A 282,958-nucleotide genomic window follows, 5' to 3' on the forward strand; every position below is an offset into this window, starting at 1 on the left:
CCTGACAGATGTGTGGGAGGAAGATGGAAGACATACGTAGATAGAGTAGGAGCCAGTCTCATCTCAATAAATCCACAGGAAGCCTTGGAGAGAGTGTGTTCCAAGGAGATATTTGACAGTGAAGATTCAGTGCCGGGTGTGCCTTTTAAGAAGGGTCCTGTAGTTCTGGACACCTGCTGCTCTCATCAGGTGTGTGGATGAGGGAGACAGGGGTATGGTGAAAGTTATATTCTAAATGAGTAGCCTCCTCCAGGAGGGGTGTTTTCACAGTGTTTGGGAGAGTCTGACTTCCTGAACACACTCAAATGTTGGCAGCTGCGAGGCACACAGTGATCCTGTTTTGGGTGACACTGAGAACAAAGCTTTAAATGATGGTCTCACCCACAATGTGCAATGCAAAACCCAACACCTGTGACTGTTCAGTCTTCTGTTATTGTGGAAATAATTACACTATTCATGGAACACAAAAATCTGCAATATTTCTCAGAGGAAAAATAACACATTCTGCCTCTCTTGGTTCAATTTCCAGAGCAAAATTCAACAGCTTTACTGTTCTACAGGAAAAACAAAACCAAAGGCAAAACACACTGACAACTCAGATGAACAGAAAATGGCTATGGATCTCACTGAATATATTTATTTTTAATTTTCCCTCTCATTTGTCTTTTGTATAGATACAGTGTATTTTAAAAGCTAGTATTCAACCTACTATAATTATTCATTGTTCCATGTGGTCGATGATCATTCATTTCCCATGTACTGACAGTGCTTTTGTACGGATATGCTATAATCGATGGAACAAAATTGGAGTTTTCATTTGCCCTGAGATTTGGTAGTTAGGCTCCACTGGAATATCGGGTGTGCCAGAGTTTACTTGTATGTAATCTAAATGTGACTGTGGGAAATATCAAGCAAAGGAATATAGGAGCCAATTTTTTTTGTTACTTATTATATATTAAGAGGGCTAACCACTTTCTGTGTATTGTCTCACTAATCCTTAAAAACAACCCTAAGTAGAAACTACTGTTATGATTTTATAGATGAGGACAATAGGTTTCATAGAAGTTTAAATGGTTTGCTTGAAGACACACAACTAATAATTGGCAGAGCCAGAATTTGAACTCAAGTCTGTTTACTTCAAAGTTTAAGTACTTGGTTACTACACTGTGGTGCTTTCCCACTACAAAAAAAGAGAAAAAAATAAAAGAGTGACATGAAGAAATTTAAAGAAAGATGAATCACCTTCCTTTCTAGAGGGCTTGGAGAAACACCCAAGGTAAGGATAGAGGAAGGCTGACGTGACAAAGAGTTAAGACATCTTTGATTTCTACTTGAATGTTTGGATGGCTTGAAAGCTAGGCCTCAATGAAAGTGGTAAAGAGAATATGGGAAGAAATATAGCTATTTAAAAGGAAACGATTCCTAGGATATTTCCCAGGACAAAGAGAACTTGCCACGGTCTTCATGTACAGGGTTATTAGACGCCACCATTCTGGCAGAATGATCAGTAACACTGGTAGAAAAACAAAGGCAATGATGCTTCAGCAATTTAACTCATAACATGGGCTAGAAACCAGAGTCCATGGATTTACAGTTGGGAAGTAGTGGTTTGGGAGTCTGACCTTCTAATGGTGTTAGTATCCTGAGTGAAATATATTTTCATCCTGGTGTCATTGAGGATCTGATTGTGATCACTGGCTTTTAATTATTTCAATTTGGTTTGACTGAAGTAGAAGAAAACTCCTAAAGTTTTGTCATTCATTAACAATGGAAAAGTACTTTGGGGACATGTTTTTCTTTGACTTTCAAGATCAAAATTCTTCTTGCCCTTTTATTGCCTTTTATGCCCAAAGAATAACAAAGTTAACAGGATGTCTTTGGCTTGTTAATTATAATTTTCTAATAACTCATTAAAAAAGAAATATAAGTAATTGGCAAAGTCTGAAAATAGCTAATTTGTGTCTGTCTGCCTATATAAGTAAAAAATTGCATTGTCCTTGTGGGTTGTGAATAGAGAAGTAGTTAAGTACATTTTCAGTATTAAAGCTTAAGGAATTACATAAGAGCCTGATGCCAGGATGTAAAATATTTAGGTCAAATAGGCCTATATTTAAGTGTCATAATGATTAGGAATCATTCATTCAGAACCAGGAGACAAGCAGGGGTTAATATTAGCTTCATTGTCATTTTTGTGAAAGTGAAAATTGTTTCTTAAATTAAAGAGATTATTTACTTAGATATATTGAAACCACACACATAAGAAACAAAGGCTTTAATGCTTTAAAAAATTGTATTAATTTCCTAGAGCTGATAAAAATTGCCACAAACCTGGTAACCTAAAACAATAGAAATATATTCTCTCTCAGTTCTGGAGGCTAGAAGTCTGAAATCGAGATGTCAGCAAGGCCATGCTCTCTCTGAAGGCTCTAACAAAGAATTCTTCCTGCCTATCTCTTAGCTTATGGTGGTTACCAGCAATCTTTGGCATTCCTTGGCTTGCAGATGCCTCCTTCCAGTCTCTGTCTTGGTTACCACACAGCCATTTCTGCGTGTGTCTCTGTTGCTGTGTCCCAATTTCCCTCTTATTGTAACGACCTGTCACTAGATAATAGCCCACCCTAATCCACTATGACCGTAATCTTAACTTGATGTCATCTGCAAAGATCCTATTTTCAAACGATATCACATTTGCAGGTCCTGGGGATTGGGACTTAGAAATGATTCTGTGGTCAGGATCTCAAAGCATGATTCTGTTCCTTTTTTTGTGTATTTCCCTTCTCATCAGCTTTCTCTCAGGGATCTTGAAGGCCAGAAACCCGTCTTCCCTCAGTTTTTACAAAGCAAAAACAAGGAATCAGAGAAGTCATGGGCCAAAAGCAATCTATTAAGATTCAGAGCCCAGAATCTAGTCCGGAAAACAGATATCACACCAATTATTTTAATAGAGAGAATTTAATAAAAGGAATTGGAGGACAAGAGAAAGGCAAAAAAGCATCAGTGAGGTGACACAGATGTAGTAGTTGCAGGAAGATCAAAGGGAAATGGTTGGAACTGGTGCTTGGGAAAGAGGACTTCACAGCGCTGAGACCTGAACTGCTGAGGAGGTGGTGTTGGGCCATCTACTGGTATCTTAAGGGCATCATGAGGCCAGTTATATGAATGTGGACAAAATGGAAAGCAAAACCCCCTGCCACTGCCCAGGTGAGGAGCTGTTGCTGAGATGACACTGATAAGAACAGCAGGCACTCAAGAAGGAGCACGTCCCTTCTCCCGCTGCCTGTGGTCAGCCTCCCCTTGGTATATCCGATTATGCCAGAACCAAACTGGGAGCCATTAAGCAAAGGTGAGACATGGTTTAGTGTCCTGGTTGCAGCATCACCAAGCAGAGTGTGGAAAGGTGGGTTTGGAGCTGAGAGATGCAGGTGCAGGTTTGCAGAACCAGTTTTTCAGATATGAAAGATTAGTTAACACTGGAAGCTGGTAGAAAGGGGATAAAGAGGAGGAGTTCCTGAAACTACAGAGAAAAGTGCAGAGGAAGTGTGATAGAAAGATCTCTTTTGGGACCAGGAAGTGGAGTAGAATGAATGAAGTTGGAGGATCACTTACTAACACTGGATATTTTTAGCACCTTGAACTGAGGGTTTTAATCTTAAACACTTTGGATAGAGATAAGGGCATGTGGGGAAAAACCTCACCTTATGATCAAGGAGGAACTAAAACAGATCCAGGTGGGAATTTCCTCACAAGCTGGGGCAGCTGCTGACACTGTATCACTGTTTAAATTCCACAAATAGGGAATAACCATTATTTATTATATGCTCCTGTTGTATACACTGAAGGGAATAGAAAATAAATATGAACACGTGTATAATTAATTGATGTAGCAATTAGTGGATTAGGACTTTAGAGAACAAATAGTTTACACTCTATATTGCAGTGTTTCTCAACATATTTATTTATGTTTCATTATTGCCCCTTTCAGGCACTTTTTCCTAATTTTTTCTCTTCCCATAAAATTTTAATACCATAGGTAGAATGTACATTTCTTTACATACTGTGACTGTTTGGAGAGACACAAACCATTGTGATATCTAAGATTTCCCCTTCCCACACCCTCCAAAACTAATTTCTTCCTCTTGGGGGAAGACTGCCCCATGGAGAATTTACACCATGGTGGAAGTTGTTGGTACCCCACCCAGAACTCCTTCACTGGTAGTAAACCTATCCCCCAGTTGCTGTGAACATTGCCTTAGAAGAATTCTCAAGAAGATTGTCCTAGACCAGAAAAAACCATCCCAGTGGAGGTGCCCATCATAAAAACCCCACCCAAAAAAAATCTGTACCTACTTACAGTGAGGTATAGAAGACTGACCTTCTGTTACCTGAAAGCACTCCTATAGGCCTCTAGTCGTGTGCCATACCAGAAGCTGGCCCCTCAGGCCAAAGCTCCAGGACAAACAAGTAAACCTCTTTCACAGAAAGACTGGGAGTTTCAGTCCGCTGTCTGTGCAGTGCCCTGGGGGTGGTAGTCTGCCAAGAACTCTCAGGTGGTTACAGTTCCACGGGACCCAGGATCACAAGCTCCCCTGGCCTCCAGAACCAGGCAATCATATAGTGACCCCTGGGGTATAGCCGCAAAAACCAGGGCACCAGGAGTGTCTAAAAGCTCCCTTCAGGAAATACTGGTTTTCTGGAGTGTGGCAGAGGGAGGGCATGAAGATGGCACCCACCAGCTAAAATGAGGCAGAGGGAGAGTATACAGATGTTTCCTGGAGGAAAAAAGAGTGGGGGAAAGCCCAGTGGTAAGAAAAATAAAATAAAATCAAATAAAGATGGTGCCTGCTAGCTAGAGGGAGGCCGGGGAGAACTTGAAGATAATGCCCTCTGGCCAGCAGGCGCCTAGATGCACGCTAAATTAGATGCCTGCTCCTCAGGCCATCACTTAAGGTTAACAAATGAGCCTCTTTCACATAAAGTCTGGGTGCCTCTGGATCTGCTATTTCTGGGGCGAGTGAGTCCGAGCGGGTAAACCCTATCAGAGCTGTTTGTCAGATAGCTATAGTCTTGTAGGTCTTGTGGATGCAGGCCCCATTGGTTTTCAAAGCTGGATGTTTTCAGGGCTTGCCTCTCAGGTGCATGTCTTAAAAGTTGGGGGTGCTTGATGTGGGGTTCAAACAGTTTGCTCCTCAGGGAGAGAAACTCCAGGTTTTGAGTTCCTTCCTGACTGTGGGTGGCCACCTGGGGGTGGGCCCTAAGGTAAGACTGTGTCCCAGCCTCTCCTACCCACTTTGATGTGGGCCTTCTGTCCTTTGCCTGATTAGGTAGGATCACACAGTTTTTAGGGTTTTTTTTCCAGAGGAAGTTGTTCCATATTTTGCTGCAGACTCCATGTGTCTGGGGGTGGGGTGAGCTTAGGATGCTCCTATGTCTTGAATGGGAACCCCCAGAAGCTCCAGATGGAAGAATACAAACTAGGTGAGTAAGGATGAGTGAATGAAGGAGGTGTGTTTGATATCAAAATGAGCAAAGATGTGGAGGTTTTTGGAGATGTTGAAGAGGCTGGGTATTCAAGTTAAAGAGTAAATAAAAATGGGTGAATAGAGTAGCTCTTTCACAGAATGGCTATTCTATGGCAGAGAGGTTAGGTAATTGGGAAGTGTTACGAAGAAAACAAAGCAATTCAGTTTGTTAACATCAGGGAATGATTTACTGAGAGGCTGCTTGCTTACTTAAGCACTTGGAGTGAGGGAGAGGAGACAACAGAGCCAGGCACTTTCAGATCCTGATTAGGCAGGAAGGTCAGACGGACACACATGGGTAGTCTAAGAGTGATAGAGGGTAGTGTAATGAAATGTAAGGTTGCATGGTTCATCTGTGTTGGCCATAGGATTGCAGAGAATAGTGTGACTGATGTAGTTGACTGAGTATGCAGATCCTGAGTGATAAAGCAGGGCAAAATAGAGATAAAACATAGAATTTGGATTTAAAACCATTCATAATTATAAATTACATTACCTCCTTTAGGCTGCTGTGCTGTAGTGGAATGAGGAATGGGTGAAAGCAGGTATCTATTTGGACAACCTTTTTGATAGTTCTCTGTCTTCAGAGATCTGACATTTCCAGAAAAAGCAAGCCCAGAGTTTGTCAGATGTTGTGCTTTTGGACAAATGAGCTTCTTGTTGAGTTTCATTCCCCTCCTTTTTGGCAGAAAAATCAAACTGTAGCTTGTAGATTGAGAGAGCCAGTGAGAAAACTTCACTGCAGATCTTATGGTTAATGGCCCTGAGCATTTGAGGAAATGCATCCATTAAAAAGTAGTAAAGGACAAAACAGCCTGGTGGGAATAAGAATAACCAACAGATAATGGATCACAGAAAAGGAACTCCAGGCATCTAGAAGGGACTGGGTGAAGGGAGGATAAGATTAAAGAGAGAAAATGACAGTTGGTGCAGATTCACCTTGATGCAGATTCTGCAGTTCTTGCTGATTCTGTCTTTTTACTATTTCTTAGATTTGTCCTCATCTCCCCATACTCATGGGGGAACAGCCCCATGTTTGGATCACAGTTATCATTCCATGGACTATTGCAACACTCTCCCAGCTTGGTTTTCTGTTTCATTCCTTGCCACTCCCAACCCTACCCCAACTCATCTTCCACTCTGCTGCCAATGAGCTTTCTGAAATAGTCATCCATTCATTCTATAAATATTTGTGCAACACCTCCTATGAGCTAGGCACTGGGTGCTGGTCAGACATTGATCAGCTAAGCATATATGGCCCCTGCCTTCAGGGAGCTAGAGTCCTTAATGGACAGCTGCAAACAATGAGTAGGGTTTTGAAGAAAAAGGGTGAGAAGGGTGACAGCACCACCAGGGTCATGGTGTAGTTGGGAGGAGGGAAAGGGCAGGGTCTAAAAGATCCTTGAGAGAGTGATGGCTGCAGGTCATGTTAGAGCTTTTTGTTATTAGCTAAAAGTGATGGAAAGGCCGGCCAGAGAAAGGTTGTTGATAAGAGGAGATCTGAGTTTTGCGAAGACCATTCTGGCAGCAGAATTGAGAAAAGTTTAGAGGGTGCTATCTAATTGCATCTCTTCCTTCTCTCATCTCACACAATCCCCAGGTTTTCAGGGGAAACTTGATTAAGCATCTTCCTTCGGCTTGGGTCATGATCCCAGGGACCTGGGATTGAGTCCTGGGATTGAGCCCCATGTCACGCTCCTTGCTCAGTGGAAGCTTGCTTCTCTCCCTTTCCCTCTGCTTGCCACTCCCTCTGCTTGTGCCCTCTCTGTCAAATAAATAAATAAAATCTTCAAAAAAATAAATAAGTAAAATCTTAAAAAAAAAAAAGACTTTTGGATTGGCTCTGCCTCCCTGACCAGTTTCATCAATTGCTGGATCGTTTTTCATGGTTTACACCTCTGGTTCCCAGTAAGAAGTACCTGGGACATGTTAAAAATTCAGATTCTCAGACCCCATCCTCAGGTATTTTGTTTTATTAGTTCTAAGGTTTGACTTGAAAATTAACATTTCAAAACAGTATCACAAGCTGACAGTCTAGATCAGTGCTGTCTAATTATAACTTCCCATGAAAATGGAATTTTTCCCTATTTGTACTGGTCAATATGGTAGCCATTAATCACATGGAACTTTTCTTTTAAATATTTTATTTATTTATTTGGCAGAGAGAGAGACAGCGAGAGAGGGAACACAAGCAGAGGGAGTGGGAGAGGGAGAAGCAGGCTTCCCGTTGAGCAGGGAGCCCGATGTGGGACTCGATCCCAGGACCCTGGGACCATGACCTGAGCCGAAGGAAGACGCCAATGACTGAGCCACCCAAGTGCCCATTCACATGGAACTTTTGAGTACTTGAAATATGGCTAGTGCAACTGAGAAACTAAATTTTAATTGTAATTAATTTAAATGAGTTAATTTAAATAGCTACCTGTAGCAAGTAGGTACCAAATCAGTTCAGGTCTAGACTGTAGGCTGAGACCCTTCTTGTATGATGGCTATACTCAATATGTAGTTCCCTGCCTAAGGGTCTAGGCACAATTTCCCACTCTGGGAGGCTGCTCTTCCCTAATCATGACCTCTTCCCTACATGGTTTATACGTCTCTCCTCCAAGACCATCCCCTTGACCCTTTCAGGTCTGGATTAGATACCCCCCTCCAGTATCACAAACTTATGCCTCTTTGTATCCCCAACACCTTGAAGGCTGTCTAGATATAGAACTGTCTGTATATGCTTGTTGTATAAATAAATAAATGAAAAAATAAAGAACACAAGGGTGTAGAATCATTTAACTGAGTCAGCCGTATAGATAGATACTGGTAATTAATTAGAAGTACTGCAGCTTTGCTATATGGAACTCCACAAAGCTGAACTCCAGAGAACTAAACTGTTCATGATCTTTACTTGCTAATGAGGTCAATGTCATGTCTTCAATCTCTCTGTGGATCAGTTAGCTTTGCAATATGTAAGTGGAGGCATGGTTTGGGGCGGCAGACCGCCTGTATGGAGACACTGACTCTGTCACTTATTAGCTATGTGAGCCCAGGGTAGATTTCTTTTACTCAGTTTGGTCATCTACAAAATGGGTTAACCATGGTACCTTCCTCTTGGTGTTGTTAATACTTTAATGTTTATAAAGGTCTCAGAATAATATTTGACACACATTAAGGAATTAAGTATTTGCTAAGTAAATGAAAAGCAAACTTGGCTACTGGCTCCTCCTTCCTAATTAGTGATCTTGTATCTTGATCAAAAGGGGAATTAGAAATGTAGGCAATATTTATACATTATTTTTTATTTATTAGTGGTTTTGTAGATGTTTTATTATGCCATTTCTCTATTAACATTTTTTTAGTTAAAGTTTTTATTTAAATTCCACTTAGTTAACATATAGTGTAATATTAGTTTCAGGAGTAGAATTTAGTGATTTATCACTTACATACAACACCTGGTGCTCATCACAAGTGCCCTCCTTAATACCCATCACCCTTTTCGCCCATCCCCCACCCACCTCCCTCCATCAACCCTCAGTTTGTTCTCTATAGATAAGAGTCTGTTTTATGGTTGGCCTCTCTCTCTCCCCCCGCCCCATTTTCATCTGTTTTGTTTCTTAAATTCCACATATGAGTGAAATCATATGGTATTTGTCTTTTTCTGACTGACTTACTTTGCTTAGCATTATACATTGTTAATAATTGGCAACTACCCCATGCCTTCCAGGACTCAATCAGGATGGGGGGAGGGGATAGCCTTATGAACACTGAGACAGGCTTAGGTAAAGAGCACTGCTCTAAGAGTCACTACATAGATTGCAAAGTGTGCGAAATGGGTGAGAAAGAGTTCTGGAAAGGTAAAAATGAAACAGCCAAGTTTTAAATGAAATCTGGTGTGACTTTGATGTAAAGGTAAGCTTTCTGAAAAACACCACCTTTCAGATCTCTTATCACTTTTTCAATCTAAGCCTGAAGTGGATTTTGGAAATAGAATGTGAGCTTCCACCCCTCCTTTCTCAAAGAGTTGCTATCGGGCATTTGATGCTTTCTCATCTTCTCCTAGCACTCTTCTTTCTCTTCTGGGGAGTTTCTTCCTTGCCATTGCTTACACTCTTGGTGGGGAGGAAATCAAGGTGCCCTGTCCACTTCTAGGGGGTGGACAGGCTAATCAGACACTATTCTCTAGGACTTTGATTTTTGAGGGAATGATGCACGGACTAGATTTACTAATCCAGCCATTCATTACCTTGATACCTGGACCCCATGGTTAAGAAGTTCCTATAGCTTAAGGCTTTAGGTTTGCCCTTATTCCTGCATTGATTCTGGAATTTTGGCTTATTCAGAATTTAGCTACTAAATATACCTCCAACAAATTCAGTGTTCTATTTACATTAGCCAAAGTTAGTTTTTGGTGTAAAGGATCTAAACTGATATGACTCCATATTTATTTAAGTCACGATCTAATGAAATAAATGTTGAACTTTGTGATTTTTCCTCAAAGCACAGTGTTTTAGGATTTTTTTTGACTCTGAAGTAAAAAAGGAAGCTTCCAGCTTGTAGTGTTGGGACTTTTTGAGGTGAAAAGGAATGCTAAATATTTAGGGATATCAAATAAGAAATAGACTAATAAGGGAAATTAAACCCAAGATCCATCTCTACAACAGAGGTCTGCAAACATTTTCTAAAAAAGCCAGATAAATGATTTAGACTTTGAGGGCTGTACAGTCTTGGTCAAAACTCTTGAACTCTGCTGTTGTAGCACAAAAGCAGCTATAGACAATGTGTAAACAAATGAACATGGCTCTGTTCCAATAAAACTTTATTTACAAATATAGACAGCAGGCAGGATTTGGCTCATGGGCCATAGTTTGCTGACAGTTGCCTTGGAATTATGCCTGATATATATCAGGCATTTAATGAATATTCATTGGCTGAATGAATGAAAAAGGGGTCAGTTTCTAGGCTGGCACAGTTCCCATCTGATAGCTTCTATTTTCTCTGAGTATTAGCAGCAAGAGGTCAGTTATTGACAGTGGAATAGAGTTATGGCTTTGAGATCCTTAGCGAAGTTCTGCAATGTCTGACTCTAAAATCCAATTCCTATACTTGGCTAGGAATAGTTTACTGGAAGGGAAAGGAAAGGAATTAACATTTATTTAAGAGTCTAATGTAGTGTTCCTCACAATACACTCTTTGGAACACTTGAAACAGAATTACCTGAGGTGTTTGTTAATTGGTGTAGATTCTCAAGCTTCTCCCCAGAGCTTTTGAATCGGAACCTCTGAACACACTGCTATTTTTATCAAGTTCCTAAGGTGATTCTTATGCAAATTAAGTTTGAGGACCGCTGGCTTAGTTGGTATCAGCAACTTAAAATATATTATGTAATCCTCACAACAACTTTATGCAATAGATATTACTAACCCCATTTTATAAATGGAAACACTGGAACTTAGAGTTGCAGAAGAATTGTGCAGTCATGTAGACAGTAAATGAGAGTATGAGGTTTCACATCTACACTTGTCTGCGTTAAAGCCCACATAACCCCACTATGCTTTTCTGCCTCTAGCAACAACAAAACAAAAATATGGATGAAATTCCTCTAGGACATTATCTAATTGGCTCCATCTGTGAAAAAATCTAAACTACTACCAAGGTTCAATTTGAAAATAAAATATCTGAAGATGAAATATTTTGGACTGAGACTACTGTATAAATTAAAGAGGCAGTCCTATAAACATGCTGTAGTTATTGGGATGGGCGGTAGATTTGGAATAAGGAGGAGCTTCTCTGCAATGTGTCATATTTTTGTTTTCAGTGTTCTTCCACAACAGAGAATGCTGGAGATATTTTTCTGAGGCTGTTGCTGGAATCAACTTGATGCGAACTTTTTTTGATGTGTAAAGTGATAAACTAAAATTCGCTCATATTGTGAATGAGATCCAGATTGGCTCCTTCTACAGTCATGTTGCATCTTATTGGAACATAACATATTTAGTCCCACTATGTAGGTCATGCCATCATTTCACAGAATTGTGAGGATTATACAGACCGTGTTTCAGTTCAAGTTAAGCTCACTTAACTGCCAATTGTTCCCAGCTGTGTACTATCACCACATTGAACTGGGACTTCTGTGCTAACTCCTTCATGAAGACCATCCCTTGACCAGCAAGCCAGCTGGAAGCACATAAGCATAGCTGTGATTTTTCCTCCATCCAGTGAGGAGCTCTGAGACAGGGCTTGGTGAGATCCTTCAGCTGTGTCCAGAAGGTATAAGAAAATATCATGTGTGTCTCCTGGAAATGAGGCATATTTGGGTCCTCCTGCTCCTCCACTGATTGCTAACTTATGTGTATCTCTAGTTGTACAAGTTTGTTGCCTGGCTAATTTTAATCTAAGATTTAAAAGGCTTCTATTTTTGTTCAATACGTGGAAATACAAGGCAACTATGAGAATTTGAGTATGGAGAATCCTCCGAAATACCAGAGGAGTAGCATTCTATATTAACTCTACAAGAAAATGTGCCAGTTCTGAACTTATTAAAAGTCAATTCAAATCAAAAGCATGGAATTTATTGTCAAAATTTAGTAAAATTTAAAAATAATTCTGATTATATGAAAATTTCAGTTTATGGGATACCCTTTTGAAAGTCACCTTCCTGTATGATGTGACTCCACTCTTCTGAAATATTTGATATATGTGCTGAATTGCACTTTAATTAAATTTCCCTTATGTGTTGTTGGGTTAAAAGCACAATCAGTACTTCATAAACTGTATGTAAATTTTTCACCACAAATTTGAAAAATCATAGGCTGGCTTTTATTCAATGCCCTCCCCTCTCTCCATAAAACTGCTGTCAGCAGCTGTGTGTCCATTTAATACCACTCTAGGCAAAGCATAGATGGAAAAAATCACATCTATTACAAAAAAAATCCATTATAATATGCTCCCCAATTATTATCCAAGTAGTGTATTATGCATTATCTATGCCAAGGCTCAGCTTCTTTTAGCATGGAAAATTGAGAAAGGACTAGACAGCCAAAATTATAGTGTTTACAAAGGACAACTTATGAGCTAGAAAGAAACTGCCCTAAATTCCTGCCAATGGCAGGAAAGAATGCCTTCCTCCTAAGCCCAGCCATAAGGTTCCATCTGCCAGGTGATATTGCAGTACCATAGGAACAGATGATTCCATAGTCTGCCCTGATTTTCTTACCCTGCAGAGAGTCTAATGTATAGGATATAACAGGAGGAAAGGCTGAGAGCTCCAGTAGTGAATGAAACCTGCCTGACCAAAGATACTGCAGGTCAGTACCCTGCTGATAAATGTCCTCTGAAAGAAGAAATTTCACAGTACCTTTCTTAAAGGGACATCCAAAAGAGTTGCCAGAATTATAGCAAGAAGAAAACTCTTGGCTGAAAACAAGTCTTGAGACCCCTCTTGAACTCTTATCCTTAAGAATATAGGTTCTCTGTTTTATGAACATCCCCTTTAGGACTATACCATATATAAGAACAAGTGGCTTCTGGGGGCACCTGGGTGGCTCAGTCGTTAAGCGTCTGCGTTCGGCTCAGGTCATGATCGCAGGGTCCCGAGATCGAGCCCCGCATCGGGCTCCCTGCTCGGCGGGGAGCCTGCTTCTCCCTCCCTCACTCCCCCTGCTTGTGTTCCTTCTCTAGCTGTCTCTCTCTGTCAAATAAATAAATAAAATCTTTAAAGAAGAAGAAAAAAAAAGAACAAGTGGCTTCTGCTGGGTAGGGGCAGTGGAAAGGATAGTTGGTCTTTGCACTCAATTAGAAACAAAATTAGCCAGATCATAACAAACACCTGGAAACAACATACCTCCCAATCAAGTAGAAGAAGGAATGTAAACAGTTTTTAGCAGTGAGAAGTCAAGGACCACAGCAATGATGTTTTGTAAGAAGCAATAAGAGTTCACATGATGGGTATCATGCCATACAGACTGGAATCTGGGCCAAGACTCCAGATTCCAGGAGAATTCTGAGGAGAAAGATAAAAATCTCAGTACCAAAGGAGTGAAGGTAGGGAACAGACACAGGAAATAACACGATAATGTTTTCAAGGGCAGGAAGACTGTCTTAGTCATTTGGGAGCCCCATTTTCTAGCTCAGTGCCTTGTGCATCGGGAGTGCATTTGAATCTACTGATCACTCTACTCCCTCTTCCTTGAACATCAACTCTCTGATTTCTGTGGCATTACCCTTTTTTGTTTTTCTTTTAACTCCCTTGGCCATGCCTTTTTAAAACCTCCTTTGAAGGGTTTCTTCTCACCACTTACAAGACATCTCTATGTGGATGTCTCATTGGTACCTCAAGTTCAGTGCATCCAAAATACATTGATTCTTGTCTCCAAACCTGAGATTTCTCCTGTGTTCCCTGCCTCAGTGAATGGCACCATCATCTGCCCAAAAACTTAAATCAATGGCTGGGTGGCGGTCTTTCTTCTTTCATCTCCCTCACCCTTTACATCCAGTCACCAAATCCAGTTGATGTGTCCTTCTGAATAGCTTTCAAAACTACTACCTACTTTTTTCTTACCCTGACTGCACTACCCTATTCAGGCTACCATGATCTTTCACTTATATTAATCCACAATCGTCCACTCTCCTTGCTTTCATCTTTGCCACCATCCAAAGCATTCCCCCTATTAAAGCCAGGCAGAGCTTCTAAAATCAAAAATCTAATCATGTCCTTTCTCTGCTTAAATCCATAAGTTCTCCATTATTCTTGGGTTCCCACATTAAGAATAAAGTCCTGATTTCTTAAAATGACTACAAGGCTCTTTATGATTTGGCTTTTGATTACTTCTCCTGTGTCCTCTCTCAACCCTTTTTTCCTTTATATACCCTTTGGCCCTTTCCCACTTTATTTTATTTTATTTATTTTTTTAAGATTTTATTTACTTATGTGAGAGAGAGAGCACAAGAGGGGGTAGGGTCAGAGGGAGAAGCAGACTCCCTGTTGAGCAGGGAGCCCAATGCGGGACTCCATCCTGGGACTCCGGGATCATGACCTGAGCTGAAGGCAGTCGCTTAACCAACTGAGCCACCCAGGCTTTATTTTAGAAGCACATTGACACTGAGCTGTCTATAAAAACTTCAGCCCTTTGCACACTGCTTCCTCTGCCTCAAATACTCTTCCCTTCTTTGTCTGGCTAGCTGCTATCCATTGTAGGTCACCCTTTATGTGTCACCTCTTCTGGAACATGTTCCATGCTCCAAAGACCCCATCATAGGACTTATTAGAGGGTATAGTGATTGCTTTTTACTTTATTATATTCTCTGTCAGACTGTAATCTGCATAAGGACAGAAATGATCCATCTGCCTTGCTTATCATTATATTCCTAGAACCTAGCACTGTTTCTGGCACATTATTCTCTCCTAATGAATAGTGAATAAATGAGGGTTTGTTGAATTCATCTGAAGAAATTTATAGAAATGGGGTTTGAAAGTAGAGCTTGAACATAAAAACAAGGCAAGACCCCACGGTTGTGGCCATTTCAAGTGTGTAGCCCTCTTAGGAGTCCTAGAGGGACACCATGGTGGATTAAAAATGGCTAAAAATTCTTTGACCCTTCTCCCGTGGAAAGGTGAAAGTTGATTTCCCCTCCGTTTGAATTTGGGTTGGCCTGTGCCAATTAGAATATGATAGAGGTGATGCTATGCCTGTTGGGACCTGGCATTTTAGAAGACAGGCAGCTTTTACGTTATTCTCATGGAATTCTAAGTTGCCATGTAAGACGTCCAACTACTCCAGTGAAGGGACCACAGGGAGAGGCTCTGAGACTGCTCAGAGATAGAGAGGGACCCAGCCAAACCCAGCCTTGCAGTTATTCTTGCTGAGGTCTTAGGTATGTGAGTGAAGCCCTTGGAGTCTTCTAGGTCTTAAGGAAACAGACTACCAAGCAAAAGTGATCCCAGTAGATTCCAAGTGTGCAGAAGAATTGCTCCTCAGAGATTTGCCCAAATTCTTGACGCCCAAGATCATGAGATATAGGAAAATGATTTAGGGGTGGTTTGTTATGCAACACTAGATAACCAGAACATCCAATGCTTCCTTTTCACCAGCTGTTAGAAATGCAAGGTAGGGAAGGGATTATCTCAATCTTGCCATGTTCTCCCTGCAGTAGCTATGCCTTTAGGGTTGAATGTGCTGTGGGGAGATGCATGCTTGGAGTCATGAGTCTCAGCTCAGAGCCCATTTCCCATAGCAATAATTTCCTTGGTTTTTGAGTTTCAGATCAGCCCTTAAACACCTGCAAAGTTCACGTACATTTTGAAGAATTACTCTTTCAGTTCATACAACAAATACTTGGAACCTGACCAACTGGAGATTGACTGGATAGAAAGACCCTCATATCTATTAAGAAGTGGCAAAAGATAACATTCAGGGAATGTGACTTAAAATCAAGTCTTCAAAGAGAGGTTGACCTGTCCTTGCAACTTATTCCATTCCATCCCAGATTCTGGGGGCAATGAAACCTCTAGGTGGAGTGCATATAATGGCTAAAGAAATCTGTATTATTTGGTCTTTTGTTTGGGCCTAGTAGGATTCTGGTGTACAGCTCCTAATTATTCATGGCTAATTTTCCTGTACCAACTCACTGCCTTGTAGCCAAGTCCTTTAAACAGGTATTTTTCTGACAAAAATCTCAGTATCCCAAAAACCAAATCTATGATACCTGCTGCCACACATCTCTTATTTGTCTCAGACCTCTGCAGTTCTTCTGATATGTAGAGCTCTGTAGATTGCTTGACCTACCTCTACTTAAAATAACATTCTTAGCTTTGGGATGCATTTGGACTTTCCTTCTCTCATCCTGTGCTCTATTTCCTTCTCCAGTTATTATCACCACCTCCACGTCCCCTGAAAAGGTTAAATCTCCAGTTGGTCCCAGTTGACAATGCACCTAAGCCTTTGCTCAACTTTGTTCCCAGATCCTCACCCTTATTATATTAGTCAGGGTTATTTCAGTTGTAAGAGACACACATCCAACTAAGTCTCATTTAATCTGAAAGAGAGAACTTATTGTTTTTTGTATCCAACAGAAGGAATGAGATCATCCTCTAGGGCAACTGGATCATGGGAGTGATCCATAGGATTATCTCCTGATCTCCAGCATCTGCTTCTCTCATTCCCTTTTGCTATAAATGTGTCAGGAAACAAAGCTACAGAGTTCAGGTCTTATATCCTTTTAGGAAACAGAAAAGGAAGAGTTTTTATTTTTAGCTGATGCTCTCATCATTTTTAGCTGATCATTTCACATGCCTAAACTGGAGCAGTCATCATAGGATAAAGTTACTTGGGTCTGAGCACTGTGCCCAGACCTGTGACCAGGAAGGGGTCTGTTACTGTGGAGGTGCTGGGCATAAGCAAGGCCCCAGAGACAATGGGTGTGAGCGAAGGAGACTCCCCAGCTTGTATCTGCAACTCTTACCAGGTTCTCTGTGTCAGCTAGGGTTGTCTAAGAGTGATCTGAGGAGGCATGGGTAAGAGGGACTGTGGAGTGGGGAGGAATGAACATGGGAGAGCAAGAATAGAGAAAGACAGGAGTGTGTCCCTCTGAGTATGTGCCTGGTTCAGAGCAAAGGGGACAAAGGGGAAGAGCAATGTGGACTTTTCCCAGAGAGGCCACATCTTGACCATATATCCATTTATAGGGATTTGTTAAGAATGAAACGTAAGTATTGGAGGACTGAACAAACTTGGGATTACCTATTTATTGCTAGCATTAGAACGGTTATTTCCTGTAGGTAATTCTATTTTATTTGAATTGTGTTTATTTACTTATCCTGTACCCCATGGGTAATAGCTGGACTTCATTTGAGCTGTTTAGCTGACTCAAGAAGGAGGACCCTGACCTGAAATAGAGTATGAATAAAGATGAATATGCTTTCCTTTTTCTAGCAAAAGCAGCTAGAGAGATGAGAAGTTATTTTCAGATAACTGGTGAAATGATGAAGGGAAGGCATACAGATTTTCAAAAAATTCTTTTTATAAGAAGGAAATTAAATATTTTGAATAGAAAGCCTAATTACCTTATAATATCTTGCTAGCTAAGAAAATAAAATGGGCATATTTAAATAAATCAGTTGAGAAGTTGTAAAAATGGCTTTAAAAAACAAAAACAAAGATACTGCATTTTACACTGAGAAAACTTCTATCTACTTTGTTGGCTAATTTGCATATTACATTACTAAATTGATTGTCTAGAATATCCTTGCCACTTTGTTGATTAAAACTTAAGCATCTTTGGGGCGCCTGGGTGGCTCAGTTGGTTGAGCGACCAGTTCAGGTTATGATTTCAGGGTTGTGAGATCGAGCCCTGCCTTGCTTTGGGCTCTGCAGTCAGTGGGGAGTCTGCCTGAGATTTTCTCTCTCCCTCTCCCTCTGCCCCGCCCCCTGCTCACGCACACATGCGAACTCTCTCTCTCAAATAAGTAAATCTCTTTTTTTAAAAAGATTTTATTTATTTATTTGACAGAGACAGCGAGAGCAAGAACACAAGCAGCGGGAATGGGAGAGGGAGAACAGGCTTCCCGCGGAGCAGGGAGCCTGATGTGGGACTTGATCCCAGGACCCCAGGATCATGGCCTGAGCCGAAGGCAGACGCTTAATGACTGAGCCATTCAGGCACCCTCAAATAAATAAATCTTTAAAAAAAAAACCTTAAGCATCTTTATAAGCTTTCACTGGTAAGAAAATTGATTTTAGAATCACCTATATTAAAGCTTGAAATTGTGCTATGTTTGCACATATTAAGACAAACACAAAGTATGTATATACTAAGACAAATCTTACTTTCCTAACAAATTATTCTAGAACTGAAGTGCTTTTTGTATTTCCTGTCTTAGTTTTAATCCTTAATCTGGTGAGCAAGTTTGAGATTTGAGATGAGGGAATATTCTTTTTGTGGAAATATTTTTGCGTTCACATTAAGCAAGGGTGCTATAGTAGGCTGTTTTTCACAAAACCTGGTTAGTGTTTCATGAGTGCTCCTCTGACAAATTGACTCTCCAGAGAAATTTGGATTTCTCATATGTAGTTCCAGTGAGTGCACTCATCCAGGTTAGACTATATGTCTTGGCTTAGTGTTCAGAAAACACGGACATTATACTCAGGCAGCAAGAGTAGTGTAGATTTTACCAATTTTCCAGTTTTCACCTGGAAAGCTTAGTTCAAATTGTCTGAAATGGGAAAACTGTCAAAAAGGGAAAAGTGGCTTAAAGAATACTGGAGCATGTTTAAAATAGACACAACAGATAGTAGCTGAGCCACATCTAGAATCCAGTTTATTAAAATGCAGATTGGACTAGAGAAAAACCGTTGTAAAGAACAATTCTCAATACATGAGAAACTCACACATCAGTCATCCTGCAGAAGGCACAGGTTGAAAAGTAATTTAAAATATCCATGAGTGTGCTGGGTTGAATGGACATCTCAAAAATGGACTCATGGAACAGCTGATGAAAGGCAATAAGAAGGCAAAGTGTTTGAGCTGCATATAGGGAGGCAGACTCTTTGCAGACTGTCAGAGGACAACAGCAGGGCAATGTATAAATGCCTTGATGCAGAGCCATCTCATGAGATAGGTGGATAGAAAAACGTGGAGTAGTGTCTTGGGACAGTTCAGGGGAGCATTTGTCCTCCTTCAGCCTTCCTTCCCCCCTTGGTTTGATGATGTTAAAGAGTGTAGAGGGTTGACTAGGGTCCTCTGCAAATTCACATCTAACCAGAATCTCAAAATGTGACCTTACCTAGAAATGTGGTCTGTGCAGATGTAATTAGTTAAGGATTTCAAGATGAAATCATCCTGGATTTAAGGTGAACCCTACATCCAATGGCTGGTGTCCTCATCAGAAGAGGAGAGGACACACAGACACAAGGAAGATGGTCCTGTGGAAACAAGGACAGAGATTGGAGTTATGATGCCACATACCAAGGAATGCCAGGGTCCCCCAGTAGCTGGAAGGGGCAAGGAAGGGTCTTCTCCTAGAGACTTCAGAGCAAGTGTGGCCCTGCTCACACTTCTGATTTCAGATTTCTGGCCTCCAGAACTGGGAAAAAATAGATTTCTGTGTTTTTTTAACCACCAAGTTTGTAGTAATCCGTTACAGCAGCTCTTGGAAACTAATATGAAAGAGGGAGCAACTCTATAGAGCTGTCAGAGACAGTGGTGAATCCCCACGAAGCCACTGCATAGGTGGACTTTCTCAGTCATTGAAAACACCTCATTTGTTAGTAGAGAGGAACCAAGAGCTGATAACCACTGCATGGGTGGGGTGAACCTAACCAAATGAAAATCTCATTATGTACAATCACGTTAAGAAAGAAATTACGTCTGGGGCTCCTGGGTGGTTCAGTCAGTTAAGCGTCTGCCTTCAGCTCAGGTCAGGATCCCAGGGTCCTGGATTCAGTCCCCCATCGAGCTCCTTGCTCAGCGGGGAGCCTGCTTCGCCCTCTGCCTGCCTCTCCCCCTGCTTGTGCTCTCTCTCTGACAAATAAATAAATAAAATCTTTTTAAAAAATTACATCTGTGTGGGGAGCCTTATGTGGGAAAACAATATGTAAATTATGTATCAATTCTCCAGCTGAGCTCTGGCACATAGATAAATATTTGTAGAATTTAAAATAGGATATATGTCCCACGGCCCAAGGGTTGAGTGGAGGATAAATCTGGGACTGGGAGTCTCACTATACAAACCTGGTGCGACAGAATATCTAATAGCAGCTAGAGGCGGGTTGAAAGTAAGGTGAAGGAACCCAATATGAGTATTGAGGAACATATGTAAAATGTCTAATAAAGTGCCTGAAATATGATAAATATGGCTGGTGTTTAATAATGTAAATTCCCATCCTGGTCCCTTTCCCATATTGCTGAGCATTACTCAACCCTTCAGAATTAGGGATTTTATGTATGAAATAGTTTTGGAGCTGTGCCCCATCTGATTCAATGTCAGGGTCGGGTCATATCTTCACAAGCCAAACCCCAACAGAAAGTCTAATCTTTACCTTGTCTTTTTCTCTCAATGAGAAAGATAGAAATACGTATTTCATGGCAACTATTTTAAACTCTTCCATCTGCTTCTATTCCCCTTTATCCCCAAACTGGAGGTTTCTTCTTGTTCTAGTCCAAAGAACTTTGTCATCCATACCATCCAGTCCTGTCATCTTTGTTCTAAGACCAAATCTTGTCTATGCCATCTGTTGCCCTGTGACATGTTCCTGATCCTTGGATGCGGTCAGGCCTCAGGGAGTATAGTGCTTCCTTCTGTGTGATTTTCCCAAGAAACTGCATCTGGGAGAAATCCTTTTTCTTAATCCTTTTTCTCCTTGAGGAAGAGAGAAAGAAGAAATAAATAATCAGGTAAAATGTATCAGGGAAAGACTGCAAACCTCTCCACCTCAAATGATTTTATTCAATTATATGCAATCTAATAAAACTATCTATATTTGACTTTCCTGAGTAGCACATTTTTCTTCCCATCTTATGTTATTTAAGTGAATATGGAACCTTCATTTTAAATCTATTAGCAAAATTACCTGGTGCTGTGTGGTAGGTGCCATGTGCTATGGATGGGGAATCAAAACTAAAATGAAAAACTTGCCTAGAAAAGTATTGCCAAGAGAAAAATGTTATGTTGCTACATTTCTCTCTGCCCTAAAATGCCATTGATTTTGTTATACTAAACCAACTTCTACTGATTCTTTAAGCCCCTCCATATTATACTTTTGCTGTGAACTCTCTTCTGTCTCTCCCAGGGATAATCTATCATTGTGACCCCACATAAGTTATTACACAGTTATTTCTATGTGGATGTTTTGTAAACTGTTGGTGTATCTGCCCACGGGAAGACTGTTGGTCCCTTAGGAGTAAGGACCTTTATCCTTAGAGTCAAGCACATATGCAGTAAGCATTCTCTAATTATTGAATAGAGTTAGTTATTTTTATACTCAGTTGCTCTACACTTTTCCGTGCACTTTCAACCATTATATTAATGGAGGCAATTGGGCCTACCTGATTCATATAAGGGAACAATCTTAACTCACTGATTATAGGTTTTGTCTTCAGTGGATTTTAATATGTAACCTTTGATCAAATAGTATGATGGAGCAAAGACCCTTATGTGGCTGTTTAATTCCATGGTTCAAATGAATGACCGTTCATTATTTTAGAAGGGATACTCTATATCTGCTAGAGTCATAATAAGTATCATAAATGAATGGCTTCCGAGGAGACAAGAGGAGCTCAGAGATGAGGAGACTTTGAGGCTTTGAATTCAGTAAAAGCTCATGAGAACTACCTTGAAATATGGCTGTTGGGAAGAGGTCAGTAGCCTCTGGTTCCTTTACACTTGGGCCTCCATCTTTTTCTTCTCAAGGACTACCCTCATCTAGACTTGGACCAGTCATTTTGGACCAAGAGCTATCTTGCTTGGTCCTCCAAAGCTTTTTTTTTTTTTTTTTTTTTTTAACCCCAGAGGCTGACTCTGTAAAGTACCTGACTAAAATGGGTGAAGATTTTCGCCCTAGAAGACCATGAGGCACAGGAGGGCTGTACTGAAGAGAAGTGACAGGAATCGAGAAACTTCTCTTTCTGAACCTGACGGAATGGAAAGAAGTAAACTTTGGGACTAGAAAGCCATCCTCAGGATGCACAGGAAACGAAAAATGTGAGAACTGTGTAGAAGAGAGTCTTGCTTACTGCTGCCCAAAGTGTCAGTTTGCTGTTAATATATGCAATGTGGATATGACTTAATCTCTTATTGGCAAAGTTGTAAATTTGCTTCAAGCTGTATTTTCTTCTTTAGTAGTTTCTTTCTAAGTCGTCTGCCACTGAATGACTAATGTGGTTGAGGACTACCCATCGGCATGTAGGATTGAGTGGTCCAAAGTACTGGCCTCAGAGGTATACACCTTGACTGTTGCCAGAGTAGTTAGTCTACAGATGTGTTCTCTTTCCTAAAATGATAATAATGGGTTGTTTGATGTTTTCCAGGTAGAAGAATAAAATTGAAGCTGCTATATTACCATCATAATAATAATGGCAATTATTGTTTCTGTTAATGGCAAGAATCTCAGAAAGCTAAAAGAACTTGAAAAGTGAAACTTAGTGGAAGCTGAAATTGCCAGAAGAAAAATTAAGCACATTATCATTTATCTCCCCTTTAATCCTCCTCTGGAGGGAGCGGAGGGACAGAAATTTCAGGTCAAACCTTTTTATCAACAGTAGTTACACAGAAAGTGCATAAGACAACTTCTGTTCCTTTCCCTTGAGCTAAAAATCAGAGTGAAACTGTTTTGGACATTTTATCCCTTCAAAGAACAAGAACCTCTATTGCCTACTAAGAACATTCAGAATCCACAGCTTTGCAAAAGAGATTAGCTTAAAAGAAAACATTATTATCTGGTTTTACAGAGACTTTCAGCCTTGCTTCAAGTCATGTGGTTTCCCCCCCTAAAAAAAAAATAAATAAACACAAAAAATAGAAAAGCAGATATTTAGAAGGTCAAATGCATCGCTAAAGGCAGACTATGTGAGCTTTCAGTCTAACTTTACTATTTCCCCAAGGATCCTCTATTAGCTTGTGGAATAGCCGGTGGGACAGGCATTGAAAGGAAGTTCTAGAGCTGATGAGAATCACATATGGGGGGTACAATGGGGCATATTGTGGAGCAAGCTATTCCTGTCTGAGAGGTTAGAAAAAGCTTCCCCCATGAAATAATAAGAAGAAACCTGAATGATGTGTAGGAATTAATATTCCAAGTGAGGGAACACGATGTGTGATGTTCCTAGGCAGAGAAACTGAAGAGAAAACGAATTTGGGTAGAATGCGTGGAATGAGGGCAAAAAAGAGGAGAGGACAGTTTAGGAGGTAAGCAGACTTGGAAGGGGCTCAGAAGGCATTCAAAGGGTTTTGGACTTTATTCTGTAGTAATGGAAAATGACTGAAGAAAAATTATGATCAGATTTACATTTTGAAAAGATCCACCCAACTTCATACTTGATGCAGCCAGTGATCATAGATGGATGCTCAAACATTGGGTGGAAGGTCAATGGAGACAGGATAGTAGCATGGTGCTGGGGATCACATGACAAATAATTTTCTAATAGGAAAGGGAAACATGTATGGTTACAATGAAGAGAGCCTAGAGCTGTCAGTCAACACTTTAACCAAGTGCTACAATTCAGCATCTTAAAGTGAGGAAATAAGGCAACACATTCAGAATGTGGGACATTCTATAGTGCAACTATCTTGAACTTAAAAATTCAATGTCATAAAAAATGGTTAGGGACAATTCTAAACTAAGATGTAAAAGAGACATAACAATGTAATGCAATAAAGTAATGCAGGCAGAATCCTGACTGAGGGTGGAGGGAGCAGCCACAAAAGATGTTTGTGGGACAATTGGGGAATTGGAAATATGGACTGGCTATTACAGAATATCATGGAATTATTGTTAATTTTCTTAGACATGGTTTTGCAATTATACAAGACATTCTCCATATTCTTAAGATGTGTACACTGAAGTCATAGGGATAAAATGTTATGCCATTTACAACTTCCCTTTTTTTTTGAAAGATTTTATTTATTTATTTGAGAGAGAGAGAGAGAGAGAGAGAGAGAGAAGCGAAAGCATGAGCAGGGTGAGGGGCAAAGGGAGAAGCAGGCTCCCCACTGAGCAGGGACCTGATGTGGGACTTGATCCTGGGACTCTGGGATCATGACCTGAGCTGAAGACAGATGCTTAACCAACTTAACCACCAGGTGCCCACAACTTACTTTCAAATAGTATAAATAAAATGTGAATATTTTATATTCATAAAAGTATTAAGTAAAAAGAGTGAAATAAAGCAAATACAGTACAATGTTAACAATTGTGTAATATAAGTGGAGAGACTATGCTATTCGTTCATTGTAAAACTTCTTTGAAGGTTTTTATAATTAAAAGTTGGTAATAGAGAGGATTAAATATTATGGAATAAAAAGGAATAAAGAAAGCAAGAGTGAATATGGCAGTCAGTGAGATTATTGCAGTAGTTCAGGTAAGACCTGGAGCATAAACTATGGGAGTGGTGGAAGAAATATTTTGGCAAGTTAGATCACTAGGTAACAGAATGGATTAGACAGAATGGATTAGAGGTGATTGTTTGGGATAGTGCCTGGCATCTAGTAGGCACTTAATTACCTCAATGCATAAAAGGGTGAATCTTTAACATGGGATTCAAGAAGAGGGAGACGTGTACGCTTTAGAGATTTTTTACTTAGCCAACTGGGTGCATAATAAGACCATTAATTAAAATAAAAAAATAAGAGAAGGAACATGTTTTGGGAGGAAAATGATATGAGCATGAGGTTTCTCACAGATCATCAAAGTGGGGGCTTCAGGTTGGCATTTATATATAAAGCTCAGGAGCAAATGATTTCAGAATTATTGGCCAATAAAATAATTGAAACAGAAAAATGGCCCAGGAAGAGTTTATAGAATGAAAACTAAAGGAAAAATGGTCCAGGATAAAGCCTGAGGCACTTTAACCTTTAATGTATGGGCAGAGGTGGGTGGCTAGCCAAAAATGTTGAAATTGAGTGTCCCGAGAAGCTGGAGAAAAACCAAGAGTGGCAACAAGGAAGTCAATGGAAAAGTCTTTTAAGAGGGAAGTATTTGAACAGTATCATATATTATTGAAAGATCGAGCAAGATGCAAGTGAAAAGTGAATATAAAGACCTAGAAGACTTCAGTTGTTGGCCTGAGAGAGCAATTTTGGAAGGGTAGTAAGGGGAGACATTAGCCCACTTTGGATTGCGAAGTTGAGTGAGGGGAGATGATAAGAGAAGACTGAATTAACTCTTTTGAGAAATTGGACTGTGAGTGGAGATGTAGACGAGGAGCAGGAGGAAAGTTTTTTTAAAGGTGGGAGACATTGAACACATATCAATGCTAATTGGAAAGTAAAGTTGTGAAGCAAAATTGTAGTTCCCAAAGAGGGAGGGAATACCTGATAGCACAAAGTCTCTGAGAAGATTGGAGGTGGTGGCATCCAAAGCAGAGATAGGTAAGGTAGGTCCCATTACCTAACCATGCTGGGCTTCCAGTTTTTATTGGTGAAAGGAAGGGCATCGACTGAAAGATTTCCAATGTTCTTTTAGTTCTATCAATTTATGCTTTTGGGTGTCTGGAGGAAGGGGAGAGACTTGGAGTGTGGATCTGATTAGGGTATCAGGAGTGTACAGAGGCAACAGGACACCTTCAGGGTCAGGAATGATAGTCCTGGGGGTGACTGTGCTCTTGGGGTTTTCACCTGTGGGGAGATGAAATGAATGAATGGACACCTGTGAAAATCTCTCTAAACCATGAAGTGCTGGTTGTTGGTGTTACTCCCGTATAAGCCAGAACAAGAGGAAACAGAAATCACATTTATTTTGCAGTTTTACCCATGGCTAGTCACAACTACCAAAACTTAAAGTCATTTTGAAGATTTTTTTTTCAACTGGCAGCTGAATTTAAAATAGTTTTCTTGGAATACCTGGGTGGCTCAGTCAGTTAAGCATCGGGCTCTTGATTTTGGCTCAGGTCATGACATTAGGGTCATGAGATTGAGCCCCATGTTGGGCTCCACGTTCAGTGGGGAGTTGTGCTTGAGATTCTCTCTCTCTCTCTCTCCTGCTGCTCCTCCCCACACTCATGCACATACTCTCTCTCTCTAAAGTAAGTAAATGAATCTTTAAAAAATAAAATAGTTTTCTTTAGGGTTGTTTTTATATGCAACTCTACTAAAAGAACTTGACCCTCCCAAATGTTTTTGTTTTGTTTTTTGGATTCTGTAGTGACTGTGCCTGATATAAGGATATTGGAGAAAAGGCAGATTTGTAGTAGGAAAATAGTGAAAAGAGGGACTTGGGACCAAGATGTGAAGATGGGTCAGTGCAATGGAAAGGTGACAGGCAGTGAGACAGGGAATGATAAGCACTGATACTGGTTGTGACTCCTATAGGGGCTCAAGAGTCTATTTTTATTAATGTTAACATGAATCACAACAATAACAATGACCATTTGTTGAGCACTTATTATGTCACAGGCACCATGCAGACTCTTCATTATCTCATGTAATTCTCAAAACAATCCTGTGGGGTACTGTTATTATTCCTATGGGTTTTTTGTTGTTGTAGGAAAATACATATCATATAGAACTTACCATTTTAAGCATTTTTAAGTGGCATTAAATACATTGACATTGTTGTGCAACCATCCATCTCCAGAACTTTTTCGTGATCCCAAACTAAAACTGTACCCATTAAACAGTAATTCCCCCTCCTCCCTTTTCCCTTATTATTCCCGTTTTGAAGATGAGGCAGCTAAGACTTAAATCAAGAAACAAATATTTCCCAAGGGCATGGAACTGATATTGTCCTTAATTTTAGAGTCTAGAATTTATGTGTCTTGAAGAGTTTAATTTCAAGTGAATATGGATTTCCAGGCAGAATTGCCAAGGTCTGCCTTAAGTTCCTGGATCCACTGAAGTAAGAAGGATTGTGCTAAGAATACAAGTCTGAGTTCTGGAATACCAAAGACCCTTTTAGAACAGTTAACATACTACTCTTAGAATCCTGAAGAGTTTCCTATTCCACAGTCTCTCTTACTCATGGTCAATGCTTTGGGCCTCTATGAGTCTCTCCTCCTTACCAAGGAATAAGGCCTTTTGAGGACAACCAGGAAGCTTTCTTGAGTTACCTTTCAGGCTAGAATGGCCAGCTACAGAAGTAAAGTATATCATTTAGTCCCAAACTGTGAACTCCCCCAGAAATTAGTAATGTCTTATATAATACCCTGACCATCCCTTTTGGGGGGAGATTTAGCTGAGAAATTTTTTTAAAAACTGAAAAACAGTACTGCTTTCTCTTGTGATTTTATTTGCTGCTTCTGCTATTTATGCTTTCTTTTTCCTGCCACTTCACTTCTTTCTGGAAAGTCAAGCTTACCTACAAACTATACATATATCAGTTGGCAGCACATTTTAATATGTTGCTTGGATACAGATGTTTGGAACTATAGGAACACAATTTATACCTGATTCTGTTACTGAGGAAACCAGTGCAACTTTGGAATTTTCCTTTGGGAATCATGACCACAAACTGGAAAAAAATCTATTAAGAGTTTTGGAAGATGAAAAATATGTAAGACATGGTTTAATTGTATTTCTAAAGTGGCAAGTTAACATTTATAAGCTTCTGTAGCCTTTTTCTGCCTGTGGTATAAATATTGCTACATGAATCTTTTTCAGTAAATTTGATCAGATTATATGTGGGGGTGGCCAGGGTATTTAAATATAAACACAAATCACACTTGTAAAACATTTCCTAAAACAGACTATAAATAAAAACATTGGTGCTCTAAGGGACAACACTTAAAGGATTTTAATTCTATAAACCTTTCTTTCACAGTCAGAGCAAGGAATTTGCAGGACAAATGCTTTGCTTATGTCAACCCTACTGGAAAATCATCTCCGGGAAAAACAAACAAGAAGTTAATTTGCAGACTCTATTTTGTTCCTCCACCTACAAGGAAACATAATGCCTGTCTGAGATTTCCTTCCATCCAAACCCTGACAGGCTTCTTTAATATCATTGAGGCTAATAGTGTGAGAGGAAAGTTTAGTACAGCCAGAAAAACTCTGCCTGCCCAGGCTAGCTGACAGAGCCTTTTAACATGTATATGTAATTGTGTGCCCAAACAGAACTCTTCATGAAAGTGAGAATGTTCTCTTCCAGACGGTGTCTTCGACAAAGCTCAGTGTTCTTGTTATAGCTCTAGTCATCTTCTAAAAACTGCTGCAGCCAAACTGTAGGAAGTACCTTGTCTCTGAACACAGAGCCCAAACAGTGCTAAAAAGGGAAATGGAACATATGGTAATAAACTCTCTAAAGCTTGGATGCCGGGTTGTAATCAGCAACCAGGGTGAGAGAGGCATTGGCAAACACGAACTCTGCCCCTAGGGCCTCATTAACAAGGCCAACTGTGCACTGTGGAGGAAAACGGTATCACATACTTGAGGGAGATCACAGCCTGTCAGGGCAGATCCTAGATTTCCCCTTGGCTGAAGGGACCATTAACTGGAAGGAAAGGAAGCTTCCACAGGAAACTGGAAGAAAACCACTGCCCAAGTGGCCTCTTTGCCGTTTATTTGGAAATAATAATGATGAGCTTTTGAAAGTTTATTTCTGTCAAATGATGTATGTAGAGCGCTGAATGTAAAAGGATGAGATTCGCTCTTTTACTGCTTCTGGCTCTGACATAGTGCCTCAGCTTTCCCAAGGGTGGAATGAGGAGGGCTTGTGTCTGGCCCTAGTATTCTCTAGGATCCTCCTGTATCTCCCTAAGAAACATTTTTCCTGCAGGGATGAGAAGACCAATGGGTGATTTTATGGGCACTGCCGAGACCTGTGTCTGTATTTCCTTTTCAAATTCAAAGGATTCTTTATGGACAAGTAGTTCTGAGACACACATATATCTCTATGTACTATGTACCTTGTACCACCTTCTATCTTCTTCTGACTTTTTCCTCATCTTCTTGTCCTCATCTTCTTCTAATTTATTCTTGCTAATGATACATTTTCAAAAGTCTTGTGTGCTAAAGATACACATCAAAGTAAGGAAAGGCTCCAGGCTGGGTAATATCCCTGGTTCTACCAACTGATTTAGTCACAGTGGCCTCTGGTTACCCATTCACCATCATATCTACTTATCTATTTGTATAGAGGGGTTTAAAAAAAAATGTATTTACCTTGCAATTCATGACTGCATCTTACCTCTTTGTCAACTCAAATGAACTTTATTTAACAACTTTCCTTTGAAAATAATAATTATCCAGCAGTTATCCCTTATTCTGTGCTTGTTAGACTCTTTCACTATAGCATTACAATTAATCATTAAAATCAGTCTTTGGTATGAGTACCATTATCTTCATTTCCTAGATGAGGAGACAGAGGCTGCTAGAAGCTCTAAGTCACAGAGGTAGTGAGTGACGGTCTGGATTCATAGGCAGCTGCCTGACTTCAAGATATGTGGTCATTTCATTATATCAGGCTACCCTTCAGAGTGTTTAGATATATTTTTAAGCTCTTATGAGGGCTTGATTGTAATTTGCCTGAAGTGAGAGGACAACTGAAGCTCTTTCCAGAGCTATAAGTTGATGCTGTAAGTGTGCCAAATAGTGTAGATATTGGCAGCCATAATGTTTACAGTGATGTACCAAGCTGAGTATGAGAAAGTGGTTGAGAAGTCAAGAGAGACTTGTATTCTACCCTCATTTCCACAGGTAACAAAGTGTAAGACTTTGAGCAAGTCACTAACCAATTTGCCCTGCTATTCCTCTGTAAAATGATTAGTGAACTTTTTTATAGACTGATTCTATGACCGCTTTAAAGGAGAAGTAAAAACCTTCCATTAATCTGTGGTGTGGAGAAGTTAACTAAGATCTGTATAACATTTTATATTGCTTAAAGTCGCTTAAAGCTTCATTGCATCTTTTAATGACCCAGATGTGTTCTAGAAGATGTGTGTATCCACACTGAATGGACTTGCTGTGTTTCTCATGTGGTGGAGAGAAAAGGAACAGAGGCCATGGTTGAAAATACCTCTAAACCCCAACTTTGGACCTCAAGGTCATGATGCCTTTCTGTCCGAGTGTCTTAGATCATCAACCTGGAGGAAAACAGTGAAAGGATGGGGGAAAATCTGGGGTAAGTGCTTGAATTTCAGCTCCATCTCACATACTCACACACATATACTTCTCGCTGTTTCCTATCCCATTTCCTGGTAGAATGAGGCATATGATCACCAGTGCTATTGATGCCTTAGAGAACAGTTGCTCTTTTTGGAGAGCATGTGTTGGTAGATGCATCTTCTCTTATTGAGAGAGCTGCTCCAGGCAAAGCTGGAGAGAACACTCTACATTTTCCCAAACTGAGACAGGTCCCACATGGTACTTGTTGTGGGTGCTTTGTGGATACTTCCCTCCCAGAGTCGATGGTAGTCCTTTTCCTTAGAAGGGATAAAGATGAACCTCCTGACACCACCAATTGGAGAACCATACATCCTTCCTTCTCCATGAATATTTGGACTAGTCTGCTTCTATCTTTGGTCTAGATTTTCTCTCTTATCTATGGGGTCTTATTCTAATACCAAAGCAAAACCTTTTATGTTAGGTCTGTAATTTGGTCTCTCACCCTTTGGAAATTCTGCAATAAATAGTTCTAAAAATTGCCAAACTTTATAATAAATACCTATATATTGAATAAACGAATAAACTCTTGCATTATGAGAAAACACTAATTCCTCCAGTTTTCCTCTGGATAGCTTCCCAAACAAACCACTTAGCCTTCTGTTCAGGTTTCTGCTCACACTACACTAGGTCAGTTTTGCAGTAGCATCTGCCCAGGTGAGATGTGGAGCAGGGGAGGTTTATTCTCACTTATATAGATTCATATGGTCACCTACCCACTGGAAATCTCCATACAGTTCAGATGTATCTAAAACAAGCATCTGAAACTTCGTATGTTCATTGAGCTCTTGATTTCCCTTCAGCACCGGCTATTTTCATGTTCCACATATCTAAGTTACTGGCAACTGCCTTCTTTTAGTTATTATAGCCAAACATCTTGTGTCATCCTTGACTCCTCTCTTTCTTTCACACCCCATGACCAATCTGTCAGCAAATTTTGTTAGCTCTACCTTCAAAAAATATCCAGAAACTAACTACTTCTAACCATCTCCACTGTCAAACCATCATCATCTCCCACCAGGATTATTTCAATAGCTAGATCCCTGCTTCTAACCTCCTCCCCTATAGTCTATTTCTGACAGTGGCCAGAAGGTCCCATTAAGATATAAGTCAGATCATGTTATCTTCTGATCAGAATCTTCCAGGGAATTCCCATATCATTTGGGATAAAAGCCAAAGTCTGTACATCATCTCTCTCCTTTATTACTTCTCAGAACTCATCTCCTACCACATCACCTTTTGTTCATTCTGCTCCCGCCATGCTGGCCTCCTTGCTGTTCTTTGAACATGTCTGGTATATTCCCCGGAGCCTTTGCATATGTGCTTATGCATCCACAGTCTGGCTCCCTCAACTTCAGATCTTTATGCAAATATTTCTTTCACTGAGACTTGTTTTGGCTATTCTATTTAATACTGCATCTGACCCCTATTCTCCACCTACACATATGTCATATTGAGTTTTCCTGCTTCATTTTTCTCATAGCACCTGTTTTGGGTTGAATTGTGTTCCCAAACATATCTATTGAATGTCCTAACCCTTCGTACCTATGAATATGACCTTATTTGGAAATAGTGTGTTTATCCATTTAATTAAGTTAAGATGAGGTCATTAGGGTAGGCTGTAACCCAATATGACTTGTATCTTTCTGAGAAGAGGAAATCATAGGAAGACAGAGACACACAGAGGGAATGCTAAGGGATGACAGAGGCAGAGCTAGGAGCAATGCAACTGCAAGCCAAGGAAAGACACGTATTGACGTTCACCACCAAAAGCTAGAAAGAGGCAGGGAAGGATTCTACTCAGAGTTCTAGAGGGAGCATGGACCTGCCAACACCTTGACTTCAGACTTTGAGCCTCCAGATGATGAGAGAATGAATTTCTGTTGTTTTAAGCCAGCTAGCTGTAGTACATTATTATGGCAGCCGTGGCAAACTAATACAGTATGTGTCATACCATCTGATACACTACATATTTTGCATGTTTGTTGTGTTTATCATCTGTCTCCCCAACACAGTAATGTAAACTCCAGGGAGGACACACCAGTTCTGGCTTTGTCTTCCAAACTGCTCTGATCTCTGCTGGGTTCCACCCAATTTGACTTCTGCCTAGGATTAATTGGTCCTAATGCTTCTGAATGAACCTACAGAGGAATTTCATGAAGATAAGAACTGAACTCAAAGCAAGAAGTGGAAATTCTATCTTCTGAGGATAGTGGAAGAATAATCTGGAATTAGATAAAATTTGGAGACTACAGACTATGGTGTTACAATACAGGAAGTCATCCATTTGAACTCCCAGATAATACTGACCATGTGCCCAGACCCTATAGTGGAAAGGGTTAGGTAAGTGCCTGCATAATAGATGAAGAAAGTACTGATGGATTGGTTGGACACAGAAGGACACACGCCACAGAGAATTTCTGACAATTGTGAAGATATCGTGTCAAGAATTTACTTGTTTTTAGTTTTTCCTCAGTGTTGGTTTTAATAACTTTTAATTTTTTTCACAGCAATGAAAGTGTCTCAGTAACACTTTGCCCCAAAAGAAAATGTATTATCTTTGTAACACAATATTATATATATATTATTGAATTCTGAAGCTAAACATGTTAGAAGAGCAATGCATGATGTACAAAGCATTCTCTAGAATGCTTTAGAGCATTTTGAATAACACCAAAGAGAAATGTTGTTCATCACCCAGAAGATGCCCTATGCCTTATTCCTGGTTTGTAAATACAAATAGAAAATTATAAAAGGGAGAAAAAAGTAAAAACCCGAAAAAGAAAGTGAGGACTCTTAGGGCAATATACTGCAAAGTTTGGGGGAACAGACTATGGAGTTAGAGCTGGGTTTGAGTTCTGGTCCCAAGACTCAATAGCTGTGGAATGTCACTAATACCTGCTTAAAGAATTGTTGTAAATTAAAGTGGGTTATAAATTAAATACACATGGAAAATATTTAGCTCAGTCCTCAGAAAGTGGTACCCATTATTGTTATGTCTCCCAATGTAATTGCTATCTGTAGGTGAGATTTATTTTAACCTCTTGTAAAAGAACATTGAGAGAGAGAGAGACTTGGCTCACTGCTGTAGAGCTGCTCAAGATCTTCTTTCAGGCAATGATCTAAGTGTGCTTGTTGACAGTTAACTATTATTGGGAGAAAGGAATCATGTACAGCCTTCCTGATTAATTACTGTATCTCTTCCCATCATTATCCTTTTCATCTTACTTGATATAAATATGTAATCTAATGATCCTTTCACTTAAATGGCTCTTTGATGATGGGATTTTCAAAGTGCTTTTCAGCCATTCTTTAAATAGGCAAGTCCACCCATTTTTCTGGAGCTTGCTGAGACACTTGAAGAACTTTGGGGAATAGGAACTTCCCCCTGATTTTCTAGAGGAGACGGGGAGACAGCCTCACAAATTTCAAAGTATATCATGTAGAGGAGGAGAAAGGTTATTCTAGGACTTAACTTTATAACTCTTTCCTTATTAATGTTTATTTGCAAGTTCTCTTGAAAAGCTTTTCCCATGTGCATGAACTGACCAGAGTCTGTCACATGACAATTAGAACTTCCTGGAAACTCTGCCTCCCTATTTTAATTATCTTCCTCTTTAAGGTCTGGTATCATGGATTCTGATTTCCCAGCATTACCTTCACCTCTCTGATTTCATCCCATGGCAAATAATTATCCAGCTGAGGGTTCAATTTTCCCCTTAGCGGGGGGCGGGGCGGGCTATTAGGTAACTGTGAATTTAAAACTACTTGGCTAAAGGAAAACACCAGTTTGCAGATAATCCAGGAACTTCACTGGACCTGAGCTTTGACGGGCAATCTGAGCAGGGAGCTTGGCTGTCAACGAATGAAGCATGCTTTAATTAAGAAGTTTTGTTACGTCATTACAGGGAGTAAAGACAGTGTGGTTCCAGAGATTGAAGGCTTGTTGCTTAAGGAGGCTCTCCTGCCATGAGACCCTCGTCAGAATCTGACCTTTGCCATTCTGGAACATGATCAGAAAGAAAATGTGCTATGTTCCTTGTTTTGCACAGTGGTTAAGAAAATAACCAGGTTTTTTTGAAATTGCAGTAAAAGTGCCCTTCTTCAGAATTATTTTGGAAAAGGAGTGTGAAATTATTGCTGTGCCCTCTCCAGGGAATCCACACCCTAAGATTGTGTAGCAAGCTCCTCACTTTGCTTAGGTCTCTCTACTCAAATGCTTCCTCCTTTATCTTTCTTTGTGGAACACATCACAACCTTCTCATTGCATTTATATTTGTATGGTTATATTGTCTTGTTGCCTCTCCTGGAACATGGATTCTATGGCAGCACAGACTTGAGATGGTCACCACTCCATTGCCAGTCAATAACTGTTGAACAGAAATTGAAAGACTTGAAGGAGGTTGTGGAGAGATGGAGTTAGATGCACCGTATATGATGATGAAGTGGACAAAACGGGCTGTCTGGGGGCTATTAGGCCTAGTTTGAAAAAGTGTTTATGAAAACCTGACTTTTCTTGTAAGGGCCTAGTTTCTGTCACTGTGGGAATGAGAAGCAGGAAGAATTATAATCTACAAATAATCCTAAAACGCTCTTCAATTTTAGCCAATAGTTTCACCTCTCTGCCAGACTGACCTACCCCCTATTTTCTGCATTCTTTTCCTTATCCCAGGCAGGGGAGAGGAGTTGAGCTCTGAAAACCATCAGAGGGTAAGGGAAGGGTGGGTACTGGATGTGCTGGGGTTGGTAGGGATTTGGTGAGAATGGTAGGTATTGAGGCTTTCTCTCTCAGGTGGTTGGTGACAAGAACCTGATACATCAGCAACTAGATTACTCTCCCATTTTTCCATGGCTCCCACCTTCCTCCCTCAATGCTAAGCTTTATTTGAACCTTCCTTCTTTGCTTTCCTTCCTTATTTGTGCTTTTCTTTCCATCCTGCCTTCGTGACTGGGCAGCAGAGACTCAAGCTCCCTCTGGGAGAAGCCAAGGTATAAGATTTGTAACTAAAGGACAGGGATACCAAAATAGTATCTGTTCTTTTAGGTGTTGGCTGAGCTGCCCAGACTCTGTGAAAAGGGTTGGGTATAAATCATTATTTTTTCTAGTTTGAGTTTTGTCCAGGGCATGTTAAGGATGGAATAAATCTTAAATGCATTTTAACAAGTCTGTTTATGCTCTTCTCTCTGTGTCTGCTTTGAATAAATTTATTGTCTACTGTTAGCTTTAGTGGAAGGATCAGATGATGATGGTGATGGTGAGAGCTACCATTTTTGAACATGAATGTTCCAGGCCTTGTACTAAGTGCTATATTTGCATTATTTAATATTCTCAATGATGGTATTACTATTAACTCCATTTTAGTGATAAGGAAATTAAAATTTAGGTTGAGGAACTTGCTCAAAGCCAATAGCTAATAAAAAGCAAAGTCTGTGGTTCAACCTAGGCAATACACCATATTAATAGAATGAAGTATAAAAAACACATTATTTCAGTTGGTGCAGAAAAAGCATATGAAAAATTCAACACTCTTTCATGATAGAAACACTCAGCAAACTAGGAATAGAAGGAAACAACTTGAAACTGTTGGCAAGGATGTGGAGAAACTGGAACCCTTGTAAATCATTGGTGGGGATATAAAAGGGAGTAGCTACTATAGAAAACAGTATGTCAGTTCCCCAGAAAATTATAAATATAATTAACCTATGATCCAGTAATCCCAATTCTTGGGAATGTATCCAAAATAATTGAAAACAGTGTCCCGAAGAGATGTGTGCATACCCATGTTTACAGTGGCACTATTCACAATAGACAAAAGGTAAGAAGCAACCCAAATGTCCATTGATGGGTGAACAGATAAACAAAATCTGGTATATATGTACAGTGTAATATTATTCAGACTTAAAAAGGGAAGGAAGATCCTACACATGGTATAACATGGATGAACCTTAAGGACATTATGCTTAGGTAAAATAAGCTAGTCACAAAAGGACAAATACTGTAGGATTCTACTCATATGAGGTACCCATATTAGTCAAATGCAAAAAGACAAAGTAAGGTTGTGGTTGACACGGGCTGGGCGAAAGGAGAATGGGGAGTTAATATTTAATGGGTACATAGTTTCAGTTTGGGAAGATGAAAGTGTTCTGGAGATGGATTGGTCATGATTGTTGCACAACAGTGTGAATGCACTTAATGCCACAGAGCTGTGTACTTAAAAATGGTTAAAACATTAAGTTTTAAGTTATTTAAATTTTACCACAATTAAAAAAAAAGTAAAGTTAGGACTTATACCTAAACTTGTTTAAAAAAATGCTTTGAGAACCCAACATGTCCAGAGCACCTGGGAGAATTACGAAGAAGCAACTCTGCTGTCGAGCCCATGGATTCTGAGTGGCAGCCTTCTGTGTTTTGGTCCAAGATTCTTGACCAATGTGATACAGAGCCAATGTGGTTAAGACTTCCATTTCACAGTCAGAATGCCTGATTTTAAGTCCTACAATTCCTGCATGAGTTTGCACCCTCTGTTAATCTGGTACCATCCTTCTCACGCCCTGACATGAGTGGTAATTACAGAAACTTGCTCAGAAAGGCCTACTTTTTCTGAGACAAGTATTAGTTGTACTGCTTATTTGGACATCATTCAGGTGTGGTCTGTACCACAACTTTATGAATGAGGTTTTGAGGCAACAGCTCTTCTCTAACACCTCATGCCCTTACACTTAGAAAATACCTTGTTGACCAATTTACTAGAAAATGGGGTGGATGTAGATTTGGTACAGTCTAGCCTTTCAAAGTCTAGACCTAGAAATATGTTATAATTCTCGGGGGGATATTGTGAAAGAGTTTTTTTTCAATCTGCTTAATAGAAACTAAATATCTAACACTGGGGTCAGCCTCTGCTTTAATGACTTCCAGCCACCAACATGGAAAAGGATATCCTGTAGAACATTAGGAAAATTAAAATTTATTCAGTGCATGGAGGGAGGCATACACACAACTTCTGAATAGGGCCTTCTCTACTGTTTGTTGGCTATGTGACATTAAGTAAGTTATGTAATCTTCCAGTCCTCAGTTTCTTCATCCTAAAGTGAGTTTTATAATAGTATCTACTGCACAGGGTCGTGGTGAGGATTAAATGAGATGATCCTAAATAGCCTTTCTATTTCTACCCTAGTGGTCTTAAAACTATTTCAACACAGCAGTTGTAGTTACAGGCACACTTTCAAGTCAGACCATGTCACATCTTGGCTCAATACTAGAATGGCTTGCAATTTTGCTGAGTGAAAGCCAAAGTCTGCAAGTGGCCTGCAGGGCCATATGTGATCCTTTGAAATTTGTGTGGCCCTTCTAATTTCTCTGCTATCCACTTTTACTATTTTCCCCTTCCTCCTTGTTAGCAGTAGTGGCCATTAGCATGCTAGGGATATTCCTGCCTGGAGGTCTTTTGGGGGTCTATCCTTCACTATGACTTACCCACATACACATAGAGCTCATTCTTTACCTGCTTTAAAACTTAATTTCATTTCACCTTTCAGTGAGGCCTAGATTAACCACTCTAGTCAAAATATAATACTGCCTCCCCAGCATTATCTGTCCCCCTTAGCTTATTATGATCTTTTGTTGACACTTACCATCTTCTAATATACTAAGCGATAAACTTATAGATTGTGTATTTGTCTGTAGCCACTACTAGAATTTAAGAGCAGGAGGACAGAGATGTTGATCTGTTTATTCACTACTGAATCTCCAGTGCCTAGAACAGTGCCTGGCAAATGGTAGGCATTTAATAGCTTTGATTGAATGAGTGATTCCATATAAAGCACTTAGCACAGATACTGGTTATATAGTAAGTGCTTAATATACAGTAGCTATTTTAAGGACTGTAGGCTGGTTCAAATTTAAGACCAGATGTGGTTCTTCATACTTCTACTGTAATGAACATGAAGAAAGCAAATTTATCAAACACAGATATAGGAAAATCCTGTGATGCCAAGGTCCTGAGCATAATTTGTCCTATTCCCTAATTGTAAAAAGGAGGACATTAGGGCATGTTTTTGAATGTTGTATAATTTAAAACAAGCAAGGATCTCAGTAAAGTATATTATTACCACACGGCAATCAAATTCTTGGAAAGAAACTTAGGTATTTTTACATTAATCTCTTAAAGAACAAATTTTGGTTAACTATATGACTTTGGGCAAGTCATCAATGTCACTGAACTTCTCAGTGTCTTGTCTGTTAGTGTCGGATGACTGGGAATTGAGGTCCTACCAGACTAGGATACAGTTCTGGGTGTGGTCCCTCTAGGACCTTAAGTTGTACCATCCAGTATTTTCATGGGGTAAGAAGGTTGAAGTTCTTCATTCATACCCACTCCCGACACAACTAAGGCTTAAGAAAATAAATGAATATTAAGCACCAGGTAAGGTATGCCTACCAAGCCATCCTTTGAGTTCAACTGAGCCTAAGGAATTGGCTGTCTGTAAACTTGTTGCTATGGTTTTGTGCTTTGCCTTTTGTTAGTTCTTTTTCTCCATTTTTTTCCTCCCTTGGGTCCTCCTTCCTCTCCCCATTCCTCCTTCTTAAGGTGTTACCTCTCCTCTGCGTGGCTGCTCTCCTCTTTGGGGACTTTGATGTCTACCTCCTAGATGAGGATGTCTGCATCTTCATCTAGCACTAAAGATTTTCCCTACCCACAATAAAATAATAAGAACATTATGAATAATTTTATGCAAAGAATATACATGGCAACTTACATGAAATAGAAAAATTCTTTAAAAGCACAACTTGTCAAAACTGACACAAAAGAGAATATTGAAATAAGGTTTATATCTGCCAAAGAAATTGAAACCATAACCAAAATCCTTCCCATGGGAAAACTCCAGACCCAAATGGCCTCGCTCCTCCAAAATTTCAGGAAATAATACTGTGTTTACACAGATTCTTTCAGAAAATAAAGAAAGAGAACTCTCACGATTCATTTTGTGATGTCAGTACAACCTTGAAACTGAAACATGATAAGGGCATTATAGGAAAAAAATGACATCCCTTTATCTATCATGAACATAGACTCAAAATTCCTAAACACAATATCAGCAAATAGAGTGCAACAATATAGAAATAACATAATACTCCATGACCAACTAAACTTTATTTTAGGAATACAATAATAGTTTAATATTTAAGAACCAATTAATTAATATAATTTCAAAAATAATTTTAAAACAGAGAAAATCATATTATTTCTCAATAGATACAAAAAAGGCATGTGACAAAATTTAACCCCATTCATGACTAACATAAAATGATGGTGAGAAAATTAAGAATAGAACTTTCTTAATGTGATAAAAGACATCTACAAAACTCTACAGCTGACATCATATTTAATGGCATAATATTGAACTCTTTTCCCTGAAATTTGGGAATGTCCAATGTTACCATGTCGATTCAACATCCTTTTGAAGGTTCCAGTCAGAAGAAAAAGAATAAAAATTATAAAAATATTAAAAGGAATAAAATTGCCTCTATTTACAAATGACACAATTATATAAGAAATTTTTAAAAAGTTATAAGCTATTAGAATTAAATTATTTAGCAAACCTGCTGGGTGGGAAAATCCATATAGAAAAAGTACTTTATTTCTATATATCAGTCAAAAATAAAACAATAAAATTAGAAAGTAATACTATTTAAAATAGCACCTAAAAACTGTATACCTGTGGATTAAACTTAACAAAAGATTTATAATATGTCTATAATTAAAACTACAAAGTGTCGCTAAAAGAAATTAAAGAATACTTACATGGAGAGATGTATCAAGTTTGTGGATTGGAAGACTCAATATTTGTAAGATGTTATTTTCCCCAAATTTATCTATAAATTGAATCTGACCCCAATCAAAATCCTACCAGGATTTTGTGTAGAAATTGACAAGCTGATTCTAAAATTTATATGGAAATGGAAGGACCTAAAAAAGCTTAGATAATATTGAAGAAGAATGAAGCTGGAGGACTTATACTACCAGACTTCCAGACTTAGTGTAAAGCTCTAGTAACTAAGACAGTGTGCTATTATGCAAGGAGAGACAAATAGACCAACTGGACAGAATTATGAGTCCAGAAGTACACTCACGCATATAGTCTCTTGATTTATTATAAAAGTGCCACTGCAGTTCAGTGGGAGAACGTTGGCTTTGCACTAAACTGTGCTGTAGCATTAAATATTCACATGAAAATAATGAACTTTGCCTCCCATATTACGGCATACAATAAAATTAATTTGAGATGGAATATAGATCTCTCTGTGCAAAATAGAAAAATAAAGCTTCGAGAAGAAAACAGAAGATACATTTATGACCTTATGGTAGGCATGAATTTCTTAAACAAGGTACATAAAGCATTACCAATAATAAAGCAAAACCCTGATAAACTGGCTTTCAATAAAATCATGACTATTGATTCATCAAAACATATTAAGCATTATAGTAATGAAAAGAGAAGCCATATACTGGGAGAGAATATTTGTAATTTATGTCTGGCAAAGGCCTGGTATCCTGAATATATGAAGAGTTCATGCAAATTAATATGTGCATTTTTAAAAAATTTCAGGCATTTCATAAATAGGATATCCAAATAACCAATAAGCATATAAAAATCTAATCAATATTATTATTCATCAAGCAAACAAAAAACAGAATCAGACCTATAAATACAGAGAACAAACTGATGGTTGGCGTGGGGGTGGGGTAGGGGGTAGGGGGTGGGGCAAAATGGATGAAGGGGAGTGGGAGATACAGGCTTCCAATTATGGAATGAATAGGTCATGGAAATAAAAAGTACAATATAGGGAATATAGTCAATGGTAATTGTAATAGTGTCGTATGGTAACAGATGACAGCTACACTGTGGTGAGCATAGCATAATGTATAGACTTGTCTAATCACTGTCATATACCTGAAACGAATGTAACAACATGTGTCAACTATACTCAAAAAAAAGCTAAGAAAATGTAAACTACAACCACAATAAAAGAACACTGTAAAGTGTTCTTTTCAGTTCTTTGCCACTGAAATGGCAAAAAGTTAAAGGATTCACGGTATAAAGGCATATTCTCATATATCGCTGCTGGGAGTGTAACTGGTACATTTACTTTAGAAAACTGACAATATCTACTAAAACTGCATCCTATAATTCAAGAACTTTACTCTTAGTTATATAGTAATAGAAATGTATACATATATTCACCAAAACTTCTAACAAGAATGTTAATAGAATTATTATTCATAATAGCTAAAAAGAAGAAACAACAAAATGTCTATCATCAGGGGAATGGATAAAAAGCCATGGTGCATTCATACAATGAAGTGCTATAGGAATGAAAAAAATCAACTACTGATCAACAACATTGATGAATATCAAAATAATTGTGCTCTAAAAAGCCAAACCATAAAAAGAGTGAATAGTTTTGATTTTGTTTATATGAGGTGCAAACAGGTAAAACCAGTGTATTTGTGACAGAAGTCAGAAGAGTGTTTATCTCAGGGGACTGTAATTATTGGAGGGAGGGATAAAAGGAATTCCTTGGGTGCTGGTAATGTTTTCTACCTTGATTCAGTGGTGGTTACCCAGGAATATACATATGTGAAGATACATCCAGCTTTCTGGTCAAGATTTGTGTACTGTATGCACTTTGTTGGATGTGCATTATACTTAAAAAGTAAGCAAAATTTAAAATTAGATTTTAGTAAAGGTAAAAAGCATTAGTTAAAAGAACATTATTAAACAAGAAAGAATATCCAATGGGGGGAAAAATAGTCTCTTCAACAAATGGTGTTGGGAATACTGGACAGCTACATGCAAAATAATTAAACTGGACCACTTTATTACACCATACACAAAAATAAGTTGAAAATGCATGAGAGACCATGGACTCTGAGAAACAAACTGAGGGTTTTAGAGGGGAGGAGGGTGGGGGGATGAGTAAACCCGGTGATGGATATTAAGGGGGGGCACGTATTGAATGGAGCACTGGGTGGTTATATGCAAACAATGAATCATGGAACACTACATCAAAAACTAATGATGTTTTTTGATTAACATAACATAATAAAATAAAATTTAAACAAAAAAAGAAAATGCAGTAACCTCTTTGACATTGGCCATAGCAACTTCTTTCTAGGTATGTCTCCTGAGGCAAGGGAAACAAATGCAAAAATAAATTTATTGGGACTTCATAAAATAAAAAGCTTCTGCACAGCAAAGGAAACAATTAACAAAACTAACAGACAACCTAAGGAATGAGAGAAGAGATTTGCAAATGATATATCTGATAAAGGGTTAGTATCTGAAATATGTAGAGAACTTATAAAACTCCCCAACACCCAAAAAAACAAATAATCCAGTTTAAAAATGGGCAGAAGAAAAAAATAATAAAAATTAAAAAATAAATAAATAAAAACGGGCAGAAGACATGAATAGACATTTCTCCAAGGAATACATCCAGATGACCAACAGAAACATGAAAAGATGCTCAACATCACTCATCATCAGGAAAATACAAATCAAAACCACAATGAGATATCACCTCACACCTGTCAGAATGGTTAAAATCAGTAACACAAGAAACAACAGGTATTGGTGAGGATGTGGAGAAAAGGGAACCCTCTTGCAGTGTTGGTGCAGCCACTCTGGAAAACAGTATGGAGGTTCCTCAAAAAATTAAAAATAGAACTACCCTATAATCCAGCAGTTGGGCTACTGGGTATTTACCCAAATACAAAAACACTAATTTGAAGGGATACATGCATCCCTGTGTTTATAGCAGCATTATCTACCATAGCCAAATCATGGAAGCAGTATCTTTCTACTGATGAACAGATAAAGAAGAATATATATATATATACACACACACACGCACACATACACAATGGAATATTAGTTATAGAAAAGAATAAAATTATGCCATTTGCAACAACATGGATGGAGCTAGGGAGTATAATACTAAATGAAGTCAGAGAAAGAAAAATACCATATGATTTCACTCATTTGTGGAAATTAAGAAAACAAAACAAATGAGCAAAGGGAAAAAAGAGAGAGAGAGAGGGACAAACCAAGAAACAGACTCTCGGCTATAGAGAACAAACTGATCATTACCAGAGCAGAAGTTGGTGGAGGGGTGGGTGAAATAGGTGAGGAGAATTAAGGAGTACACTTGTGATGAGCACTGGGTGATGTATGGAAGTGTTGAATCACTATATTGTACATCTGAAACTAATACTACTCTGTATGGTTAAGCAACTAGAATCTAAATTAAAAAAAAAACAAGATAAGATAATAAAAGATAAACCAACATGTGGAAGAGCACAAATCTCAAATTCTCACACCTCTGAGTGCAGACCACCAGGTTACAGGTGAACAGCAGGCAGGGTACACTGAAGTCTGGGCAGGATTTAGGTTCAATAGAGGTCACCTAACCCCTTGAGCAGCAGACTTGAGAGCTAACAGCCCTTCAGCTCCTGTGGATGACTCAGCTGATAGAAACAGGCATGAGTACCTCAAAGAGAGCAGAGAACTGAGCAGCCTCAGGCACCCAGCTAGACTCTGCAGCCTAGTAGCCTCTAGCAAGCAGAAGGGGACTTTTGGCAGTTAGACTTTCCTTATCTCACCACCAGGAGATCCTGGAGGGTGCCTGTGGCATAGACTGACACTTGACCTTTGCTTTTTGTTCATTTTCCACAAAAAAGCAGTTCCATTCTGTGCATACCTTTTTGAGGATAGGTTTTTAGGCATTGTCAATAAGACAACCACTAGGTAATTCATTTTAGGACATTGGAAAACTATTTTTAATCCATTCTGATGGACGAATTTGTTCAAGAACAAAAAGTATTCTAAATCTGGTTTTTGGATTTCATATCGCATCCTCAAACTTCGCTGTGGATGGAAGTTAACAGCGAAAAAGCTCTGTCTAAATCATTGCTTTCCTTTGCCCTAAGCTTACTCAGTGTTGTGTGCTGGCTTAGATGCCAAGCTGAACCAAGAACATCATAAGCTTCTATCTAGTCTTTGGTGTCATAAACTATAACGACTAAAACAATAGCTGTTTGATAATGGCCATCTCAGACTCTTATCCATCTCAAGCTATAAAGGGAGGCACATTAGTATTTGTGGTCACATATTGACCAGTTGAAACCCTCATAGATTGCTTTCACAATCAAGTGAACAAGTGATTTCTAGGGACAAGTCACTTGCCAAGAGCTATACAACATTGTAATTGGCAGCTCTTTGTCCAGTGTACATTCATCCTTGCTAATATTATCTTACATGTATACGAGACTTCACAATTTCAACATGCTTCTATATACATTGTCTCATTTGATCTTCATAAATTTCCATAAAATAGGTACCCTATCCATTGGAGGCCCATTCAAGGTCATCCAGGAAGTGACGTTGGGACTGGAACTCATATGACTTAGTCATCACACTCCATTTCTATGGTGGCGAGGCTGGACTTTCCAAGTGAAATCTTTTGCTTTTGAGCTTTCAAATTAGAGAGTTCAAACTAGCAAGCAGCCTTTCCCCGTTCTATATCATATTGGGACAAAACCTTTCAATTCTTGACATTTATACAGGAGGTGTTCATCATACCATTCCATGAGGTAGGTCATACCAGGATCATGAACCTCATGGAGATCTTGCTAAATTGCCCCAAATTAATAGACACCCATGATAAAAGTAGGAGGCTTGTAAAAAATCATAAACAAAGCTCCACATTTTGCTTTAGGTTTAGAGAGTATCAGACAAACTTTTACTGAATCATCAGAGAAAGAAAAAAAATGCATAGTTGCCATCTCAAACACCTAAGTGATATTGTTTTTTAAATAAAGTGTAAAATACAAGACTTAACTCTAAGGAGGAAATAAAGTTTAAAAATTAAGTTCTCTGTAAGTTCATTCATCATCTGAAGTGATTAATAATATGTATAATTCATGCACTATCATAATTTCCTCTACTGTGCATATATTATTTTTCTCTATTGTTTTATTGAAGTATAATTTACATTCAGCAAAATTCCTCCTTTTTAGTAGTTCAGTTCTAAAAATCTTGGCTAACACATACAGTTGTATAACCACCACCCAAATCAAGATAAAGAACAGTCCTGTCACCCCCCCAAATGTTATGTCATTATGTTTCATGACTTTTTACAATCACCTACAATGTATTTAAAGACCATGACATCCAGAAACATAGAAATTAAGATATGTATGTATAAGCCAAATATGTGTATATTTAGGCATTATTTGTCTTATATTTATAGATTGGGAAATTGGGGCCCAGGGAGGTCAATAATTTCTCTAAGTGGTGAAGCTAGTGCTGAAACCATGTCTGTCAGACTCCCCAACTCTTATCACTATTCCAGGGTTCACTCTGTTGAGATATGGAGATATGAAGTTAAGGAATACCCAACTGATGTAGACAGACTGAAGAAGACCCTCTGTCAGGAAAGTGGGACCTGCTGAGGTGGTCTCCAGCTCCCTGGTTATAAAGAAATAGGTTGTTCTTCTTTTTCTTTGATAACACAAACCCACCTTCTTCAATCATTTCTGACTTAGCCTAGTGTGAGACTTTTCTCCTTGTATGAATTCTGCTCTGATTTTATAATAGAAATCTGTAAGAGAACAGAATTTACAGACTGTGCTGTACTTAAACAAATGGTTAGTTCCACAATTTTATGATTCTAGCTACAACTTGACCATAAAGTATGCGATGCCTAATTTTATCAATGGGCAAGCTATCCTGGACTGAAACCCCACAGAGGAAGAAGAGATGATTAATCGGACAAGTAAAAATCTGCTGTTTATAGTATCATCCAACTGTGTATAGAGCAAGAATCATTATATTTTAACATGCAGGGAACACTCATCTTGACTGAGTGTTAGTCAGTAAAAATTCCCGTTTAAAGGATTGCTGCTGTGGGGTCTGCTCTTGTTTCCTGAAACCGCAGAGACACGCTGAGAATTCAGAGAAAAGCATACTGCACAATACCTGATAAAGTGCTATAAAGTACTAAAGAGGCACAGTCCCTTGTCGATTAAAAATGCAGTAAATTTTTCTGAAAATTAGATTTTATACTGTTTTTTGTTTTCCTTCTTGGAACCATAGATTACTTAAATATTTCCATTAGAGCCAAGACAGAGTGATATGATAAAAATAGAAATGATAGATTATAGTTGTCCACTGGATATCAGAAGAAAAATATTGGGAGAATTATGATAAAAATAAAACTCAGAGGAATTAAAACTCATTCCATTTGCAATTAAAGCACACATCTAAGTCATAAGGTTAGGCAGCCTTGGAAGAGGAACTGTGCTAATTTATAGGTATTTAATTAACTCCACAGGGTAGAGTCCCTGTTGTTAATTTGTGAGTATAATATTTATATTGATAATTATGAAACTAATTTAAAATACTAAAAAAGACCTAAGTGAATACAGTAAAGCTTATTCTCTCTCAAATTCCAGGTAGTCCATCTCAGATTATGAAAATTGACCCAATATTTAGCAATATCTTTATTCAAAACTTCAGTTCTTAGTGGGACAAAGATGAAGGGGGAGAAAAGGAAAATGTAGCAAGATTCCTTCTTTTTGTTCTTCGGATGGAGGAATATAAAGAGTGTCCTGTTTGGACCTAAATGTGAGATCTGAAACCAGAAATGTCCTAGAAGAGAGCATAGGCAGTAATTTTTCTGATATGGCCATAGCAACATTTTTCTGCATATGTCTTCTAAGGCAAGGGAAACAAAAGCAAAACTAAATCATTGGGACTACATCAAAATGAAAAGCTTCTGCACAGCAGAAGAAACAATCAACAAAACTAACAGCCTAAGAAATGGGAGAAGAGGTTTGCAAATGACATATTTGATAAAGGGTTAGTATCCAAAATATATAAAGAACTTACAAAACTAAACACCCCAAAAAAACCAAATAATCCAATTTAAAAATGGGCAGAAGACATGAAAAGACATTTCTCCAAGGAAGCCATCCAGACGGCCAACAGAAACATGAAAAGATGCTCAACATCGCTCATCATCAGAGAAATACAAACCAAAACCACAATGAGGTATCACCTCACACCTGTCAGAATGGCTAAAATTAACAAGATAGGAAAAAATAAATGTTGGCAACGATGCAGATAAAGGGGAACCCTCTTACCCTGTTGGTACAGCCACTCTGGGAAACAGTATGGAGGTTCCTCAAAAAATTAAAAATGGAATTACCATATGACCCATTTATTCTACTACTGGCTATTTACCCAAAGGATACAAAAACACTAATTTGACGGGATACATGCACCCTTATGTTTATTACATCATTATTTACAATAGCCAAATTATGGAAGCAACCCAAGTATCATCTATCGATAGATAAATGGATAAAGAAGAAATGATATATATACGCAATGGAATATTATTCAACCATAAAAAAGAATAAAACCTTGCTATTTGCAACAATATGGATGGAACCAGAGAGTATAATGCTAAGTGAAGTAAGTCAGTCAGAGAAAGAAAAATACCATATGATTTCACTCATATGTGGAATTTAAGAAACAAAACCAAACAAAACCAAACAAAAAGATGCTAACCAAAAAACAGACTCTTAACTTTAGAGAACAAGCTGATGGTTACCAGAGGGAAAGTTGGTGGGGGAATGGGTGAAATAGGTAAAGGGGATTAAGAATACACTTATCATGATGAGCTCCTAGTAATGTAAAGAGTTGTTGAATCACTATATTGTACACCTGAAATTAATATAATACTGTATGTTAACTATATTGGAATAAAAACAATAAATAAGTAAATAAATAAATAGATAAATAGTGTCCTGTTTGCTTTTTACCACCTTGGCTGAAAGTAACATAAGGCCAACAGGAAATGCGATTTCCTTTAAAAGACACCCTGACAAACCAGTCAACTCCTCAGTTAGTATTTATTCAATGTAATTTTTTTTTTACTTCTCTTGTATTTCCCCCACTCCCTCTAAGGCACTTTTTCCCCAAAGTCATCTAATGACTGTTTTCTCCTTTGTGTTTAGGAACTGACTCTATTTTAGAGTTTGCTGGAGGATCAGCCAACAGGGCTTTAGAACCCAAGGGACTGTGGACATGTCCATGCTTTCCCAACAGTGGGAGCAACATTGTTAAGTTGAGAAGCAGAACTCTCCTGAAAAAAAAATTCATTAAACTCAAAGTTCTTAGAGGAAGTAATGGCAATGTTAAAAGAGGTATTAACTGACAATACTTACTGAGCATGGAACGGACAGTATTTACACAATTATCTCTAAGCTTCATCCTGCCTGTCTTTGGAGAGGAGTGTAAAGTGTTATTTTCTAAATTGTCTTGAGTTAGGGGCACCTGGGCGTCTCAGTTGGTTAAGCGTCTGCCTTTGGCACAGGTCATGATCCCAGGGTCCTGGGATCGAGCCCGCGTTGGGGGTGGGGGGGGTCCCTGTTGAGCGGGGAGCCTGCTTCTCCCTCTCCCTCTGCCTCTCCCCTCCACGTGTGTTCTCTCTTGCTCACTCTGCTCTCTCTCTCAAATAAATAAATAAAATCTTTAAAAAATAAAAAAATAAATTATCTTGAGTTAAAACTCTGATTGATTCCAAAAACATTAAAGAAATTGTTACTAGAGTAAATATATTCTTAAAAGAATAAGACTTTATTCATTACTCAGAATGGTATCCTTAGAATCCAACACTAGATCTCTTGCAGTTAGCATCTTTAAATCTCCCTCTCTTCTGCTTCCATCTTCCCATCTCCTTCTTGGATTCTGACCCTTCTGCCTTGGGCCTCCCTCTCCTAAGGACACTTATAATTCTACTGGGCCTACCCTGATAATTAGGATAATCTCCCCATCTCAAGATCCCTGACATGTTTACATCTGCAAAGTTCCTTTTGCCATGTGAGACAATGTATACACAGGTTTCACGGATTAGGATGTGGATAACTTTGGGGGAGTCATTATTCTGTCTACCACATATGCCAGTTGCTAAGCTGTTTTTCCTTGGTGACAAATCCTGTTTTCTCTCTGATTGGAGATAATGGGACTCTGCAAACTGTATTTCTGCTTTGGTAGCTGGTTCTCTCTTGGGTTCTGCCCATAGGGGGCATTAAAGGATACTGGAAGGCAGGAAGAGGAAGGGAGTTAGTTCTGTTCAGCTCGATGCTCTTATTGGCATTGCCTCAGAAACGGTCCTCCCAGGCAGCAGCAGATGGTTGTAGATCCCAGCTTCTCCCCACATTCTCAGAATGGCCACACTTCCAGAGTCAGCCTCGTTACCCTGGGACAAAGCACACAAGCTGGACAATGGACCTCTTCAGAAGTTTGAGTCTCCACTCATCAGAGCCACTGCTCCAAGCATCTGGCTTCTAAAAACCTCAAATTATTTTCTTTCTTTCTCCGACCATAAAGATGACAGCAGCTTTTTGCAATAATTACTGTAGTGTGCATTTTTAGGTTTCTCAGTTCTCCAGCATCTATTTCCCTACATTAAAATGTCTTAGTTGAAGTACCTAGTATACTTTTGTTTTCCTGTTACATTTACATTATGATCAGTTTTTAAGCTCCCCCCAACAAATGGGTACAAAACTAAAGATTAATAGCCTTAGAAGAAAAGGCTAGAAAGAGCTGAGAGGGAAGAGAAATGATCTCAAACCTGTCTGATGCAGTTGTTTTGCAAGAAAGATTATGATGTAGAAATAAAAGTCTGTCTTCCCAACAAAATCATTTCACAGGATTATAAGGTCAAATTTTTTTTCTTAATGTGAAGTAACAAAAATCCCAAAGACATTTACTTTTTTTTAATAGAAAAATCATTTAAAAGAATATGACACAGGATTACTAGAAAATCTTAATCCAGTTTAAAGTTAAAACTATGCAAGAAACTGATTTATTTTGGCCAGGTTTAATTTAATACTTATGCAATTTTTTTTAAGTAGGCTCCATGCCCAGTGTGGAGCCCAACACGGGGCTTGAACTCACAACCCTGAGATCAAGACCAGGACTGAGATCAAGAGTCCTACACTTAACTAACTGAGCCACCCAGGTGCTCTAACAATGTAATTTTTGATACCAGTAGTTTAATAGTCTTCTCAGTGAAGATCTTAATAAAATTTCACACACATGTGGGTATGTGTGCCCGAGTGTGTGTTTGTGTGTGTGTGTGTGAAAGGGATTTATGTTGTATAGTCTTACAATCTTTAACTAAGCTGCCAAAAGAAAGTGTGCATTTGAATTTCTACATGTATGCTGTAGTGCGACTACACTCACAATTTATGACCTCGTTATGTGTTTGAACATCCTTTGGATTACACTCTTGCCAGAGATAAAAGAACTCAACATAAAATAATAATGTTTCAATCATGGAAATGTGATCTTAATCATGTTTAAATCTGCTTTTTATACTCTGACATTAATTAGCAACCCAGAAGACCTTCTAAACCTCCACACCCAGTCTTTGAAGAGGTTATTCATCAGATAGGAATGATGTTTGTCTACGAGTGCACTTCTCTTAATGGGCTTAATATCATTATTTCTAAAATGTCCAGATCCTCATTCCCCCCACCCCCCATCTCCCCCAGCTTCTACTCAAGTTCAATGACCTACATAGGTCTTTAAGGTCATTGAGACACTGAGAGGAGGTGATGTGATATAAATCTACCGGAAGTCAAAACAATCAAGTACTTGTGTGTTAAAAAGATGACACATTGGGGGCCTGGTGGGAGAAGTTGGGGACATAGAGCAAGTCACACTGAAGGTTACCAGGTATCTGAAGTTGAGTGACATGAACAATGGAGTTTAAAGGGAAAAAATAATTTACAAAAGGAAAAACTGAAGTGAGGTGTGCGTGTGTGTGTGTGTGCTCGCGCGCGCGTGCATGTGTCTAGACTAGAACATGGATAATATTCTTGTGTTCCAATCTGAGGTCTAGTGCTAGTAGTAAGGAACCCAGGGAATGTAACGGATGCTCAGGTGTGTAGATTCTTTCCCAGTGGTTACTATTTGCTTCCCTGAGTTATTGCCCATCCTTCTGCTGCACCCTCCTCCTTCAAGCACAGAGCTCAGGGTTATCACAGAGCTTTCCCCATATCCTAAGATAGGCTTGTTTATTGAGAACTTAATGAGCTCTTAAGATGAGATTAGTTATGTCATTATCTAATAAGCTGACCTATCATAGAAATAACTTTAACAGTCTGAATTATTGTGCAATATAAGAGATTCATGGTACATGCTAGTTAGAAAAGAGAGAAGAGGTTCTATGGGAAAATATTAATTTTGATTTGAAAATATAGATGTAAGGACAAAAGCAAAGAAAAGCAAAACCCACCTATAAATTAATTTAAAGTTTATAAAACCAGATTCGTGATTCAAATTCACGGGCAAAGGTTTAACTGGCAACCTTAGTGTTATACCCAGACTGCTATATACCCTCCTCCTTAAAATCACAGGATAGTGAGCATGGGAAAAGCAAAATTATTGGGAAAACATACAGTAAGGGGTATAAAAACAATATGGTGGTAGAGAGAAGGTTTGAGGATACTTAGCACATCAGCAAAGGGAACATGCAATATGGCTACTGTGAGCCAAATGACAAATCAATTCGAGTGCCTTATACATTTAATCATTAGGACCTTTGCATTTCTCTGATGACTCAACTGAAAATTTAAGCCTGGGGAGAGGACCTTGGGCACTAATGAGTTAATGCATCCTAATCCCCATGTGAGGTACTAACAGAATCATATACATGCTATGTTGGTTATCTTAGTGCCTCCAGTACATACCAAGGACTCAGTAATGATACCTAATATTATTAGTTGTGCCTGCCTTCTTCTCTGGCAGTGATGTTCAGATAATATATGGTAGAGAGTCTGGGATCACTGAGTGAAATATGGCCAATTATTTTTTCTTTTAATTATTATGTCAGATGAAGGTGTATTTTCTGACACTGTTTAAAAAATATTTTAAATTATCTTTGAAGTGTTATTTTCTATCCTGGTATATGTCCCTGGGGAATTACACAAAATTTACCACTTGGGTCTAATTTGTATTGAAATGATATATACTGCCAAAATATCTAAATGGAATGAGAAAAAAATTCAAGTCTTCCTGATATAGGCAAAACATCTGAATAATTGAATGAATCACCCCATTTTCATCTGGGTGTTTTGTTAGAGGGTAGCTTTAGGCATAACTACACAATAGAAAGTGAAATGAAGAAGAACAAGCTAATTAGTGTTGTCAAATAAACAAGTGTGTGGAAGTGCCAAACTTGGTATCTTGATCCAAATTAATCAGCCACATTTTCTATAGTAATTGTATTAACCGAATAATTTCCCAATTTCAATTTTTCTTTTTGTTGTAAAGAGTGGTCAAATAAGTTCATGTACTTCTCACCATCATTCTGTTTCACCTTTGACCATGCTTTACATCCAGCTTCTGTTTTTGTTCCTCTTCTTGGCTTCTTCTACTCCGATTCCATGTTGCTTTCTGCTTTTCTTTTCCTCTGCCCATTGCTTGCAGTATAGACTATACAGATGGTCTATAGTTCAATCTTAAAATAGTTAATACCGATCAGTGACAGACAGATACTCAAAATTATCCTTTGTTAGTCTGAAACCATTATTACTAATTAGCTGACCTGCCAATATTTGCTTTACATGAAATCCATTCGCACAATTTCTAAATTTTTTATATTTTAATTTTTCCTATAACTATTAAGTTCAACTAATGTCCTACCATTAAAGCATATCATTAAATACATTGCGTGTGGAAATGAGCTTACTTCACATAGCCTTATTATTGTTTCCAACAGCTATTTTGTATAGTTTATTTTAAAGTAATTTTTAACGAGGTGAAGGCCTCCTAATCCCCTTTAGAGCCATTGTAATGAACCAAAGTCATTTCAAACCCATTCTTTTCAAACGTTGGATTTTCCATATCCTGTGTCTTTTCGGTATAAGCCAAGAGCCACATCTCAGCTTTTTTAGGGCTTGTGAAAGAAAATAATAGTGGCATGAATAATCATAATAGATGTATTCTTTTTCAGTCTCACTAATCAAAGTTAATAATGAGCTATAATGAGTAATATCTTTGTGGAAAATTATACCAACAATTGTCACATATGAAAAATTCAAGTTTTATAATTACACAAAGTATATGATAATGCTGGGTTATAATTTTCTTACTATAAATTATTTTAAGTAGAAAATAACTTCCCTGTTATTAGCCAGTGCGTACTGGGACATTCTTCTGTTGCTTAACCGCCTGCAGGTGGCCACATTACTCAACCATAACTTTCAGTATTGCATTTTTGAATTTCCATGCAAAATCCAGATTAGTCTTGTGACTCCTTGGGTCGGCAAACCAGCATGATTCGCTTTGAGAAATGTGCCACTTTGCAGTGCCCTGACCACATGAGTTTTCTGCCAATTTCATTAAAATCTAGAGGTTGCATGCCTACCGATTTTCCTGTTTCTGGAAAGTAGCTCCATAACTGCCTTATCCCACCGTGATGTGGGAAGGGGGTAGGGAGGTCTCCTCTTGGATTATATTTTCTCAGCTCCTCTTCTCTTCCAGGTGCTTTACAAATTAGAATCCCTCAGCCAGGGAAGTAAGCATCTAGGCATTTGCAGTCTCCTTTTGGACCTTTTTGTCAGTTGCGATGTGATTTATTATGGACTTGGCATTCATCTCTTCTGGGTCCACAGCTGTCTTTGCTGGGCCAGGAAAGCTGCTCTTTAGCTACCTTGTATTAATGATAATTTGTTCTTATTTGATGTAGTATACATTTCATAACCATAACAATTTTCTGCAGTGTGTATAAAGTCAAGTTTGTTTACAAGCTCTTTATATAAGCTTTTAAAGATACTTTGATTCCCAGCACTTGGTACAAATATTTAGATCATTATTAGATAGAATGCATTCCTATCTCTTAGAAATGTGATTTCTCTATAACTGTGAAAGGGTCTTTATATGTATCTTTAGAGATATCTGCAAATGTATTCTTAATATATTTGTCAAATGTTATCTTCAAGCTATATGCGGTAATTAAGTAAAATTGTATTATTGCCTATATGAGAAGTAAAAAATATTATATCTTATATACATGTGACACATAATAAAATAACTTATAGTGATGTGGATGACTTGATGTGTAGTGAACAAAATGAGGCCTAAACCCTAGGTTTTTTTTTTTTTTATTAAAAACTCAATACCCAAAACACAAATAATCCAATTTAAAAATGTGCAGAAGACATGAATAGACATTTTTCGAAAAGAGGACATACAGGTGGCCAACAGACCCATGAAAAGATCCTCAACATCACTCATCATCAGGGAAATACACATCACAACTACAATGAGGTATCGCCTCACACTAGGCAGAATGGCTAAAATTAACAGCACAAGAACAACTGGTGTCGGCTAGGATGCAGAGAAAGGGAACCCTCTTACATTGTTGGTGGGAATGCAAACTGGTACAGCAACTCTGGAAAACAGTATGGAGGTTCCTCAAAAAATTAAAAATAGAACTACCCTACAGTCCAGCAATTGCACTACTAGTCATTTGCACAAAGAATATGAAAATATTAATTCAAAGGGATACATGATATTTATAGCATCATTGTCTACAATAGCCAAATTATGGAAACAGCCCAAGAGGGTGTGGGGTGTGTATGTGTGTGTGTGTGGAATGGAATGGAATATTACTTGGTAATGGAATATTACTCAGCCATAAAAAAGAATGAAATCTTGCCATTTGTAATGAGGTGGATGGAGCTAGAGTGTCTCATGCTAATTGAAATAAGTCAGTTAGAGAAAGACAAATACCATGTGATTTCACTCATGTGGAATTTAAGAAACAAAACAAAAGATCATAGGCAAAGAAAAAAGAGAAGCAAACCAAGAAATCGACTCTAAACTATAGAGAACAAACTGATGGTTACCAGAGAGGAGGTGGGTGGGAAAATGGGTTTAACAGGTGATGGGGATTAAGGAGTGCACTTGCTGTGATGAGTACCTGGTGTTGTATGGAAATATTGAATTACTACATTGTACACCTGAAATTAATATTACACTGTATGTTAACTAACTAGAATTTAAATAAAAAGTTTTTAAAAAGAAATGTATGCATTTTCTTTTGCTTTTTTAAAGAAAACAGACTTATAAAAACACACAAAATGGTACAAAAAATACACAAACTTCAATCATTTTAAAAGAGAAAGGTTTTAGATTATAAAGAATAAATGCAGTGATTATGAAACACATATTCAGGGAAATTAGTTATCTTTTTAATGGTACATGCCTATAGTAATTTTATAACCAGAGGATGTGATTACTTTGAATTTATGGCAGTCTATGTAAAGTTTTAATTTCATATTTTACAATTTTCCTACAAGTTGTATTTGGGGAATTCGACATCCCCAAGTTACATATGTATTATATGTATTTCTCTACATGCAACTTGAGTTAAACAAGAGGATTTAGAGCATCACACTTATATTCTATAGGTTAATAATAAATGCAGTCAGAAAAACTGTTCATTCAATCATTGGTGATTTAAAAAATATGAATTGACTGATTGCTCGACTAAATAATCAACTTAATATATCGAATGAAATTTTTTATGATAAAATGACATCAATCAGAAGCCAGTTGTGGCTGTAAACCACACACACACACACACACACACACACACACACACACACACACACACACACAGAGACAAGTTTGGTGTTTACCACCAGGACAGTATAGGGACAGGTTTATGACAGCTGGCCATGATAAACACATGCCCAGGGCAAATTACAAATTTGTGTTCAGAACTAGAATTGTGTACAACTACTCTGAGTGTCGTAGCTTATGGCTTAGATCAAAGAACCCCCCCCCCAAGTTTATGCATTTACTAAGGCAAATGCAGGATCTGGGCATTTTATTATATCTTTATTTATTTTTATGTTTTTACTTATTTTATGTTTTATTATATCTTTACTTATAAATAATTCACATAAACTTTTTTAATGGAATGAAGAAAAAATTAAATGCCTTCTGCTTTGCTTTCCTCCATCCTACCCTCACCCTTATAATCTCTTACAAGAGTGGTGTGGCCAAATATTACAATATTAATTTTAAAAAGTCAAGGTACTATAAATGATGTGGAATTCATCTTTCCAAATAAAGGCGGTGTGGTAACATTTCTTTTTTTTAATTTTAATTCAATTAGCCAACATATATTACATTATTAGTTTCAGATGTAGAGTTCAGTTATTTATCAGTTACATATAACAACACCCAGTGCTCATTACATCACGTAACATTTCTTTAATGCATGGTTACATTGGAGCCATTAAGCGTAACCATGAAAAAGAGGAGCTTCAATCTTTAAAATGTTTGTTATGTAATGAATGCAAAAGAAAAAATATCATGTAGGGACTAAGGGTTGCATAAAGTTGTAAAGAAAGGTTTAGTACTGAATGAAGATGATTGTCCAATCATTAAGGTAAATCTTTATTAGGTGAAGTTTTAACCTTAAATGATGCTAGATTGATAATTGGAAAAATGAATAAGCACAAATAGTCATTGTCTCTAATTCCTCTTTCTTTCCCAGTGTTGCACATTGCTCAGAGCTCCCCAGACAGCCAGATACCTGGCCTCGCTCTCACACTGTGCCTGGATTTCTGACATACTCTTTCCCAGCTGAGCTGTAGTTCTAGGACTAGGGCCAGACCGAGAGCTCATTATCTGACTTTTCTTCTCAGAATCCTTCTCTCAGGTGTTAGCAGTGTCCCACAGCATTACCTGTGCCTGTCAGACAGCCCTAGATATCCAAGATTGCCTTTGGGGATTGCAAATAGAGTGAGTTACCCTATAGGGGGGATAATCTTTGCTTCTGTGTACCCGAGGAACTATTTGAGGATGGCAAGAAGCTACAAAAGGTCTCACGAGGCATATTTGTGCAAGAACCGTCATGAGCTTGCACATGCAGACGTATAATTTGCTTTATTGCGTCAGGCTGTTCGTGCTGTAAGGTATAAATGAAAATCTTATTGCTGGGGAGTACATATCGAAGTTGCCAATAACATCTATTGTCGACAAAGGTCTACTAGACTAGGACTCTTAGAACTCCAGATAAATTAGATTGGGCCATGTCCTTCTGCTTAGGGGTGAGAAAGAGAAAAGGAGTCCCTGACATTCAGCTGTTGTTCTCCAGGTACTACCAGCTTGGCCTTGGTGTTCCCTGTTGAATACAAACACATTCACAGAACATCAGCATTAGACAAGGCCACTCTGTGACTTTGACGAATAACAAAAAAGAACATGCTCCCTCTGCAATCGTGTCTGAAAATAGACAAGACATTGGTATCGTCCATGCCACAGAAATGATCCAATACCCTGCACTCTTGTGAGTGACTCCCACCTCTTTACTTCCTACAGCTTTAGCCTTAGTCTAGTCTGTTCTCGTTCCAAATAAGACTTACCAAGATCCTCACTGAATTACCCCCCACACTACTTCCCAGCAGCATCCAAATCAGAGCAAACACCACTTCCTTAAATCCATCCCCCAAATCGCATAACAGAAGAGAAAATTTTATAAGGTCAAACGCCCTCGTGGGGCGATGTTCCAAGGTTCCCATGATGTGTGTTTTCTCTCACAGCAAAAAGGAATAAGCCCAATTTGTATAATTCCAGGTGTGTTCCTGGCAGTCATGGGCTAGAAGATAAACTCTTACCAGATGATTACGATGGGAACATTATAGTTGATCAAACAACTATGGTCCTTCTGATGAACAACAGTCATTGGTCATTAGGGTTTTTTTTTTTGTCATGTTAAAGTATACATGAAAAAATTTACCATCTGAACTATTTGTAAGTGTACAGTTCAGTGGCATTAAGTACATTTATGTTGTTGTGTGGCTATCATCAGTATCTACCCATCTCCAGAACTTTTTCATGATCCTAAACTGAGTCTCTGTACCCGTTAAACCGTAATCCTCATCCTCCCCTCCACAGACCCTGCCTGACACCACTGCTCTGCTTTCTGTCTGTATGTATTTTCCTATGTTAAGTAGCTGATATCAGTGGAATCACATAATAGTTGTCCTTTTGTGTCTGGCTTATTTCAGTGAGCATAATGTCTTCAAAGTTTATCCGTGATGTAGCAGCGGTCAGAATTTCTTTCCTTTTTAAAGCTGAATAATATTCCATCATACAATTATACCACATTTTGTTTATGCATTCATCCGTCAATGGGCATTCATCTGCCAGTTGCCTTTTGGCAATTGTGAATAATGTTGCTATGAGCACTGGTATAATTATAGTCATAATTTTTTTTAGCAAGAATGAGTAAAATAGTTTCTGGGATTTTTTTGTTTGTTTGTTTCTGCACATGAACCTATAAGGGTCTCTTCCTTCCTTCCCAGGCCACCCTCCACCTCTAGCCACTCCCATGCCATGAGAAATCAAACATTTTGCTAGTAATGGCCCCTCAAAATCTACTAAGTTCTAAATCTTCTGGCACTCAGTGAGATGCTAAAAGGTAGGCATGCTAAAGGAGGCTTATTGACGTTGAGGTGAGAGATAACAGCCTTGTCATTTCTTTCTTCAGCCCTAAGCTGTCATTTGCCACTTTCTGCCGGAAACAAGTTCAGGGACTGCGGCTCTACTGTCTCTAGGACAGCGCACATAAGAGACACTCAAGAAATATTTATGAAATGAGGAAATGAATGATGATTATGAGCCCTTATGCCTTCAGCACTGTGAGAGGCATTGCAGGGTATCAAAGAGCTCCATCCTTGTCCACATAAAGCTTTAAGACAAAATGCAGAATTAGAAACAAGATAGCTATATACAAACTGCAGTGGCCGTGCAGAAAAAGAGATTACTTCTACGATGGATAGGAAGGGGAGTCGCCAAGTGAGTTTGAACGGGAAGAATTTTGCCAGATAAAAGCACGAAAGTGCCTTCCACAGGGGTAGCAAGAAGCATAACTATAAACTACAGTTTACTGAGTTCCCATTCTGTTCAACAAACCTGAAATTCTCCACTTCATTTCAGCTTCACAGTGCCTTCCATTTCCCTCCCCGCCCCCCCCTGCCACGCCCACCCCCGGAGGAAATAATTTCTCTTCACACTTGAGCTCAGGAAACCAAGAAACGCATAATAACTAAGCGGGAAAACATGGATTTGAAGCCAGGCCTTCAGATGCCAGAGCCCATGATTCCAACCCCTAGATTATATTCAGTGGGTGCTAGTTAGCTTCTCCTGGGCCCCTGTCACAGAAGCTGCAGATGTGGGGGAAGAGAGGCTAGAGAAGACTGAATCCCGCAGGGTTAAGATGGCAGAGGGAAGTGGGCGTGATTGCTTTTTTTTCTGCTTTGAACTTAAGTACGGAACGCATTTTTATACTTGAAATACAATAAAGTTCTTTGAATGGAATATTGTAGAGAATAGTAAAACAGCATAGATTATTTTTTTAAAAGATTTTAATTTATTTATTTGAGAGAGAATGAGAGATAGCACGAGAGGGAAGAGGGTCAGAGGGAGAAGCAGACTCCCTGCTGAGCAGGAGCCCCATGTGGGACTCGATCCCGGGACTCCAGGATCATTACTTGAGCTGAAGGCAGTCGCTTAACCAACTGAGCCACCCAGGCGCCCAAAACAGTATATATTATTGATAGTTACTTTTACAAAGGTTCTTCATTCCCCTTTTTATACACCTTTTCTTCAAGTTTGACTATAAGTATATATTTCCAAACACTGTGTGTTTTAATGATCTGGCTGAGATCATTAAGCAGAGTTCCTCTTTTAAAATATTGCTCAGCTAAAATGTGTTGTAATGTTTTCTGACTTAGAAGAATCTTTGTTTTTTGGAATATAATTCGAGAACAATTTAATTGTAAAAAAAACCACATTTCTCCAACAATTAAGAAATACTGAGAACTACTGAAAGAAAATACATAGCAAAGAGCCATGTATATTTTTTCCTCTAATATAGTTTACTTTTTTAATTGAAGTATCATTAACATAGAATGTTATGGTAGTTTCAGGTGTACAACATCTTGATTCAACAATTCTATACATTGCTGAGTGCTCACCATTAGTGTAGTCACCATCTGTCATCAAACAGCATTGTTACAATATTATTTATTATATTCCCTACGCTGTACTTTTCATCCCCTTCTTTATTTATTTTATAACTGGAAGCTTGTATCTTTTTATTTCCTTCACCCATTTCAACCATTCCTCCTACCTAACTCCCTTCTGGCAACCATCAGTTTGTTCTTTGTATTTAAGAGTCTGCTTTTTTGTTTGTTTCTTCATTTGTTTTGTTTTGTTTTTTAGATTCCACATATAAGTAAAATCACATCGTATTTTTCTTTCTCAGACTTATTTCACTTAGCAGAATACTTTCTAGTTCCATTCATGTTGTCACAAATGGCAAAATCTCGTTCAATGAGATTTTCTATGGCTGAATAATATTCTATTATATATGGTATCATATATATGTGGTATGATATTACATTAAACCACAAATTATGCATTTATCTATCAGTGGACACTGGGTTTCTTCATTTTATTGGCTATTAAAAATAATGCTGCAGTAAACATAGGTGTGCATATATCTTTTTGAATTAGTGTTTTCATTTTCTTTGGATAAATACCCAGGAGTGGAATTACTGGATCATATGGTTTTTCTATGTTTAATTTTTTTTAATGAACCTCCATATTGTTTTCCATAGTGGCTGCACCAATATACGTTCCCAGCAACAGTTGCATGAGGGTTCCTTTTTCTCTACCTCCTTGTCGATACTTGTTATTTCTTGTCTTTTTGATGACAAGTGTAAGGTGATCTCTCATTGTGGTTTTGATTTGCATTTTCCTGATGATGAGTGATGTTGAGGATCTTTTCATGTGTCTGTTGGCCATTTCTATACCTTCTTTGGAAAAATGTCTATTCAGGTCTTCTGCCCAGTTTTTGATCAGATTTTTTTTATGGTGCTGAGTTGTATAAATTCTTTATGTATTTTGGATATTAACCCCTTATCAGATATATCATCAGCAAATATCTTCTCCCATTTAGTAGGTTACCTTTTGGTTTTGTTGATAGTTTCCTTTGCTGTGCAAAAGCCTTTTATTTTAGCGTGGTTCCAATCAGTTTATTTTTGCTTTTGTTTCCCTTGCTTGAGGAGACATATCTACAATAAAGTTGCTAAGGCCAATGTCAAAGAAATTACTGCCTATGTTTTCTTCTAGGATTTTTATGGTTTCAGGTCTTACATTTAGGTGTTTAACCCATTTTGAATTTATTTTTGCGTGTGGTGTAAGAAAGTGGTCCAGTTTCACTCTTTTGCATGTAGCTGTCCAGTTTTCCCAACACCATTTATTGAAGAGACTGTCTTTTTCCTAGTTATATTCTAGCCTCCTTTGTCAGAGATTAATTGACCATATAAGCATGGATTTATTTCTAGGAAGAGAGCCATGTATGTCTAAGAGTGGAAGAGGGTATGAAGTAAGGAAATGTTCCAAATAATCAGTAATGTGTATAAAGTGGGCATAGTCCGGTTTTAATGGAGAGCTAAAGATTACATGAATAAGTTTTATTAGTAGCATGAAACCATTGCAACAAGTTATTTTAATCTTTTCACTTAGGCTTAAAACCGTTTTTTAAGGTTAGCTATTATTGACACCACAATTAAAAACCACTAGTATTTTCTCATCTCTGTTGTAGAGATGAAAATGCTATTCCGCACCTTGAGTTGTCTGGGTAGAGTAAAAAAAAAAAAAAAGGAAATATTTTCATTCCTCCTCTTGCTATTTCCAGAAGCTATACACAGGCAAAAGAATCACAAAGGAAACAGAGCTGTAGAATAATAGAGTCACAGGGGGCCCTAGAGATCAGTAACAACTTCTAGTTTAGTTTACCAGTGGCTGTGATGGTTAATTTTATGTGTCAGCTTGGTTAGACTATGATGCCCAATGGTTTAGTCAAACACTGGTCTAGATGCTGCTGTGAAGGTCTTTGTGGATATGATTAGCATATATAGTTATTTGGCTTTGAGTAAAGCAGATTATTTTCTATAATGTTAGTGGGCCTCACCAATCAGTGAAAGGTCTTAAAAACTGGGACAGGTTTCTTAAGGAATTCCTATTCAAGACTGCAACATAGAAATCCTACCTGAGTTACCAGCCTGCTGGCCTGCCTTTCAGGTTTTCTAGCTCCACAATCACATGAGCCAATTCCTTAAATAAATCTGTCTCTTCCTCCTTCCTTCCCTCTCTTCCCCCTCTCTCCTTCCCTCACTCCCCACCACATATATTTATAAATATAAATATATATGTAATATATATTTACTAATATTTTATATTTATCTTATTCTTATTATATAAATTTTATGTAAATAATAAAAATAAAAACGTATTTATATTTATTATATAAAATTATATTTATAAAACATATTATATATTTATATATAATAATATATGTATTTTATATATATATATTTCTCTAGAGAACCATGACTAATACAGTGGGATGACTAAAACCCAGTGAAATTACATGATTTTCTTAATGTCATTTAGTAAGTGGTGGCAGAGCTGGTAAAAGAAAGATGGGGAAACTGGGTCATAAAATTGCCTAAAATATTGATTATAATGCTAGGAAAGAAATTCAGAACTATCAACTTTCAGCCCTGTCTTTTCTGGTGGATTGCATGCTGAGAAATGTGAAATTTTATGCAAAACCAATATATTAAAAATTCTGAATAAAGCAGATAAAACAGGAGAGGGGTTGTTTGCTTCACCAAAAGATACAGTATACAATTCTTTTTTTATTATTTAAATTCAGTTAGCCAACATATAGTACACGATCAGTCCAGATGTAGTGTTCAATGATTCATCAGTTGTGTATAACACCCAGTGCTCATCACATCACGTGCCCTCCTTAATGCCCATCATCCAATTATCCCATTCCCTGCAGCTTCCCCTCCAGCAACCCTGTTTGTTTCCTATAGTTAAAGTCTCTCATGGTTTTTCTCTCTCTCTGATGACTTCCCACTCAGTTTTCCCTCCCTTTCCCTATGATCCTCTGTGCTGTTTCTTATATTCCTCATATGAGTGAAACCGTGTAATTGTCTTTCTCTGATTGACTTATTTCACTCAGCACAATACCCTCCAGATCCACCCACGTCCATGCAAATGGTAAGTATTCATCCTTTCTGATGGCTGAGTAATATTCTATTGTATTATTGTATAATATAGCTATAGGTATCTATTGTGGTGTATATATACCACATCTTCTTTATCCATTCATCTGTTGATGGACATCTCGGCTCTTTCCACAGTTTGACTATTGTGGACATTGCTGCTATAAACATTGGGGTGCAGGTGCCCCTTTGGATCACTACATTTTTATCTTTGGGGTAAATACCTAGTAGTGCAATTACTGGGTCATAGGGTAGCTCTATTTTTAACTTTTTGAGGAACCTCCATACTGTTTTCCAGAGTAGCTGCACCAGCTTGCATTCTCACCAACAGTGTAAGAGGGTTACCCTTTCTCAGCATCCTCATACAATTCTTTATAAAGACAACTATCTTCAACATTTAAAATGGTTTCATTTTAAAAAAAAGTTTTGTAACCTTTTAGAGACACATAAGTTCAACATACTTGAACAGGGCATGTTTTTAAAGTATAATTTATTAAAAAATATTCCCAAGATCTAATAATTATTTCATTCTCCTAAAGATGAATGCTCTGTGAGGATAGAAAAGGCAATGAAGGAAATAAACATATGTTATCTTAATAAACATAAATCTCACATTTTGGGTGATGCTTTGCTGAAAACAAAGCTTTTTCATATACACTCTTTCCTGGAAGCTTCACCACAAATCTCTGAGTTATTAGCACCATTTTATAATGGAGATAACCAGGGCTGACAGACACTAGAAAACTTGCCCAAACTATTTAGACAGAGCAACTGATGCCCAGAGCTGAGCTCTCTCCTAATGGGAGCTGCCCATGGGCCTGCCATGATGCCGACAGAGAACCGACATTAGTCAGAAGGGTGGTATTTGTAGGTCTCTTAACCTGGAATCTTATAGTGAGCTAAATTTTCACACCAATCAAAAGGGTTTGTGGGCTCCTACCAGGAGAGCAAGAATATTAAGATTTATCTTGGGAAAAAAAAATCCTAGGACATTTTTTTTTCTTATTCTGAAAGATAACCCTACCTTGTTCTCTTGAAGCTATAAATTGATTCTAGGAAGCAATGGAAAATCTGATCTCTAAGGGTGAGGAACGATCTCTTCTCTCCATCTTTCTCACAGTGCATCCCGTTTGGAGTAAATATTCTGTGGGCTCTGCATCCTCCTACAATACGCAAGCTTTAGTTGTGGGTTTTGGTGTTGTATGGTTTACTGAAGTAAAATGATCATTCCCAGGTTTTATAGCTCTCTCTCCTACCTTGTTTTCATTTCTCCAAGCTAAAAGCACTTACTTTAGGAACAGGATTTACACATCACTGCATCTACATTCTTTGGGTTGCAAAGACCTACCATATTTTCAGTGCATTTCTTATACATTCCGCAGGCCACTCCTGGACTCATCACATTTGTAAAACTTGATTTCTCTTCTCTTTCTCATCTGAGAGCAGGTGGACCAAGACAGTTCTTTGGAGGCTCAATGAGTGATTTCTCCTGAGAGAGATACATCTCTCCAGTCTGCCAAGGAATGAAAAATCAGACAATCGCATAAATCATTTTGAATGTTGCCAAATAAATTCCACCAAATGCTACTGGCAATAATTATAGTATGTCACTGGGAAATGTGATTTTCTTCCAGCATCAGGCTTTACCTTGTCCTGAGTGCCATGAAAACGACACAGAGAGGACACAGGCAGCTCCCTCCATAGCAATAACCGATTTCTCACGATCCAGGAAACGAAGGGGTTGAAGTGCTTTTTACCTTGAAATGTCTGGAACAGGATACCAGGGATTAAGTAGGAACCACTAGAATTCACTGCTCTTTGTCCACAGCACACTTGCCAACTACTCCAAAAATTAGGCGAAGTGGTGATTAAAGACCACCATTTTGTTATAAGCAGGGCTGTGGGCTCTGGCTGAGGAGAGGCACAACCTGTTGTAGCTTACAAAAAGGAAAGCTCTTTGGTAAGAATGGAAAGTCCTGAAAGCCAGTATCAGAGTCTGCTCCCCGGGAGGCGATAGCATCCCAAGTCTGCTAGGATTTTAGGTTCAACCACAAGACTCTTTCCTACAAACAGGACCGGGAAGTCAAATCAAAGGGCCGAGCAAAACCACGGGCAAAGCAGCTGGGTGAACCAAGTTAAAAAGAAGACAAGGAAAGCTGCAGCATGGCGAGAAAAGGCAGAGACGCATAGGAGGGATAAGACGGGAGGAGGGAGTCGAGGAGGGAGGGGAGAGAGGAGAAAGCCGAGCGCGGACGTCAGGAACAAAAGCTCCAGCGGAGTCTGGCGGAGGCACTAGGGGAGCATGGGGTGTTTTGAATAATTATTAAAATTAGCGTGTGTCTGCGCCATCCTGTGGGTGTGGCGCAGAGCGGAGTGTAAACTCTAGCCCGGCCGGAGCAAACATTGGATTAGCGGCAGCAGCCAGCCAGCCAGCCTGCGGAGGAGTGCGGGGACCAGCGCGCGGCACGCCGACCGGCACGATGGCCTCGTCTCAGGGGAAGAACGAGCTGAAATTCGCCGACTGGATGGCAACTCTGCCAGAGAGCATCCACAGCATCCCCCTCACCAATTTAGCCATCCCAGGTAGGCGCGCGGACGCTGCCGACGGGGCGCTCGCCCTGCCCCGCCCTGCATTATCTGCCGCGAAGTGGTAACTTGCCACGCTGCCCGAGGGAGGGAAACTCGTCCCCAGGGGTGGGTCTCCGGCCAGGCGAGCGCGTGCCTGGGAGCCTCGGGCCTCTGGCGTTTTGCAAACCTCTGGGGACCGTGGCGCGGCGAGTCAAGGTGACTGCTGTTGCACTGGGCTTTGGAAGCAGGCAGGCTGTGCCAGAGGGCTGGGGCAGGGGGAAGCCTCGGCTCCAGGATCCGCCTTGCGCCCCCCTCCCACGGTTTTCCTCGCAGACTTGGGGGGGGGGCGGGGGCGACTTCTGGGTCTGTGGGGTGACAGAGCGCGGTGAGCGCAAGCGGGTGTCCTGAGGGCTCGGCTCCGGCTCGTGGACCTCCGACTCCATCCCTGTCACGGAATGGAGCGGATTTGGTAGATTTCTCGGTTAGAGCCTACCCGAGTCTTTAATATTCGTCCCCAGTCTCCTTTAAAGAGACAAAGCGCTTCCCTGAGAGCGAGGAAAGTTCAGGGACCCGCGGCGGCGTGATCACTGCCCTTGACCGGGAGCTGAAGGGAGCGAGGGGCGGAGGGCGCCGCTTCCTCGTCTGCGTGGACCCGGCGGGCTTGGTCGGGTGGTCACCGTCGGGATTCTGTTTCAAGTGCTGTTGGCAACGTGTAGCGCCGGGGTCAGGAAAGCAAACCCTTGAGGACCGTGCGTCTGTTGCTCGGGACAGAAGCCCAGCGGGGGAACCTGCGTGAGCAGCCGCGGAGAGTTGGGATTAACAGGCAAACCAAAGGGGAAAAGGGGAGTATGCGAGTGTCCAGACAGCCCAGAAGGAAGGAAGTCCCGGCAAAGCGAGGAAGAGACGCGAGGGATCCAGAGGCTTCAGCATGGCGCGCGCGGCACACATCAGAGGACTAGGCAGTTTTCTGGGGGCGGGAGCGTGCAATAGCCGCTAACTCAGGTGTGCAGGAGAGAAGGATATTTCAGGGCGGAGTAGTACGGTGACCGCTGGGGACACGGCCATACTTCGTTACCAATTTCACTTTTCACTTGTGCTGAGGGTGCAGATGCCTGATTCTCCCAGGAGCCGGCTAGAGGGCAATTTACCCACAGGTAGTCCACCCCCTGCCCCGAGCTCTGCCCGGTTATCAAGTTCAACCTTCTGGTCTGTCTCCTCTTGATCTACCCCATCCAGCGCCCCCTCTCAGCCACTGGAGGAAGACACAATAAAGAGGAAAGGGGCAGGGGGCGGGGGGAGGAAGAGAAGGGTTCCTTTGAAAAATCCCAAAAGGCTCTAACCAGCAGCTCTGGAATTGATCAGTAACTCAGATCAATGGTTGTTAGTCAAGTGGATGTTTGGCTGCTATGACAGGCACAGGCTGCGCTCTCAGCACCAACCCCTGAAGGAAGGATTTGTTGGTCTCCTTTTTCCCTTCTTCAAGAGGTAGCTTCCCAAGAGCCCAGGTATCTCCAAGGAAAAGAACAACCCAGCTTCTCCTCTGTGCACTTACCCTGCTACCTGGGTGAGGCTGGGGATTGCTCTTTTGAAGGAGACAGTAGAAAGTGCACAACTCTGTTGGAAAATTTCACTCTCACTTCCACAGTGCCACGTTCCTATAGTCTTTCCTTCCTCTTTATGTGGTTTTTAGACAGTTGCTTTCAGATGATCTCACCTGAACATTTCCATACATATAGAAAGTAATAAAGGCAAGGACTCTGATGCCAGCCTTCTGGCAGCTGACTCGCCGGATACACAGGGAGTAAAAAGCCTAAGTTCACATTGCTAGTTACGAGGGATAGTATGATACTATGTCAGAATCTCTATTACATTTCTGTAATTCTTCACTTTTCAAAACACTAGGATGTACATCAGATCACAGAACCCTTCCCCAAACCTCATCAAGGAGGCAGTGCTGCTACCACCCTTAACTCCATTTCATAGATGTAAAAATTACAGCTCAGTGAGGGCAAGTAATTTACCATCAGATCAGTGATCTGACCCCGAAAGTGGTCCTTAGGGAGAGTCTCCTAGGAATTTTCGAGGGAAATGCATTAGGGTTTGTATCTGGATGGCTCAGTAGCAAGAGCTACTAACCAGGGTGAGGGGACAAGGAACTAGGCATTAGCAGGATACAGGGCAATTTTCCTTTTCTCCCCATGGGACAAAGTGAAAACCTGAGGTCAGAGACTTTGATATTCTGTTTGTCTTCCAGTAGAGGCATTGGGGGTAAGATTGGGAGGCTTTGCATAGGATCCATTTTGAGTATAATACTAAGAGGGGTTGTGGCATTGGACGCAGTGGGAATTTTCACTGCTTTCCCAGCCCTTCTTAATATTATACTCAAAGTGAATCCCCTACAAAGCCTCATTCTTACCCCCAGTACTTCTGAGAAGAAAAAAAACAACAACCATGTTTCACCAAATCCACGCCCCTGAATTTCCCCATGATTTTGTAAAGGCGGTTTGGTAGATCCATATGTATAAAATCTAGGTGTAAAAATGGGTTTGGTACTTTTCTGCATTACTCAACTGTGAAAATTTTTGGAGGAAAAAAGACATTCAAACTTTGATAGAGAAGACTAATTGGAGACTATTAAACACTAATGGAATAATTGCCTTAAAATCATGCTAATAGCTTCCTGGCTGCTACATGTTTACTTGGCCAGTTGCTACAGCTTGAATTAAGTAATTATCTCCACCATTTAAAACCACTCCTGATGCACCATACAAGTGTTTCTGTGGAGGGGAATGACTGCTCGGTCATCCTCAAAGTTCAGGTTTTCTTAGGTGAAGCAACCAGAGAGTGAAGAGCTGCTTAATTAAGAGGCCACCCATTTGGGGCAGCTGACCCAGATTCCCCAGGGCTAGTGCAAAGAAGTGATGCTTCCTGTCACTACAGGCAAGTGAGAGAGAATAAACAGAAATGGAAGCAGGAAGACAAATGGTAAAATTCAGATGAAAGTGAGTGTGATGAATTTCTGGCATCTTTGCAGGAGAGTTCTAACCTTATAATCATGGTGCCTCCAGAACCACGGTAAAGAGACCAGACCCATCATGGGAGTAAGCAAGCTTTTTGCTTGATCTGGGTAAGGTGTTGGTGATCTGGTCTACGATAAGGAGTCATTCTGTCCAAAATCTGAAAGATCAGGAAGTGTTTTTTATTCCACAGGAGGGTTCTGCCATACGTTTTCTGATAGGTGATGAAAATCTTCGCATAATACAGCAAACTGACCATGTAATAATGAAAGATTGGCCAAAATATTGTGGTATTGGAACTCAGAGAGAGTGTATGTTTCCTTGGTGTTGGAGTTCATGGAGAGGCTGAGACCTCCAGCTGACCCTAAAGATGGACCCCAGCAATCAGAAGCTCCTCACCCCCGCCCCTATCCTTAGAAATTTGCATTCCACCCACTGTTTCCACAGCTGGAACCCTTTCAAGGACGCTGCCTTAGGAGAGTTAAGCCATTATTGAGACCATCTGGCCATGCACGTGAGTGAACCCAGGCAAGGCCTCTATATAAAGTCTTAAGATTCCTGTTGGTGGGTGTGACGATCTACTCTTCTTGCAGCCACCCAAAAACAAGTCTTGCATGTAGGTTCCCTTGCTTATGAAACCTGACACTTTCCAGCCTGGGGCGGCCTGCTTCTTTCTTTGGTCTCTTCATGTCCTCTGTGTACAGGGGTCAGTTTTTGAACCGACACTTAAACAGGAATTGTTGATTGTGCTTTAGATAAGGAACACAGAAATGCTTTGGAGATCAATAATTATACCTGATGATTTTGTTCATTTCTTCCAGAAAATGCCGATGGCAATGAAAAAGAGCAGTTTTACTTAGAGAAACTAGATGTTTATACAGCTCTGATTTCTGTGTTCTTATGTCTGCTTTTATTAGTTTTTCATTTCTTTCCTCACAACGATCTCTTCTTCTTGTTGCCAGTATTTCTGGAGCCAGCTGTCTTCTTCCTTTTCTTTGTAACTTACTATTTCTATTTTGATTGGGATGAGACCATCTACAGGACAAATCTACAATTGGGTCTAATTGTACGATTGGGTCTAATCTTTTAAAAAGCAGGATTGTTGGGTTTTTTTTTTTTCCATCATTTTAGTTAGGATGGTGATACAAAGTTAATCTTTGAGAGCAACCAAAAAGCAACAAAATTGTTTAGGATGAATACCTTTTTTGTATTGCTTTTCCAATTTCCAGTTTTGTTTTTGATTTTGCTAAAAAGGAAAAATTACAGATCTGGAACATCATTTATTCTAGGACTTTTTCTTGATGAGCTGAACTGAATCACCACCTATTAATATAAAGTGATACTGATGCCATTTTACAGCTTACAAAATGTTTTCTCATGTACACACACGTTGTCTACATGTTCTATCAATAAACCTCCAAGGCCTTGCTACTCAGAGTTGGTCCAGGGACCAGGGGAGGTAGAAATCTATCTCAGATTCCACCCCTCAGACCAATTTAATCATAATCAGCACTTAACAAGAACCCAAGGTGACTTATATACACATTTATAGTTGGAAAAACACTGCTTTAGGGTAGCTCTAAGGGGATCCTTTATGTAAGTGGCAGAGCCAAATTTAAATATACATCTTTGACTAAGCTCTTTCTTTTGGACCATGCAGTCTATTTATGAGTGTTCAAATTTATAATCAGGCTTAGAGCCAGAATGTGGGTATTTGACTCAAGGCTAATGGCCCAGGTTGGGAACATACTGATAACTCATATTATAGTTCATCATGCACCTTGAACATAAATGTGACTTAATTGCTACCTAAGTGTTCAAATTAGGTCGCTGTGATAAATGTAAAACCTTTCCCCTCATTTCCTTAAAGTACTGCTATCAGCCATCAACAGCACTTAAAATCAGCCCATTTGGTGATGCTAGAGGTCGCTAATGGCAATTTAGGAAACATCCGTGTGTTGTGTCTTTGTCCATTTGGTCTCATTCTTTGTTGTGTTAAAGGCCCAGCTACTATTGTTGTATTTATAGGTTACAGAGTCATTCAATTTATCTATAAGCTAAACTTTTCAATATTGCTCTTGAGTAAAAGTGGTATCGTGAAGGCAAAATCAGCATCAGAAAGCCAGTAAATTGATTTTTTTTATTAAAAAAGAAATGACCAATCTTGTTTGTATTTGCAAACCATGCCTCATTTATTTGAAGCATGGTTGACATGGAATAGAAACATGAATGTGGTTGTAACAAACACTGGAATTTTAGTTATTGAGCATAATCAGTGTTCCAAATGAGCTGACATTTTTAAAAAAACCCTCAATTTGCTAAAATGGATAACACAATGTTTATATGTTAAGGCTTACACACTTTACCCTTATGAAAATTTCTCATATCTTTACTTAGAGTTTCTCATACTTAATTCCAACTCCACCCAATCAAAATGGAAAGTGTGAATTACAAAGAAGAGGAATGAGACTGTTGAGTGCCATACATCAGCAGTAATATAGGGAATATTCGTGAGGGAAGTCTAAGAAATGAAGACACAAGGACACAGAAGGTAGGCTTCCCTAAACCCTGCCACCCCAAAGTAAAATCAGAATCCTGTTAGAGTATCCGTTTTCACTCTTCCCAAGCACCTGTTTAATGGACTTCCAAATAGTTCTAAAAATCTCTGGACAAATTCTTAAGTATGCATTATAAGCTGATTTTGGGGGCTACTACCTACATGGTATCTGCCATTTTTCTTCTTTCCTGTTTTGGGGAAGCTTTGAGGAGTTGTCACTTTTGCTGATGAGACATCTAGAGGAACTGTGCTTCCATAATTTTTATACCTAAAATACCAGTGCTGCTGGCAGTCCCACCAGGGCCCATGCTGTCTGCAGAGACCCAACATTAAGGATGTTAGTGTGTAACAAGGACCCTGGATTCCACTGTAGTCAAAGGCTCCCAGGGCTGGGTTTCCCATTGTGGAAGCTGCAGATAGCCACCTCTGCTGACCCTGTCTGCCATCACTGCTAAAGCTATGAGTGCCAACACAGAACCCTTCAATCTTTTTGCCTAGGATGGATGTCAACAAATAGCTTTTTGAATTTATATTGATTCTTTTGTTGTTGTTGTTGTGCCCTTACCCTAGGACTCACATATGAGTTTATGAGGGCTGGATGGAGAATAATATTTAGAATAGACTTTGTTCTATACTCTGCATTATTCTCAATTTTAGCCCACTCTCTGTGTGCACATGTGTGGATGTACACACATATAGTGTGTATCACTACTTTTCCAAGGGACTTGTTTTCCTCCCCTGCCCTATAAGTAGACCTCTGGTGGGTGCTACCTAATTAATCCTACCTCCAGACAGGTCCAGGGTAGGAAAGCAGTTGGGGTCCATATTGTTCCTGGGCAGAAGCCTGGGACAACATAAATAGAGCCAAATAAATGGACATACCTAAAGTAATTGCTAACACCTCCATTATTTGAAAGCGGAATAGTAGTGTAAGAGATGTGCTCTGAGCCTTAAAGAAAAGGTTAAATCTCATGCATACATGCATATATATGCACAGATTTTAACTATTGTTAATCAAAGGGGTCAGCTCTGCTAATCTAGAAATTTTTCCTGTTACTACCAATGACACCGCCTCTTACCAAAAAGCATTAGTTTGGGAAATGCGAGAACATGTCACCTTAATGGGTACTCAAGGAACTTCTAGACACAAGCATTTGATACCCTCAAGAAGCTTATATATTCTCTTATGTCTCCTTCTTTGGGTGGGTTAGGATCTCAGATTGGAGGCCAGAAAAGTATCTAAATCCTATATTCCAGAAGGCAGGGAAGAGTGAGGGAGAAATTTACCATGCTTCAGATGGAATTCTGCCAGAAACTTTCTCTAGAGCCATATGCTTTTATTATGCTCTATTAAGAGAGGAGGATGGGTCAGGAAGAGGGGCAGAAGGAGATGGCTAAACGTTCTTGAGAAGCAGCCAGGATTAGTCACCTCCGGAGACCAGGTCCTGAAGCAGATGGCACATTGATTGTTAGATATGCTCTTGTTAGGTCCCTATATTTCATCACAGACCCTGGAAATGGACAGCTCTGTCACCACTTTATCTTAAATGCCAGCTAGTACTATGTTTCACATAGAATTCTTCCTGTGAATTAATTTTTAGGAAGCAGCCATGTTTATCCTTAGACAATGTTATAAATGATGGTTGTGTTCCTTGATTCACTTGGAGAATTTATTTCATGAAGAAAAGTGGACTATGATGAATGGCAATTTTAGTTGCCTACCAGGCTTTCCTGGAAGTCCCCTCTGGTTTGTGGGGTGGTAAAGAGGAAGATGCACTCAAAGGCATCCTAATGGGCAAATGGGAACTCAGTGCATGTCTCAGGCCACACTCCCCTGTCGGGGAGGAGGAGAAAGAGGAGAAGGAAGACCAGGGCTGTCTTTAGCAGAGTTAGCTCTAAACACACTCCTGCCATGTCCAGCCCTGGGCTTTTCTCCAGGGGAGAGGGTGGGGGAAGGTGGTCAAGGGGATACAAAAATACTGACTTGAAGGTTGCTAGAAGGGAAGGCTGCAGAACTAAGTTTTGTTAGTCCTTATCACCCCTGCCCCGGCCATGTCCTTATTTCTCTTTATATCTGCTCAAATTCCTTGGGTCTGGCATTAGAGTCCCAGCCTTGAAAATGTCCTTAATTCTCTTATCTCACTTTTGTTCTGCTTACCTGGAAAAACTTCAACTCCGTCAGCTTCTATTTTTTTTTTTTTTTTAACCTATCCCAGTCCCAGAAAACTTCAGTAGCTAAACATTACTGGGGTGCGGCGGAAGAAATTACACAGCCTGGATGCCTCAACTCGCTAGAAATTTCTGACCATATATCTTATTTCATATCCCCATTAAATTCCTTTTCCTTTTCTCTGAGATACTTTCATATCTCTTCTTGCTCCTCAAATCAGCACTGCCTTTCCACCTCACCCTAAACTTATGACCTCACCTGATATTTTATATAAAAAAATACATACAGAGAAGAACTTCCTTGGTTTCCCACCATTAACCCAGCAACCTACCTGCATCTATTTCTGCATTTTCTTTATGTAAGAGAAATTCCTGGATCTGCTCCTCCCTAAGTCCACCTTCTCTACTTGTGGCCTGGATCCCATCCACTCAAATCTCCTCAGAGTTTACTCCCAAATTCATCCCCTCTCTCTCTCGTGTCACTGTTTTTCTCTACCTCTGCTGGATCACTCTAGTCAGTACACAAATATATTATTATTGCCTCTGTCTTAAAAAAAAAAAAAAAGGCCCTCTGGCTCCATACCAGCCTTTTTCTCCACTGTGCTAGTTCTCTGTGATATTTGTAAAAACATCCCCTCTGTCTTGAAATTATTCTTTTCTGTCTCTAGCCCATGCTAATCTCATTACTTCTCTACCACTGCACTAAAATTGTTTTTTATCAAGGTTGCTAGTGATCTGTATTTTCTAAAGCTAATGGTTAATCCTTTATCATCTTATTTGATCTTTCAGCATCATTTGATGTGTTTGACTACACTTCTGTTCTTAAACATGTTCTTCCTTTGGCTTCTTATGACACTTTTTAAAATACTGTGCTAAAAAACATGAGATTTACCCTGTTTTTAAGTGTACAGTATTATTAGCTATGAGTATAGGGGTGTATAGCATACCTCTAGAATGTTTTCATCTTGCATGACTGAAGCTTTATATCCATCAAATTACAGTTCTTCATTTCCTCCTCCCACCAGCCCCTGGCAACCACCATTCCACTTTTTGCTTTTATGAGTTTGACTACTTTAGATACTACTGAATGTAATATTTGTCCTTCTGTAACTGGCTTATTTCATTTACCATAATATCCTCAAGGTTCATTCATGTTGTGGCATGTGACTTCTTCATGGCTGGATAATATTCCATTGTATGTATAGTCCACATTATGTTTATCTGTTCATCCACTGATGGACATTTAGGTTGTTTCTATGTCTTGGCTGTTGTGAATAATGCTACAATGAACACAGGAGTGCTGATAGCTCTTTGATATCCTTATTTCAGTTTTTTTGGATAAATACCCAAATATGGAATTGTAAGGTCATATAGTAGTTCTGTTTTTTATTTTTTTGAGGAACTGTCACATTGTTTTCCTTAGCACCTGCATCATTTTACAATCCCACCAGTAGTAAACAGGGGTTCTGCTTTCTCTACATCTTCACCAACACTTGTTTTCTGTTATTGTCTTTGATAATGACCATCCTAACAGGTATGAGGTAATATCTCATTGCAGTTGTGATTTTTAATTTCCTTGATGATTACTGATGTTGAACATCTTTTCATATACCAGTTGGCTATTTGTATGTCTTTTTTGTTGGAGAAATGTCTATTCAAGGTTTCTGCCATTTTTTTTAATTGAGTTATTTGGCATTTTGCTCTTTGGTTGTAGGAGTTAATTATATGTTGGAAATTAATCCCTTACAGATATATGGTTTGAAAATATTTTCTCTCATTTCATGGGTTGCCTTTTTACTCTATTGATTGCTTGATTGCTTTTTTGCTGTGTGGAAGTTTTTTAGCTTGTGGTCCCACTTTTCTATTTTCCTTCTGTTGTCTGTGCTCTTGGTCTCTTATACCAGAAATTATTGCCAAGACCAATGTTTGGAAACCTTTCCCCCATGTTTTCTTCTAAGAGCTTTACTGTTTCAGGTCTTATATTTAAATCTTTAATTTACTTTGAATTCATTTTTGTATATGGTGTGAGATAAGGGTCCAATTTCATTCTTTTGAATGTAGATAACCAGTTTTCCCAACACAGTATTGAAGAGCCTATCCTTTCATCCTTGTCTACCTTGTCAAAGGTCAGTTGACTGTATATGTGTAAGTTTATTTCTGGGCTCTCCATTTTGTTCTGTTGATATGTATGTCTGTCCTTATGCTAGTACCATACTGTTTTGCTTACTATAGCTTTGTTAATATGTCTTAAAACAAGAAGTGTGAGTCCTCCAGCTTTGTTCTTTTTTCTCAAGATTATTTTTGCTCTTTGGGTTTTTTGTGTGTGTGTGTGGTTTCATATGAATTTTAGAGTTGTTTTTTCTATTTCTATTTTAAAAATCATTGGGATTTTGATGGAGATTGCAATGAATCTGTGGATCAATTTGGGTAGCCTGGGCATTATAATATTGTCTTCCATCCGTGAACAGGGGATGTCTTTCCATTTATGTGAATCTTTAGTCTGTTTTACAAATGTTTCAGTTTTCTGAGTACAAATCCTTTACCTTCTTGGTTAAATTTATTACTAAATATTTTATTCTTTTTAATGCTATTATATGGGATTGTTTTCTTAACTTCCTTTTTGGATAGTTTATTTTTAGTATATAGAAATGAGACTGATTTTTGTGTATTGATTTTTGTATCCTTCAGCTTTACTAACTGCATTTATTCAAACAGTTTGTGTGTGTGTGTGAGATCTTTAGGGTTTTCAATATATTAGATCATATCATCTGCAAGGTGGAATCATTTTAGTTATTTCTTTCCTATTTGAATGTCTTATTTTTCTTGCTTAATTGCTGTGTCTAGGTCCAGTACTATGTTAAATAGAAATGGTAAGAGTGGGCATACTTGCTTTGTTCCTAAGAGCTTTCAGCTTTGAGTATGATATTATCATGGACATTTCATATATGACCTTTTTAATGTTAAAGTCATTTCCTTCTATTCACAGTCTGCTGAGTGTTTTTAACATGAAGGGGTGTTTGAGTTTTTGTCAAGTGCTTTTTCTGCATCTTTTTAATATTAAACTATCCTTGCACTCTTGGATTAAATCTCACTTAGTCTTGGTGTATGATCCTTTTAATGTGCTGTTGAATTTGGTTTGCTACTATTTTGTGGAGGAGTTTTGCATCTTTAATTCATCAGGGATATTGGCCTGTAGTTTTATTATCTTGTAGTGTTTTTGTCTGGCTTTGGCATCAGAGTAATGCCAGCCTCACAAAATGAGTTTGGAAGTGTTACTTCCTCTAATTTTTTGGAAGAGTTTAAGAAAGATTGGTGTTAATTCTTTAAATGTTTTGTAGAATTCAGCACTGAAGCAATCTGATCTCTGGCTTTTCTTTGTTGAGAGGTTTTTGCCTACTGATTTAATCTCCTATTCGTTATAGATTTGTTCAGATTTTCTGTTTCTTCATGATTCAGTCTTGGTCAATTGTGTGTTTCTAGGAATTTATCCATTCTAGGTTATACAGTTTGGCATATAATTGTTCATATTAGTCTTTTTAAGTCCTTTTTATTTCTGTGGCCTCAATTGTAATGTCTCCTTTTTCATTTCTGATTTCATTTGTTTAAGTCTTCTCTTTTTTCTTATTTAGTCTTGCTAAAGGCTTGTCAATTTTGTATACAATTTTAAGAAATCAACTCTTAGTTTCATTTTCTATTTTTCTATTCTAAATTTCATTGATTACTCTCTAATCTTTATTATTTCCTTTCTCCTACTAACTTTAGGCTTAATTTGTTCTTTTCTTAGTTTTGTGAGGGTCTAGAATTAGGTTATTTGAGACTTCCTTCTTTTTTTTAACATTTTGTTTATTTATTTGAAAGAGAGAGTGAGAGAGCACATGAGCCTGATGTGGGGCTTGATCTCACAATCCTAAGATCATGACCTGAGCCGAAATCAGGAGTCAGATGCTTAACCAACTGAGCCACCCAGGCACCCTAAGACTTCCTTTATTAATGAGGGAACTTATTGCTATAAATTTCCCTCTTAATAATGCTTTTGATGTATCCCATGTGTTTTGGTGTGGTGTCTTCATTTTCCTTTGTCCCAAGATATTTTCTAATTTCCCTTTTAATTTCTTATTTGACCCAAATTAACCAGATTTCTTATGGGTTATTAAAGAGTATATTGTTTCCATGTATTTGAGAATTTTTTAGTTTCATTCTACTGATTTCTAGTTTTATTCCTTTGTGGACAGAGAAAACACTTGATGTGATTCTAATCTTTTAAATCCCTTGAGATCTGTTTTGTGGCCTAACATGTGATCTGTCCTGGAGAATGTTCCATGTGTGCTTAATAAGAATGTGTATTCTGCTGCAGTTGGATGGAACATTCTATATATGTCTGCTAGGTACATTTGGTCTATAGTGTTCAAGTTCTCTATTTCCTTATTGACCTTCAGTCTGGATGTTCTATCCATTCTCCAAAGTGGAGTATTGAAATTTCCTATTTATTTCTCCTTTCAGTTTTGTCAATGTTTGTTTCACATATTAGGTACATGTATATTTATATGTATATAAATATGTATATGTATGTGTGTTAGGTACATGTATATTTATAATTTGTATATTTTCCTTGTGAATTGACCCTTTGTGGTTATATAATGCCTTTTTTTGTCTCTTGTGATAGTTTTTGACTTAAAGTCTATTTTCACTGTTAAAAGTATGGCTACCTCTGCTCTCTTTTGGTTACCATTTATATGGAATATCTTTTTCGATCCTTTCATTTTCAGCCTATCTGTGTCCTTAAAATCTAAAGTGAGTCTCTTTTTTCAAACAGCACATTAAAAGGATCACGCACTATTATCAAATGGGTTTTATCCCTGGGATGCAAAGATGGTTTAACATATACAAATCAGTAAATACAATATACCACATTAATAGAATCAAGGATAAAAATCATCATCTGATTATCTCAACAGATGCAGATAAAGCTTTGACAAACTCAGTGCCATTTCATGATAAATTCTCTCACCAAAGTGGGTATGCAAGGACCATACTTCAGCATAAAATAAAGATCATATATGACAAAACCACAGCTAACTTCATACTCAATGGTGAAGCTGAAAGCTTTTCCTCTAAAATTAGAAACAAGGCTGACAACGCTAACCATTCCTATTGAACCAAGTATGGGAGTGCTACCCATAGCAATTAGGCAGTAAAGAGAAATAAAAGACATCCAAATCAGAAAGGAAGAAGGAAAATTGTGTGCAGATGACCTGCTCTTATATGTAGGAAACCCTAAAGGCTCAACTAAAAACCTGTTAGAACTAATAAACAAATTCAGTAAAATTGCAGCTTACAAAATCAACATAGAAAAATCAGTTGCATTTCTATACACTAACAACAAAATTTTTTAAAGAAATAAAGAAGACAACTCCATGTATAATAGCAGGGAAAAAAAATAAAATACTTAGGAACAAATCTAACCAAAGAGAGGAAAGATTTGTACATTGAAAACTGTAAGACACTGATAAAGGAAATTGAAAAAGACAGATTAATGGAAAGGATAGTCTTTTCAATAAATGATGTTGAGAAAACTGGTATTTGCATGCAAAAGAAAGGAACTAGGCCTCTATCTTAACCGTACACAAAAACTAGCTCAAAATGGATTAAAGACTGAAATGGTAACACTCCTAGAAGAAAACATATGGAAAAAGCTTCTTGACAGTAGTCTTGGCAATGACATTTTTGGATATAACACCAGAAGTGTAAGAAATAAAAGCAAAAATGAATAAAAGCAGGACTACATCGAACTAAAAACTTCTGTACAGCAGAAGAAATAATTAACAAAATGGGAGAAAATATTTGCAAACTGTATCTCTGATAAGGGGTTAATTTCCAAAATATAAAGAACTCCTCACAACTCAATAACAAAAAAACAACTGATTAAAAACTGGACAGAGGACCTGCATAGACATTTTCCAAAGAAAACATACAAATGGCCAACAGGTACATGAAAACATGTGCAAATTCACTAATCATCAGGGAAATGCAAATCAAACCACAACAAGATAGCACCTAATACCTATTAGAATGGCCATTATCAAAAATACAATTAACCTGGCTAGAGATTCTGGAGGCCTCTTAAACCTTTCCTGTGGTTCTATCTTCTCTGGGCTTGTCTTTGTAGCTTCTTCATTAGAGGGATTTGCTGATCCCTCCCTTCCACCCTACCAGCATCTCATAATCTCTCACTCCCTCTCATTTCTGTTATCATGCCACCCAGCCCTTTTTTTTGTTCTCAGCAGTTCTCAGGCATCTAGAATGTGCTAGGTCCCATCAAGAGGCAAGCAAGGCAGCAGTCAGTTCCTTGGGCAGTCCCTTGAAAAGCCAGAATGTTGGACATATGCTCTATTCTTCTCTACCCTCTGAGGAAGAGGCTCCCAAGCCATATTGGCCTCTGTCTGTGGTATTGCCAGTCCTCTGGAGCAGCAATAAGCCACCCAGCTTTCTTGTTCTCAGTGGCCCTCAGGCATTTCGAATGTGCTGGGTTTTCCATTAGGGCTTTGAGACAGATGAGGCAGAAGGCAGTCGCTGGGGCAGCCCCTCCCCGCCCCCGTCCCCAAAGTTGGAACATTAGAAATATTGTCCAATCTTATCTTTCCCTCTTCAAAGAGAGGCTGGGAGTTTACTCTCAATCATGTGGCACTGTGTTGGGGGAGGGACTAAGGCAAGAGTGTGCCACAAATTGTCCTACCAGTTTCAATGGCTGGTATTGCTCTTGTATGGGGTGCAGGAACCTCTGAACTGATGTCTCAATTTCTTACAAAGGGAATTAATTCATGTATTGCTGAATTAGTGTCTCCATGGGGGGATAAAGGGTTTGGGGTTTCCAATTTTGCCATCTTGCTGATGTCACTATTACTATCTTATTTTTTCAACTTTACTGGCTATTTCCTTTAGGTCATCTTTGCTAGCTATTCCTCCTTTTCTTTCCATCTAAGGAAATGTTGGAGTACCTAGGGCTCAGGCCTTGATCTCTCTCTCTTTTTTTTTTCTCCTATAACTACACTTTTCCCTAAGGTGGCAATATATAAACCAATAGCTTGAGATAATGTCTATGTGATGATGACTCCTAAGTTTATGTTATTAGCCAGACATCTCCGCTGATCTCCATCCTCAAATATCTCACTGCCTTCCCATGATTTGCATTTGAAACCTCAAATTTAACATGACCTAAAAAGAACTCTTGAGTTTACCATCCATTGCCAAGTTTGTTCCTAATCAAGTTTTCCTTATCTAAGTATTTTGCATCACTGTCCATCAGTTTCTCAAGCCTTGGAATGATTCTTCATTTCCCTCTCCTCAAACCCCAAAAACCACCCTAGCAGTAAATCCTGTTGAATCTTTCTCTAAATGTATTTCAAATCTTTTCATTTCTCACTGTTTCCACTATTACAGTCCTAATCTAGTTACTGTCCGCTCCCACATGAATTACTCCAAAGGCCACTAACCCATATCAGTGCCCCCAGGGATTTGTCCCTCTACACAGAGTAGCTTTCAAAAGTATAAATCTGGTATATTATTCACCTGTTAAAAATCCTCTCATGTACTTACTAAAATTACTAGTCCTTGTCTATCTCCCTGACCTCAATTCCTTCCAGCTTTCCCTTGTCCACTGATCCTAGCCACTTTTTTTTTTGGCCCTCATGTCCTTCAGGTTTCCTATTGTTTTAGAGATTTGAATTGTCCTCCAGATTGTCACCAGTCTGCCTTCTTCCTCTTCTAATGATGCCTTCTCCTCAGGAGACATCCCCTGACCCTGCTAGCCAATGCAGGTTACCTCTATCCTCATAAGTTTTACAAAAATTGCTTGATCTATCCTTTTCATAGAGCTTAAGTAGTAACAATTAACTCCTTTAGTTATATATTTATTATATGTCAACTGCGTGTAATACAAGCTTCTCAAGAACAGGACCTTGTCTATCTTTCCAGGTACCCAGAATATATCTGGGCTACAGTCACTGTGCAATAAATATTTGTTGACTAATAAATAACAATATAGAGGGAGTCTGATCTTGCACAAAGACCTCTGTTGAGTTGATTTGAGAACAAGGCAACCCAATAAAAGTATTCAAGGCAGATCCATTATTTGAATTCTTTATAAAGTCCTGATCAAAAACAGGTTAATTTCAGCAAAGGAATGATCTCCATGAACACTAGTTAAGATTGTACTGGGCCCAATCCAATGTTTTTGTGAATAAGACACATGACAATTGAACAAAGTGAAATAGGAATTTGTTTTATATAGCAGTTTTTAGCCATTGTGGCACTACATGTTCAACCAGAATTCTTCTATTTTTATATACTAAGTTGATTGGTTATAATAAAGACTTTGAAGAAATATCAGATTGGACTGTAACTTCAGGAAAAAAACAACTGTGCTATCTTTAATACTGCTCAGGTTTCTGAGTTTTGTATTCTAATCATCTATAAGTTGGTCACTTAAATATGATCTGTATAGTGACTTATTTAACCATAATATAGTAACAATACTAGATTCCACAATTACTTGGAATGCTTTATTCCTTATTAGCCTCCATAAGGAATTTCTATTAAAATACAACAAAAGTATTCAGGATAGCCACAGGCAAAAAAAGAGGATCCAAATAAGAACTAATATAACGGATGTTAAATGCCACATACAAGAGATGTCAGAGCTGGCATTTAATTGCAGAAATGTATCAGCATGACCGAAGTCCAGAAAGGGCAGAGATTGAAACAAACAAGACAATACCAAGATCTCTCCTCACCATGCCTGAAGCTAAATGTAGTACAAGAGAGCCTAGAGCATTGCTTGGGACAGATCATGTAAAATTAACAAATTATAACAAGAAATCACCGTTCCCTGATTCAGGCAGAAGATACATAGTTTAAAAATTCAGTTTCTGGTTTCAAATACCTGGGTTTGCAGCCTGGCTTTGCCATTTATTAGCTCCGTAAATTTGGGAAAATTCCTTAATCTCTCTTGTCCAGGTCAGTTTCCTCCACTAAAAAGTACCATAGATTGAGCACTTCATAGAAGTAGTATTTCTTGGGTTGTTGCAAGGATTAAATGAAGATACATGTAAAGTGCCTAACAGAGCCTGACATATATGATGCTACCTATTCATATTTTATTTGTGATTTTCAATCAGGATGAATAATCTTCAGAAGCAAAGTGAAAAGATAGTAAGAAGAAATGTTTTCAAGTGTGTTCAAACTTTTGTGTCAAGGCAGTATTTATCTCCAGCTACTAAGGGGAAAAAGTACCTGACAAAATATTAGAGAAGTAAACAGTCATTTCTAGAGATTGTAAAAATTGAAGTATAAAAACATGTAAATGTCACAATTTTCAAAAGAGGAAAAATGGATCCCAGCAACTTTACGTGGTAATGATGAATGGTTTGTGGGTAATTAAAAAGGAAGTGACAAGGGTTGCCTGGGTGGCTTAGATGGTTAAGTGTCTGCCTTTGGCTCAGTTCGTGATCCTGGGGTCCTGGGGTCAGGCACTGTGTTGGACTCCCTGCTGAGCAGGGAGTCTGCTTTTCCCTCTCCCTCTTCCTCTGCCCCTCCCCTCCACTGGTGCTCTCTCTCTCTCTCTCTCAAATGAATAAATAAAATCTTTGAAAAAAAAAAAAGGAAGTGATGGTAATCTACGTCCTGGGTGGATGTCAGGGATCACCTTCTATTGAGAAAAGTGAACTGCTCAGGAAGTACAAGACCCCGACTGCAGGCTCGATTTGCAACCAAGTCTTGGGTAAGTCACTTAACTCCACTGGGTCTCTGGTGTTACCTCTGTGAGGTAACAACTGTAACAGTTGATATTGTGGGCCACCTTGCCCCAAACTTGTCTCTGCTATTTACCAGCTCACTCACGGGAGCTACCAAAAACTCTCTGAGTTAGTTTCCTCAGCTCTAAAATGAAAATAATGGCAGTACCAACCTCACATTCTTTGTTGCAAGGATCAATATGGTTGTATGTGTAAAGTACATGTAATATACCTGTCACAGAGTAAGTGGTCAATAAATGTAGTGCTTTTTATCATTCCATCATATCTAAATAACCTCCTTTATTTTGCTCACAGGGTCCCTGGCAGGGCCTACCTGGTTCTCTGCCTCTCTAAGCTCCCCTTTACTTGCCTTCCATCAGTTAAATCTTCCTGACTTTTCTCTCTTCCCTGTTCAAGCTCAGCACTGCCTTGGGTTCCAGAACCAGTCCACCATAAACAAGGGAATGTTAAGAGGGCTATTTCAATGCTTACCTTACAGTGTCCAGCACTCAGGTTCTCTGATGCAGCGGAGTACAGAAAATGGGCTGTTGTGGGAGGGGCAGTGTGAGTAACACAGAGAGGAGACTGGATCTCCCATTGGTGGAGAGGTTGGCTGGGTAGACACAGTGACAGGTGATTGGGAAGATGTCCATATCCAGAGAGGACGGTGACCAGCAATAGTTCTGGTGCAGCAGAGGGAACAGGTTCCAATATATGGCCAAAGGTAATAGGAAATCTACAAGCAGATTTTCTAGAAACACAGGGAAGCTTCAGCCAGATTAGACTACCTCGTATGAAGTTTACTTGTCTGCGTTTGAACTTTGGACACCACCTAGGTAACTAGATTTTTCTAAGATTAAGCTCTTCAGCCCCAGACTATACCCATATCATAGGATAGAAAGAGTTCTGTATGATTCTTCGTATCCAGTTTAGACTGCCTCGTGCCTGACTGCTTGTTCTCTCATTGTGACTTATGAGAAAACTCCTAGCTGTTACAAGTTGATACACTAGGTAACAGAGCCTAACTTTTAAAATGACTTATAAACTTGAAGATTAATTGAAGTTATTCTGATGAGCTTTAACAAGAATCAAACTAAAAAAAAAAACAATTAAAATATAAAATATGTAACAGCTGGTCAACAGAAACCTGCGGTTTATGAGTGAAGGACCTAGGACAGATCACCATTGGAAGCTAACTATAAATTACTAGTGTGACACGGCAGCCGACATGTCTATACAAGCTTGGACTGCGTGGCTAGCTAGTTTACGCAAGGGATGTGATAGCCTGGCTGGCCCTGACTGAACTGAACCATCTGCAGCATGGTGCTCTGTTCTGGGCTTCAAACTTGCACAGAGATTTTGGAAAGCTGCAGTGTTTTAGGGGTAGCAAAAGAGTGGGGATTGTGGGGAGGGCTTTACCAAGCCATTGACTCTGACATTTCTGAAGTGAAACCCTATGGAAATATAGCCACCTCTCTTCAAACACATGAAGGAGCGGTCTCTGGAATTCTAAATTAAAGCAACCATAAAATAGAATTTAGACATATGAATGTTTTGGCAAGCTGAAAGGAAAGGGGGAAGCCTTTATCAGTGTGACTTTTAAGTAGTGAACTTGCCCTCTCCAGTAGAAGTGTGTAAAGAGAGCCTGGACGGTCATGTTCCAAACATCTGCATTGACACAGAGTTTGAGCCAGATGACTCCTAAGGCTTTGCCTGGTTCTAAGGTGCTGTGTGGTTTGGGGTGTATTACTTAGTCTTTTTGAACATCGGTTTCTTACATGAATATAGGGATAGGAGTAGAACCCATCTTCATGTGGCTGTTGGGCAAATTAAATGGAGTAAATGACGTGAAACAGTTAGCATAGTGACTGACCCCTAGTTAAGTTCTCAATGCAGGAGTTGTGAGTTACATAAAGTTACCTAATGAATTCTTCACAGACAGAATAAATCAAAATTTCTCATAAGCACTATTTCTACCTTACCTGTCCTCCATCTGTGGCATATTTTTGGTCTTTTACCTTCATTTTTTATAGTTTTATGTATTGTTTAATTGCCTAGAAGGACTTAGCAATCTCTTTTAGCAGGCAGGATATGAACTGAAAATTGAATACAGCAGGAACAAAGCCCATTTTAATTTAGGACCTGAATATTATTTCCAAGGCTATTAGATTAAGAACAATATTTTGGCATATCAGTAAATGGAACTTATTTTTCTCCTGTGTCAACATAATTATGGAGACTGACCTCCTGTGATAGAAGATGTGCAGACTCCAGGCCCCGATCATTCCATTACCCGTACACAGACTGGGATCCCCTGGGCCTTTCCTGAAGTCAGGATGCCAGAATGACTCTTAAGGCCTGACTTCGAGCAAAGTTCTTAAAGGAGAAAGCAACAACCCTGACTTCAAAGTTTTTAAAGAATGTTTTCCTCCCTAAAGCCAGCTTATTCTTCATTTCATTATGTTAGTGGACAGTTCATCTAAGGGCCATTTAAACACTTTAATGGGGGCACACTATAGTATTTGGCAACGGTATTTGCTTATTCATTGTTAATAAAATGAAAGATTGGCAATAGAAAAAACTGCTAGACTTGAGAGTTAGAAATGTATGAACAAATATTTTGCAAAAAGTTGCTTAAAAATAAAGGTGTGTGGGGGCTCCTGGGTGGCTCAGTGGGGTTAAGCACCTGACTCTTGATTTCAGCTCAGGTCATGATCTCAGGGTTGTGAGATCGAGCCCCATGTGGGGCTCCATGCAGGGCATGGAGCCTGCTTGGGATTCTCTCTCTTCCTCTCCTTCTGCACCTCCCCCCACAACTTGTGTGCGTGTGTGTGTGTGTGTGTGTGTGTGCGCGCACGCACGCGCGTGCGCACATGCACACGCCTCCTTCTCTCTCTCCCTCTCTCTAAATAAGTAAATAATAAAAGTGTGTGACTCATGGAGACAGTAACTTAGACATGGCTCACCTACTTTGGTCTCAATAATTTAATGAATGTGCATGTAAATATTAGAATACTATAGTGTGTGTGTATGTGTGTGTGTGTTTTAGGATCTTAAATCACACATTTTATAGGAATCAAAGATTACCAAGTCAACCTGATTAAGCATTGGAACTCAAACATGTAAAATTAACTTCCCATCCTCCCCCCCACCATCTCATGCACCTGATAAAATGGACATTACTGTTTTTGATGACTGCTGGCAGTTTGGACTCCTGGGGTGGAGCAAGTCCCTCAACACCTTTGTGTTTGTTTTCACACCTACTTAGATGGTAATATCAATAGCTGCTTCCTCAAAAGGACAGTGATTCTATTTTTTTTTAAAGATTTTATTTATTTATTTGACAGAGAGAGACACAGAGAGAGAGGGAACACAAGCAGGGGGAGTGGGAGAGGGAGAGGTAGGCTTCCCGCTGAGCAGAGCCCGATGTGGGGCTCGATCCCAGGACCCTGGGATCATGGCCTGAGCTGAAGGCAGACGTTTAACGACTGAGCCACCCAGGCACTCCGGACAGTGATTCTATTTTAATGCATTTGAAGCCTTTACAAATTGTGTATGATAATACCAAGATCAGTAAAATTAGACTAAATAATTATGTGTGCATTTGTGGTGCTGACAGTATTTTGGCTAGAGGAGGGCATAAAAATGGCAAATCAAAATCTAAACACCCATGACTATGAATTTATATAGGAAAATAATGTGATTTTTTTACTTCCAAAATATATAATCTGATTGACCACTTTTTAAGATGTAAATAGTGTTTTATACATATATAAATTCAAAGATTTATACTTTAAAAATTATGGTAAAATACACATAACACAAGATTCACCCTTTTAACTATCTGTAAGGTTGTGGGTCTGTGGCATTAAGTACATTCACACTATTGTGAAACCATCACTGCCATTCATCTATAGAACATTTTCATCATAAAACAAATTTATTAATAAGATTTAAAAAATTACTTTAAAAATAATTTTATCTTTCACCTGTAAAGTACTTTTGATATTGCAAAGACATAGTATATATTTTATCATATTTGTATCAACAATCTTTTAAGAAAGATGGGGACTCAAGGCTCAGAGACACTTGGTAGCTTGCTAGCTCTCACTCTTCTGACTAATTGAAAAGTCAGAACTGGAGCTCAGGACATCTGGCTTCCAGTGCTGTATTTTTCCTGCTTAATTCATTAATAATGCAAAATGAACTCTTTGCTGTTTTCACCTGTGCTCAAGTAACTGGGCTTATTTTTCTTTGATTGTGTTAACCCATTGTAAACTTTGTATTGCTCTCCAGGTTCTCTTTTAATCCCTAGTGTTTAAGGTTTGTATTTTTTTCCAATGAGATCATATTAGGTTCACTTTAATTGAGAGCCTTTTTGCTTTCAATGATATATGTAGAACCTGATGTTAAAGTGAACCTGCACAGTGGATAGATCTTGAGAACATTATGCTAAATGAAATAAGCCAGTCACAAAAAGACAAATACTGCATGATTACACTTGCCTGTGTTATATCTAAAATAGTCAAACTCATAGAATCAAAGAGTGGTTGCCAAGGGCCCATGTTGGAGAAAGGAACTGGGGAGACCTTGGGTATTAATAGAGTTCCAGTTATGCAAGAAAATAGTTCTCGAGATCCATTTCACAACAATGTGAATAGACTTAACACTATTGAACTATACACTTAGAAGTGGCTAACAGATGGTAAGTTTTATGTTGTGTGTGCATGTATTTGTTGTTGTTGTTACCATAATTGGGGACTGGGGGCAGAACTTGCCGTCAGATCACGTTTTATGGGTTTTTGACATAAGCACCTGGAGGTTTGCTCTGCAGTTTCCTGCAGTTTTATAATTCTTTGAAGCTCTAACACCAAGAAACAGCATCTTCTTTAGCTTTGCTCCTAGCTATGAGACTAATAATCTTGTTTTTCCCTCTTATTTCACTCACGATTTCACTGACTGAAGATGGCCAAGTCACATTACCTTCTTAGGTCTCTGTTTTAGTGTGATATCAGACTAAATAATGTACTTTGGTGTCTTTAGTATCCTGCTGATAAGGATTAGCAAAATAATATATGACAAGCTTTCAGATTCTTTCTATTGGAAACATCTTTCTGAGTTTATAAAACATATTAGGATTCACATTGCCCAGAGTTACATACCAAGGACAATTTCTCTTCTTGGATGGAGTGAGTGGCACCATATTAAAACTTGGACAAGATCAGGATTCACTCATTTAGAAATTATATACCAAAATGTATCCCAGGCTGTTTTTGGAGCTGGAAATGGAAGTCAACAAGCTAGATCAGGCAGTTTCATTCAGTAGTAGGAAGGAGACCATAAACTACTGCAGAGAAGAAGAGCCTTTGAAAGAATTGTCAAACAACTGTAAGTTGTAAAATAAAATATGTGTGTTTATTTGGGGTCTTACGGATTGCAATCCAGCAGACAGATTTGATGAAAATCAAAACTGAGCTGGGGGAAATAGTCTAAGATGGCAGAAGAGTACAGGACCTTAGTTTCATCTAGTCCCAGGAATTTAGCTAGATAGCTATCAAATCATTCTGAATACCTGCGAACTCAACTGGAGATTTCAGAAAAGAATAGCTGCAATTCTACAAATAGAAAAGCAACCACTTTCTGCAAGAATGACAGGATGGAAAAACTCACCTCATAAAAGGAACAAGAGGCAGTAATGACTGCCAGGGACCTAATCAGTATGGATATAAGTTAAGATGTCAGAACTAGAGTTCAGAATAATGATTATGAAGATACTAGCTGGGCTTGAAAAAAGCATAGAAGACACTAGAGAATCCCTTTCTGGAGAAATAAAAACTAAAATCTAATCAAGTTGAAATAAAAAAATTATTAGATGCAATAAAAAATGGAGGCTCTAACTGCTGGATAAATGAAGCAGAAGAGAGAATTAGCAATATAGAAGACAAAATATGGAGAATAAAGAAGCTGAGAAAAAGAGAAACAACTGCTGGATCATGAGGGGAGAATTCGGAAGATAAGTGATACCATAAAATAAAACAATATTAGGATAATTGGGATCCCAGAACAAGAGGAAAGAGAGAGAGGGGGGCAGAAGGTATATTGGAGTAAAATATAGTGGAGAACTTCCCTAATCTGTGGAAGGAAACAGACATTCAAGTCTAGGAGGCACAGTGAAGCCCCTTCAAAAGAAATAAAAATAGGTCAACACCTTGACATATAATAGTGAAACTTGCAAATCTCAGAGATAAGAAGAAAATCCTGAAAACAGCTAGCTCTGGAGAAGAGGTCCATAACCTACAATGGTAGAAACATTTGATTGGCAGCAGACCTATCCACAGAGACCTGGAAGGCCAGAAAGGACTGGCATGATATATTCAAGGTGCTAAATGAGAAAAATATGCAGCCAAGAATACTGTATCCAGCAAGGATGTCATTCAAAATAGGAGAGACAAAAAGCTTCCAGGACGAACAGAAACTAAAAGAGTTGTGATCACTAAACCAGGCTTGCAAGAAATATTAAAGGGGATCCTTTAAGCAAAGAGAGAGCCCAAAGGTAACATAGACCAGAAAGGAACAGAGACAATATACAGAAAAGTGACTTTACAGGTAATACAATGGTACTAAGTTCATATTTTTCAATAGTTACTCTGAATGTAAATGGGCTAAATGCCCCAATCAAAAGACACAGGATATCTGATTAGATAAAAAAACAAGACCCATCGATATGCTATCTGTAAGAGACTCATTTTAGACCCAAAGACATCTCCAGATTTAAAGTGAGGAGATGGAAAACCACTTATCATGCTAATGGACCTCAAAAGAAAGCTGGGGTGGCAATCCTTATATCAGAGAAATTAGATTTTAAGCCAAAGACTGTAATAAAAGATGAGGAAGGACACTGCATCATAATTAGAGGGTCTATCCAACAAGATCTAACAACTGTAAATATTTATGCCCCTAACATGGGAGCAGCCAATTATATATACCAATTAATAACAAAATTAAAGAAACGCATTGATGATAATACAATAATCATAGGGGACTTTAATAGTCCACTGACTGCAAATGGACAGATCATCTAAGCAGAAGATCAACAAGGAAACAAGGGCTTTGAATAACACATTGGACCAGATGGACTTCACAGATATATTCAGAGCATTCCATCCTAAAGCAGCAGAATACACAATCTTCTTGAGTGTACATGGAACATTCTCCAGAATAGATCACATCCTGGGTCACACATCAGATCTCAACCAGTACCAAAAGATTGGTATCATTCCTTGCATATTTTCAGAGTACAGTGAGTTGAAATTGGAACTCAATGACAAGAGGAAATTTGGAAAGAACTCAAATACAAGGAGGCTAAAGAGCATCCTACTAAAGAATGAATGGATCAACCAGGAAATTAAAGAAGAATTTAAAAAAATTCATGAAAACACAACTATTCAAAACCTTTGGGATGCAGCAAAGGCAGTCCTAAGAGAGAAGTATATAGCAATATAAACCTTTCTCAAGAAATAAGAAAGGTCTCAAATATACAACCTAAACTTACACCTAAAAGAGCTGGAGAAAGAACAGCAAATAAAGCCTAAACCCAGCAGGAGAAGAGAAATAATAAAGATTAGAGCAGAAATCAATGAAACAGAAACAAACAAACAAACAAACTACTAGAACAGATCAACAAAACTAGGAGCTGTTTTTTTGAGAGAATTGATAAGATTGATACATCCCTGACCAAACTTATCAAAAAGAAAAGAGAAAGGACCCAAATAAATAAAATCATGAATGAAAGAGAAAAGATCACAACCAACACCAAAGAAATACAAACGATATAAGAACATATTATGAGCAACTATATGCCAACAAATTAGGCAATCTGGAAGGAAATGGATGCATTCCTAGAGATGTATAAACTACCAAAACTGAACCAGGAAGAAATAGAAAACCTGAATGGACCCATAACCAGCAAGGAAATTGAAGCAGTAATCAACAATCTCCCAACAAATAAGAGTCCAGGGCTGGGTGGCTTCCCAGGGGAACTCTACCAAACATTTAAAGAATTAATACCTATTCTTCTGAAGCTGTTTCAAAAAATAGAAATGGAAGGAAAACTTCCAAACTCTTTCTATGAGGCCAGCATTACCTTGATCCCAAAACCAGACAAAGACCCCACCAAAAAGAATAATTACAGACTAATATCCCTGATGAACATGGATGCAAAAATTCTCACCAAGATACTAGCCAATAGGATCCAATAGCACATTAAAAGGATTATTCACCATGACCAAGTAGGATTTATTCCTGGGCTGCAAGGATGATTCAAAATCCATAAATCAATCAATGTGATACACCACATTAATAAAAGAAAGGACAAGAAACATATGATTCTCTCAATAGATGCAGAAAAAGCATTTGACAAAGTACAGCATCCTTTCTTGATTAAAACTCTTCACAGTGTAGGGATAGAGGGAGCATACCTCAGTATCATAAAAGCCATATACAAACAGGCCATGGCAAATATCATTCTCAGTGGGGAAAAACTGAAAGCTTTTCCCCTAAGGTCAGGAACACAGCAGGGATGTCCACTATCACCACTGCTATTCAACATAGTACTAGAAGTCCTAGCCTCAGCAATCAGACAACAAAAAGAAATAAAAGGCATCCGAATCGGCAAAGAAGTCAAACTCACTCTTTGCAGATGACATGATACTCTATGTGGAAAATCCAAAAGACTCCACCCTAAAATTGCTAGAACTCATACAGGAATTCAGCAAAGTGGGAGGATATAAAATCAATGCATAGAAATCAGCTGCATTTCTATACACTAACAATGAGACAGAAGAAAGAGAAATTAAGGAGTCAATCCCATTTATAATTGCACCCAAAACCATAAGATACTTAGGAATAAATCTAAGAGGCAAAGGGATCTGCACTCAGATAACTATGGAATACTCATGAAAGAAACTGAGGAAAAAGACACAAAGAAATGGAAAAATGTTCCATGCTCATGAATTGGAAGAACAAATATTGATAAAATGTCTATGCTACCTAGGGCAATCTACACATTCAATGCAATCTCTATCAAAATTTCATCAACTTTTTTCACAGAGCTAGAACAAATAATCCTAAAATTTGTATGGAACCAGAAAAGACCCCGAATAGCCAAAGGAATGTTGACAAAGAAAACCAAAGCTGGTGGTATCCCAATTCCGGACTTCAAGCTCTATTACAAAGCTGTCATCATCAAGACAGTATGGTCCTGGCACAAAAACAGACACATAGATCAATGGAACAGAATAGAGAGCCCAGAAATGGACCCTCAACTCTATGGTCAACTCATCTTTGGCAAAGCGGGAAAGAATGTCCAATGGAAAAAAGACAGTCTCTTCAACAAATGGTGTTGGGAAAATTGGACAGCCACGTGCAGAAGAATGAAACTGGACCATTTCCTTATAACATACACAAAAATAGACTCAAAATGGATGAAAGACCTAAATGTGAGACAAATCCATCAAAGTCCTAGAGGAGAACATAGGCAGCAACCTCTTTGACCTCAGCTGCAGCAACTTCTTGCTAGACATGTCTCCAGAGACAAGGAAAACAAAGGCAAAAATGAACTATTGGGACTTTATCACAATAAAAAGCTTTTGCATAGCAAAGGAAATAGTTGACAAAACCAAAAGACAACCGACAGAATGGGAGAAGATATTTGCAAATGACATATCAGATAAAGGGCTAGTATCTAAGATCTATAAAAAACTTACAAGCTCAACACCCAGAGAACAAATCATCCAATCAAGAAACAGCCAGAAGACATGACCAGACATCTCTCCAAAGAAGACATACAACTGGCCAACAGACACATGAAAAAATGCTCAACATCACTCAGCATTAGAGAAATACAAATTGAAACCGCAAGATACCACCTCACACCAGTCAGAATGGCTGAAATTACCTTTCAGGAAATGACAGATGTTGGCAAGGATGCAGAAAAAGGGGAACCCTCTTACAATGTTGGTGGGAATGTAAGCTGGTGCAGCTTGGAAAACAGCATGGAGGTTCCTCAAAAAGTTGAAAGTAGAGCTACCCTATGACCCAGCAATTGCACTTACTGGGTATTTACCCCAAAGATACAAATGAAGTGATCTGGAGGAGGGCACGGGATGTAATGAGCACTGGGTATTATGTCAAACTGATGAATCACTGACCTCTACCTCTGAAACTTAATAATACATTTTATGTTAATTAATTGAAATTAAATTAAAAAAAATAAAAAATTTGTGAAAGAAGAAAAAAAACTGAGCTGGGGAGAGACAAAGAAGGTTAGAGTTTTTAAAGAGGAAAGAGGGGATTTATGTAAGTTGTTTGGAAGAGAAGGTAATTTGTGCTGGTTTATCTACAGTTACATTAATCTAGGTGGGACTGGTTGCTGGGTTAGCGTTAGGAAGATTTCCATTTATGCCCATTATAACATAAGTGGATGCCTTGGCTTTTAGCTGAATTCAGAAAAAAAAAATCCGAGAATTTGAGGCAAAATATGTGACTAAGTTCCACTTCCTCAATGTCCTCTCAGCTACATTTTAAATAACTCTCTTAGCAATGGTTACTCCATTTTATTTTCTTCATTGTCAGAATTCACCTAAATCAGAGGATCATATTGATTTTTATCAAACTATCTGAGCTCTAGGTGAAAACAAGGCCTCTTGGAGGATTTCACTCATTTTCACGTTAAAATATAGAGCATGGGCACAATGGTTGGGGCCCCATCCTATGCTCCCATAAACATTCTTAGGTCATTAGCTGGGGCCCTGAATAGCCAATTAAAGACTGAAATTTTCACTATCTTAGATATTTTCAGATATCCAGATGAAGGCCTGAACTTTTCACCTTTCTCAGGGGTTTTTTTTGTGGACTCACTCTCTGATCTTCATGCTGGAAGGTGGGAAAAGGGAGGGAGGCCAAAGCTGAGGTGCTCATCCCAGACGGCTTCTGCCTGCCTTCAACCTCATTCCCCACAGGGCCTGTTTCTTTTAGTCTCCTTCCAGGTCTAGGGACAGCTGCTTGCAATCGTATTACACTCTCGTTACCTGCATCTTGTTTCAGGCTCTGACCATAGTAATATCAGAAGACAGCTTCTGTTCTTTCACCTGGCCCTTTTATTTTATTTATTTTAATTTTTTTTAATTTTTTATTGTTATGTTAATCACCATATATTACATAATTTGTTTTGGTGTACTGTTCCATGATTCATTGTTTGTTCATAACACCCAGTGCTCCATGCAGAATGTGCCCTCCTCAATACCCATCACCAGGCTAACCCATCCCCCCACCCTCCTCCCCTCCAGAAACCTCAGTTTGTTTTTCAGAGTCCATCATCTCTCCTGGTTCGTCTCCCCCTCTGACTTACTCCCCTTCATTCTTCCTCTCCTGCTATCTTCTTCTTTTTCTTTTTTCTTAAAATATGTTGCGTTATTTGTTTCAGAAGTACAGATCTGTGATTCAACAGTCTCACACAATTCACAGTGCTCACCGTAGCACATATCTTCCCCGATGTCCATCACCCAGCCACCCCATCCCTCCCACCCCCGACCACTCCAGCAACCCTCAGTTTGTTTCCGGAGATTAAGAATTCCTCATATCAGTGAGGTCATATGATACATGTCTTTCTCTGATTGACTTATTTCACTCAGCATAACACCCTCCAGTTCCATCCACGTCGTTGCAAATGGTAAGATCTCATTCCTTTTGATGGCTGCATAATATTCCATTGTGTATATATACCACATCTTCTTTATCCATTCATCTGTCGATGGACATCTTGGCTCTTTCCACAGTTTGGCTATTGTGGACATTGCGTCTGGTCTCAGGAATTCAGCTGAATAGGGATCAAACCATTCTGAACACCTACGAACTCAACAGGAGATCACCTGGCCCTTTTAGAAGCTGTCGATCTGGTTGGAGAACACTTGCTGAGTTCTGGGGTCACCCTGCTCAAAGAAGTTGTTTCAGAAGTGATGGGAAGGCAGTTGTTTGTTTTGTTCCTTATGTGAGAATCCAAAAGTGCAACGTGACTCATCTTCAGTAGGCTGGAAAGCTCTCACGCAGGCAGAAGTCAGTTCTGGGAGGTCTAGCTAGAAGTCCTATAGCAGTATGTTCATAGGAAGAGATTGGAGTAATAGCTGCCATTTATCAAAGGCCTGCCTTCTGGCAGTCACTTATATATATCAATTCTAATCTTTATAACAACCCTGTAGGGTTAGTATTATTCCCATTTTACAGAAGTGCAAACAGAGATTAAATAGTTGGGCTCACGGAGGTATTAGGTGATGAAGACAGTGCTGTCAAGTTTCCAAGTTCAGGTGTTTGGGTTTTTTCCTTTTTTTCCTTTTCTTTTTCTCTTTCTTTTCTTTTTCAGATTAGGCCTTCTATCCTGAATAAAACTCCTAGGTCTTGAGTAGCAGTCCTCATTATTTGTTCAGAATTATTTTCATTGACTATTATAAATTATATTTTTCTGTGTTGTTCTAAGTAAAGAGCTTATTTGAGCCCTTTTAAAAACAATCACTATTCACGAGTTTTAATGTTTTAACTTACTTTCTCATCGGGCTATGGCTCAGTCATTAAATGTCTGCCTTTGGCTCAGATCATGATCCAGGGGTCCTGGGATTGAGTCCCACATTGGGCTCCCTGCTCGGCGGGAAGCCTGCTTCTCCCTCTCCTGCTCCCCCTGCTTGTGTTCCCTCTCTTGATGTGTCTCTCTCAATCTTAAAAAAAAAAAAAAAGGACCTAGTTAGTTTCTTAAATCCTTAAACAAGTAAAGCACCAAATCTAACGGAATTAAATTCAGCAAGAGTAAGATTAAAAGTTTGCTTTATGCCCAAATTGTGTTTTTTCTTTACGCCCTATCTCTGGCTGCAAATGTCATCATACCATTTTCTATCAGATGAGAAACAGCAAATGTTATAAATGAGAAAAATGTTCAGTGCAGCTGCATCAGCCTCACAAGTGCCTAAGTGGAACTTTAAATCCCAGGGTTATATTCGAAAGGACATTGCTGCATAGTGCAGCTCGGAGAGCCTCTCAATGGGTGATGCATTGGTCCTTGACCCTGAGAGATGGCATTTTGATTTTGATTGCTTTTTTATGGAGAGTTTAGAACCTTTCTCAGAATATTGCTTTTAGGGGATTTTTCTTGGCTAATGTTTGGGCAAAAATCATTTTTATTCCAGCTGAAAGTCATCTTTTTTATCAGAATTCAGAATAGAATATGGCAAAGCTTTGGATCCCAGCTACTTAAAATTGTTTGATTTCATTGTAGCCTTTGCTGATGGTCATAACAAATGTATTTTCCCAAACTTTAAGACAATATTTTAATAGAAAATCAAATGAAAGAAATGCATTTTACTAAATTTTTTCCCTCCATTTAAAAAAAAGAAACCTATGGAAACAACATTTAATGATTACTTTCTATATTCTAAGCCATGTGTTAGATACTTAGCCAAATATTGGCTGACATTTCTATGTAATGAATTCATGGGGTTATTTTTTTTAATTAGAGAATTGCTCCCTTTAAAGGTGATATCATGATTAATTGCAACTATTGTGAACAAAATTTTTAAAAAGGATCAGACTTTCTTTTTTTTCTTCTATCTTCTTCTTTCTTCTATCTATCTTGTATCTTCTTCTTTCTTCTATCTATCTTCTATCCTGTATCTTTTGATACAGGATAATTATTAGCATCAATTACTGAACTATGTACCATACAGAGATATTTGGAAGAAGCTATTGGTATGTGCACTGCTGTTTGCACACATACTCACTGGACTAGACATCTGTTTTTTCTTGCATTTGAATATTACAGTTTTTTAAAATTGTGGTAAATATATAAAACATAAAATTTATCATTTTAACCATTTTCAAGTGTAGAGTTCTATAGCATTAAGTACATTCACATTGTTGTGCAACCATCACCCCCATTCATCTCCAGAACTTTCTCATCTTCCTAAAACCCATTAAACACTAATTCTCCATTCCTCCACCCTCCCCCCATTCTCTAGAAATCACTATTCATCTTACAGTCTCTATGAATTTGACTATTCCAGGAACCTCATAGATGTGGACTCATGCAATATTTGACCTCTTGTGAAGGGTTTATTTCACTTACTGTAATGTTTGTTTCATCCATGTTGTAACACAAGTTGAAATTTCTTTCCATTTTAAGCCTGAACAACACTGCATGGTCTGTATGTGCCACATTTTGCTTATCCATTTGTTTATTGATCAACACTTATGTTTTGTCTACCTTTTGGCTTTTGTGAATGATGCTGCTATGAACGTTGTTGCGCAAGTATCTGCGCAAGTCCCTGCTTTCACTGTGTTTGTGTACATTCCCAGAAGTGGAATTGCTAGGTCATATGGTAGTTCTATGTGTAATTTTTTGAGGAATGCAATTGCTGTAGTTTTGATCTCTCTTCTCTTGCTGCCATTTCTCTGTACTGTTAGTGTGCTTGTCATGAAAACCTTTTCTTACCTAATTATACCTCTTTATTTGCTGTTTATTTTCTCTTAGTTGAAGAGGGATTTAGCTAAATTGATTACAATTTTGCTTAGAATAGAAGTAAATAGGCTCTGAGGACATTTAATTAAGTAAAGTTCATCAGCTTTAGTACATAAATGTTATCACATCTACTTTAACACTGAAAGATCCTTTTATGTACTTTCAATGTATATAATTGAAAATGTTATTGATAGTGTTTTAGATAATTAAGACATGGGAGTTGTGACTTCTAGATCAGCAAGATATTGCAGTTATTTTAATTAAGATTTCTTAATCTAGATATTATGCATAATCTCATAATGAACCAAACATTGGATGTTATCCATAGCAGAAAATTTTTTTGGAAATTCATGAATTATTATTATAGATGCTTATTATGTATTTATGTCAGTCTTTAAGCACAGTTTCAGCTTAGCGTGTGGAAATAGTCTAGATCTTGAGTATAAGATGCAAATATAAGCCTTTGTGCACCTGCCAAGACAAAACAAAACAAGACATAATTTATTGGTGGTAAAAATGTCTTTAATAATAGCCAATAATTTCACAAATAGCAATAAATAATATGGCCACATGGAAATGGGGATTTGTTATGACTATCAAATATTAGATCTTTAACTATGATATATGCAAGTCATCCTAAGATCATTTCTCAATGGTGTATTTTTTTGAAGGATTACCATTACTACTGCAGTATTTTGGCCAATTGTCTTCCCTGACTTTTTTCCTTGTTTAGGCAAGCCAAGCTACCCAGCCGTCACTAGGCATCTCACACTCCAACCCTGACCTTTATGTTGGATCCTGTTTTTTGATCATCATTCCCACTTGTACTCTGGGTCCATGTTTCCATTCAAAGTCTATTTGAATTCTGACCCAGCTGGCTTGTTTCCCATTTCTACTTGTCTCTCACACTTGATGACAGGGGAAAAATAGAACTCTGGAGAATAAAATAGGAAGAATTGTCTATATTAGAAACTTCATCAGAACCAAAACCAAAATGGAAAAGACTTTTTTCTCCTGAAATGGAGAAGCTTCTTTATTGAAGATTAGTGGTAGGAAATCAGTATACCCTTCTTCTCTCTGTGCCTCCCTGTCTTTCCTTTGTCCAATGACCATTTACCTTATAGAACTTATCAGACACTGCTGGGTTCTATGCACTGAAGTTATTCATAGTTTTCTGGAGGAAGCACATACCTCAAAAAATAAAGATAATATAGTATGATCAGAACCAAAGTAGGAATATGCCTAGCTTCTCTGCAATGTATAAGCTGTAGGGGAAGTAGACAGAGAAGATTTACCAGAAGAGGTAATGTTGAGGTTGAGTCTCAGGGAGTTAGTTTTCTTGGCAGAAAAGGAAACCCAGGGCAATTCCAGGCAAAAGGGTCATTATGTGCAAAAAGCATCAAGGTGTCAAGTAATATGGCACATTCAGGAAATCATTAGTTGTTTGACACAAGGAGACATATTTGGAGAAAAGTTAGAATGGGTAAGGACTGGATAAGAAATAGAGGAGAATGGGGCATTTTCAGCTAAAGCTGAGAAAGAAACATCCTGGCATCTATGCTCGGGGAAGGATACTAAGATAGTATGTAAATATGACATGGTAGGAAGAGCTACCAAATAAGACTTCATATTAGAACAGCTATAAATCTGGGGAATCCCATATCACTTCATTTCTTGATCTTTGGAACTAGGACCACTCAGATTTCACTTTATAGGTTTCCTAGCTCTAGACAATTCATCCAAGACTGTCTTTGGGCAGTGGGGATATCTCCCCCAATGGATTAGTTACTTAACATTAATTTAGCTTCCTATCCCTGTGCATTAATTTCTCAATATAAAAGAGGCTTTGGATTGGCTTCTCAATCAGATTGGTGATCTCACTCTAACTTTTTGTACAAGGTACAAATGGGCTTCTTAATACAGAATCCTAGAGTTAGCTCTAATTGTCGTAACCTGAGAGGAGGGAAACATAACACATTCTCTGGTAGGACAGGATGTCTAGAAAGAGAAATGCTATATGTGATTGAGTCATTCCTGTGCCCTTATAAGGAAGAACAGAGAAAGTAGGCATAGACAGGGAAAAGGAATTTCTCCCCTCAAATATTCTCTGCTCAGGTTTCCATAGGACTTGAGTTTTGTCATTCCACAAAATCCTCCAGAGGACTTAACTTGTACCTTGAATCATGGTTCCTATATCAGTCCTGCCATCCAGCTGGACACCAGGAGACTGCTTTCAGCTTGGCTTTCTTTTCTTGCCTCCTATTTAAATTTCCCCTAATTGCCTTCTGGGTTTGTCTCAGCTTTATAACCTGTCAACAAAGTCTAACGGCCAAGTATTGTTTATAATGGGCGATTTTACTCAATCTTTTAAAGCCCTTATTCCTTTAGAGGGCAGAGCATAGTATGTGTGATTCATTGTGTGCAAAAAAAATGTTTCCTCTGGCTAGCTGTCATTTAACTTTTCTGGTACTCAGAGTTGTTTTTAAAATCTGAGGATTAGACTAGATGATCCTAGGATCCAGAAGGCTATCTTATCCTACAACTTCATAGTAAGTTGAAATTTTGACCCCTTTCTTCATCTCTCCATTCATCCACTTGATATAGCATTATGAGCAGAGAATACTTCCCTACAACTTGACTTTGGAATTGGCCATGTGATTTGCTGAGAATAGGACAGAAGGTACAGTTTGCTAGTTCTGAGCCTAAGCTGTAAAGATGCCTCTCTCTTGCACTTCTGCCATGATTATGAAAGTAGTTTCCCTGGGTAGCCTGCCAGTCCCAAGAGGAGGATGAGAGACATGTGGAGGAGAGCCACACAAGCGACCATTGCCTCATGTCAAGGCTTCTTGGCCAAATTTGTGAATAAGAAGTGAATATTTATTGTTATGTGCCACTGAGATTTTGAAGTTTTTTATTATATAGCCTTATTATGGGAATACCTAACTGATTCAGTCTATATGGTTGTAGTGTTTTGCATATAGTAGACTTGATAAATATTGATTGAATGATTCTATTATTGAGAATTGTCTTATTGTTTTTGCATGAAATGCAATGGTCAAAATAAAATATCCCCTTCATTATAGGTATTATCAATCTAAACTGCAATGATTAGGGATTCTTAAAAAACTTTTCTGTAAGAGGAAGTGGGGTAGGAGTTACAAAGTGCTATACCTTTCAGACATTTCTGAAAGTACTTTTACCCTTGCAACTGCACCCAACTGCACTCCTAGTCAGTACGTGTCTGTTATCAGCCCTTAGAGAAACCGCTCCTTGCACGCTCCCTTCAGAAGGTTCTTAAGTGACTATGTAATTGCTCCAGCTGGTTGTATTGGGCCACGCTGACCTACATCATTTGGGGGAGAAAAGAGCAGCTGCTGAAGAGATGAAGGTTTTTAATGAGACTCTTTTCATTGGAGTTTTTACAAATTAAGTCACTTATAATCTGATAAAAGCAGGAGATGGTCTAGTGGATAATTAGGAAATTGCACTGAGATACAGGACAGCCTCTTCAAAATGACTTCTAATGATGATAAAATCTAGAGTTTGGAAGTTACTATGGTGTAAGGGTGCTGAATCTTAGGTATCATGGGAGAGACTTCTTGATTCTAAGTACCATTTGAGACCAAGTATCTGAGAAAAGAGGTACCTGATCCTTTGAAGGACCCTTCAGAGAGAACCAGGTAATGTTACAGGCATTTTAGCAGAAAGTCAGAAGGTAGGAAATTGATCCAGATTCTTTCTACTACCCAGTGATACTCTGGTTATTTTGTATAATGCCATGCTAATAAAGTATATTTTTTAAAACTGATCATCCACAATAATCTCTGCATTGTACTAAGAGATGAAAAGATTATTGGATATTATAAAAACTACAACTATTACAAGTAGCAAATACCATTTCTTGAGTTCTTACTTTGAACTAGATCATTGTATCTGTATTATTTCATTTAATTTTCACAATTTTACTCTAAGGCTGATAGTATTATTACCATTTTTCAAATGAGGAAATGAAGCCCAGAGAAAAGAAGTGATTTTTTCTTCAAGTTCACAGGACCAGAAATATAAAACGTAGGCGCTTTGGCTTTTAGAAGATTGAAGGAGTTTTCTCGGGATAACAGGGCTAGAAAAATGATATGTGGGGGATGATAGCAGTACAAGTGGCACAAGATTGGTTAGGAGAGAAAGGCCTTGACATGAAGGGTCTAGAGGAGAGAGCTCCATTTTTTTCTATAAAGGGCTTTGAGGGCCATATGGTTTCTGTTGCAATTGCTCTGACAGTTATATGCAAGCAGACCTAGAAATATGTAAACCTAATGGGCATGGATGTGTTCTAATAAAACCAGATATGAACACTCAAATTTGGATTTCTTAATTTTAATGTCACTTTATATTATTCTTCTTTTGCCTTTTTTTAACCATTTAAAAGAGTAAAGCCTTTCTTAGCATGCAGGGTATACACACACAGGTGGCAAGCTAGACTTGTCCTGTGGTCTGTGGTTTGCTGACCCCTGGTCTGGTGTCCAGCAGTATGTATGCCTCCATATGTATATGTTTTCATTATTTATTGTAGCAAGAAATGAGAACAACACTGTCACTGAATATTGGTAAAACAGGGAAATCTGTGGAAACCTCATTCTGTAACTTTCTTAAAAGCAGTGGAAGATTGGAAGGTTCAGCACTGTTATGTCCCTTAGAATCATCTTTGACCTTTACTAAAAGCCTTGATGAGAACTTTGGGATTTCCTTAACCTTTCTGTACTTCAGTTTTCTCCTTTGTATAATGTGGATAATAAGAATACACTCTGTATGTCAGGGTCCCTGAAACCAACCCCAGGTTCAGGAATTCACTAGGAGGAATCCTAGAACTCAGCATTTGGTCATATTCACAGCTGTGCCTTACTATGGTTGAAAGGATACAGACCAAAATCAGGAAAGGGAAAAGGCACTTGGGGCATAGCTAGGAAAACCAGGTGCAAACTTCCAGTGGTTCTCTTTCAGTGGAGTCACGCAGGACATGCATAATTCTTTCACCAATGAGTTGAGACAACGCCTTTGAGGTGTTGCCAACCAGGTAAGAGCATTAGAGATTCAACAGGGTTTTTACTGGGAGCTGTCATGTAGGCATCCTCCATCTGGCATGTGTCGAATTCCAGATACCCAGAAGGAAATCAGGTGTTCAATGTAAACTGTATCATTTGCACGAATAGTTTAGGCATAGTGAACTACTCCTATCATTTCTGGGAATGGTGGAAACCTCCCTGAAACTCAAGTTCCTAGATGCCAGCCAAGTGAAAATTCTAGGTAGGCCTTTCAAAGGACAGCAGTTGGGCCTGTTATGTTAACTCTTTTCTGTACATTTTCCCAAAGTGGTGAGGATTAAATGAGTTAATATATTGTGCTTAAATAATGCTTGGCAGAGAATGAGCCCACAAAGCTGTACATTTCACTCTCAGAAGATTAACCAGGAGGCAAGAAGTCATCATGAGAAAGTCTCATAGGGTTGCACATAGGCCACATTCTTTCGTGGATATATTTTTGTGGTATGAATCATTATACACTCATATAAACACATGGGAGAGTGTCATTAATTTTACCTCTTAAACTGTAGCAATTAAGAATATACCTCCCCCCAGTAATCTCTTCAGTGTTATGCCTTATAGGCCAAACAGATACTTAGGTCCACACACAAGAGACAATGTCATCCTGCTGTTCAGAACTCCTTTGATAGTGGAGGACACTCATGCTCATGGACTCCTGAAGATTTGTCTGAAATTAACAAAGAAGAAGGGGCATTTTGTTGTAAGTTTCCACTGAAAGACTGGAGGGGGCATACAGATCATTGTACAATAGTAATTGACAAGGTTACCTCTATGGACTGTTCTACTATGTCCATAGAGGTAATATTCTCTCTACTTAGGAAGCCTGAATGCAGAATGGTTCTTCTACCAGTTCAGTCATTGCTCACAATTGGTACCAAGAAAGGATGATAAATGTGCTATCAGTTTGTATGAGGGAGCGAGTCATTACTTTGTTTTGTGCAGCAGAAATCCCAGTGATCATAAATTGATTCATTAAAGGCCTAAGATGTCAGAATTCTTCTTTTATTCTGTTGAGATACTGTTAATCCTCAATTACCGCCAATGCATTTTCCACTTTATGGCTAATTTAGATGCTAATTTTTAATACTGGGCAGAGTTTCTCCTGCCATCCAGAATATTTTCCTTTATGTGGAGATATGTTTTTAGACAATAAAAATACTTTAGAAAGTAAAACACTTGAATATCTTTTGCATAATATATCATATAAATTAAGGAGATAGACATATTCTTTACACATACTAAAACAATCATCTTTTTATAATGGAGATTTTACTTAAGAAACATATTAGTACCTACAATGAGCAGTTCTTCCTTTTTTTAAATCTCCTGAGTATTGGGCAATTGATAGCAAGTGAAAAATCATCAGTTCTTTAATAACCCAGTGCTTTACTGACAAAACCATAACCTTCAATCCATCATTACTTCTTAGAAAGCAGAGCCTTAAGCCCCTGCAGTGTTATCTCTGAAAGAGGACAATATGGCCTGCCCACTCAGGATGAGAATTCATATTATTTTATTATATAGAAATTATGGTCTAGATAGTTTTCTTTTTAAGAGCCTGCTTTAATTACTGAAGGACTTAAAAAAAAAACGCTTGGGTGAAAACTAAAAAATATAGCCATTTCTTTTTTCTTTTTAATTTTTTATTGTTATGTTAATCACCATATATCACATAATTTGTTTTGGTGTAGTGTTCCATGATTCATTGTTTGTTCATAACACCCAGTGCTCCATGCAGAATGTGCCCTCCTCAATACCCATCACCAGGCTGACCCATCCCCCCACCCTCCTCCCCTCCAGAAACCTCAGTTTGTTTTTCAGCCATTTCTAATTCTATCATGTACAATTTAGTATAATTTATAGGTTTATTCATCACCTTAAATACCTTATTGAGTTTTGTAGGCCAGGGACTCTTAAGTCATGAGAAGAATTGTAGTAATGAAGATATGAATAATTTACCCAATTTTTAGGCCATACTCTATTTACCAAGTGGTTCAGAAACCAGGCAGGGCAGATTTGATGCAGCTACTGATGCTTACATATTAACTTGCCTGTTCCTGAAATGTATGGAATGGCAGAAGCATTACAGTTGGAGGAATGAAAAGAGAAACTGCCTCAACAATATATCATTTATAACCAGATAGGGTAACCTTTATGTCATAGGCCTGTTTGAAACTTTATGTGGTGGACTCATTACATTTAGCAACTTTATTTTAAGTAGGAAATAGATCCAGATTTTAATTCTGTGGCATTGTTCTGAGATTGGGCCAGCAGTTTAGACTCTTGGTTGTTAAAGGAAGAGCAAAGGGGATGAGATCATCCTTAAAACCCAGCTACACAGAGAGGGAACAGGAAGTAAAGCAATATGAAGAGGGAAACGTATAAGCAAACAAACTACATTTTGGTTTTGCTAATAAACATTTCTATGTGTAGTCATAGGAAAGACCATCTTTTGTTCTGATAAACAATCTTATTGGTATTTAACCTTGGTTATGAATGTTTAAATCCAGCGAGCAATTCAAAGCTCAATCTCAGTACCAGAACATTGGTTAGTGAAGTAGGGAGGGGTTTTCATTTACCTTCAGAGATGGGCTTGAGGAAATGTTCTGTCTTCATTGATTCAACTAGACTCATCAAAATGCTCATTTTATTAAAATTCATATAGGTTTGTTGCAGATGTTCACTTAAGTTATCCAATCAAAATCTGACATTAGGTTAATTTTAACTTTCAGTATGAACATACTTTGAAACTTGCTTTTACCTAGGAAGTCCACTTCTAGGAATGTACCCTACTGATATATGTGTACCTTTGTTATGTACTAAGATGTTTCAGCATTGTTTGTGGTAGTAAAACATTGAAAACAATCAAAATATCTATCAGCAGAGGTCTGTTTAAATAACTTACAAACAATAAAATACTCTGCCAGTATTAAAAAAAAAAACTAAGAAAGCTCTATATGTCAATGTGGAATGATCTTCATGGTATTTTAAATGAAAATTATCATGCAGAAATCCATATTATGTGCAACCATTTGCATGTAAGTATATTTTTAATGCTTATTTATGAATATATATTTCTATTCATGCTCAAAATGCATAGAACATCTTTGGAAGGATACAAAGTAATTGGTAACAATAGTTGCCTCTTAGAAGATGTAAAGGTGTTGGGACCAGGGATGAGAGGAAGACTTAAATTTCACAATATATACTATTTTATACCTTTTGACTTTTGCAATGTGTGTGTATTATCCATGCAAAATGTTGTTTTAAAAAATTTACCTGCTTGGGAAGAGCAAATGGATTTGTCCCCTGTTCTCCAGAATACTTTGTTCATACTACTATTATCACATTTATCAAATTGTCTCTTGTTAAGAATTTTCTGTTGAATTCCCTTGCTAATTTGTGATCTCCTGAAGCTTAAAACTGTTATATGCATTTTAACATCAGATCTAGCATATCTGGCATATGGCAGGGGTTTGATACTGCTTTAATGAATAAGTGTACTTTTATATGACATGATTTAGTCACCTTAGTTTTTACTTTGTTATTTTATGATAAATTATAAACAAAGTAATAGTTAAATTGTATAGTACAAAAAGGTTTATATTTTGAAAAGCACAAATCCCCTATCCCTATCCAGTTTTTTTTCCCATAGAGAAAACTACTGTTAACTTCCTTTTTACTGCATTTTCTAATATTTACCTCTATACATCTAAATAATAAGCTTATATTGATGCTTGCTGATTTGTCCATGTTAGGCACTATCTATTGACTTTTTGGTATAGTCCTTGAGGATTTAACTCTCTTACTGACTCCTACTGCCTCCCACCTCCACCCTTATCATCTTCTCATTATAATTATATTATTATTTTTGGTTAAATCATATAGTTAGTGTCTACATTCCTATGACTAGATATCTGTTGTTCATTCCTATGACTAGGTATCTATTATTCACTACTAAGCCAAATAATGTACTATGATTATATTTCATACAGTTTTTTTTCTAAAGCTAAAAATTGCATTTAAAGAATTGTTTTCTTTGTGCTTATGGTAGTTATGTTCCAAATGCTCACAAAGATTTGTCATTTTCCTATATTAACTTTTCCAAATGCTCGCAGTTCCAAATAGTGCATAGGTTTATTTTTCCCTGGATACCCCACTCCTGAGCCCTCCAAGCTCCTATTAAGTATGAATTGCTCTCTAGGTAGATATGCAGCTGTCCTCTGGATTTACTTTTCTGACACTGTGTAGAATTTCTTATATCTTGGATTCTAAAATTCGTATCTTCTGTGATTTGGTAAAGTTAATAGTGATACTAATTAATATTTGTTATGTGCCAGGTACTGTTTACATGCATGGACCTGCTAATATGCTTATATTAGATAGGTGCTACCTCCGAATACTACCTACCTCATGGTAGATACTAATACCTCCATTTTACTGTTGAGGAAATTGAGGTGCACAGAGATTAAATAGTTTCATCAATGGCCCACAGCTAGAAAGTGAAAGGATTCAAACTGAGGATTCTGATTTTAGGATCTGTGCCTAAATCAATTTAGTATACTATTTCTTGTTCTCAAAATGTGTTTTCATTATATGTGAAAGGGCATTTAGGAGGTAAACTTTTGAGTTCTTGCATGTCAGAAAATATAATTTATGCTCATGATTGATTGACACATTGGCTAAGTATAGAAGTCTAAGTTGAAAATTGTTTCAACTCAGAATTTTGAAGGCATTGTCTTTTAGCATCAGTGTTACTTTAGAGAAATAAAATGCCATTTGACTCCCTATATTTTGATCTGTTTGTAAGTAACTTCTATAAACTCAGAAACTCCTGTTTATCTCTAGTATTTTCACCTCTCGTGATCGCTGATGATACCCTTCATTCATTCATTCATTTTGCTAGGTAATTGATAGCTTTTTCAATCTATTAATTTGTGTTTTTAGCACTCAGTAATCTTCCTTTATTGTTTCTTTGTTAATTTCCTCCCTGTTCTTTTTGTTTGTTTCTTAATAAAATCCTATTAGTTTGTGTCCTTAGAGTTCCCTTTTCTCATTTGTTTCTGCTCTCCTTCATGTTGGTGATCCTTGGATGTCCACTTATGTGTAGGAATGAGACCAGATGAAAGTTTATGGGAAGTTTGATAATGATGGTGATGATGATTTGTATGTGTGTTGGAGGGAGCTAAGGGATGCAGTTTATCAACTCTTAGGATTAATTCTAAGGTGATCAAATGGTAAGCATGTCTGTTCACTGAGGTAGACAACCACCCCAGGTTGTTTTGTGGAAGTATTTTAAGAACATTCTAGGTTTGTGGGTTTTGTTTTGTTTTGTTTTGTTTTTGCCTGATTAGGCTTCTAGCATTAGGGAAAGTAGACCAGAAAGGGATCTGAGATTTCCCTTGTTGAGTGGCATTTACCCACCTTCAATGTCCACCATACACATGCCCCTCCTAGATCAGTTTCTCCTGAGCAAAATCTTTGTTCTTCCAGGTTGTAGGAGAAATCCTTGTGCAGTTGTATGCAATGGAGGAAGAGACCTATGGGTCTAACTGCTCTGATTCATAGACTTTTGACTAAATGCTTCCCTCATTTCCACCTTGTCTCATTGCATCTTCCATGATATGTGGTGCTTCTAGATCCTACGCATTTTCAGGCTTCTTTGGAAATGTCTTTCTCTCCATCAGTATCCTCTCCTCAGGCCCTTGGGTTTCAGCTTCCTCTGCTCTTCTAAGTCATTCATAAGTCATTCGTTCATTCACTTTTTATCTTCCAGATATTTGTTGATGTCTCTTTGTTTCTTTTTACATTCTCATTATTCTTGTAATTTTTAAATCTCTCTCTTTTTTTTAATTTGGGGAGAAGGTAAAGATAAACACATATTTAGTTTGCCGTATTTCCTAAGTTTATTCCACAAGTTGTCCATTTTTTAAAAATTGAAGTATAGTTGACATACAATGTTACATTCGTTTCAGGTGTAGAACATAGTGATTCAACAAGTCTATACATTATGCTATGCTCACCATACATCATATATTTTTAATTGATACCTTGGCTAGTGAAATCACTGGACAGAGCTGCTGGTCTGGATCACACCAAAGAGGCTTTGTTGAGTTCTTTCTAAACTAGCTCCTTTTAGCCCATAATCACCTTGATCCCACCATCCTTATTTTCTATCTCCCTGAAGGGAAGCAAGGTATTTAAGAAGATAGAGACTATAAATAAGGCCGTTGGTGCCTAAGACCTTTCATTGGGTTGAAAAAATATGGTAGATGAATTTGTGACTCACACCGCTAAGAAAAGTAATGAAAACAGCATATGTTCTGATACAGAAAGAACATTTTCCTACCAAGATAATATATAAGTATAAAGATGAAAATATACCCTAATTTTTTTCTCACTCATTATTTCAGTGATGGTAAGTTTTTAAAAACATAATTACTGCTGTTTTATAAAAATTTAACTGTAGTTTATAGTACCTATGCTGCTTCTTCCCACATTGCTAGATTCAATTATTAACTCTGCATCCATTTTTAGATCTGCTTTTTCTGTCCAGTGCTCAATTTTCTTACACATTTGAAAGTACTTTTCTTTTCTTTTTAAATTTTTTAAAGTAATCTCTATACCCAATGTGAGGCTCAGACTCAAAATCCTGAGCTCAATAGTTACGTGCTCTACTGACTGAGCCAGCCAGGCACCCCTGAAAGTACTTTTCAATGAAATCTTTAAAAAAACTATTTTCTGACCCTCAAAATCTGTTTTTATTAAACACTAATATAGTATTTTAATGTCAAATTATTATTATGATTTTAATTCTATTTGGAGACTACAACTCTTTAGGAGATTAGAAAAAGAGGGCATGAAAGAGAGCAATACTTTTTAAAGTGTTGGTTTATGAGATCCAGGGCAAAAGATGAAAGAAGTGGGTTTCCTTTTGTGTTTGCAGGAGGATAGGGGAGAAAAGGAAGAACAGACTTATTTCTTATTAAGTCTTTTTTCTTATTCGAGATCTTGTTTTCATGGGTTAGGAAAATTTGGGGCTTAATAAACTCTTAGCTAATTTCATAACAGAGGCATATTTTCAAATGGAATTGAGGGGAAAGGTCTTTTGAGCTTAGTATGAAGAATCAATAGGGAACTGAGACAGCAGCTTTTACCCTAGGCTATTTCAAAAGTCAAGAGCAAAGCTAAGAATAGATGTTTGTAATGGCCTGTCCAGTTTTCAGACCACAGACACATGTTCCCTGGTTCCCCTGCCTGCTTAGATTATCATTTTAGAATGTGAAGTGGTTGGATATCTTAGAAGAGAGTGAGTTACTTGCCTACTCAAGCTCAATTTTTCTTTTACTCCCCTGGTTGATTATTGGGCTGAAAGCAAAGCTGAGGCAAGGACCAAGAACAAGACATCTGGATCAAGAGAGTAAATTGAGAATTGAGCACATGCTGACTCCTCTCTCATCTGCTTCAAGCTCATAAAAAATATTGGGTACATACTTATAAAAATTAAGAAAAGGAATAAATTTCAAATGCTAGGAAAGGGAAATTTCTGGAGGCTCTAAGCAGAAATCCTTTAAAAAAAAAAAAAAGACAAGCATCTATGGGGATAAGTGGAAATTGAAGCTTAGGAACATAAAATACTGTTCTTAAGCTGAGTTTCCCTAACAGGGCCTGAGTGCTGGGCACTACTCCATCAATGCTGGGGACTTCATGAAGCTATAATGGGTTTACACAGAAGATAGTCTCCCCGAGTATCTGAGAAGGTTAATACAATGAAAAGTATACAGTGCATTTAGCAAGTTTAAGAATCTATATTTCCCCAAATGGGGAGCATTAAACAATCTGCAAGAAACTTTTAAGTAAATGCTTTTTATGTCCCTTAAAAGATAAATGATGGAATAGGGACATTAAAAAGTACTGGTGAGAATAAAACAAGAACAAGTGACAGTGAAACAAGCAGATGTATTGAAATTAACATTGAGATTCTTAGAACTTCATAAAATTGTTATAGAAATAGCAGGAAAACAGATATATTGAATAGAAGACTGGAAAGAGCTGATGAGAGAATGATGAACTGGGAGAACACTGCACAAAGATATGGAAAGTATGAGATAGTTAGGAGACATAGAAGATTCAGAAAGTCCGGTGTACATGTGTTACAAATTGAGGAAGAAAATACAAAGAATGGTGTAAAAACTATTTCAAGAGATAGTGGTTGAGAATTCCCCAGAATGAACACAAAAAGTATTCAGATCAGAAATGCCTTCTGAGTACTGAGCAAGATAAACAATGACCAGAGGAAAGTAAAGCAGTGACTTTTGAAAGTGTCACTGAAAACACAATTTTTATGCATATTTATTATACCTCATCTCTTCTCTTTTTATTATATGCATTATACTGTTCACAGTATACAAAGCAGTGGTATACACAAATAATTTTTTTTTCTGATCGTGGTGCACAGTAAAGTTTAGAATTCACTGATATTTATATATCACAAGTATAATCTTAGAAATTTTTAAAATAAATAGGTAATTAAGCTGAACCAAAACTGTGAGAACTTGATAAATGGATCCTCATATGTCCTGAAAGTAGACCACAGAGTTCTTCATATTGGACCTGATTTATAATTCAACACAGTGTAAACTGAGGGATCCTGTCAGACTAGAAAGAGAGAATAATGATCATTTTGCAATCAGTACTGGGCATGATATTGGACTCGTCTATGAGTGGCAATTGGATGGCTCAATTATGGAAGCCCTGGTGATCAGCAAGAACCTGACCGAAAGTGTCTAGACTAATGCTTATAGCATAATTCCTAATACAACATTTACATTAAAAAGTGTTGTCACTGATTTTGCTGAGCTCCTAAGGATTTAGGAAGCCTAATTCTCCTTGACAAGGCAAGTGTTCAAAGAGCAAGGGTAATCCTGAATGTGAATGCTGTGATTGGTAGAATAAAGGAAGCTCAAGGAAAACCAGGCCAGCAGTCAAATGCCAATGCCCAATACAGAGAGGCATGGAAATAATCATGCAGCAGCTGGTTAGGGACACCTGCCATGATCAGGAATACAAGCCTTATGTTATGGTCATTTAACTCTGGGGAAAATTTAAATCATGGAACATTTGCCTCCAGATAGCAAGATCTGGGAAAATCCTTAAGTTGCAAATAGGGATTGGAGATGGAAAGCAGACACTCAGACAAAGACCAGAAATGTGAATCTCCTACCAGTAGAAGCAAGTACACTATGACAAATTCTTCTTGAGGTAGGATTGGTGTTTAGGTGAGACCACAGTTTTTTTTATAAAATTGGCTGTAAGACACAGTTTATAAACTTTTCTCAAAGACAAATTTGCTCAGAGTTCTATACATGCTGTTTCCAGTTTCCTACTTTCCATTCATTTTCTCACTCAAGTCAGTCTGGTTGCTGCCCTCACCATTCTACTAAAAATGCTTATTATTATTCACTGATAACTTTTGGTTGGCAAAGCCAATGAACACTTTTTATTTATTTAATTTATTTATTTAGATTTCATTCCTCTTTATTTCTCTTTCAATTTGTTTTTTTATTATGTTCAATTAGCCAACATATAGTACATATTTAGTTTTTGACGTAGTGTTCAGCAATTCATTAGTTGCATATAACACCCAGTGCTCATCACCACACGTGCCCTCCCTAATACCCATCACCCAGTTACCCCATCCCTCAACCCCCCTCCCTTCGGTAACCCTCAGTTTGGTTCCTGGAGTCCAGAGTGTCCCATGGTTTGTCTCCCTCTCTGATTTCTTCCCATTCAGTTTTCCCTCCCTTCCCCTGTGGTCCTCCACACTATTCCTTATGTTCCATGTGAGTGAAACCATATGATAATTGTCTTTCTCCAATTGACTTATTTCACTTAGCATAATCCCCTCTAGTTCCATCCATGTCGATGCAAATGGTGGGTATTCATCCTTTCTGATGGCTGAGTAATATTCCATTGTATATATGGACCACATCTTCTTTATCCATTCATGTATTGAAGGGCGTCTCAGCTCCTTCCACAGTTCGGCTATTGTGGAAATTGCTGCTATGAACATTGGGGTCCATGTGGCCCTTCTTTTCACTACATCTGTATCTTTGGGATAAATACCTACTAGTGCAATTGGTGGGTCATAAGGTGGCTCTATTTTTAATGTCTTGAGGAACCTCCCTACTGTTTTCCAAAATGGCTGTACCAGCTTGCATTCCCACCAACAGTGTAAGATGATTCCCCTTTCTCCTCATCCTTGCCAACATTTGTTGTTTCCTGTCTTGTTGAATTTTGCCATTCTCACCGGTGTGAGGTAGTATCTCATTGTGGTTTTGACTTGTATTTCCCTGATGGCTAGTGATGTTGAGCATTTTTTCATGTGTCTGTTGGCCATTCGTATGTCTTCTTTGGAGAAGTGTCTGTTCATGTCTTCTGCCCATTTCTTGACTGGATTATTTGTTTTTTGGGTGTTTGAGAGTTCTTTATAGATCTTGGATACTAGCCCTTTATCTGTAATGTCATTTGCAAATATCTTCTCCCATTCCGTGGGTTGCCTCTTAGTTTTGTTGACTGTTTCTTTTGCTGTGCAGAAGCTTTTTATCTTGATGAAGTTCATTTTTGCTTTTGTTTCCCTTGCCTTTAGAGACATAATGCACATTTTTAATCCTCTCAGCATCAATTCATGAAGTTGAGCATACTCTCTTTCTTTTTTAAGAAGACACCTTATTCCACAAGCTTCTGCTACAGGTACTCTCATGGATTTTTCTCCTACGTCTTAAGCCACTCCTCCTCAGCCATCCTCTCCTATCAGATTTCTAAATGTTAGATTTCAGCTTTATCCTGCACCCTCTTCTCACCCCTCACTCTAGATGAGATCACTGAACACCACCCATATTCAAATAACTCTTGAATTTCTATGTCCAGTCAAGATCTCTCATCTGTGTTCCAGAACTATCTAACTCCCCACATGCCGTCTCCATTGGATGGTCTCATAGGTATTGCAAATATGTTCAAAACTGCACTTCTCACACCCCATTTCCCCTGCAGTGTCAGAATCTGACCTTTGGTTAACTTGCTAGCTCTGTTCCCCTGGTAACCTGATCAGAGCAAAATGTCAACCATATTTTTAGGTAAAATGTGCTTATGATAAAATGACCTTGGATTTCTAAACTGAATCTTGAATAAGAGCACCGCCATACAGTGGATATAGTCATCACAGCTTTGGGCTTTCCTAATACAGTGACTCTTGTAACTGGACATGTCCCTTGCGGAAATATGACAGTGACTTGCCTGGGCTAAATGGCTTGCTGAAGAATGAGCCTGAAACCACATGTGACCCTGAGCTCTCTAAGGCTGCTCGATGCAGTGTTAATATTGTTAGTTTCTTAGGGCTGTGGGTAAATCAGAGTTATTGATTGTGAGGCATGTGCTACTTCAGTGGATTTGAAACCTAAACTAAAATCAACTCTGTTCATGTAAAACAGAAATATGGACATAATTTATTACAGCCCAATTTCTAAAGAGTTGTCCCTGAGATAGGAGCAGGAGGCTGACGTGTTGGTGTGGAACCCACTTGGGTTCTGACCATAACGCTGAATTTGTCTGCTGCTGCTGATTTGGGAGCAGAGTAAGCCACTCCATACTTTCCTCTTCTGAGCAGCTGCCGTGGCTGACATTACCATCCTTTCCTTTCTTGATGGTCTTATCACTTAATCATTTGGAGGTGATCAGACACCTCTGCAATAATGTAAAAATAAAGCTAAAGTGTAGGTTAACAAGTGAGGCAGTGATGAAAAAATGTTTCTGTAACCCAGTGTCTTAGAAAGAAGGAAACAAGAAAGAAAGAAAGAAAGAAAGAAAGAAAGAAAGAAAGAAAGAAAGAAAGAAAGAAAGAAAGAAAGAAAGAAAGAAAGAAAAAGAAAGAAAGAAAGAAAGAAAGAAAGAAACCCACCACAATTTTGCAGCATACTTTATAGAGGAGAGAAAACTAAATTCTCAAGTGTGTGTGAAACCAATTGCAGTAACTTAGAGGAGAGTCATTATTTCAAGAAAACTGCATTATTCCTCCTCCTCTCCTCTTTTACAGAATTTAAGAGGTAGGAGGGACAATTTCCTGCTCTTTTGTAGGATACCAGAAAAAAAAAAAAAGAGGAAATTATTTCAGTCATGCGTTACACTGTTCTTGTAGGCTTCTCTAGCTTAGAATCCTATTGCCTTCATTCTTAATGTATAACACGCTAAGGTACCCCTTTTGGTTTTATCTGTTGAATCAATGTATGGATTATATAGAAAAGTCTGTTCCAGTATTTACAAGAAATGTTTGCTTTAGTTTATTTATAAATAAAACAATATAATACCAAATTGTGTTATATAATTTGATTATCCAATTCAGTTTTTCGATATAATCCAGATAATTTTTGGTCCTTTCAGAAAATAACAAACCAACTGTTAGAGGACAAAAATGTGACACTACTGAGAATGCATTTGCTGATAAAATATTAAAAAAAACACTTTATACTGAATTTAGTAGCCAGACTTACTATAATCCCTTTGATCAGACAAAATATTTAGGCAACAACAATAATTACACCAAGAATAAAAACCTGACAATTCCAAAACAATCAAAGAATAGTTTCAATAACTTTACACATTCATAATAAGACTTTTAAATAACTTGCAGAATGCAGACCGTAAGCCACTTGTTCATGATAACACATGAAATCGAATTATCAAAGATTTCAAATGAAATTTCGTTTTATAAATACATTTTAAAAATCTATCCTAAATAAAGCAATGAATCTTTCTTTTTTTTAAATTTTATTTTATTATGTTATGTTAGTCACCATACAATACATCATTAGTTTTTGATGTAGTGATACACAATTCATTGTTTTCATATAACACCCAGTGCTCCATGCAGTACGTGCCCTCCTTAATACCCATTACTGGGCTCACCCATCCCCTCACCCTCTCCCCTTTAAAACCTTCAGTTTGTTTCTCAGAGTCCATAGTCTCTCATGGTTCATCTCTCCCTTCAATTTCCCCCACTTCATTTTTCCCTTCCTTCTCCTAAGTCCTCCATGCTATTCCTTATGAATCTTTCAATTCTTGCAGGGTAAAGAGGACTCACTAGGTAAAACTGTTTGTGTGAAAACACATTTAATCTCTCAATTCCCCATAGTACAATGGCACAAAAGTAGAAGCATACATAAACCACCTGATTCCTTTCAGTGTCCCAGGCACTCTGCTCTAAATGTTGATGAGCTGCAAGAAAGCCTGGAGTTTCCATGCTGGGATTTGATATGTTATGTTCCAATGTTTCTTCAACTTAAAAAAAAAAAAAAAAAGTAAATCTGACCAATCCCATGTCTTAGTCCATTAGAGCTGCTATACCAAAATTATAGACAAGGTGGTTTATGAACAGCAGAAATTTATTTCTCACTGTTCCAGAGATTGAGAAGTCCAAGACTAAGGTGATGGCAGATTTTGTGTCTGGTGAGAGCCTGCTCCCTGATTCATAGATTGTTATTTATTTTTTTAGTGTCTTCACATGCAGCATGGGAAGGCAGCTCTCTGGGGCCTCTTATAAGGTCACTAATCCCATTCATGAGGGTTCTAGCCTCATGACCTAACACCTCCCAAAGCCCCACCTCTAAAGTCCATCACATTGGAGATTAGCTTTCAGCATACGAATTTTGGGAGTACATATTCAGTTTATAGCAGCACATACTCTAGCAGAAGATGAGGAACACATGTATTACCTGTGTACCTCTATATAGCCATATTCTGAATGATTTGAGTACAGTTCAGCAGGAGCAAAAGTGCGGTGTTTTAAAATTCAGCCAACATCACTGAGAACTAGCAGTGTGGTCACCACTGTGGTAGGCACTGGTGGACTGAAATGAAAATTCCCTGTCTCTGAAAGGCTTACAATGTAGATGGGGAAAGAAAGCACCCCTAAAAGCACCTTTTAGAGGAGACCAGGAATTATTATGTTATATTTTACATACACATATCTTTCTTGGAATACATAGCTTAGTTAACTCCTTTAAATTGGAGTTCCTTTCTCTCTGCACTATATAGTTAAGGCTTTGTTGCATATGACCTTGACCTGGGATTGTTTCTGGAAGCTATACTTTGACCTCCATCGTTAGTTCCCTGGCAAGATCTGTATTTACTTATCTAATCATTTCTCCTTCCCTTCTCCTCCGTGACACCTTAGCCCACACAGAATAGACGCTCAGTCAATACTTGTCACTCGCCTGATTGTATGCTTGATGGAGGTAAGCCTTAAGTTGGGCACAAAAGAAGTTGGTAGGGAGAGGTCAGAATCTGACAGGTAGTTGAGAGTGGCGATATTGGCAGAGAACATAATGGAAGAGGGAGAAATTGTAGGGAGATGTCTGATGGAATGGAGTGGGATGTGTTAGGAAGCAGTAAGAGATAAGGCCCTCTAACCAGTTGGCAGTCTCGAAGCCAGGACTAGGAAGTCTTGTTATTGACTTTACAAACATGGTATTTTAGGAATATTAACTTGACATTGGTGTGCTAAAGGGACTTATGTAGTGTGATGCTAGTTAGACATGTCCCATTTATTCATGTAAACATACCATTCTTTCAAAATTAGTGAGATTAAGCTGGATTTGTAGTATGTATTCATTGCAGTGTTATTTATTTATTTATTTTTTGTCTCAGGTTGTGTTGACTGATTTCTCACCTCCATTTATAGTAATGGAATCTAATTGAAGGGCTTTTAAGCAAGCAACTCTGCCACACTGATGTGGGTGATTTGTTATAGCATTTCTGAAATCCTGAAGACTATTTTTTTCCTTTTATGTAGTCTGAATGCCATTTACATTTGGAAGAATCAAGACTTGAAATCCTCCTAACCTCTTCAAACATGAAAGTGGCTGCGAATGTATTTTTGTTATTTGTCTTTTTAAGCCATATCTTTCTCTACAGCCTTGAATCTAAGTGAGGAGACTTAGAAAGAGAAGAGAATGTTTAATCAATAACTTTACTGTTCTTTTATTTAGTCATTTGAAAGAGTACTTGGCATTTAAAGGAAATATGTTTCTTTGAAAAAATAGGTAAGAAAGAAAAAACTCAAGCAATACTCTATGGAAATGCCTAAACAAAAGATGCTTTTCATAAGGAAATAAGTTGTAGGAACAGACAATCTGAAAAAAATATAAATATATCTTTTTCATTTGAAAACGTGCAGCTAAAATGTAGCATAGGTTGCATATGTGTGCCTAACACCACCCTGTGTTTCTGTATAAATTATTTTCACATTCGGATAAGGGATTTTCCTGTTAAGTGTGTATGTAGCTCTTGAAATAGATGCAATTTATGTAGGTGCCTTTGAAAATTTTCCTCTGGACCCTTGTTTTTCACTTCAGTCCATTCTTCCTGTTTTACCTTTCTCTGGCTTCAAAGCCTAAAGACAAGCATTCAGATTTCCAGGAGAATTCAGCATACTGTGAAATGACACAACCCTCCACCCTGGCCACTTGCTTTAAATCCAGTTTTGTTCACCACTGGATCCCAGCAATTAGCTCAGTGCCTGGCACAGGATTGGCACTCAAATACTTATTGAATGAAAATTATTAAAGTTCCTTTTACTTGCCCCAACTTGCCTCATCACTGATAAACTTCTGCTCTTTTTTAAAAAAAGATTTTATTTATTTGAGAGAGAGAGGGATAACAAGAGAGAGCACAAGCGGGGGGTGGTGGAAGGGGGACAGGGAGAAGCAGGCTCCTCACTGAGCAGGGAACCTGACATGGGGCTCCATCCCAGGACCCTGGGATCATGACCTGAGCTGAAGGCAGGCGCTTAACTGACTGAACCACCCAGGCACCCCGATAAACTTTGGTGCTTCAAGGTAGATGACTATAATTTCTTATTCATCCTGGTCACATTTCTTCTTCCCTCTTACTCTGCAGAATTATTTTTGCATTACTTCTGGCTTTATTTTCAATGTTTTGGTTTCAGTGTCTAACCTTACATTTCCACTGGGGATTCCCAGGCTGTTATTCACTATGTCCTTTATGCCTTCTATATTCAGTTCTTTAAATATTGAATCCCTAAAGCTTCATCCAGTTGGGTCATATCTAAATCTGTTTTCTAAAATATTGCACTGACCACCCTCTACCCTTTCATCTCTGATCTAGTTAATTTTTTAAGAATTGAAGTATAATTGGCATATAACATATTAGTTTCAAGTGTATAACATAATGATTCGATATTGTATTTATTTGACCTGGCTAACGTTTACCACCATGTATTTTATCTAGAATGGGGAGAGAGAGGAGGAAAAGCAACTGATGGCTGGTGGTTAAACATTGTTCCAGTGACAACACACATTTGTCCTCTCCCTTTAAAAGTTGTCATGTTTCAAACATTTTGTATATAATGATGGTTGATGCTTCCCTAAATTAAAGTTGCTGCCTCTGTTGGTTCTTTCCACTCATATATACACAGTTTTTTTTTTGTAACCATCCACAAACAGCATTATATTTTTCTGATTTATAAACTGTTTTCTTTCTTGGAACTATAGAACATCATTTTTTGGGAGGGTGAGCTGAAACACAATGGTCTATGGAGATGGGGAAGGCCCCGTCTTTTTGCAGTTCCTCGAAGAAATATGGCAAAGTCAGGGAAATTTGATACTGGTCTCAAAAATACCAGGGACCAGCCGAATGACCCTGGGCAATTCAGCAGCTTATACCCCTCTGGGAAAAAGTGACTGAGACACAAATTGTCTACACATGAACCTATTCTCATGTCTAAGGATTGTAGTCTGGCTGTTACACAACCGTGTGCAGAGAAAGCATCTATGTTCCATTGAGGAAATATCTTTAGTATCTAGCACATGCCCGGAGCTATACTAGCCTCTTTAAAAAAACATAAGTGATTCATCTATTTCTCAAGACAACCCTTATTAACTCCATTTTACAGAGGAGGCAAAGGTTTTATTAAGAAAGTTAAAAATATTTTGCCCAAGATAAATAGTCCTAATGAATCATTAGACTAGGATTTGTACCCACATTTGTCTATACTTACGCCATACAGCAAGCAAAACAAAGCAGACAAACTGCAGGTGAGTGGCTAAAGGAGGGAACATACCTATGAAGAATACAGATCTCTAGGAAACCAGTTCCCATGGGGTAGGAGAAAGAAGATAGAAAATAGTGGGCATAATAGCAAAACATTCAGCCAAGAGTTTGTGACACTTGTATCAGTTCTTTGGTATAAGAATATTGATAGACTGTCTGGCAGGAAAGGGAAGGTTGCAGGGCTTTTAGACTGGAGTCAGCTGTGGGAGCCTCAGAAATGTGTTGCTTTAAGTGTAAATGCTTTTAAATTTCTGGTTTTTGCTGGAAGTGCCAACATTCCTCAAGAAAATAATTAAGCATTGTTTAAATAAATGTCTCTGCCTGCACCAATCTTGAAGTAGACAACATAGAGATGCCTGTGAAGAGGGCAGCCCAAGGGTGTATCACTGCCTTGTGTGTCTGCTCTCGAGATTTTTCACCTGGAGGTCGTATTTGACACTATCTTTGTTGTTGTTAGCTTTTCCTCTGCAATCTGTGGCATTGTCTCCTTATCAAGAGCTACATAGGTCTCTTGGACTGAGTTTCACCTGCCCTGGGAGATCATGATCTACTCATTTTAGGTCCTGCCATGAATGAAAACCTTATAGCTTCTATTTATAAAGTTTAGACCTCTCAAACATGCCTTATAAATTTGGTGAAATTCTTACCAGCTTCTTTTTATGAGTGTATATTTTTCTCAGATAATTTCCCCTTTATTTTTCTTTAATATTTAGTAACGGTCCATACTTGTGAAAGTCTTATGGTATAGTAAGAAAGAGAACCAAGGGAAGTCTTGTCCAAACTCTGACAAGCGATTTAACAGGAGAGAATGCCAGCAGAATTTGGGAGAAGAGAATTCCATGGGAAGGGCAAAGTTGGAAGACCAAATCAGGGTAGCTCAGTCTGCTTTCCCCATCAGACTCCTTCAGACACCAGTATGTTGGACATTGGTTTTACTTCAATAAGGAATATGATCCCCATGAGAAGAAAGAAAAAACCTAGGCTGATAATCGGACAGCCATCAAAACATCACTGTTTTTCAACATAGCCACAAAATTGCCCTCATCTGAGAGTTGCGTAAATATTCCACTTGGCGTGTCAGGCAGGCTTCAGGAAGTCTTTACACCAACAAGAAGATGATATTTTATCTTACTGTTCAGTGAATCAGTTGATTATATTATTTAAAGAAAATTGCTAGGTGACAGCTCTAGAATAAAGTAATAAATGTGAAAAAAGAAAGAACCCCAGGGAGAGTCAGTTCTTAGGGTACAACCTCCCTCCAGTGTCTTTCATTCAGTGAGTTCATCTGTTCCTTTTCTGATAACAAGGATTAGGAGTTGATGCCTGATAGAAAATAAAAGGAGCCCAGCTCTACCTGACAAAATAATCACTCTATTCCTCTTCTGAAGTGTTTTTCCAATGTTCTTGGCAAAGACAAGAACTCTGCATAAACATTTGGGGCACACCACCTTTGTTATCACAGTGGTCTATACCCATCTTTTGGGCTAGACTTTGACCTTGTTGACACCAGGGACAGTTTTGTGCTCACTTGTGTAATAATAGGCACATAAATGTCTATCAAATTGAATTGTAAATATCCTACCATTTTCCTCCTCAAGCAGAGATCTTTTATAGAATTTCCCAGTGATCATCATACAGCAAATATTCTATACATTTCTTCTGGCATGAAATTCACTGGCTTACACAGTATTCTGTATGTGTATCTCAGGAGCCAAAAAATAACAAAACAAATTTAGATGTGCACTTCTTTTCAAAATAAAAAAAAGAGAGAGAGAGAGATGTCTTAGGATACCTTGAAGTATTTGGAACCTTTGAGGCTTTGGTATCTTATGAAGAGTCTGCCCTAGAGTAACATGTACCAAAAGAACATTATTTTCCCAGATTCCACTTATTTCATCAGAAGCTTACACCAGAAGAATATTCTCCTGACTCAGAGACCTTCTCCAACCTAGAAACGAGGACACAAAATTGCATTCCAGGGTCATACTAATTTGGTATAGAGACAGCAGGAAGCTCCCCCTCCAATTTTGCTAACCGGCTTCCTAGTCTTCCTCCATGTTTCTGCTTCTGTCCTTCCCAGGATAGGTGGGTCTGTGCTGAAAACTATCCCCTTCTTTACCTCCTTTCTATTTGCCTCTCTTCTCTGTATCCATCTGAGGAAACCTTTGAATGGAGAGGAGGGAATGAGCAGATGCCACCCTTCTTTCTCTACATTCCTCACAGAGAAGGATCTGTATGCACACATTGGAGGCAGCCCAAGGATTCAGGAGACCTGCATTTAGAAAATGTGCCACTGATGAACAACTTCCATGGACATTTTCATCTCCCTTTAACAAGTAAAGCATTCTTGGAAGATGAGAGTTAAATGGGAAGACAGTAAATTTTCCTCTCTTTGCATGGGAGACCTGAAGTCAGGTGTGTCCTTGCAAAAAATAAATAAATAAATAAATTCAACCTGTTTCTATCAGTGCTGTCAGTCTTGCCAAGTCTGTTTAAACTCTCCACAACTCTCCTGACAGCCCCCTTTCCCAGGAAGTACCCAGAGAACTTCATCTTTAAGTTGCTGAGGAATAGAAGGTTAATAATTCTCTGTCAATTGAAACTTGCCAATTAAACTTTCATTTTCTTTTCTCTTCAAGATCTTTAAAAAATGGAGTATAGAAGCTTGTCTAGAGATAATATAACTACTACCTGGCTTGAAGCTTTTGTACCTAAGATGCTATAAATGTTAATTTCCTATCAATTACAACTTGCAAGAAAATCCACAGCTTTCCTGCTTTTTTTTTTTTTTGCATTAGTCTTTCATATGGCATCTACTCAGGCCTATCCTTTATCCCTGTCTTTACCAAGCTCTTCAACATCCTGATCCTAGGGAAATCAAACTAAAACCAAGGGCAGCTTTGCAGATTAAAGAAAGGATGAAGTTCCATCGAGTAGAGTCACTTTTTGTTTGTTTTCAGGGTACCATTTCTGTATGTAAATATTATACGTCAGATGGTCCCAGCAGGAGGAGGCCCTGGTCTCACAGTGAATCCTGCTCATTACTGCACCTTGCGTTGGCTTCTTTCCCTTTCCTGTCTCACTTCCCCACTCTCCTCCTGGTGTTTCTGTGATTACTTCCCAAACAAACTACTTGAGCTAAAATCTTAGGCTTAGCATCTGCTTTGGGGCAATCCAAACTCAGCTACAAGCAGAGAGAATACATTTTATTCTTTGAAAGTGAAAATGTATGGTGTCATTGATAATAGTAGAAAAATCTGTGTATAATTTAGAAAATTAGAAAGTTATCTTGAAAATAGACTGAGGCCTCTGTTCTAAGATTTCTGCTTTATAATCTCAGCACAATCTTGTTTAGTCACACTTTTAAAAATCTTTTCCTGAGCTTCAGTATAAGAGATATTAATGCAAATTGCTATGAAGATATCAATAAATGTAACATCTTTTCCTATTTATAAGAACATTAGATTATACATTTGAAGAGATTGGGGAAAACATAAAAAGTTAAAAGATAATAGATAAAATAATATGCAGAATGTCAAGGAGTAAATGTTAAAATGTAACATGAAAATGGAGACAATATATACCAGAGGGATTCCCAGAGAAGGACATGTATATGGAAACTGTTCTGGAAAATACTATGGAAGAAGATCCCTGATGGGCAAAGGAAGTTTTACAGGTACAGAGAGGAGAACGTGCATGTGTGTGATATTCTGGGTCTGTCTCAAATGGAAGATTCTTTTAGAGAAGTGCTAAAGTTAAAAATATGTAGGTACATTGTCCCAGTTAAGAAGAGCCTGAATGAGGGTGCCTGGGTAGCTTAGTTAAGCGTCTGCCTTCAGCTCAGGTCATGATCCCAGGGTCCTGGGATTGAGCCCCACATTGGGTTCCCTGTTCAGTGGGGAGTCTGCTTCTCTCTTTCCCTCTGCCGCTCCCCCTGCTCGTGCACATAAGCTCTCTCTCTCAATAAAAATAAATAAATAAATAAATAAATAAATAAATAAATAAATAAATAAAATCTTAAAAAGAACCTGATGTGTCTAGGGAGTTTAGAAAGTGAATACAATTTTTCTTTTTTTTTTTTTAAGATTTTATTTATTTGCCAGAAAGAGATAGAGAGCACAAGCAGGGAGAGTGGCAGGCAGAGAGATAGGGAGAAAGCAGACTTCCTGCTGAGCAAGGACCCCCCCCCCCCCGATGTGGGACTTGATCCCAGGACCCTGAGATCATGACCCGAGCTTAAGGCAGATTCTTAACCATCTGAGCCACTCAGGCGCCCCTCTTTTTCTTTTTTTAATAAAGTTTTAACATTTATTCATTTTCTCATCTGTTCATTAAACACATACTGAACTGCCCTATTGAAAGGCATACACATGGTTTTGTTACCTGGTGAGAAGAAGATGGGGGAAAAGGATGACTCAGGTGATTTAAGAAGTTAGGAAATTTAAAAAATAATTGAGTTTGGTTTTAGACAAATTGTGTATTTAGTTAGTTATTCACTAACTTTTCCAGAAACATTTGAGGCAGTCCACACTGAACCCATGTACCAGTCCTGTGTGGTTTTTACAACATGAGAGGTCTTCACAAATTTATCTTGTTCTCTGATTCTATCCATTTTTTCAGTTACTTTTTGAAAAACTAATTGGCTTCTTTGGAGAAGTGTCTGTTCATGTCTGAGCAGACACTTCTCCAAAGAAGACATACGAATAGCTAACAGATGCATGAAAAAATGTTCAACATCGTTAGCCATCAGGGAAATTCAAATCAAAACCACATTGAGATACCACCTTACACCAGTTAGAATGGCAAAAATTGACAAGGCAAGAAACAACACATGTTGGAGAGGTTGTGGAGAAAGGGGAACCCTCTTACACTGTTGGTGGGAATGCAAGTTGGTACAGCCACTTTGGAAAACAGTGTGGAGGTTCCTCAAAAGGTTAAAAATAGAGCTACCCTATGACCCAACAATTGGACTACTGGTATTTACCCCAAAGACACAGATGTAGTGAAAAGAAGGGGCACATGCACCCAATGTTCATAGCAGCAACGTCCACAATAGCCAAACCGTGGAAAGAGCCAAGATGCCCTTCGACAGATGAATGGATAAAGAAGATGTGGTCCATATAGACAATGGAGTATTACTCAGCCATCAGAAAGGATGAATGCCCAACTTTTACATCAACGTGGATGGGACTGGAGGAGATTATGCTCAGTGAAATAAGTCAAGCAGAGAAAGTCAAATATCATATGGTTTCACTTATTTGTGGAGCAGAAGGAATAGCACGGAGGACATTAGGAGAAGGAAGGGAAAAATGAAGGGGAGGAATCGGAGCGGGGAGACGAACCATGAGAGACTCTGGACTACGGGAAACAAACTGAGGGTTTCAGAGGGGAGGGGGGCGGGGGGATGGGTTAGCCTTGTGATGGCTATTAAGGAGGGCACGTACTGCATGGAGCACTGGGTGTTATACACAAATAATGAATGATGGAACACTACATCAAAAACTAATGATGTATTGTATGGTGACTAACATAACATAATAAAAAAAGAGAAGGAAAAGAAAACCTAATTGGCACCAATTCTTAAGATATTTTTCAAAGGATTATAGTATTGGCCAGTGGCCAGATTGGGATGTGAGATGCAAGAAGGCTCCAGCGAAAGTAAATTCACCCGAGGCTTGGCCCCAGACTTCTCCTCTTCAAGGGCATGTGGCATTTTCATCCTGCTTAGTTTGTTGAAGTCCACAGAGTTCCTGGCTTGGGTCAGCTCTGCAGGCTCTAGGAGTGATGGGAGAAATGGGCTCCAGGAGCCAGTCAAGAGCACCTTGTCAGATGCATTGATTTTACAAAACCTCTGATGCCTGATTTGGAGATCTGGGGAAATATGATCTTTGGAGGCTATGTTTCAACATTTATGGAATGTGAAGAGCTATTATGAGACTTTCAGTTACAGTTGCACTGAGGGTAGGTTTCTCTCTTGCCTCCTCCCTTCTCCCTCATCATTTTTGGTGTGGGAATGATTGGTAGTGTTTGTATTGTCATATTGCACGTCAACCGACAATAGCCAGAATGTTTCTGAATCCTCGTTTAATTTATTCACAGCACCGTGTGCAACCGGATGATGATGGCAAGTTAATGGGCTTTGCCTTAATGAAATAACTGCCTCCCAGGTTTGGAGGTTTACGCTGGATGTATTTGTCAGCGTTACCTAAGTGGATACAAACAGAAATTGTAGCTTTATGCTGACATATTATAAGGTCCATTTGCAGAGAAAGACAGATGTTATGGTCTCCTGCCACTGCTCTGTTCTTTGAGCCATTTCAAGTTTTAAACCCCTTCATCCCTGGCAATTAAATGCAACATCCCTTGGGGCTCACCTGTGTGGCTTAGATGAAGAGGCTATTTAAGTTGCATATTCCAAGGAGTTGCATCTTAATTCCAATATGGTGTTATCAAGCAGGCTCTATTAAGTGTACTGGCTCTGTCTCTCTGTCTCTGTCTCCCCCTTCCCCTTCCCTCCCTCCTTCCCTCTCTTTTAATCCATCAGCATTTAGTATCCTGGAAATAATGTGGCGTAAAAACCAATGCCTCCTAAAGAACAAGAAATTGACAAGAGGCTTGGCCTTAGCTTTTTATATATATTTTGACTTTATCCTTTTTCTCTCAAATTCTTTTTTCTCCATTCACTTCAATTACTACTGAGTCTTTAACCCCGGCTAACACTATGTCTTTCCCAGTCTGCCTTTCTGGTAACTTATTAATACTCAGCAGTGAGAAGAAAAGGGCAACAGCTCTATTAACACAAGTAAATTGATTCATAATCAGACATGAACCAGGAATGGATAAGAGTTTTACAAGCACTAAAGGTTAATAGAACCATTCTCCAGCCCATTTTCCAAACCAACCTTCCTGAGGTTCGCTGACCTCCACCCCCAGACATACAGCCATTGCATAAGAGCTTTTGGCAAGGGTGGCATGTAGGTGGAAGTTATTTATGAACACTAATAGCTTTTTCAACTATTGTACAATTATTAAAGCACCCCTCCATGTGGCCCTCGCTAGGTTCAGAATAAAGCAATTATATAGTTAATTTAGCATATATCTGGAAGACTGGGTTCCAAATTAAAAAGCTTGTTGAGTTGAAACTAGCACTTACTCATTTCATGGGGATTTTTTACACAGGCTCTATTGTCAGTATGAAGCACCCATATGAAGCCCTTTTTTGGAGTTGACTAGTTGAGTCAGATCACAGTCCAATCAATTTCAGAATGAACAGCCAGCTGGATAGAAGTCATACTTTCCATTACTAGTTAATTGCTTTGGTATGAATGTGATTGGCTAATCCATCCTCCAAAGCCAAGAAGACTAAAGTAGTTTGTATGTGGTAATTCACCGGTAGGGAGGAACTAAACAACATCACTGCCCCCTCAGTCATCCCCATGCTATTCTCTGATTGTTCTGAAGAACAGTTTCACCTTTCTCCCTCCACCCTCCCCTCAATATAGTTTCTCTTGCATTTTAGTTTTTGGAGATATTATTTCATTGATCTTTTTCTGAAGAAAGATGCTGCCACAGTATCAGAGAGGAACTCAAAGAAGTCTTACCCCATTGAATTCAAGCCTTGCTTCCTAGTGAGAATCAGTGGCAATGTTGCCATATTCTCATTGAAGGAGTTTTAAAGACTTTAATAATCCTTTACCTGCTGAATGACTCGCTTGTTGAGATTCTGTCATGCACTTGAGGTGTGATGCTAGTTTTCCTTTGACTCACTGGATAATTGTGGCATAATAAGGACCCCCCAATCAGCATAATTCCTGGGTTTGGAGCCAGGATGATCTGATTTATGTGCCCATCCTTAATAAGAGACCCTGAACACTGGATATAAATAAATTGGTACTTGAAAATAGTCTGTCACCAGGAATTATTCCCCACAATGCAATAAACCAGCCTTGTTATGAATTCAGTTGGCAGGATCCTAGCGTCACAAGTCAAAATTGACCTTACCCCTGTCAACTGTGCTCAGCACATTAATATAAAGAAACCGGTTTCTCTTCAGGGCCATGGACTTAGATCCTCATCAGCGGAGAATTTTTTCTGGAGCTATGTCCAGGGAGAGCATGTCACATATTTACATGTTGTTACTAGCTGTCTCTGTGACAAGAGCTTATTGGATAAACTCTTTCTCTTCCTTTCACTTTAAGACTATGAACCGGTTATTACTCCCTTCTTTCCTGTTTTATTCTTTAAAATAGAATACCCAAATAGTACACAAAAGTACTCTACTAATTCTACTGCCAAAATTAATACCCGTACCAATAGCAGACTCTTATAGAGAGCTTACTATATGCTACCATAATCAAATAACCTACCAGGTGCTAATAAAATAACTTTGGCACAGATTTGCTATGAGTCCTTTGTTTGTGTCTGTTTGCTTTGATACACAAACAATTAATGGGCTTCAGCCCACAATACCCATTTAAAATTGAATTGGCTATTTGATTATTCATTTTTATTAGTATCATAATCTGCAGTTATGAAACCACTGCTTAAAAGGTGTCCTCTTTTATTAATTCATGTATTATTAACCTTCCAGCATAGTATTGTAGCTTAACTGGTATTATAGGACCCAAGTCATTTGTTTAAGTAATGAGGACCAAATAAGAAGAATTGGGCTCATATTTCAGCAGGAGGAATTTAGCTCAATTATAGGTAAAGAGGCTATTCTTGGCAGACAAAGTTGATACTACTGCCCAGGTGGAAGATATTGGCTAATGCTATCTGAGAAGCACTGAATGAGTCCCTATAACCCCAACCAAAAATGGGACTCCACCTGTTTCTGCTGGTGTCTGAAGTGCTATCATTAGGATTTCTTCCCTTTGATTCTAACTTTGTCATCCTCAGACAGAAATGTTATAGGATCAGATTCCTAAGAAAGCTTGAGGAGTCTTGGGGACATGTATGACGAAAGCCTAATCAGAGTGAGATACCCCTGGGCCCACTAGGGGACTAAACTAGCAGACAAATAACCAAATGGTTGTTATGTGAGGAAGATGGCTGTCATCACTGTTCACTTGGAATTAAGGCCACCAAATTACAGGGTGAAACTAAATACTAGCCTAGAGATGAGTAATAAAACATGAGAAGGAAATATCTTCACAGACTGATTTACAATTTTTCCCATTTAAAAGAATGCCTACAATAACTAGGGGGGAAAAAAAGGCAGATTCTAACCTCTTACCAACCAAGTAGCTCAGGAAAAGTACCGAGACAGAACAGGGTTAACAAAACAAAAAAGAGAACTAAAGGTACAGGAGAATATATGTGGATTCTCAGACAAATTTGTTATTTTCCTGTATAGTCACAGGCTGTCCTAGTACTGATACTTAAGTCTGGTATGTCTGCACTTCACCCAGCCTGCCCTGAAATATTTGTCAACAAAGCTAATAATTTTTTTTTATCAGCACCTTCCAAGTTTCCTTAAAGGGAAGACACGATTCAGATTTCTTCCCTAAGACTGCTGCCCTACTCAGCAGTCTTGTACCTCCTCCAGGCTGTGCTTCTTCTAATTAAAATTAATAATAATAATAATAATAATAATAATAATAATATATTGAATACTTACTAAGTCCCAGGTCCTGTAATGACTGATTTTATCTATCTATCTATCTATCATTATCTATCTATCTATCTATCTATCTATCATCTATCTATCTATTATCTAAATTACTGGACAAATATATGTGAGGATTCCCTGGATCTCCTCCTACTCATAATAAGGAGAATTCTGTCTTTGCTGACTTCATTTTTGTGACTTGTGGAGCAAAGGGAAGGACTAAAACAAGCCATGGCACGTTGAGTCACACTGGAAGATAGAGAAGAAGGGACAAGCAAGACAAGAGGGGTCTTTGAAGGGTTTGTGTGAGGGTAGGGGATCTTGGTACAACTGAGAAGCTAGGCAAAGAGGCCTGTGGAGTTTTCCCCCGTGTGGTGTGTGGAAGTCCCCTTTGGCCTTGTTTCACCACTATAACACCTTTTTTTTTAAGCTTGCTTAGTTTCCTTATTTTTGGATGTTGGAAAAGTGTTATTTCTCAATGGTACTGTGTGCTCAGGCAAAGCATAAAGCAGACCAGTGGTGCATTATATACAGCTTACACATTCATCAGCTTATTTATTCCTCTTAATCTTCACAATGTTGACTTTTATTTCTCTTCCATTTTACAGATGAGAAAACTGTGGCTTAGAAACATGGTGATGTGGGCAGGTTGGCAGCAGCTTAGTCCTCAGGTACATTATGACTTTAATGTGTGTCAGCATACATAAAGGGTTGGGAGGCACCAATAGAACAGAATGTATTAGGGAACTTTGTCGGCACTGGAAAGTGTCAGTGAACATGGAAGGCTGTAGAATATTGTCAGCTAAGTCACACAGCGGGCCTACTTTGTGCATCCACTTCCCCTGAGGTAACACCTGTCTGAGTTCTTTATTCATTATTTCATATGGCTTTAGAAGGGAAATTCACTATTATCCTGGCCTATGGGAAGTTTGCTCTTTGTAATAGTATGAGATTCTTAAAATTGCAATATGATTACCTAAATAAGACTCTGGCATCCTTTGCTGATCTGCATAATGCTCTTTAATGGACATCAACAATGGAGTTGACTTGGGGAAGAATCTAAAAAGGTCTGTTACTCAAAATCTAAATTTCGTTTTCACAAATACAGTATGAGTGTTTAAAAAGAATAATTTAAAGCCAGATACTGAGAGCTCCACAAAGATTAGGACTCATGTAGACTCATATAGATTTAAACAACTTTTTTAGATTTTAAAGGTGGTCAAAGCGAGCATCTGAGTCTTCTGTGTGAAGACACTTCTGGTTTTTACATTTATAGAATAGACCACATACATATCTCATTTGATAGGCAGGGAGCTTGAAACACAAGGAGGTAAGATCATCTCTCATGTTCATTTGGCAGAACTGAGGTTATCCCTAGGGCTTGGCCATGACTTCTCCTACAGGTGATACATGGGACATGCAGAGAGACAAAAGAATTAAGAAACTACCTTAAAAGTGTATGCTGAGGTCTAGTTTATGTAAATGTACACCATACATGGTGATGCCTGTGGGCGAATGGGGATGTCCTGGAACAGTCTCTTGGATCCCTCAGAGAAGATCCCCCAGGAGAATGCTCAGAGAAGCTATCTCAGGTGAGGAACTTCTCTTGGCCATAAAAAGAGAAACTGGCTTTCCATGAGAATTCAGAGAAGGATGAAAATCAGGGTAGAACTGATGGGTTCTGATGCATTTGTACTTTTCCTTGTGAGAAATAGTGATCTTGCAAACAGTGGCAGAGATGCCTTGTCTCAGCTAGAATTGCCTCACGTTTAATGAGTGGTGACATTGACATTGCTTGAATGAGTTTTCTAAGTCAGTTCTCATCTGTGTCTTGGCTATCACTAGGATTGTCTCTGTTTTTGTCTCTGCATCTCTCTGTATAGTGCCTGATCTTATGTTTTCCTGGGAAGGAAACAACAGTGGGCAGAAGGAACGTGAAGTGAGGGCCTGGGTGTGGGGTGCTGGGATGACCATATAGGCACAAATACTGACCAGATGCTCAACACTACGTGCAGGGATAGTGGACCTGAGAGCATTCCAGAGGGAAGAAACAGGGAACAGGTATACCGGGTCCTCATCCAGGCTCAGGACCCACCCAGATGACACTGCTAGACCCAGCTGATTCCATACACCAGAGGGGCCTTAAACATGTAGGGGAAGGCACTCCAAAGTGTAGGGTCCCCTGAGGCACATGGCCTGGGACAGTGGCCTTGCTTGCTCAGGACTATTGGCTTTTTCCTCTTAAACTCAGCAAGTTTGGACCCATAACTTCTAGGTTTGTCTCTTCCCAGCCTCCCTAAAAGGGGAGAATCCCTCCTTCTCAGTTTCAGTTCTTTTTTTTTTTTTTTTAAGATTTTATTTATTTATTTATTTGAGAGAGAGCACAAGCAGGGGGAGTGGCAGGCAGAGGGAGAGGGAGAAGCAGGTTCCCTGCTGAGCGGGGAACCTGTGCGGGGCTCGATCCCTGGACCATGGGTTCATGACCTGAGCCAAAGGCAGACCCTTAACAACTGAGCCACCCAGGCACTCCTCAGCTTCAGTTCTAAAATTTCTAGGGAATACCCTTTCTGCCTTAGGATAGGTCACACGTTTACTTCTTGGAATAATCAAAGTGGTCAGAGGGTGAAGTATTCTTTGGCCCAGTTTGAGTCCTCTTATTCACCTGTGAAAATTGTCAGGACCATGATTACCATGAAGTACGAACAGATTCCCAAAATTAAGAGAGTGATGTTACTAGAAAAGGTGTCCAAATTGAAATCAGAATCATAACAGCCAACACCTATAGAACATTTATTATATGTCACTCTATGTACTTATATATATTAGCTAATAGAATCATTATAACTCTCTATAAGGTAAATGTTACTTCCTCTATGTAATGGATTAGAAAACTGAGGCATGAGATATTACATAATTTGCTCACGGCCACATAGCTAATAAGTGGTGGAGCTAGGATCTGAACCCAGGTGGTCTGACTTCTGCATCCATGGACCTAATCACTATATTCCACTGCTCTTTATAAATGGCCGTCATATAAGCCCATGGCCCACCTGTCTATGAATGCCTCCCCTCCCACCCTTGCCCCAGTTGACTTATTCCTTTCCCCTTCTTGAAAGTCATAGTCACTTCTATCCAATTTAATACTAGTTACTCTTGTTTTTCACTATTTATTCTCTAAATTCTCCCTGCCCACCTAGCCTGAGCAAATGTATAAAAAGAGACAAAGTTATATGGTTCTTTTGTGTCTCTGGAGAATCTAGTACTTAAAAAGGGACCAATATACAACTTAATGGAAACCTGAGATACTGGAAGTTTTAGAAATTAGGTTTGGGGCGCCTGGGTGGTTCAGTCAGTTAAGCATCTGACTCTTGATTTCAGCTCAGGTCCTGATCTCAGGGTCCTGAGATCGCTCTGCACTGAGTGGGGAGTCTGCCTCTCTCCCTCTCCCTTTGCCCCTCCCAAGCTTGCACATGCACACATTTACACGTGTGTGTGCATGCACACACACTATCTCTCTCTCAAATAAATAAATAAATCCTTAAAAAAAGAAATTAGGTTTAAACATATGGGAGATTATCAATTTAGGAGTAAGTTCCATTGCATAAAACAGAGATAAGAAAATTCAAATAATACTAGCTTAAACAAGATTTTTTTTTCTTTTTGCCTGAAGGAAGCTTGGAGGGAGTTAGTACAGGGCTGAAATGGGAGTTTTATGATGTCTTCAGGGACCCAGTCTCCTATCTTTGTGCTCTGCCATTCTTAGTACTCAGTGTCCATCCTCAAGGCCACTTTGGGGTCGGATATTATATCTGCATTTCAGACAGCAGAGAAGAGGAAGGGCACTCCTCAATAGGAAAACTTCTTTTAAGGAGACTTCCTGAAGTTTTCAAATAATACTTTAGTTTACATTTCATTGGATGGAACTCTTCATAAGGCTACTCCTAGCTTCAAGGGTAGGTGGGAAATGTAGTCTTTAATTTAGCCTATCAATGTGCCCACTTAAAAATCAAGGTTCTCCTAATAAATTGGAAGGGGAGAATGGATGTTAGATAGGCAACTAGTAAGTTTTGCCACAAGAAGAATGAAAATCATCTTCTATCAGTTTCTTCTCAGCTACATTTTATTTTTTATGAAAAGATTTTCCATTCACGACCCATGCAAGAAATTAAAATGTGTTCTGGGGAGCTCCTGGGAGGTGCATGGACACATGCAGAGTAGCCCGGTCCCCTTTCTATGGACACAGGTATCTGGAAATATCCCTGCGTGCCACTGCCAATCACTATTGGTGCTGTTTTTGTTTGCTTAGATTGTTAAAGATGAGGGTTTACTTGCATTCAAACAAGCAAAAAGTCTTGCAAGTTACCTAGATAAATGTACTTTTACAGTTATAGGAATGAACACATGTAAAACTTGGCTTTCTTGGCTCTTTTCCAGAGAGGAAAATATTTGGCTGACCACTTAGATTTTTTTTTTTTTTGATGCTCTGATTTTCATTGGTATAAAAAGCTTGTAAAGTTGCTTTTCTAATCAGAAGTTCAATATTAATCAATCATTTCCAAAGGCCCCTCCCCAAGTTAACAACCTTGGATATTTCTAATGGAGAGACCTGCACATGTGTTTGCATGCTGCTCTTCTTGCCTTGACTTGAGTCATTAAGGTAATGCTTACGCTGCCGAAATAAGAAGCCCAACAATACTTTGACTTTAAAAGTGAGGACTTTAATTTCCCTCTCATGTAAAATTCTGATGTGAGTGTTCTAAGTTGGCAGCAGCTTTGCTCCATACAGTCATTCAAGGATTCAGTCATCATTTGTCTAGTGATCACCTAGAAAGGCAGAACAAACCAAAGCCCAGGTCTAGAGATTTCCTTCCAAACATTACTTTTCTCACATTCTGTTGATAAGCACTACCCATGGCTACAAAAGGAGCTGGGACATGTCTTCTAGCCTTGTGTCCAAGAAGAAAAAACTAGACTTGAGTGAATGGCTTAGCAGTATTTATCTCACCCTGATGGACAGTAGTTAGTCTCCCTTTTTTCACGTCACTCTTCACATCATAATCCAGTCTTGCCCAATACCAAAGAAGTCTTTTGAAAAAATAAATTAGGTCATACGGTTCTTCTGATCCAGTGTCTCCAATGGCTGCCCCTAATATCTGAATAAAGTCCAAACTTTCTGCCGCTACCTATCAGACAGGGCATCATCTGGCTTTTGGCTCTGCTTCACCCCACCCACTCCATTCTTGCATGGTTTGGGTTCTACCACATTAGCTTCTTTCTATTTTTTTGACCTCACCCAGCCCTTTTCAGCTTTAAAGCTGGTGAATTTGCTGTGTCATGGGTCTGGACCAGAGTACCTTGAGATGATCACATTGCTCTTTCTTTTCATGATTTCACTTTCTCCTTAACTGTCACCTCTGCAAGAAGGCCTTCCCCAACCACCTCCCACTGCTACCAATTACTATCATGAGACTCTGTCATTATAGTCTTCTTCAATACTTCACATTTTCTGAAATTGCCTTTTTAAAAATCCGTTTACTTATTTGTCATGTTTGTTTATTTGCAATGTGTTTACCACCACTTGGAATGGAAATTTACTGTGGGTCAGAGCCTCTGTTTGATTGGCCCATAAGCCCTTTCCAATGGGCCTGATGTCTCAGTAGTTCATATTTCTGTTTGTTTCATGTATGTTGCCTTATTCACTGTATTTAGATTATAAGCTCCACAAAGACAGAGGTGATGTCTTCTAATTTAATTATATATTTAAATTTCCAGTAGGGTGAGTTTATTAAATGAAAGATAAAAGGGAAAAATATAGGTTTTTAAAGAGAAAATGGCCCAAGGGGCTAACATTTCAATCAGAGGATCACATTTTACACCACTTTCCTTTCTAACCTCATGAAATTCTGGTGACAAAGCTTGTCTCTATGATGCTTCAGTAAAAGAGCTTTCAGAAAGACTTAAGGGGCACCAGAGTGGCTCAGTTGGTTAAGCGTCTGCCTTTGGCTCAGGTCATGATCCCAGGGTGCTAGAACCAAGCCCTGTGTTGGGCTTCCTGCTCAGTGGGGAGTCTGTTTCTCCCTCTCCTTCTGTGCTCTCTTTCTCTCTCAAGTAAATAAATAAAATCTTTTTTTTTTAAAAAGAAAGAATTAAGGTGACACTTCCTGTGAAATTCCTTTTCCTTGACTATACGTACTAAATATCCCAAAGTATAGAATTCACACAATAAAAAATAACTGAACTTTAGTCAACATAGATAGATGCATATAATAAATACCTGTCTTCATAGAAATGATGACAACATTGTACGTTTGTGGAATTGAAGAGATGCCCAGATTATTATTTATCATTATTTGTTACTATTATTTAGTCAAAATAGATATATTATTTTGGTTTTCAATACTTTAAGTTTGGTTTTTAAAAAATCTGTTCTGAAGTAGGTTTATATCTTTTGTCCACTATAGCTCACAGCAATGTGCAGGAATTTTCTGCTTTTGCAAGCTCTGGATTTAGCCCTCTACACCTTCTTTCTGTGCACCTGCTGAATAATATTGAACTGAATTGAATTGAAAGATGTAATGTCTGCCTGCCATAGTAGTTAGTAGAGGGTCATAAACTTTGACCATCAGAATTTCTTAGTAGAAAATCTGCTGATACTATTGCAAAGAGATGCCTAATAAGAACTTCTCGAGTAATTCAGCAATAGTAACAGCTAATATTTATTGAACATATTAAGTAGAAAACTATGAATTTGTGTGTAATTTAGCTATTTAACCAAGTCTCTGGTTGGAGATGAATCAACCAAGAGTTAGAAACATTAAGTCACTTGCAAATGATCACACAGCTGGTAAGAGATGAAGCCAGGATTCGAACCCAACTCAGTGTTACAACCGATCCCATTCTTTTAAACAATGCTAAATTGTCTTGTATTAGTAGGCATTTACAGGGATGGTGCTCAGATATCTTAGAAAATGTTATATTAGGTAACTGCCAAGGTAGTTTTCAGGGTTGACATTTATGAGTCTAACCAGTTGTAATATCCAAATTATGTATCAGACATTCAGTCAGAATGGATATTGAACTAATCTAATGGATGCTAGCACGTCTTACCTGATTCATGCTTCCTGAATATCATTCCTGTTCCAACTACTCTTTCAATATTTGCCCCTTCCTCAGAGAACACACCAAGAACCTCTCACCCCCAAGCAATGTGTCAGGGTTGATTGGTATCCGCAGGGCGGGCCAAGCTGTCAGGGGCAAGGATGCCGTCCAGAAGGTAGTATAGAGTGACTTCAAAGTTCCTACAGAGTATGATGCAAATGATGATTCCTGTTTCTTCATGGTAGGAAGAGTCTCCTTTCTCTGCTAAATTCCGAATAAGAACCTCTGTTCCTTTAACTTGTCTCCATAAATATTATTTTCCAAAATTTGCCCAGTATTTTTAAACTTATTTTGCAACAGAACCATTATGTTTACCAAAAGAATACCTATTACCTTTGCTCTGAATTAGTGCTTGGGAAGTGCTATGTAATCTGCAAGTGTTTTCCCTTCCTGTACATGAATAACACTTCTCCCCCCACCTCCACCCCACCCCCATCCCATCCCCTGCCCTGCCTCAGTTACATATGAGGAAATTCAGATTCAGAGAGGCTTGGTTACTTTTCTAAGATTTCTTAGGCAGAAGCTGAGACTCTTGAGTTTTCAGAATCTTTAGCATTTAGCCCAGTGCTCTTTCCACCACATCCCCCTGCTCTCACACCACAGCTGCCCAGCGTCCATGTGAGCGGCACCCAATGAACCACAACTGTCAGATGATAAAACCAGACGCTAATTGTGAGTGTTGATGGCAGGTTGACATTTTTTCCATACTCTGGCTTCTCTGAAGATGTTGTTCAGAAGGTTACTAATAATAGTCAAAACTTGGAAAAGAATACCCATCAACATGGGACTAGTTATATAAATTCTGGTGCAACCATGTAGTGGCATCCACTGTCTTCACAGAAATGATGACAACATTGTACACTTGTTGAAGAGATGCCCAGAGCATATCAAAAAGGGATAAAGACAGGTTACAAAATAATATTCTCAGTATTATATCATTTAAAGTCATATTGTATGTCTTTGAGGACACACATTTGTGTGTCCAAAAAAATCTGTATGCCAAAATAGTAGACAATTATTTGAATAGTGGCATTATATGTAATTTTTATCTTCTTTATATACCCTTTATACAGCTGGAAATATTTTATAAAGAGTGTGTGCTACCATTAAAATTAAGAGGAAAAAGCTGTGAAGCTATTTTCATTTAAAGAAACAAAACATTAGCTGCTTTTCATGCCCTCTTTACCAATTCCAAACCCAGATACTGTCCCCCAGGCCCCCACAGTACTGGCTAATGCTGGCTCCAGGCATGACCTCTAGAAACAATTCCTCCTGCCCCCTCTCTCACCAGCCTCCTTTTTCCTGGGTCCTTGATAATTAGTTTCCTTCTTGTCTACACAATGTCTGCTCTTCACCTTTCACCATATTATCTACATCCCCTGAAAATCTATCCATTTTTCATGACCCATCCCAAGATTCACCTCTGGAAAAAGATTCTTGGTGCCTTTGAAATCATCCCACCCATTGTATTTTTATGCTGCTTTTACAAGATTCCGTATCACAGGATTGGATACAGGGCTCTGTGCTCATCGTGCCCCGCATAAAGGCATGTGACGAAGGGAGTGAGTGGAGAATGAAATCTCGGCTACAATCTGGTCACCAACCTGAGGCTCCCGAGCTCCATTACTAGGTCAGATCCCTCTGTTATTATAAAAGCAGTGACAGCCAAGCATCATGCCACCTGCAGTTATACATCATCAATACTCATCTCTTCATTACCCAATGAGGAGGGGGCTTGGGTCTGCTTTTGCTCACCATCAGATCCCCAGCACCTAGTACAGTGTGTGGCACACAGAAGTACTCAATAAATATTCACTGTGTGAATTAATAAATGAATAAAATGTCAAGTGACTTGTCCAAAATCACACCCAGAAATGAAACCTGGGGTGCTTTGTAATATAGCAACTTGGGTAGCTGCCACCAGGGCGAAGAGAGGTAAGCAGTGGTTTGTAGAAGTACCACAAGGGTTTCCAGCTTTTGGCAAGTGCCCCCAGGGGCTTTCTTGAGCACAGTCTCTCCGTGCAGGGGGAGAGGAGCTCCTGGCTCTGGGGCTGCTGCTGGATGTGTTTGTAAGGCGTGGGCTGCCATCAAACACTCCATCCCATTGGCTCAATTCACATCATATGACATCACAGCTACACGAGTGACCCATTCATTTTCTCTTCCCACCTCTAGGCTTTTGACAGAAGCAGATTAGAGGAGGGGAAAAACCAGATCACCTCGAGGGAGATGAGTCATTTTATGTTTTTGTTTCTGTGCATTAAAGAATTGATCCTTGAGGTTTTAATGTATTACTCGATATTGCAGAAATTTTCTCTCCCTACTGTGAGGGTGCTGATTAGATCAGCTGAGATGAGCAAGGCTGCGTTCACACCCCTTTAATCACTCTTGGGATGAGCATTTTATTTCCTGATTTCTACTGTCACCCTTGTGAGCCAGTAATAGAAGAAACACTTTGGCCACCAAGAGCTCAGGTCTTATATCTTCTGTGCCTGAGTAAATATGGAAAAAAAATCTATAAAATTGCTCTCAGAGGTTACTGAGAAATTAATGTAGCTGCCTCCAGCTTGAGACTGAGGAGAGGGGTGTTTTAACAATTACTGAGCAGGATACTTTACAACAGGGAGATTTGGGGAACCCATATCAGTCCATTTTTTGGCTTTCTCATTAGCACTACTGAGGCACATAACAGGTGGAAAAAGGGGCACAAGGGAAAGAGATAACTATCACTTAATGAACACGGGGCATATTCCAAGTGGCAAGTATTAAGGATTTATTGTCATTTAATCCTCAACCAGAGGGATGAGGTTGGTGTGGTTATTTTCACTTAGGATGTGGGTTCTGAAGCTCTTGGTTGGTAAGTAGCAGAGTCCACATTCTCATCCTGGTCTGACTCTCCCAGGGGAGCAGCCACAGAGGCACAGAAGGCAGGCTGGGGCTGTGCGTGTGTCGTCCCCTGCCCCCGCCCCAGCTCCTCTTTCACGTGATGTTGAGAGCCCAGCTGCCGGGCCGGCCGACCCCAGCTTCAGCTGTGCTGCATGACCTCACTAGCAGCCCCGGCTCGCGGCTTCAGGACCTTGAAAATAAGGTCGAGTTCCTTGTGAAATGAGAAAATGATTCTGGGCTAAAAGAAAACTTCAGGCAAGACAGAAGGAGACGAGGACAGAGTAGGTAGGCAGCCCTTTTTGTCCTCTCACGGGAAAAGAAAAAATGCACCAGTTAGTGCAACCTGTAAGCAGGTCAGCTCAACAAAAATATCAAGAAAGTCACCAGATCACGGCGATTTATTTAAGGCGTAAGAACTGGCTGGTTATATTTTTTCCTTTCATCTGTTGGTTGTGCTATTATATTAAATAGAATCTTCTTGCTCTCATTTATTTATTCAACCAGTATCATTATGCACTGACAGTGGCAGATTTTGTTGGGCGCTCAGATATTACAGACATGATGTCTTTCCTCTTGGAACTTGGTTCTCTTACTTGCTTTTCTTTGACAGGTTGTGCTTTGGAAAGTCCAGTTTTAAAGTACTTTCTGGAGAAGCAGACAGTGAAAGGACGTTTATCACTGAACACTGAACACCAGGACATTTATCACTGAAATTAAGACCTGATGAAAGAAATCAGGAGTAAATAACATCAATTCAGGACGTCTTCCTTCCTCTTCCCCACTCTTCCTCCCCTCCTCTTTTCTTCCCTTCATACTTTCCTTTATCTTTTGAATAAACTCATTCTGGCCACCAGAAGAACAGTGGTAGCTAGCCAAAGAAGTGAGAGTTTTTCAGCTTTGATCAACTTACCCAAATTACACAATGGAAATATTTAGAAAGAAACCCTACTTTTAGCACCAGGATAAGAACTGCAATCTCTGCATTAAAAAATTTGCTTTTATTTGGAATCACATAGTAGGGTGAGGGAGGCTTGTAACATTATCCAGGGTGGGGGCCTTCTGAAGGTCTCAATCTGCTCTGTATTATAAAGTCAGTTTGATCGGTATCGTAGCACCCAACAGTAGGAAGCCAGGGAAAGTTGGGTCCTTTGTGGGGAGGCACAGGGTATTTAGAAAAAGCCCCTCTTGTCTCCCAAAGAGATCTCTCGCTTCATCTTTCTGTCTCCTGTATTCTCTTCTGGCCCTGACTGGCTTCTCCCTCTTGTTCTTCTTGCTCAAGGTCCCATGCCTTGGGCTCTATGTGCAACAAATCTCATGGGCCTAGCACCCATCCTGGACCAGCTGTAAAGAGATGGCCTTGAAATTGGAGGTAATCGTATTATTGTTCCTCTCTTGAATTTCTGAAAAGAGAGTGTCGTCTGAATCCCGCTGAAATTATCTGCCTCTCGCCTCCAACACCTTGTTTTTACTAGATTTGTGAGTAATGGCTTAGCAAGACAGCCAGGTCAATGAGACCTCCCTTTGTGGGTTTTAATGTAAAATACTCCACATTTAGTCTGAAAACAATCAAACAAAAAGGATGATTGGATTCTGTTCTGCTAGTTTTCCTTTTGAGTGAAGAACAGAAATGTGAAATCCATAGACAGGCAGCCAGCCACTTAATGTAGTAGTATCAAGTGACTGTTTTCCTCCCAATTCATGTTGTATAATTTCTAGGACCTCTGTAGCTATAAAATTATCTACCTTGACAGGAAGATTTAGGATAAATTTCTTATGAAAGTGATTGTGTTATATGAAAAAATCTATAACCTAATACCAATTCACCACCAAGGAATGTGTAAGAATTGGTAACTCTAAATATTGGGAATTTTATGGATATGTGTGTGGCAAGAGTTGCCATAATGGTTTCACAGATGTAGACGACTCTACATCTCATCAAGTTGTTTTCATTATATACGTACAGCTTTTGGTATGTTAAGTCATACCTCAATAAAACGGTTTAAAGTATAAATGTAAAAAATTAAATATAAATATCAGCAATTTTATATACTCGGTGTGCTTTTAACCTTTTCAAACTCTTAGTACAGTCTCTCATATCCTCAGAGAAGTATATTTTGTTTCTGATTCCTATTCAAATCAGAGAATAGGCCACTAGTTCTATCTATGATCATTCTTTAATTAATTAAAGTGCTTAGAATTCAAAACATCATTAGTGGGAGATGAAAGCTCTACATGGAAATGGATTAATGATCTCTACTCTGTGGGGGTGGGGCGGGGGGATTGGCATGGATCTTCTCTAACTCTGACATTCTGTGCATCTGCTTGGTGACTCTTGCCCATGGTACAATGAGCTCTCAGTAGAGAATTCCTTTCTTGCATATTTCCAAATGAAGACAGTTTGGTCAAATACCCAGTAGAGGACAACCGATGGGTCAGCCAAACCTGGGAGACAATAGTTGTTCCTAGAGCCAGCTTGGGTAAGCAGCACATGGAAACGTTGTAATGGGCTGGAGTGACAGCTCTGGGGTAGCAGCATTTCCTCTTTCATGGTCACTTTCCTATTTCCTTTACACCTGACAATACGTTTTTAAGGATTCAAATATTTCATTCCCCCTCCCAAAGCTCATAGGTAATTTATATCTTCAAATTATGTGAGCCCCAAGGACTACACTGGCCCTTGAACGTGTCCTGGAGAGAAACTGGGGAAGGTCAGCCACTAAACAAATAAGTGAGTACTTAGCACACATCAGGTCAGAGAATTCTCTTGTAGGCTTGCCAAGTTAATTTTGGAAAGGCAAAGGAAGCAGAGAGGACAGTGAAAAACTAACCACGCTTGTGAAACATTTCGTGTCTTTTCTAAATATTCCTGCCTCATTAAACTCCGTTATTGCAGGAAGATGTGGAAATTTTTGCTGCTTCAAGCTGCGGTTATTTTCAATAAATTGAGTTAGTGCTGTTTTCATACTTAACCTTGGAAAACTATAGACAGGTCAACTCTTTATAAGTTCCCTATTTTGGTTTTATAATCTAATCCTACCAGAATTCCAAGCAACTGTTTGATTTATTTCAATTCAGACCTTTCTTGGATTCATTCCTCTCTCATGGAAAGCAAATTGATTAAATGTATGTGTTTACTTTATTGACAAACATTATATAGCATTTGCTATGTGCTAGAAACTGTTAAAAGTACTTTATAAATATTAATTCATTTAATTAATAATAACCTATTGAGGTGAGTACTATTATTATTCCTATGTTATATGTGAGACAGCTAAGGCACAGAGGTTAAGTAATTTGTTCAAGGCTGCACAGCTGGAAAATAGCAAAGCTAGGACTCAAACTCAGACAGTCTTACTCTAGAACTTGCTCTCTTGCTTTAGATCACTGAGAAATGCCTTGCCAAATTGGCATTATGTCCTGTCTTTGACATTTGCTTTCCTCTGATATATAAAACATTATTTACAGAGGTATCAAGGTTGATGTTCAGAAGTTGAATATTTTTCTAACATTATGATACTGGTAATTAACTGGTGCCGAACGAGAACATTAAACATAAATTAAGGGGCACGCAGGTGGCTCAGTCGGGATTGAGCCCCATGTCAGGCTCTCTGCTGAGTGGGGAGCCTGCTTCTCTCTCTCTCTCTCTCTCCCTCTGCCCCTCCCCCCACTTATGCGCACGCGCTCTCTCTCTCTTAAATAAATAAACTCTTTTAAAAAAATAAGTTAAAACTTTAGCTTATGTGCCTCCTTAAATGACTTTTATAGATTTTTGGATCAATGTGGATGTGAAGAGATGTTATCTCTTATATAAAAGCCTCAGATCGGAACCTCTTCCTTCTTCTTCATTTTCTCTCTCTCCCATTCTCCTTCCTATCAGGTTTGCTTGTTTCTCCTTTTGGAGGACGTTTATTTCCTAAAGCATGCACATATTCACAGCATCCACTCACAATAAACCTTACTGTGCTTTTTTTTTTCTTGTGTGAAATCATATGAACACATTCATGTTCAAGATGATTTGGATCCCAAATTTGGTGACATAAAAATCCCAGTCCAGTAAGAGACAAATCCACAACATTTCCCTTATACCATTTGGCACATACTAATGTTTAATCAGTCTTCACAATTCAGTTTGACCAGGTAGTCGCTAAGATAACATTACTGGTGATCTCTCTCTTTCTCACTTTCTCTTTTCCTCCCATCCTTCCTCCACTTCCCCTGCAGTATCATTTCCAGATATTAAATGTATCCATTTCCATCCCCCCCCCCAGTAACAGTGTCGTCTTTGTCCTATTCCATTCAGTTTTTAGTCTCATCCATCGCTGATGTCATTGAAGGATCACTTGGTCGCTAAGCAAATTCTAGCAGAGAAAAGGTAACGCATGAGTCCAGTGGCTTTTCTGAACGGTGAAAGTTTTCATAAGTAATACTGCATTTTTGTTTTGGTGATTGCTCATATGCCCACTGTGATAGATAGAATGAGTGATTTCCCCTTTGATGGACATCCCAAAGTCTGGGCTGTTTGGGTATATCCTGAGTGGTATAGATACAGAGACTTTCTAGGAAGCTGGAATAATTCAGTACTTCTCCAAGGTACAAATACCCTCTTCCAGCTCTCCCAAGTCAGTCTGTAGTCTGGCTATTCTAGTTTCTGGAAATAGTCTGAACTCAAGGGAGTCTTTGAAATATTATATGGATAAAACTGGCAGTTCTTTTACCCATCCCATGTATCTTACTGTGATATCAATTTTTTAAAAACTACCTTTTGTCACCAACTGTGTGCTTGCTAAAATTTTTAATAGCATTCGAAGGTTCTCTAAAGCATTTGCTTTGTGTGGAAAGTGCACCAAATATTATGGAGTGGAAGTCAGGAGGATGAGGGTATTGATTTTAAAAATTAAGCAATTCCCCCAAAAAATATCAGAGTAGACTAAGATGGAGATAAATGTGTTAAAACACTATAACAGTCTGCCAGGGCTGTCAAAACAAAACAGCACAGATGAGTGGCATCAAAGACAAATTTATTTTCTCATAGTTCTGGAGACTGGAAGTCCAAGATTAAATTGTCAGCAGAGTTGGGTTCTTCTGTGGCCTCTCTCCTTGGCTTGCAGATGGCCCCCTTCTCACCGTGTCCTCATATGATCTTTACTCTGTTTGTGCACACTCCTGGTGTCTCTCTTTGTGTGTCCAAATTTCCTCTTCTTGTAAGGACACCAGTCAGATTGGATTAGGGCTCATCTTAAGTGGCCTCATTTTTACGTAACCACCCCTGTAAAGTCCCTATCTCCATGACAGCTGCATCCTGAGGTTAGAGCTTAGGGGTTACGGCTTCCACACATGAATTTTGTGGGAACACAATTCAACCTATATTAAACATCTAGGAATGCTGGGTGAAATGTAATTTTTAAAATATATGTCCAAGCTTAGAAGAAAGATGTAGAAATTCCTGTAAGCCAGAGATAAGAGGGAGCTAAAAGCTAGAGGAATTGTATACCATTTAAGCCATGGCCAAATTGGGCGCAATGTGTAGGGGAAGGATAAAGCTTAGGTTTGAATGTCTTCCCAGGGATAGAAGGCAAGACATCTGACCCAGAGTGATCCCACAGAAGGTGGGAAATGGGTACTGAGACTGCCAACGAAAGAGGGGAAACTTGAAGCATTTCTACCTGAAGAAAAGGGGGACTACGTGGGCTCACTGCTTAGCTTGGGAAAAAAATGCAAGATGTTTGTTTCTTTTCTGGTTTTGAGTAGATTAAAAACATGTTTCCATGTGCCTTTAATGGGATTGGAGCCCAAATTTATCCTACCTAAGTAGTGCTTCAAACTCTACCCTGAAAAATTAACTTAAAAGTTGTTCCCATGTGAATGATACTCATGGGGTGAATGGAGGAAGAAAATCCCAAACTATTTGAGAGCAACACTTCAGCAATCCAGACTCCCTTAGGGATGAGAGTCAAGATTCCCTTAGGAAAAACAATGCTTGCTTCAAATGACTTCCCAATAAAAGTTTTAAAACACACCTGGAATTATCTACCATGAACATGTGCAGCAGATAATTAATTTGTAAGGCTGGCTGGAGGATTAGCAACCAGAAAGTTCAAAAATAATAGACAAATCATCTGAAAGAGATATTCATGTAAGTAGAGCTAAAATTATTAAAAAGATTAAAATAACCTTCAGAGGGGCGCCTGGGTGGCTCAGTCGTTAAGCGTCTGCCTTTGGCTCAGGTCGTGATCCCAGGGTCCTAGGATCGAGCCCCATATCGGGCTCCCCGCTCCACGGGAAGCCTGCTTCTCCCTCTCCTGCTCCCCCTGCTTGTGTTCCCTCTCTCGCTGTGTCTCTCTCTCTCTGTCAAATAAATAAATAAAAAGTCTTTAAAAAAAAATAACCTTCAGAAAAGATGAATACCTACCATTTACATCACTGTGGATGGAACTGGAGGGTATTATGCTAAGTGAAATAAGTCAATTGGAGAAAGAGAACTATCATGTTGTTTCACTCATACGTGGAATATAAGGAATAGCGCAGAGGACCACAGGGGAAAGGAGGGAAAACTGAACGGAAGAAATCAGAGAGGAGACAAACCATGAGAGACTCTTGACTCCAGAACACAAACTGAGGGTTGTGGAAAGGGTGGGAGGTGGGGGGATGGGGTAATGGTGATGGACATTAAGGAGGGCACGTGATATGATGAGACCTAAGGGTTATGTGCAGCTGATGAATCATTGAACACTACATCTGAAACTAATGATGTACTATATGTTGGCTAATTGAATTTAAATAAAAAAGATTAAGATTAAAATAAGATTTAGAAGCCAAAAAAAAGAGTGAGGTGTTATTTACCAGAATAAGAAAAATATGAACAATAAAACCCCTACATATAGAATCTTCTTCACTGAATTTAAATCCTAAAATACTGGGTAAATAATGGATTTATACAGAGCTAAAGAAATTTAATGAACTAGAAAATAGAGCTGAGGAAATTAACAAGATTGCAACACTGAGGGAAAGAAATGGACACCTGAATGATAGGGTAAGAGTCACAGAGGATAGAATGAGAAAATCCAAAATAAAGAGAATAGGATTTCTGAAAGAAATAGAATGGGGAATGCACAATATTCAAAGAAATCATGGCTGAGAATTTTCCAGATTTGATTAGCAACATGAATCCTCATATTGAAAAACCCCATGGGTCCTGAGTGGAAAAACAAAAAGCAAATCTACATGTAAACATATTATAGTGTATTCGCAAAAGGACAAAGAGAAAAGTCTTAATAGGAATAAGAGAGGAAAGATCAATACGTTACAAAGAATAGAATCAATTAACAGAATCCTCAATAAAATCATTAGTGATCAGAAAAGAGTGAGATAATGCCTTCAAAATACTAATACCAATAATGGTCATTCTAGAATTCTCTATTCAGATAAATTATTTAAGTGAGAACAAAATAAAGCCATTTTCAGAAAAACAAAAACTGAGAGCACTAATCACGCGAAGACCCTCATCAAATGAATTACACTAAAAATGATATTTTAAGAAGCAGTGGGATGCAGGAAGTAATGTGGAGCAAAGAAATTAATAAATACATATAAATCTAAATGAACATTAGATGCAAAATTTAATAACAACAATGATAATTTGGGCAGAAGACTAAAAGCAAGACAGAACTAAGATTGTTAATAATAACTGAAGAGGTAATCAGCTTTCTATTATGTTTTTCAAGAGAAGGATAGAAACATTAATGTTAGACTGTCGAATTAAGTATGCTTGTTAAAATTTGAAGGATAAAGACTAAAATAGAAATAGAGTAAATAACTTTCAAACCAGTAGAAGGACAAGAGGGAAATAAACTTAATACAAAAGAAAGTGGAAAATAATTAGAAAAAGTATGACAAATAGAAGGCACAAGTACGATGGTAAGAATAAATCCAAATTCATTGCTACAATGAATACAAACAAAAGAAAAATAAGAAACAACCCAAATAAAAAATGGGTCAAAAACCTTAACAGATACCTCACTAAAGAAGATATATAGGTGGCAAGTAAGCTTATTAAAAGATGCTCCACATTATGTGTCGTTAAGGAATTGCAAATTAAAACAACAGTGAGATACCACTGCACACCTATTAGAATGGCCAAAATCCTAAACTAACATCTGACAACACCAACTGCTGGTGAGGATGAGGAACAGCAGGAATTCTCATTCATTGGTGGTGGAGATGCAAAATAGTACAGCCACTTTGGAAGAAGAGTTTGGCAGTTTCTTACAAAACCGAACATACTCTTCCACACAATCCAGAAGTTGTGCTCTTGGTATTTACCCAAAGGAATTGAAAACTATGTCCACACAAAGACCTACACATGGGTGTTTATAGCAGCTTTCTTCATAATTGCCCAAACTTGGAAGCAACAACGATGTCCTTCAGAAGAATGGATAAATAAAAAGTAATTGTTCAGAGAGAAAAAAAAAAACTGTGATTCATCCAGACAATGGAATATTATTTGGCACTATAAAGAAATGAGCTATCAAGCCATAGAAAGACATGACAGAATCTTAAGATGCATATTACTAAGTGAAAGAAGCCGATCTGAAAAGGCTACATACCATATGACTCCAGCTATATGACATTCTGGAAAAGGCAAAGCTATGGAGAAGTAAAATGATCAGAGGTTGCCAGGCATTAGCAGGAGAGGAAGGAATTGATGGAAAGAGTATGTTTAGGTCAGTGGAACCTTTCTGTATAATTCTATAATGGTGGATACATGTCATTATATATTTATCTAAACCTATAAGTATACACACCAAGAGTGAACCCTAATGTAAATTATGAACTTTGGGTGATAATGATGTGTCAATGTAGGTTCATCAATTATAACAAATTTTCCACTCTGGTGGGGGATGTTGATGATACAGGAGCTCTGGGTGTGTGAAGATAGGGAATATATGGGAAATCTCTATACCTTCAATTTAGTTTTGCTGCAAACCTAAAGCTTATTTAAAATATAAAGTCTATTTTAAAATAGACTCTTTTTTTTTTAAGACCATTAAGAAGCAGTTTCAGAGAGTCTTGTTTTTATTATCTTCACGGGAGACACACCTGAGACATAAGGACACAGGAAAGTTGAAAATAAAAGGGTGGAAAAAATACACTAAGTGAATATTAACAAAAGAAAGTTGATGCAGCTTTGTTGATATCACAAATTAGACTGTAAGGCAAACAGCATTACTATAAGAGAAAGATAGTTACTACAGAATGATTAAAATAACAGTTCACCAAGGAAAAGCTTGAATAGCCCTAAGGATGGCATTCACCTAACAAAATAGCCTCAAAACATAGGAATAAAAGCTTATTGCATGCACTTCAATAACTAAAACCACAATTTTAGTTGAGGAATATTTTTAGTATAATTCTCCTACTATGTGTTAGATCATGCAGTTAAGAAATTAGTAAGGGTATGTATGATTTGACAAGACAATAAAAAAGCTTGATATAATGGGTAAATAGAATCATGCTCCCCTCAAGGATACTTTTGAACCCTTAAAGGATTCTATTTATATTCTAAATATATAAATATATTCTAAAATATATTCAAATATTAAATACATATTAGGTCACATAGCAGGTCTCAACAAATGCCAAGATTAATTATCAAGATTATACTTACCAATTTCCTCATTTTCAATGCAAAAAAAAAAGAAATAACAAAAACATAAAAAGTGATTTTTAAAAACATTAGGTCATTAAAAAATTATTTCCTGTGTTGAAGAAAAAAAGTAACGGACAGTGAAAGTAGGTATCAAAACTTGCATAATAAAGCTAAACTTGTCATAAGAATGAAATTCAGAATCCTTTATGCATACATTAGAAAAGAAAAAAATAGGGAGTTAATAAGCTAATCACCTAACTTAAGAAGCTAGACAAATAAGAGAAATTAAACCCAAACAAAGGAGGGGACAATGATAATGGCAGAAATTGATTAAATACACATCAGAAAATATAGAGAGACAACAAAATAACAATCTACTTCTTCTAATAAAATAAGACTATCCTCTGGAAAAAAATAAGAAAAAAAATATAAAAATAAATAATGCTAGAAATGAGAAGGCATAACTATTGGTACAGTAGAATTTTAAAAGAAGTTCATAAATTACTTTTTGCCAATACATTTGAAAAACTTCCCATCTTAGAAAAATATAGCTGAACTAAAAATAACTCATTAGAAATAGAAAATCTGAAAGGTTTTTTAATGATTAAGCATTAAAAAAAAAAAAGAAAACTTGGAAAAAAAATCTCTCCTAACTGACAGATAAAACATTTGGACCAGACTATGTTCCAATCATAATCTTTCAAACCAGCAAAGAACATATAAGCCCTATTTCATATCTACTGTTCTGGAGAAAAGAAAGAAAAGTTAAAATAATAAAGCAAAGCCAGATAGGGCTTATGTCAAGAATGCAAGGATATTTTAAAATTAGAAAATCTGTAAATGTTATTTACCACATTAAACAGATTTGAAAAGGAAAAAAAAGTTGATCAACTCACAAATACAGAGAAAGTATTTGATAAAATTAAACAACCATTCATAATTTTTAAAAATATATACTTTTTAGAAAACTAAAAATAGAAAATACATTCATTAACCTGATAGTGTATCTACCAAATATCTAAATTTAGCACTCTTTTTAGCAATGTAGAGACTCTACACTGTTTAGAAACAAGGCAAAGATGCCCCCGGTCCTTACTGCTATCCAGCACTGTGTTGGAGGTCCAGCTAGTATATTAAGAAATAATAAATAAAATCACACCTATCGGAAAGAAAGAAAACTGCTATTTTTTGTAGCAAACCAAGTTACAACATACCTGAAAATAAGTCTAACAAAAGAAGCATAGAAACTTCACAAATTATAAAGCCTTAAGGACAAAAAAGAAGACTTGAAGAGTTCAATATGATAAAGATGACAATTCTCCCAAAATTGTTCTATCAATCAATGCAATCCCAATCAAAATTTCAACAAGTTGTGTCAACAAGTACATTTCTAATATATTCTAAAAACTCATAGGAAAGAATGACACTCCAAGATCAGCCAAGTCGATTTTGACCGAGAAAGGGAAGTAGGAAGGGTGAGACCCACCCTATCCAGATATGCAAAGACAGTGGTTAATAAATTTCCCAAGACTAGAGTTTAGTAGAAGGCAGAGCTAGGATCAAATCCTGGTTCATATTGCTGCCAAGTCTACATTCTCACATATCATGTTCCTCAATAACATTTAAGTCATAATTTACAGTTATTTCTAGGATTTACAAAATGGATAATGTGTGTATAAAAAACAGGGGTAAGGAAGTTATTTATAAGGAAGAATGAGCTAATTAATTTGGCTGTGGACCCCACTGAATCTACATTCTGCATACTTATTCAGAAGTATAGAATTCTGAGTCTTTGCACAATAATATATACTTTCTGTTATCTATAAAAATCCAGGATAAGGATAAAAATACAATAAGCATGTTAAAAAGAATACATATATAAGTAACTCTGAAAGCAAGGTTGACAACTTTATATGCATTATAAATAAATAAAATATATATTTGGAAGAATCTAGTTTTATCCGTTTATGAGTGATACTGAGAATTATAGAAAATATGTAAAGAAAAGCATGTCATTACAGCAAATTTGTTTTATTAATGTGTAATTAGGACATGAGAGCTCACTACTCAGGATACCTGAGATGACTTGAATCTGAGTTTTTGTTAAAATCAGCTGAAATTAGAATGTGCACATATTTAAGCTTTCCATTCATCTGGTTTTTGCCAACTAGTTTTTTTTTTTTAAGATCTGCTAAACACCCAACACTATAAAACTCTGTAGACTCTTAAAAGAAATATAATTCATGGACTCTACCTACCCTCAAATACCTTATGTTTTAATTAGAGAGATAGAATGTAGAACACAAAAAGGAATTAAAGATTGAGCAATGTGAATCTGACAATAAATTTTATGACAGAGATGCAGAAACATAAATATTAGTAGGGGAGAATTTAATACATTCTGTTTTTAGTATTTGGAGTTCTGATGCTAAACATATTTTTCTATTTTTATGTTAACCGAAAAACCCTCTGGGGCTTCAGAGCAGACATTGTTACTGAAAAAGTCTTTTGTTCACCTTGGGAGAGCAGAAGAGAATCAGGGGTCTACTTGGTGGGTAGGATTCAAATGAAAGAACCAGAGAGTGCAGGGGAAAAGGTCCCAGTCTGTGAGCTTAATGGATAGCAGGATTTGATTATCTGTAGCCTCACATAATGGAGTTAACTGGCCACATGATTGTAGAGAAGCTGCGTGAAAGAGTATAGTGGAAACAACCAATAACTGGCTACAAAGCAGAGGTGATGTGACAAAATTAGGGTAAGGGGTGGGGGAAAGACTAGAAATGCAGAAATAATGTCATTTTGTATCTGTGTTCCATAGCCAGGCCTCTTTCCTATAATTATCCAGCTGTGCAAAGATAAATTCTCTCCTGAGCATTGGAGGTGCCATTTGCCACAGAGCAGCAGGAAGAATTGCATGGCTAAGCCTGGCAGGTCTGGCAGGAGCCCAGCCTAAGAGATGGGACCTATTTGCAGACTAGCAAGGGAAGGAGTTTGGTAGGTAGGCATAGACAGTTAAGCTCCTTTGCATCTTTTCTTGTCACCCTTTACATTCCTAATAGAAAATGTGATTATCATAATCTTGTTTCATGTGGCATCTGAAGTTGACTGTTTTGGAGGATGAGGAACACTGAATTTGTGCCAATAGATCTTTGGGTTGTTGCATAGCTTAGGCTAGAATTTCCCTAATAGTCATATGACTCTGAGACATGCGTTCTTCTGGGCTGAGGAAAAGAGACAAACAGATATAATGGATTCATTTCAAACACTTAGTGACACCTATGTGTTTTCTTTTTTTTATTTTGTTATATTCTCTAATTGATATACATCCAGAAGTTCCTTTCTGTTCTATGGATAAGAATTAGATGTAAAAGGCGCTCATAGATGTGGTACTTGATAGAGGTACAATTGTGGTCTTTATTTTTATTTGTAATTTATACCTCCACATACTTTTTGAAAAGATTTGAGCATATTATAGCAACAACACATTTGACACCAAATAATTAAAATTAAAAAAAAAAAGGAGATTAGTAATTAGAGGAAAGAGAAAAAAGGAAGTATCACGTATCTCTAGCCTGGAATTATTTCGCTACCAAAGGAACTTGCTAAGGAAGCATAGAGACGTAATTTTCTGACAATAATCGTAATCAAAATCATAATATTTAATTCTGAGGCATTTAAGCACTGTGCTGAGTTCTTTGTATGCATTACAGCATTTAATTCTGCTGGTGGCCCACTGAGTGAGGTTGGCCTATGCTATTTTCTCCATATCACAGCTGAGGAAACTGAGGCACAATGAAATTAAGTCATTTAACTTGTCACATAGCTAAGAAGTAATGGAACTGGGTAATCTAATTCTAGAATCCATGTCACTCTCTCCAGTATGACCACTGATGTGGAATGACTTAGTGGACAATAGGATAATACTATTCAAAAAACTAAGGATTTTGGGATGCCTGGGCGGCTCAGTTGGTTAAGCGTCTGCCTTCAGCTCAGGTCAAGATCCCAGGACCCTGGGATCGAGCCCCCCATTAGCGGGGAGCCTGCTTCTCTCTCTTCTGCTCCCCCTGCTTGTGCTCTTTCTCTCTCTCAAATAAATAAATAAAATCTTCAAACAAACAAACAAACAACTAAGGATTTTACCCTGGCTACCTGGGGGTCAGTCTCAGAATTGTTTAAATTGCTTCATGGTAAACATAGAACAAAATGCTATTTACCATTTTACCAAAACTCCAACTATGTCTTGGCATCATGGAGATCTGTCTGACTTGCCATGTGTGTTGTTCTCTATTGAAAAGAAAATATGTCCTAGGAAACCGCTTAAATCCTCCCCTAGCTCTTTGATTCCATTGTTCCAGGAAGTTATTCTAAGTAATGCATACATTGTATAGGATATTGGCCCTAATTTTTTTGTGAGATCCTTTTATGAATCATGAAATCTGAGGGTAGGGAGTTTTCTATGATTTGGGGGATACTTGTGGCTGCACAACCTTCAGCAGAACCGGGAAGGGAAGGACTCTTGCTGCTGGCTGCATTTTCCTGTGTTCTTCTCCCTGGAAACCCCATCAGAGGGCATTTTCTCTCAAAATGACTAACCTCCAACCCCTATCCTGCCCAACTTCCAACTTTTATGCTTCTAATCTACACAGAGGGAGAAAAGGGAACTCATAATGACATAAAGTAAGACCCCTTGCCCAATAATCAAGGGCTGAAGCCTCAGTCATTCCCCCAAGATGGCAGAACCTCAAACTCTATTGCCCGAGGCTCAGCCTTGGCCCCTCTCTGACTCTACTGCTCTGCACACACAAGGTGATTTTATAAGGCACAGTGTAACCTTTTGGGGTGTAATGGTTCATCATTTCATTGTAAATTATAGGAAATGACAACATATTTGAGCGTCATATTCTTTCAAAAAAGATGAATGATTCCAGTGTCACTGTTGGAATAGCAAATGGCTCAGGTAACTTATGAGTAAATGTATTTTCAGTTGGAAGCTGGGGTAGAAGGTGTGGGGAGGGGGAGTGGCAGGAAGAAGAGAAAGAGCAAGAAGATATTACTTCTACTTTAGGAACTCTTGATCTAGTCTAATTTATAAACTGGAGGACTTGTGAATGAGGTGATTGTAGTGTTCAACTTTGTGTGTTTGGCTCAGTGTCTAGGATATTGCCAGACATATGTCAAATATTAAGTAAAGTTTACCAAAAAAATTAATATAACTCTTATGTATTTTTTGTCTTCAGCTTCTGGGTTTATAAAAGACTGTAAGGGTTCTTTCTGCTGCCTGTCCCTCTGTTTTCACACAGGGCTGTACATCACTAGAATTTCTTGAAATTTTCCACCCAAATACTTCAAATGACTCTTTATGAACAGCAGCCCCCCATTAGTGGAGTGGGGAGGGGGCTGTGTGGCTTGTTCAGAGTAGCCTGTCACAAGAGAGAAAAGTCTTTGAAGTCTCATGCTTTATCTTAAAAACAAAAGCACATTTCTTGGGGGTAGGGGTATGAGTCTGTGTTTGATGAAAATAATCTCACTCCTTAAAATATCAGGCAAAATGGGGGGTGCCTCAGTGGCTCAGTCAGTCAGTTAAGCATCCAACTCTTGGTTTTGGCTCAGGTCATTATCTCAGGGTCCTGAGATCAAGTCCAATGTTGGACTCTGCACTCAGCACTCAGAGCAAAGTCTGCTTAAGATTCTTTCCCCCTTTCTCTCCCTCCCCTTCTACTCCTCCCCCTGCTTGCATGCATGCACACTCTTTCTAAAATAAATACATAAAATCTTTAAAAAGTTTCATGCAAAAAATTTCATCATCATTGATTTTCTAGAAACATATGCCATGCTTATGCATTGGCTTCTACAACACCACACTGCCATGTACTTATATTGCAATTTGAAAAGACTATCCCAAGCTATCCTGGACAAATTTTTTCTCCTAATAATGAAGAAGCAATCATATTTGTTGTCTGATTATTTGATAGGGCTTAAGTTCGGACACCTTAATATGTCATTTGAATTCCGAACACCAGTACATAGATAATTCCAAACTGTTAGTAAGTAATGAGATGAACACCTGAGGGTATCTTCTCTTCTCTATCCCATATATCCTAGGCTCCAAAAACCTGCTCGGTCTGTTCAGCCAGTCTGACATGTGCACCAGATCCGGCTCCATGGTAGGCAGGTTTCCCTGGCCACCCTGCCCTGGTGTCCATGGCCTTCCCACCGGAGTCCTGTCATCACAGGTCTGTGCAGCACAGATCTGTGTCATGGCCTGACAGCTTTGTGAGAGAAGCGCTCTCCTAATTGTCAGGGGAAAGGTCGGTAAGCTCATTTGCAACAATTAGCTGCTGATCAGAGAGTAGTTAATATTAATGTGTTATTCTGTTATGGGATTTTTTTTTCTTCTCTTGGGATTTCTCCAAGGATTTCTCAGAGGCCTGATTGCCCCCCTTCTGTTGATTCTTCAGTCACCAGCTCTGTCTTCTTACTTTGCTAGCTAGAACAAGAGGCAAGGAAGTACTTTTTCACAGTCTGATCAAACAGAACTCTGAGTCCCTTTCTTGGTATCAAGCCAAGTGTCATCATCTGCTTCTAGCTGTTAGTTCCTGGGGTGGGAAGAAAAGGAAGCTGACCCATGAATTCAGCTAAGCCTCCTGAGAAGACATATTCCATCAGCCAATTGCAATGGGGAAACTCTTTGAAATGCAGGCACCAGTAATAGAACCATCTTTCAGGATAGTGGCCATCCTAAAGTGTAGAAATGGGTATTCCTTCCTGGGACCATTAGGCAGCCCACAGTGAGTAATAATAACAATTGCCATATGGAGGGAGCCCTACAATTTACAAAGTGCTATTTCATTGTTTCATTTAATTATCATAATAGCCCAGTGAGGAATGTCTACAAAGGACTAATGGGCACCATTAGTGTTAACTACATGTTTGAGAAGGAAAGAGAGAGGTCTAGTAGACATCTACTCGATCATCCTGAATTGTCCCCACCATTGTTCTTGTCATATCTCTGCATATCAGCATTCTCAGTCTGATGACTGACCCTGGAAAATGTCTTTTGTTATCCCTGGGTCTCTGCTGTAGTAGACTTCGAGGAGAGCTGCCTTCAAACCCACAAATAAGTGTGAGTCTCTTTCTGTCTTCCAGTGTTCAGTTCTGCCTCTGACTGGGCCAGAGGTCTTTGGTGTGGGCAAAAGGACACCAAGAGTTCCTGAACTTTGTCCTCCTGCCAGATCCTTTCTCACAAAGAAAGACACCTCACAGAGTTAACTCAAATTCTGAAAATTAGCATGTCTCTTTCGAATCTGACCAGATCTGTCTTTGGCTATGGTCCCATGCGTCACAGAGTGTCCGGCCTGCCATATGCTGGGTTGTGTCACTGTTTAGCAAAAGGGGATGCTGAATGGATCTGGTTGTTTGGAACATTCCACTCACTTGGCCCTGGGCACTACACTGGCTTCCCATCTGCTTCTGAGTACAGCTCTTGGATCCGATTCTAATTCTGAAAGTGGGAGAAGGTCTGAGACCCACCCTCACTGGGCTCTGACTCAACCTTATGTGCGCAGAGCTTCCCTCTTTGGGGAGAGTTTTTATTCAATTCCATCAAACTCAGAGTCATTAGGCATTTTGAGCAGTATGAGAATTTTGTTCTAGTTGGTAGTGGACTCAGAGTTAGAACTATTCCAACCAAAGCTATATGTCCTACATAATTGTTTTTTTCCTTCAGATCTCTCTACCCATTCACTTGTCCTTGGCTCCTGACTATTAATGGGATTCATCAATGGGCTCCTGTGTTCTCAAGTTCTCACTGGTTTGACTAATGGAGGTGACTTGAGTGGATATAGGAAAGTGATGGTGGGGTCTGCGATATTTATTGCTCTGGATCCCTTTCTGAACTTGCTTTGGGAATGGGTGAATCCCTTCACTAAAGATTCCTCCCAAGGAGCCTTCATTGGAGCTCTTTTCTACCAATTTTTTTTAATGTTTTATTTATTTATTCATGAGAGTCAGAGAGAGAGAGAGAGAGAGAGAGAGAGAGAGGCAGAGGCAGAGGGAGAAGCAGGCTCCCCACTGAGCAGGGAGCCCGATGCGGGGCTTGATCCCAGGACTCTGGGAGGATCATGACCTGAGCCGAAGGCAGATGCCTAACCATCTGAGCCACTCAGGCGCCACTCTACCAGTTTTTGGTAGTACTCTTCATCCTTACCCTTTGCTGCCCAGCAATAATAGCAAAGTCTTCAACTGTTACTAGCCTTGAGACACTACATTATAGTCCATAGTTTCTCTATACCCCATTCACATGGTCCCATCATGCATAAACTTTCCTTGAATTTATCCTATTTGGATTGTGCCATCTGTTTTCTGTTGAGACTCTGACAGACGTGATATTTGATTTGGGGCAAGCCCCTTCACAGAACTAGTTAACCTCAAATGTTATATGAGAGATGTAAAGCAGATAGCATCCCTTCTAGCTCAAAATTTGCTTGGCAACGTAGGGACTGAAAAGTAAATCTCTTCTTTAGGAGTTCCAGATCTCATTAAAGAGATAATCTATATACCTCTGAAATGCAGAATAAAGCAAAGTATCCAAGTGATTAGGGTCCATAATAAGCATTCTAAGAATTCAGAAATGGGCAAGGTTGCTGTGAACTGACTGGCCAAAGGAAACATATGGACCTGTCCCACACCAAAGAACCATTTGTTGGTGGATTTTCTAATCTAGATCCAATTTGGATGTTGTATTCAAGGCTGTACCGAGCAGAAAGCCTATTTTGGGAGTTATTCCAAAGAGCCCACATAGTATTGGTTAACCTTAGATGAGGCCTTTTGGAAATGATTTACTCTTGATTTACTCAGCTAAATCCCACAACAAAATATAAAACTTCTAGGATTTCATGAAATGAAATATTCTTTTTTCAAAAAAAGCAGAAGATTAGGATTTGAGAGGCTAAAGTTCTAATTTGAATTGTCCTTCGTTAGCTCTACCTTAAAAGTTTTTTAATCTGAAAATAATTCTTTTATTTTATTTGTTATAGGTGACTCGTTTTTTTCCTTGATTCATCTATATTAAAGACATACACACTGATATAAGAATAATATAACAATAGCCATCATATCTATCATGCAAGTTAAAAAATAAAATATTATCAATACAGTTGAAGTCCATGGTATATCCTCTCCATTTAGATACTACTTTTTTTCCCACCAAAGATAATTCCTACTCCTTTTCGTCACACACCCATCTCTCTTCCCTCTCTGCACCCACCCACTCCAACCAAGGTCAAGATGGACACATTGCTTTCGCAAATCCCTTTGTGTAGGGAAGCCTCACTTTCATTGAAGATATAGAGATATACTTTTAGCCTCAAAGGATTTTAGCTTTATGTTAACATGGCCCAGGCTTTCTGCTGTGTATCTGTAAAAACCCAAAGCCTTAGGGGTTTAAATCAGTAAATGTCCTCATGACATCAAAGGCTCCAGGGCTGGCTTACCCTATTGGATTCTGTTTGCTCTTTGGTTCGGTTTTGATCATTGGAGATTTTCCTTATTTTCTTAGTGGTTCAGCTGTACATTTTTAAAATAAAATATTTAAAAAATATATCTCCACGTATTTCTCTTATAGTAGAAGACTTTAAAAAATATCTGGTTTATCACATTCTGCACTAGGATGCAGAAGCAAGAACTTCTACTGAGAGTCAAAGACTACTCATACTGGAAGTTTGAAAACCCTTCTCCCATTTCATAGGCAAGATGACCATTGCCTAATCTAATTATGAAAATAGAAAAACTTTCATCGCCAAGAAGCTAATTTGGCTAAGCCAAATCTGCCATAATTCAAATACACTGACTATTAGAAACGAATAATGGCAAGTAAAATAAGTCTTTTCAGCAGTATTTAGCACTTAAAATTCCCTAAAGGCAGGAACAATTGTTTTAAAAAACCATTTATTTGAGTTTATTAGAGGCAGGAATTGCCTGATATATTTTTACATCTCTCATGGTGCTTAACACCTTTCCTTTCATATTGAAGGTATTCAATATGTATTTACCGATTTGATTTGAACTGACTCTTTCAAGTTCAATGTGAAAGTGAAGTGGCCCTCATGTTTTCTCTTATTTTGCTTGTTCTGACACTGAGATTAAGCCAGTTTACATCAATCCCTTCCGTATGTTCCAGAAAATTTGTGACTTTCATGATCTAATATTGGGCTCATTCAGTTCCAAAGTATTTGCTTGGCTTGTACAAAAATAAATAACTTTTAACTGGGGAGTTGTTTTTTAATTATTTGCAATCCTGTGTGGTTGAGTGTTAACTCCCAAATTAAACATCTAACAAGCGTAATTCAGTAAATGGCAGGATTTATTATGATTATGTTTCTTTTGTTTTCATCTCAGCCTGGGATCATTAGAAATGACTGGTTGGTGTGGGAGATCATTCCATCTATTGTTATGTCTTTTTTTCCTGAGGAGACAAAAAAAACTGAATAAGAACATGGAGTGCACATTTGACCACAATTTAAATCCAATCTGAACAGTTCCTACCCAAAGACAGCACAAATAGCCTGGTACAATAAAAAGGCTTTTCAAAAAAAAAAAAAGGAATTTCCGTAAGAAGTAAAACAATTGATTGAGATGTGCTTGTTTCTGTGTGTGCTTTATGCAGCGCATGTCCAAGTTCAGAAGCTTTGAGGTAAGGCCTTGAGTAACTAGACATCAGAAGTAAGGAGTAGCCAAAAAACAAGATAAATGAGGGAATAGAGATGTGAAGCATGGAGGCTGAAACAAGAAATGTGTGTCTTGCGGGAAGCAGAGAAATGGTATGAGATTGGAAGAGGGTTATAGCAGGAGTGAGCGGCAGAGGAGTTGTAATTTTCCCCACTCACAGCTCCCATGACTGCCACAGCCAGCTTTCGGTGTCCCTTACTTCTCTGAAGGGAGTGACACAACTCTGAGAGGAGATAGGAAGAATAAAGTAGAGGAGGAGGAAAGGGTGTGTTAAGTCACCAAAAAAAAAAAAAAAAATGAGATTACTGACTTTATGAGAACTTATTGTAAAAAAAAAAAATAGGAGGATGTTCCCTTCAGTATAATTTATATGAGAGGAAATTCAGAAATGCGTGCTAATAGAGGAATTATTAAAATATATGTTAGCACATGCAATATAAAGCAATCATTTAAACAGTGTTTGAAGACTATGTCATAACGATGGGGAAAGACTATGGAAAAACTTTGGTGATATAACCTAATGTGTTTGGTACATGCTGATTGAACTATGTAAACTATGAATGTGGATGGATGCATACTAAAAGGATATATGGATAGATGGATGGTTTTCTCTAGGGTACCTTCCTTGAAGTAGGAAAATTGTGTATCTTCTATATTTTTAAACTATCCTTTAATGTTGCCACATTTGCTTTGTAGCCAATAAAAACACCACATACATATTGGGGTGTAGAAGAGGAAGTGGGGGGAAGTGGTTTGGGAATATTTGTATTGGGTATAGTATGTATGTGTGTTCTTGGATTTATGAGACAAAATATGTAGCAGTAAGGTGATGCTATTCAGAATCTTAGGTTTAATATTGGTACCCGTATTCTAGATTTTATTTTATATTTTTTAAAGATTTTATTTATTTATTCATGAGAGACAGAGAGAGAGAGGCAGAGGCAGAGGGATAAGCAGGCTCCCTGCAGAGCAGGGAGCCCGATGCGGGACTCGATTCCAGGACCCTGGGATCATGACCTGAGCCAAAGGCAGATGCTTAACCAACTAAGCCACCCAGGTGTCCCCGTATTCTAGATTTTAACAACCAGTCCATATGTGTGCACCAGATCTACAGACAGCACTCATGACCAAATGAGTTTGGAAAGCAGGAGGATGTATGCGGTTCTCTCCATCCCCAGATTTCAAATCCCAAGGGTGGAAGAAGGGAAAGGGAGATTGGAAGGAGGACCAAAGGAATATAAAATCCCCATGTCTCAAACACTTCTTTGATAAGAAAAGATCCAGCTGTTGGCAAAAAGTGGTGTTTTGTGAGGGCATCATAGAATCAAAGGCTTAAATTTCAAGGAGATGTTCTCTCTGTAGCACAAACATGATTAAGGGTAATGTTGTGTTATTTCAGATTTTCATTATTCATGAAAGGAAAACCAGTAGTGCCAGATATGCAAGAACAAAGCTAAACAGGCTTTAGAGGCCTTCTGGCTCTCAAGTCTAAGAGAATATAATAATTGGACTGTTTATTAGCCATGTTTCATATTTGTTTTCTTCTTAGAGGGAAAACACAATAGAGATTCTTTTCATTCAAAATAGTTGGTTTTAGTGCTAGGGGTTGGGTTTTATGTAATCTGTCCCCTCCCTTTTCCTGGGCCATTCATTCTGCCTGCCCAGGAAACCAGGGATGCTCCAGTGCTTATAGACATTCAGGGCTGCCCCCAACTCTGGAACCTGCCAGTAGAAGGAAGTTCTAGTGAAGTGGATGAGGTGGCATTAAAAACACATCAGCATCTTAAACAACTAGCTCCTGAAAAGGCGTGGACAAGACTAGCTTGAGTGTCTGGCAACCACCTCTCCCTTGCCCACTTCTTCGCCCTTGGGATACATGTTACCAGAGTGTGGCTGAATTTCCTTAGCTTCTCCTTCAATAGCTGCTCAGTTCTGGGTAACTGTCCCAAGGATAAAACTCCTGGGGGAAGAGATGGTCATGGAGTAAGCTGCCCTACAGGTGGTGTGGATTGAGGGAAAGATGAGGGTTGTGGCTCCGGATAGCAGGAGGGGGACCTACACCTGTATGAATCTGGAATGGCGTGTTCATAAGGAGCAGAGCTTTCCAGCGAAGGCAGGTGTTGGCATTGCTGTGTCTAGTACAGGAAAGGAAACTCATGGTCCAGGGAATCAAAAAAGAGAGGAATTTAAAACACACTTATCCATCTATAGCAGCCCTAGATACTGTGGCAATATTTTCATGGAGTAGTTCTAAGAACTTATGTCAGCCATACTGGTTATAACTTTTCAGTGCAATTCTCATTCATTCATTTATTCAGCCTGTGGTTGGTGAGATTCTGATGTGTGCTAAGCAGTTAGTGCTCAGAGTTAATAATGCAGAAATAATAGCTAATATTGATAATAAAAGCTAACATTTATTATTTTCTGTGATCCATGTTTGGTGCTTATCATTTGCTTTATAAACTTTATTTGTAGATAGTACTATCAGTCCTATTTACAGATTAGGATATTGAGATGGAGAGATACTATTTCAGACAACAAATATTCATTGAAGGGGCACCTGGGTGGCTCAGTTGGTTAAGCGGCTGCCTTCGGCTCAGGTCATGATCCCAGGGTCCTGGGATTGAGCCTCCCATGGCATCGGGCTCCCTGCTCAGTGGGGAGTTTGCTTCTCTCCCTCTGCCTGCCACTCCCTCTGCTTGTGCTCTCTCTTTCTCTGTCAAATAAATAAATAAAATCTTAAAAAAGTAAATACTTATTGAATATCTTTAATGTGCCAATTGCTGTGCCTTTTAATGGGGATATAGTAGGAAGCAAGACAGATTAGATTCTGATTCTCATGGAATTAAGTTCTAGTGAGGGGAGATAAACAATAAGCAAATAAGCAGTTAAATAAAGTGAAACTTGCAGCTAGTGATAAATACTATGAAGAAAATAAAAATTGATCATGTGATAGAGACTGACAGGCAGCAGGGAAGGGTTGGGTGAGTTACACACTTTAGGTGCAGGAAGGTTTATTTAAAAAGATGGCAGTTGAGCTGAGACTTGAGCAAAATGGTGTCAGCCCTAAAAATAACTTGGGGCAGAGCATTGCAAGCAGTGGGAATAGTGAGCACAAGGGCTAAGTTGGAATGAACTTAGCATATTCAATAAAAAAAGAATCCTAGTATAGCTGGAGTCCAGCCAGCAAAAGGAGAGTGACCCATCTTGAGTGGCTGTGGGACCCTGCGCTACATACTACTAAAGACTTCTGGGAGCCCAGTTTCCTTCAACTTCATGGAGCATCTTAGGAAGCAGTGAATGGGGAAAGAACCATGCGGTGGGCTGTGCAAAATAGATTTTCTTGTTGCCTTTTAGACAAAGCATGTCTCTCTCAGGTCCAGAATGTCTGGTCCTTCTTGAGCTGTCAGGGCCCTTTAGGGGTCAAGGCAGAGCAGATTGCCAAAAGGAGCATGACTTTTTTCTGGTTCTCTCCCAGATTATTTGCCAACAGATATTTGAGTTCCCCTTTAGGCACTGCTAAAATAAGCAAGGCCAAGACTATTGACAAAATATGCCATTTTTCTTCCTAATCTTTGCCCCGTTTCTTTCATGGACACCACTTCCCATCTCTCTTATTTAGTCATCCTTGATTCATCCGTTTCCCTGAATCACAGCATCTGGTAGAGTGGCCATTATGAATCTGGAAATACAGACATTTGAAGAAATTGCAGCTTTGTGGCCTCAGGGATAAGAGGAACGAGACTCAAATCTGCCCCTGCCTTTTCACTATGGCCAGGGACTTGTGTTTGGTTATTAATTAAGATGTGCAGATGGATTTCCAGTGTTCATATGAGTATTAGTAGGCAAATGGCCTCAGAAAATTTATCAAAATACATGTTCTATTGTAAAAATTATCAACTGATTTTTTATTAATAAAAGGATTAGTTCAGGTTTTCTTCTTTGTGACACAGCAAAGTATTCAATCAAGAACCCACAACACAGGCTTTATGACATCTCCCCAAACTTTGAAAGCACACAAGCAGAAGTGTATGCATCAGTGTGTGAGTGTGTGTGTGTGTGTGTGTGTGTGTGTGTGTGTGTGTGTCTGTGCACATGTGCACGCACAGGGTGAAAATAAGAGAACTGGGGAATGCGGAAGCATAGAAAAATGGGGAGAGAAGGCAGTAATAGCAGTTGTTGATCAAGAAGAGGTCAATATTACCTTAATACCTTGCTATTCAAAGTATGGTCCTTGAAACAACAATGATAATACCTGGGAGCTTGTTAAAAATGCAGAATCTCATGCCCCATCCCAGACCAACATAATTAGATTTTAACAAGATACCTAAGTGATCCCTCTGCATTTTAACATTGAAAAAGTAGAGCCTTAATTGTCATGTTTTGGGGGTTTTGTTCTTACCCTTTAGCATTGCTTATTAACTATCCTAAAAGGTCATGTTGAGCTCAGGACTGAACTACTGTTTTATTAAAAGTTATCATATATAGTTTATCATGGCATTTATCATACTTTATGATAATGGTGGCTTTCCTTGTCTATTTCCGCCCACTATGATCTGAACTCCACAAGGACAGAACCCAGATGAGTCTTGTACTGTTTTATTTCCAAATCCCTGACCCAATGCATGGCATATAATAGGTAATAAATGTCTACCAAAAGCTTGGCCTGGCCGAGCAGAAGATGAAGCATAAGAAATAGAGGGATGAATAAAGAAGATGTGATATATATACATATATAATGGAATAATACTCAGCCATAAAAAGGAATGAAATCTTGCCATTTGCAATGACATGGATGGAGCCAGAGAGTATTATGCTCAGCAAAATAAGTCAGTCAGAGAAAGACAGATACCATATGATTTCGCTCATATGTGGAATTTAAGAAACAAAACGAATGAACATCGAGGGGGGAAAAAAAGAAAGTAAAAACAAGAAACAGACTCTTAAGTATAGAGAACAAACTGATGGTTACCAGAGGGGGAAGGGGAGGAGGAATGGGCTAAATGGTGATGGGGATTGAGGAGCACACTTGTTGTGATGAGCACCAGGTGTTGTATGGAAGTGTTGAATCACTAAATTCTACACCTGAAACTAATATTACAGTGTATATTAACTAATTAGAATTTAAATAAAAACTTGAAAAACATATTCTGAAAAAAAAGAAATAGAGGGAACCCACTTTACCTTTTCTGACTTAGTAAGTGCTGTTATTTTCATCTCTCCAAACCCCACCTCCACCTCTTCACAGCCATACATAGAACTTTCATACTGTCTTGCACACAAGAGGTGCTTGATTTATTTAATACATTAAATAAGAGCTAGACAGATCTTGTCCCCATAACACTCATGCCACGCGGAAGCTTCTGGAGTGGAGATAAGAGATCGGCGAATAAAAGGTACCTGTCTGCATGGGTTTAATTTTAGCCTAAAAGAGCTACTGATTACCTTGAGAACTGTCAGAACGGTTGAAAGAAATTTTGAAGTAAAAATCTAGAGATTAGTAGAAATAATTGCCAAAGCCATATATTTTGTTGGGTTTTAAGCGAACTCAAAGGCAATGCCTCCTGTGTGACTGCTGTATTTAGACAGCTTCAAAGTAGAATGGCACAACGAAGAGTGTGCGAGCGATGAGTTACGGGTATGGGGAAATGCGGGTATCACAGATGAAGCAGGGACATCGGGAGAGTTTGGTTTCTACCTCTGGAAATCACTCAATCACTCCGTCTGCCTGTATGGTTTCCACTGGAGTAGGCTTTCTCATCCCTGTTACTACTGACATTTTGGGCGGGTTGATTCTTTGCTGTGGGAACACGTGCTGCCTTGTAGGATGTGCGGCAGCGTTCCCGACCTTCTACCCATGAGATGCCAGGAGCGGCTCCCTTCCGTTGTAACAATGCGAAGCATTTTCATGGGTTGTCAGATATCTCCGGGGTCAAAATCACCGCTGGTTGAGTACCATTGCTCTAGGAAAGCAGATGGTCTACTGCTCTTTTCCAATTACCCGACGAATACTCCCAATCTACTGATTTCTTTGCTTACATCTTTATATCTAGGTTATAGATTCTTCCTGGTCTCAGGACCTTCCCTTTTCGGAAACTGCTCTCCTTGATGCTGTGTGGCTAAGCTCCGAAGGTTGTGACGCTCTCAGTGCTGGCTTGGCAGCACGATGTACACAGCAAAAGCTCGGAGTTTGAATCCATGTGACCGGCAGCTGAGAAGAAGGGCCCGGATAGATGCAGCGGAAAGGGACACCGCATGCCTGGGCTGGTTTAGACAGTAATCTCGAACTTCTCTATTTCTTGGAGTCTCTTTTCATTATTTTTCTGGTAGCCCTATTGATAGTCCTTAAAAAGAAATTCGTATGAGAAGCAGGTTTAATAGTTTCACCAAGGGTGGCAATTAGAACAAGCTGTTTTTCCTGCCCCTTGACTGGAACACTGCCGCTCTTAAGCTATTCGCTGCCAGCTTATATGTTGGTTTATGGAAACAGTGCAGCAATTTGAAAGAAATTGTGATGAATATTGAGCTTCTGTACTCCTGAGAAGCATCAGTGTAATAGGGTTTCTCAAATTTAACATCTGGGATCCTGGATCAAAAGACTTAAGTGAGGAAACCAACCTCCTTTACTTCAGCTTACTGTCTCTGAGGTGTGCTGGGGCGGGGGGGGAAGGCGTTACACGATCCAAAAGATACAGATTTAGCCAAAGATAAATCACAGCATGACTATTTTGATCACTCTCTTACGAAAGGCTTCATCTCAGTGTTCTGCAAGATATGTCAGATTTCTTATTTGAAAATGTATTTTCTACACATTTATTATGTCAAGTGAAGTATCCATATTACCAGTGTGTGGTTTTTAATTATCTGCTCAATTCTAGAAGTGTTTTGGTTTCTGATACATATTGTCCATTATCTCTGATGATGCAAAATCCCTTGTATGGTCCACAAAGACCTGATCATGTGCTGGAAGACTGAAGCAAGATTGTGTGTTGGGAGTAAGGAGTGATCCCAATTCTTCAAGTTTTGGTCTTTGTCACCAAAAAACTCCCAGTAACTGGTCAGTTTAATTAATGGGGTAAACAAAAATTAATGGGATTAATTATGGGTTGTCAAGTAAGAACCAACTAATGAATTTTAAAGGGTTTGTTTTCCTGTCAGATTGAACATCACATATTTACCGTGGAGAGAACTGATTGACTTCCAAACCAAGTAAAAATGACTTGAGAATTAATATTTTTTCATAATCTTGGTATTTTCTCTCCTCCATTACAGTTAAAAACTAAGAATGGATTTTATTTATTTTAGGTACTATATCAGGGATGGGGCAGTACCTGCCAAGAAGATCATGTGCCATCAGTCAGGTTTGCAGCCTCTCAAGGCCAGGGTCCACACAAAAGATGGTGTTTAGGGATTTAGCACAAGGTAACAGGGAATGGAGCTGGTTAATTCGTACTCTGGAGACAGCACTGAAGGACATTAAAGGAAGGCCGATAGGCAGACAGACTCAGCAGATAACCAGGTCCTAGTTACCACTCTAGCATTTAGGGATGAGATTTCAGTCTCATAAGGGTGGCAAGGGGTTATAAGAGCAGATAATTTCCCTAGAAGAGTTGGACACTTAGTTAGAAGTTACCAAGTCAAACTTCCTGTTAATGAAAATAGGGCAGAAAGCAAGAGGAACTTGTTGATGAATACCAATGTATTTAGCTGGGATCAATTATATCTTTTCTCTAAGATTAAATCCATTCTAGAGGCTGAGACAGAGTAAAACCTTTGAGGAGGGTGGAATGCTGGCAGCTGGGATGAAGGGACTAGTAACTGAAAGCTGTTTTAGTGGTGCCAACAGGAAACCAGGCCCCTGGAACAGAAAAGAAAAAAGCACATCTGAGAGAAGATTTGAAGGTCAATCCAATGGGATTGTACGACCGATTAAACGTGAGGTTTGAGAAGCAGGTAAGGATTGAAGATGAACCCAAGGATGAGATCGAAGGATTATAAGATAATTAAGTATGTTAGGGGGCACATGAAAAGGAGCAGTTTGGAAGAGGAAGGTGCTAAGGGTCATCTGGAACATTTTAAGTTTAAGATTCCCATGGAGTGATGAAATTCAGTTGCCTGCTAGGCAGACAGGGGTATGGAATGCAGGTCAGATGAGATGTTACCAGTCATGGTCCTTCTACTAAAGCCATGAGGCCAAAGAAGTGGATGAGATTACCCGAGGAAAAAGCACGGAGTCACTTGAAGTCTTGAATAGAGCTTTAGTTAACACCCTCATTTAGGAGCTGGAAGAACAACGAAAGGTCTCGAAGGAGACTGAGAAAGGACAATCACAGAGAGTATAGAAAAACTAGGCAAGAGCCATGTCCCAAAAGCCAAAGGAGGAAAAGATTGCAAGAAGGGAGCATAGCAGTGTCAAACGTTCCAGAAGGGCTGAGCAGGATTCACTCATTTGCTTATTCAACTACTGAATTGTTGCTGACTGACAATTCGCTGAATGGCTGCTGAGTTCTGCGGGAGGACTTCGGAATGAGGTCACAGAAGTGGATCGTGGGTTTTCTGTTGTGTTCATCAATGGTATTTCACAGAGGATTGAAATGAGTGGCAACAGCGATAGTCTGATCACAGTGGATGAGAGACAGAACCAAAGTCGGGGAAAGAGAGCCAGGCTGTGTAGACGAATCTCCTGAGAAATCTGAGGGGAAATGGTAAAGAAAAATGGCCTAATATGTAAAAATGATTATTAGAAGTAGTTATTTCACCTTCACAGCATATCCTGTAGGAATGATTTTGACCCATTGACTTCAAATAGGGCTTTATATTCATAAAACCGGGTGCAGTAGTGGACACGGAATTATAAAGCATAGGGGGTTTTTCTCTTCTTTTTAGGAAGCTTACAATCTGCTTATAGTGTGTGCATACATGTGTGTGTGTGTGTAAAGAGGAGGGTTTGGAGGTGGAGAGCCTGATACAAAGAGAAAATATGTAATAAACATGATAAGTGTTAATAACAACATCTAATAACAGTTGCTAGCTGATGGGGGGGGGGGGGGCTGCAGACCAAAGGACTATGCATTCAGGAGAAAGGAAAGTCACCATGAGTGAAACAATTCTTCTCCACAGAGAAGGGAATACATGTGGGTCAGAGAAGTAGACTAGGATTAAGAATTTCATAAAGTGGGAGCACCTGGGTGGCTCAGTCGGTTAAGCATCTGCCTCCGGCTCAGGTCATGGCCCCAGGGTCCTGGGATGGAGCCCCGCATCCGGCTCCCTGCTCTGCGGGGAGCCTGCTTCTCCCTCGCCCTTTACCCCTCCCCCACTCCTGCACGAGCGTACATGCGTGCATGCTCTCTCTCTCTCTCTCAAATAAATAAATAAAATCTTTAAAAAAGAGAATTTCACAAAGGGAAGACAAGAGGGTAGACTTCACTCCAGAACGGCATCTCTTTCCATGGAAAGTGGAGATTGTGCCACCTGCCTACCTCCACCATGGAAAAGGGCCTCAAAAACTACATCTACCCTTTCAGTTCCTCACCCAGCAGTTTTCTTTTGGTTCACAGGTGGAGGGTACATATGCTTCCCCATTCCTGGGGTGTTGGCCATATTATCATAAAAGGTATCAAAGTATCAAATATGCAAGAAACCTGCTACCAGACAGCAGGAGTCTTGAAAACCGCAGCAACTGTGCCAAACAACAGGAGAGGGAAGCATGGCATGCTATAGATAAACTTGCAAGCAAGCTCAGTGCTCTGTAGAGCAAGGAGGGGAGCAGTTATTCTGATGGAGTCAGAGCCTGAATTCTAAGGTCAGGGTAGAGATATTGGAATTGCACATGCATGGGTACATCCAACCCTAGCCTCCTGTTCTGAAGGCCTTTTTGTTCTGAAGGTTCACAGATGAAATTGACTTGATAAATTCTCTTTGATGTTTATTAAACCCATAATTTTGTAGAATTTGAAATGGAACTATGGCCAAATCAAGAGACCAACCAGAAGTTCATCCCAGAGAACTTTTATAGATAATACTGGGAAGATACTGAATGCAAGAGGGTTAGTATTTAGTATAAGTACATGTCAGAATGCAAATATTTAGTTGCTGTTCAAAGCAAAAAGGAATGGGGTAAATTTGTTCAATATCTGCTAAAATCTTAGACAAATGGTAGATAATAACAAGATAAGAATCTTGTTTTCAAGAAATGTTTACAAACCTAAATCCTACAATTTAAATCATTTCCCTTCTTGTCCTCCCTCCCGTGTGAGCTTGCACAGGCATCCCAATGTATATTAATCTAGGTAATGTTTTCTTGGTCACCAGTGAATTTATGTTTCATGACTAGGTATACAACCCTAAGACTATAACAGTAATTTAAGGTTTATACTCCTTTTATGGAACTTTTGTGAACGTGGTTTCATTTATTCTTCGTAAGAATCCCGTGAAGTAGGTATGGAGAGTATTTTAATTTGGCAAATTAGAAAACCCAAAGCCGGAATGATTAACAATCTGATGATCCACCAGTGTTAAATTGTGAGTTAGTGACCGGGCTTGAATTTGAGGCTCGTCTCCAACACCCACTTCAGGGCTGTTTTCAGTGCACTGCATTACCCAGTTTACTTTAATCTGAAGGCCAGACTGCACCAGACTGAAATTGAAGTGTTGGCCAAGGCTGTAATCTCATCATCTGAGGCTGAGGCTCCTCTTGTAAGCTTGCTGCTTGTTGGCAGAATCTAGTTCCTTGAGTTGTGGGGCTGTGGTCCTCAAGCTCCACGAGGCTGCCCGCTCTTCCATAGGGTTGGGAGTGGCCAGCTCTTCTCTGAATAGAGAAGGCAAACCAAACCCAAAATTGAGAGGCTAAGTTCACAATCAGGGGAGCAACATTAAGTATCAAGTCCAAGATAGGAGTTTGGGGCTATAGACAAGAGAAGAGTAAGAGGTGAGAAACCCAGGAATACTGAGCCAGTGTAGAAGCAAAATATTAGACCAGATAAGGCAGAAAGAAATGATGCTTACCACTCTTGTGGGCAGAGCTCTCTGATTTTAAAGAACCAGGGTGGAGCCCGATTTTTCCTTTGTTACTGAAAGGTCATAAAATACTGTTGCATTTTTGTTTTATATTCAAATAGAAAACTTAATGGTTTAGTGAAAATGTTGAAGTTGGGAAGGAAGTATTATTCCAAATGAAATCAAAAACCATGAGATACTCCTTTTTTGGCCAACATTAGATTATGTATTTTCTCCCCAAATGCAAAGATAGTGTTTTGTATTGATTGATGATTTAATTCTCCTCTCCAAGTAATGTTTGCATCTGGTGCATCATTCTGCACCAAATGCTGTGCATGTACCTCAGAATCATCTAGCTTAGAACAAATATTAGTGGGGGTACCAATGGTTTCTTCCGACAGTTGTTTTTAATTTTTATTTTAACATTACCTTATTTTGATCTTATATTTTCCTGAAATGTCAACAAATAATTTAATCTAGAGACTAATGTTCTTTTATAGGATTTTCAAAATTGGTAAATTTCCTAGGCTTTTTTTTTTTAATTTGCCAGATAGCCACATGGCAGAATAGTGAAACTAAAGTCATAATGAAAGCAGAGAACCAGTCATTTCTAGAAAAAGAAATCTAGTCATATTTAATTCCCTTTCTGCTTGCTTCCAATTATGTCTTCTACTAGACTGTAGAGGTAACCAATTATTTTCATCCACCTTTTTTTTTTCACATGCTTGGAAATTAACTTTTAAAATTTTTTAAATTTTATAAATTAACCCTTATCTTGAAGGTTTATTTATTCATTTGCACCTATTTTAACTCTAGAACATTTGATTATAGCTCTTCTTAAACTCACTTTTTTATTTCTTTCTTTAAACATATTTTCTCTGTATATTGATCCACAGTACAGTTTGTTTAGCTTTTTCATTTATATTAGCAATTGGCTGAATAGCTACTAATAAATCAATATGCAGCAATTTAAATCCCTGTTAAAATTTGCCAATGCCAGATCCAAACTGCCAGTTCTGCTTATTCAGAAAGTGCTGACATTTTCTCCCCATACCATGTACTAAAGATAAATAGATCAGACAGTTCCAGATTAAATTAAACATGGCATTTCTGTATTTTGGGGTTACTTTTCATTGTTTAAAAAAGTCTAATAATTCTGAGGAGTTAGCTGCTCCAAATCTTAAAGGTTATCATTTTTAAGGTATTAAAGTATTTTTCAAAATATTTTCTCTACCAACTTACAGAGGTGTCTGCAGTTCACACTCTTGTGATTCCTCTTGGCTGTTTAATGCTCGACATAGACAGATAGATGTACATAGAGACATATAGATTGACGTAGATATGGAATACAGACCAAGATAAATATTGCATTCACTGAAAAAAAAATTGCTTCAAATAGCTTATCAGGCAAAGGCCCTGAGGTGATGGATGATAAACGTAAAGGGGAGTGTGGAGGGGGGGGCAGGGTGAAATGTAGGAACTAGAACAAGGTGTGTATTTTTTAGTTTCTAGACAACTAAATCAGGAGTAAGGCAACATGGTCTGAGGAAGCCTGAGTAACAGATGGGGAATGATGACATCTGCCCTTTCTAACATGTGAAAATTCAGGATACATTAATTTCATTTTACCTGTTCAGTAGGTTTTGCCCAAGAATTAAAGGAGGCTTTAAAAAATAAAATTAAAATTTGAAATAATTTTTCTTCATTAGGTCCAAAAATATTTTAAATGGCCCTCTATACTTACCAGCAAATCATGCGCATGTTCATTGCTACATTTCTGGAGTTCCGGTCTTTGTAACAGACAAAAAAAAAAAAAATCATAATCACAATCATAATTAAATAGGTTGCCTTTGTTCTTCCTAGGGAGAAAGTCTTCCAAATTTGGAAGCCAACTCCAAAGAGAGCTTTCACCGTTGAGAGGAAATATTTGTGAAGAAAATAGTCTGTCATTTAATTTTTTAATGCTGTTAGTTTTGTCAACTTGTAAGAAAAATTGTTTCCTCAATATGTGAAAAGTACGTGGCCTCATCTAAGTTCATAGTTGCTCAAATGCAGGGTCAGGAGTGATGTTAAATATATCAACATTGTGCTGTCCTCTTGCTTATTTCTCCCTTTCTCTGTAAGGACCTCTTGTGCTTTCCAAAGTGTATAAGGTACCAATTCATATGCTGATCATCTGCCCATGAAAAAAACCTCCTTTTTTCAATGAAACAAGGTCTCTACCATTGAAATCAACTCAAAATGAAGGAAAAGGGCAAGATAGTAGACAAAGTATTTGGGAACCAGTGAATCCCCATAAATTCCACTTTATGAATGGTCACTTATGCCACCTACATGGAGAGCCAATCCTAATGAATACGTTAAATTCTTTGTTTACAGAAGTAGAAGGTGATCATTTTTATTTATAATATTGGTCAGAAGGGATTTTTACATAATTTTATAATCAGTTTGATCTGTTGAAGTGCTATGTGTACCATATAGGCTATAAAAAGGACCCTCCTAAGACCTGAGACTGAACTAAGTAAATATTGCTTATTATTTCCTTCCATGCATTTGAGGGAGAGATACAGACTTTGCAAGAGGGAAAGAAGTTGGGAAGAACAAAGGACTGAACTATAACCACATTATGCCTTGTTATTTTTCTAGGATCTCATGATTCCTTCAGCTTCTACATTGATGAAGCCTCACCAGTAGGGCCTGAACAGCCAGAAACCGTCCAGAATTTTGTCTCTGTGTTTGGAACTGTAGCCAAAAAGCTGATGCGGAAATGGTTAGCCACTCAAACAATGAACTTTACTGGTCAGCTAGGAGCTGGGATCCGTTATTTTGATCTTCGAATTTCCACCAAGCCCAGAGACCCCGACAATGAACTTTACTTTGCTCATGGTTTGTTCAGTGCCAAAGTCAATGAAGGCCTTGAGGAGATTAATGCATTCCTCACAGATCACCATAAGGAGGTTGTATTCTTGGACTTCAACCATTTTTATGGGATGCAGAAATATCACCATGAAAAACTGGTCCAAATGCTGAAAGACATCTATGGAAACAAGATGTGCCCAGCGATTTTTGCCCAGGAAGTTAGTCTAAAGTACCTGTGGGAGAAAGACTATCAAGTGCTGGTCTTCTACCACAGTCCAGTGGCTCTGGAAGTGCCCTTTCTCTGGCCTGGGCAGATGATGCCAGCACCCTGGGCCAACACCACAGATCCGGAAAAACTGATCCAGTTTCTTCAGGCGTCCATCACTGAGAGAAGAAAGAAGGGCTCGTTTTTTATATCTCAGGTGGTGCTGACCCCCAAAGCTAGCACTGTGGTCAAAGGAGTGGCCAGTGGCCTCAGAGAAACTATCACAGAAAGGTAAGTGTCCTTAAGGTATCAGAGAAAAAGCTTAAGGAATTTAACACACATTCATAGAGTCAGTAACTGACAGAGATAGAATTTATACTCATGTTTATTAGTTTCCTAGGGCTGCCACACAACATACCACAAACTGGGTGTCTTAAAACAGAAGAAACTTGCTGTCTCCCAGTTCCAGAGGCTAGGAGTCTGAAATCAAGGTGTCAGCAATGTCAACTCCTTCTGATGGCTTTGAGGGAGAATCTTTTCCATGCTTCCCCCCTAACTCTTGTGATGGCTGACAATCCTTGGCATTCCTTGGCTTGTAGATTCATCATTCCAGTCTCTGCCTCTAGCTTCACATGGTGTTCTCCCCATGTGTCTTTGTTTTCTCTTCTTATAAGACCAGTCATATTGTGTTAGGGCGCACCCTAATGATATCCTCTTACTTATGTCTGCAAACACCCTACTTCCAAATGGGCCACAGTTATGGGTACAGGGGATTAAGACTTCAACATATTTTTTTCTAGGACACAGATCAACATGTAGCACCATGCATTTAGACTCCATGTCCGGTTATCTTTTCACAGCGCTCCTTTTCACATTTATGTAGCACTTTATAGATTGCAAAGCCTTTTCTCTCCTGCTCACAGTCTCTTTTTAGATACCTAATTCCATCTGATCTGCACGACAACCCTGGGAAGTTGTCTGACAGATAAAAATTGAGGTTCAGAGAAGTGAAATGTTTTGTTTAAGGCCAGTTGGACAATGAATGAGGAAACGAAGACCCAAATTCCATTCTTCTCACTCTATATTCTATTCCTTACACTATACCATAAGCAAGGATCACCCTCCAGAGTGTGGGTATTCCATCTGTCAAGCCCAGCCATATATGTTGGAGTGGTGATTACTTGTGAAGTATGTAACTTGAGCAATCACCAAAGATCTCTAGCTCTTTCCCATGATTGTGATACAACATGCAGAATTGTACATATTATTTATTCTTTTGAGTTAAAGTACTAAACAACGCAAATATTGTCTGAAGATAAAAATCTAATTCTTATCAGACTTTTATCTTTAACTTTAATTGATATTTGAATTATGATAAGGAGATAGAGCACGCATGTTTTGCTCAAGGTCTTTGTAGGGAAAGACGAGGAGATGAGGGGAAAAGATTAAGAGATGGAATGATATGGATGGCCTCAGACCATGGCCTATAGAGTAGGAAATGGCAGATGATGCTTGCAGTGGAGCAGGAACACATTTGCAAGAAACCCTTTAGCCAGGTTAAAGAAAAGATTTCATCCTGTGAACAATGGGGAGCTAGAAAATGGCATTTAGGGTCATAGTGACTTGACCGTATCTGCATTTTAGATAGATAATTGGTGTAGCATGGAGGCAGAGGATTGGAGAGCGTGGACAGTGAAGAGGTGCTTGGAACTGTCTCAGCATGGTAATGCAAGCTAAACTGAGGAAGGGAGAAAACACAGAAGGGGATGGTATGCCGCAGTAAAAAATAGGATTATTTGATGACAATTTGGCTCTGAGGTATGATGGGAGAAAAGAGTTAGGGATAAAGTTTCTTCTTGAGAAGTAAAACGAGTGATGCAGACATTTACAGAATCAAGAAACAAAGACACAGGGATTTAGGTAGGAGGTGGGGAGGCTTCAGTCAGGGTTATGCATCCAGTAGATGTGGCCAATTGATCATTATGAATATAAGCCAACTCAAGTGGCAGTTATTGGCATTTTTTGGCAGTGAAAGCCACAAGCCTTTGGAGTCGAAGAGTTCCGCCATACAGAATCATAACTTCCATCTGTTATTCAGAGATGGAATATTATTAGCTGAGATCTCCCTGTTCTTCAAAATTTAAGTGCAATCCCTAGCTCTTCATTGTACACCCTGTGCAAGTATAAGACCTTCCCTAGGATTTCTGCTCATGTCTAGCTTTCTTACATTCTTATGGCATGAGCCCTTGCTGCTTCTGGATTACTTCATTTTCCATAAAGTGATGGATTTGATTGTCCCATGTGGCTTGTCCATGTCCCTGTAGAACCAGAGACATGAAACTTGCTTGCTTCTTCCTCAGTTTCCACAATGGTTTTTAGACTTTATTGAGGGTTTGAGGCAACAGGGTAGGTTTTATAATTATAGTAATACAGATAATACAAAGTTGAATTTTAGAATTGTCTCTAAGTACAAATATTCTGGCCTGGGATATCTTACCGTGATGACATCTGTATCACTTTAACCCCATCCTCAAGTCTTGTGGCTGAAACTTCTCTTGCGCCTCCTTCTCCTTGTCTTTTTCTCATCTCTTTTCTTCCCCTACCCCCACACTGTCTTGGAGATTCCACACTTTAGATTACTGGGCCAAATTATTCACCTCTCCTCTAGCCCTAAGGCTCAGCAAGTCCCATCAGAGTACTCATCAAACCAAGAAGGCTTTCTATTTAATAGCACCACCTTCTACAAAAGTTCATTGTTTTGGTAAATAACCACTTACCACCTCTCTTACACCCTTAAAAATGAGGGAATTATAGTATATATACATAAGAATGTGTTGTTCTCAACCATACCCTACTGAGGCCCCAGATTTTGAGGAATTCCTGAGGACCTATTAGAGGTGGGGAAGAGGCAGGAGCGGTCTGAGACTCAGCTAACTCCAATATTCTTTATTCTCACTACATCTTTAATGAAGGAAGCTTCATTTCTAAAATTTTACACATTGGGCATGAAAGGAGTCTTCCCATAGCCCTTCCAGCTTTACCTTCTGTTGCCTAATTCTATATTTAGGAAAATACTTTTCCATATAATATGTCTGCTTTTTGCATGTGGCCAAGAACCATACCCTGATTTTACCTGTGTAAGGAATAGCCTTTGGGTAGTCAAGAAGAAAAATCTACTCAAGGAGGAGATGACTTTCATTTTTCTCTCTTCCGGCATTTCATGCAGCTAGGGTCTTTGCAAGCTAGAAGTTGAACTACTTTTAGTTACATATGCTATAGTACAGGATTAGTAAAGCAGGATTTGTGGGGAAAAGGTCAAATAAGAAAGTGCTGAAAATTGTATATCTACACAACTCTCTCAAAATATTCACAATCTTTAGCATATAAAAGGCACTAACAAGCATTTTGTTGAAGAATCCTATTTAAATTGAACTAATGCAATGTTGTGCAAGCACTTAATTTTTTTTCAGATAACACTTATTGACAGCCCTTGGAATTCATTTTGAAAAACTGTCCTCAGGCATCTGCTCTAATTCAGAACTTTTCACTTGCCTCTGGCTTTCTTCTCTGGAATAGTAGAACCCATCACTGAACAGAGGAAGAGAAGAGGAAGAGGGTGGGGAGGATGGTGGGATGAAAAAACTTAATAAATTGAAATGAAGGCCTTATAGGTAGAATCAACTTTTTCTTCTCTCTAGGATTATGCAAATTACTTGCAAACGATTTGCAAATATATTTGAACCTCGCCAGGATGAACAGAGTTTGCCTCAGAAGTACTAGAAAGGCCTCCTTGTAAACAAATTCCAATGCCTGTATTCTGCATATGGCGTACCTGTGAAACTCCAGTTTTGTTTTGATTTGATTTGATATATTTTCAGCCTTCTGGGTGAGGGTTAGAGGGAAAAGGTCATTGTCAGTCCTTGGATAGCACCTTGCAAAGGTAATTTACTTACCTCTGAGAGAGTCAGTGAAAAGAACACTTGATTCCCCAAGGACATATTGCTTCTCTTTCCTCATCAAGTGATAAAGCCCACAAAGACAACTTTCTGCCATTTTCCTCTTGCTATTGTGCACAAAGCTGCTCATTCAGAAAGTCCTATGTTAACAGCAAAAGATGTAATGAGACTCTCCTTTGCCACCAAAGGAGAAGTTAGTAGGTGATTTTAAGACCTCTCTGGACCTTAAGTATTTTCATCTGCAAAATTTGGAGTTTGCGCTAGACTATCTCCAAGATATTTTCGAGTTCTAAAATCCTACAATTCTAAGATCCTGCATTTGACTAGTTTCTCTATAATTTTTTTATTATGCCTAATATTTGGGCTAACAAAACCGTGAGCACGTGCATTTAGAAAACAGTGTTTGAAGGTGTGGGTGGCTTTCAGGGAAACTAAAGTCAGCCTGCATTCAGGTAGTATAGCTTTCAATCTGGCCACTGGTTCCAAATACTGCAGATGCATTTTCCACATTTTAGCAATGCCAAAAGACACAGATTTTTATTTCTTAAAGACCTATTTTTAATTTATTTTTCAAACACCAGCTTTTGCACCTCACCCCCACGGAATTCACACATTCTTAAAAAGAAGGTGTGCAACTTGAGTCAAGTCCTTCCCTAATTTGTGGAGGTTTATTAAATTATACGTTTTGTTAAAAAAAAAATCAGTTAGACCACCTGTCAGAATATTCAAGGAGCAATGCACCTTGGGAAGTCAATTGATACTGAATTAATTTAGACAATGTTTCTAAAGTCCAACAATTTAGATGATGATGATGATGATGATGATGGTGGTGGTGGTGGTGGTGGGGTTGGTGGTGGTCATCTATTTTAAGTGTTCCATATCTGTTTAATACTGTGCTAACTGCCCTGACCATTTTCTCTCACCATCACAGTCATTGCCTTGAAGATAAGGTAGAATTTTGAGGATGTAATTGGTTGTTGGTTGATTATTAATAAGCATCAATATGACCCAGCTGGGAAAACGAAGGCAACTACATTTGTTGAGCCCACATCATGTGCTAGGCAACGTGCTACGTGCTTTACATGAATTGTATCCATTCAATCCTCCTTCCAACAAGGTAGGGATCATTAGATACATTAGAGATGAAAAACTGAGCCTCAGAAATGTCTAGTACCTTGCTCAAAATTCCCATATTAGTTTAGCAAAGCCAGTATCATTATTTGAGTTTGTTTGACTCCAAGTTCTAGGCTTCCTCCTGCAAACTAAGTAAAATTCACATTTCTTAACACTGGGCACATATAATATGTTATCTGTCATCTTGGAAGGCAGAGTCAGGTCCAGGGGTTTGGGAAGGTCAAGTATGCCACAGTTGGGATGGGCAAGGCTATGAGAAGAGCAGATTTGAAGTGTGTGGCTTTTTCTCAAGAAAGCAGACCCAGGTAGAACGCTGTCATGGGGATTCACGGAAGCAGCACCACCGAAGAACAGAAAGGAAAGGAACTTAAAGGTGACTTGGTTTAATCTTCCTTGCATTGTGCCTACTGCCCATTTGACTGTTTCCATTGAGTAAGGAAACTGAGGACAGAGGAATGCTAAATGATTGCCCAAGCAACAGAGGTACCTGGCGGCAAAGACAGGTTTAAATCCAGGTCTCTTGGCTTATAGGCAGAATTCTATCCTCTACGCCTTAGGGAGGGTTGAGGACAGAGGATGGGCAGGAACGCCAGAAAGGACCAGAGAACAACAGGTTGCAGGGACCAATGTGGAAAGGCAAGCTGGCTCTTAGTCTGCACCGTGTGCAACATAGCAAGGTGCCCTGGAACCTTGCCTCAAGGGGTCAGAGGTCAGGCCTGGAGATGGGTCATGGATTTTGTGCATAGCTGGCCTTTCCTGGGTTCTGTCTGCCTCATGAACACAATAAACTCTAGTATTTCCATCTAATGGGGACACACCCTGGTTCACAACCACACCTCAACAACACTTCTGCTGTCCAGTTTACCCTGTCACTGCCTGGACCCAGCAGGTGTGGCTGGTCTCTGGGAAGTTGTTCACCTGCAGCATCAGTCCTCTGAGGAGTTTTAGGGAACTCACAAATTCTTTGGTGGAGACTCCAGATGGTTCCAAGACAGCTCAGGGTGACATGAGAGAGCACCAATCTCCATGAGGAGTAGCTTTCTGGCTCTGCCCCCTGGGCCATGTCCCCAAATAGGTCGGTGCACATGTGGAACAGCTGATAAAGGATTAGTCTGTTCAGTAAAAGGGAAAGCTGCCTCCTTTGGCTACATATGCCTACAGAGAGAGAAGAATATCAAGGAGACTATGGAAGATCAGTATTAGAGTAATCCTTATTTGTAAGATGTTTTCATCATAAGATTTAATTTCTTCAACATGTACTTACTGGATGCCTCATTTGTTCAACAGGTATTAGTCTCAATTTGCAATTTAAGAAACTGAAGGTCAGAAATGCTAAATAATTTGTTCAGGTGAGACTTGAACCAGTGCTAGGATCAGTTCAAGATCTAGGTCTTTGGAACCACTAGAAAGAGGAGTATGGCTTGTAAATCAGAAGGAAGCTCCAGAAAGCAAGGCTTTTCTGAGCACAAGGCTTGGCAAACTTGGGGAGGGGTTGCTGCTTATGGAGAGTTTGTTCAAATGCAAATTCCTGGGTGCTGCCCCAGAGACTGTGATTCATGAGTCTGTGGCTCAGATTTTTAAATTTCTTTTTTTTCCCAAGATTTTACTTAAATTCAAGTTAGTTAACATATAGTGTAGCATTAGTTTCAGGAGTAGAATTTAGTGATTCATCACTTAGATATAAACATCCAGTGCTCATCACAAGTGCCCTCCTTAATACCCAGCCTCCAGCCCCCTCCCCTCCAGCACCACTCAGCTTGTTTTCTATATTTAAGGGTCTCTTAAGGTTTGCCTCCCTCTCTGTTTTTATCTTATTTTATTTTTCCTTCCCTTCCCCTACGTTCATCTGTTTTGTTTCCTAAATTCCGCATATGAGTGAAATCATATGGTGTTTGTCTCTCTCTGACTGACTTATTTCACTTAGCATAACACACTCTAGCTCCATCCACATTGTTGCAAATTGGCAAGATCTCATTCTTTTTTGATGGCTGAGTCATATCCCATTGTGTTTATATATACCCCATCTTTATCCATTGATCAGTTGATGGACATCTGGGCTCGCTCCATAGTTTGACTGTTGTGGACATTGCTGCTATATGGGCCCATTCTCCCCCTACTTACAGCAGCACTATCAGAGTTTTATGTTTCTAACAGACTCCAGGTGAGCCCTTCTCTGAGTAGCAAGCTGCACCTCAACCACCCCCAGCAACACATAAACTTGGTTTTAGGAAACCTAGAAAGAGTTAACCCCAAGATTTGTCAGTCCCCTTCCAACACCACATTCAAGTAGTTCTTCCTTAAATCTCAGCTGCGACTTCTTTACTCACAGACCCCACCAGATTTGTTCTGTCACTAATTAGAGCTGCCCATCACTGATTTCCAAAAACCGATCCCCTACTATTCTCTCTCGCGCATCCTCTCTCCCATGTCACATAGCTCCATCTTAGGATGATGGTGCTGCAGGAGCATGGCAAGTCTTTTGGGAGGGAGTCTTCGTTCCCCTGGCCTCGGGAGCACATTCCTTTGCAAGAAACCTTGGTAACTTTGAGACTCAGTGCCTCCCACCAAAACCAATTAACGTTACAGCACTTTGCAACCCAATGGCCTCCCCAGTCCTGATTTCAAACGGTAAAAAAGAAGATTCTACAACAACGTCTGACAGTGAGGTCATGTGACAAAAGAGTGACTTCAGCCTGGGTCCTGCTGGGGTATGGCAGGAGGGAGAGCTGTCTATAACTCTCTGTTTTCATAACTGTTGACCTAAGAACTTTTAAAGCAAGAGTGTACATAAAAGCTCTTTCTCTTCTTCATTCTGCTGATGCTGTATGATTAAAGTACAGGTGAATACAGGCAGGCACCTTTCATTATCTGTGCCAGAAAGTCAAAGACTAGAGGGAATGCCAAGCTGTTGGGAAGTAAGATGCCCATTCAGTGCCTGGTGAAGATCTGTGTGTGTGTCTGTGTGTGTGTGTGTCTGTGTGTGTTGTGTCTGTGTGTGTGAGGGAGAGAGAGAGGGAGGGAGGGTGTATATGTCTGGGTATGTGTGTGAGAGAGAGAGAGGAAGTGTGTGTAGGGGGGAGAGAAGGAAAATACATATACTTTTCTAAAAAGCATGGCATAGGATAGAGGTTCACCCACTTTAATCTCTCTGGATCTCAGTTTTCTTATGGGGAATTGCTGGGCAGATTGAGTTTATCTGAAAAGGAACTAGCCGAGTGTGTAGCTGGAACTCACAGAAAGCTGAGAGCAGATGGGTTGATGATGGGCAGATTAAGATGGAGGGTCCAGGCGGCAGGGATGTTTAGTCAATTAGATTGTAGCACAATAATTGGGGGACCTCAGCCAGTGACTGAGGGGATAGGGAGGCTTGTTTGGGATTTAAAACGAACCGTAAGATGTATTGTCAGGAGACGAGCCAGTAAGTGGTGTCTGATTCCAGAAGGGAGGTGGACCGGATATGGACGGTGCAGGCCACACCCTGGGGCACAAGCACAAGGACTTCGGGCCGCTCTACATTTCTGCCCTGTGCCCGCAGGGCTCCTGACGTGGGGGGCAAGTCCGTTCTGCTGAAAGCTCATCCAAGGGCAACAGCCCACTCTGAAGAGAACTGATTTACAACTGAGGGAAGAGAAAGCATTGCCAAATCACTAGACACAAATATGTAGTTGGACATGCTGAGCTTACTTGTTGCAGTGAAGAAGCACACCCACCCTTGGGAGCCGTGAGACATCCCAGTGTGAGACGTGGTTGGGAGGGACTTTTCAGCCCTATAGAATTGGGGCTTAGGTTGACTGACTCGGAGGAAAGTTTAAGGAAGCAGAGGTTCTCTCTAGATTGGCTGCTGTCAGAAAGCAAGGGTAATTCTATAAATGGGTACCTCTGTAAGTCTTACCTATAGGGCCAGAGAGGACAAACTGTAATGGGTAAAGGAGTAGCAGTCTCATTTATTTCAGTCTAGAGAGCTGGTTGTTTGGTTACTTTGTGGGTGATCTTATTTTTGTGCTTAGACAAAATTACAAAGTATCCTTTTTTATCTCACTGTCTCATGATCTCAAGGAACCTTGTCTAAGGCTGGTATTCTGGGAGATTGTTCATGTCCCACAGGAGAATAATATGGCCAGGTTGTGAGTGGCAGGCCAGCTTCCTAATGTCAGGGGTTGCTTTTAAGTTTCTTTTCGCCCTTTCCAGTGCAATGCAAGGAAGAAATATCACTTATTTCCATTTGCTTTGAAAGCCTCTGGTGTGAATTAGGCTTTCCCGGTGCTTTTCCGTTGTTTTTCTCACTGAAACAAATGAGGTTGTATCTAATCAGAAACCCAGACAATTTTGATAATGAAGCCAATCAAAGAGTTGCTGATACCCTAGCCCAGGGCTTGTCTACTGAAAATGCAAACTCTTCTCATTGAGCCCTATTGACAACCAACTTGATATTCTAGTCTTTAAGTTTCTGCCTATCTCAGTGGGCAAGGGTTGGAATCCCAGGTGGTAGCTATCAAAGGGGTTGGGGGTGAGAAAGAAATGTGAGAACACAGCATTTTGAAAAGGGAATTGCTGATTCTTTAATATTTGTGAACATTCCAACTTCCCAAAATGTCACAACTTATTCAAGGCACAAAGAAGCAGGAGGTGAGAGTCAACTGTTACATTTACAGTTGAATTGTTTTCTTGCCCTTTTTGGCAGGGGGAGGCATATTATTCTTGGCCTTATTTGAATGGGGGCCTCTGAAGGCTTATTTGTGTTGGCTACACTTGGTAGACCCAGCTTTGGGTGACTGATCTACTCATTACCTAGAGTGACTCCGACAAGTACGAATACTTATCTAAGTGAAGTGTATAAGCTAAATCCTCTCTGTCAAAGGATAAAGGGATGAGGAGTTGCTTTATGTGCACCCCACCTAACAAAATTATCACATAAAGCTGAAATAACTGACTAATACCACTCTAGGCAATGACATTGCCGCTTTTAATTTATCACATTCAGTTGATAAAATATTTTCTTCCATAATATTTTCAATATAACAACAACAATTTAAAAAGTTGAAAATATGAAATTTTCTCAGACTATCTGGCCTTGACATTTCAGAAGAAAATACTACTTCCGTTGGCTGCAGACACTAATACTTGGCTTCATGGTATAGAGCACAAATCTTCCAGCTCTTGATTTGTATGTCTGGGATTATAGCCTCTCTAATTAACTTATTTTAAAGTACTAAAAATAATTAGACAAGAATACCTAGAAACTTTCTTGTCATAATTGATTTTTTTTCAGAAATCACACGTATAACTTGCATTTTTGCTTTAAAATATTCCTTCCTCCCACCCCCTCATCACTTATTTCCCTGTGGTCTCAGCTGTTAAAAGAAGCTTACGAGTTGTTTCTGGAGCTGTGACATCCTTCCGTGAAGGAGCATTATGTGACAGTGAGACTGTAATGTGTGATTTCATTAGTGAATGCGAAAAGCCACAGGCTGCCCTTTGGAAATGTATGGGAGATTTGGCCATTATAAAACTGAGCAAGTTCACCATGTAGCTACCTCTTATGTGAATACTAAGCAGAAAAGCTGTTGCTAATATGACTTAACTAAGGTTTGAAAATGAACCAGTTGGGACAATAAATAACACAATAACGAGTTGCTCATGAATGTATATTTTTCAGATTTTTTGATTCATCTTTGAAGAGTTGAATTTAGATAGCCTGTTTCTCCAGATAAAATGCTTGTAAGAAGTAGCTTGTAGTGAATCGATTGTAGGGAAACTTGGTTAGATCACTCAGTATAAGTTCAGTCTGTTAACAGACACCATATGCTAATTTGGGGGAGATATGATGAATCTATTGCTAAAAAATAGCCTGGAAACTTAGTTTTATTCCTGTCTTGGTTTTACATTTACTGCTCAGCAGTTGAAGGTTTATTTAATGAATTTGACTCTTATTGCCATTCACAAGCAGAGCAGGCCGAAGAATTTCACACCTTTGTACGCAGACACCTCATTCATTGCCACTGTGTGCTTATACCTTACCCATGTGTCTAAGCAGCCCCCAAACAGGATATGGCCAGGGACTCTGGTATCTGATAATGACTGAGAGACTCCTTAATGCCATGAACATGAGTGGGGACATTTTGATGTCTCCATGACATAGGTTGTGCAAATAAAGACTTATTCAATGGCCCACCATTTTCTGCTCCAACTAGCATTAGGTAGTCAGCTTCAGATTGAAATGGTGGTGTGTGTGTGTGTGTGTGTGTGTGTGTGTGTGTGTTGAAGGGGTAAGAAAGAAGTAATGAAAATAGGTAGAAATCTACTTTTCTCTCAGCACCTGTGAGAGTACATTGCCATGAGGAGAGAAGAGTTTCACATTCAGTGTGTCCTTATCTTCCAACTGAGGGTAGAGAAAGTGCTCAAATACCCAAATGTGGTATTCTCTCACCTAGTTTCAAGATTGTTCTGGAACATGCATTTACATTCTTTGAGCTTGCTCTAGACCTTATGTTTTCTTTAGTGTTGTTCTTGAGGTATTTCTTTGACAATTTCATGGTGAAAATTTTTTTTTTCCTGTCCCAACATTGCATGGCTTATTATATTTGTGAAATTTTGAGGTCTTTCTCTGTCTGTGACTCTTGTTAAAAAGTCAAATAGAACCTAGATATGGTAGGATAGAAAGGGGAGAAAATAGTATAACCCACTTGGTGAATAGGATGTATTTTATGCTATGGGTTTAGAGAATTTTAATTTCTATTTTTCAAGGTGGACCAAAGTAGTCTTTCCCAGAGTCCCAGCTCAAGAATCCATCCATTCTTTGAATCAGCCAATCACTCAACCAACAAGAACATATTAAGACTATGCTGTGGACTTGGAGTGCAGATAGGAGAGGCATGGTGTAGTGTCTTACCTTGGGTTACAGGGCAATCTTTTTGGAATTTGAGATTTGTATAAGAGACAGAATTAGAGAATGGTACACGACAGAATTTGCAACTGAGTACTAACATTTTGACCTGTAGATTTCATATGCCATAGGAGCTCGAAAGAAGGAAAGATGACAGAAGTGACTTATCTGATGTCTTAGGACAATAACACACTGACCTTTCCTGCCCTTTTCCTTTCCTCAAAACATTGTAATGTTGTGCTCAAGTATCAAAAGTATATCTATTTTCTCTACTCAAATGTGACCTGCTTTTGTGGTTCTCCAATCATTGACCAATGACGATGGTAAAAAGTATCTTCTCTAAGGTAGAAAATTCTGCTCGGTTTTGGGAACATTTCCAGAAAATAAGGTTCAGAGTAGGCCAACAAGTGAGAGGTTCCATGATGATTTGAAAGACCCAACCACAGACTCTCAATGCTTTGTGTGTTTATTGGTGTTAGTGATGGCTGTTTTTGAGAGAAGGGAAAACAAAACCACTATGTTAAAGGATTTTCTTTTGACCACAAAATTCAGCAAGTCCCCTGAGAAAGATCTTATTTTAAAAATTTGAGTTAAAAAAATATGCTTTTAGGTTTGACACTCTGACTTGCCCACTGTGTGTGCCAAGATATATTCCTTTGCTATCAGAAGTATGTATCAGTGAAGTACATTCCTTTACTTGTTGAATTAACTTGACAAGGGAGCCACCTTTGGGACTGACTTCTGAAAGACAGCTGAGAAGCAACTTTTGACAACTATGGTTGGTCTTTGCACTATTTTTTCCTCTCTTCCTTCTCAGTTTTGCAGTGAAAAGGGACAATTTTATAGCAACTTGGCAAAACGGTAGTGCAGGAAGTCCCAGCTGTTCTTGCCCCAGCTGCCTGCAAGATCTAATAACATAGGGTGGGAATAGCACATCTCCCAGAAGAGTGCACACATTTTAGGTTGCTTTAATTTCCCTGCCAATTAGACATTTAAGATGCCAAATGTATCTCCAGGCAACCTCTGTGACAATTTAGTACACTTTGGTAAAGGAGCCTAAGGCAAAGAAAGATTTTCAAGTGGCCAATAGCAGGGAAAACATTTACTCGTTCATCACCAAAGAAAAGGGCATGTACGTACCTATGGAGACATGAGGACACAGGCATATTAACACTGCCAATACTGAAGGCTGCTAAAGAGCCTGGGAGTCAGAATTCTCAGCCAAGGGTAGGATTTCTTAGCTCAGCTGAACTGACATTTTAGACAGGATAGTTCTTTGTGGTGAGGGAGTGTCCTGTGCACTGTATGATGTTCAGCTGCATCCCTAGCCTCTGCCATGCATCTCCAGTAGCACCTTGCCCCCCAGTCACAGCAGTCCAGAATATTTCCAGATATTGCCAAATACCACCCCCCACCCTGTGTGTGTGTGTGTGTGTGTGTGTGTGTGTGTGTGTGTGTGTGTGTGTGTGTGAAAATTCCCTCTAGTAGAAAACCACTGGCCTAGAGCAGTCACTTCACAAAAGATCTGTGAAGTTATTTTTCCTGGAACTCCACTCCTTTCCTTGTTAAACAAATGACACCAACTGCTCAGGGATTAGGGAAACATAAAATATTTAGTTATATGGCTTGTGGGGTTTTTTTTGTCTAAATGAACATGCCAAAATTTATACATTTTCAGTGTCTGCTGCTTTCAGATTAGTCACCTTGGGAATTTAGTTATCCATCCAAGGGATACTGAATCACTTTTAAGACTAGTTTTAGTGGGGGTAAATCTTCATCTCTTCAGGGTGAACTGGTTTTTGAAACAACGTAAACTCAGGGCCAAGTTTAGTAAATAAGGTGGGTGAGCAAAGCTGATGAATGCTGTTTGGAGCCAAAATCCAAGTGGTACAATAATGAGATTGATTTTTTTTCTGTGCCTCATGAACATACTCTGAAGGCAATTTCAAATAGAAGAGTTATAAAAAGATTTTGAGTCATCCTACCATTGATAAGTGAACAATCATCTCCACAGGTAACAATTCTGAATGATGGCTCACTTTCAGCTTGTAAGTTTTGGGGTATGTGTTATAAAAAGAACATCCCACGTCTTTAGAGTCATACCTCATGGAATTAAGTAGTATAAGAGAAGATGTTCTTGATTCTTAAAAAATAATGTCTGTCTTTAAATATGTTTATTATTATTTGTATTATGTCGATTAAACCATAGATCTTTACAGAACATTTACTGAGTCTGTGCTAAGTGCCTGGCTTCTCAATGACTAAGATACAGCCCCTGGTCCTCAAGGGGGTTACTTTCTAGTGGGGAGACATATTCATGAACAGTTTATGTCAACATAGTGTGGTAAGTGCTAAGATAAACCAGAAGCAGATGTTTACCAGTTTCTGACAGCACGGCCGTTTACTAACTAATTATGTAAGCGGGAAGAAGTCAATTTCATCTGCCTTCAGGTTCCTGATCTCGTAAAGACATTGACTAGCCTTTGTCCCCTCTTCTGGCATCAATACTCTAATTCTATGGTAACAGTGGCAATTTCCAAGGGCATACATATTACAGTCTTTTGTAGGGGAAATCTAATCATATCATATCTAAACACTAACTTTTAGTTTCATTTGAATTATTACCAAAACAGGAAGAAATGCCCAATTAGATGTTCATGAACACCAACTCTTGAGAGACCTGACCTGTTACTGGTAGTTCATTATTAAGGAGCAATTGTAAACCAAAGGAATTATACTGACTTTCTTTTTCCTGGACTGTGCAGGATTATAATGAGTTCTGTCGCTGTGGTTGCCTAGAAGTTGATATATCTTAGGAAAATGGCAAGCTGTGGAAAGTGAAGTAAAATGTTTATCTTTAAAAATTAACTCATAAATATCCTTTGTTATTCAAATCAATACATTATTAGAAAAAAATGAATGACATCCATAAACCTAGGTTGAAGTTTGCATGATTTTCAGGGTGTCAGTTTCTGACCTCAACATTCTCAACTGCAAGATGAAGTAATTGGAGTGAGAAATCATATTTTTGAATAACTACAGTAGACATGTCTGTTCTCATTTTAGGCCTCCTAACGTTGAATGATGCGGATATTTTCATTTCTATTTTATACGTGGAAAAAAGGAGACTTAGCAAAGTAAACCAGCTCATGCAGCCTTACACAGTCTCTATGGCAGAGCTGGGTACAAATATGTGTGCCCGCTTTCAGAGTCTGTGTTTCTATTTTAAGCCCGTACACATCACTCCATATTCGAAGTTGTTTCTGATTAAGTTCTGAAATTGTATGATTTTTTTCACAAGGGACCCAAAGCAGTCCTATGAAAGTACCATATTTACCAACAAGTGCAAAATGAAAGAGAAGAAAATGTTTCAATCTACTTCCAAATTCAGGAATTTTAAATAACAAACAAGTTAAAAGTCCTGTCAGAAGAGTAGCTTTTCCCAGCATGTGAAAATGGCTTCCAGTAAGTGTCATTGAGTCCTACCCAGAATATTTTAAATTATGATGCTTCAGGGATCGAGGAAAAGGCAATCCAATTTTCAGATTATCTCCTTTGGCTAGTGTACTAACTGACATGCTAACATCAAAATAAGTGTGGGGTTCTTTTGGGTGGCTTGCCCAAAAAGCAGTCACCTCTATCTCCAGTTCTAAACTTTCATCTGTGAGGAGCCTTGGTGATTCAAGGGTTTATATATTACAATTGTGATAGTTAGTTCAAGATTAAAATAGTCAGTTAAGGGGCGCCTGGGTGGCTCGGTCATTAAGCTTCTGCCTTCGGCTCGGGTCATGGTCCCAGGGTCCTGGGATCGAGCCCCTGCATCAGGCTCCCTGCCCGGTGGAGAGCCTGCTTCTCCCTCTCCCACTCCCCCTGCTTGTGTTCTTGCTCTCACTATGTCTCTCTCTGTCAAATAAATAAAATCTTTTTAAAAATGTCAATTAAGTGATATCCCTTTTAACTATATTACTTTGTTATGTTGTAGATTTTAAAAAAATTGCCGTGGATTATAGAGCCAGGGATTAGCAAGAGCCCTCAGATGTGGCTTCCGGCAGAGAGTGGCAAAGCAGTCTTTCCATTCATTTCTTTATTCCTCCATTTATTCTCCATCCAGGGAATGAGTGAGATAGATTCTCTTGTTCATTCCATTAGGCATCGTGTTTATGTTTCCTGTATAGTTTAAGTAGCTCAGAGAATTCGCTCTGGACACAGAGTTGAACTTGTCTTGACTGCCTCTTGCCATGTGTGATTTTAGGCAGGTTTTTAAAACTCTCAGCCTCAGTTCCTCCTCTGTAAAATAGAAGTCTAAATACACCTGTCTCAAAAGGCTACTGCAGAGTGTTAACATGATAATTATGCAGGGTGTTCAGCTCAGAGCCTGGCACCTAAGTGAGAGAGAGATAAATGTTGGCTTTCATTATTATTATTAACAACAACAGTTTTGTAGGGACACTCAATGGCCTTATGCTAAATTAGAAAAGTAAATAATTCTCTTCGAGAACCTAATATCCTGTGAAGAGATTTCATTATTGAGATCAATTGACTTTAAATAGAACCTTATTGTAATAGAGCTTATTATTATGATTTGGATTTTCCAATAGATGTGGACACACATGGCAACTCCATACACTAAGTATCAGATGTTATATGGTCATCTTGCCCCATATATCTTGGGGTTTTATTTTTCTCTAACACTAATATTACAGATTTCTATTATGTTTCTCATTATTTTTATTTTTTTATAATCATTTTTTAAACTAAGCCTAAGTCTGTTACAGTGATTCTGTACATCAGAATTACCAGTGGGACTTCACAATCCATGTGTGTTCAAGCCCCTTCTCTGGAGATTCTGCAGTTGGCCTGGATCTCAATGTTGTTTTGGTGTTGGGTCAGCTTTGAGAACCACTGATTCACTATACCATGAGCTCCTCGAAGACAAGGACACCACCTTTTCAGTTTTGTATGACCTAAAATGGCTTATAATAGCTATTAGGTATTTTCTGGAGTTTTGGAGGTCAGATATCGTAGAAGTTAATGAAAGAAAAAATTGAGGTACATATTCCAAAGAAACCAAGTCATGCGTGCTTTTAGAAATGAATTATACTTAACAAATAATTGGCCAGAGCCACCTAAAGTTATTACAATAACAGTTTTTAATTGCTAACATTGTTTTGTAAAATACAGTCTGTAGTATTATTCTGACATCTATACCAAGGAGTAAAAACTAGCCACAATTAACAAATAGCTTAAATACCCGTCCTTCAGGGATCTATTGACAGATTGGGCTACCTAGATAATGTTGACAAGGAACTGTGCTGAGAAAGACATATTACTGCCGTTAATCACATTTCCATCACATAAATACATCAACCAATGCAGCAGATTCTGTTGCAAGTAAGCATATATCCATCTCAGGGTGAGGTCAAGCATGTCTGCACACACATGGTTGTTATAGTAAAACTGCAAATAACTCATTAGGTCTCTTCTAGGATCTCTGTCACCCTTGGTGACAATCTGGTGTGACCGGGGTAATTGTGCAGCTAATTCTGGCAGCTAATGGTGGGCCCCTGGGATGTGTAACTTTTCCACATCCCCATGCCACCCTCCCTGTTTGCCATGTAGCTCGAGAAAACATCATGTGACCCTCCAGATGGTATGGCTTAGTAAGCCTTCCCCACTTTGGCCTTATCAGCAGAAAGATGGAAAGGGAGAAAGATCCCTTCTGTCTCTGGGAGTCACTTCCCTACGAGGTTTTGGAAAGGGTTCATAGCATGTGTTTCAGAATATATTAATATCAGAAATGTTCGTTCAGACATGGTATTCTATAAACCGGATTAAAGTGAGAGGCCATTTTCATTTTCAAAAACAGGGATCCACACAGTTTGGGAATTGTTGATGCCCCCAATAATATAAAGCTTAATATTTGTGTTAATGAAAGAACAATCTAAAGGAGTGACCCAAAAGTCGGTTAATAATAATAGCATCTCAACAATTGCTGATGCTTTTGATCATAGATCCACACACCTGAAATGATTTGCCCAAAGTTGCTTGCTAATTTTTACTTAGATCAAAATCTCCTGTAATCATGCCCAGTTTTCTCTCCATAACACAAGGTCATCTGTTGCTAGTAATGCCCACCATTGTAGTAAATTTCTCAGGGACACAAGATGCTCAGTTTCCTTGGAGAAGCGATTGGGTAGTAAAGATAAATGGCCTGGTTTTGCAAACAGTTATTTCACATAAGTTAAAAATTGAAGTGAAAGGAAATCATTTGATGTCCAAAAGAAAAAGATATACTAGTGGAATGAGAAAGGCCTGCGGTATGGTGAGCAAGAGTTATTTTCTTCTTCTCCTCATATTATCCTCACCTATTCCAATCCAAACTTCAGCCTGGCCCAAACCCCCCACCCTCACTTTCCAGATCTTGCATGCACCACACTTTTATGATTAGGACAGCGTGGATCATGGATCACGAGAAAGACAACATTTGGTGAATGAAAACAATGCAGGGGCACCTGGGTGGCTTAGTGAGTTAAGCGTCTGCCTTCGTCTCAGGTCGTGATCCCATGGTCCTGGGATTGAGCCCCACATTGGGCTCCCTGCTCAGCAGAGAGTCTGCTTCTCTCTCTCCCTCTGCCCCTCCCCCTGCTCGTGTTCTCTCTCTCAAATAAATAAAATCTTAAAAAAAAAGAAAACAATGCAAAGATGCTCATTTCCTTTAAATGTGTATAATATGTGTCAAACCAATTAAAGAAAAACTCCTAGGCACAGACTTCCAGCTTCCTGAGTAGATATGGAGGTCCTCTTCAGGGGTGGCAGGGAGAGAGTTTAGATGAACACTGACTATCTACAGCATGACTCTATATTAAGAGTTCAGCAAAAGGTGGTGCTTCAGGCTGAAACAGGAGCATGGAGATTGGAGGAGATGTGGATTGTGATGTTACATTTCAGACAAATGCCTTATTGCCTTGGAAAGAACATTATTGAAGCTATAAAGTGTTCTAGAGTGCATTGTCCCCGTTCCTGTTGAAAAGGTATTGCTCCAGGTATTATATGGCTCTCCATAGCTCTGTGCATTTTAAAATAGGATCTCCAAAGACAGAATAATCATTTACATCACATAATAAATGTTAAGTTAGGACTTGTGATACCTAGAACTCAAAAAGTATGTTCTGTCTGTCATAGACATAAGAGGCTGCCTGTTCCTACACTCTTAGTAGACTGACGCCTGGTGTCAGGCTAGTGCTAGCAGAGGGAGGAAATGGTAGTATAGTGAGGTGTTTTGGAGTAGACATGGACACATTGGGGTTTCCAAAGTTTGGTGTGTATCTGTATTCTGCTAGGAGTTTTTTCTTTAGACGTATAGAACAGTATGTGCCTACGGGTAAGAGAAAGCATATAATATATTAGGGAAACTACGAGGGGTTCTGTATTCTGTAACATAGCATTTGGGGTTAGAGCAAGATATAATTCTAGTGAAAGAGAAATGGTGCACATTACAAAGGGTCTTCCTTGGATTTCATGCTAAGAAATTTGAGGTTCCCATGAGAACTAATTGAAGGGTTTTAAGCAGGGAAGGAGTACGATCAGATTTAGGCAAATCACTCTACTTAGAGTAGAAGGAATGGGTTCAAGTGGGGTAGTACTGGACCAGAGAAGAGACGGGGGACTAGAGAGGAGTTACCAGACCAAAATTCCCATTGGAACAGGAATTTTGTCTATTTTTACACCTCAAGCTCTAGGTACATAATAGGTAGTCAATAAATGTTTGTTGTTGAATATGGCTCTGGTTATAATTTAGATACCATTTGGTGATGGACTAACTGACACAGTGGTCGCAGGGATTAAAAGAGGTGGACAGAGATTCTGAAAATGTTAGTAAAGTAGAATCTACAAGAGTTGACAACTGACTTGTTATAGGAAAAGGTGAGGGAGTGGTAGGAGTTGTAGGAGTCAAAATAAAAACACAGGTTTCAGGCTTGGCTCATGATGCCATTCACTAAAGTCAGAAACACTGGATGTAGAGCAAGACGTGAAGAGAGAGAAGATGATAGTTTGCTTCAGGTATGTGGTCTTTGACAGGTTTGTAGGACGTCCAAGTCCTGACGACCATAAAGCCCTGCGTAGAAGGGTCCGAAGGTCTCAAGAGAGGTCTGGGCTGTGAAATTATTTACCACCACATAGATGGGAATTAAAGCTATAGAAATAATGAGATCATCCGTGTGTTGCGGCGGGGGGTGGGGAGGGGCATCCAAAAAGAAGTGGACATAGTTCTGACAATCGCCAACATTTTAGGTTTGGACAGAAGAAAAATGGTGGTAGAAATGTGCAGAATGTGTGCAGAAGAAGGAGCATATATTCCAGCACTGAAGATATAAAGACAAAAGAAACAGACCTTCCTGGGAGAAGTTTGAATTCTAGTGAGGGAGGAGACAATTAGGTAGGTAATTCAGAGCCGTTAATGCTCACAGTAGAGACGGAAAGTATTGCTGGAGCCCAGAGGAAAGGTGTCCCTACCAACCCCTTTACTCCTGTCCTCCCCCAAAACAAACGCAGAAGTAGAACCTGAACAATTGCTTACCCAGTGAGTGGTTTCATAGCCCAGCAGGACTCTGTATTTTACCTGCTAATTTGTTTATTAGGTCTCCCTTTAATAAATCGAAACACTGCAAAGGCATAGCTTTTTGTCTCTCTTGCTCACTTCTGTGTTCCCCATGCCTAGAACAGTCACCAACAGATAGTGGATGCTCAATAAATATTTGTTGAATGAATAACATGAAAATCATGCGTCTGGACCAGATGTGTACTGACCTCAGACCGTATCTAGGAAAGCCTACTTCTATTTCTGTATAACTCCCGAAATGAATTTATTTTCTTGTGTTTGGCTCTTTCTCTTAAAAGCTGAATGTTTGGGCGCCTGGATGGCTCAGATGGTTGGGCGTCTGCCTTCGGCTCAGGTCGTGGTCCCGGGGTCCCGGGATTGAGTCCCGCATCGGGCTCCGTGCTCCTTGGGAGCCTGCTTCTCCCTCTGCTTCTCTCTCCCTCTCTCTCTGTCTCTCATGAATAAATAAATAAAAAATCTTAAAAAAAAAAAAAAGATGAATGGCTTTGGGGGCCTGGGTGGCTCAGTGGGTTAAGGGTCCGACTCTTGGTTTTGGCCCAGGTCATGATCCCATGAGCCATGTGACCGAGCCCTGTATGGGGCTGCACGCTCAAGGGGAAAATCTGCTTAAGGATTCTCTCCCTCTGCTCCTCTCCCCACTTACACGTGTGTGTGTGCACACGCACGCAAGTATGTGTGCACGCACACGCTCTCTCTCCCTCCCTAAAAAAAAAAAAAAAAAAAAAAAAAAATTTTTTTAAAAAGTTGAATGCTCAAAATACTGGTTTGGACTCAAGGTTCCAGTATGCAGTGTTTTAGTTAAACAAAAGGTCACAGTGTCATGAGGATATTTAATGCCTCTAGTAAACCTCCTTAGCCATGATATGCTCTGTCTCTAAATCATGATAAAATCTTCATATTTTCTTTCTCTTCAAAACTTTTCACTGAGGCTTCTCCTTCAAATAGGTCCAACTCTGGGAAGTGTGATGTGGTGGAGGGTTTTTTTTCAAATGAACTTTTCTCATTTAGAATTCTCCTAGAAAATTACCTGAAACTTAAAAAAGAAATTCACAGCTCCAAAAGAATGACTTGTTAAAAAATTATTTATCTCATTTTAAGGTCTCTAAACAAAGCATTTTTCGGCCGTCAAGAATTGTTCAGATGTATGTCTGTTTTTTGCTTGAATAACTCAGACATCTAAATCTTAAAAATATCAAACTTACTAGTGCAGAGTTCTGAATAGTTTGGGCAAAAGTAGTTTGTGCAATGGATTGATACCTTTATTATAACCAAGTACATTAAGAAAAACAGGCAGAGATTTAAGAGAAGGCCAGCTATCATTCATTCATATCTTAAGCACCTGCTTTTGTCATCATTTGCTAGATGTTGTCCATTTAAGGTTAAAGAAGATATTGCCCCTGCCCTCATAAACCCAGAGATTTCCAGGAAAACTTCACAGAAAAAGTGGCTTTTGATCTCACAATCATAATCAGTAGGAATTTGTCAGTTGAATCTGGGGAAAAAGAACTGTTAAGGCAGAAGGAGTACTGCACGTGACTTGTTGGAGGTGTTTAATAGGCAAGGATGTTCATGTGAAAGATGCACAAGGTAGGGGCACCTGGGTGGCTCAGTCAATTAAGCGTCTGACTTAGGCTCAGGTCAAGATCCCAGGGTCCTGGGATTGAGCCCCGGAGCAGGCTCTGCACTCCTTTTTCAGGAAGACTCTTCAGGAGTCTGCTTCTCCTTCTCCCTCTCCTCTATCCCTCCTCCCCCAGCTCGTGTGTGCTCTGTCTCTCAAGTAAATAAATAAATAAAAATAAATAGGAAAGATGCATAAGGTGTGTAATGGGGTTTGACCTTAAGTTCATGTAGAAGAGGGCCAGATGAAGTAACCAGAAGTTTAAAAGAGGTCAGACAATGGGGTGGGTCCCTTGTGTGTAAAGCCTTTCAATTGATAAGGGAGACATGGTTCTTTATTTTATATTTTTAAATACATGTAAACATCGGGAGAGTGTATCTGTGGCTGTAGTTCATACTGTGACCAGTTTTATCATCTGCCAAGGTCATCAATTAAAATTCTCAGGATCTGGCCATTCTTGGAAATAGACCTTTTCTGGCCTCATTAAGCCTGCACAACTTATGCTGCAGTAGGTAAATTAGATAAAAGTGACCTAGTTCTTAAGTGTAATATTCACCATGAAATTTACTATTCACCATACCAGAACATTGCAATTATTTCACTCTTTTTTTCAAATATTCCCTCAGAAAAAATAATAAATGACATATTTCTCACATGTTTCAAAGCAGCAAAGTGAGGCATGGAATTTGAGGGATATGGCTTAATTGAAAAATAATATGCACGGGATTTAACATAGTAAGACCAAGATCTGGAGATCCTTAAAGTGTAATGGGCTGTAGTAATATCATTAACATTGCTTATTCATTGAATGAATGAATAAACAACTTACTACATTGACAACAGTGAGAAACCTGGAATTTGAAAACTGGAATGGATCATAAGCTCTCCTTACAGCAATTTCACTTAAATATATGAAAACTGAGGGCTACAAGTCAAAGAGCTATTTAGCACAGTTGGTCCTAAAATTCAGGCCCTTAGGCTCCCAGGCCAATGGCTCCTTCCTAATATGTGTCTCCTGTCATCACTGAGGTAATGTTTGAACTCCCTCTGTTCTACAAGGAGCCCAAGTAAGAAGGAGAATGAGGACCTCACTTTACTTGTATACATTGTGTGCTCAGACTTCCCACAACATTCTGGAAATGTAAGGATGGATAAAAGGTTTTCCCTTTTATTTTCCCTACTAGTCTGAAGCTCATCCTTCAATGAGAATAGATTTTAGTGGGATGCTAAATAAAATCACACTGCTGTGAAATGACAAGCTGGAGGCAGTGATGAGTGGGAAAGATAGATGTATGCTCCAACAGAAGCACAGATCAGAGGGACCTCGTGAGTGAGGGTATCTACTAGTCTTCTAGAATGGATACCCAGGAAAATTTTCTTAATCTTATCTTTGAACAGAATTTTACCTGATTTTTCTGATTCATCTTTAGAGCTCAGATCACCCTGATTGTTGTATTCTTTGAGGTATGATTTAAGAAAGATGAAATTTGTATTTAATTACTCAGTTCTCCATTGCTGTGACAGCCTTTTTAATGGAATGTATTTAAGCCCTAAAAACAAAGATAGAATTGCATGAAAATTCACAGTATCCTTTGCATAAAGGAGATAGGACCTAGTATCCTAAGATTATTTCCCCTATTCTTATAGCTTCAGGTGGAGAAAAAGGAACAAATGGAGGACAAGGGCAAGTGAAGAGAAAGTCTCCGAGAGAGATGAGGCTTGTGGTAGATGTGGGGTCATGTAGTGGGAACTGCAGCAAACAGAGTTCTCCCAGTGCCTCCTTGATGGAGTCTTCTGTGGAATTGGCTGAAACCAACATGCCTCATTCATTTCCAAGAAATAAATAGAGAGGAAAAATGAAAAGATTGAGAGAACCGGGCCCTTCAAGAGAAGGAAGTGGAGGGGCGCCTGGGTGGCTCAGATGGTTGACGTCTGCCTTCGGCTCAGGTCATGATCCCAGGGTCCTGGGATCAAGTCCCGTATCGGGCTCCCTGCTCCTTGGGAGCCTGCTTCTCCCTCTGCCTCTCTCTGTCTCTGTCTCTCATGAATAAATAAATAAAATTAAAAAAAGAGAGAGAGAGAGAGAAGGAAGTGGAAGAGAGCCTCAGCCAGGCATACGGTGTTTCAAGCCTAGTCATTTCTGGGAGTCTTACTGTGGAAATGACCTTGAGTATTTTAAAGCAAGGGCACTCAACCAGCGTGTTATAAAACTGCACACTGAGCTGTCAACTTTTGATCAATGTGTAGAATTTACTTAGGCTTTGTTGTGAAAATAAAGCAGACAGCAAACTGCCCCTGAAGTTTACGACATGAGGAAGAAAAGATGTAGCCGATACTCAGCCCAGAGGGGAATGGTTTGGCTTTTGAAGTTTCTCAGGACCTTAAAATTAAAAATTTTCTATGCAGAACTACTTAAAGACAGGAGCAAGAGGGAGCTGTGTGAGGATTATGGCGTCTTGTGATGCAGGGGATGGTGGAAAGTTCTGGCATGGGAAGTATGACCAGAATCTTCATCACCCTCAACCATTATGTAGCAATCTGCAGATAGAGAAGAGCTCAGCTGAGCAGGCTGGGCAACACAGGGTAGAACTGGATGAAGTTCTCTGCAACAAAATGGAGCAGAGCACTAAGAAAAAAATAAAACCTGCATGTTTACTGGGACAAGCTAGGACTTTGCCTTGGGAGTTTTGGGGTATAGTTATGGGATTAAGAAGATAGAATAAGCACAGAGCTAAGGGACAACCAAGAGAGACAAACATTAATGTAGGGTGATTTATACTCACCGTGATAACATGTGATTGTGTTGTAATAATTGTTTAGTGCTTTTTTTAGTCAAGTGTGCAGCAAAGTATTCTATAGCATTTTAAAGTATCATTTGAATCTCCAAAATGTAAGAACCATTGCTTTAAACCCTTGGACCCCTTCATGTGGGGAAAGTGTGAGATGTGTTTGACAAACCCTCACCTCCAACTCTCCCCTCCCCCATGAAGCCAGATGTCCTCTGGTTGTTGTGGTTTAAAGGAATGTTGATGTCTTGGGGATACTATCCTTTTATCACATTCTGGTAGAATTTATTATAACAAAATGTTGAAGAATTCCATACACTTTTCCCAAAAAGAGGTATCTCTGAATTGGGGAGAAGTTATTTTCCTGAGAATGTCAGTGCTGGTTCGGAGCTATTTGATTATCAAAATGACATTTTTCATCCAGATATTACACTTTGAACTTGTGATCACTCCTTTGTTCCTAAAGTCATGTTTAGTATCCTAACTGCCTCTAACGAGCCCAGCCATCCTTTTTTAAAAAAGTTTTTATTTAAATTCTGGTTAGTTAACATACAGTGTAATATTAGTTGTGGGTGTATAATACAGTGATTCAACAGTTGCATACAACATCTGGTGCTCATCTCAAGTGCACTCCTTAATCCCCATCATCGATTTAACCCATTCCCCACCCACCTCCCCTCTGGTAACCATCAGTTTGTTCTCTATAGTTATGGGTCTCTTTCTTGGTTTGCCTCTCTCTTTTTTTCCCTTTGCTCATTTGTTTCATTTCTTAAATTCCACATATGAGTGAAATCATACGGTATTTGTCTTTCGCTGACTGACTTTATTTCACTTAGCGTTATACTCTCTAAGTCCATCCATGTCGTTGCAAATGCCAAGATTTTATTCTTTTTTATGAATGAGTAATTAATATTCATCCTGTGTGTGTGTGTGTGTGTATGTGTGTGTGTGTACTACATCCTCCTTATCCATTCATCAGTTGATGGACTCTTGAGCTGTTTCCATACTTTGGCTATTGTAGATAATGCTGCTATAAACATTGGGGTGCATGTATCCCTTTGAATTAGTATTTTTGTATTCTTTGGATGAATACCTAGTAGTGCAATTGCTGGATGATAGAGTAGTTAGTTCTATTTTTAATTTTTTGAGGAACCTCCAAACTGTTTTCCAGAGTGGCTGCACTAGTTTGCGTACCTACCAACAGTGCAAGAGGGCTCCTTTTTCTCCACATCTTCACTAACAGCTGTTGTTTCTTGTGTTGTTGATTTTAGCCATTTTGACGGGTGTGAGGTGATATCTCATTGTAGTTTTGTTTGTATTTCCCTAATGATCAGTGAAGTTGAGCATCTTTTCATGTGTCTGTTGGCCAACTGTATGTCTTCTTTGGAAAAAAAAATATTCATGTCTTCTGCCCATTTTTTTAAAAGATTTTGTTTAAATAGAGAGAGAAAGAGCATGAGCAGAGGTGGGGGAGAGGGAGGAGGGGAAAGAACCTCAAGTAGGCTCTGTGCTGAGTGTGGAGCCCAACACGGGGCTCAATCTCATGACCCTGAAATCATGAGCTGAGCTGAAACCAAGAGTCAGACACTTAACCGACTGAGCCACCCAGGCACCCCTTCTGCCCATTTTTAAATTAGATTATTTGTTTTTGCGGTGTTACGTTGTTTAAGTTCTTTATATATTTTGGATACTAACGCTTTATCAGATATGTCATTTGCAAATATCTTCTCCCATTCTGTTGGTTGCCTTTTAGTTTTGTTGATTGTTTCCTTCACTGTGCAGAAGCTTTTTATTTTGATGAAGTCCTAGTAGTTTATTTTTGCTTTGTTCCCCTTGCCTCTGGAGATATATCTAGAAGGAAGTCACAGCCAGTGTCAAAGAGGTTACTGCCTGTGTTCTCCTCTAGGATTTTTATGGTTTAAGGTCTCACATTTAGGTCTTGAATCCGATTTGTTTTTGTGTTTGGTGTAAGAAAGTGGTCCGGTTTCATTCTTTTGCATGTTGCTGTCCAGTTTTCCCAATGCCCTTTGTTGAAGAGACAGTCTTTTTCCCATTGGATATTCTTTCCCACTTTGTTGAAGATTAACTGACTGGCCATCCTTTTAAGAAAAATAAATCTTGCTTTGGAAACAGAAGAAAACACACAAAAGCAATTTTCTGGTAACTTAAACAACTACTGGGTAGAATTAGGGGTCTTCACATTGCATATGCAGAACTGGTAACATGTAGGTACGTGGAATCTTTCTATTACTTTTACCCTATCAGCCATTATCTGTTGATGGATATTGTCAACAAATCATAGGAAAGATTAGTAGATCACATTACAGTCATCTAGGGATTTTGAATTATGTTTTAGATCCAGTTGCCAGATCATTAAAACAAATATTTGATGTGTGATTATTTGACCTTGTTAGTTCCTATCATTCTTCACTACCCTTGGCAGACTTTCCAGAGCTCAGTATTTAAAGGTATAGAAGGCAGTTCAGAAGTCACTGTTCTTCTTTGCCAAGCACTCATGGATCAACCGCAGAGCTTGATCTCTCCCAATGCCTTTTCCTCAGTGATCCTGAATTTTAGGGACTGCCAAGCATGTAATGTGTTCACCATCACCTCTTGCCCAATTCTGTTTGGATATAAAGCAAAACCAGACCAAAAGCCCCAATAATTTGCTCTATTTGTAAGTCATCATTTTATGTGGTCATTATGGAATTTCTGAAAAAAATCCATTTCAAAGTTGGAAAGATCTTTGTCCTTTTATTTGCAAAAGCCACTTTATCTTGTTAATTAAGTAGTTAAGTTAGACTAGTAGATACTGACATTGCAAAGGAACACCAGAATGGCTGGATTTTTTTTCCAGTTTCCCATACCAACTCAAAATCCTATTTTCATTCTTGTGACACTAGATATGAAAATACAAATAAATAAATAAATAAATAAATAAATAAATAAATAAATAAGTTCCTGACAGGATTTCTCAGCTATACTGTGATTACTTCTTTTATCCTCCTGCCTGTATTTTAAGATAATCGTGTGTTGGGGTCCATTTGGAACCTCTGTTAGACCATAATATCACAGAAGTAGTCATGCCTTTGTCTTGAAAATAGCACCCAGAGCAGCTGCTCTCCTAACTCGTTTTGGAAATGAGGCTAATACCTTACAAAGCGAGAAACACTTTACAACAGAGAATCCCGTGAAGTATTAAATAATCACTTGGAAAAATGTGTTTGTTTCCCAAATACCCACTAAAGCTGCCAGAGAACATTTCTAAAAAGTCTCCATCAAGCCATCTTTACTTAATGCTTTGTAGGAGCACTGAGTAGTGATGACAGGATGCCCACCATCCCCAAAAGAGTGGTGGCTGTAGGGGCGCCTGGGTGGCTCAGTCAGTTAAGCGTCTGCCTTTGGCTCAGGTCATGGTCCCAGGGTCCTGGGATCGAGCCCCGCATCGGGCTCCCTGCTCAGCGGGGAGCCTGCTTCTCCCTCTCCCACTCCCCCTGCTTGTGTTCCCTCTCCCTCTGCCACTCCCCCTGCTTGTGCCCTCCCCCACTTCTCTCTGACAAATAAATAAAATCTTTTAAAAAAAGAGTGGCGGCTGTCACAGAGAAGCTGCTGTCACTTCCTGGAGAGGTGGGGAAGCAAAGGCAGAGAGTGGTAAAGCCAGCAATTTTCATTGTCTTGGGGACTAGTTAGCCCTTTGGGGGGCCACTGTGGCTTTCTTCCCTCTCTCTTTTCTTTCCGGCCCTACTTGGTGATGTTCTGAGTACTAGTGCCTCCGCCCCATGTGGTGTTGGAACAGGGAGAGCCTGGGGCAACTGCAACTCAGAGCAAACTTGTCAGAGAGCAAGAGAGTGAAGCTGAAGGCCAGCAGGAGTTTGAATTGGTTTCACATGTCCCCCACTAATATCTGTCATAATCAAGAACAACTGTAAGCTGATAACTGCCACATACAGACTGTGCTCAGCCCAGAGATGCAGACCCAGGACTGTGGAGCTTCCTGCCTTTAGGTCCTCAAAGTCCAATGAGAAATGCTGGCATAGCAATAAACTGTCACATTTGTTCTGAACAATATGCTGTAAGAGTTCAGAGAAGAAATCAATCATTTTGCCTTTGGGTAAAAGGTTGCTGAAGACCTATGAGACTGATCTAGTAAATACCAGAACAGACCAACTCTGCTGGGTAGCACACTTCACCAATAATGGACTAGAGATCATTTAAATAGGTGAAGGGTTTTTTTTTTGTTTTTGTTTTTGTTTTTTACTGTGCTGAGGTCTCTCTTCAAAGTCCTGAAATATCCACTTATTAAACAATGAGATACCACTGCATACCTACTACGAAGGCTAAAGCCCAAAACACTGACAACACCAAATGCCCCACCAAATAAGGAGCAACAGGAACTCTCATTCTTTCTGGGTGGGAATGCAAAATGAAGCAGCTATTTTGGAAGACAGTTTGGCAATTTCTTACAAAGCTAAGCCTAATCTTATTATACGATCCAGCAACCTTACTCCTAGGTCTTTATTAAAATGAGTTGAAGCCTTATATCCACACAAAAACCTGCCCATGGATGTTTATAGCAGCTTCATTCGTAATTGCCAAAACTTGGCGGGAACTAACATGTTCTTCAATAGGTGTATGGATAAACTGTGATACATCCCTACAGGGGAATCTTATTCAATGTTAAAAAGAAATGGGGCATGAAAAAGCATGGAGGAAACTTAAATGCATATTGATAAGTGAAAGAAGCTGACCTGAAAAGGCTACATATTGTTTCCAACAAAATGACATTCTGTTAGAGGAAAAACTATAGTCACGGTTGGACGGTAGTGATGGTTGGGCAACAGTGTGAATGTATTCAATGACCACTGAACTGTACACTTAAAAATGGTTACGATTATAAATCTTATGTTATGCATATTTTACCCCCCCTCCCCACACACACACATACACAAACTATAGGGACAGTAAAAGATCAGTGGTTACCAAGGGTTTAGGGGAAGGGAGGATGGATTGAATAGGTGGAGCACAGCATTTTTAAGGCAGCAAAACTGACACTGTACTGGTGGATTCAGGACATTATGCATTCTTCAAAACCCACAGAACTCTACAACACAAAGGATGAATCTTAATGTAAACTATGGACTGCAGTTACTAATAATGTATCAATATTGGCTCATCAGTTGTAACAAATGTACCACACTCATGCAAGATGTTAGTGATAGAAGAAACTGCTTATGTGGGGAGGTGGGAGAGAGCATATATGGGAGCTTACTCTACTTTCTGTGTAGTTTTTCTGTAAACTTAAAACTTCTTTTAAAAATAGAGTCTATTAAAAATATCCATTTGCCGTAAGTACATGGCAAAAATTAAACATGGGTTGGCCATGAGTTAACGTCAGTTTTGATTTGAGCAAAAGAATAGCGCTCTATAAAAGTTAGTGGCTTTAAACCTGAAAATATATACACACATACACACACACACACACACACACACGCATTCATGTCACATTCACACACACACACACATGCACACATACACATTCGTGTACATAATTTAGGGGGAAAGATGAAACATGGTAAGTAATTGGAAACTTACCAAGATATTTGGTTTGTATGTATTAGCTATATTTTTCTTTCACCAGTGGCTTGAGCTAAATGACAGGTTGTGTTCAGAAAACAATTGTTACTTCATGAATATTCTCATTCTCTAGCCTCTCTTATCACATTACGATTTCAGTTATTGCCTTAGTGCATCAGAGTAGATAACATTAGGTAAACCACACCCAGAGTGGTATGGATGAAAGGATGCACTCTGGGTGGGATTTTAGCATAATAAGGTTACATTTTTAGCTCTGCCACTGAGCGAAAACAATACAAGGACAAGCTACTTACTCTTCCTCATGCACAGTTTCTACATCTATCCAATAAGAGGGCTGGACTACATACTCTCTGAACTCCATTCTTGCTCTCCAGTTCTTTTGTTTTGTGTGGTTAAATAGAGCCAAAACATAATTTGGACAATCTCAAAGAAAACCCATGTCTGCAGAGATAATTTCATTTTGAAACAAAGCTAATGTTGACTTACTTCATCAATTACTATTTGGACTTTGAAAAAGAAAATACTCGGGGCGCCTGGGTGGCCCAGTCGGTTAAGCTCTGCCTTCGGCTCAGGTCATGATCCTGGGGTCCTGGGATCAAGCCCCGTGTCTGGCTCCATGCTCAGTGGGGAGTCTGTTTGTCTCTCTCCCTCTGCCCCTGCCCCCTGCTTGTACTCTCTCTCTCTCAAAATAAATCAAATCTAAAAAAAAAAAAAAAAAAAAGGAAAAAGGAAAAAGAAAATACTCAGGTTGATATCCTGACTGCCCTGGCTGGGCAGATTTGTCCTATTACATGCTTTTATAGAACCATTCAACTTCCACTTCCTTACATATCTCTCACCAGTTTGTAATTACACTATTATTTTCATGATCATCTTCTTAATGCCTGCATGCGCACACACACACAAAACACTAAATTGTGAGCTGTGTGAGAGCAAGGAATGAATGGATTGTATTCACCATCAAATTCCCCGCACCTAGAGCCCAGAGTAGGTGGGTAATACATATGTACTGAATCAATCAATAAATTAATCAATGAATGATTCACTATATTAGTTTAGTGCAATAGAAATATGTTTTAATTATATGAAACAAAAGAGAATTATGATATTTAAAACATGATTTAGTCTGCACAAATTAGGAAGCTTTTCCTAAATGATACCAAACATAGGTTGCAAATTTGAGCTGAAAGTTTTCCAACAGAAACTTAGGAATTTTAATTTTTAGTACTCAGTGGTAATTTCTTTTATATAAATGATCTTCTGTTAATTGATATGAGCCACAGGCATCAGTTGCATTTATGTATTTCTTATCTAGAACAATTTCTAGGTGGCATCTGGGTGGCACCTTGGTTGAGCGTCTGACTCTTGATTTTGGCTCAGGTCATGATCTCAGGGTTAGGGGATCCAGCCCCGGGTCAGGCTCCCCACTCAGTATGGAGTCTCCTTGTCCTTCTGCCTCTGCTCCTCCCCCCTACTTGCTCTCTCTCTAGCTCTCTCTCTCAAATGAATAAATAAATAAAATCTTTAAAAAATAAAACAATTTCTAGGCAAACTAATGAATTAAAGTTATAAGAGCAAATCAATGGGAACTATGCTGAACATAAAACTCATAACAAAAATAACTATTTCGTCATGTGACAAAATGGAAATGGATTTTTATTTTATTTATTTTATTTTTTAAAGATTTTATTTATTTATTTGACAGAGAGAGACACAGTGAGAGAGGGAACATAAGCAGGGGGAGTGGGAGAGGGAGAAGCAGGCTTCCCGTGGAGCAGGGAGCCCGATGTGGGGCTGGGACCATGACCTAAGGGACCATGACCTAAGCCGAAGGCAGACGCTTAAACATCTGAGCCACCCAGGCGCCCCGGATTTTTATTTTAGATGCAAATATTTCTTCAACGGATGATTTGATTATTTGGAAATGCAAAAAGTCCTACCTTGTATTTGAATGAGAACTGAAGAAATCTGAAACCTTAATTATTGAGTCTACTCTTTCTAAAAATAAGTTGCATTTCTAGATGGTTGACTTAGCGTCTGGTCTTTTGGTCAAATATATCAATAAAATATTGGGTGGACTACCTTTTACCTTATTCTGTCCTGTGATTTTAAATGCCAGCTTAATGCTTGCCTTTATGTCCAATTTATTATTCATGTTTTAGAAGCCCATCTGAAATCATTCCTTTTAAACATACCCATTAATTCAGAACATCAACTTCAAAAGATGATTTCTTCAGTCCAAGATAATGTTTTTTAGGTGAATGGAGAATCACAGATGCCATTTAAAACTTAGAGCTCATACAAAATGGTAAAAAAAACAAAACAATATAGTTTATTGTTACTTATCTGAAATTGCAATAGATGCCTGAGGTCTAAGGAAGACTTTTTCTTTTCAAACAAATGAATCATCCAATTCAGCTTAAGCAAGTAAATAACACAATTCATGGAAATGTTTGCCTTGTATATAGCAAATATATGCCTAGGCTTTAGGGGGAAATGTTTTAATATGACTTGACACTGAAAAGCATTTTCATTAAGATCAGAAAAATGTCAGAATCCACTATTAGTTGATGCCATTCTTTATTTTCTCCAGGTTCAAGCATTTTGGATTTTTATTTTTATGTTCTCAGTCCAGACATGTGTTATGGTTTTAAATTATTTCAATCCAGTGTTCAGGATGTAGATACACACTGAGTTCAGTGATTTCTGTGACAGTCCAACATGGAACCACCTACTGAGGTTAGAACTTTTACTTCAGAACTGAATTGACCATTTATTTTAGCCAAAAAGAAAGACACTTACTTTGCATATAAACAAAGTTAATTTTCCTTTTGCTTAACAGTAATTCATTTTTAAAATATTCATTGGATATTTAGAGATATTTTATTTTGGTCTTAGATTTTTTTTCTGTTTATGGAAAAGATTTTTGAAGCAAAACAAACTAGATTTCAAGTAAACATAACATCTTCAGATTGAGTAATCGAGGATAGTCCGTTTGAAGGAAAAAATATGCTTTTAATATCTTTAGTCTGATTTCCCTATCTCATTGTGGTGTATTAAATGGTCACCATGTACCCACAGCGTTAGAAGCCCAGTCAGTGGGTAAGGACTCAAGGGCAGGAAAGGTGGAGCTGCCTGCGTTTAACTCTGAGGATCCTGCAGCTTATGTGAAGTTAGAGCAGATTTGACAGCGCAGGTGTGTTGACTGTGATGAGTTAATTATCATTAGGCTTTTACATACTTCAGATGAAAGGAAAATCTATGCTCACACTACTCACATTCAGGTAATTACAGATTTTTGAAGTAGCCAGTTTTCCACTTTTGAGAACATGAAGACTTCCAGGACCCATCCAGACACCCACCAATCCACCATTATTTTTACTTTTGTCCAGATACTATCCTTAGATAAAATGCAAAAAAAAAAAAAAAGAGAGAGGAAAAAAGGAGGCAGCATAGCTCATTGTTTCTCTATAGACGAAGCAACAATATCAACTTAACTGAAATAACTAAGTACATTATAAAATTTTATATATTTCAGTTTTAGAATGAATCAGCTCCTTTTCTATTGACTACGTTTACTTTTATGCTGCACTTGTGAGTTTTACTTCTGTTTTGAGATTTTTCTACAGCAGTTGCTGTTGACTTGATATATTAAATGGAGTTAGAGGATGAGATGTTCTTGCAGCTGGTAACTGAATTTCAGCATAAAATTTACAAAGCATTCTGGGCATCTTATTTTGTATGTTCAATAAGACATATTTTGTGAACCTTCATCTTAATCATCAAACTGCCTTGTGACTTGAGCTCTTTGGGGCCCAGATTTTCTAAACTATTGTTAAGGAGATTGGTGGGCAGAATCAATAACATCTAACTACTGCACAATTGTTGAAACTAGGGCCATTTCCTGAGTAGATGTTCAGGTTTTCTGGTTTAAACTAGAAACGTTTAAGGCCTCATCTCTATATGCTCTTCTGAGTTCACTCTTCAATGCCTAGAACAGTGCCTGACATGCAGCAGAATTTGGCTTAAAAGGATGGAATGAATTCTCAAGTCAAACTTAACCGATTTTGTTTTCCCATTCACTTCCACTAGATATAATGGTATGATGTAGCTAAGAAAAGTAAATCAGCATTATAGACCTTCTTTATTTGTCATCAGAAAATAGTAATGAAGAGTGTTTAAAAATGGCAAGTATATTATGAGCAATGATTTTATGTTTATTTTAAACACCTTACTTCAGTAGGATATTAAGAAAGGTTTCTGTTTGTTTTTTAAATATCAACCCTAAAATGGAATGGAATAGCAGGAATACGACCTGTTATAAAATAAATCTTATTATTAGTAGCTAAGAAAGCCACACATTTGAAGATATTTTCAAATGATTTCCACTTAATGACTTCCAGTGGGACATGGGTTCCTCATAAAATTAGCAGCATTATTCTTTAGGTTCTTTTCTGCTGATTTGAGCTTTTAGTTGAAAAGTATTCATTAATTCTTTCACTTGAAAATAGCACTGTCTCTGTGAACAGCTCCCTGTCAAACTATTCCACCTTGAAGAAGAAGGTTCTTCCCTGGCCTTGCATCTCCCCAGGGGGCAGGGCTGGTAAAACTGATGAACAGCGGGCCCTCAGGTCATCACAGACAATGCCCATCACTAGTGCAGCCATCTCATTCACCATCAACTGCCCCTTGTAAGTTCCTTTTCAAATCTGAACTTGGGTTGTTTGAAAGAGAAGTTTCCATTCTACAGTGGTGAGGATATATGGGATTTTTAGAATTATTTTTTTGAATTATTCTTGCTTAGAGCAGAGAAACTGAGACATCTAGCATTCACGTTATTTACAACTTTTGGTTAGTTGATATATCAATTAACTGATGTGTCAGTTATATATAAAATGTATTTTTTTGTCTCTAGGGCAGTTTTGATATTTTAATATAGTAGTTATTTAATTTCATAGTATCATGTTATCTGTTTTCAAAGACACTGTGAGCAGTCAAGTTCAAAGTTCAGGTGTAAGCAAATGCACTGATATAAGGCAGGTTGTGGTGCACACCGGTCACTTCATTCCCTAAATGAAACTGCTTCTTCATTATTGCACAGAAGTATTGCTGATGGTAGGACCCAGGAGAGCAGCATCTATATAAGAACATGCAGCTAATGCAGTTGTAGGAGTGACTGTAGAATTTTGGAAGTTAATTGAGATTCCAGAAACACACACACACACCCCAGACCCTCTTTTCTAAATTTTCAACAACTCCACATCCCCAACAGAAGGCTCCCTGCACCTCTCTGGCCAGTGTCTCCTTCTATTCCAGTCTGAATCAATCCTATAACAATGTTCAAAGTCTTATCCCTGAAGACCTCCCCTCAAATAGCCCAGGACTGGTCTGTCATGAGGGAGCATTTTATTTCACCTTTTGGGGGGGGGACTTTTTATAGCATGCCCCCCAATACATTTATATGTTAATCTATAGATTTATATAAAGGAAGACTTTAATTAAGGAAAAAGTGTAGCAATTGTTCTTTTAAGACCACATTTTCAAACCCTTCCCTAAAATTCATCCAGACACTGTTGCTAATGCTCATCTTTCATATAGCTCATTCTATGTTCGTTGACTCTTAGAATCAATAACTAGTTAATTGATGACTTAATTAAGGCTAGAGTGAGCACCAGCCCTAAGGAAGGGCAGCATTATTGTCACTATGTCACCTTGCCATACCCCACCTCTGTATTTGCTAAGTGCAGACTCAGACAGGCAGGAGGATCATTTATTTACATGGCCAAATATTCACATGCATATGTGATTGCAAATTTTGAAAAAATTAAATTATTTCAAATTTCTCTGTATCTGTACAATTCTTCTGATGTTGATATCTTGACTCTAAAACAACCTGGAGGAGACTTACCTGGATTGTTGCTACTGCCAGCTGGAGCTATCTCTGAGAGGATCGAAACTTCCATTTGTCATCTGCTTCAGCACCTCAGTCTCCAGCCATTATTCTAGCCTCACACCATTCTTGAGGGCTTTTCTACAGTTCTGGTGGGACCTCAGCTCCTGCATCCTTTATATCTTCCTTGGCCACAAAGAGGAGATTCTGTGAGTCAAAGTGGGAGAAGAATGTGTAAGGTAGCAAGCTTGTGTTGACTCTTCTAGAAGCAGAGCTCCTTCCCCTCCACTAGCGCTGCCTAATATTTTCCTGCTTCATTCAGAAGAAGCTGTTAATTCTAGGGAAGAGGCGATGATGCAAAGATCTTGGAAGCATTAAAAGAGAAATAGTCAAAATAATCTTTGACCACAATAAGAGAACAATAGTACCCAGAATGAGGGTGGGAATGCTCTGTTATACTCTACACCCAAGTTAGAAAATTGCATTATTTTCCATGTACCTCTTTTGGAGGAAGTATAGACAAAGTGGAGTGTTCAAAAGAGATTGACAAATACAATAAGAATGTTCCAAACTGAATGATATAAGGGAAGGAAATGGGATGTTTCAGAGGGAGAAGGGGAGATACAGATGGAGGGGTAGGAAAGTCCCAGTTATTTTCAAATATTTAAAGGAATATCATGTGGAAGGGGAATATACTTGTTCTGGATGAACCTAAGAAAGACTAGAGAGTGGTCAGAAAGAACCTTCTAATAGCAGGAGTAGTCCAACACTGTCTGACGTAGGAGGCTGTGAGAATTTCAAGTCCCTGAAACATATGACAGAGTTGAGCCCTTGAAAATGATGCTGTAGTGCAATAATTCTAGAATAGTGTTCTATAGAACATTAGATCCACTAGATGTCCATTGGCGGTTTATGGGAAGAAATAAAAAGGGTGTTTTTCTCTGTGTGTGTGTGTGCGTGCACGTGTTGGTAGTTGTGGGACTGTCCTTGAATCAAATAACTTTGAAAACAGGAAAATAAATTTTTAACTTATTTCAATAACATCTCAATGTTTTTAATATAATATGCCTAATATGCTACTATGTGTATTGTAAACATCAAAGAGGCTTCAACATTACCTATATGTATTTGACCAAAGGAATATTTATTTGTCTTAGGAATATCTTTCAGTATCTCATGAGGTATTGCCCCATGGAACTCAGTTTAAAAATCATTTTTATAGAGAATATGGTCACTGTTCATAAATGTCTTAAGGACATTTTCAAACCTGATACTCTCTGTCACTTTTCTAAATGTGTCAAGGAGAAAATATGCAAGGAAGAGGGCGAATGTATTAACAAGTTATATACATACATGGCACCTATCTGGCTCAGCGATATTTGTTGTATGTTATTAAGTTTCTAGGAATTTTCCATGTTGTCAAAGAATGATAAAGTGGGCAATTTAAAAAGTGTCAGGTAACATGATTTCCCAAAGATATAACAAACAGATAACACAGTGGGAAACACTGCGCCCGGGCTAATTGACCTAAAATTTTACACCTTTCGGTGCTATTTAAAGACTCCAAGGGGTGCCTGGGTGGCTCAGTGGGTTAAGCGTCTGACTCTTGATTTCGGCTCAGGTCATGATCTCGGGGTCCTGAGATCTAGCCCCTCCTCGGGCTCCCTGCTCAGCAGGGAATCTATCTGAGGATTCTCTCCCTCCCGCTCCCTCTGTCCCTCTTGCCCACACCTGTGAGTTCTCTCTCTTGCTCTCAAATAAATAAATAAATAAATCTTTTTTTAAAAAAGACTCTTTGTAAGACCACTGTCTGGAGGAAATTATAGAATTAATAGCACAATGGATATTATTCTCTTGCAGAACAGATGACATATTCCTCTCCCCCTTGCACCTGCAGTTGTCACTGATTAAGGAGAAAAGGCCAAAGAAATCACCCCTGATAATTATGCATGATTACATGGACTCACAGACACATGAACACATAAGCACCTGGGATATTATGACCAAATTAAATTCTGTGTGTGTTCATTCTACCTGTCAGCATTTTCTCTAAGGAAAGTGAAATTTCTGAATTTGGCCTTTTTTTTTTTTTAAATTGAACATTTGATTTGGATGCTCTAACCACATTCATCTTTGAAAGAATATGTCAGGGACGTGAAGTTGCACAAAGTACTGTACACAGAAGGCTGTGATGATGTAATAAATACCCCCACCCAGCTTCTGCTGAGCAATTTGGATTGGAAAAGTCTTCCGTTAGAGTGACCATGACAAACATTTTCTTTAGAAGCAGGTTTAGATTTTCTGAGCCTGATACATTATTCATAGCATAATGGCATCCAGAGGAAAATTCTAACAGATGACTAAAGTAAGACTATGTGGTAACTGTTTCTAAGTAGTCTGATTTGGGTGGCCTTTCTGCTTTGCCAGAGGAAGTAGAGGTACCCGTGTGAGTCTGCACGTGCATGGCCCTAAGCATAAATGCAGTTTTCCTCGGGTGATCCCCTCCTACCCTTCCTCCAAAAAAAAACCCCTCAAACCAGCCTAAGACTCACCCTGTTTGTATTCTGGGAAAGGAAATATAGTTTTAATTTCTCTATCTCATTAAGGTTGCCAAAGGCCACTCTTGATTCCTACTTGGGTTGAAAGAGAAAGTCTACTGATCACAGAATTTCGTGCCATCTAAACTGGAGACTCGTAGGTTGGTTTTCCCAAGAAATACACTCTGAGATGCCGAGATTTGTATGCAGAAATTTTGTTCTGGAGCTCTCTTGGGATCCATGCCTTTGGGAGAGTGAAGGAAACAGGATTGGGCAGAGGGAGAAGATAGGCTCTTCTCAACAAAGGCCTCAGCCAAGCCCAGAGAAGCACTAGAGCTGGGATGAACCTTCAGAATTGTCCCACTTTGGGTCAAGTACCTCTATATACTCCTCCCCAAAGATCAGTCATTGGATTCAAGTTGTCCCCAGAGAGGGTGTGTCACCTTGAGTGAGGTGGCTTTCTTTGCCTGAGGGCAGTTCTCGGACAGAAACTCAGCTCAGAGCTGACAGCCAACGACACTCAGAGCATCTGGGAGAAAGAGCACCCTCAATCTGGAAGGGGGATCTGGGCACTCTTCATAGCAGTCGCCATACATTTATGCATAGAGTAACTTTTTCAGTCATTGCCTTAAAGTAACCTAAAACTAGGAAAAATGAAAAAATTAAGCTAACTAACATTTATTCATTGTCTACTATGTCCTGGGCACTTCAAACATTAACACTAAAAATGGAGTAGCAGCTAACATATATGGAGTTCTTATCTCTCACATATTATGTTAAATTTTATATTCATGTTATTCCATGTAATCTTCACATTAGTTTCCTCTTTTTATTTTGTTTTATGAGCGAGGAAACTAAAGCTAGAAAAGATTAAGTGATTTGCCTAAAATAACACTAGTATAAATGAGAGTGCATGGTGTGAATTCAGAGTCTGCTCCAAAGTCATCACTCTTCACTTCTATGCTGTAGCACCTTTCCATATCATGTTGTTTTATCTTATTCTTGCAAAAACACTATAAGGCATGTACCATTATTATTCCCAATTGACAATGAAGAAACTTCACATTGGGGAGGTTACATAACCTTTCCTGAGGTCACACTTCATTAGTAACTCTAATAGGGCTCTGCCTGATTCTAAAGCTTTTGCTCTTTCTACTGCCCCTATATCAATTGTAGGCAGTCCGTTAAAACTCGATAAATACTCACTTAACTTATGAGTCCTTAGAGAGTAGTTTTTATTTAGTCTCATGAATTTATAAGAGTCCATGGAATGTTTCCATTGGAATTAGAGCATATGTCAAGAAAGAGGCCAGCAGCTACCTCATGAGGCCAAAAGAAGCTTCATGGACATCTCCATTTGTTTCCCTACAAGGTTGTTCGAGGCAATTATGCAATTTCTATTTGTAGCGGTTCAGGTAATTCCAGAACTAGTTCCATAATTATGGCAAGGACCATGTCCGATCCATCCCTGTATCTGTCCCAACAACTATCACATGATAAGTACTCAATAAGCATTTACTGATGGTAGGAGGGAATCTATGAATGTGATGGAGACCAGTGGTTCCCAGGATTTCACCTTGAAGGAACTTTTACCACATTTTCTCCTCACAGAGCCCGTCTCCTCTTAATAAATGTATATTTGATAAGTAATAGCTTATCTCCCCATTGTTAAAATTAAATGCATACAGAATTCCGCTAGACCTTCCAATAAACAATAGGTACTCACTACTAAAACTGGATTGATAAAATGATTCTGCCAGCAGTAAAGAAAAGTGGCATTTAAGTTAACTTGTGTGACCACAGTTCATGGGTGACTGTGATTTCTGTTGCAGCTTACCTTACAACCTCTGATATCCCTAGTCCAGGACCCCCCAAGTCGGGAATCCTTGAGAGCCAAGGGATCAACCTGGAGAGTACTTCAGATGTGTGATCCAAGCAAAAACAGAAATGTCAAATTTACTTTCAGCGCAAGTTCGACGGCAGCTCTTTCTTAGCAAATGGAAATCCTTCCAAAGAGCGGAAAGGCAGGGCAGATCCTGCAGATAGAAACCGTATTGAATAAAGCAAATTGCTTCTGAATTTTGAGTACCACATTCCCCGAACATTGCTCTGAGTGAGGGGCTGTTTGGTGTGCAGGAACAAACCCAAGTGAGAACACTTGACCCCACACAGAAGTGTTCATCGTCTTGAGACTCTACGCTTGAAAGAAAACCCATCGTGTGCCTCCTGGCAATCTCAATCTCAATATACGGAATGTCTTTGTGTTGAGAATTTGCAGTGCTTTCTTGCTTGCTTGCTGCCTTAGGAAATTAGCAGACAGGAGAACCCCTGCTCAGTGGGAGGCTGACCTGCTCACCTTCAGTGTTCCTGGCAGGGTTATGGCTTAGGCTGAAACATTGGCTGGGAGCAAATGATGAAGACACAGTCCATTTTATGAACTCTAAACACCATTCTTCTTGTAGTTGCTATGATCTTATTTGAATTGAAAATGGCTTTTTAACGGATTTCTTCCACACCACCATGAAAAGGGCTCCTGTTGCCAGCATCAAAGGAAACTAATGGTGTCCTTTGCTTTGATTTGACTGCATCGCTTTTTGCTAAACAAACTAAACAACCTGCCCAGCATGGGGAGGAGATGAAATAGCTTTCGTGTATTCCTGAGGACTTGGACTGTGTCCCTTTGAAAACCAGCAAGCGAGGGTAACACGGAAGGTTGGTCAGTGTCCTGCGCAGTATGCCTGGTGTGACAAGCAGCTCTTGTGTCCTTCCCCTGCAGCTCCCAGAACATGTCTGCCTTCATGGCTGTGCCGAGTCGAGTTAGAAAACAGCCCCGGACCTTACATTTGAATAGCACCCTCGTCGATATCATCACTTTGTGTGGGGATGTGTCTACCTCTGAGGGCTAGTATTCCTAATTTTACAATTAGGGAAAATGGGGATGCAGAAGGTTCACACAATTTGTGCAAGATTATAAATAAAACACATTTTGTTATAGTCGGGACAAGAGCTGAAGTTTCTCTTCTAACACCAGTCCAGTTTGTTTGTTTTCTTGTTACCTGTTTGTTCATTAGTGTATTTTTAATAAATCCCTTTTCCCCTACTAGACTGCATGGACCAGGAGAGCAAAGGCTGTGTCTGTCTCCGAGCCCCACTGTGTCCTCAGCACAGAGAATAATATGTAGCTCGTGAGAGGTGCCTTATAAATATTTGTTGAACAGAGGTCTTTATCAAGCTACAAATGGGGTTTAAGCAGAGGATCCAGGAAAGTCAAGGAGAAAGGGTTTTCTTCCTTTCACTGCCACAGGGGAAAAAATTCTAACCAGCTATGTGTATAGTCGTGCCTTTAATTATTTTTTGTTTTATACCTAACAATTGCAGTAATTTGGTTCTGAAGGTATATAGTGCAGGTCATGGGAAGATATGGAAAGGCTTTAGTCTCCTATTTAGGAAAGCTCAGGTCCTCTAAAATCTCTCGAGTTGTTTGTGAGGGCATTTGTTTCACAGATAATTCATATGACTTCATTCTTTCTCTGTGCTCAATTTTAGGGGAAAAAGATTTTTTAAAAACTGAGCTATTTTCATCAGGCATAAATCAGATATGCTGCTTCCTGAATAGAAACAGGTTTAGTAAAAAACTGATAAGCCTGGTATTTTAGGAAGTTATGATTTGTGAGATAACCTGAGGTAATTTTGAAGCCCCTTCCAGGGTTTAAACCTACAGTTGCAAAAGCCCTGCCTTTTATCACCGTATGCTTTGATGAATGAAATGCCAACCTTTTCAGGAAGGGCTTCTTTGTATTTTGTCTTTCTCTTCATTTTTCAAGTGAAATTTCTAAGCTTTCAGAAATGTCCAGACTGACAGGAAATCACATTTTAAAATATGTCAGACTTGATTTTAATTAGTTGGTCCTGGGTGACTCAGTTGCGCAGGGAGAGAAAGACCTATGATCCTAATTTTAAACTTTGCTGATCAACAAAAATCCATTTCTCAGGAGCGGCTGGGTCTGGGACAGACAGTAACAGGACTCTGATATTTTCATTTGTAATCTTTATCCATGAGGGCGTCGGAGAGTTGTGCAAAAGTTAACGAGCTGAACGTGGAGGTTCTATTTCACTCAGTAAAAGAAACATGTCATTGTTTAAATGAAATACATTCAAGTAAAATTCACTGAAAGATGCAAGCATTTTATTATCATTCATTTGTTAACTGCAAAAAAAATAGTTCAGAGAGGTCAGAGAAGTAGCATACATTTGTGGTAAAAGTATTATGTATATAGACACACACTTTAATATGACTTTAACATGGATTCCTAAATTTAAATCTAATTAAATGATAAATAATTATAATTAATAATGAAAACTAATACAAAATTGATAGTAAATAAAGAAATCTGATTAAGTTTAATTCTGATAAACTTTATTCTTATGAAGATAATGGTCACTACTATCATTATTATTACACAGACTCTCCTGACTCTCTATATATAATGCAGGGAAAGCCGTTTTGCAAACTGACTGGTCGTTAATTAAAAAAAAAAAAAAAAGACACCACTTTCATTTAACAAAATAGCAGTGAATTCACAAACTAAAATCTTTGGCAGTAGCCATAGTGAGAAAAACTGGGCAGTCTTTTCACGAATTATGTTACTGCGTACATCTCTATTCTAAAAGTAATGTAGGGGCACCTGGGTGGCTCAGTCGGTTGAGGTTGAGCATCCGATTCTTGATTTTGTCTCAGGTCATGATCTCATGGGTTGTGGGTGAAGCCTCCAGGCAGGCTCCACGCTCAGTGGGGAGTCTGCTTCTCTCCTTCCCCCTCTCCCTCTGCCCCTCCGCATGCTCTCTCTCTATCTCAAATAAATAAATCTTTAAAAAAATGTCTTAAATAAAATTTGTTTATTTACTCAGTAAATATTTATTGGATACTTAATCCATGCCAGGCACTGTGCTAAGCACTGGGGATACAACAGTGGGAAAACAGATAGTCCTTGTCCTCAAAGTGATTGCAGTCCAGCTGGGGAGACAGATATTGATCACACATATAAATATAATGACAATTCTCACTGGTGTTTTGAAGCGGTGACATTTAAACTATCACCTGAAAGATGAAGGAGTTGGCCAAGGGAAGGGGCATAAAAGATAAGACATTCTGGCTGAAAAACAAGAAAACAACATTTACAAAGTTCCCTGAGCAAATAGGCTGGTCGAGGTGAGCAAGACTGAGGATGTGGCTAGAATTCAGTGAGGGGAAGAGTGACTAGAGATGGAACTAGAGAAGCCATCGGGGGCTATTGTTCAAGCCCCCAAAGACCAGTGAAGGATTTTTACCTTTGTGCTAAGAGCACAGAGAAGTGACTAAAGCATCCCAAGTAAGAGACAGACATGAATTAATAAGTCAAGGTCAGCACACTGAGGGTTACTGAACTCAGCACTTTCAACTCCTAAGTCTTTTCCTTTAAATCTTTTCAAAACCAGTTCTCAAAGCCAGCACATCAGAAGACCTCTGGCTCTTCTCTCTTTCCCCTCCAGTTGTTCTTCGGAGGGAGGTTTTCTGATTCCTGCAGATGTGCCTGTTCCTCTCCTAAGAAGCCTGCAACCTGTTTGAAGATGCCTTTCTTCAGGAGAGCTCCACAGTCCAGAGAAGGACTTTGAGGCTTCATGTACCAGATTTCAGCTGTGAACTTGCTTGCTCTCTTGCCATCTTCATTTATTTAGCAACTCTGATGGGAGAAGCATATGGGAGGTTTGCCACAACTGTGGGCCTGCAAACAAAGCCCTTCCAAGAACATTGCCCTAAGAGCCTCATCACCAGTCTGGCCCTCGTTCTTTCTTTGATTGGATTTGTGAAACTTGGAAAGACATCCCACAGGCTCATTTTTACATCACAACTGTATTATGGCTGGGTGTTGCTCTCAGAATTTCCTGCTGCCTTCCTTCTTAGAGACTCTGGAGACCAGAGCAGGGCATTACAAGGCTGTCACTCAGAGGATGTTCAATACAGTCCCACTTAGAGAGCTGGACATTTATCTTAGCATTTTACACACATTACTTTAATCCTGGTTATTGTGCCCATTTTCTAGATGGTGAAACTGAGGCTTAGAGTGTTAACTAACTTGCTTACAATAAATACTGCTGCTGAGACTCGAGTAGAAACAGCTTGGCTCCAGATTTGACGCTAGTGCTATGATTTTATTTAAATTTTTATTTATCTTGAAGTGATTCTCCTGGTTGTCAGGGTGGTCTTGTGAGTAAACAGTCTAAATCTACACTATAAATCTAGCCTCTCACTAAAAAGAGAGATTAAGAAAAAGGGTGGCATTTATAAGAAAACCTTGCAGTGTTTGTATAGTCACATCGTTCTGCACCATAAATAAATACTAAAATATAAATACACAGATTCAAAGGAAATTTAAGAATCTCTTCAGAATATATAACTTCACTATGAAATATTTTCCTTCATAATATTAGTGAATGTTATTCAAATTTCCACTAGCGACTTTTTGGCTGTATGGGGGAAGTAATATGAATGAATGAATGAATGAATGTTAAGATCTCATAACAGTCTGAGAACAACCTGAGAATTTTCAAAGGGAGACAATGTGTTCTTTATTTATATGTGATAAGAATACAAGTTTCAGTGTCATTAGATGGCAGACTTTGTATGAAATTAATAGATTCTTTCTCACATGGGAAAATCAAAGAACTCTTCTTTAATTGGACAAAATTAATGACAAACATTGAAGTGCATACAGAGTGAAGCTCAGACTCCACAGGCTGTCAAAGGAGGCTCTTAACAATCTGGCCTAACATCTTCCTGTCCCTCCCTTGCAGGTGTGCAATACAGGTGTCCCCCTACTGTCCCCACACCTCCTTGGCCTTACTTTCTGGTCACCTTGTCTTTCCTAATCACGTCATCTTTCATGCCCATATGCTTCTTCCTAAACCACTTAATTTAGGTCTGATTGACATAAAAAGGGGTGCATATTAATGCATACAAGTCGATGAGTTTAGGGATAAGTACATCCCCATGAAACCATTACCATCAAGGCCACAAACGTATCCATTACCTCCCAAAGTTTGCTTCTGCCCCCTTTGTTGTTGTTATTATTTTTGTATGTGTGTGTAGTAAAGAACACTTAACATAGGACCTACCCTCCTAGCAAATCTTAGTATACAGTACAGGAGGGGGACATTATGCTAGGTGGAATAAGCCAGGCAGAGAAAGGCAAATAATGGGTTGTCTCACTTACATATTAGAATGAAAGTAGTCAAATTCATAGAAGCAGAGGATAGAACAGTAGTTGCTAGGAGCTGGGGAGAGAGAGGAGGAATGGGAAGGGTGGGGGTTAAATGGTACAAAGTCTCAGTTATGCAGGATAAGTAAATTCTGGAGATCTACTAGACAGCCCCTATGCTTTTGCATGTATTGTTCCCTTTTCTTGAAATGCCTTCCTTTGTTATCTAAGGAGTCATGACCAAGTTCAGATGTCACCTGTTTTGTGATGTATTCCTTAAATTCCTCCTTAATTTCTCCAAAGTGACATAAATGATTTCATCTCACATGCTCCCATAGATTCCTGTGCTCTTGACCATTGTACCATATTGTATTGTTACAGTTGGTTCACACCCATTCTGCTTGTTAGACTTTGTGACATCTGAGACCAAGATTTCTAGTTCAACATTTAAATTCAATAAATGTGTTGTTTTTCCTTTGGGTTGCAGGGATTGTGGTAGGTACAGAGGACATATTGGTGACTATGATATGATTTTTGTTCTTGGAAAAGTGTGCAGGCACTGACAGAAATAGGCATGGAAATGGATCAAGTCAATGCTGTGTGCAATACACAGTCACAGAACTAGGCTTCAGGAGTATAAAACATAAGGAAAAGAAAGGGTTCTTCCCACCCAGACTTGGATGGGAGGGATTGAGATAATGGCTGAGCCAAATCTTGGAGGGCAAGTAGAAATTAGTCAGAGCAAGAAAGGTACTGAAGAAGGAATGGTATTTCATAGAAAGGGAAGGCCTGAAAAAATACTGAGGCATGAGACCACAGTGTGTGGTTAAGGCAAAATAACAAGCCTCTCGGTATTGCTGGAGAAGAAATTAGCATGTAGGAAGTAGTAACAAATGAGGCAGAGGAGGGATCTGTGTAGTAGATGGTTTGAGGGAGGTAGGGACAGAGTCGTCCACACTGCTGAAGAGCTGGGTGTATCTTGGAGGGGAGAAAAGACTCTGTGACAGTTTTTGTAAAGGAATAAAGCATGCAGATGAAAAAGAGTTTGTCCTGACTGTAGTGTAGAAAAAGCAAAAAAGGAGTGTGTGGGCAAGGCTCTGGCAACATTTCTCCAAGAGAGATGAAGAAGGTTTGAACTCCCGGGTGGCTCTTGGGAGCCACAATCACAACAGCATCCTCCAACAGTGTGCAATATATCTTTGTTGAATGAATGAATGAATGAATGAATGAATGATTTAGAAAGCTAAAGCTTAACTAACTTATACCATGGAAATTGTGACATTGAGACAATATGTTATTACCACCAGAGTAGGGTTTTCAATTCACTCTATTCAACACTAAATGTAATCAAAACTTGGCAGTTAGTTATAAAGTTGCATTGTCAATATCAATATGGCAGCCAAAGTGGCAAAACTTGATTTTGGGGAGGGCAAATAAAAAAATTTACTCTTCTTGTGTTTAAAACACAGCTATATAAGAAGTATATCAGCAGAAACACATTCTATCTGCGGTATATCATGGAGTAGGAGGGAGAGCAGAAAAAAATATTCTTAAAGGCTCCATAGGAGGGCAGTAATGAAAATGCATTAAGAAATGGCACTCCAAAAAATTATTACACCTTCAGTAGCATCCGCTAGTTTTAATCCAGGAGATTGACTCTTTTTGTTCACATAATTCTACTTAAGACCATCTGAGTATTTGAGATTCAACCTGGCATTATTGCTTGCTTTGTCTTTGGTATCATACTGACTTTAGGAAAATATATCTGAACAGAAAAATAGAAGTATTCCCACGACTCAGAGAAATGGCATTTTGAATGTAAAACTCATTTTTTACCTGAGGCCCACAAGCCGTTCCAAAAGGATGTCTCATCGATCCTCAGAGCAATCTATTTTATAGGGAAACAGAGCAGAGCACTCTTACGTTCTAACATCTCCCTATGGGGATGATAATTAGTTGCTCTAAATTCAGGCCCAGGAATTTTAATCTTAGAGTAGCAGAAGGCATCCGAGGAGCTGTTTTTGTGGTGGTCATGGTTCTAAGATGGGAATTGGTTGTTCTGGAACCTCCTGTGACTTAGTACCTCAAGGAATCTGGTGGACCAGCTACTCAATTAAGGTCAACACAGAGTCAACACTGGCCTCAGTGTTATCCCATCCATGACACCTCCCACCTCCCACCCTTTCCTCCCAGGAAATGCCCAATTCTGATGCTTTGTCCACAGAGTGTCTGCCTTTTCTAAAATGCCAAGGTGATACTGCATTCACAACACAGAGATATCATCTGCTCCAGCAAGTCCAGAAGAAAAAGTAATGGCATTTGAACCCGAGTGGCGACACACACATTGCCACTGCATCTGTCTTTCTAATGAACTTGAACACACTTGCATCTGTGCTGAGGGATCCAGATTTTTCATTGTAAGGTGGAATTATCTTCTGAAACTGGTGCCGAGAAGACCATATCTCTCCACCTACCAGTCTATTCTCTGAAGGCATTGGGCCTTTTAGATCCATGTTATACGCTTTTAGAAGCAATTGGATCCTCCTCTATCTGGGTCTAATGGGAAAAATGTATATGCTGAAAAACATGGATCAGAATTTTTAAGGGATGACCCACCAGATTACTGTAGTCCAAGGCAGTTGAGCCAGTTTTGCCTAGATGGCTTGAGTTTGCTTAGACTAGATTTGCTTTCTGAGATCTGGAGAAATGCACATGTATTACATCCCACACTTTGGCTTCACAAACCAAAAGGGGCATGGTTTCCTTTTTGTGCTGATTATCATGATGATTACATTCTCCTGATTTTCCTTCTACTTCTGTGCCTACTTCTCTTTTTCTTTTCTTGAATCAAGTTTTCCAGGCAACCCTTACATGCTGCTGATCATCTTTTCTCCTCTCCTTCTATAAAATCAGGTAACCTTATCTACTCTCATAGCTCTATGCTACTATGATGGCTCTTGACAGCTCTGTGTCCTGACTATCAGATCTGTACTTACCTACCAACTGAGATCTCAATTCATGTGTCCCAAAGTCACTTCAAAATCACGGTCTCAGACCAAACTTAGCACATCCATTGGAAAGACTTCCCTCCTGTCTTTCCAAGATTGGAGAATGATGTCCGCCTGCCAGAATACTGCTAGCAATCTAGGCATCCACCCATGGCCTCTTTCTCCCTCTCCATCCCACCCACATTAAGCAAACATCATTTTATCTCCTCAGTTCCTTTCAATTATCTCTATGGCTGCTGGTGCAACATAAGCTACCACTGTCTCTGGTCTGGATGACTTTGACAGCTCCCTACTTGTTACGCCTGCCCCTCCTACAGTTCTGTCCCATTCATTGGCCCACACTGAAGGCAAGCCACTCTCCCCAAATCACAAATCTAAGCTTAAGATTTCCCTAGTTAACAGCTGACAGTTCTACATTTTGAAAGCCCTCTTTCATCCGGTTCTTATCTCCTATCTCTCCCAACTTAAGACTTCCTTAAATTTTATAACGTAACTACTCTGAGATTCCTACCCACCCCCTCATTTTCTCATCCCCTTCTCCCCTCTCTCCGTCCCCCTCCATCTCACCCAAGCATTCAAAGTTCACATCGATTTCCTCACACTGTTCTTTGTTGTCGAACTGTCAGCTCTCAGGGCTGCTTCTTTATCCATTTCCCATGTAAACCTCCCTTCCTGACACTTGGAGTCAGAGTAGGTGTCACTTCCGTGTGCTTCAGAGGATACCGCACAGCCATATTAACATCACCTGTGTCTCCCTGACCACGTGCCCTGCTACCAGGCACACACCATCCTGTCTTCCTGATCCTCAACATTCAGGGAGCAGGCTTCTGAAAAGTTTTCCCTGACTTCTCAGGCCAGACTCAATGACTCGCCTTTATGCTTTCATGGTAATGAGTCATCTTTTTTTTTTTTTTAAGATTTATTTACTTATCTTAGAGAGTGAGCACAAGCAGGAGGGCCAGAGGGAGAGGGAGACAGAGAATCTCAAGAAGGCTTCACGCTCAGCGCAGAGCCGGACATGGAGCTCGATCTCACGACCCCGAGATCATGACCTAAGCTGAAACCAAGAGCCGGATGCCTAACTGACTGAGCCACGCAGGCTCCCCTGTAATGAGTCATCTTTTACGATGAAAGTCAGGTTGTACTACTCTTCCCCGCAAGATGTTCCAAAGCCTCCCTGTTTCACTCCGAGTAACCCTCAAAGCCCTTAAAATGGCCTACAGTGCCCTGCAGGCTCGGCCCTCTTGCTTCATCTTTTACTACTCTCTCCTTCCTTCTTCCAGGTAGGCACGCTACACCCTTAGGGCCATGGTGGTAACTGAAATGCTTTCCCTAGCACTCCCTTGTATCCTTTGACTTTTGCACAAATGTCCCCTTATCAATGAGGCCTACTAACCCACCCTATTTTAAGTTGTCATCTACACCACCCCTCTCTACCTGCACACTCCTAATCCATTTTTGTCCCCATTTTTATAGCGCTTATTCCTTCTTATCATATGATATCAATTATTTATGATTTTCCCTCTTTGTCCTGATTGTATTATGTTAAAACTTTTTCTTTATCCACTTGCCCACCACCAAATCATGCACTCTTTGGATGCAGGGGTTTTTGCTGTTGTATCTAATTACAGTACCTAGCACATTTCCTGAAAATAGCCGGCTCCTAATAAATGTTTGTTAAGTGCATGTATTCATCTCTGACCTCACCACCCCATAGCTTTGCAGGGTTGCCAGTCACACCATGCCAAACTAGAATGTGAGTACAAAAGTGTCGTTTTCTTAGTGGAGAGGCTGCACTGTAAACTCACACATCTGAGATCTCCAAAGATGAAAAGTCCAATACGGACCACTACGGTGAACGTTTCTCCTGCAGAGTCCCTTCAGAGGTTAAAAATTTACCATTGTCCGTTTGGCTTTTTTCTCTATTCTATGTCTATAATTGGGGCATTTATTTTGGTACATTAGAAAACTAAAGGAAAGCCTAGGTAGCATAAGCTTGAAAAATAGTATCTTGCCTTCCATGACTTCTCTTTTTCTTTCCTTTCTCAGAGCTCTTCCTGCCATGATGCAGTGGGTCCGCACTCAGAAGCCGGGAGAGAGTGGTATCAATATTGTCACTGCTGATTTTGTGGAACTTGGTGATTTCATCAGCACTGTCATAAAGCTCAACTATGTCTTTGATGAGGGAGAAGCCAACACTTGATAGTACCATTTGGAACATCCATGAGTAAGACAGAGAAGACTCATTGTATTAGGCATATTATCTATAAACGCTCTGATCTTCCTATTCCACTGGGTGTCTGAGGGGATTAGACTGGTAGTGGGTGGGAAAAGGGGGAAACCATTTCTTCAGTGATTGTTATCATACTGCATTACTATAAATAGTTCATTTCCCATTTGATGAGCAAAATCTGCTTCTAGTGTTAGGGATAAAAAAAGACCGTGAATTTTGTTTCTCAGAATTAGTCTTTGCAACGTATATCTGATGAATGTTTACGTGATTGCATTTCTGATTTCAGCCTAGGGCTCCTACACTGATTCCTCTAACTGAAACTTTCCACTCGCTCTCTCGCTCGCTCTTTTTAATCAGATGCCGTATGGGACTCAAAACAATTGAATGCCCAACGTAATGTGTATTACATTGATGTACTGAATTTTTTTTTGTGAGACTTGGTATAATATAATATCCTCTAGTCATCTGCATTTGGTCGATCATTGCTAACTTTTGGTCATAGAAAATATGTATCAAGTCAGTTTCCCTGCATCAGTAACATTGAAGGACATAATCAGTAATTTTTGTGTTATATGAAAATAACAGTGTTTCATAGTATTTCTATTTAAGGCAGCTATAAATATAGTGTAAAAACTTTTTTGGAAGAACAATTAGTGCCAACTCTGTAGTGAAAGATGGGGGAGGGGGGAAGAGATGGATGCCATTTTAATTCAGGAATCTCTTAAATAATATTGCCCTGCAAATGCTCAGTAAATGAAAAATTATGACAAATGTGTTTAAATCGGGAAACTCTGAAAAGAACTCTTACAAAAATCTCCCCTAACAATTCTCTTGATTTAAAAAAAAAAGGTAGAAAAAAAGAAGAAATGAATAAAAGATTGTGCAAGCTTTCCTATGAAGTTGGGATCTCCAAACATGTAATTCTAAATCCCAGATTTTGAGGAACATATTTTGAGAAGCTTCGATTCAAATTTTTACTTGAAGTTGAGGAAAGAGGAAAGATGGCAAAAAGAGCAGTTTTTGAAACTATGTCCATAAAATCTCAAAGATCACGAAATGTCTTTAGGAGATTCTTACATACACGTGATCTGGGCAGATGCACTGAAAATTAACACTGACCCATCATTTCTGGATTCTGTCCTACCCCAGGATAGAGACTGGGGCAGAAGCAAAAGTTTTACAGAACATTTCAGTGTCCCAAGATTTGATAGTCCGGGTCTACGGGGAAGAAAAATGGTAGCAGGACTTTGAGCCTCGCTTCCTCCATGGTGTCTTTGTGATTTTTGACAACGCTAAGATGATTTTTGAAAAGCACAATAACCCTCAACTATGTGCCTCACAGGAATATTGTGAGGCACAACTAAAAATCTATAAATTGCTGAAATTCTTATAATTATGAATTATTTTATCTTCATGTTTAGAAATAATTGCACCTCAGTAGTCCCTTGGGAAAATGCGGTCCATGCAAAGTAGGACCATAGAAAAATAAAAGCATGCCCTCAGTTTTTAATTAATTTAAACATAGGGCATGTGGTTTAATCTCTTAGACCTAGGCAAGGGGGTTGATTATGTCAAGATTGTGAATAATCAAGAGCTGGTTATAAGATTATAAACACTCATTGTCAAAAAATAGTATTTATAAGCAGCTGCAGGGAAGCAAGAGAAATTGTTTATACTGAAGAGAATGTTTATGCAGAGTGTTTGGTCTGCTCAGTAGACCTGGTAGTGTGCATATACATGCAACAGTTCCACATTCCAGTTGCGCGTCTATGTCTCACTACGCACAGTATGCCAGCGTCCACCCATCCTGCCAGTGGACAGATACAAATGCACACAGACAGACACACAGACATGGGCAAACATAGCCACAGTTCTTCTTTTCAAGCAAAAACACTGATAATATTAAATAGTTTAATTTTAAGACCAAAACCCTCAAGGTATGAAAAGAGTGATGAGACCTGTGAAAGTAGAGTGGCTGACCATATTCAAATATTTTTGTAAAAATATTCTAGCTTGGGACTTAATTATTTACAAATAGAGTTTTCTTTCCATCTTCCCTCCTCTTGCGGTTTATTGTCTTTTTAGCTCTTTCACCTGCTCTTAATGTGCAATTGAATATGAATCCTTTTTAAAGGACTATGGATTATTGAAATTTTCATCCTGTAAATTTGCTTTGTGAGCAGATTTTCTCTCTGACAATTCATTATTCATCCCTCAGGAGGATCTTTAGCCAAGCACACTTGCAATGACACAAGGATTTAACTTATAAATATGACAGAAAACAAAACTTTCAACATATTAATGAAGAATGAATAAAATATAGAGGTAACTATGTTGTATTTTCTTGAACTAAATGCTTTCTTATAATGTTTGCTTAGAATTAGCTTTGTCACATTTGTCATTTGGGTGCTGGAAAAAACAAACATGCTGAAGCTTTAGACTAATTGTGCAGTTTTTTAACTGGAGAAAGCTTTTTATTGCTATTAATGATATGCACACAGAAACCTTGTTTGACAGAGGGTACTTTCAAGTCGATGCTATGGTTTCCATGTGGACATACAGTCCCTATGTAGCAGGCACCAAGAGTAAGTGGACTTGCCTTAATTTCTAAAGGAGGGAACAGCTGGGTCCTCCAGCTAGAGGGAGAGTCACCAGGAGGGAGTCCTTGGAAAGGGGAATGGAGAGAAGGTGCCTTTGGCTGTCTTCTGTCCATTGGGCCTGCCTTGGAGCACATTTCAGGAGCAGGCTGTGGGCCTTAAATAAAAAGTGGGGGTGAGAACTAGTAGTATGCGGTCAGAGCTAACCCTCAGCCTATGCTCCTTTGTCTTAGCAAGGCATTGTCTTTCCAGAGAGCTAGGAACACAAGGGCTACAAATAGGCCCCAAGATAGTAGGAGATACATCTTGGTGCACTTTTTTTTTTTTTTTTTTGCTTTTTCTTGAGACTTTATGTCACAAGTCCTGCAAGGCAAAAAACAGAAACAAAATCCAACTTTTACCCAATCTGCAGCAGGAAATCAAAGAAGCGGGTGGGATGAGGGGAAAATATGCAAGGAATATCATTTTTTGGGTTTGCTTTCCTATCTGTAATTTTGAAGGACCAAAATGGTGAACACTCCTGCCATTATCATTTCTGTCTCCCTTATTATTACACAATCATATGAGTGCAGAGAATGAGGAGCCATCTTTTAAAAGCCTTAGGATATTCTATATGATGACCTCAATATTCACTTTCAGCCATACTGGGAAAACTCACTTTTCATGGAGCGCCACCTAACAGTGAATGTACTAGAGCATGAAGTGTTTGGCATGTGTGCGCCTGTATGTGTACACACGTGCAAACACACACACACAAACACACACACATACACACACATGCAAACACACACACAAACACACACATGCAAACCCACACACATACAAACACATGCAAACACACACAGACACACACATGCAAACACACACACATACATACACACACTGGATACACATCTCACACACACACACATTATTCAAGTTAAAACTGCACTCTCTAATCACTCAACTTGATTCTATTGCCATTTTAACTCTTAAAATCAATATTTCCTACATTAATGGGCATAAACATACTTCAGATATTTAAATATTTAAGAGAGAAAAAAATCGCTAGAAAACCAGTGAACAATGAGACCATCATAAATCAGAAATGCCTAGCAGTAATAGTCTAAATACATTGTCAATTATACTTCAAGCTGGAGAATTGAAGATGGACTTGAATATAAATTACAAACAAACACTCATCTTTACTTAAAGCTGTTTTAAGTTCTTTGAGGTCCTGACATGTTTTAGCCAGTTACCGGTTCAGGTTCTCCCCTGTTAGCATTCCAGACTGGAAAGTTGAAAGTCTCAGGAAATGCATGTTCTCATGAGTTTCCAGTTCTATAGTTTTACAGATTCAATGACACAATCTCCTAACATTTGGTTACTCATCCAAATGAAAGCTCCATAGGTAGAGTGCTTGAGTTTTGAATTACTAACAGAAAATAATGCACAGTGTCCCTCAGGATATGCTAAGCAAGGGTTTTAAAAGTATTTTATTTTACAGCACTTTGGTCTTTTCAATTAGATTTCAGTGCCACAATGGTGTAAATGCTATATTTGCCATAACTTCTTGGTGGCTCCTGTGTTACATACAATTTTAAACAATGCTCTAAATTGTTTGTTTCCCCAACATCAATAAAATGTTCTGTAGAATTTGTAAAATGTATTGATTGAGTCTGTTGAAAATTGTGCAGTTTTTATTTCATTTGTGATATATTTCATAGGTGTTAGTTCTAAATGTATATTTGTATGAGTCAAAAGTATGTGCTTGTATGTGGTTCGTGTGTTAATATATTGTATCTTACAAAAAATCAAACTTATCCTAAAGAAAAAGGGCACGTTATGACCAGCCTTAATTCATTGCCATTTTTTGTTGTTGTAATTTGGGATTAAAATTTAAAGAGAAATTATGTTTTTGTTTAAAATGGTCTTTTTTAGAAAAAAATCATATGAGGAATGTGCTTTAGAAATTATCTGAGTTCCCCCAAGCATAAATAGTTAAGCTTGTGGAGCACCTGAAGCTTCTCAAAAGTTTCCAATGTCAGTCATTTACTAACTTCATTATCATGCAAAAACTGAGATTCACGTTTGTTTCCATCAGCAACAGAACCAGTACACTTCAAAAGCTGTTCTTCCAAACTTGGAACCATGTGAGGATAAGTTTGTGAGGATAAGTTTTCCATGAAAAATTGTTTCTTCAATTTTGCTTTTTAAAGATTGGATCTTCTCAGTTAAGATGAACTGCCTAGGTTCTATGAGAGTCACTAAAGACCCATCAACATTAGGTGGTTCCAACATGGTTCCCTTCTCAAAACACAGGCATACAATATCTTTTTACACCTTTGTTATCTGCCTACATGTAGTCTAGCAATGGAAAATGCATGACTAATTCAAGGACCTGCATGAGTTGTCATGCTCAAAGCAAAAACGTTGTAATTTTCCTTGAGCCTGGGATCTAGGTGTGGAATATTAACCAGTCTTCTTATTTCCTCTTCTTTCTCTATCCTCAGTTATTTATTTTCCATATTTAAGCTTGCCAGATAAAACACAGGACACCCAGTGAAATTCAAATTTCAGATAAGCAATATTTTTTAGTATAAGAATTTCCAAAATATTTCATGAGACATACTAAAAACTTATTCATTGTTTATATGAAGTTCAAATTTAACTGGATGTGTCCTGTATTTTTTTTCTCTGGCAACCCTATCTATCTTGCCTCTCTCTTTTTCAGTTGGACTCCCTCTAAAGGGTGAGATTCTACCTCCTTCTAAAGCCCTATATTATATCTCATGGAAATCTATAGTCCTAACACCCTTCATGAAGGAAAATGTTGGTCCATACAAAGTTCCATGGATGCTTTACAAAGGACCAACTCAAATAGACACGGCATAATCAGTCGAGCAAGTGCCTCTATAAGATTAATGCCACTACATTCAAAATTTCCCTTTACCATCCCGTTGCAAGATCCAGAGTCTCCCCTACTAATCCCTTAAGTAACATTCCCCAGTAACTCGGACACCCAAAAACACTACACGTTAAAAATTCCCTGGAAAGTGGTAGCACCTTCCAACTCAATACCAGGACCTCTTTTACAATTCAATTTCTCCTTCATTCAGAGAGGTAAACTAATTCATTACTCCCCTCATTGACACCCTACCACAAATTACTTTTATCAGTTTAGAACCGATCATCTATGGAACTACAGAAAATTTGACCTAGAAAAAAAACAAAACTCTCTTGATTGCTGAAAAAAAAGAAGAAAAGAGCCTGGGATATAGATATATAGATACAGCCTCAGAAGACTGGGTTGGAGTTGGGCAGGGGATAGAATATGGACCCTGACAATGAACCAGTACCTGCCAGGGAGATTTGCCAAAGCAAATTATAACAACCAGCATTTTTTTTTTTTTTAAGAAATTGAGAACTCAAGACACCCCAGGGTAAGAACAATGAGATCTAAGGCCAGTTTCTAGAACAGTTTGCAGAGAATAGAATTATGCTGGAATTCCTAAAATAGAGTTTTCAAAGACCATTGTATCCAACAGTGAATCCTTGACGTGGTCTGAATGTGGATGGAGTTTTGGAATATTTTTGGTACCTACTTCCTCTCTTGAAATTCCTATAAGTGACAAGAAAATCCAAATTCCTTAATATAACATTTCCATCTCATGGTCCCTGCTTGCACACATTTGTATTGATTTGCTTCATTTCTAAAGGATGGGAGTTTGCAGAGCTGGTGACATTTCCTTCATTAGACACCAGAAATTCACCAGAGGGAGACAGATCTGTGCCTTCTCTTTTTAGGATCTGGTCATTGATACTTTAATAAATGTGGTGTAAAGAAAATACATGCCTACCACTGTTCTGTTTAGCAAATGTGAATTTTTTGGATAAGATTGTTGTTCTTAATGTAAAAAAAAAAAAGTTTCTTTGTATCCAGTGAAATGCCTAATAAAGTCCTGATACCAGTTATCTTTATTTTTTTCTTTCATATTCATCAGTGCTTCATTATAAAGTCCAAAAGTAGATCTCTTAAATAGAACATGACTCAGAGCATGAGAAAATATAATCATTTTTTAAAAATATGAATCATCATATAAGGATTTCCTCTGTGAAAGGATATATTCTCCACCAATAAGGCAATGCCATGAATATTTCCATTACATCAAAGTTAGATATCTCCAAAGTCTGATGCTCTTAGCTTCTGATATTACCACAGAGAAGACCAATATCAATATAGCAATATTACTTTAGTATTATTATTATAAAATGCCATCTTGAGGTTAAAAGCTTAGGGTGAAGGAAATCTACTTTTGCTGAGCCTTCACTATACCCAATGCATGAAACACTCTTTCAAAAAGGAAATTGCCTTTGTAGTTCACCAAATATACCCTATGTGCTGGGGTTAAGTCAGACTTCAAACAAAATTTAAGCATTGTAGTAGTATTTTAAAGACAATCCAGCAAAACAAAACAAACAAACACACAAACATATGGTCTAAGATTATTTGGGGGGTGGTACTTGGACATAAGTCCCCTCAAAAGTTGTGCTTGTTATATACATTGGTGGGTTCATGACATTAGAGGATTTCTATTTATAAAGCTGTAATGATTTCTACATTTGTGAAACAGTGTATATCTGCAAATAATACTCCACATAATCATATTTTGGCAAATAATACTCCACATAATCATATTTTGTCCTTAACATAATATTGCTATAGTTTATCAGAGCCACTATTCATTCAGTCAGTTATTCAGCAAACATTTGCCAAATACCTGCTGTATGGTAGGCTCTCCACCAAGCACTACAACACATTTTTAAAATGTTCCTTAGGAAAATGGATGAAGCACATCTTTGGTACTTTCTCAATGGAACGAACAGTTGGCGTCATTTTGTTCTTTAACAAATAAACAACAAACATACATTTATTCTCAATGAACTTTTCAAAATAATATCCCCAGATAGTAGAGCTGTTTGAACACCGTTGTTCCTGAAAACCTAAGAAGAAAAGGACAATTTCTACAGTAAGTATAATTGGAAATAGGTTGGTCAGGTCCATGGGTTGACGAAGAATGGATTCCCCCTCTCTTCCTGCCACATTCCCTGTCGTCATGCACAGGAGTACTTTGTACAAGCGCGGCTGCCCCATTCGACCTGTGGCTCTAAAACAGCAAAAGCAGAGGCTCCAGCTCTTCTCCTTCCTCTCCTCACCTCCAGGACTTCACATGAAACTTTTTCTTGCCAGGAGAGGCTGACTTCATAAAGTAAAGCAGACCCCATAAAGAAGTGTCTCTTCCCCACAGGGTAAAAATGGTGATGCTGTCTAGATCAAAAGAGTGGAAACATCATCTGGAGTGGAGGAAATGCTTCTTTTAAAGTAGAAAATAAGACTGTGGTTACTAAGACTGTGATGGACGGTTTCAGCATTAGCTCTGTCAGCATGCGCTTCACCAAAATCCTTAGTCATAAACCATAATAAAGGCTGCACTGGAATCAAGCTCGAGAAGCAAACCTCAGTGTAACTAGGCACCTTCCACCGTATTCATCCTTCGGTTTAGTGGATAGAAGTATTCCTGGAACCATCTGGAGCTAGCTATTAAGTAAAGGCGAACCACATTAAAACTACATCGAATTCTAGAAAGTGGGATTTAGTGCCCTAAGTGACAGGCAGAGGAAGGAGGTGAAGAAGTCCAATGCTGGCGCTTCCTGAAGAACTCCTTGTCAGAGCCCTTACTCTCCCCTCACATGTTTTACCTCATAGAAATGTGTAAACTTGACCTCCTGGGGTTTTACTGAGAGATAATTGAGAGAAAATCTTTTGCCTCAACACAAGTGCTCAGCTACTATTAAATTGTGCTCTTTCATTTTGAGAGGAAAGTGTGTCTGCAGACTGGTTTTTATTTTGGCTTGAGGAAAAGGCAGAAAATATTAATATAGAACCAATGATCCTTTTCTCATTGGACTAGAAGATGATGAGTCTTTGACTTAAACTTTGACAGGAGGAGGCACATCTTAGCTATTTCTGCGTTCCCAGGGCATGGGAGTTACGAAGACATGTTTGGAAACAATGAAATTAAATTGTGAGTAGCTGTGAGCCAGTCAAATGGTAGACAGAGTGCAGAGACAGAGCCAGCACAAGCTGAGCACAGTTTGGTTGAGGAGGGTTCAAAGAAGTACAAGGTGGTACCCTCCACCTCTTGTATTCCTTGGACAAATACTAACATTGGAGGAATTTAGGGGGAAATAGACTCTATGTTGTTCACTCCAAAGGCAGAAAAACCTCATCTCTTAGCCATAAAGTCAACTCAGTCGTGACAAAGAATATCCACCCAGGGGAACTGGCTTATGATGCATCTGTTAAAAAGAGCTGAGAAGGGGTGAGGGAGGGGATTACATTTTGTTTTGTTTTGTTTATATTATTTTTATTACGTTCAGTTAGCCAACATATAGTTTGGTTTTGGTTTTGGTTTTGGGTTTGTTTTTGTTTTTGTTTACATTTTGAATTTTGACAAAATCTCTTGCAGAATTTTCCATGCTTCTTCTACTTCTGGATACAAGTGGCGTTGCATGGATACATTAACTAGAATTCCACAGACTCCTGCTTCTACAGAAGCCTCTGCTCACACACCCTTTTGGAAGACTTCCCTTCCCCACGCTCACCTGAGTCCCCAGGGGATGTTTCCTGCACGCTTAATAAAAAACTCCACATTTTCCGGCTGCTGGCTGTTGTTACTTCCTTGATGCTTGATGCTCACTTCAGCCTCCAATCCTGGCCTCTCTTCTACCAGATCCAAGAATCTGCTTATCCCCAACTGGGCATGACTGCAAAGGTAAAGCCTTCAGGTGCCAAAGGCCGAGGATTAAAATAATCACCACCGAATGCAGGCAGGTGTGAAATGCTTCTCCTCCCTTTATGTTACATTCTAATAGAGGGACTCTAGCATCCTGATAGTTACCCAAAATCAGTTTTCTCTCTCTCTTTCTCCTCCCCCCCACCCCATTTTCTATGGGACTGGGACAAAAATTAATTCCAGTGACAGCCACCATGTTGTTCAAAAAGTCACTTCTCCCTTCTGAGGACCACGCTTTCTTTCTGGTCAAATTTATCTTCAGGGCACCTGGGTGGCTCAGTCAGATAAGCATCTGCCTTCGGGTCAGGTCATGATCCCAGGGTCCTGGGATCAAGCCCCAAGTTGGGCTCCCTGCTCAGTGGGAAACCTGCTTCTCCCTCTCTCACTGAGTTCCTTCTCTCGCTGTGTCTCTCTCTATCAAATAAATAAATAAAATCTAATAAATAAACTTAAAAATAAATAAATAAATAAATAAATAAATAAATAAATAAATAAAACAACACTTTGAAGTCTTGACTTTTCCATGAGATTGACTTTGGGGGAGGACTATATGACTGGATCTTTAATTTTAAAACCAATTTGGGTGGGGCGCCTGGGTGGCTCAGTTGGTTAAACGACTGCCTTCGGCTCAGGTCATGATCCTGGAGTCCCAGGATCGAGTCCCACATCGGGCTCCCTGCTCAGCAGGAAGTCTGCTTCTCCCTCTGACCCTCTTCCTTCTCGTATTCTCTATCTCTCATTCTCTCTCTCTCAAATAAATAAAAAAAATCTTTAAAAAAAATAAAAAAAATATTTAAAAAAAAATAAATAAAACCAATTTGGGTGGAGGAATTACTACTGGACAAAAAAGGCTATGTAATTAAAACCCTTTTGTTTCCTAAACCTAGTCACCCTGAAACCACCAATAACTACTTGTTACTGGTTTCACAAATCAGTTTTATGTGTTTAATCAGTTTAATAAATCAGATTTATTTGCCCATCGATATGAGAGAGACCACGCAGAAGATGAAACATGGGTCATCTCACCAAACAAAGGAAACAGAGAACTGCTACAGAGTTCTGTGAAAGGGTGGAGTTTAGATGGAATTTCAACGCAACACTATTTTAATACACTTGAAGCAAGTAAGGCTGTGTAAAGAATCTGGACTACAAAGTGGACCCAAGGTCCTATTGCCCTTGGCCTCCAAAGAAGATAGCTGTGTGAGAAACCCACTTCTCCAAAGCTCTGCTCCTGGGCTGTGAGTAGAGGCTGCATCAGAGTGACTTAGATCCTGCATGCAGGAGTGGGATGGCTCATTCTTACTGACAGAATTTCAAATAGCCACCATCACTCAAGAAGGGTGTTCTTAGGACACTTTAGAGCCATGGTATGTCCTTGGGAGAAACAGCATTTCCTGTTCACTTTGCCAAGCTGGCTTTATCTCTGCCTGTTATTCCAGCCTGATAAAGGCCAGGCAGATTTTACTTTCTCACTCCAAGCTAATTCTTCCCTTCTCAATTTGTAAGTGGTAGAAAGCTAACTCAAGTTAATTTAAGTCAAAAAAAAAAAAAAAAGGAGGGGGCTACTTCTCAGTCTAATGGAAACTGAAACAGAAGCTGCTTTGGAATAACTGGATGTGGGATCTTACACAGTCTCATGAGGGCTTGAATTTTCTCCATCCCTCAGCTTTACTTTCCTCTGCATTGACTCTATTTAAGTAGGGTTTTCTACACTGAGTCAAGATGACCAGTGAGCACTTCTCTTTCCTAGTAACTTCAAGCAAGAAACAGAATTGAATCTGACTGCTCTGAGCTGAGGCTGAAGTCAATTTCCCAATCAAGCCCTGCACAAATGGGAATGGAGTGGGATGGGAGATGGTTGCTTACAAGGATAATCAAAACTCTGCTACGAGGTGTGAGAAGGTGCTCCTGTCAGGCACCAAGACCCATGTCCTCCACCAAGGCTTTCCCTTCGCCCCTGAGATCAGGCCCTGGATGGGGACACTGCCTTTCTTCCTCCTCAGGTTGGCCTGGGTTGCCTTGACTTCAGTTCTGAGTCCCAGAGGAGATAGGAAAGTAAAAAGTAACATTAAGTAGATTTTTAACTTTCATGTTTTAGAGGTGGGTTTTTTGTTTGTTTACTTTTTTATTTTAAATAATTTCAAACTTACAGAAAAGTTGCAAAAATATTTGAGAAAACTTTCACATAGACTTTCCTTGGAGTCATTTTTAATTAATTTCTTTTTAATGTTAGGCTCTTATCATCTGGGAAATAGTATGTTTTAAGGTATTATTCACATTCCAGAAGCAATTGAGATGTCAGTACTAAAAACTTTAAAAATCTATATCCCTGAAGCCATTCATATAATAAAGTAGGTCTTCATTCAAAATGCACAATATACTAGAGCACCACAAGAATATTAAAATAAAGTCAGTGGTTTGTATAAAAAGAAGAGAGAGGAAAAACCCTAAGATGTAGAATATACGAGAGGATGCTAGGTGCGCTGTTTAGCCCAAACAAGATGCAGGCTAGGATTCGTGCTGTGGGGAAGTGACAGGCAATTGTGAGCAAGACTGTTTTCAGAAGGTAATTCAGTGAAATTAATGGTTTTATAATGGGAGAAATTATAGCCTTGGTAGCACCAAATCATTTCTCCTTAATCAACACTAATCGCAGGAGGTCCAGAAATCATCAGCTCTGTCCTTGGAGTCACTGTTGAAATTATGGGCTGAACCAAATCTACTTGATGTCTGAGATAAAGTAGTTCTGAATTAAGGAAGTGAATGAAGTAGAGTGTGGGTTGTGTAGGTCAATGTTTAGGAGCTCCATAGGATTTTCTGCAGGATTTCATCTCAAAATTATTTATTAATAACTGAATTGAAAGCTTATTAGATGCCCCCCCTCTATTAAGATTCTCCACAGGGCCACATTTCCAAATTTTGGCTGTCTTTTCAGCAGCTACAATTTCTTATGATGCCGCAAAAAGGAAAAGGCCTTCTAAATAAAAAATATTATATAAAAACAAGTTCTCAAACTATCAGTGGAAATATCAAAAGCTGGCTAGCAGCCATGCGGACACAAATGGTTTTTGTTTTATTTACCAGTGAATCCCCAATACCTAGCCCACTAACTGTGTATTAGTTTCCCAGAGCTGTTATAACAACCTGGGTGGCTTAAAGTAACAAATTTATTCTCTCACAGTTCTGGAGACTGTAAGTCTGAAATCAAGGTGTTGGCACATTTGGTTGGTTATTGCTGGAAGATTTGGGAGGGAAAAAACCATCCTATGCTTCTCTCCTAACTTCTGGTAGTTGTAGGAAACCCTTGGCATTCCTTGGCTTATGGATGAATCACTGCCTCCATGCTCACATTGCCTTGTCCTCCATGCTTATGTCCGTGTCCTCTCCTCTTCTTATAAGGACACCACTCATTGGACTTAGGGAACACTTTAATCCAGTATGACTTCATTTTAACTAATTACATCTGCAAAGACCCAATTTCCAAAGTAGATTGCATTCTGAGATTCTGACAGATACTCTTCAACCTACTACCAATTAGTATATATCTGAAGAAAAGCTGAAATAACCACAGTGCATTAAAAAATAATATCAATGTATCATCCATCTTCCTTTTGATAAATTCCCCTATAGTTCAGTGGGTGGTTTAGTTGTTCAGTAAATTTAACTTAAATCAAAACAGTGTCAAATAAAATCAAGATACTAGTGTATCGTGCCTATGTAATGAAGCTTCTGGCTTAGAGAGAGTATGGAAGCTCCCACGCCTTTTCCCCATGCCTTTCCCTATGTGTTTCTTCCATCTGGCTATTCCTGAGTTATTTCCTTTTATAATAAACCAGTAATCTAGTAAATAAAACGTTTTTCTGAGTTCTGTGGGCTGCTCTGGCAAATTAATTGAACCCAAGGAGGGAGTCCTGGGAATCTCTGACTTGTAGCCAGTTGGACAGAAGTACAGGTAACAATACGAACTTGCTACTGGCATCTGGAGTGTGGAGGACTTAAACTTTAACCTGTGCAACCTAATGCTATTTCTGGGTAGATAGTATTAGAATTGAGTTGCATTGAGATGAATTCTTAGATACCCTGTTGGGTGTCTAAGTGCTTGATGTTGTATAGGAAGCTCTGCCAACACCCATGCTGGAGTTGGGTCCAGGAACCAAAAAGAGTTTCCCTCCAATGTGCTCTATCCCTAAAACTTAACGTTGTGACAGCTGACAAAGGAAATCTATTTAAAGGACCCAGCTATATTTTCACAACACAGGCAATGTAGTGTTGATTTGGAGCTATAAATTCATAACTGGCACATCTGGACATCAACTTCCTTAGTTTGCAAACTGAATTTAATTATCTCTCCATGGTTTAATGAAACATTCTAGACTGCTAACTTTAATCAGACTTTTGTTGCTTAATGAGATATTCTAGACTGCAAACTAACTTTTATGGGGAAGAGAGAGTTTCCCTAAATTATACAAGTGCTAAGAGAATGCCATAACACTGGAGTTCAGATATCTGAGGTGTCCTGTCTGTGACATTTCAACATAGTGATCTTCAATGTTGGGCCAATTACAATGCTTTTTATCTTTAATATGAATAAAATTGAAATCATCATTGCATAAAATTATTATTCTTAATTAAAAAGTCTAATTACTTTAAATTATTTCTTTCTCACTTCATGCTTTTTTTTACACTTTATGATGACATTGTTATTTCTTGATAACTGGTAACATAGGAGGATCTAGCTTGTATTAAACATCTTTTATGTACTAGTACTTTCTTTATCTCATCTTATTTAATTGTCAAATATTGACCTTGGAGTTTAAGTATGATCATCTCCACTTTCTTTATTGAAAGAAAAGACTTTAAGTCTAATAACTATCTCAAGCCTACATGAGCTAATAAATGGCTGAACCAGGATGTAGATGCAGGCATATCTGGATCAATAACTCATCAGGCCCCCACAAAGCTCCCAGAAGAAAATAATACTAATGTTATTATCAGATAAAGGGCTAGTATCCAAAATCTATAAAGAACTTCTCAAACTCAACACCCAAAGAACAAATAATCCAATCAAGAAATGGGCAGAAGACATGAACAGACATTTCTGCAAAAAAGACACCCAAATGGCCAACAGACACATGAAAAACTGCTCAACATCACTCGGCATCAAGGAAATCCAAATCAAAACCTCAATGAGATACCACCTCACACCAGTCAGAATGGCTAAAATTAACAAGTCAGGAAATGACAGATGTTGGTGAGGACGCGGAGAAAGTGGAACCCTCCTACACTGTTGGTGGGAATGCAAGCTGGTGCAGCCACTCTGGAAAACAGTATGGAGGTTCCTCAAAAAGTTGAAAATAGAGCTACCGTACAAGCCAGCAATTGCACTACTGGGTATTTACCCCAAAGATACAAATGTAGTGATCTGAAGGGGCACATGCACCCCAATGTTTATAGCAGCAATGTCCACAATAGCCAAACTATGGAAAGAGCCTAGATGTCAATCAAAAGATTTTGATGGATAAAGAAGATGTGGTATACACACACACACACACACACACACACACACACACACACACACACACACTGGAATATTATGCAGCCATTAAAAAAAGAAATCTTGCCATTTGCAATTACGTGGGTAGAACTAGAGGATATTATGCTGAGTGAAATAAGTCTATCAGAGAAAGACAAGTATCATATTATCTCAGTGATATGAGGAATTTGAGAAACAAGACAGAGGATCATAGGGGAAGGAAAGGAAAAATGAAACAAGATGAAACCAGAGAGGGAGACAAACCATAAGAGACTCTTAATCTCAGGAAATAAACTGAGCGTTGCTGGAGTCGGGGGGAGGGAAGTGGGAAGGATGGGGTGGCTGGGTAATGGACATTGGGGAGGGTATGTGCTATGGTGAGTGCTGTGAATTGTGTAAGACTGATGAATCACAGACCTGTACCCTTGAAACAAATAATACATTATGTGTTAATTAAAAAAAAGAAAAAAATACTAATGTTAAGAAAAAAATTATAAAATAGTTGTACCATTGCTACTGACTATTTGGCTCTTTTTCCCTTCAGTTATAATGGCAGAGAACATTATTGCTTCTTGCAGAGTTAGAGGAGATAAAGCAGATCAATGATGATCATTTTTTAATAACATGCATCATAACTTATGATGCTTATTATGTATGCTTATAGGAACTAAGGTTATTTTTTTCCACCTCACCTTTTTGTTTCAACATTCCATTTCACTCAGAACCTTATGTTCGTAGGTCTTCTGTTATCACTGTCTGACTCACAGGAATTCACTGTTAACATCTACAGGAGGGTAGAACAAAGGATGAGCTTATCACCAGTCCTTGCAGTTATTTCCATAGAGATTTAATGGAAAACATCAATAAAGAAAATCATTAAAAGGCAACTTAGAAGAATAAAGAAGCTGTGCAAACAAACATCTGTAGATCAGAATCTTCTCCTTCATTAACTTGCTTTAGGACCTACCTAGGAAATACTCCAACTTATCTTTGAATGCTTAAAATATTTGATTATTTGATAAACACATTGATTAGAATGTTCCATATATTTAATTCAAGTATATTGTGAAAGTTTACCAGTCAAGTAAAGTACCAGTCAAGAATTTTTATAAGTAATTCATTCACTACTTGTTGACTACATACTATGTGCTAGTCTGGTAATACAACAAAGAACAAAACAGAAAAAAATCACAGCTGTCCTAGAGCTTAGAGTCTAATGAGGAAGACTGACAGCAAAAATAAATAAGTAATTTTACGGTTTATTGGAAGATAATATGGGAAAAAATAAAGCAGGAAATGGGTATTGGGAATACATAGGTGACTACAATTTTAAATGGGAAGTTGAGGAAAAGTCTTACTGAGAAGGTGGCGTTCGAGTAAAAACCTTCTTTATGCAAAGGAAAAGTGAGCTATGTCAACATCGGGAGAAGAACACTCCAAGCAGTCTATCAGACATCTCTGATGCTTCCCTGAGATCATCTTGGCCTCATCTGTGTCTTGTTCCAGTTCTGCATGGACTTTGATGGATATAATTTCTTTCCTTCTGCTCCAAGACTTCTTGTTGATACTGCTGCAGACCCTCAGGCACCTAAATCCACACTGGCACAAGTTGGAAGTACAGAGGAATTAATGCCCATGTGGATAAACTTGAACAAGGCAAAAGAGGGGCCCGTGGATAAATTCTTCCCAGGAACATTGCTGCTTAAAAGTGCAGTCTACTGAATCAAACGACTAATTGCACTAAATGGAAGTCAGCTCAATGTCCTTGCATTGTGTCTCCTTCCTTTTCTGTTTCTTTCTTCTCTTCCCTGGAACTGGATTCCCTGAAAATATCACGTAAACCCTGTGCCTCTGTTTCTGGGTAGCCTAATCTAAGACACAAACTGAAAAAGAAGTGCAAAGTCCTGAGGTAGAAATCTGACTGGCACCCTAAAGAACATCAAGAAGGCCATTGTGGTAAGGCCAGATGGAGCAAAGGGAAGAATAAAAGGAAACTATGTTAGAGAGGTAATTGAGAACCAACCCTGTAAAGTCTTGTAGACACTGGAGAACTTCAGCATTGATTCTGATTGAAGTAGAAAGTTCTTGACATGATCTGACTTATGATTTAACAGGATCACTATGGGCACTGTGTTGACAGGAGGGTAAGGGGAGTTAGGGTAGACATGGAAAACTGCTTAAAAGTCTTCTGTAGTAATTCTGGTAAGAAATGACAGTAGTTTAGGCCAGTAGCAGCAGAGGTGAAAAGATGTGATGGATTCTGGTTATATTTTGAAGGTAAATATATCAAGACTTTCTTTATAGAGTGAGAAGGAAAGAGGAAGTAAAGATGACTCCAAGGAAACTTGATTTGATATAAGCTATAAGGAAGAAGACAAGGAAAGAGTAGGTGTGAGAGGAAAGCTCAAGAATTCAGTTTTGGGCATGCTAAATTTAATAAACTCATTAAACTCCAAAGGCAGTTGCCAACAAAACAGTTGCATATATATGTCTGGATTTTAAGGGTTTATGTTTCAATTTTCAGAGTGGTAGTCATCAAATTGTTGTTATGATTTAAAGACATGAGACTGAATGAGATTACTATGGAAATGAGTATAACCAGAGAAAAGAAGGGGTGCAAATACTGAGCCCGTGGGATACTCCAACGTTAGTCATGGAAGTAAGGGAGATAGAGGGGAATCAGCAAAGAAGACTGAAGAGTGGTCAGTGAGGATGATGAAAACCAGAAGGGAGTGGCATCCTGGAAGCCCAGTAAAAAGATAATAAATAAACAAAACAAAACAAAAAGCACTTCAAAAAGAAAAGAGAATAAAGGGAAAGAAAAGAAATAAGTGACTTATTGTGTCTAATACTGCTGAAAGGACAACCATGATGAGCATTGATACTTGACCTTTGGATTTAGCAACCGGAATCTGTTGACAACAGTACTTTTATTGGAATAATAGAGGCAAGCATGATTTGAATGGGTTCAAGAGAGAATGGCAGAGGAGAAATAGAGGTAGTGGGTAAAGACTACACTTTGAAGGGTTTTGCTGTAAAGAGGAGTAAAGGAATTGAGTGATTACTAGAGTGAAAGAGGGGGAAAGATTTAGTTGAGATTATGAAAATAAGAGCTTATAAGTAGATAATGAGGATAATCCACCAGGAGGGAAAACTGATGATGCAGAAGAAGAGTATTACTGGGGAAATAGCCCTGAGAATGTGAGAATGGCACCTGATGGACAACTGAAGAGGTTGTCCCTACTAACTAACAGACACCTCTCGGCATTAGCAAAAGGGAGGGCAGAATATAAGGGTTCAGGGGTGCCTGGGTAGCTCAGTCAGTTAAGTGCTGGACTCTTGATTCTGGCTCAGGTCATGATCTCAGGGTCGTGAGACAGAGCCCCGCCTCAGGCCTTGCACTGGGCAAGGAGCCTGCTTAAGATTCCCTCTACCTCTGCCCCTCCCTGCTCCCCCCTGCCGCCCCTCCCCCGCCCGGCTCATTCATTCTCTCTCTCTCTCAAAAAAAGAGAGAATATAAGGGTGCAGATGCTGGCTAGTGGATAGATGTAATGTGGGAACTTGTGGACCTTCTCCTGTGATTGCCACCCTGTATTCTGTAAAACTGAAAGCTAAGAGTAAGAATGGGTGAGTAGGTGTTGAAGGTAAGGAAAGAGAGGAGAGAGCATGTAAGAGTCATCTATCAACCTTTCTGTTTGAGAATTCTAGGTTTCTTTCATTCTAAGCTATGTACTCCCATCTCACCTACCCCAACTACCAATGCCAAATGGTAACCAAAGTAGAAGAATTCAGAGGGGTTTCATAGCAAGCAGGTAAACAACTCTCAACTCCTCTATTTTCCCTGAGCCACTTGGTATGGGACCAAGAGTGGACTCTGTTTTTAATCACTTAAAATATTTTTAGCAACAACTAATCCACCTTCATGTCCCATCCCAAAGGTTTAATAAATATGAGATTAGTTCGGGGCGCCTGGGTGGCTCAGTTGGTTAAGCGACTGCCTTCGGCTCAGGTCATGATCCTGGAGTCCCAGGATCGAGTCCTGCATCGGGCTCCCTGCTCAGCGAGGAGCCTACTTCTCCCTCTAACCCTTCCCCCTCTCATGTACTCTCTCTCTCTCTCTCTCTCTCTCATTCTCACTCTCTTTAAATAAATAAATAAATCTTAAAAAAAAAAAAAGATTAGTTCTGTGGGTGAGGAGTCAGGCAGAGCTTCTTTTCTTGCATGGAAAGACTTCTTCAGAAAAAGCCGAACCAACTTTCTCTGGTAGACATCTAGGGGACTCTGGATATTGTGATGAGGCAGGATGAATCCAAAGTTTTCTAGTTACTAATAGGCTTAAGGAAGGCCTAAATTTCCCTAAGTTACAGAATTCTGGAAAAACCTGCAGGCTAATATTTTAGCCAGCCAATACCCTGGAATTTAAAGAAAATCATCAAGAGTCTCACAGACCAGGAAGACTATGACAAAAGAGTTGGCGTAAGGAAAACAAAGAAAGATAAAATCAAGGGATGATGTGTGGGAAGAGAAAACTAATGTATACCCAGCTTCTGTAATCTGCCAGGCATTTTATACATATTATTTTTTTCAACCTTGACGGCCATGAAGTAGAGGAAGCAGGACCTCTCAAATGCTAATAATGCAAAATTTGTAAGTAGGATTTCAACCCAGGACTCCCTGACTCCCAACCTCATGTTCTTTGCACTAAAATAGAAGGTATAAAAAAGAAAAAGGAAAGGTGATTTTATCCCCAAGGGTCCTAAAAACCTTGCCAATAACAACATGGTTACAGTAAATGTATTTAAGCCAAAAACACATTCCAAGTGGCCTGAAACAGGCCAGACTATATGAAATCTAACTATGTCACCTTTTCCTGAAATTGATCTTTACTATCTTTATTGATTTGATTTGATTGCTCTACGTTTTTCATTGACAGTTGCTTAGTGGTGGCTCTCAGTCATTACCTACAATCTGTGTCTGTCCAACAAGATATAAACACATATATAATGAAGCACTTAAACAAAAGGACAAAGTCCTACTCCTCAGTGATGGGCCAACCTAGGCAATTAACTAACACAAATCCAGAATCACAAGATGTCTTTTCTTGGGACGCTTGTGATAGAGCCTGCTATCTTCCTATACATGCTATTTTCAAATGTGAATAGCTTCTTACCAAGGCAGTTTTTAAAAGGAAGGCAATTTTGCCAAAAAGAATGATGTGTAATCCAATGTCTCACCTGTATTCATCAGTGTAGCCACACAGATGTTAATTGTATGCCCAAACCTAAATTAAGATTCATAATCTCAATAAATAATTGAACTCTTATAAAAAAGAGACATTCATGTATTGAATGAACATGAAATACGCCTATTTTTCAGGTATTCTCCTATATCCTATGGATACAGAGGTGAACAAAATATAAACATACTTGCTCTCATGGAATAAACTTACATTATAACAGGGAAAGCTAAAACCGATTTTCATCCAAATAATTACATAATCACAAATGTAATACAATATAAGGAGTGAAATTAATGAGTTGTGAGTGTACAAAAAATTACCTGACTTATTTTGGAAATCATAGCAGGCCCCTAGAAGAAGTGATACTTTAACTGAGTTCAAAATGACAAGTAGGTGCCAGCTAGCTAAAGAGAGAGGAAAGGTCAGGGGAAGCATGGGAAGCATTAAGTGGGAGCATGGAATATTCAGGTATCAGAAGGAATTCCAGTAATGCTCATGGAGACTGAGGAGGGAAGAGCTTGAGACAGAGCTAAAGAAGGTATGCAAAGTCTTGTGGACTGTGAGAAGCATTCTTGACTGTATTTTAAAGACAATCTAATACTGTTAAAGAATTTTAAGCAAGAGAGGCAACTAATCATATTTGTTTCTTAAAAGATTTCTCTGGATGCTATGTAAAGAATAAATTAGAAGGACAAAATAAAAGTATTTTGCAAGCATTCAGGAGAGAGATGATGATGGTTTGAATTAGAATAAGGGCAAAGGAGGTGGAGAAAAGTAAGCAGGTTTGAAAACACAAGAATTAGTTTTTGACTCAATATGGGGGTCAAGAAGAAAGAGAGTCTGATATTATTTCCATGTTTCTAACTTGAGAAAATCAAGAAATTGTACTAATTATAAAAATGGAAGAAATCTCAGGATGCACACATTTGGAAAGATGCATCATTGTTCAAAGTTTGGGCATAATGAATTTCAGATACTTGTGTGATGAGGAGGAGCTCTTAAGGAGGCTTCTGGGTGAACTGGCTGAAGATAGAAATTTGAGGACAAGGTGAACATCTCCAAATCTACTTAGGTACAGAGCCTAGATTGGAACAGTCTCCCTCTCAATTATTTAGGTTGCATTGCATGATGACAGCAGGACACAGATATGAGCAAATGAGAAACCAGTAACAGAGACCACTTGTGACACGTGTTCTCCTCCCAGGTGGACCCTCAAATTAACTGATCTAAAGTGGCTTTCTTGTTTTAATTCTGTTGGGATAAGATTTGAGCCATCAACAAATGGAAATGGAGATGTGAAAGCAACATTGCCCAGAAATTTAAGCCTTAAGAGGTGGAAAAGGTTAAAATTTTAAGTATGAAAGAACATAGTCAAAGGTGAAAATTTTATAATGTAGCTTAACAGAAAACAGAGGTTAATATCAAGAAAGAGAACATAGTTCATCAAGGATAAATTCTCAACACTGACCCAGGTGGTATACAGGGTATTTAAAAAATACTTGCTGTACATCATGCTTATAATTAAAGGTAATGATTCATAAATGAAAGATATTTAATTATTAAGCGGTACAAATAAATAATTTAAAAAGATATGTTCAAACACGTGGTATAGATTATGTATTCAGTCAATAAACACTTGTTGAGGAACCATCATTTGACAGACCCTGTGTTGTATCTATATCTCAAGATATAGAGAAGAATAAAATACCAGTTTCTTGCTTTGTGGAAAGTCAAGTTTTAGGGAAAAAACAGATAACCACGTAAGTACTAAAAATAAATATGCACTTCCATTGGAAATTCCATGGGAACATGTAAATGGGATCAAATAAATTGATTGGAGTAAAGCTATTTGAGTCTGACATTAAAGGGTGAGTGTGCCAAATTGTAAATAGTGGAAGGGCTTTATAAGCATACGGCTTAGTTTGGCAAAAGAATGGAAGAATGAAAGACTGCGATGGACTCAGTGGCTGATATACAGGTGTATGGTGGGAACTGGTGGAAGAAGAGTCTGGAATGGCAGATTGGGGTTCTGTGTAATGTGCCACAGGATTTCTCCTGCAAGGAATAAGGGAGCATCTGATCTATTCCCAAAAGGGAGGTGAGCCATGTTCCAGGCGGAACCCCGTCTGGACCTGGAACCTCTAGAATGGTTCCCTAATTTGTCATAGCACTATTACAAACCAAGTTCAAAAGAGAACACAATTGTTCAACATTAAGAAAGCCAAATCTGTCAAGTGTGAGGGGTGAGCACTATAGACGAAGTGTTTCACAAGGCAAATGGTTGCAGGAATGGACTGATGGCAAGGGTAGAGTAAAATAAAGGGTCCCGAGTGCTGGAGAACAACAGATTCCTTTAATTGGCTCTGGCTAGGACATGGACGAATTCATCTGATTAAAAGGCATGCAGGTTGGTGAGCTCTCACGCAGGGAGACACTGATGATTGTTAAAGAAGGAGCTAACAGAATCAGACTGGTATCTTAGAAGAATTGCACTGAGGTCTGGTAAAAGATGGAGTGAAGGGAAACAGGGGTCAGGAGAGCATTCTTTTGTGAAAGTGAAAGAGAGAGAGCCTTTGATAAAGGTCAGAACTAGTTTATGGGCTGGAGTAGTTTGATCAGGAAGAGGAAAGATAATATGATGGCAGAGTGGTTGGGCAAGACTTCAGGGTGATTCGCGGACTGGTAGACTTCAGCTTGATAGTGAGGAATGGGGAAGGGACTCCATATTGGAGGGAAAGGTAGCAGACCTTCTTACAAGATAGCAGATTTGGAAAACTCCTGAGCTAGACCCCATCTGGCATTTTGGTATTCGTATCCGGTTCCTGGTATGAGTTTTACCTTTCAGAAAGAATTTGTAAGTGTCCTCAGTACCATATTGGTTACTGTCCAGTGGCTTCTTGCATCAATCACCTTCAAAGGTTTCAGCACAAAATCCCATGGTTGGAAACCAATACCACAATAGCTAATCTGTGGGCTCACATTTATTTAGAAGTCTACGAGAAATTTCCAACAGTCCTCAGCTATCCATTCTCACCATCTTCACAGGATATGAACCCTTCTCAAATGTGGCTGACCTTTTACATAAGAATGAAATAGAAAGAACTTGAGCTTTAACCACATATTAGCTAAATGATTAATGAAAATTATCTTACAGTAAGAAAAGATGGCTGTCTGTCAAAAGAAAAAAATGATATGGCTTAAGTATTTGCACACTGAACTGCAATCAGAGACATTCTGCAGACTGGTCACTGCTTTTTAATGATTCCATTGACGTCAGACAGTGTCTAGTGCAACCAGCTATTTTTATATATCAATTGAAAATGCAGCTATCTCTCCTCTGAATTAGATCACAGAGCAGCAACGAAACACATGCCTCTGCCATAAGGTAGATGAACGGGCACTTCTGCGTTGTGTTACAGAGAATATGAGTTTTTCTTAATCTGCTCTGGAACAATGGTTGCAGTTGTCCATTGTACAAATCACTGGGTATCTTTTCTTGAAGTATTTGTATGAAAGGAAGAAAGGGAATATTTTGCTTTGTTGATCTAAGAGTAACTACAAGAAAGCTGAGCATAGTGCACAGAGCAAACGAATCTTTAGGAAAGCAGCAAAATTGTCAATGCCAGACCAGGAAAGGCTGTCCTTTTTTCCATCTTAATGCTGATTCCTTTAATGAAAAAGAAATTGGAAGATCAGGTCCAGGTCCAAGGAGATTACCTGGGCCCTAGGGTGCTGAGGGGCTGGGGTTCCTGAAGAATTTCTCCAACTGGATACATTCTGATTCAGCTGTTACTGAAAATACCTCCTGATGTTGTCAGATTGGAATCTCTGGACCAGAAAACCTTATGCATAAGCACACAGCAACAGCACAACTGTGATTGGCATTCTCAGCAGAATCCCAGAGGAGCTCCGAATATATTTTCATGCACTATCATACTCGATTAGAAATAAAGCAAACAAATGATCAACAAACATCACATGATACATGTTCAAGAAAAGACTCATAACCATGATGACAAACATCATAGTAGAATTTTAAATCTCCCTATATAAAATAGTGCATACAATTTTGCTTAATGCAGAAGGCAGAAACTCATTATTTTATAAAATTGGGGGGGGGAGGTGGGGAGGAATAAACATTCAAATTCAAAACCTTCAGCTTTTTGTGACTCTATGTTATTTCCCAGATTCTTCAGCAAGACCTTTGTTGCTGGGCAGTATTATATGATTGCACTTTATAAATTCTGAATTTTAAATTATAGACGATAATATCAGCTCCCAAATGTCAGACATCATGATGAATTGGCTTTTCAACTTCTTAAGCCATTCGCTTTCCTTGTTTCCGAAATGTCAGATGTAAAGTCTCCTGATAACAAAGCTGTGCAAAGCATTTTATTTATTTATTTTTTGCAACAATCATGATACTTAATGGACAATTCTTTGAAAGTTTGTTTCATATGTGTTCTTTGCTTCATATTCTAATCGTTCAGACTGAATCAGCTTTTGAGTAAACTAATCAATAAAATCTACCTCCCCCAATATAGCACATTTGAAATGATTTTTTCACCACTTCTATAGCACTAAAATTGTGTTTAAAATGTCAATTTAATGTCTAATTAACCTCTTATTTTTAATTTGTCTTTTTGTTCCAGACACACAGATGTTCATTTTGCCCTTTTGGAAAGTGAAGGTAGAACATCTAAAAAAAGAATGCCAAGGCTCATGAATTTTTCTTAATTAACATCTTAATCTAGCAAAACTGACATAAGAATTGCACCTCATAGTTCATAGACTGTTGTGATAAAGCTGTATTAAAAACTGGACTGTTAACGCTTTTTCTTCTATTTTCACCAAAGCTAAAATGGAAATACTCATTGTTGAAAAGTACAGAAATTAAACTGTAGCTTGTTTGAAGGGTTGATTCATTTATAAATGTACTCATTTACTCATTCATTCAACACCTCTTTATAGAGTAGCTACCAAGTCCTCAGCACTAGGCGAGGTAAGAAATACAAGGGTAAATAAAGCACAGTTTCTGAGTTTGAGGAGTTAGAATTTACAGTGGGAACAAGTGATACCATAGCCATAGATAACAAGAACTCAATAGGTCAAAGACTATTCATTTCTTCTTTCTGGACATAACTTTGAAATTAAGTTCCTGAAGTTCTGAAAATGACTATTACACACTCATTCTCATCTATAGTCTAACATCGCTCTGAAGAATCCTCCTCCTGTGCTTAGGTCGCACTGCCATTCAGCTTTTATCCTCCCACTCAGTTGTGTCTCCTTGAGAACATGAGGCAGGTAGGTCACAGTGCCCTTCCACGTTCCATAATACAAACAAATCCAGATTTCTAACAGTGACCCTCATCAAATTAATTATATGTATTGCTCCATTTTCAGCAAATTATTTCTCTATTTTCTTTTGTATTTCTCGGGAAAATGAGCTGGCATTCTAACCAATTCTGATGATTGCAACCTTGTCTCTTATTACAAAGGAAGCACATAACTTTCAGATAGCTTAATTGATAAACAGAACTGTTGACACAGAAGACTCAAATAGCCTTCCTCCGTATTAGTAATGGAAGAGAAAAAATACAGTCACATGCTATAGGCACTAAACATCTCTGGAAGGATACACAAATTCAGATTCTGGAGACCTCTATATTCAAATTAAAACTATTCTGAGCCACAAGAATAGAAAGACTCAGCATTTTTCTCAATGAGAAAAAGCATCATCAATTGACAGTTGTTACTCTAATAATAGCACCTAACACTGAATGACTACCATGTACTTACTCCCAGGTACTGTCATTTGCCTTTCGCATACCTCATCTCAGTTCCTCCTTCTGAGGGCTCTCACTTCCACGGCTACAATCCTAAAAACAGCCCATGGACCAAAGATAGCCCGGTATAGGCATGACACCTTCAAGACCTGCTGCATGCGATCACAACTGCCAACCAGCTGTGCTGTTCGATGGAACTTGAATATGCAAAGTTAACTTTGGGGGTAATAACCAAAGAGAGCTTTATTACTTTATATATGAGAACAGAGAAGTAAGCCAAGTTGTATGGGACTGAGAAGGAATCAGGAGAAGAAATGAGAAAGAAGCTCCCTTTGGTATGTGGTAGCTAAAGGATTTTTTACCCCAAAGATGTCTCCAGTTTAATTTTACTTTGTTCGTCTATATGTGATGCTACATTTGCAATCTCACATACTTCAGGAAAGTCTTCTATTCACACAAAATTACCTTGTATAGGTAGGTGTATGTTTATTTTTGTTGGTTAATTTGGGTGCGGGGCGAGGTTGCATTTTTTTGTGTATGTGAAAAATAAGGAAAAGATCCAAGTCCTACCTCAGGGTTGACACAGTCTGAGAGGAAGAACATGAGTAAAACAGCAAGTCAACTCATAAAATCAGAGCCAACTGTTGGAAACAGGTGTCCGAAGTCAGAGGTAACCATGAGAAGACAAGCTCACGGCAATCATGGAAAGGGCCCTGGTCTTCCACATTCCAGGGAACGGAGCTCAAATCCATCTTCTTCAGACCTGAAGAATTAGGAGGACTCCAAACACCCAGAATACAAAAGTATTTGTGTAACTTTCCCCACAGTTATTACAGAGGCCGAAAGCAAAAGATTTGTGTATCTATTGCCTATTAGAAGGCTAAAGGAATATGACTCTGCAATGATTAAATCTCCTAACAACTAGATTTCTGTCTTCCCTATAAGAACTTCATTTTTTAAAAGTAGGTTGGTACCTACAGAAGTGATTACTTAAACTAAAGCCAACACATTAAACATGTAATTATTTCTCCAATGCTCCAGCATTCACTTTTCTTGAGAAAGCCTGGAGACCTGGGCTAAAATGGTGTAGATGCATCAATATTTTGAGGTCATTGGACTTTGTTCCCTGGTCTCTGATAACTGTTTCTATAAAGGCCACATTTGAATTTTATGTAAAATGGTTATTGAAACACTGTCCATTTTGTCATTTCTTGGCTGTGGCAGAGACTACCAGTTGCTCATCAACTATTTTTAGGAGAGTATACCTACCCAGAAGAAAACTACACTTCCCAGTCAGCCTTGCATCCCTCATGATGTGGCACATGATTAAATTGGAGCCAATAAAAAAATAGGTGTGGAAGTGGTTATGTGAGAGTTCTGGAAAATTCCCTTAAATAGGAAGGGACAAATAATTTGGGTGTCTTACTCCTTCTTGCTTACAGCCTGAAACTCAGATGTGATAACTAAAGCTCTGGTAGCCGTGCTGGACCAAAAGATACTTTGAGGATGGAGAGCGCCAATCTTGAGGATGATGGACCAGAAAATAGGAGGCCAGGTCCTTGGTGACACCATGAAGATTCTCCCAAAACCTTGGAATTCCTTCTTTTACAAGAGAGAGAAATAGTTGCTCATTTGTTCAAAGCATTTTTATTTGGGGTTTTCCTGTTTTATGCAGCAAATCTAACCATCTGTCCCTTGCATAAGGATTTGAATTAAAAGTTTCTTGTAGAGTTTATTGCCAGGAAAGGCTACTTCTTTCACAATAGGTTTACTTTATATCTCACTGCCTTTGTTTTTTATGGCTTTGTCCACCATGAAGAGCAGAGTTAAATCTTGTGGTTGTTGGCAGTAATGATTCTCGTCCTAGGCTGTGGTATAATGATTTCCATCCCTCCCCTGCCCCCAGCCTTCCCACATCTTCTGGTAGTTTACCTCTATCTGAATTAGTAGAGCTGCATATCTTTGTAAACTTCCTGAAAAGTGTTTTTGAAATCAGTGACCTGATGTTGACACACCTCCTATCCCTCCCCTACCTGTTCTCTTGCTTCCTCCAAGACTGGAAACTTCTCAGATCTGCAAGGAGTTGCTACAGGTATAAGCACATCATAGAGAAGTGTGGGGTGATTTTCACCACACTGTATAAATAAATGCAGAAAATAGAAGCCTTGTTTTCATTAGAACATAGTTCTGACTGCAATCTCTTTTGTGGGTGATAAAGTTGTGCACACAGTAAATGATTTTGCTGAACTTACTGTCAACAAAAGAATAAAGTTAAATTCCCTTCAGGCAATTTCTTACATAAACATAGAGATTTTCTTAAGCAGATTATTTGGAAAACAGAACTCAATAGAGCAAAATAAAGGTTTTCCCTGCCCCCCCCAAAAAAACCTCTTAAAAGCCCAGAGAGAGAAAAGGCTTAGCTTCTAGTGGACATAGGCTCAAGTTTCTAGATTGTACTGGCACCTCTGTCCACTCCTCCATCAGCACGTACCTTATGATAGTGATGTTGTTTGTTTCCGTCAGAATCCCCCACTGTTGACTCTTCTAAAGCAGGGACTACAGCACAGTGACAGGAAAACATATATGGGGACTCAAGGCCAAAATGAAATTAATTTCTAATTTAAATCCCTCTTGCCAGTTCCCTGTTCTTCACAGAAAGAGATCTGCTCATACTCACACTTAATCTACTCTTCTTATTTGAACTTTTACATCCCCCTTTACATTCTCCTCTCTAAGCCACTTGTGTTTAATTGTTATTCTTTCCTAGTTTATTGTGGTACTTGGTCTTTTGACTGTTCCATTCCCTTTGAATGAAGGAGGAACTAACTCATTCCTTCATTGATCCACTAAGAGTCGTTCCCACAGCAATGAAAGTAGGGCATGCTGATTAAAATGTCAAAGAAAATTCAGCAGCTGTCCTGGTTGGCTATCTCCCAGAAGACCTGGTCTTATCACTGAGTGCTCAGGGCCTAAAATCTGACTCCACAATCCACTTGCCATCCTGTTACATGGCATCCATAAGGCATGGGTTTGGTTTTATTTTTAAGATTATTTATTATTTAAGATTATTTATTTATTTATTTATTTGAGAGAGATTGGGGGAGAGAGAGAGAGCATGCACGAATGGGAGGAAAAGCAGAGGGAGAGAATCTTAAGCAGACTCCCCACTGAGCATGGAGCCAGACACAGGACTCGATTCCACACCCAGAGACCACTACTACTGGAGCCAAAACCAAGAGTCAGACACCCAACCAACTGAACCACCCAGGCACCCAGACATGGGTTTGTGTTATTAATCAATTACTCTTATTCAGAAAAAAATAGTCTAATTAGTCTTTAAATAGATTGTCAGTTTCCCAAGAATTTAAATACAATAAAATATAGTAAATTAAAAAAATACATCATGCAGATATTTTTTCCAAAATCCAGAAAGATTTCATGATTGCATGTAGAGCATTTTGCCCCACCCTTGGAACATAATGAGGTCTCAAATTTTACTGGAATCAGTTTTATATTATAATAGAAATTGTTACATTCAACATGTCAATAAACAGAAAGGTATAAAGAAATCTATATTTAACCAGTCTTTAAGAGTGGTTTTGATAACATCTTAAAATCAGATTGGGCACCAAAAAAAATGTTCTATATGGAAGAACCAAGCTGAGGAATAAATGACTAGGTAGATATCTATTTTTAAAAAGCTTCATCCGATAACAATTTATTAATATTAGTCTATATACAGATTATAGATTATATATATTAATCTGTATTTGTCCTGTTTCTGGCACAGAGCTCCTATAACCCTTGGAATATCCTAAGAGATGAGAGCAATAGAAATCTTTCGTTATGTTAATGCTGTGACTTTTGAATCCCACCTAGGGATGGGGCTGGTTGCCAGGAGAACCAATCATATGATTAAAGGGTTAGAACTTTCAGTCCCGCCCTCAGATCTCTGGTAACAGCAGAGGGGCTGGAGATCATTGGGATTAACTTCCAAAGCCCTGAGCTTGACTCCCTGAGCAAGGGTGAACAGATTCTTTTTATTCGGGTTTAGAATGAATATTTAGAAGGGAATCTTTGTCATCACATGTAGAGGTGGGTATAAGGTCGCTCATCCGTCTTAAGGAAACATGCTCATATATACATTGTATGTTATGTTAAAGAGGTGTGTGCTTCTCCTTGGGAGGAGATTTTAACATTACAGTGAGGTAGAGGTAACTGTGGGACACTCCAGGGTCCATCTGCACAGGGGTGAGTCAGTGGTTAAGCTCAAACTGGTCTAGGCCAGCCGGTGTTCTTGCTGTTGTTTGCCTCAAAAGATATGGTTAACCTTCCTGTGAAGAGGAAGGGAGGAGTAGAGGTCTTGCTGGTGACACTTCCAGGTTGGTGAACACATGGGGGTGCTGGGAGAGTGGTGCATCTGAAGAGGGCATGGAAACTCCAGGCCCTTTCCCCATGCCTTGCTGTGTGCACCTCTTCCATCTGGCTATGCCTGAGTTATAGCCTTTTATAATAAATTAATTGTCTGGTAAGTAAAATGCTTCTCTGAGTTTCTGTGAGCTGCTCTAGCAAATTAATTGAACCCAAAGAGGAGGTCATGGGAACCTTTGATTTATAGCCAGTTAGTCAGAAGTACAGGTAACAACCTGGGCTTATGACTGGCATTTGAAGTGGGGCAGGGAAGATGATTTGTAGTCTTGTAGGAATGAATCTTTAACCTGTGGAACCTGATACTATTTCCCCATAGAGAGTTGGGGAGTTGAGTTGAATTTTCAGACACCCTGCTTGTGTCCAAGAACCGCTTGTTGGTGGTATGAGAAACATTCCCTCCACACGTTGAAATTGGGTCTAGGAACTCCAGGAATGATAAAGTTTCAAAGCACTGAATTGGTTATTGTGTTCATACCTCCTTTTTCAAATAGTATAGCTCTCCTTTCTCTCTTGTCTGGCTGTTGCCAAGTAATTTACAATTCGAGAAAGGATCATGGAGGTATAAACAATGCACAGATGTCTCTCTGATTTCCTTTATTGTGGTTCCTCTGGGAGGTATTAGGGAAATCATTCCTTGGCTTTGCCAGAGTTTGTTGAGGATGTTGATCATAATGGGAATGAATAAAGGCATGTAAACAAAGAGCAACCTGGGTCTTCTTATTAGAGAATGTGATTGGAGGTGCTAGGTCAAAATGCCATCAGAAGTCGGACTTCTGGAAAATTGTTTCATAGAGAATTTAGCTATGATATATAAGTAGTCATTTGTATCATAGAATTTGTAGAAATATGATAGAAGCTGGTCACGTTTCTCACTTAATAACTTTATTTATTCACCAACAAATTTCCTAATGGTCCTGCTAGGAACTTTGGAGATACAGTAGTAAATACAACAGATACAGCTACTGCTCTCATGAGGACTGCTGAACAATGGGGTAAATAAACATTTTAACCAAGAAAATACAACAAAATCCAAGGTATCACAGGACTTCTCATCTAAACTAAGGAATTACTATAGATCTCCAAAAGAAAGTGACATTTTTAGCTGAGACCTGAAAAATGACTTGGGCTTAGACTTTGAAAGAGGTCAGGGAAAAGTGTTCTAAATGAAGGGAGCAGCTAGGTCCCAAGGAAAAAGAATGGCATACCTTAGAAAATAACCAAAAGAAACTTGGCTGTTCAAGGGAAAGAGTGAGGGGGAAGGAGCTGGAGGTCAAGGGGGAGAACGGAACTAAATTATGAAGGACACATAAAGCATGTTAAAGGGCTTGGATTTTATTGTCCAAGGGACATAAGGAAGCCATTGAAAGATTAAAAGCAGAAAAAATATATAACCATAGTTCAATTTTATAAAAGTGACTCTGATGGCAGTGTCGATTGGGGAGAGCAGGACTGTGGGTAGAAACCATGAAGGAGTAAAAAAAATAATAATAATAATGCACTTTATCGGGTTATAGGAGATGGAGATGAAGAGAAATGACTAGATTTAAAAGATAATTAGCAACTAGAATCCTGACGGTTAATGATTAATTGAATGATGTGAGGAAACACTGGGGAGTCAGGGAGCACTGCCAAGCCTCTGACTTGGGCAATTTATTGTGTCAAGAAAGGCTGGAAGGAGAAATGATGGAACTGACAAGTTCACTTATGCACGTTTGACATTGAGGTACCTTTGAGACATTGATGGGTAGAGTTTCAGTAGTAATTGGACTTTGCTTTGGGGGTTCCCTGGGCTAGAGACATCCATTAAAGCAATCTCAAAGAATGCTATTGACCAGGGGAAGTTTGGAGACCAAAAAGAGTAGCATACTTAGAACAGCACCATGAGGTAAGTCAACGTTCTAGGATTGAGGAAGGAACAGAGTCACAAATGCATCTGAGAAAGAATATGCAAAGAGGTAGGAAAAAATGCGAAGAACTTGTTTGGCAAAGATTGTTATCTGAGCACCCATCTGTCTCTTCTTCTTTCTAGAGCATTCTCCCCAGCCTCCCAGGAAGTTCAATGTTGCCATATGATTGAGCTCTCACTAATGGAATGGGAACAGAAGTTGATGAAGACCACTTTCAAAGCTGGTGCACAAAAATCTCTCATAATGATCTCGCTCTTCTCCATCTAATGGCTCAGTGTCAATCCCAAGAGGAAGCCGGAAACCTTCCTCATCCCTTAGGGGAAAACACTATTGGACTTTACATGAGTGAGAAAGACACTTCTTTTGTGTTAAGTCACCAATATTTGGGTGTTTATCTACTGTAGCAGAAGCATCAGTTTCACTCACACAGGGTGGACTCACAGAAGCTAAGGGATGAGACTGTTTCAAAAAGGAAGGAGTAGTCAGCAATGTCAAATGACTGCTGAAAAGTCAAGCAAATTGGTACTGAAAAGAGTCTCTTAGATTTAGCAACATATAGGTCTCGAGTGACCTGCACTATTTGCAACTGAAGATTTTTAGGATAAATGTAAATATATCTCTGATCTTAATGGTGGTGGTTGTTTTAAGGCAGCTACTACACTCCTAAATCAATTCAACTATCTTGACAAACTTTGTGTATAGGTGTTTTAAATGTCATTTTTCAGTCAAATAAGACTTCTGAGATTGGTTACACAATTGGATTTTGATTTATTGACTTGGTCTTAGTTTTCAATTGACTGAGTGGATTACTTAATTCCCTTGATTCAATTTGGATGAAGAAACGAAGGCTATCCATAAAGTGTCAGAGAAAAACTTGAGATCTATAATAACCAATTAATCAATCAATGGTTGTTTTGTTTGGCTAAAACAATTACACCTATTGTGAGTTCTCTAAATTTTCTTTCTTTTTTTTTTAAGATTTTATTTATTTATGAGAGAGAGAGAGAATGAGAGAGAGCACGGGAGGAAAGAGGGTCAGAGGGAGAAGCAGGCTCCCTGCCGAGCAGGGAGCCCGATGTGGGTCTCAATCTCAGGACTCCAGGATCATGACCCGAGCCAAAGGCAGTCACTTAACCAACTGAGCCACCCAGGCGCCCTCTAAATTTTCTAAGTCAGTGATTTTAAAACTAAATTTTATGCATACTAAACATTAGTATGTGTAAAAGACATAAGGTCCTTGTTAAAACGTAGAGGCCTAGAACCCCACAATGAATATTCTAATTCAGTAAATAGATCTTAGCACCAAGAATTCACTTTTTTTAACAAGCACTTGAGGTGATTCTGATAGGTATGGTCCTTAGCTCACGCTTTGCTAAACACTGATCTGCATCTACTAGGATGCTTTAAAATCCAAATTTGTTCTCAAAAGAGGAGCTATAACTAAGCCTCCAGTACTTGGCACCAAAAAGAAAATTTGAAGAAAAAAACCCCCAAAAACAGAAAAGCATTTTCGTTACAAAAGAATGAAACGGAGAATTACAAAAGGCAACGTCACATTTTTCTTTCTTTATAAATTTACAGGCATTATCTTCTCCACTTTTATACATTCTTTCCTTGTGAAATTTCAAATAAAATGGTAATTCAATGATGAAATTTTCTCCTTTCAGAACCCCAGAATACAATTAGCAGGGGATGCAGCAAACTCCTATGGTACTTCTTTGCATTATGAACTCGTTATGAAAACAAGAAGGGTTGTTACTAATCTTCAGATGCACAGAAAGGCAGCTGAGGATAATATCACCTAATACATTCTGCTAGTGACTGAAGCCTGTTCCTTAGGCAGCTTACACAATGCCTGTTTACCATTAAAATTTCATTTACTCTCATTAAATCAATTTCTGAAAGAATTTCTTTATCAGCGGCAATTTCACATGTAGAAAAGTAAGCAACTGAGCCCTTTAAAAGCTTGCATACAAGAGGTTTATGGGGTCTCCATTTTCCATGTCTGGCCTGATCTTGTGCTGACCTAATGTAAGAGGAAGGAAGGAGGGATGGAGGGAAGGAAGGAAGGAAGTGAGGGAGGGAAGGAGGGAGGGAGGAAGGAAGGAAGGAAGGAAGGAAGGAAGGAAGGAAGGAAGGAAACAAGGAAGGAAGATGGGAAGTTGTAATTAATCAACTCCTTCCAGAATAACCAGTACAGTAACTATAATCCATTGCACACAGCATTGCATTGTTTCATATGGAATATCTATTGACAACTTGATTAAAAGCTTGAAAAGTGTAATAAGTACCTCACTGAGTTAAAGGGGAAATTGGCTATGTATACAAACATATGTGGAAAAGCTTGAAAGCCAGTTCTTATCAGTTCTTATATGCTACCTGTATATAATAGCCTCATTCTAACAGAATCTGATTTCCCAGCAAACTCACTTTTTAAGAGAACCCTCCCACTGGTATAACTTAAAGAATAGGACCTCTCCCTCCTACCCATCCCAGACGCATAGCCACTTGGAACACTCATTATTCTGCTCTCCATTTAGTCTCTCTTGATCTCAGTTTCCTCATTCGTAAAGAGGAGATAGTAACAGAACTGACCTCATTAAGTTGTGAGAATTAATTGAGATAATGTGTGTAAAATGTGTAGAAAATGTCTGGTGTTTTGTAAGTCTTACACAAATGTTGTTCCAGAAAAATCCTAGCACAGGTGTTTCTGCCAGATGACTGTACATATGCGTTCTTCACTTCTTGTGAAATCACACACTAAACATTACAGCGCTCATTGGAACAAACAGGGTTAGAAGCAGATCCGCAAAAGCCATGGCACTTTTTAATGAGGGCACTAACAAAAATGATAAGAATCCAGAAGATACTAAGATTGAGCTGAATCCCCACTAGCCTTTGCCCTGAAAATCTGTTAACCTGCCCTTTGATGTCTCAAAGCTTGGAACTCAAGCTCCACCCCCCCCCCCCCCCCCCCCCCCCCGCCCCGGAGATACAGGTCTTTTGTTTTTTGTTGTTGTCTTGTTTTAATACAGGAAAATACCATCCCAGGTTATCAACCTTGCATTTACAGTTTCCTCGGGTATAATTTAGCCTAGGGGACAATACAGTAGGTACTTAAGACTACTAAGCCAGCCCCTTTCTGAAGATATTTAGAGCCTTTTCAGCTTTTTTTTTTTCAAACTCTTCAAATACCATTAAAGTTTTGTTTTATTTAACTGTGAAAAGCTTACACAGTTGATCGCTTCAGACAATGAACACACTGGGAAAAACCATGTTTGGTCCAATTTGTTTTCTGTGTTATGTTGATATCACTCTCCTAATTACCAATTGCGTATTAGTTGATTTGCATTTAAAAAAACATGCTGTAGCAGAACAGGCTGCAGATCTGATAAAAAGAAATCCAGAGGATTTGAGAATTGTGCTATAATAAACAGAGCCTTAGCGATCCAACTCCCCAGCATTCTTTTCAAAAGTGACTTGAGTCCAGTTATTAAGGTCTAAAAACACTGATCTTGTTAGAAGTTTGGAATAGTGTGTGCATTGTTGCACCCCGGTGGTAAGCAAAGATGATCTGCCTTGATGTAACTGGCTAATATATTAATCAGAGAAGGCAGCTCTACTGTTCAAACTCCCTTTGTATCTCAGCCCAAAATAAACAAACAAATAAAACTCAGCTCTGAGCTTTCTCACAGGACACTCTTTTGTTGATGGTTTTTCCCCTTCCTTTGGTCATTACTCATTGCCTATTTTTTTTCTTTTCTCATTTCGCCTTCAGAACAGGTGGATTGTAAGTCTACTGTTGTTCTAAGGCAAGAGCTGTTTTCCTGAAAGATTTGAGGCGCTAGCTCCTTTGACGGAGAGTACTGGGAATGCGATATTACAGCAAGCAGCGGTGCTCCAACGGCTCGCGGACCCTCTTACACGACCGATGCTCCCACGGACTGCTCGGCACACCCGCTCTCCCTGCTCTTGTTGGGAGACAGTATCACCAGACAAAAGCGAAACCACAAACTGTTGTGGGTAAGGCATCAACTGCTGTGCCAGCAACAAGATAATGAGACTTGTAATGTTGTTGACATTTGTTCTACTATCTACGTGGTGCGTAATCTCACTGTAAAGATCCCAATGCTAGAAAAATCACAATACAAAACCTAGTTCACCTTGCTCCATCTCTTTATGGCCCCAGGTGACCCAAGTTTCTTTAAGAGGTAAAGTTTTCTGAAGTCCTACATCCAGTCTTTGAATATATGAACAGTAACTAAGCAAACTGGGGACTTGCTGAGTTGTGCACTGGCGAAGTGAGTGGAACGTTAGCAACGTGGGTTGTGATCATTAATGAAAGGGAAGGCAGCAGATCCCAGAAGAATGCAGAGTTGGATTCCTCCTCAAATAAGCAGAAATATGAGAGGGGTGGCCCCGTTTGGACGTGTTTTGAATCCCCTCATCCTTGCAGCCATCTCCCACGACCCCACCGGTTGATAGGATAAGTCATCAGTATCTGTCATATTTCATTCACCTTATTTCACACTGTAGCCTCAACTCCCGATAATAGTGTCCAGACTCTAGCCACATGTCTTCTGAGACTGCATTCTTTCTGAGGTCAGTAATAACTGTCAAATCCGATGGGTAAAACCAGGTTCTCATGTGCCTGACGTCTCTACCACGTTTGGCCTAAATGTACAATCCCACATGCTCCTCTCAGAAACTATCTACCCGTGGCTGTTTTCATGGGTCTCTGTCTCTCTCTCTCTCTCTCTCTCCCTCTCTCTCGCTCTCACTCTCGCTTTCATTCTGACTGCCTGCCCCTTCATTTCTGCCTCTCTCAGTATGCCAGCTCCATTTTCTTACCCACAGACTCTGTAAGGCCTGTAGCATTGCTGATGCCCTGAAGTATTTATTAACTTGCTTGTGACTCTGGCTTGCCAGGAGGTCAGAGCTGACCCCACATCTACACGGCCGTTTGATCCAGTGTGCACTACCGTATAGTCAGGCAGATCTCTTAAGGCAAATGTCTGAGGTAGAGAATCTGCTTGATTACAGTCAAACCAAAGGATGAACTGACTTTGGGCCAGGTGTACGCTTCTGGTCTAATCAGTTGTGGATGGCGGTGGGCATGCTCCCCACCCAGTAGGCCTCATAGGAGCACTGATGAAGGCCAATTGACTGTGAGTTCATGGCATAAGGGTTCATCACTCTGTGCCCCCAACCCAACTCTACCATGGTCCATTATTTATCTCTTGTTAGTCCCCTGCCCTCCCCATCAGTCCTTTACTACGTCCACTACAGAATTTTTGCCATTTTTGCCCTACTTTTTCCTCCCTTTGCAGATGTCATTCTCTCTGCCTGAAAGGTCCTTTACCATTTCTTTGTCTGCAAATTTTTTTCCTTTGTCTGAAAAATTTATCTTTTGCCACCCAACTTCACCTTCTCTGGAACTTTCACCCTTACTTTTGTAGGCACTGCTGCTCATCTCTGAGTTCCCATTCTCCTTCATGCTTACTGCCATTTTAGCACTTACTGTACCCGTGGGCCCTGTTTGGTAGTGCACTTGTCTTCTCTGATAGAATGCTTGCCTCTTGAGTTACAGTTCTACCTCTTAGTCATCATAGTTTCTTCACCAGCGCTTAGGATCATGTCAGGAACGCAGTAGGGATTCAGTAAAGGTTTTCTGAAGGAATCCATACATAAGTGAATGAGGTACTTGAAGTGACTGTGGAAATAGTAAATCAGGGTTTAGTAAAAGAGGAAGAAAGGGAATGATATTACTCATTTTACAAATGACAGTCATTCTATCAAGATACTTTTTGTCAAACACATATACCTGTGCTAGGCAGATTTTTACTGTTTCAGTTAACTTTTCTATAAAAAGTAAAGCTACATTTATGGGGCTAGAAATTGATGCTATTGATGCTATAGCTTAGCCATCTTATGGATCCCATTAAAATGAACTTCTTTGCCATAAAATAAACTATAGCTTTCCCTAATGTTGACATCCTAGGGAAATTCTTACCGTAGCAAAACTTCAAATTGGTCAGCACTGTTAAATCTTTCTAAACTGTGTTAATCTGGGGTAAGAGTAGGTGATAAGAATAGAGTTTCATTTATGGAAAATGTAGAACTATATGACTTTTAAACAAAGAATTCAGTTACTTATCGCTGCAAATATACCACCCCAATATTAAGTGGCCTAAAACAACAACCTTTTATTATATCTCAAATTTTATTAGCCACAAATTCAAGTAGGACTCAACTGTGTGATTCATCTGTTGCATGGGTTATCCACTCTGGTCACTTTGTGATATTTAGCTAGAAACTGAGCTATTCTGGACAGTGCAAGACCACTTTCTCACACACCTGGTGGCTGGATGGGGATACTGGAAGATCAGGCACAGCTGGACTCTTCTCTTCTCTATGTAGTCTCAGGACCTCTTCAGCACTGAAGCTGAACTTTATGTATGACAGCTACAGGATCCAAGAGACCAAGGCAAAAGCCACCATCATCCTAAAGATCAGGATCAGAATTGATGGAGTGTCACTCTCACTGTGTTCTTTTGGTCAAAGCAGTGACAGGCTGATTCAAGGGTGTGGAGAAATAGACTTCATCCTTTGATGGCATGTGATATAGGCAAAGAAGAAATAAAGGTGATCGTCTTGGGAATAGCTACCACAGAAATATAACTTTATCACTATTTTATCATGTTGTATTATCTTTAATTAAGTATAAAGACTTCTAATCATGTCATCTAGAGACCATTTCATCCACTGCTCTGTTTGGCTGCCAGTCTCTTGTCTCTCTCTTCAGCAATGGTGAGGCAAATACCCTTTCCATGGGGAAAAGAAATCCATGGTTTGTTGCCTTTGCCAATAAAAAAAGATGTCGAAGAGCTGGGTGGCAAAGCTGTTGCCATTGGCATCTTTCACATGAACTACATCAAAAGACCCAGGGTGTCTCTCTCTGCTGATTCTTCCCAGGTTAGCACATCTGCTTATCATACACAGATTACCAGTGTCAAACTTGATGAAATCAGTGATCTTTCCGGTCTCCAAATCAGTCTGAATGGTGGCACCCACCTGGCTGAGGGGAGCAGGACAGCGGATGGTGTGAGCATCATGGATCATCAGATGAGGGATTCCTTTTGTCTCCACAAAGATCCTTCTCTCTTTCCACAACTTATACTTGGCCTCCTCAGGTGCAATCCGATGAACAGCAAAGCGACCCTTGGTGTCATAGATCAGGTGGAAATTCTCCCCACTCTTGTCAGTGCTGATGACATCCATAAAACCAGCAGGGTAGGTTATATCAGTTCGGACCGTGCCATCAATCTTAATAAAACACTGCGAACAGATCTTCTTTAATTCATCCCCTGTTAGGGCATACTTAAGTCTGTTCTTTAGGAAAATGATGAGATGGAGACACTCTCTCAGCTTATGGGGACCAGTAGATGGGTGAGGGGCAAACACACCAGTCAGTTTATCCAGCATCTGCTGCTTTGGAGCTACTACTAGCTTCAGATGCTTCTTGGGACCACAAGCCATGGCTGCGCTAGGCGTGAAAAGATAAATAATTACTTCAAAGAAGATACAGTAATTTGATTCAAGTTTAAATCAATCAATGAATAGTTACTGGATATTTATTCTGTGCCTTATTCTCCCTTTAATTTTATTTGGCCTGCCTTAAAATCCTTAAAAGACCTGTTTTCATGGAAAAGATGCACTGCCAATGACACTTTTTGAAAAAAACTTCTCAATTTGGCCTTAAAAAAGAACCAGCTCTCCGTGGATTGGGTCTCAGAAGAGGCAGAAGCTCCAATCTAGCTACCTGTGTGAGTTCAGGCAGCTTAGCGGGCCTTTTCGGAGTTCCTGGTTCTTTATCTGCAAAATCTATTTGATTAATCTTTACTTAGTGTCTACTCTCTATCTGTACTGGTCTAAGTACTGAGGATACAAAGAAACACAAGAGTATTTCCTCAAAGAATGCACAAGGAAAGGGGCACATTCACAAATAATTATGATGCAGTTTTATAACAGTTGGTACTGACTGCTAAGGTCTCTTTCATATCTAAAGTCACGTGACCCTGTTAGTTTTAATTAACTTATGAATAATTTATAAGTAAATGAGTATCTTTGAAAAATTTATTGTCTTAAGGATTTAAAATATGTATCTGTGCAATTTGTTTACATTAGTAATTTGTAATTAATGGCATTTTAATCTCTCCTTACAGAGTCATAAGACTCTAAGACTGAAAGTTGTTGGGAATATATCCATTCCAATCCCTTCTTCTACAGACAAGGAATCTGGGAAACAGAGAGCCTAAGGGACTTGTCTTCCATCACACAGCTTGTCATCGGCAAAGGCAGGCCAGGCCAACATGCTCCATACTTCATGGACCTGCTTGCCTATAAAGACATTTTAGTCCATCATCTCTTCCCTGACTGAGGTGCTAAATTCCAGAGCCCTGTCCAATTTATTGCATTTTGTTTATCTTCTTCAGAACTTTTGTGCTGTTTTGATAAAAAGAACTTTAATCTGTCTACTTCACAACTTTTGGAAATTATACAGTGATATGTTGACACATACTTCTTCAGTCGTGGAGGAAATTTGAACTAGAGAAACACGGAGACATACTGTTACAAGTTCTATTTCCACTTGCTCTACAATTCTCAATTGGAGTAAGCTTAAAAAACACAGTTGTTCACAAAGACAAAAATTTCTTTGTTACTCAAACCATGGTATTATCCTAATTTTTTATGACTTATAATGAACAAGACGTGTGCTAGAGACATGGTTTTCTTTCTCTGAGCTGTCTGGAAGGAGCATAGATTTCTAGAATATTGGCACTATAAGGGATCTTAAAATTCTTCTAAGTAAAAAAAAAAAAATACTTGTGAATCTCCACATTTTACAGATGGGAAAGATGAAGCCAAGGGGTGAGCAGCCTTTTCTAAGGTCCCAGACAGCCTTACCCAAACTAAACCAGAGTCTAGCTTTCTGATTCCCAGGCAGTGCCCATGTCTAAATGCAAGAGATTTGCTGAAATATTCTCAGAAAATTGTATTCTCATTTTTGATGAATGCAAGGATGCAATTAAAGCTATTCTCCTCCAAAAAGAAGTGCTGATATTTGCTATACATCAGAGAAAAGCTTCCAAAATCTCTCCTGCCCTCTCATTCACAAAGACATTTTCCCCTCAGGCAGTTCAATTGGACTACATAGATATGCCCTGGGTGATCAGTAAACATTCAATTTGTCTTAATGAAAGCCAGACAAAAGGGATGAGACTTCCATGTTTGCTCCAGTGATTTTTGTTGGTATCAAAATGGTTTGCTATGGAAATTCCTTGAGCCATTGTTTTCTGCCCACAGATGTTTTCTTCAAAATGTTCTAAGTTAAGGAAAGATTTGTGTAGACATACTGCAGACTAGAGCAGAAACTAGTAGGAGCCAGCCACCCCTCACGGCGGCACTGAGCGGTGCATCGATTTTTCTACGATTTCTCTTCCATTAAGGGCCATAAAATCTTCCTAAATTTTCTTCATATTTGTTCACACTTTCCTCGAAACATCTACTCCTTATCTTACTATGGTCTTTCTTGTGTTTTCTTGTTTTTGCAGGTATCGGTCCAAATCGATTTGAAGACGGAACAATGTTCAGGAACCACATGCATTTATGTCACAGAAACAAATCATCTGAGGGAAAGAATGGATATTTCACTTTTATCCTTTATGTACTGATGTTATATACACATATCTTGACTCCACCTGTATTTTGAGTTGAATAGGAAGGCTTTAGTTTATTTTAAAAATAGGCCCCCACTGAGTAGACTCACCACTCTTGACTTAATTATGAAGAAAATACCTAGACCTTTCAAAAATCTTCTGATTTTGACTCCCAGACAGAACTGATAGTGGATTAAATCTGACCTTTGGGGCACAAACCCCTGAGGCTATTCACTTACTCTTTTCAGTGGGATTTGCTGATATTTTCCTCTGGTTCTAATGTAGCTTAAAGTCATGTCTTTAAGACAGTTTTTAAAAAATTAGAGAGAAAGCAAAAAGCTAGCCTCAAGGCATAGGCAAACAGTCCAGACTCAACCCTTTGGCAGGCTGAGAAATCTCCATTTGGTTGTGGCAGCGAGCCCAATGAGAAGAAAGCCATCAATTAAATAAACAAAACATTGCAATTTGGTCAGAGGAGTGGATACAGGTAGCAGCACATCAGCGAAGTCCTGGCCCTTTCTAGGAGAGACTTATACATGTTCTAAGGAGTTGGTTTTGTTTAACCTACTGCAAATACTTCCAGAGAAAGAACTTTAGAGTATATGCTTAGGAATCATCGAGCTTCTCCTACACTTTGGCTTTATCTTAGAGGCTCAAGTTCACTGTAACATCTTGGCTGCCTCCCTTCCACATGAGGAGAGACTAAAAGAATCATCTCAACCTCCAGGTTTTAGGAAATACATAGCTTAGAACAGTCCTGTTGGCTCTTTTCTTAGATGACTTCACCTGTTGGCTCCTACACCCTTGGTGTCTCATGACCTACCCTGGAAAATTGGGACCACCCCACTCTGGGTCCTGTGTTCTCTCTACTACACTAGTCATGGTGGAGATGTATGATGAAGAAAGCCCTGAGTGCTGTTCTTTCTCTGCTATCTGGTCCCTAGCACAGCTGTGGTACCTCACTGGAGCCTGGCCTAATGCTTTTATGCAGTCAGATAATTATTCACAAGACTTATCTTCATTGAGCACATGCTGGGGAGAAAAATAATAGCAGGATACAGGAAACATTATCAGCCTCAGATTCAAAATTGGCTTCCAATGACTTGATTCTGGTTTATGTTATGAGAGGGAAATGAATAGTCTGCCTGTCATTACTATGAATGTTTTTGCTGAACCCCTACCCCATAACTTCACAAGCATACATTAGAAAACACAGGTGTTTCATGCTGTTTTCCAGTGATGGGGATGAATAATAAAACCATCTATATTGCCTCTTTTGGTCCTTGTTGGGAGCAATGGCATGCATTTGTGCCATGATATTGGAGGAGGGGAGTCTCGTCTGTATTTGAGCTTATGTGTTATGGCTCCAGATGACCTTTGCTAAACATAGAAATATATCCTGGAAATGGGACATACTGTAACAAGCACTGTAACAAGTTTGATTAAGATTAGGTTACTTAAAAAAAAAAAAAAAAAGATTAGGTAGCTTGAATCCAAAGCCATAAAGAGAGGCAAGATTTTGATAGAAGAGAAAATTAAGAAAAATTTCTTAGAAGTTCAGATCTTTGTAGGTTGTAAAAATAAGGACACTATACACTGAAGATCTATCACACAAGATCCAGATCCCCAGGCAGTGCTTAGAGAAAAACAGCTGGGAGATCCCAGAGGAGGGGAGGCACAGGTAAATTTGGAAGGGATAATGGTGATGAGAAATAAGACAAGACAGCACCAAACGCAAACCTTGAGGGAAGCTCATCCTTGATTTGAATGTGAACTTGGAGGAATTCGTATGACCTTAAAACAAGAATATTGTTCAGATATATTACCTAAAACTTGTATTTAGACTTTTAAAAAAGTCAAATCATCTTAAACCAGCAAACATCTTGTAGCCAACTTACTTAAAGTTTGGATTCATCCTTCTCAAGTGAAACAGTGGGACTGTCGGCCTCTAAATTACCAGCACGTGGTCACTTATTCTATTGGTCACTGCCCGAGCAATCAGTACTGCTATGGTCAATGTGGGGGAAATAACTCCATGAAATAGCCTTCTGCTCCACTGCTCATTTTCCGTCTAGGTCACTTTACTCCCTCATTAATGGCTCCATACTTTCATTCAATCCCAATTATGAAAATGAAACACACTGACTTAATAGACTCCAACATTTCATATTGCAATAACTTTTTTCCTTAGGTTGTGGCCAAGATGAAAACACTTTAGCCAAAATGATTTGAAACACAAAACTTGTTATTTTACCTCCTGATCCATCGGTAAAGAATCAAGGACATAAGAAGAATGTACCTCCATTTGAAGGAATGCTTTTCAGACGGTGGGCATAACTAATTTGTTTTACGTGTATACCTTCTACAGGATATCTAAACATAGTACCTAAGTTAAGTCTTTATATATATATATATATATATATATATATATATATATATATATATATATATAAAATATATATAGTTAGTTAAGTCTTTTCACAATATTGTAACGCCTGTTTTCAGAGTGACTCCAAACAGCAACGACATATGAGGTTCAGTCATGACCAGTTGGGTCACAATATACAGAGAAATAAAATTTCTGATAATATCCATTGTCCTAAATCAAAGAATGTCTTCCAGTGTTTGGTGATTACTAAGAATGGGAACATAAACAAAGATTGAGTTTCATTCCCAGATCTGCAAATGAGTTATGTAGGCCCTATCCACCCATATGCATAGTCTTGAAAATGGTCTTTTAAGTCATCCCGGGAAACTCAAACTTCCTGTTTGCTGTGTGTGCTCGGAAGTCCTCCAAGCGAGCGAACAAGTAGTAGAACAGAGGCCCTTGCTGAGGAGGAAGGTTGCAGGAAGCAGAATGTGGAGCAATGGGAAGGCAAATTGGTTTCTGGTGGTGAATTCCTTCCTGATTTTCACACCACGGTACAAACCGGAGCTCCTGCTCCATTTTAAACTACTTGAAGCTGCTTCCCATCTTGGAGTGGGGCCGTACATTATAAATTCTCTGTTGGCTGTGATCTAGCCCTCTTCATTTTCTGTCTGTACTTTCTTCCTCCTCCCTGTCCACCTCAGTTCTTCAGTTGCAGTTTTGTGAAATATGCTTTAGGAAGAGTGGAATCTGAAAGAAAGGAAGGATAAGAGAAGAAAGAAAAAAGAAAGGAAGAAAGGAAAATAGAGAGGAAGGAAGGACGGAAGAAGGAAGGAAGGAAGGAAAGAAGGAAGAAGAAAGGGAAGGAAAGAAGGAAGGAAGAAGAAAGGGAAGGAAGGAAGGAGAAAGGGAAAGAAGGAAGGAAGGAAGGCAGGCAGGCAGGAAGGAAGGGAGGAAGGCAGGCAGGAAGGAAGGGAGGAAGAAAGGAAGGAAGGAAGGAAAAAGTAGAACTTGCTTACTCCCTTATCGTATATTGGCAGGACTTTTTTCTTCTTTTTTTGCAAGTTGTTTTTCTTGCCCCGAAAGAACATGTCTTGCTTGTTACAGCAGTTAGTATGTTTCATTCAATTGAATGTCTGTATTTCCAAAGTCAAAAATAGAATTTGAAAAGTATTTTGAAAGCAGGAAGAATCACCCCTTCTGGTGTAGTGATGTTGCTATTTTTAAAAATCTCTTTAAAAATGAAATAAAAGGTCCTGAAACTAATGTAACACTGTATGTTACCTATACTGGAATTGAAATTAAAAATTTAATTAAAAAATGAAATAACAGATGTTAATAACTTTTGGACTTGTAAGTGAGCATTAAACATTTTTTTTTAAGTGGGCTCCACACTGGGTGGGGCAGGGCTTGAACTCTCCACACTGAGATCAAGACCTGCACTGAGGACCAGAGTCGGACCCTTAACCAACCGGGCCCCCCAGGTGCCCTGAGCATCAAATAGTTCTTAAACTACTGTTTTTACCATTTGCAAAATTTTAATTGTAAGATAGATCGTAAATATTTAGACTCAACTCCAAAGTTCTTTTCCTGAATTCATGATTGTTAAAAATTGGAGTAAAAAGTTATTTCATGTTTAATTTGTGTTTGTTGAAAACAGAATTAAAAATGGTAGACAGAAAACAGAACAACAGAGTTGTGCCTCTGTCTGCATTGCCAAGGGTGCTGTGGGCGCTCTGGCTTGTCCACCTGGTCCAGAGGGACCCAGGGCCGATTTATCCCACCTCCACCCTCATGGAAGGTTCACCTCCTCCCAGGTTTTCCTCACGCCCTGTCCTGGAAGGAGAAGGCCGGTGGAGGCTGCTGGGTAGCCGGGATCACACACACAGACAAAGCCTGGGCTGGATCTGGACTGTCAAGAGGGACTCGTGTCTTGTTCTCATCCCTCCTTCCTAGTCCTGCTGCTTCTGCTTCTAAAATAAACTTGATCACTTAAAAAAAAAAAAAAAAAAAAAGTTTTAAGAAACTTATGTTGCAGGGTTGCGGCGCTCTCATCTCACGGAGTCCAAGAATGAATCTCGCAGACACAAAAGGGTGAAGTGAAGTGAACGTTTATTAAGTGAAGGTGAGAACAGAAAGGAAAGGAACAAGCTCTCTAGAGTGAGGGGGCTCCCGAATGGCTTGTCACCGAGGGCTTTTAGGGGCAGTCTTCCATTGAGAACTGACCAGGGAGCTTAAATCCTCCCGACGTCTCTCCCACTCGTAGTACCATATTTACTTTTTCTTTGAAGTTTGGTAATTTTTAGTGGTCCAGCTGCAACTGTCGTGGAGAGATCTCGTCTCTGACATTTAAGACGTAAGGAGGTAGTCTCATTATGTTCCCTTATCTCTGGTTTTGAACGCCTCAGCGTTTCTCCACATCTGGGATTTCTGTGAGCCTGGTCACAGGGCCTCCTGCGTGAGCCTAATCAGGGGATTCAGGGGCCTCCTGTCTCTCCCTGCCTAGACCTTACCCCTTCCCCGCTCACCAGACAGGACCTGTGGGCAGAAAGAGCCATACTGGGATTACGAGGAGTGACTGGTTGTATACTTTTTAATTAGTGGGGGTTAGGGATAGCACGAGTCTCCAAGGAATCTGGAGGCAAGGCTTTGGGGACCTTGAGGGGCTAGCTGCTGCCAAGATAAGGTTACTTTTAAGCATTAAGGCACTGAAGGCAGCCACGAGTTCCCTGAAGAGGGTCACACTCTGCATGTTTCAGGGATCTGTCAGTGGGCTGCACGCCATAAGGAGAGTTTAATTTAAGCTACATTTCTTTTGCCTTTGTTTCCCACGTCACTTAAACATGTAGACGTTTTACCCAGGTTAGAGTTTATAGAGATTTCTCACTAAAATATATGTGAGTCTCAATTTAATCTTCAACCTAACATTTATTAAGTTTTATTTTTTACTTTTTGAGAAAGAACACGCACAAGGGGGAGGAGCAGAGGGAGAGAGAGAACCTTAAGCAGGCTGCATGCCCAGTGTGAGCCCCTCACAGGGCTCGATCTCATGACCCTGAGCTCATGACCAGAGCTGAAATCAAGAGTCCGATGCCTAACCAACTGAGCCACCCAGGCACCCCTTATCAAATTTTATTTTGAAGCCAAGTCTTAAAAACTAGAATGTTTTTGAAGAGAGGTGCATCTCACCTAACCATTTCAGGACATACAGAGATTCCTGACGAGAACCCATAAGGGATATGAAGTTTCTTGAGGCTTAGCTGTTGAGCTGAAGTAGGTGCCGTATTTCTTGAAGTATTTCTTCAAGTTATAGGTAAATGGTAAGTTTTCCACTTTTTTAAAAAATTATTATTCTCTTTCCTGTACTGGTGAGCATGCCTGTGAGGTTTGTATTCCTTGGAATGGCTGGTTAAAAAAAAAAGAACGACTTCTAGATTTGAATTGATTAAGTCAGTAACCAAGTGTTATAGACTATGCTTTATAGCACATCAGCACATAGTATCCTTTCTAATAGGAGGTGGCTGTGCGACAAGGTCTTATGTGAGGTGAGTGGAGATTTTATTTACGCATTTGGGAAGGCAAAACTTCTCATAGTATCTTGTCATTACTAACTGAAGCGCAATCTTGTTGTCAAATCTAACTTGTTAATATTTTCATTTGTTCATTCTGTTTCCCCTTATTGATATTGCTCATCTTTAAAGACTGGTGTTCAAGACTAGTGAAGTTGTAGGGTTGTTTTGTGTGTGTGTGTTTGTGAACAATTCTGGATTTACTGAAAGAGGAAGTCTTAAAGTACTGATTAAGCAGCTTGATGTTATTATGTTTGAAGGCCAGTTTCTCAAAAATTTGCCACGTATCCTTTTCCTGCAGAAAATTATGTAACCAAGTCACAAAGCTGTTGTGCGTGTGTGTGTCTGTGTGTGTGCGCACGCGCACCTGCCAGTTCAGTCTACCACTTGGTAACCACTTCATTTGCCCTGACTGAGAATTTAAAATACATTTGCATTTTACAATAAAATAAAATATATTTGAGTTTTAGAGCTTATATTAAGCTTGTGGTGGAATAAAAACAAAATATTAGCTTGATACTTTTTTAAAAAATTAAACTATAGAAAACTTTGGCTATAACTTGTGAATAACCTAGAAATCATTATCTGTAAGTGGATAATAAACAGACACATTAAAAAAATTAGTTCTTCCTCTGAGGTTTAAGGTTTTTTTGTGGGGGGTTTGCTCCCTAGAGGACATTTGGAAATGTGTGGAGGAGGTTTTTGATTGTTATAATGACTGGCGACAGCCACGGGCGTTTAGTGAGTACAAGGCCAGCGATGCCAAATAATCCTCAATGCATACAAGACATTCTGGCTTAATGAAGAACTCTCGCATCATAATGCCAACAGCACCCCTGTTGAGAACTGAGGGTGTCCCTATTCTTAATAGGTATGATATATGGGAAATGTTAGAAAACTAGACTGGATACTCTTCTTTTTTCCTTTTCCAGTGCAGACTCAGGCCAGTAAAATGAATTTGGAAACAAATTTCCTCTTCCTAAAATTATAGTTAACACTCACTGTAAGCAATTGGTAATTTAAATTCTCAATGTTTGTGCCAAGGGGTTTGATGGTTTTATGTAAGGTGGCAATGTACTGGAAACAGTTTAAATCTTAATGTGGGAAAACAGTGCTATTATCTAAGAAAACAAAAGATTTCTTGTAATTTCAAGTGCTCAAAATTGGGACAACTGGAGATTTAGCCACCTTGGACCTGAAAAATAGGTTTTAAAATTAAAGTTGAACCTGGGAAGAGCCTAGACATCGTTGTTTACATTGATGATGGAATAAACATAAGAAACTCTAGAAACTCTAGAAACCTATATAAATACCAAAGAAGAGGATAAAATAAGCTCTGTATTTAGTTCAGCCCTAGCCAACTAAACATTTTTATCCTTCAAATGGAATTTCTCCATCAAGAAGAACTATGGTTGGATTCATATCTTTTTAGAAATTTCATCAAATGTTTGATTTAATAATTTTTAAGTTGAAGAAATAATTTTTTCAAGTCCATTAGAGCAATATTCCCTAAAGGCAACACCATTTTATTACATTCTTTTTTTCACGTTTTTAAGATGTAATTTCTCAGCTGTGATTATGACTCAGGCTCCAGTTCTTTATTATTGAACTAAAACCCATGAACATCTTGGTTAATCTCATTGTATATGTGTAGATGTGGTTACTTTCATGCAACAAGTCCCTAGCTTTAATACCTGTTTAATATAAAAAGATCCCTTGTGAGCTTTCAAAAATTTTTTTAATCTTCTGTGATGCAGCTGGGTTTTAGTTATGTATTTCTCTGTTCTCAACTTCTTGAGTTATTGCTGGAAAGCAAAGTAGGTAATAGTTTTTAATTATAGTTGACCCTTGGGGGACCTGGATGGCTCAGTAGGTTAAGCCTCCAACTTGATTTCCGTTTAAGTCATGATCTCAGGATCCTGAGATGGAGCTGCCTCATGTACTCAGTGGGGAGTCTGCTTCTCTCCCTCTTCCTCTCCCTTTGCCCCTTTCCCCACTTACATACTCTCTCTCTCTTTGTCTCTCTCTCTCTCTTTCTCTCTAAAATAAATAAAATAAATCTTTTAAAAAAATTACAGTTGACCCTTGATACAACATGGAGTTTGGGGTGCCAAACCCTGGCACAGTCGGAAATCTGTGTATAACTTTTGACTCCCTAAAAACTTAACAACTAACAGCCTACTGTTGACCATTGACCAGAAAGCTTACTGATAACATAAACAGTCAATTAACACATATTTTTATGTCACACATATTATATGCTATATTCTTGCAAGAAAGTAAACTAGAGAAAAGACAATGGTATTAAGAAAATCATAAGAGAAAATCTCCAAAAAACTTTCCAGTATATTTATTGAAAAAATCTGCATGTAAGTGGACCAGGCAATTCAAATGCATGTTGTTCAAGGGTCAGCTGCATTTGACTTCTGGCTACGTTGAAGCTATTACATTACAGTTAGTTGTACTACACTTCAGTTCTATGTTAGAGAACTCTTTGACATCCTCTTAAATAATCCTCCCAACAACCATGTAGGTTCAGTGTTATTATTCCCAAACTATAGCATCAGAGCACTTACATAACTGGGTCCCAAGGTCTAATATTTGGAAAGGAGCCTTCAAGTCTGAAGCTCTTCCTATAATAGTATATAATATAGTCTTCCTATTTTCATTTAAATGTGATTGCCTCATATTTTAGCTAATAAAAACATTAAATAAAATCATGAAACTACTACAATACCAAAACTTGAACCTAAAAAATTTTGAATAACGGTCAGAATTCTTTTTCATTCCATGTAGAAAAAAGAAATTTATAAAATTTGACTTTACAGGTCTCTCTTGGGACTTTGGGCTCTGCAAGGCAATGTAAAAATAATGGTTTTCAATTTTGTTTTATCTTTTTTTTCATCTTTCTTTCATTTCTTTTCTTTTGATAATACATTAATGAGAACTTTAAATCAAGATTTGGACGATACCATAAATGTGTTCTAAAGTGATCAAGAGAATTAAAGCAATTTAATGTTTTGCTTGTGAGAACCATCCCTAGTGTTATTCTTCGTTCTTTAAAAGTCATATTGAATTTTATTTTTTTAATTTTTTTGATTTGGGTGTTTTTTCTTAATTTCTATTCTTTTATTTATTTTATTATGTTCAGTTAGCCAGCATATAGTACATCATAAGTTTTCATTGTAGCATATCGAATTTTGTGATTTAGTAGAAACACAGTGCTCTGTAGAAAAAGATGTTACCATCTATGGTGAAATATTTTCTTACATGAAATCTTAAATCTGATTTAAAAGTTTTAGGTTGACAGTTTCTGTGCTTGTTTCTCTTTAAAAAATCATTTTATCTGTCACAGAAAAAGAAAAGATAGAATGACAAAAAAAAAAAACTGGCATACAAATAGGAGACTTTGAGTTTTGCTGAAAACATAAGCAGAGAAATGGGAGGGTAGCTGAAGGTTGAAATAGGGGTAATTGTTTTCTTTTGGTTTGGTTTTAAGATGGGAGAAGTGGGAGCACGCATAGGTGTTGATAGGAGCCATCCTATCAATTATAATGCTCTGAATTTGGTGATTAACGGAGAGAAGGGAGATATGTCAGAGGAATCTTCCTGATTCAGACAGGAGCAGGCAGGATCTGGTACACTTAATTCCACCCCAGATTTCTAAGAGACAATGTGGAGCTCATCTCAGACTTATTCCAACTGAGGGGAGAGAAAGTGTGAGTATCTTTTTACCAAATCCCCAATTGTCAATTCAAGACCTTCTATTTTAAAAGCCCAATGCATTATTATGAAGCCCCCTACAAGCTTAAAAAGGCCAAGAACAAAAATTTCTCTAACCTAAGTGAATAGTTATTTGTGACATCTGTAATGCCACAAACCAAGGGCAAAACAATGCTCCCATAAATCATAAGATATGTCAACATGAAAACCATCCAATCCCTTTATTTTTTTATGAGACTGACGCGCTACCTATTGCACTAATGAGCCACCTTCCATTTATTTTATTTTTTTTTAAAGATTTTATTTATTTATTTGAGAGAGAGAATGAGAGATAGAAAGCACGAGAAGGAAGAGGGTCAGAGGGAGAAGCAGACTCCCTGCTGAGCAGGGAGCCCGATGCGGGACTCGATCCCGGGACTCCAGGATCATGACCTGAGCCGAAGGCAGTCGCTTAACCAACTGAGCCACCCAGGCGCCCCCATTTATTTTTTTAAATGACACTTAGTCTAGTTAGTCGTTTGCCTGAAGCTTGAGCCACTTCCTGCTCCATCACTCTTGGATACACGGAACTCAAAGATTAGTCCTTCTTTTGTTGTAGGTAAAATATGTTCTACTTTAAACAAACCCACATAACAGCCTTAACACTTCTTTTCTGTCCTTAATAAAACCAGGCTCTCTCCTGACCTTTCCCCAGTGGTAGCTGCTACTTACCAAGTTTACCAGAAAGGTCAGGAAATAGAAGTTGGTGTCCTTCCTCTCCTGCACTCCTGACTCCCTCCTTTCTTCTTCTAGACCACAACTCTTGACTTTCTGCTAAAATTCTATCTTCGTCTGGGGGTTAACTCAGCCTCTAATCCCACAGATTCGTTTCTAGGCCATTCCTTTTTTCACTTCCCAAGGAAAACCTCCCTGATTCCACTCTCTGCCCCTGCCATCCCGTACCTTGCCTTTGTTACACTGTGAAGATTGTGATTATAATAGAATTCCAAATTTATCTATATGTATTTGCTGGCAGTACTTTAGATGGCCCTCTAAGTTCTAGCAATTTACACTAAGTTTTTAAATTTGATTCTCATGATAACTAATTTTTTTCCAAGTTTGCAAATTAAGAAAGTGAGGCTTGGTAAGGTTAGGAAACTTGCCAATATCATGCAGTTAGAAGGCTGTAAGCCAGTCCCGTGTCAACTCAGGGAGCCCAACTCCAGAATTTGCTCTTCCACCCACACCACTTCACGGCCTCCAGAGTATTTTAACTTGTTTTTTCATTACTGTTTATCTTCTTGAAAGACTCTAAGCTTTTGGAAGAAGGGATCACGTATAGATTGCCACAAACCTAGCATGAGTCCTAGACTCATGCTCGACACAAAAACAAGTGTCTGATTTACATTTGCTGAATAAATGAATGAATAAACCAGTTGATACCCAATTCTGCATTGCAAAATAACTAAAGGGATGGTTGATAGTTCGGTGATGGGTCAGTCGTTTTATTTTCCTTTGATAAAATCAAGTATATTGACTAAAACTGAATCACAAAAATAAACTACTTCATACTAATCCATAGCACCTGCATGTAGATTTCTATTTTTGGGAAAATTGTCATTTGCATGTAAACTTCTCCGTTTAGACCGGATGGAAAAAAGGCCAGTTTCAATTAATGAAGTATCCTTAAAGGGATGAAATTTTATTCCCCAATTGTACATTGCAATAAACCAAGGCAATAAGATTTGCTTAATGGATATAAATCAATCAATAAATAGCTTTTCCAATAAATTTTTAAATTATTAACACATATGCCCAAGATTATACTAAGTGTAATAAAGAATATAAAAGGAGATCTAAACTTTGTTCTTAAGTACTTTACAATCTAGTTTGATCTGTGAGACATCAGGAACAGACCAAGAAAACGTCTACTCAATGATATTTTATATGATATAGATCATAACATTATAGATATTCTGAGAATATATATAGATAGATATAGATAGATATCTATATCATTATAGATATTCTGGAACTTGTGCCTGTGGGCTGGAGAGGTCAGGAAAGTTTAGGGGAGGAAATGGGATTTGGCTGAGAGAATACAGGCTTTTCCTGAGTGGGTTGAAGGGATTTTAGGACAAGGGCAGGGAAGGATAGGGAAATGAGCAGACTAGTGGGGAGTCGGAGAGTAGAACAGCAAGGCACATTGCTTGCCATGAAAACAGTCTGTGGTAGGAAAGAATTATAATGCTCTGCTAAAAACCAGCTGGCTGATGGAAGAGAGTGACTGCCAATCTGAGCATTTAGACTCAACATAAGAGAGCCATTGTGAATGAAGAGCAGAGTGTGGATATGATAGAGGTTACTAGGAAATAAAACCAACATTACTTTTAGAAGGATGAAGGAAGAGCAGAGGCTGAAGTAGAGAGATCAGCTAGGAGACCACCATAGTTACTTAAATATGAGGGGAAAGGAGCCTGGATTCTAGTTATGACAGGAGGAATCAGAAGGAATAGAGAGATATAAGAAAGCCTATGGAGGCAGAATTGAAAGGGCCTGTTGATTGACAGGGCATAGGGGTCTGCAGAAAGGAAGAAATAAATGGTGACATCAAGGTGGCAAGTCAGGAGAACTGGAAGCTTAGGCACACTGCTCTAGAAGTGACTGAAAACATAAACATGGGATTTCTGAAAGCTTTTGCAAACATGAGAAAAAAAGATATAAAATCTTAGCTAGTTGGGTACTAAGGAGGGCACCATGTTGTGATGAGCACTGGGTGTTATATGCAACTAATGAATCGTTGAACACTACATCAGAAACTAATGATGTACTACATGGTGGTTAACTGAACATAATAAAAAAAAAGGAAACAGAAAAAAAATCTTAGCTAGAAATGTATTTGGGGATGAAACACAATTTACAAATTATTTTTTTACATAAAAGAATATAGAAAGACTTTTTAAGATTATGGAGAGGTTTTTGAAAAAATTCTTAAGTAAGGAAACATTCTCCTTACACATGTGTGCTGACTATAGAGGAAGTGGTATTTACCTGCTGGAACTCAGATGTACCTCAAAAATGTAACTTTGTTTTCTGTGAGTTCTTCTTGCCTTTCTGCCTCTAACTCAATGATTGAGCGAAAACATCTTAAATTATCAAATTAGTATTATTGTTCAAGGTAAACATTCAGTCAGTTCAAAATTTAAATTCCCTATCAATATTGTCTTTTGCTCTGTCATAGGATTTCTATTCTACCTTCTGTGTTTCATATTCATAGAGGTGGTGGGGTGGGGCCTCTAATCCACAGACTGTCATTTCACACCATGCTGGCTACCGCTGTGATGGGCTTTGTCGTACTGACTTGCTCCACTGGTATTCATTTTGAACTATCTTTCCATTTGGTCTTTTAAGGCTTTATGCAGATACCCAGTATGAAATGTGTGTTCCTTGTCAGAGCATTTACTCAAGGCCTTTTCTGTTCCATCAGTTTTCTTAATATCTTCTTACTCTCTCTAGGCACACAAGAGCTGTGGAGACCACAAATAGGCTTCCCACAACTGCTAAAATTATCCCTAGCACATTTACTTCCTCCAACATTGGTGCTTTCTTGTTCACCCGCCATATTGTTTGTGACACCATTCTGAATCCAGGGCTTCTCTGCAAGCTTTGTAATCTTTTCAGTCCAGGGTATCAGAGTTCAAGGTCCAGTATTTTTGGATTCCCCACAATTTATATGGATATGTTTTGCTGTCCCCTAGGTTCGCAACCCTGGGAGAGAGAGTGGTAAGAAGATTTAGTGGTGTACTAGAGCCAGCTCATTTATCCCAGCTCATGAAAGTTCAGAAAGGTTGCCAGCTAGTTGTTAAACACAGACTTTATTTTAAATTAAATTATATAGGGCACCTGGGTGGTTCAGTCATTAAGAGTCTGCCTTTGGCTCAGGTCATGATCCCAGGGTCCTGGGATCGAGCCCCGCATCGGGCTCCCTGCTCCACGGGAAGCCTGCTTCTCCCTCTCCCACTCCCCCTGCTTGTGTTCCCTCTCTCGCTGTCTCTCTGTCAAATAAATAAATAAAATCTTTTTAAAAAAAAATTAATTAATTAAATTATATGAACTTGCATTTAAGTTAATTAAAAACAAAGGTAATAAATACTCCAAATCATCACATCCTAATGATCGTAATACATTTTTACTAATTTTATTAGCATTTTACTAATAAAATAGACTTTACTAATACCTATACCCTTGAAGTTACTTATGTATATTTTCTCTTTCTAACCCTGCACTCAATAATATCAGATTCATAGCTTGAAATTGTCCATAATGTGAGTATTTACACAACAGAAACTGACAAATGCTACAATTGTTAAACATTTACCAGCACACCACTACTCATGACTATCTCTTGCCCATTACTTTCTTAAAATTTTCATCTCTTCTCCTCTTTTTTTCAGTGGCCTAAGGGTTTTATTACTACTGTGTCATGTGTGACAAGACCTGCTTTTGCATCTTCCTCTTTTACTGGGTCAATAAATGTAATAATGGCATTTATTATTTATCAATAAAGAAGGGCAGCAGAGAGCCTAGATTTTAAAAAATATATATATTGTCCTTATTGCTTGACTACTAACTTGCTTTCCAAACCCTGTCTTTGTAATGAATAAAAGGACAGATCTCAGCCAAGACTCCGAATCATCCCAAACTCCAAATTAATACAGTTCCATTAGTGAGGATTTATTACAGCAACAAGTAGTAATAAATTGTCTATCTTGAGTTCTGAATAATTCACAATTGCAAATGTGCTTCTATATTTTACTACCTTGGCATTCTTGAGTTCTCATAACTTTCCAAGTTTCTCATGGTAATAAAGCTGATTTAACTAGTAATTAATGAACAGAAGTAATTGTATTCACTTGGCATCTTTAACAAATGGAATCACCTTAGTACAGCAATGTCAAAGCAGAGGATTTTCTGTGCTTCTTTTTCCACAAATGGTATGGAGGAGGTAGAAGATTGCTTCATTAGTCACTAATAATCATTTATAAAATTGGAGAAACCACAGACTAATAAATCTTTCAGCTTCTTCTAGCTTCTACACTCAGTCCTAGTCCAATTAAGCTCTCGACTAAATCTCTATTTTCTTACTCTGTTGATTAAATGGCCACTTTGCCAGATAGAATTTAAAAGAACAAGCATTTGGGAGATATATTTATTGCCAAATTCTCTGATGAAATGATTCTAGTTCCAGGGTAATGC

General features: G+C 38.9%; 2 protein-coding genes across 2 annotated transcripts; one reads left to right on the forward strand and one right to left on the reverse strand.

Moving 5' to 3' along the window:
* The first annotated feature begins 65,592 nt into the window (after nucleotides 1-65,592).
* On the forward strand, nucleotides 65,593-232,572 carry PLCXD3 (phosphatidylinositol specific phospholipase C X domain containing 3). The gene is made up of 3 exons (XM_027606255.2): nucleotides 65,593-66,140; nucleotides 174,103-174,811; nucleotides 225,832-232,572. The coding sequence occupies exons 1-3, from the start codon at nucleotides 66,038-66,040 to the stop codon at nucleotides 225,983-225,985; spliced, it is 966 nt and encodes a 321-aa protein (XP_027462056.1). The 5' UTR covers nucleotides 65,593-66,037; the 3' UTR covers nucleotides 225,986-232,572.
* Nucleotides 232,573-265,145: 32,573 nt separating this feature from the next.
* Nucleotides 265,146-265,883, reverse strand: LOC113929351 (40S ribosomal protein S4-like). Its single transcript, XM_035727734.1, has one exon. The coding sequence runs from the start codon at nucleotides 265,881-265,883 to the stop codon at nucleotides 265,146-265,148; it is 738 nt and encodes a 245-aa protein (XP_035583627.1).
* Between the last annotated feature and the right edge of the window lie 17,075 nt (nucleotides 265,884-282,958).

Source organism: Zalophus californianus, chromosome 5 (genome assembly GCF_009762305.2).
Source record: "Zalophus californianus isolate mZalCal1 chromosome 5, mZalCal1.pri.v2, whole genome shotgun sequence".
NCBI classification, from domain to species: Eukaryota; Metazoa; Chordata; class Mammalia; order Carnivora; family Otariidae; genus Zalophus; species Zalophus californianus.

Coding starts and splice junctions, on each gene's coding strand:
- PLCXD3 (XM_027606255.2), top strand. CDS start 66,038: ATGGCCTCGTCTCAGGGGAAGAACGAGCTGAAATTCGCCGACTGGATG. Junction 66,141..174,102: donor CACCAATTTAGCCATCCCAG/GTAGGCGCGCGG, acceptor TTATTTTTCTAG/GATCTCATGATTCCTTCAGC. Junction 174,812..225,831: donor AGAGAAACTATCACAGAAAG/GTAAGTGTCCTT, acceptor TTCCTTTCTCAG/AGCTCTTCCTGCCATGATGC.
- LOC113929351 (XM_035727734.1), bottom strand. CDS start 265,883: ATGGCTTGTGGTCCCAAGAAGCATCTGAAGCTAGTAGTAGCTCCAAAG.